Genomic DNA, 214,888 nt, shown 5'->3' on the forward strand with positions numbered 1-214,888 from the left:
TGGGGTGCCCCCCTGCCGGGCGTGCCGCTGCCGGGGAGCAGCCAGAGCCGCGGCCGCGCCCCGGTGCGGGGCATCCCGCACCCCGCTCAGCGCAGCGCAGCCCAGCTGCGGAAGGGTCCGCGTTCCCCGGCCGTGCCCGCCTGCCCGGAGCAGCGGGGCCGCTACCTGCGGGCGCGGCTCGGGGCGGCGCGGAGCGGAGCGGGGCGCGCCCGGGCGGGTCCCCGCCGCCGCCGCCGCCCGCCCCGCCTCGCCTGGCCCGTGGGAGCGGGCCCGGGTGCCGGAGGCGGTGGGGAGGGCTGGGACGGGGCCCTGGCCAGGGGTTCCTCTCTCCCCCACCCCCTCCTCCCCTCGCCGCCGGTTCCCGTGAGGCTGCAAGTGCCGCCGCGGCAGCTGGGGGGCCGGCGGGGGATGCTGCCGCCGCCCTGCCCAGTGCCGGAGTGAGGGCAGGAGCTGGTGGCGGCAGGAGCGGCCCCGGCGGCGGGACGAGGCGAGCGGGGCAGGTGGGTGCGCGCCGGGAGCGGGCCGGGGCGGGCAGTGCTCCCGCCGGGGCCAGCCCGCCGGCGCTGGGGGCTGGGGGCGCCCGGGGAAGGACGGTGCGCACCGGCGGGGCGAGGCGGAGGGGAGAGCCCGCGGCGCAGCGCAGGGCGGGGGTCTGGCTGGGGGGGCAGAAAGCCGGAGGCGCGGAGCCCCCCGGCGCGGCGGGGTGGGAAGCGAGCCGAGGGCCGCGGGGAGCCGGGGACATGGCGGGCCGAGCCCGGCCGGCCGTGCCAGGTGCCCTCCCCTCCGCGGAGGGACCCCTGCGCCTCCCCTCCCCAAATCCCGGGCAGAGTGGCTGCTAATGCGTGTAGGAACCGGCAAAAAGGAGACATTTCCATCTGGCTCGAGGGTGTTTTCTCTGGCTGAAGTTACCTAGCAATAATATTGAGAGGAAGAACAGTTATTTGTAGCAAAACTTTAAAGAGCAACAGGTTGTTTCACTGAGATCACACGCGCTGGGGAAAAAAATCACCTCGGGTGATCCTGGTGGAAAAGGGCTAACAGCAGCGGCGTGCACACCACTTTGTAACACACTTCGGAGTCTGGGGAGCTTCTAGCACTGCGCAAAATAAATTTCACGACATATCTGAAGATAGATTCTAAAAACTACGAACCTGTCCTTAAAATTTTCATTTTGCACTTGTGTGGATGCAGGAGATGACCCTTAGAGTTACTGCCATATGTTTGTTTGAAGCGTTTGCCTTTTTACGGGTGGTTTTCCCTCTTGAAACGGGCGGTCCCTTACGCGCAGCCCTGCGGCTCACCCTCAGGCTCTGACCCCCAGACCACCCCGGGGTGCCGTGCCATGCCGCCCCGTGCCGTGCCGCCCCGGTGCCCGCTGGAGCTGCCCCGGCTGCACACGGCGGGCTGCCCGGGAGCCCCGCACGGCGCGGCGGGGCACGGCCCGGCGGGGCGCAGCGCGCCGCCCCTGCTCGCTCCCGTACGCGGGGCTGAGCGGCTCCGCAGGCTCTTCCCGAGCTCCCCTTGCGAGTAGCGTCTCTATCGCTGCCGAGACTCTCGTGCTTCCTACTCGAGTTTCACCACCTGGTGTAAACGCAGAGAGGATGTGCTGGGAGGGGCAAGGTCAGGGGAGTATTAGTGAGGCGTTGCTAAGGCTCTTTCCCAGGCGGTGCAGTGTCCCTGAGAGTGTTTATGCTAATTGTAGACATTAGAGCCCTTAACTCCTGTTCTTGATTTAGGCTGGGGCTGGGCAACTGCGGACTCTTTCACTTAACTGTCCTACCCTTCTTGCCTCACCACGCCGGGGGACGAGGCTCTCCTTTCAATGAGAAATGCAAGTTCCCACCCCGGGGACAGGATCTGGTTCTGGTCCCTGTGCATTCACTGGGGTCTGGTCATTGATCCCAGTGTTGTGAAGCCTCGATCCATACATCTCTTCCAGTTACGAGAGTGGAAAAAATTAGTACGATGATTATTAGGAATATTTTTGCTGAGATTTACTGAGATGTGGCGAAGGGATCTGTTAGCTGTTCAGATGAAACACTGTTTCAATACCTAGCTTACATTTAATTAACATAATTGAAGGTGTTGAAAAGTAGATAGTTTTAAAGCAGATTGATTATGGCACGTTGGTGATGAGAAGGCACACAGAGCATCCCAAAGCATCCCTTCTTTTAGTTTAGTACATGACATAACTGATATTTGGGGTAATCTATAGAATTATTAGGGTGATCCCAACTCTATGCCCAAGTGTGTGTCAGATCTTGCCACAGGACACACCAGACTGTCCTACCCATAACCTCTCAAAGAGGCTAGTGATGGAGTGGATAGCATGCAGGCAAAATTTTGACATCGTTCTTGAAGTAGCAGTAAAGCAATATTGACAGAGAAGGTTGTACAGTTATCTCTTGTGCTAAGCTTTGTGGCTCAGTGAAACAATTGAGATCCCAGATCTGCCAGTCTGATACCCTTTGTGCCATTCTCAAACCTCAATACTTCCTTGATAGTTGACAAACTTGTTAGCATTATCTTCCGAAATATAAGCAAAAAAGTCAAGTGAGACAGTGGGAGCTTTTCAGCCTGCTTCCATTCTGTCTGCATGTTGGTTGCAAGCAACCTCTTCTGCATAAGTTGGTAGGCTTTCTCAGTCACTTATTAACTGCAAGAGTGCAGAATGCTTTACCCACACTAATTTGTGCCAATGATTGTTAAGAACATTATTGACACTCAAGTAGCATGAAGGGGGGATTGACAGAAGTCAGTCTGGTAGCTTTAGAGCCAAAATCATCTCTGCTGATGTATTAGGGCTAATTCTGTATAAGCACATCTTTTGTTCAGCTGAGAAAGTTAGGACAGATGAACTACTCAGCTCACAGAATATGAGAGATTGTAATCACTTCGTGCAGACGTGAAATGCTAGTGAAGGCAATATGATCTAGTGACTTAATTGTAAAGACAATTTCAGAACCTGTTCTGGGCTTGGACACTGGCCTCAGGTGAACCATTTCCTTTCAGTTTTCTGGTTTCACAATGGGGGGTAAGAATGGTGCCTCACAGGGTCTTGCCAGAAATGTCTTGTGTAGAAACAGGGTTTCTAAAGAGCACTGGAATTGCCATGCAAGAAGCTGGGTGGTGTTGTAAGGCATGTTTACCATATGGGAACAGGCAAAGTAGAGGGGTTCAGAAGTTTCTGATCCTTTCCACCCCCATTTGCAGGAGGCTTGAACTGACTGTTGTGGTGCATAGGGTCAGGCCACTGCTTCTCTGTTCTGCAGTCTTCAGGTGGACCTTATAACTAGATCCCCTGTACCTGAAACTAGCTTAACAGATCTAAATCCATTTTGGAGTCGGAGGGAAAACTTTATGCTACTGTACTTGATAGTTTCTATTTCTTAATAGTTACTTTGAGGCACTTGGGCCTGGCATATTAACCTGTCTCTGCTTACAGTGCCTGGCACTGGAACAGAGACTTCTTGGTGCTGAATACTTTGGTGGACAACATGCTGAACACCTGGGTGAGTGTCTGATATGGGTATGGCAGTTAGTAAGGGCCTGGGTTCTGATTCTTGCTTCTTGAAAAATGGAGGAGGGGGGGTTTAAACACAGCTGTGACATTATACATCGAGATATGCAATATTCTCTTGTGCAGAAAGTGAGGGCCGTTGCGCTGTGTCCTAAGTCTAGAGGTGGATGTGAACCATTGCTTCTCTGGACTTGTCAGAGTGCAAGTACTCCTGGTTAATAGTGGCACTTTGCATGCTAACAGTGACCATTCCAACATGTTGCACAGGGAACGGGAATTTGTGATGACACATACAATGAGAAGGAAAAGAAGATGGAGAAAAGAAAGAAGGATGGGGAAGGAAAAAGACACAGGAGCAAGGGTGGCAATAATCTTAGCAAAGGGAACATTTTCCAGTAAGCAATTCTGAATGTGATGTAAAAAATAACAATTGAAAGTTTTATTTTACTACACAGAGCCCAAATTCTTCCTTTGATCTCTGTACAAGCTTCCTTTTGGCATCTGTGGGAGATCAGTGGAGAGAGGGGAGTGTGTAGTCTTGAATTTATGATGCAACCCGTGGACAGTCATGAAATGAAATTCAGTCATCTCAAAAAATGAATACATAGCCATGAGTCAACTAGAAAGATACACTCATGGTCCAGAAATAAATGGTAAAAATCAGTCTGTTCACAGACTTCTCACAACCAAAATAGTAGGTGGGTTATCGGAATACTCTGTTCATTGCAGCTAAGTTGTTGGGCACCGATTTGGAGAAATTAACTCACTGTCTGTGCTACTGTCTACAGGAATTCCTTAATATACTCGGTTTGTGTAATAGTCCACACAAATACACTATTTTTGAGACTTTTACCAGTATTCAGAATCTAGAAACAGCTATTTCAGCTTAATAAGTTAGGAACACATTAAGTAATCCGTAATAAGTAACAATAAATTCTCTACAACACTTATTTAAATTATGGGAATAGTTTAGTAAATTTTGCTAATTAAACTTACTACTTGCAAAGAGCAATGTGTGGCCTTTAAAAGATAGGTAACAGATACACCAACCTTTCTGAGGAAATCAAATACACGAGAATTCATAGAACTTAAGATGGTTGGTTTAGGACTTTTATCAGGTGTTTTTCATGAATAATAAACATATAGATCTCTTCATCTACAGAAAGCTCTCTAGCTTGAAAGACTTTGACTTCTGATGCTGCTGTTTGCCTGTTGTCATGCTGCTATAGTTGGGCACTTGGTATCTTTAAAATATGGAAAACTAGGGGCTTTGGGTTTCTTTACATACATCTTGTGAGAAACAGAACATTTAGGAGCAACCTGGAGCAAAATGCAACATTAAAGTGTCACTATAAATCACCCCTGCTGTAAAAAGCTCTGCCTGCTTTCTGCCTTCAGTCAGCAAGTCCTGCTCAGAGCACTCTGTGGGTTCTGCAAGCAGTGGGGCTGCTGACCCGTTACTGTTACACTTACTTGTCTCCACTTAGGAGGACATCTTACAAACCAGAACAGTGGTCTGCAGTATGCTCTGCAAACAGAAAAGCGAGCTGGTCCCTGCCATAAAGTGCTGAAGTCATCTCGGGCAGATGAGGTTAAGGAGATGAAAGACATTTCATCCTTCCATTTCCTGTCACCATCTTCTCTAAGCAAAGCTTAACAGAGGTAGTGCTTTTCTCCAAGAAGTACCGTCTAACCTGTATTTTTTTACTTTTTGTTCTTTGTGCTTTCTTTTTATCTGATAACCTTAATCTTCCTGAAAGGGGACATTCATTCCCCGTTCCTGTTTTTCTATCCTCTGGTTCACCAATGACCTGGCACCATTAATTCAAGCATTTGCTTGTGAAGTTTCTGTGTTTGAGAGCTGCCTGTGCTAAGGGAGCACCACTGAAGACAAGCTGTTGGAGGAATGTGATATTATGGTGAGATTTCATCCAGCCCTGTTACTCCTGGCTCCTCTGGTACCAACTGGAAGCATCAGGAGGGCAGGGGGATGGGAGCAGACTGGCAGTTTCAGTGAACATGCAACAGATCTGTATCTTATACTGACTGGGTCAAAGCGCTCAGCAAACGCTGTGCTCCCCAGGAGCACGCATTCATGTCTGTGTTTGCGTGGTCTGTCACACAAAACTCTCCACAGAGGCAAGGCAAAAAGGGAAGTTGAGGTCTAGTGGTGATGGGGTTCACCAGTGAATTTACAGATTAGGGACTGAGGTAGCAGATGAGTTGTTCATACAGTCTTCTACTTAAGTTCTTCTTTGAGAAAGCCTGAGCTGATCTAGAGCTTCCAGATGGTTTTGTTGGCACCCTTCCCTCTTCCCAGAAAGGTTCAGGTACCTTTAAAATACACAGTGATTTCCATTTCAGGTGCACAGCAGTATGTCACCTAGCCTGCAGCTGCTGCACCCCAGAAGGGCAAGGATCTTTTGCAGGTCCTGTGTTATGTTTGCCAGAGCAGTGCAGTTATCTCTGATATTATAGTGAGGCATGGTGTAGGCAGGTTTGAATGTCTAGATTAGTGCCTCAGGAGTTGGTGCTTATGGCAGGGATTGACTCCTTATTCCCATCTTCTTCCAGTTTTCACCTCATTGCTGTCTTTGCCATGCACAATGCACGTTTCTGCTCAGTTCTTCAGCGCCACTTGAAACCCCGATGCGGTAAGCCATGACTGAATGGGTCCACGTGTACCACACTTAGTCTGCTATGGTAGCTGCATTCAAGATGACCTATTTAGGTGTACGTGGTTTTAAATATTTTGAACATATAAGTGGCACTCATTAGGACCTTCTGACTAACCCTGATCAAGCCAGCTGTCCATGCCCTGCAACAGCAATCCAGTTTTCAGATCTCTCTTTTTGTTTATGTTTTAGAGCATGTTTTACATTTAGCCTTTGAGGAGGGATTTAAGTAAGTGTACCCAGTCCACACCAAGCAGTACACTACACCATGCTGTATTGCAGCTTTTCAGATGCCATTCTTTCTACACAAGTGTTTTGTAAGTATTTTGAATTGTGGAAGTAGTTCCTTCCAGGAGACTTCGTACTGGAAAGACAACAGCCTGCTCAAAGGACAACTAATCTACACCACATTTAAGTCTTACAGATATTTTATGTCTTCTGCCTAGCCATATATTTTGCAAGACTGTCATATCCTTGCACAAATGATAAAATGTCAAACTCAGCTGATGAGTTTCCTCCATTCGGTGGCCTTCAGTCTAGGGAAATGCACACATTTATAAACTGAGCTGTTATCCTAAATCTTCTGCTGCCTGTGTTTATTGTTTCAGGGAACCTGCCTACAGTCCTTATCTTACCTTAGGGAAGCAACTGTAATTCTCCTGTTTTATGTATTTGAGATTGGAGGGGCTGGATCCGGTTAGTGAATGACAAACTGGGTATAAAAGTCAGGCTTCTAAACAACAGAAATAGGTTCCACCTGTTGCCCCACAATGTCCTTTAAATACATTAGTCCATATGATACCCTTGTCCAAAGCATTGTAATGAGGATACAAACACTGATAGCAACAGTGGTGTGTCATTGTATGTTTGAATGTATAAGCATGAATTTTTGATACGATGTAGACTTCTGTCTTTAACAAACATACTGATAGCAGATTATGCTTCTTTTACTTTCCAGGATAGTGGTAGATTGAGTAATTGTAGCAGCTTGCTGAGGGGCAATTCCTGCTGCTTCCATTTCTCTGGAAGCAAGTGTTTGCACAGGTAATCGTCTGTGATGTGTCATGTCCGTTTTTGTGGACATTTGCATACCTAAGCCTTTGAAAGCAGCTGTCAATCAGAATGCTCTGCTTAATCTTAAGGAGAAACTTTCACCCTCCCTCTTCCACAGTTAGCATGATCAGAGCATGTAGTTTGAATGTGCTGCCTGGGAGCTTTCCGTTGCAAGTTTGAGCAGTGTCCCTCTGTGAAGTGGTGCAGGAGGCACAGTGTCAATGTGCTGCCTTGCAGAGATGAGGTCTCAACCCTTCTGGCTTAAGCAGCAGCTGGATGACACTTTCAAGGGTGGAAAAATCTCTGTGCCTAAAGTGGGTGACGAATATCTCCAGAACCTTTGAGAACCTGAGCTTTAGTTCCTTAGTGTTAATAACTGGAATCCCTTCATCTTCTGGACTATCTGCAACATTTACTGTGTTTGTTTCACTCTACATAAGCATTGAAATTTTGTTTCGCAGCCACAAAATCTAGAAGTGGTTAGTTTTAATTGAAAACTGACGTTCAAATGAAACCACATGGTGCCTGATCACCAGAGTCATAGGTATGTACATTCTGGCTGAGTCTGTGTTCTGACCGTGGCTGCACCAGTAGCTCTGGCTGGACTCTCACACAGGCAGGATCTGTTGCCGTATATTGGAAATCGCCAGAATGAAGCAGATTAAGGTTTTGGGAGCTGTTTTGCTGTAGTAATTTTCATTGCTTTCATAGAGTCTATTTCAGTTTTCAGTTGGGGCAGTGAAGTATGTTAAGAAGAAAGAGCAACAAAAATTGGATGTAAGGCCCTCTTAATAGGAAGGAGTTCACTACAGCCAGAAATACCTATATGTGCTGGTTGGTGTCATATAGGTGAACAATATGGAGAGAAGTGCAGTGGTTCTCCTTGTTGTTGGGCTTCCTTCATAAAATACTTCATTGCCCCAAAGTGCCTGTCAAACCGGAATTACTCTGGCTGAAGCAGGACACGTCTCACGTTCTACCTTCAGCACTGGATGAGGCAGCTGGCAGCGTGGTGTGATGAGAGCTGCTGCAGTGGTACCGAAACCGGCAGTAGTGAGAGGGTCTGGAGCAGATGTGGAGTCCTGACAAGAGACAGTGGTGGGGTGGGAGCTGAGGCAGGCGCAGGGCTGGCGCTGTCTGCTCTCTTACAGACCTGCACGAGTGAAATGGGGGAAGAACCAAGCCCTGGCATGGCGGTGGGAGTCAGCAGGGTCAGTGAGGTGACACAAGGGGCTGGGAGGCCGAGTACTCCCCATTTGTATTTGTGTGAGGCTGACATGTTTTTCCTATATAACACTTGGTTCCTTTCTCCCCTAAAAAAATACTGCTTGCTTTGTACATCAACATGTTATTTGTAGAAATAGACTTACTGCCTGTCAATGAACTGAAGCATAGTACTTAATTTCCATAATTCTAAGTGGGGACTTAGCTGGTGATAGCTGCATTTGATGATATTTTTTAAAGAACATTTAGGTTGGTGACAGTGCCTGGCAAATGACACTAAAGATCCCAATGTCGTCCTGCAAGAAGACACTGTCGACAAAGATTATTGTTGAGGAACAGGTTATCTTGGTGCCACTATATCAAAATAATTTACATTACTTATTCTGAAATGACTTCCTGTTCCTGAAAGTGTTTATAGCTTTGCCAAAATATCTTTTCTATAATGTCACAATAATCTTAGTGCTTGCAATTTTTAAAGTGAAATCTTGTTCTGGGAGGTGATTTGTAGTAGTCTTATTTTCTTATTCAGTACGTCTGCTGCCATATTTATCAAGGTGATAGCTGCAGTTACTAAAGACTAAAACAAATCTTGGCACTGTGGTTTCTATTAATATTGCGAAACTGGCAGAGCTGACACAACAATTTGTATCGTCTCTCTTCATGTGCATTGCCTAGAGAATTACTGACTTGTAATTGAGAATTGTTGACACTTGGGCCAACAAACTGGGGGATACGTAAGAGTGTAGGTGACACTGAGGGTGCAGTTTGTTCTGATGACTTTCTGTTGCTATTAGCAATTTGCAAACTGGCAGGTAAGTTTGAACGGATGGCCATTAAAAACAATAACATCTTGTAAATTGTAAAGAATATACTCACACGCAACATGTGGAGTATTAAGACTTTGTTTTATAGGCAGTTTTTGAAACAGCCTTGTATTATACGGCCTTGTTTGAAAGCTCTGCTTGTAGTAAACCAGAGCACACTGAAATAGCTGTTTCAGAAATAAGAAAGATTGGCTTTATTGAGCCAGGATTTGAACATACAGTTCCAGACAGTGAAAACAGTTGACAACAGCTTGGCATCCAGATACTGTCTTTCATTCAAAGATCTAAAGGAAATTTTAAAAATATCTAATTACAGCGTAATGGGTTTCCATTTTGAATCAAGGATAATCAAAGTAGGAAAAATACACAACTACAATTTTCAGGTTCAGATTTCTATTGTTGGGTACTATTGTTCGTGTTACTGATCTAAATATGGGTGTAGATAGCAGCTTGTACTCAAATTTGAAAATGATCTGATTTCTGGGCCCAGAGATGAAAAGGGGGAATTTCTGATGAACATATAAAAATTTAAAAGCATTTGAAAAAATTGAAGGCATTTAAAAGCCTAAATCTTGTTTCTCACTGGGATTTGCACTCTGAAATTTCTTTTTTGCTTCTGATAATGTCTCGACTTCAGCCTGTCCGTGTCAGGTAACATCTCTGTGATGCTTGTACTTATATTATGCTGCCTTCTTCAGAAGCAAAGAAACTACAAAACATATTCAGGGAACATTACAGGAACAGTAACTAGGGAGGAAAAAGAAGTCATAATTCTTAGTTAAGCCTGTAATACAGCAGCGCAGGTGTGTGCCTAACAATTAACATTTCCTTCTAAATGAAGTATTTTAGGTGAGCAAGAGTTCACATCCTGTTGGGGAAAGGAATTGTGAGATCTGTATCTCTTAATTAAGGGAGCATAGTTGCACTGATACAGCTGGCGGTGGAGTTAGATAACTCATGGCTCTGAACTTTTCCTTTCAATACTGTGGATTAACAGAAACTGAAAATGGACACAGTGACCTGTAGGATCTCTGCTTTGCCTATATACTTTGTCCAGTTTAAACCTGAGTGTTCTCATGTTAATTTTATGGCATTGCTTCATCTAAAAAGTTCGTGGACTACAGTTTTTAAGTTGAGATGTTTCTAAAGGTCAGACACGTACTTCCTTAGTACCAGCCAGCTCCCTTAATGTTTCCTGTACCTGGGGAAAATCCCTGGGGGAATTAAAGTGGTCCTCAACGCTGTAGGAGCCACAGGCGGGTGGGTGATACACAGAGCGGTCCTGTAGCTACAGGGTGGCGTGCACAGCTGGGTCTGGCCTCCCTGTTTGCTACTTGATTTGGGCAATGGCAAAGATGGCATGAAGCTATTTTTGTGTCACCTTCTCTGGTCTTATGCCCAGAACAGCTTGGAGAATCTGGGCATGCATAGTTCATTGCCGCACATAGTCCATTTTCAGTCAAATGTTTAAGCTACGAGTTATAACAGATGCCTAGATTCATTGCTTTCTGCTATCATTTTTTATTAATAAAGTAATAAAATCCTTATCTGCATGGATTGTGTAAATCTTAAAGAGGCAAAAACTAAATCTCTCTTCCACTGCTTATTTAGTTTGTAAAGCCCACTGCAGTCCTGACATCTGTTTAACATAGTGCATGCTTACAGTGCAATTACACATAAAAATATACAGACGTCCTCACTGAGCAAAATCCCTAACTATATCAAATGGCAAACCTTATCCCAACTCTTGCTCACTATATCTTCATTTTTCCTAAATGCCTGAAGAAATGGAAAGGATCTTGTGGTTCCTCTACAGATTGCTAAACGAACTATCCTTCTTACACTGTCCTCTTGGACCATTTCTTCAGAAATATTCTGCATGTTCTAAGACTCTACATTGATACATATAAAGTTACAATAGCAGCTGCCTGACGTATTATTCTGGGAATACAGTATGACTCTGTAAATAAAGATTGCATGATAATGCAAATCTCAGCGAGCTGAAAAATCAAAAGGTCATTCTCATTCATTCTATACTGAGACAAAAAATTAAAAATTGGATGAATAGAGCAATACAAATTTGAGTTTGTGGTGGAGCTGAGCTAGTTAAATCTCCAGCTCAGTTCTAGTTCACATGCCACCATGACTGAAGTTATTTTAGCCCAGCTAAACAAAACAGCAAAATAATCATTCAGGTTCAGCTGTGATTTGAGGAAAGTCTCCTGCTCCCTGGTTAGAGGATGATCTAATAATGCATAAGTAATTGGATAATTAACAATTGAATGTAGGTAAAATTGATAGCAGGTTCTGAAATTTTAATTAACTTTACACTTAATAGTTGTTCATAAATGTGTATCAGGAATGATGAATTTCCTTTGCAATTCTTCATGTATTGTTTGCTATTCCATAGTCTTAAATTATCAATATTTTAGAAATTAGAAAGTGCGTATGCAATTATTGAATCCTTTGAACTATTGGATCACATGGTATCAAGAGAAAGAAGCTTTTTCCAGTGGAGTTTGTCAGAATGGCTCTTCTGCACTCACAAATTAGAATAGAATTTTAACCTTTGTTCAAAGCTGTGTCCTCCTTTAATCTGCCTTCTGGCTTCTGGTACTGGGCATTTTTCTCACGCTGCCCCTAAATTTCCAGTTGTCACATGCTCTGACCAGTGGCAGAGCGTGTTTGAAGGTTCACGCTGTGCAGCTGAAAGATGTGTTCTTCGGCCTAAATTAAAAGCTCTGCTCACAAGGCGTGAGCTGGAGGTCTAAGCAGCCTACCAGTGTGTGCAGGTGCATTCACAAATAAAGTAGCAGGTTCTTGTGGTTCTGGATGCATAGGAAAGAGGGAGACTGAGAATGGTTTGGATGATACTACTCCGAAGAAGAAATGAAGGTAGGATTTGACAGAGTGAAATTATGTAAATCAAATCATGGAAGTATATGAGAGTTGTATAGGGCAAGTCTTTTCCTCAAAACACAACGCAGTTTGGGGTCAAAAAGAGGAAGACCCATTTCATAATTGAGTGACCGTAACCTGATGTGCAGTGGCTCACTGCTGTGTGGGGTGGCCCAGTTCTAGTCTTTCAGCCAGACCAGAGCCAAGCAGACCTGGCTGGACTCCAGAAGTTGTGTGTTGCAGGCAAGCTCCCACCTTGCCAATGGCACTGGCTTTCCTCAGCAACGTTTCTGACATTCCTGGCTTAAAACTGGGAAAGATTTTGTAGTTTTTCGGATGTGCAATGGAAAAAACATCTTATGTTCTGAAGCATTCACCACATGGGGGAACTTTATTGACATAGCTTTGTTATAGGGGTGGCTGACATGCAGTTTTGAAACTCTGAATGACACCTGCATGGTAAACAGATATTTCCCAGACAAGCGTGAGCTGAAGTCCTGCTGCTTTTCAGCACCACTTAGGTTCTCAAGAGTCAGATTTTTAGATTTAATACCTAAACATTCAATTAGTAGCATACTGGGCTTTTCCAATGTCTCAAATCACCTAGCTCCTCCTGGGCTTCAGCTGCCAATTCTGGAGCGTCCATTGAAATGGCAAGTGACCGTCGTGTGTCATGTTTGTGTTTCTTTGAACAGTAGCCTATGTTCTCTCTACAATGCAGTCTATATTTTCTCTCTCACTGAATCTCCAATTCTTACTTTCAGTTGTTAATTTCTTCATTTCCTGTTGTTATTAATCATTAAGCAATGTGTTTTGCTGGAGGTATATCAGAAATGGGTTTATATTTATAGGTCTATGTACATGTTTGTAGGTCTGTATAAGACACACTGGCTTAGGGAAAGCTGAACTAACTACAATCATGGATTCGTTTCAGCATGTGTCAAATGCATTAACAGTCAATGATGCTTAAACAGATGCCTGTCTCAAAACCTGAACTTCTTAAAGTGGTGGATCTGTGTAACCATACTGGTTTGGAACCCTTGTTCTTGTAAATGAGACATCAGTTTTTCCCCTACAAACTGTATAGTTTTAAATACGTAGGTAAAAACTACTTTGCTTGTTTTTACTGGGCTGACATGATGCAAACTTTATTCAACATGGCTAGATCCCAGAAGACCCAACATAGCTGACATTTTTTCTAGCAAGGCCAAAACCAGGAACAGCAGACTGACAGGCAAAGACACCCTGACAAGTTTATGTGATTCTAAATACATAAATACATTGAATACTTTAATATAAACATATGATTATAAATTAAAAAATATTAATCACTCAAATATATAAATAAGAACAGTGATGGTGTCTGATTCCTAGCTCTTGATAGAAGTTATGATGACAAGCACACATGGTGAGGACAGAGTTAAAAATGGCTCACTTTTGAAAATGAAAAGGAAACAGCTGAACTTGGGTTTCTGGATTTCAGCTGTGCATGTCTCATTTTTTGTCTCCTAAGTACAGTTTGAGCATTGTCTCTCCCTGATGGTCTTAACATGTGCACAGTAATATATTTGGGGACACGTACCCAACTCCGTGCTTCAGTCAAGATAGACAGAAAATCACTATCTGTTTTTAAAAACACCCTGGATATGTATGTCAGTCAGTGGAAAATTTCGGCAGCAGGACAAATTTACTGGCCCAAGAATATAGCAGGCTTGCAAAAATGATTTTTTTTTAAAGTAATGATGAATAGTCATAACAGTAAGAATATTCATAGCTAACAATGACACTTATTGGTAGAAATCTGAAGTCCTTTCGTCTCAATGCTTGAACAGCTTATAACTGTTGGAGATGAAGGTGAGACCTGGGGTGGGAGGTTAATTATCCCAGCTCAGCGTGTCTTGTTCTGAAATGACCAGGAATGATTTCTAATGGCGGGAGAACATGAGCAAGTTATAGAAAGGTGGATCCATTTTTTTTCCTGTCTGTACACATATTTTGGTGCTCTTACTAAGATGCTGATAAACAAAATAACGTACTCTTATAATATTCCCTTCTTACTAACCTCCCTCTAAAGTAAATAAAGAAATCTTTTCTGTCTCTCCAGAAAAACCTTTGCTGACTTCCTCTGAACTTTGAAGACACTTAACTGTCCCTTGATACTGATGTTCCAGACAGAGCTATTAGTGCTGAGCCTCCAGACAGAGAAATTTAATTTACAGGCTTGATTTTTTAAGGCATCAAAGAGCTGAAGGGGAGGAGAGAGGCTGGCATGAAGTAGTGTACTTTTCCTGATTTCACTTTTGGGAAATTAAATAAACACTTACAAATAAAATCATGAAAACATTTTTTTTTAAATTAGGTGTACAAGCATTAGCTGTTCATTGTATTCTCCCACTTGCGAACTGTAGTGAAGAACCATTTGTCTTCCAAAAGTGTGGTGGCAAGGCTTAATTTAATGTTTGTTAGGAAGTCTTGGATCCTTGGAGAGAAGGTATGAGAGGGGTATGCAATATCATTATCATAATTTTATATATAATATTCTGTGCTTTTATCTAGCTGAGGAACAATGATTCAGTCTCAACATCCTCCATGCTCCACAGAAGAGGTCAAAGCTAATTGTTACCTCTCTCTTTACTGGCTAGAGAAGCAGAGATTTCATTCACTGCATTCAGCATTGCACAAGAAGTCAATGACTGAGCAAGAAATGAGGCTGGCAAGAAATAAGGCATATACAGTGACCACTCGAAATCTTACTGGTGTAGTTGTTTACTGGAGTACCTCCTACTACTGTTTTCTTAGCGGTGTTTTTGTTACTAATGGATTAGGCTCAGAAAGAGATTACAAATGCTAACGTTAATTTTGTGCTCTCCTCAATTCCTTGCAGAAGGACCAATAGGGTGAGTGCTTTGTTTTGTTTGAAATTGTTCCCTTCAGCTTTGCAAACAGCAAGTGTTCCCTTCAGCTTTGCAAACAGCAAGAGAGGAATATGCTGTCTTCTGAAGGTTTAGGAGCAGTCTGCCTTGACATTTTATCATTTGAAAAGGTGATTGTGCTGAGTCTTTAGCAAGGCTTTTTAACAATGTTACCAGACATAATGAAGAAATAGAAGAAAAAAGAGAAAAAGAAAAAAAAAAAAAGTTGAACAATTTGATTTGCTTTGATTTGCTTTGATTTGCTGTACCCAGCCACTTTCTACATGTTTGTTGCCTTGACTGTTGTGGTGGTACTTCTTCACTGTCTGTCTGGTAGTTTTCTAGTTTACAGAAATACATATTTGCTCAAGTGCATTTCTGTGGTACACCTTAGGTCTGCCTTTTCAGTAGGGGGAAGGAAGATAATATGACCATTTTTTTCCATCAATAGATTAATTTTAAGAGTATTCCCTTTGACTTTTTGTCTTTTTGCTGGCTACAGGTCTTGTGGACTTAGGCTTAGCAAGGACACATTTTGAGTATTTAATCTGTACTGTCAAAAAGAGGAGAAAATAGGACATCACTTTAGTGAGAAGCTTCACGAAGGTTTGAGAGGAAGTTTTCAGGTGCGGTGTTGGCACTTTCCCTTGTAAGTGGGGTGGTTCTCGTAAAACTGAACTATCAATGAAATGACCTCTTGCTTGTCTATATTTATTCTCCTTTCGAGACTTTGTCTTTGCTCTCTTCAGTTTGTAAGTCAAAACAAAGTATCACACCGTTGCTAACACTGCAGGTTTAGCCTGCTATCTGAACATCAGTCCAGGTTTGTTCTGCTTCACTACAGTAGCACCCACAGGAAAAGGACTCTGATCTGGAACTTATCAGGGTTTTGTGTTTATGCTCGAGACAAGTATACATGTGACCTAGACTTCAACTTTTACTGTGCTGACACTATAGGAAACACTTCTCTTGTCAGTAAGTTGATATGTCAGCACCAGAAGTTGTTACCACAGTTTCAACAGGTGGGTACTTTTGTAGCTGGTTTTCTGGTCATTTTTTTAGATACTTTTAGGAGGACTGCCCAAAGAGCTGAACCGTAACAGCTCTGCTGAGTTAATGCCTCAACCACCAAAATTTAGATTATCTGCAGCAGCATTCAGTGTCACATCATGCTCATTTTAGGACAGTGACACATCTGTAGCACACTGTACAGACGCTGGCTTTTGTTATACCCCAAGGCTTGTGTTATGCCCCGAGCAGCTTGCAGCAGAACTGTCAGGAGATATATAACATCACATATACCTTCCTTTACCCAAGTATGAGGTGTATCTTTTGCCCCACTTGTACTCAGAACAAACAAGCCTCTCTGAGTCATGCAGTGTTTGCATCCCCTGAAGAAATATGTTTTATATTTTTAAGATCTTGTAAATCTGTCAAATCTCTGGGTTTAAATCTGTTATTTGCATCTCCCTGTGCAGGTCTAGGGAGATAGGAAGATAAAACAGTGAGTTAGCTGCACTTGGGATTCTCGCCAGTCTTTGTGGGATGGAAAATTCCTTCCTAATTCCATATCTGACTTTAAATTTGACCCCTCAGCATGTGAGCAAGATAGACCAACACACACACTTCAGAAAAAAAAGATCCTTTGTGTCCTAGCAGGACACTGATGCAACTTTTCCAGGGTCCCAGTCTAGCCGCTGCCAATCAGTGAAGCTTTGTCTTCCCTCAGGCATCCTAGAACATGTGGGTAAATTGGGCATCAGAAGAAAGAACTGTCCTGTCCCTCCTGCAGGCTGTCAACAGAAGCCTTGAAACATGAGATTTGGTTATAGAGGTCACTCAATGCAGAGCTACCAGAAAGATGAGCATGTTGAGCACGATACAGAAAACCACTGGTCCCCAGGGGAGACTTTTCGTTTTGTATATTCCAACATCAGTGATCATTTATGCATTATAACTGTCAGCTTTACTGCTAGCTTTTGTGTTGTCCTCAGTTTTTAACAAACAGTTTCATTTTATTATCTAGAGGACTGATTAAGAAATACTGAATAGGTTCAGAATGAGATTGATTTCAAGTGACGTCTTTAGAAATTACTCCACTCATTGATATCATCTCTTTAATGAAACCTTTGAGATCTATCCATAAATCAGTTTTTAATCTTTCTGTTTATTGCAGTTTTTAAATTTGTATGGTCAAATGCCTTGTAGAAGTCCATGTTGTACTCTATACAGTTGCCTTTATCAAGTCAGCTTCCCATAAAAACAACACTGGGGTTTTTTTTACGGGATGGTTCATATTAATTTTATTTTACCCTCACTGATTTTTAGAAAGAATGCTGACTCATTTCATTATTGTATCCAAATTTATATGGAGGTACGGTGCCTATAATTTCCTGGGCCTTCCTTCTTTAGTAGTTATTTAATACACTTGCAGTTCTCTGACCCTTTGGAATTTTCCCATTTTTCCATGAGTTGTTCAGTATCAACACTAGTGGTTCGGAGAACTCCTCATTGAGTTTATGTAAGACTCCAGGCCTGTTGATTTGAAAACATTTAATTTTAGCAGATCTCATCTCACATCTCCTTTTATTGCCTACAGTGAATTTTGTTGTGCTGATGTAATATGGGATGATACATTCTCCAGCTTCATTCCAAGGACAAAACAATGTGCGAAGGACAAAATGTTTATTGGATATTTCCGCCTTTTTTTGATTGTCATTTACAGTTTTATCACCCGCATCTAGCAATGGGCTCACGGCCAATCTCAAGTGCACTAATATTTATAAAAATATCTTTTTTTTCCTCTTTACCTCTTTTAACTGTTAGTACTTCCTTGATCTTATTAAATTCCCTCGTAAGTTCCCTGCATATTGTATCTTAGGAATTGTTCTAAACTTTTACTTTCCCCTTTCTTCTATGCTATAAATAAGTGATTTTTAGTATGTTTTATTGCCATCCTTTATCCCAGACAGCTTCTTGTTTAGTATAAATATTCTTGTGCTTGGAAGTGCATTTTTAGCCCATGATTGGATAGGCTTAACACTTTATTTTACATTTCCCATTTTATTTTACACTATGAGTCAACTGAACTGGTGATTGGTTTTGACTTTCAAAGTCTGTCCTGTTTAAGCTCCAAGCCTGTGCTGTGGAACCAGTCCTCTCTTACTGGCTGATGCCGCATTTTGCTTGCATGATGCAGTTGTAACCACATCACCCATATGGGTACCCAGGCAATGGCCAGTTCGAGGGAAGCACTTAAAACTTCTAGTCCATCAGAAACAAGTCGGTGTCTGAGCTGTTTGAGCTTCCACATGGAAACTTTCATGTGACCACTAGAGCCCCAGGAAACCAAACCATTGTTTTGTTACTGGCCATTTGACAGGTGTAGCACATACTCTTCACAGGAGCACGTCCCCCATGACACAGTTTTACTTCAAATTAAGACAGTTTATTTCAAGGTAGCAAAGAAATTGGAATAAGAAGCAGGCAGGAAATGTGAGTAAAAAGTCATTAGGAACAATTCCAGTGAGTTACCCAAAGGAAGCATGAGGGATTGCCTGAAAATCCTTGGCTTTTTTTAACTCCCACTGGATGCTCATGCTTGCTCCATGCTATTTGCCACCCTTGCTGTTGTGCTTCTGGAAATGTTTATAGGGCTGTGCTGTAAATAAGAGCACCAAAACCCAATCAGATTTTTTTAAATGTCACCAATGAAGATGCATTCAGATTTCTATCAGGGTCCCCTAAAAGTTTTATCAGTCAAATACCTATTCTTGGCAATTTTAATACTAGACTGAACAAAGCACAGGATAGTGTATTTTGTACCAGTCCCCAGGGCAGAGACCTCAGTGGATATAGGTTGTCCTTTACACAGCGGCAAGTATAGCTTTCATGCTCACTTCTCTAACTTGAGTGCTGGATGAGCAGTCTTGGCTCCAGCTTAAGGAGGCTCCTCTCTGCAATACTATAGTGCTCCCCCTCAGAAAGATAAGGGAGAAAAAAAAGTCATTTAAATACCTGGGGTCTTGTTGGGAGTGGTGAAAGCACATGAAAAAAGGACCACCAGAAGGGAAGGCTGTCCTTTCCACCATGAAGTACATTTTGGGTTTATCTTTCGGTGAAGGGCAATCTGCTTCGTCCCCTGGTCTTGCACTTGTGTCGTTGCTGGAGAGCAGATCCCTAAATGAAGATGCTTCTCACTTTTTGAAACTTAAAAATGGTCTGTCTTTCCTTTCTCCAGTTCTTTTTCTGAGATTTCCCGAGGGCAGAACTAGAATTTCCTTCTTTGGGGGGTTTATAGGCTGCCAGGAAAAATTATAATAGTAGCTTCAGAGAGGGCAGGATGGTTTTCTTTTGGCAGGGAGCAAAATTCCTCCCAAGAGAGGGGAAAGTATGGCTAAGAAATGGTGAATGGTCATTTGATAAATGGCATGAGCTTCTTCCATTCCTGTGCCTGGAATAGTGACTCTGGTCACTCACCTTTCCCCTCCCGTGTAGATAATGACAGCACCCATTAGCTCTACCCCTACTGAGAGCCATGCAAGGATGGAGCGGAGCACTGTGGATGGGGGTGTGTGTGTGTGTGTGTGTGTGACTTCCATGGAAAATGTTTCTGGAAGTGAAATAAGTGAAATGCGCCCTCAAGTCTGGCCCTCTCCAGACATACCTTCATTTGGCACGTTAACCCTGACAGCCATATAACTAGTCAGCATAATGCCCCATTACAAAGATACACACATAAATATCTAGTCAAGGTAGGAAGTGTGGGTTTGGGTTTTTTTTTTTCTTTTCTATTATTTTCTTTTCTTTTTCCACTTGCTTAAATAAGCACAGCAGAGCTGGTTTTTTATCACGCTCCTGCTCCTGCATTTTTCCAACCCAATTAGGCCATTACCAGGGCTAAATGAGGCATGGAGCCTCCAAAAGTCACACCGTCGTCCCGGAGATGAAGCGCGTATAGCTGCAGAGTTGGCAGGCAGGCGAGGTGGCTGGGGCTCACCGGAGTGTGACCCTAGGTGTTTTTCTGTTCCAGAAAGATCACCTTCAGAAAGGAGGTAGGGGGAAGTCAATTAAAAAGTATTATTTTAAAAAGCCCAGTGTTAACAAGGCGTTGCCACATTGTGGTCAATTCCCGTGGCTATGTTTCCTAAGGATATATGGAGAAAGTGGGTGGCCACAGTGTCTTCTGGTGTCTGGACAGCATGGAAAAAAAGGGTGTGAAGACTGTGAAAGCCTTCACGTGTCTTCCAGTGGTTCTGATACTGGTTTTTTCCTCACTGGTCAAGAGCTTCTGCCCTGCCTCAGCCTGCCCATGGGTCTGTAGTTCTGCTGGGGGACAACTGGTACTCCACTGGTCAGGCTCCCTTTCCAGTTGAGGGCCTTCAAGTCATGTGTACCAAGCCAGCTTGTGCCATAAAGCAGGGCACTCTTCAACTCTTTCCATGACACAACCCCTCTATTTGCTTCTGTTCCCAAGCTGCTGGGAAGTCTTCATGCTAGATGTAGAAATTATGCAGAGGAGGGGGTCTTCTGTCCTGCCCTGAAGCTCTGGAAGCCCTCACCAATCATTCTTAAATGATAAACTGCAAAAAATTATGTTGTAAGTGTCCAACACAGGAGGAAAAAAAGGGTCCATTTAGAAAGAGAGAGAATACAAAACCTGGCAATTAGACTCATCAAAGACAAGCCTGGGATGTCCTGTTTTATTTCAGAGAGCAGAGAGGAGTTCTTCCAGAAAAGATGGTAATTTTCTGTCATATACTGTTTTAAGCACTTAATTTTTATGTGCTGAAAGGAAATGAACACATGCACTTTTATGAATTTCATTCTTGTACAGTGAAAAGAATGGATGAAGTCCTTTGCTCTAAATACAGATTATTTTAGAAGCTGAATAGTTTTCCTTGTCACTACCTTCACCTCAGTTCTGCTGTCTTCACTCACACTGAGCAATACCTCAGTTATCAGCTAAATCACATGAAACTTCTTGCAGAATATGGTAGTGGAATCAGATGCAATACTGAATTCACCAGATAAATGAACCTGGAAGTGAGAAAGATACAATTCCTAACCTTTTTGTGGTTTAAAAGTGTGATAATACATCTGTTGAAATTAATGTAGTCCAAAGTAGCCCACACTTGACCGTAATTGGACGTGTTCTTTTGGATCTAGCTGCAGTGGTTTGAGGTGTTACTCTTACACCCGCACGCTCATCACCTGGGCAGGCTTCCCAGCAGGAACCACGCTCCTGATCTGCTTCAGTGTCAAATCTAGGTGATCTGGTCAATCGCATCTTCACGGCAGTTTGAGCTAAACTGCGGGAATATGCAGGAAAAGGCTAAGGTGAAGGCTCAAGATCTATTTTGATGACTCTTTGGAGATCCTGATGACCTCCAATAGTGGTGCCATAAAAAATGACAGGTGAGATTAGGATATTTTAGGTGATTAAATCATCTGAGGGAGTGACAGGGAATTTCCAATAGGGAAATATCACTCGGAAAGAAAGATATATTTTATTCACAGGAATATGTCTCAGTTGCAGGGAGAAATGAGCTTGAAAAAAGCTGAGGTGTTGATTGTTTTATTCTAGGGCTGACTTTTACAAAATTAGGGCTGTTTTTCACAAAACTATTTGCTTAGAACATTAACCAAATGCTAAGTAGTGAGGCTAGAAATGTTCCTTGTAAGACACGAATGCTGTAATTGTCAGGCACAACATTTTTAAAGCAGGTGTCACTGGGTGCTGCTAGAGGCAGGCTCTTGTACCCAGTGGACTGCTGATCTTAATCTGGATGGCAATTTCCCTCATCCTCATATGTTACAGGACAGAAAACATGCATCTGTAGGGTTCAAGGTGAATACTGCAGAGTCTTAAGTGAGATTATTGAAAAAACGTTTACGCTTGTCCTCCCCGTCTTTTACAATTTATTGAGGACAGTTTGCTTCATACGAACCTGTAAATAATACTGTGCATCCCTGAAGAGGGCAGGTGGAGCAACAGGGGAGAGCTGCACTGGGTTCTTGCCCGTTGCTGCGTTGGTGCTGCTGGGTGCTGGTCCTGGCTGTATGTCCTGGGTCTGTGGTATCATCTTACTGATGTCTCCAGCAGGGAAGGGCAGCCCCACAGGCCCAGCCAGCATTTCTGAGGTGAATAATATAAATAATCATAACTGATAAACAAGTCCTTGCATATCACATTGATCTTCCAGTGCATTGCATAGGCAGATAAGGGTCACTGTGCCTGTTCAGGGGTCAGTATATAGCATATCATATTGTGTTCCACCCCGTGCTCCATCCCCCATGAGACATGCTAGCACAAGCCAGCTCTGTGAGGGAGTCAGCAAAACCTGCCTTCTCTCACCGTAGGTCTGGAGTAGGACACATGCGTGTCCATGCCTGTTACTCACCCCTCCTCATGCCTTCATTTGTACTCTTGAGATTCTGCTCTGCTTTCCACTGATCTATGTTTAGTGATTTTTATGGTTCAGCAAAACTTCTTCTTTGCTACAGTCCAACATTTCTGATAAGCTTATCAAGGCTCCCTTTATTGTTGAAACTATTTTCCTTTTCTGAGGACCCTATTCACTCCTGCCTTCTTTAACAGGAAGAGCTTACACATAGTATACAGGGGAAGGAAAAAGTAGGAAAGGGTGTTTTGGTATTAGAATGAAAGAGGGAGAGAGAAGAAAGCTGGAGAAGGAACAATTATTATCCTGTTCAGAAAATCATAAGGAAGAGAAAATAAATAATGGAATAATAGGAAAACAAGACATCCCAAGACAGTAGAAAACTAGAAATGTAAGAGAAAGAGTAGGAAAAAGACCATAAAAAAATCCACAAGGACTTATTAATAAATCATGCTGGACTTTATGTAAGAATAAACCATCCAACACAAAGAAAGTGTTTATTTGTTTTTAATAATAGTATAAATGAGAATGGAACAGTCAGCCAGCGGCTACTTTAGCCTCTTATTCAGCAAACCACTAAAGTACATGCTAAGCTTTTAGAATCTACTAAATTTCATTAAAGTCAGGTCTCACTAAAGTTGAGCACATACTTAAGTGTTTTTTCTGAATTGGATTTATGTTGAAATTGGCTCAGAATTGCAGTTGTCCTTATTGTTTGGTTCACTGAGGATTGTGCAGGGAAAAAACGGGAGCAAATGAAGTGTTTTGCTTCGGACACAGACGTTTAAGAAAAAATCAAGTAGAATTAAAGGGAATTACTTAGCAAGAGATGTTTTCCCCTTGTAAGCAATTTGACAAAGTTGAATTGGAAAAATTGTTCAACTCTCAAATCCGTATTTTTTTTATTTTTTTAATTTTTTTTCTAGAGAAAAGCCTGAATCAGCCTTGATTCAGTTGATATTCAGTTTGACATCTGTTGACATGGATGAAGCATAGTTGCAACATGTTTCTGAAGTTATTTCTGGCCACTAGTACTAGTTGGGAAGCCAAGTCTAAGACAAAGAAAGTGATTGGCATAAGGCTGCCCAGCCAGACAGGGGAAAGAAGCAGGTATCATGTCAAGCATCCTTCCCCACACCAGCTCTGGGACAACATCACTTTCAACAAAACCATTCCAAGCTGTTACCAGAAATCTGTTACCCTTGTTTATTTAAAAGCCGCACTTCACAGACAGATTGACTTTTCTAGCAGCTTGCACCTAGTACTGATACATCACAGAAGGTTTTGGAAAGAAGAATGTTGCTGATACAAACCAGATTCTCTTCTCATGTTTATTTACATGATCTGAGTTTATTTGCTCCTGCTATTTTGTAAAAGAATGATCAAAAGCTGGTTCATTAACTCAGAGAAATACAGAAAGAAAATTATGCTTTTCCTTATTCTAGTGTCCTTATCCTGTAATTTCATGTTCCCTGACCTTTTGGCTTGCTAACTAGCAGATCTTACGCTGACTAGTCAGAAAGTGTGGCATCTCTTCTTAATAACACTGCACTAAATTGTGTGATTTTAACTACTTACAAATGACTGACTACTTTGGCATCTCCCCCACCACTCCCCTGTTCTTTTCTGCCTCAGGATGTAGCATAGAAAGAGAACAGTTCAAAATGGGCTGATCCTAGCGACCAGTTCTTCTAACCTCTTATTTTCTAAGCAGAAGAGAGACAAAAATTAAAAGAGAAATGTAAGAGCATCCAGGAGTTCATAACAAGGATAGTTCTTATTCTTCCCAAGAAAGACTAGAGCAGCACAGTTTCATAAATTATGTTCTTGAATTGGAATTTATTGGTATTCAAGAGTTGAGCTGAAGCCTCTCTTCGTTTGCTTGTAGAGAAGTGCATCTTAAAAAAATGCCCTGATGCAAAGAGCACAACACAACCATATTGGTTCTGGGGTACACCTAGCAAGGGGGAAGGGCTGTGCTAGGGGGATTGAGCCCTCTTGTCAACCCCAGAGATGTTTCTTGTGAGAGAGGAAGAAGTTAGACTAGGAGCTGGGAAAGGTGGAGAAACTTCCCGGTTACCTATGTAGGGTTGTTCTGTAGAGCCGTGGTGGACTTGACCTCTGTGGGCTGTGAACACAGCACCCATTAACACTTCTGTATCTTCTAAGGCCAGCCCCAGAAAAGCTATTAATCCTGTAAATTAGGAATTAAGAGCAATTCAGTTGGGTGACACTTGCTGGCAAATCTTCTGCAGGAGATGTAGGAGGAAAGGCTTGCTTGAGATGCAGGAATGTATGTATGATATGCAGGAATGTACCCTAAAAGGCACACAGGTTGAATGCCTGGCTGTTTAAGCTGCAGGCAAAATTCTGAACTCAGATTTTGCAGACAACATCCCAGTGCCACATGCACCATCCAACGAGGATGTAGAGTGTTTTCATTCTGCAGATCATTCCCCAGGCATTCTTTCTCCATCTGGCCAGGACTGTCTAGTCACTTCCCAGAAATATGGGGTGGGGTAAAATAGCTGTCACTGTAATGCACCCTCGTTAGCATGGTCGATAGGGCTTTCTTTAGAAGCAGGGAAAGTTAGGGAAACCAATTTCATAAAAAAAGATACCTTAGCAAAGTCTTTCACCTCCTATTTTATTGCAGCTCTTAAGGGACCTAATCTCCCCTGTACACGAAGACAAAAATCACTGAAACTACCAAGAAACCTTAGGCTGGTGTTATATCTAAGGCATCTTTTCACACACTTTAAACAACTGATAAGATAGTAGGCTTTTGATGGGAAGGGTAGGAAACAACCAAATTAATAAACCATGACACAGCAGTCAGAGTCTGGAACATAGAAAGGCAAAACAGGACACCTTTAAGATGTAGACCAGGTGGATTCCCTGGTATCTATGTCCTCTACATCTTGAGATTGCTTGAGGATCCAGTGTAGCTCCCAGCATAAATTAGGGTAGTCAATAACTGGTGGGTTTGTGGCAACTTCCCAAAAGGCTGCTGTGACTCTGGAACTCCCTAGGACTTGGAAATCCTTCCAAGCCCTGCTGTTCTGCCATGGCCCTGTGTGGTGCTGTAGCTCCTCAGCATTTCTTAGCAGTTCATTAAGCAATCTAATGAATTTGTCAGATGTTGTTTCTCATCTAGTCATTTCCCAGTGAGCGCTGGGGGTGCGGCAGAATGCTTTGCTTGGTAGATGCTTTGATAACCTCATGCATTTCAGCACTCCCTTTTATGTATAAACACATGCACTTTTGCTGCACGTGTACTGAAAAAAGCATAGGAGTGCAAAGATGAGAAATTGCAGAATTGTCTTATTTGCTTCTGGTATTTGTTTCAGAGCTTTGTGATATGTCTTGTAGAAATAAGCTTTAGCTCATTGCAGAAAACTCTTACCCTTCAGAGGAATAAAAGCAGTCAAGTCTATAAGGCCCCTAGAGCTGCTTCTCAGGCTGGCTTACAGCCACACCTGTGTAGAAATGGCTCCAAAGACACAGGTCACCCTCCACATAGATTTCCACCAAGCGCTCACTACTCAGAAACCACGTAGAGCTCGGTGTCTGCTAACGCATCCCTGTGTCTGCCGATGGGGTTTGCTGAGTGCATTCAGTGAGTCTCTAAGGTATTTTCTGTTACCACTTCTGTTTCTGTTTTTTGCTTCCCACCATCAGCAAACACAGAATTATTTCTACAAAGGGGTATTGGTTCCCAGGACCCCAATCACACTGATCAGGGGCTTTGAACATGATACTGGTGGCACAAGTTACTTGAGAAGTGTTACATGAATCCCAAAGTCAAGTACAGTCCTGATGGAAGGGTGGTTGCTATAAACCTGTGCAATCCCAGCTACACTGCTTGGCATGTGATCACCTGCACTTTTTGACCCAGTGCTGAAGTGGAAGGGAGATCAGAGGTCTCATAATCCTCCATTAAATCCACACATGGTAAATGCTGCCTGTGGGCAGGTTTGGGGTTTTACCTGGTTGTGAAAGACGCAGGGTCTGATGTTCTTTTGACTGCGGTTGCTAGAGTCAGATTTGTTTAAGACTTCTTGAACCAAAGTGTTCTGGTTAGTCCTGGCTCCTTTTTCTATGTCTGCATTTCCCCAGAGGCTGAGACATCAGCCTCTGAGATTTGAGCTTCCCCGTTCTCAAGTCGCTGCGTTGAGCAGAATACCAGCAGTGGTGCCGTAGGCATAGTTCTGCCACGCTGGTATTTCATGGTGCTAAACGGGGATCAGGGTGTGACTCCACACTCTCATAGTGGGCTTTTTATTTGGACACTAGTACATGATCTTAGGAGTAAAGAACTAATGATATGACTGCTACATGAAAATAATGTTATAGGTACAAAAATTCTAGAAACTTAAATGGTAACTCACTGATGAACTTAACAATGTTGGGCATATCAGATGTAGCAGAATTAGATGTGACACAATTGCCTGGTTTACTATATTTTTTTAAATGTTTAGTTTATCTTGGACAATTGAGAATGTTACTTTAGGACAAGTGCTCAGGTTTTTCATGGCCAACTTAAACACGTCGTTAGGCTTACTTTTCTTTCTGCAGACTATTCCTCCCAGTGCTAAGAATATGGCCTTTTTCATTTGAACTGGCCAGGTCTTTTTATTTACGAGCTTCAGCAGCTTCTTCAGTACCATGGCTGATGTGTATACAGTATTTTTGGCTTCCTCTTAGCTTTTCCAATGCCATGTTGCATAATAGGATATTAGCATCCTTCTTCCTGCCAGCAAAATTCCATTTATAACAAATAACACCCCCTTAAGCTAATAGCAGGGCATAGAAATACTGTCCTGGAGATCCTGTGCTGATGGTCTTTATAATTTTGTAAAGTCTCATTCTTAGTAAAAGCTCGAGCATTCATGTTTTGTATTTAGTTCAAAACCAAGTGTATGGGTAGTGTTTTTAGAACAGAGTCATTATTCTAGATCTGAATTTTGCTCTACACTCCTCTTGTCTCTCAAGTCTCTAAACTTTTCTGAGGCTGAGATTCTGTTTCCCCATCATGCTGTTGATCCAGACAAAAATCTCCTGTTTTGGGGAAGTGTGATGGGTGAGAATCCTGTCTTTCAGCACTAGCAATTAGTGCTTTATAGTAATTTTCAGTTAATGCTCGCCTTCTTCAAAGACATAACAGTTTAATTCCACAGACAAAGTTCAAATACAGGTCCTCCATTTGAGAGCACTAGCAATCTGGTTTTGACTGCATCTTTGATGTACTCATCCCTCATTTTGGCCAAAGAGGTGCAAGAAGGCTGAGCTAATGCCTACTCTGGTGACATATGTGAACAATTTACTTTTTCCCATATTGTCATGGTACCTCAGCACTAAAAGTCTTGTCTCAGAACTATTAAGACTTGTGTCCGGTGTCCATTGTCCACTTCACAGAAGTGCCCTCCTTTAGCTGCCTTGAGCAATTAGATTGGACACAAAGCTGACCACGAATATCCTCTCTGATTTCTGTTCTACCTGAACCTCTTCCTTGTCTGTTGAGGGCAGTTGTGTTGCTCATGGCTTCAACTTTACTATGATCTAACTGTATGCCTTGTGTTAATAAGAGAATTGCAAGGTACAGCGGGATATCTGCTGAGGAGTTTCCATCACTTTAGCAAATTACAACTCCTTGTTAGTGAGGCTTAATTTAGAACCCACAAAAAAAGCTAATGAATTATTCTGGCACCTGCATTGCACAAGGTATAGCTTTCCAGCCAGTAATTATTTTTTCAGATACAAAGCTCCTGAGCTATGCTGGATCTTGTAGAAAAGTACAGAAACTTTGAAACTTCAACAAGCAAAAGCTGAAGAGGGAGTGCTTGAGCACCTTCTGACAAAGCACTTAATCAGAAAACAGTGATTTGAAAAAAGCAAGAAGCTCTGTGGAAGTCTTCCGGTGGGGCAGTGCTTTGCTGAAATGCAGCAGGAGTTCCCACAAGTTTTTGCTTCATGCCTGACAGGCTGCAAGGGGTGGGTGAGCAGCCTGGCTCCTCTAAACCACACAACATTGCATCTCTAGGACAACCTCACCTGCAGGCTGTGCTGGCTGTGGGACATCCAGGCCTGCCAGTGGTGGGACAGCACTGCTGAATAGGCTATGTGGGAATCTAGGGTCTTCTGGGGTCTGGGACAGCACTGTTGCCATGGCCGGGATCAGGAATCTTCCCCAGCTCTCTGCTGTAAAAAGGTCCTGAAAGCTCAGGAGACTCAGCTGAGCTTGAACTCAGGTTGGCATCCAGGTTGATCACGTGAAATTCAGTGGGTTCTAATTGTGGGCTGAATGGGAGGGAAAAGCTTTTGGAAGATGAGAATTCCTTGTGAGGTTTCATGGCCTTGTGGATATAAACATGTGCAACTTTGCCTTGTGTTCAGCTGATGATCTACCATAAGTTAACAGTATCATGCTGTTCCAATAAAGACAGGTGCCACGCTGAGATGTGTAAACAGGGCTGCAGCCTGCAAGAGACGCAAAGTGATCCTGCCACTCTGCTCAGTGCTGGTGAGGGCCTGGCAAGGACGCTGTGTCCATTTCTGGCCACTGGTCTGCCTTAATGTGGAGACATGCTGGAGAGAGGCCAGGGGAATGAAACAAGAATTATCTGAGCTCAGGAAAGCATTTTATGAAAAAAATAAAGATTAAATTAATTTAGTTTGCTAAAGATGATTATGAGGAGGGAGGCACTGGACTGTATGTGGTAGATGGGAGAAGACAGGCTTCAGTTGCAATAAAAACCATTCAAGTTAGATGAGTGAAAACATGTGCCTCAGTAAGAGCAGACAGACGTTGGAGTAGGCTGCCCGGAGTGTCTGACAGGTTTTCTTCCTCAAAAGGTTTTAGAGAAAATATGCCAGGAACAGCACTACTATTGCTGAGCCCTTGTTGAGCTAAGGGGCAGGCTGCATGACCCCTTGAGGGCCTTTCCAACGCAGCTATTATATGAACTTCAGCAGCTGCTGTTTAAAGTTTAAGAAGTGCTTCGTAAGTGATATATGCCATGAGTGTGGCACTCGGCTCCTTTTCACCCGAAGAACAAAGATCTGTTGAACATTTCTGGCTTTTCTGCACGATTTAGTCTGACGAGTAAAACATTAATTCCACTATCAAGATGGCACTGCTTGCTGTAAGCCTTCCCGACACCTGCAGCTCTGCCCTGGGTACCGTCTCTCCCTCCTCAGGTGCTGTTTCTGCCATGGCAGCAGTGGCCTGATGTCTCCCTCTGTTCCTGGAACCACTTCAAGTTCCTCCACTGAAGCTTGTGTGAGAGAGCTGCTACTTTACTTCCACTTCCAAGAGAGTTCAAATTCAAGATGATTGATAGTTACAAAACAGAGTGGGGTAAAAGTATTGAAGAATCTTTAAAAATGGGGAGGGGGATTAAAAAATAGGGCTCTGTCAAAAAAAAAAAAAAAAGGAACCAACTGCTTACTTTTTCATATTTTTCTTGCAAAAGAAATCTTAGAGAATTGTATTTGCTGGAAGGGAAAATGTGTTCTGCATCGAAGAGTTTATAATCAAAGAATTTATGTGCTAATACTAAATAATGGTTTAAATGTAAAAATATTTGCAAAGGAAAAAAATAGCAATGGATTCCAGGCTTCCTTCTTAATTCAGTTGCTTGTTAATTTAATCTTTTTAATTTATTAGCTGAAAAGTGTAGGACCACAGTAATTTGTTCTATTAGTAGTACAATTTCCACCTATATTTTGCTAAGTTTTATGTCTTCAGGCATGCGTTAGCAGGTAATTCAATCTTTGGCTACATAATGCATTCCTTTAATAAGGAAGAGGCCATAATCTTAATCCAATTAAAGAAAAAAGAACTGAAGGAAGATTTGCCACAACAAAAGATGATGCTAGAGGATATTATCTTGGCGCACTGGCAGCAAGCTAATAACTGTTCATCAGGAAATCAGTATCTTCCAGTATTTTCAGCCTCAGGCATGGATAGTGCTTGAAAGCAGCTGGGAGACCTGTGTATCTCCTTTTAATGAGTTTGAGATACCTGGTTTCCCAGCTATAGTTTAGCCTTTTCTGGATATAATTTGTGCCGTGGCATCTTCAGACATCTATCCCTCAGTTTGCTGCTTCAGGGATGTGCCATCATGTCCACAGACAGCACCTCTGATATTATTTCAATTCTGTGTCCTGTCCCTGAGAATAGCTCATTCCAAATTATTCAGGGGGATACCAAGTAATACCCTATACCATGAATGAGTAACTTTGTTTTCATTGTCTAACCCCTTGTCACGCTCCTGAAGGACATCTTGGAGTACTGAGTGCTGTAAATGCTGTTTTAAAATTAACCCTATTTTACCAGTTTAGATCTTTCAGCTTTGCCTGCTGTGAGAAAAAAGAATTAAGAATGTGAATTTACGTTTTCTACTTTTAATACTCAAGCCACGTATTGTCTGGTGGCAAAAGCTGGTTCCTAAATATTCAGTAGCATCAGCTCAACCCCCTCCATAGCATTCCAGCAAGCTAAATTACATTGTCTATCTGTTCATGGTGAAAATCGTTTCCTTTTTCATAAGCAGGGAGCCCCAAAGGTAAAAGAAAGCCTTATTAAAGGAAAAGCAGAAAAACAGAGTAATAAATCAGCAGGCTATAGTCTGGAGCTCACCCTCTTCCATCCCACCTTGGCTAAGTCCAATGAACGGTTTCTTGCCCAGGCCCAGGGGACTGCATTGCTGGCCACCTCCATCCCTGCCCTGGCAGGAGCATGCGAGCCCCCAGCCCTCTTTGGCAACTGGGAGGGATGCAGGGGAGGGGATGCCTGAGGCTGAGCAGCACTAGTCAGACCAGACCATCCCTTTCCAGCCTCTCTTCAGAAATTACCCTCCCTGCTTCAAACCTCTAAGTACTGGCCCCACCTGTGCTGGCCCTCACCTCAGTACACTGTATCACCTTTTTTCCTGCTTCTTTTTTTACTGCTGACAAAATGAAAATCCTCTTCTTCTTGTTTCCCTTTCCTAGGACCCCTCCCTGCTCTCCTGGAAGGCTACGTTGCTGGCTGGGGGGACTCCTCAGCCCTGGGGGGACCCCTCAGCCTGCCCTTGGTCTGGGCACAGCAGGGTTTGTCCATTGCTTACCAGATGTGATTAGCAGGATTTTATTCATACTACCCTCAAACCCAGTGGTATTTAAACAAGAATGCTCTGCCCTAGTATGACTGCTGCGCCTGTGATGCCGGCTCCCTCGGACCCCCTTGCTCCCTAGCAGAGGCGGGCAGGGAACTCCCCACAGAAAGTGGTCTCTGGCCAGAGCTCCAGGCTGCTCTTCTTTCCCTTTGCCTGCGTCAGCCATGAGCTCTTGCCTGTCACATCAGCTCCATGTACCGTTTTATCATTTCAGATCTTTTCTGCTCTTCCCTTTCCTTCATATCCTCTCTTAATTTAAACGGTGCCCACCCATCTAACCGGGAAATCGCTCCTGGACCCTCAACTTTTTTGCGGACTTTCCGAGCTGATTTCATACATGCTATATGCTACACTGGGACAGGTTTATCTGAGCTAACACTATCTGCAAGCATATTTAAATTTACTTTAATAATGCCACCACATTATTTCCTGGTTTTTAATTTTGCTACACAGCAGAGCATTTAATTTACTTTTTGTCTGCTGTTCCTTACTGAATTGTCCAGAAGAGGACCCAGATTTGGCCTGCTGTTGCTGACTTTCTTGTGACTTTCTTGTGACTTTGTTGTGACTGCTCATTCTGGAACATATACAGAAGCTAATCAAAATGAGTGTAAAAATATTTGGTTTAACTCATGGTTGCTTGTAAGAACAGAAGCTCCCGGCATAGCTTTTCATGCCTGTGCCAGACCGAAAAGGTGGTTAAGCGGGAGATGTATCTGCTCAGATAGGCCAATGAAGCAGTCAAGGTGGCAAGTGCAATCAGCTGCACCAAAGGCAGGGCACCCTGTGTCACTGCTCTGTGTCATTCACACTGGGACCGGCTGGACCAGAGCTCATGTGCTAGCCCTCACTGGTCAGCCCCAGTCTCTCACAGACCATTTGCAGGCCTCAGAGCAATTTGTGAGGGCCTTACCCACCTTTGGATGTGGTTGAAGGTCAGACTGCAAAACAGGTGAGGCAGTTCAGCTGGGGAGCAGACTGCTCTTTTTCTCAGGGACCTCCCGCTATCGGTTCACCCAGTGTTGGGAGAGTGTCCTTGGAAAGATGGCAGCAAGGAACAGACCGAAAGTAGTAGAACGGTTTGACTGCGCTTCTCCTGGCTGCCTGACCTGAGCAGTGCTTGCGAAAAAGGACAGGCAGAGTGGTGGCAGGGATGCGCTGGCCACTGTCCTCCATGTGGGTGGGAACTTTCCTAAGTGGTCCTCACACTGGGGCAGGGAGTGCGCTGTGAGCACTGCAGACAACGTGCATGCTATACTTGACCTCCCCATCTGCAATAAATGTAATGCGCTCCTGAAGTGCTGAGCTTGCTGCACATTCACCATCTGTCTGGCTGTATGCACAGCAAGGCTAGCTGTGTGTCAAGGCAGCAGGCCACAGCATAAAGCTCTCTTCTCAGCTGGCGGTCCATGTCTTTCTTCTTGCCACAAGACCAGACACCCGTTCTGTAGCTGATGGTAGGTATTTCCATGGGGCGTCAGATAGCAGGAGGGCTTTGTGAACCAGGATGGAGTGGAAAGTGTCTGCAGCTGACTGCAATGATTGTTTGCCTTTCAGTAATTCGTCCCATAGGACCTGGCAGACTTAGCCTCAGCCAGGTGGAGAGAGAGAACATCGGTCTAAAAAATGTCTGAAATGCTTTTTCATATCTTTTCTGAATCCATAAGCAGCAGGAAGAAGAAAAACTTTCCCTAGCTAAAATATGGCAAAGTGTTTCCTTCCTTATTTTCTGTTGGGCACCAAAAAAGCAAGAACCAGCATCCATCTGCCAGGAAAAATGAGAACCCAAAATCCAGGGGACACTCACTTGTTGCACTACTTTGTCACCTCCTAATCCTGCCTCCAGTTAAAATTCTGTCATCCTGCTGTCACAGGGCCACATGCCAATACCAGAGGCTCCCCAGTAAAAGGTACCGGTCAGATGTTAAGACAACACGCTCACAAGTGATAGATGATACCGCATCCTGGTTAGAGCCGTGTGACATAACTCCAACTGCTTGCCAGAGGAGCATCCCAAAGTGTTTTCAGACTGCCACCATCAGCAGCTGCTGGTCATTTCATGTCCATCTTTCAGATGTTGAGCATGGTGTTGAAATCTTCATTCAGGAGTAGGAATCTAGCAGTCAAGTTTGTGGGAAAAAAAATAGGAATTTCTGACTTTGGATTGAGTCACTTGGATGCTGCAAACTTGAAATTCATATTTTTCCATATGAAACCATGAAAAAAATCCTACAAAATCTTTCAGTGTAACTCCACATTTCCTGGTAGAAAATCATTTGCCTAGATGTATTTTGAACTCTGGCCAAAGATCTGATTGCCCTTGCCAATAAACACATGCTTGTTCAAGCCAGGACCAAAGAGTAGTTTAGAGTGGACCCACTACAGAGAAGTGCAGCATCTACCCAGCTCTCTAAGTGTGTTGACCACAGAGGCATGAGAATGATGTGAGCTTTGTCTCTCTTCTCCCATTGACTGCTGCATCTGGACCTTCATTTTAACAAAAATATATGAGATATTTCCAAACACTTGGTGGTCATATAGCATGCATAACCATTAAGGCTGGCTACTAGAAGAACTCCCACAATCACAGTGTTTCCCTGCAGTAGCTCCTTTTTTGATGTAGGTAGAGGTCAAATCTGTCTAGATACATTTAGTGCATAGTAAATCATCCTCATAAAAAGGTTCTCAGCACTTGAAAAGTCTTGATGACTTTTTCAGAAATTAACTGTCCTCAGGATTAGCAATGTATGCCTAGCTTCTGTTCTGAACTTGACTAACTTCAGATTTTTACTGCTAGCTTTTAGACCTATTCCAATAGGCTCAAGAGCTGTTTATTGTGAATTTTTGTGCTGCCTCCTCCCCCCTAGCCATAGCCGTTTTCATATGCCGTTAAGTTAGTTCTTCATTTGGCAGGCATGTAGACGTGCTGCAGGGAAAATGTATTGGGCACAGAGAAGCTGCAATATTTCTCATCCCCGGGATGCAGCCTTCAAAGTTCTACAGCTAAGCCTGCAATGACATGATCACCGAAACTTTCAAACCTTTATGATTCATTATGGAGAAGTATCTTGATTTCAAATGATTCCCTGGAAGTCATCCTCACTTTCAGTGTGAAAGAAGTCTTTCTTGTGACCTTGTTTCATTTTTAGCAAGGATAAGTTCAAACCAGAGAGTTAAAAACAATCAGTGGAAAGGAGGGGATGGACCAACCCCAGAAAATTATCAATTATTTGCTTGAGAGAAAGGTTTGATCCTTACTGCATTTGATGCTTCCTTATTCCCCACTTGCCCATCCCAGTCTCTCATGGTGTGCTGTGTTCTTGGATGTCTGGATCACAAGTTTTACAGGGTCCCCTGTGACCAGAGTCACACAGAACCATAGGAAGATTTAATAACCTACCTTACATGAGTGATAGAGAATTAGGCATCTGACACTTGTTTGAGGAGGTGTGGCTGGCATCACTGGGGTTGGCTGACTTACTCTGTCAGAGTTGGTGTGTGTCCCAGTGAGCTTGTTGAGTGGCAGCAGCCTTGGGGGCTTGCTGGGGGGCTGATTTGACAAGCAGAACCACTGTGGCAACATGGGGCCCTGGTGTGTAGCTGGAATCACTTTTCATGTCTTTCTTTTACAGTTCTCAGACATGGGCTCTCCATAATGTTTTGGTTATGAAGAAAGGACGGCTGAATTGTTCTTTTGCAATGGAGAAGACAGAGGGAGAAACACCAGCACTGTGGCTCCCACCTTGCTGCTTATCTCCCTGCAGACATGTGTCTCAAATCCTCTCTGTGCTGTATTAAGGAAAGGGAAAGCTTAGATATTACAACACCTGCTTTCTTTTCCAATTTTGCATCCTATAACCCCCTGGTGAAAAGAGGAACAATGACTTTATATAGCTGCTGCTTGATTCTTTGGCTATTTACCTGGAACACTGCTGCCTATGGGCCAAACCAACGGGCACAGAAGAAGGGAGACATTATTCTTGGAGGATTGTTCCCCATTCATTTTGGAGTGGCTGCTAAAGACCAGGATCTAAAATCAAGACCAGAATCAGTGGAGTGTATAAGGTAAGCCACAAAAATGGAAAATACAAAGTTTTGGTGGGGAAGTCTTGACCTTTCTTTACTTCAGGTGACATGCTATACTTCGTGTAAATACGGTCTGTGACTGGATGCTTGTAGAAGCAATGGAAAGATATAGTGTAAATAACAGAAAAAACAAGGGTGTAAAGACAGGAAGGGCGTATGTTAAACAGTAACATAAAAAATACTTGGACAGTGAAAGAGGGCAATTTTTGTATTACCCAAAGCTGCCAAAATGTGAATATACTGATCTGTCTGGCCATTCACAGTGGACATTTGAATAGTATCTGAGAAGTAGCTTTCCTAGCAGAAGGATGGAAAATAACCTGTAGTGCCCTTAAGTTCATTGGATTGCAGTCATGCATAGCAAAATAGCTTAGAAATCAAATTTTGGCGTTTTTTTCCAGTTCTGCCTTTCATCTTATGGGACTTTACAAACTGTTTAGTTGCCTAAACAAGTGAATAGGTGAACGTGAGATGGGTCACTGCTTTTGAAAAAATCCCACTGAATGCGCAGATGTCTCTTTAGGACCTTTACAAAGTCCCAGACTTGAACTCCTTACCCAGGCTTTCCTCAACCAAAGTTCTTTTCATCTGTGTAAACAGTGCATATAGGTTTTGTCTTAAGTCTTTGGCAATTAACCCCGAGGGAGAAATGCACATGAAAACAAATTCTCTTATTATTGAAGTGTAGCCATTTTTATGATTGAATATGGGGAATTTTTAACCTTACGACCCTGCACATAATACACATAACAAGTTGAAAGTGTGGCAGAAACTGATGGCAAAATGAAATGTCGTATAAACAAAATACAAGTAATTGATGCGGAATTTTGTCATGACCATGCATGGGAAAACACTTCAGTGTTATAAGACTTCTTCTATAATCATATGTGAAAAATTATATATCTGGAATTATGCAGACCTCTTATCCTATTCTGGGCATCGAGTACAGTCATGCTGCAGATAGCAATGAGGACCGGCTGCCAGCATCCCTGCTAGGATGTCAGGTGCGGTTTCCCACTGAGACACTGAGCAGGACACATCCATCTAAGTTGTGAGATTGTCCTCAGATGCTTTCATAGGGAGCACACAGACAGAAGTGTAATTAAACAGGGGTCTTTGGGCTTCTTCTGTGCATGCACAGGAAAATCATGAACTAAATGTATGTGAAATGTCTGCTTCATGGAGAAAGAAGCTGTGCCAGATTTTCAGCATTTTTTTCTTCCTCAGACGCAGCATTTTACAAGTGGAATGCTGCAAGATGATGAACATTTTTAGCTACCTTGTCTCCTTCACCTGCTCCAGGTGGCAGGCAGACAGTGCAGTTATTTGCAAACTGAACATAGCTTTCATTTCTGTCAGCGCTCGGTCAGCCTCGGTGACTGTCTCGACATGGTCACATTATTAGAACGGATCACAGGAGAATGTGCCCTCAGGATTACTACAAGTGTGTGGCTGCCAAAAGATTTGCTAATGAGGTAGCACTGCCAACAACAGGCAAATCCTGAAAAGCCAGACCAGCTGTTTTAAGGACACAATGGGAGATCTTTCTGGGTGGCATTTGATCTGCTAGAAAGCATCCTCCACCTGAAATCTGCCTGGTTAAAACCCGTGTTCCTCTTAACCCCGGCACCAAGAAGCTGGAGGTGCAAAAGAGAGGGGTTGACTGAAGAGACAGGCATTTGTGGTGCTTTGCTGCACTCCAAGGAACTGGATTAATTGTGAGGTGATAGCGTAATGCAAATGGGGAGAATACCGAACAAAGGTCAGAGATCTAGCTGCACAGGAAGTAACAACTACAATAGGAACAAGGGGATGATTGGACTGGAAGTTCCTTAATTGCACATGTCTTTACCAGAAAATATCCATTTCCAGGAAAGGTTTACTTCAAAAGAGATTGGGCTGAGAAGCCTTTTTGAGACTGGTCATCAGATTTTCATGATGAACAGAATTAATCCATGGGACAGTTTATGTGTATTCCTTGTTATCGTTACATGTTAAATTGAGAGCAGATATTTTTCCTGAAAGGATTTTCTATTTTAAGCAGTATTTAAGTCATAAAATTTCTCTGGCTGGACCTGTACAGAGATCTCTCAACATGACCATGGTGTTCTTTTAGGTTTTGGGCTCTGTGATTAGGTAGTAGCCTGCGGCAGGGTTGTACATGCCAGCTCTAAGAGCCCAATACATTCTTCAACTCATGAGCTAGAGTATTTCGTATCATGTTTGAGTTTCCTTGGTTCTGGGCAACTGGCTAGTCTGGAATGATCAAACTCATATTTTCAGGGAGGAGGGTAAATTAAAAAAAAAAAAAAAAAAATTGAAAGATAGGTTCTATTTCTTCCCAAAGTAAAGTCCTCCCAATCTTGTACTTTCAAAAACTTTTGTAGGGTGGGAAATCTGCTAGAGGAGCATAAGTGTGGCTGTACCTGGTCAGACCAGAGGTGCTAAATCTGTACCATACCTTTGACTGCCCTTGTTGCCCTTTGAGCCTTCTGCAGCGCTGCTGTATCTTTTCAAAGCAGGGGCTAATCAGTTATATACTTGTCCCCTTTTTAGATGGCTGCGTACAACTTTTAATCTCTTTATTACATAGGAAAATGTGTCTCTCATCTTATAAAAAAGTTAGACCCAGGTGGCCCTAGGAGCATGGGTGTTTTCTCTCTCTCCTCATATTCTCCTCCATTAGGCAGCTGCAGCAGCAAGTCATCAGACTGTACGAAAAGTTCCTGGCTTTGAAACCAAGGCAAGACCTAAGGGTGCAACTGAAACCCTGTGCGTGGTTTGCCCCAGTCTCTTCTGGAGTTCAGTATCAAACAATTTAAGATAACATGGCTTTCCTTTCTTTTGAGGGCTGTTCAACCTGATCTGTGCGGCTTGGACGTTTTCCCACACATTTAGCTGTGTTCAGTGCCGTACCTATGCTCCCAAACAGGGCTTCGCAAAATGGGTAGGAGAATTTTCTCTCCACTTTTTCAGTTTTCACACTCTTCATACTATTGCGGCACCGCACCTTTCTCCCCAGCTCAGCCCATGTACTGGCCTGAACCTACTGTGCATACCTTGCACATGATTATTTGGAAAATTGTATCCATATATCCAAATTATATCCATAACTCAGCAGTGAAAGGAAAAGGGAACAGTAATAACCTGTTCTCTGTTGGTTTTGTGCTGTTTCTACTGATAATGCATCTTCATGCTTTAAGCACTGAGTTGTAGAGTCCAAAGTGAAAATTTACTCATGATTTTGCCACACCAGATGTCAGATGGGAGTACAGAAAGCCAGACCAAAAATTCCTGTTTATTGTTTAAGCAATCAAGTATCCCAGATTTGGTATAAATACACCCTCTGTCTTTGTATGCCTCAGGTGCTGTTGCAGCAACTTTCCTTATAACGTTTGCTGATGCAGATCTGATGTGTGCAGTGGAGGCAGAGGCTGAGAGCAGCACAAGCAGTCCTGGACCTCCATTCCCTGTCAGCACCCACAGAGGCCTATTCATAACCTGATTTCACTTGATTTCTTGATTTCAGGTAGATAAGCAGCAGTGGTGGTGATGGTATCATTAGTATTGATGTTAATTGTTGGCATTATTGCACAGATGGGCCGTACCCGTGTATTCCCCTTGCTCTAACGACCTGTTTGCAGTGAGGATGTATCTTTACTGAGCTGAGATACAGTGCTGCCAATGCAGTGTCGCTAGGTCATCACTTCTAATGCATATTTCCTGTTCAGGCTGTGAAACTGTAGTGAGGCATCATCCCCATGCCTTAGTGCAGGACTTCACAGAGCATGGCTCCAGGACACATTAGCTCACCAAGTCTGTCTGAGAGAACAGAGAATGTTAATTCTACCCCTTAAGGGCATATTTGCTAATCCCACTGCAGAACTGAATGCATAACATGATATTTAGAATTTTCTCCCTAAGACCAAATTACATCCTTTTCCTCTTTCTCTTCCACCCACCTTCTGAATTTTAATTTTTTAATTTTTAATTTTCTTTGGTCTGCGTGATTCCCCTTACCCGCAGCCCTGGCTTGTAAGAGTCATAAGCAACTTGTTACACCTACCGACTGCAGGAATCCAACAGAGGACTGAAGGTCTCCCCTTTGCATAGCTTAGTAATAGCAGTGGTAGTAGCAGCAATAACATGTAATTAATGTACTGGAAATCTAGAGAGCACAGAGAAATTAGTATGTGCATACAACCACTAGAGAAAGAGGAACACTGGTGTGAGCCAAGAGACGTGTGCAGGCTTTGCCACCATTCTTGAATAAAAGTACCTGTCAGGTATGGGAGGGTAAGTGAAAGCTGTATTTAGAGCTTTCACATTACTTTCTCCTTCTTTTCCTTCATGTTATATTGCTTTTAGCTTAGTGCCTTGCCAGCGTTGATAAATGAAGGTCATGAATTCACATGAGGTTGTGAATTACTCCTTTATGGAGACCAACAGGGAACATGACTATTTTCTGGGCTGGATCCAGACAGTAAGAGCTGTTCAAACCAAAACAGACAAACAAACAAACAAGGGATGGAGCTATGGGGAGCTGAAACCCTGCGGTGAGCTCATGTCCCTTAATTTACATACCCTGGCTTCGTAATGTTGACTGAGACATTTAAGCCGTCCTGAGCACCCCTTGACAGGCACATTTAGACCAACCAGAAAGAAACCTGTGGGAATCAGTGAGATCTTTTGAGTTTACTGTCTAGCAAACTGGACTGCCACAAAGATAATGTCCCCTGCAGATGTGTCAATTGAAATGAGGATTTGCGGAGGAACTGACTCTGATATCTCTGCCTGTTTGTGCCCCTGCCTGGGAATAGGAAGGCCAGTGAGCTGCTTACTCTGACAGGTGGGAGACCAGGCATCAGAAGGTAAAGCTTTAAAGAACTGTGTGTAAATAAAAATTCCTATCTACACCTTTGGGCACTGAATTATTTACATTAAACTCTCATTTAGAGCTTAATGCCCACTTTTCAAAGCACCACATCTCAGAAATGTTAAAATACAAGACTACACCTATGCACCTGTAAAGTAATACAGCAGAAAATAAGTTTTGGAGGCTCCTTATTTTCCACCAATAAAATATCAGTGGCTATTTAAAAATTCTGGAAATCTAAATAAAAGTTTGCTTCTGTTAGCAAATCCTTTGCAATTTCTTCATGGAAATTACCAGTCAGGTTTCTGCATGGTTGACAGAGCATTCCAGTCACTAGTCGTATTAGTCATAGCAGCAGCATAGCACAGGTCAGCTGCATCAGTGTAACCTGCTGCCAGGTTCAAAGGCTGCTCTTAACCATCACCCATGTACGCACCAAGCCAAGAGGAACCTGTCTGCAGCCCCTTGCTGGGGTCTTAGAGCAACAGGAGAGAATTTACCCAGACAGTTTCCATTCACAGGGATTGAAGGAATTGTGTAACTTCGCTTCACTTAGACCAGTTTAGTGGCACTGCCTTCATCTAACCGTATCTGTGTTACAGTACCGATAACAACACCGTATCAGTTAACAAAATGAGACTTTGTCTAGCTCTATCAGGTATGAGAGAAGACAGAGCGAGGTGTGTTTGTCCCCACCCCCTCTGATCCTCTTCTCTTGATCTGCTGATGCGGCTGTCAGCACAGGTGCAACCGAAAAGAACTGCAGGTCTCCTGCCCAGGCTAGCTTGAGGTGAATTATCAAAATAATTTCAAAGACATTTTGGAATCTAGCTTCCAGAAAAAAAAAACCCAAACTACCTGCCTTTCCCCTCCATAATAAAACCAACCCAAATTCAAGTCCCGGAAGTACGGTCCTTATGCTGTAAATAAATGTTCATGAGGAGCATATGTCAGAAAGGAAAAAAAAAGCAGCTGTGTTAACATGGACCTTAGTCTGCCTTTACTGAATTAAATGGCAAATGCCTCCTTTGAAATCAAAGGGAAGACAGTCCAGCTCTTAGTGCTTTTAAACATACCATCTGAAGATACCACCTTGTGGTCTTTAAAAAAATATTAAGCCAAAATGCTGTCAAGCAGGCAAAATAATTTTGTGTCATACTCCACCCATATAATTTAATGTGAGCAGGATTAAATATACTTCTACATGTACTCAAATGTGTGAAGCTTTTCAAGGTAGTACAGTGGTACCTTTGAACTTCCCAGCTTCTCAGCAGTCTTCCCTTTAAATAGAAAATGCTTTCATATTTTTCTCTCCTACATGAGGAGCCTGAATATAGTTCCTGCTTCAAATCCTATTTTCATTTTAATTAGAAGTATCTGTAGACACATTTAGCTTTTTAAGAAGTGTCACAAGACCCTGCTTTGCTGCCATTCATCCCAGTGTGCATTACTGACCACGTGAGGCAACACGATGTGCCCAGCATGTCTTTTTTCTGTACACGACACTCACTGCCTTGCTCACATTGAGACTTGCCCTTTTATTTCAGGGTTCTTCTGTTGCATCTTTCTCCTTAATGGTTTGGAGATAGAGCAAAAAATAATCTAAATGACCAAGTCACTTCTAACGGTAACGCACACTCCTGTGTTCTAAAGGGTGTCTGTTTTCTAAAGAGTGATCTTACAAAAGCTAGCTGTCCCTTTGGTCATAAGATATAACTAAGGATTTGCATTGGCCTCAAACTTTTCAGCTTGAAGAGATCTGTACTAAAACCCTGCTGTCTGGACTTTGAGGTGCAGCATCAGGGCAGAACCTCATTTGGAAGTTGGCAAAAGATGTCTGGAGCAGGTGAAATCGAGTTGAGTAAATGCAGTTTTTAAGACTTAAAGATAAACCTTAGATGTGATATCTTTAGACATTCTGATCCCGGATGAATCAGATATAACTCCTGGAATGGAAATAATGTGGCTATGTTAATTCAGCTTTGAAGAAGTCAGACATAGCTAACATCAACTTTGGAAGCAATTAGTTTAATCCAGCAATTTAAAAATCTTCAGGTCATGCATCTCAGAGGTTGAAAGTCTGTGATTTCATGAAGCTTATCTTTAGAAATCTTCACCTTGGTAATGGAAACATCTCTCAAAGCATTTCAAAATGGCACTCGTGAAACCTAAAATGTACCATTTCATATAGAATCAGTTCTTGGGCAGGCTGTTTTCCCAGGCTCTTCCAGTTCTGGGACCCATCAGCTTTCCCAGTGGATCTCAAGCATAACAGCTTTGACACTTTCCTGTTTTCAGCTGCAACTCAACACAAAACTGCAAACTAACTGCTGTCCTGACGCATAGTGCATTACAAGGAAGGGCAGGTTTCAGTTCATGAAAGATCCTGCCGTTCCAGCTGAATTACCCTAAAACATGGCAGCTTCACAGGCACACAGCTGGTTGCTTATGCAACTTTACGGGACAAAACACAGTAAGTAAAACCTGCAAATTAACATGTATCAAAGCTACTTTCTTCCTGCTGCTTTACATGAAGGAGCTTCTCTCTTTTTTGGATAAGTAGTCATCACTCAGCATCAGCTTCTTTTGCTGCCAGCCCATGCAGTGCTCCAACCAGGGACTCCCTGGTCCTGCAGCACACTTGCCACTGCACCCCCGCTGTGGGTTAGTTCCATGCACAGCTGAGAGTCAGAAAACTCAGCTTCTCCATTTTAGAGAATAGAAGAGGCTTCAAAAAACACAGTTTCAGTTTCACAGGCCAGATCTGAAGGCATCTTCTGAGCTCATGTCTAAAGGAAATGTATGAGGGCACCATAATAATGAGAAAAGTTATTCCTTCAATGAAAGCACTGAAGTATCTAATTAACAAGTTAGCAAGTTACAGTGGGATTTACATGTATAGCATGTCTGTGTTCACTGGTACAAACAGGTTGACTGTGCTTTCTCTCACTATGTGAAGTGTGTGATGTGAGGCCAGATTTCTGTGAGCTGAGCTGCCAGCCCCCTGTGCACCCCGCAGCACGCCAGCGCTGTGCCTCAGCTTGCTCTGCCTGCCTAAAGCCATGAGGAGCTGACATGGAGCATGGCTGAGCCCACCTCCCTGGCAGCACCGCGCAGCACAGGCTTAGCAGACACTGCCATCTGCATTCAGAAACTTGTCAGGGGAGCCTGGAAGGAAACCTGGTAGGTGTAGCTTTGTGTCAGAGCATTTGCTCAGGAATCATGAAATCCAGGTTTAGGGTCCTGAGCACAAGGGACAGGCCAGAGCCAAGACCCCAGGAATGCTCTCATTCAACTCTCCCAGGCTGTAGGGGACTTTGAACTAAGTTCATCTCATCCTCACAGCCTCTGAAGTGAGCTCCCAAACTGAAAAGCTGAAAATCAGAACAAAATCTTGTAGCACATGCACGCCTCTTCTGCAACCACTGAAGACAAAAGCAAATTTCCAGAATTGGTAGGATGCAAGAAATAGTGTAAGTTGCTTTTGCCTTTTGTGTCTAGAATTCTTCACTCTGTCTCAGCCCTGGTCTCCATTTCTCTGTTTCCCTCCTTCTCACTCTATTTTATTTTTATTTTTGCTCCTCCAGGTATAATTTCCGAGGCTTCCGCTGGCTCCAGGCTATGATCTTTGCTATAGAAGAAATAAACAGTAGCCCAACTCTCCTTCCCAACATGACCTTGGGATACAGGATATTTGACACTTGCAATACAGTCTCTAAAGCCCTGGAGGCCACCCTGAGTTTTGTGGCCCAGAACAAGATAGACTCCTTGAACCTGGATGAGTTCTGCAACTGCTCAGAACATATCCCTTCCACCATTGCAGTTGTGGGGGCAACCGGCTCTGGCATCTCTACCGCTGTGGCCAATCTGCTGGGACTCTTTTACATACCTCAGGTACGCTTTCACCTCGCTAGTCTAGGTTAGAGAAGAGGCCTGCCTCTCTGCTCTGCAGACATTGAACAAAGCTTGTTTAATCTTTGCCATTTCCAATAGAACCTCAGGGAGAGAAACAACACAAAATGGGATGGGGGGTAGGGTGTGTGTCTTATGGTCAAAATAAGTCTTGCTAGCAATTTCCAATTCTCAAACACAAAGGTTACGAAGCAGCCAGTAACAACATTCAGCCAATAGCAACTTAATCTAGGAGGACTACAGTCCTCTAGAGTGGTTTAGTCTGTGAACGTGGGTGGTTTAGGTCAGTCATTGGCAGTTGCCAGCCTTGATATGTTAGTTGTGATGTTCCTTCACCATGGTCACTGTCTAGTCATGCCCAACTACCACAGAGCCCATGTAAGGCAGAGCTCAGTCATTGCCAGCTATTCTTAGGTCACTCAGCATCTCTGATCATTCAAGTAGGTGGTCTCTAAAGTCGTTGCTTGTGCTGTTCAGGTGCTGCGAAGGTTTCTTCTGGGCTGACCCATCTTCTTTTGCTCTAGGGCCTCCAAAACAGAGGTTGTGAAAGCATGTGGATATGTCCCCCCCTTATCCTGGGGTCATCTGTGTGGTGGTGTAGTTCTGCCAGCTCGTGTCGCAGCATCCTTCTCCCTGTATGCTGGCTCTACTGGGGCCAGTGCCAGCATCTATAGTCCCATCCTTTTGTTTAACAAGCTTGTTGCTCTGCCAAGACCCTAAGCAAAGTATAAGGCTGGTATACTATAGCTTAACGTTGTGGCTCTTGATTTTAGATTTCCACACCAAGGAAAACTTTGGCAAAAGTGCTTGGCCTTGTATAGCCTAACATTTCCAGTTCCTCTTCTAAAACAAATACAGGTACCAGAGCCCACAAGAGTCCTTGTAACAAGATTGTGTCACACTGCACTCTCAGTCTGTCCTGAGAGGACAGATCTTTGCCTCAGTCGGGGCTCCAGTTCCCATCTGCACCATAGGTGGAGAAGGAAGGATTCTTGACTGCCTGGTACACACCAACACATCTTGTCTATTTAATGTTATCAATCTGACTCTTGCACAGAGTCTGAAAAAATGGACCGAGCAGGGCAAGAATAGTTTAAACTAAGTCAAATATTTGTTATCTAGGTATTGCCCAGAGTGGCACTGGAAGGTGATGTGTGATAAATACCATGATGGCATTTTAAGGGATATTGTTGACTTACACATCACATTGCCAGGTGAACAAGGGCAGCTAAGACAGGTTGGTGGGCTGGACTGAACATAAGAGGTGTTTGCGGTTCTCAGACTTTCCCTTTGAACAGGGAACAGTATCTGTGCTACGAGGCAGCAGCCTTACCCAGAGGTTGCAGAAATGGGTAGGTGTCAGGAGGTTCAGTTCTGGCAAGAAATCTCAGCCAGCTGGCCAAAGCATGGCAACTGAAAACAGGCTTTTAAACTGGGAGCTGTTGTGTGGCATTAGAATTTGTATTATTGATGTCATTCATAGCAGGGCCATTAGCAAATGCATGTGTAACAGATCCTGCATTTCAGTCCAGGTTGGAGGTATATTTTACAATTAATGTAAGGCTCATTACTCATTCTGTTGACATAGAAACTGAAAATGTTATGACTTCTGTTCTGTTTCTCAAAATCTCACCTCAGTGTACCCTCACAGCCCATGTGGGAGCAAGGTACCTTGCAGAGCAGGGGGTACCTTGCCTGTACCTCCTGGCAGGAGGTTGTAGGAGATGAGTAGCACTGCTCCTGCAGCCTTTGAAACTGCACCAGACCTCCTCTTCGTTCTCCTTGCAGGAAAATTAAATGCCAGAGTTTAAGGAGGAGATAAGGTTTTCTGTAAATTTCCACTTTGTACAAATTGAACTGTTTATGGAAGACTTTCAAATGAAAGTCAGTCCTAAAGAGTTCAGATACCAATCTCAAAATGCAAAGATAAATGAGTTTTAAAGGTTCTCTGGACCTTTAAAATATTCTTTTCTGGGTTTTATGGGTTTTTTTCCTACTTGTAGAAAATCCAAATTAAATCTTAAGAGCATATGGCAGTCGTTCTGATTAGGAAAAAAATATATATTTCTTGATAGTTTTAGAATAGGAAATAAAATCCCATTTTAACTGTAAAACACAGTGGCTCATGGGGCATGGAATAATGCCTACTGGCGTCTTTGCTGATTCTGGCCAGCATCAGGGAATACTGCTAAGGTAGCATTGACAAGCGTTAACATATGCTCCACCAGATCAAGGCAACTGATATACATCACATTCTTCTTACCTCAGCTGGCAGGGATTGTATATAACGTGTATAGTGCCTGGTGGAGCCTGTTTAAGCATGGGGACAGCCGTGTGTGGCAAGAAAAGACAGAGTAGGTTCAGGATGGCGGTACCAACCTGCTGTCTCATGTCTGGTTCAGGACAGAGGAAGCTTGCATTTGTCCTCCTTTATCTAAAAGATATATTCTTCTTGTTTCTGGATTTGGCAGGAATTGTGGTGAGGGTTGTGTAGGCCACCCGTGACTTACCTTTTTGACATTCCTCCAAGCTAGTGACAGTGTCTCTCTCCTTTAGATCCTTGACCTTACAGATGGACACGAGCTTGCTGCAGCCTCTCGGGTCCAAGCTCCTGTAGGTCTACCTCTGTAAGAGAGTCACAGCTACACGAACACACAGACTCTCAGAGTGGATCATGTGCAGCCCCAGGCTAAGAGTACATGGCTGCCAGTGTGGTGCTCAGCTTGCCCTTATCCCCTCCGAGGTTCCACAGTTGCTCAGCTTTCTCTTATCCCCTCCGAGGTTGACAGTGATGCTAAGTAAAAGTAGGCAATTTATTCCCAGGCAGTTCACTCATGGTGTGTTTTACTTGTTTACTGTGCTCTCACAGGTCAGCTATGCCTCATCCAGCCGTCTCTTGAGCAATAAGAACCAGTTCAAGTCCTTCCTCCGCACAATCCCCAATGATGAGCATCAGGCCACAGCGATGGCAGACATCATCGAGTACTTTCGCTGGAACTGGGTGGGAACAATTGCAGCCGACGATGACTATGGCCGGCCAGGGATTGAAAAGTTTCGGGAGGAGGCAGAGGAGAGAGATATCTGCATTGATTTTAGTGAGCTTATCTCTCAATACTCGGATGAAGAGGAGATCCAGCAGGTGGTGGAGGTCATCCAGAACTCTACAGCAAGGGTGATTGTTGTTTTCTCCAGTGGCCCAGACCTGGAGCCTCTCATCAAAGAGATCGTCAGGCGGAACATCACTGGCAAGATCTGGCTGGCGAGTGAGGCCTGGGCCAGCTCGTCCCTGATAGCCATGCCGGAGTTCTTCCGTGTCATCGGCAGCACCATTGGGTTTGCACTGAAGGCAGGACAGATCCCGGGCTTTCGTGAGTTCTTGCAGAAGGTACATCCCAAGAAGTCCACTAACAATGGCTTTGCTAAGGAGTTTTGGGAGGAGACGTTTAACTGCTATCTCCCCGATGGGTCCAAAAATTCTCCAGCTTCACCTTCCTTCCACAAGGGCCATGAGGAGGGACTGGGAGCTGGAAATGGAACAGCTGCCTTCCGACCTCCATGCACAGGAGATGAGAACATCACCAGTGTGGAGACACCGTACATGGACTACACGCACTTGCGGATATCCTATAATGTGTATTTGGCAGTATATTCTATTGCCCATGCCTTGCAGGATATATATACCTGTACCCCCGGGAAAGGGCTCTTCACTAATGGATCCTGTGCAGACATTAAGAAGGTTGAGGCATGGCAGGTAAGTCCTTCAGTTGCACGCCTGTGCAATATGCTTGCAGAAAAAAGACCCGGATGCCTTTTTAGGGTGCCTTTCATAGCCCTGGGTCTTGGACACAGCATAAGGCTCCTGGGATGTAGCATATCATTCACTGTGTGCGAGTCAGGTGCACGTCCTCACCCTGCAGGGAATGTAAGGTAAGTTGTGTTAGGTTTGCCTGCAGTTAGGGCTTACACTAAGTTAGATTTTCTTGCATTCACTATGGGCCAAAAGTGCACACACAGACAATTTCCACAGCCTGGCTGACGCAAGGTAACTTGATCATATATTGAGACTTACATAAACAAGAGGCCCTGAAGAGAGCACATAAACAAGGAAAACAGTTTTTAGAGTTCATTTTGTTTGGCAAGCTCTATGTCTTTTGCAATCCCACAGCAATTTTCCATACAGGCTCTACTTTAACCCCCCATTTTAAGCTTATATAGAATCAAACTAGGTCAGGTTGGGTAATGAAGGAAAATAACATGTGGCTATTGAGCAAATAATAGATAGCTGCTTTGATTTGGCAGCGATATTTGTGAACTGAGAAAACGATACTAATGACTTAGTCACATTTACCCATTCATTCAATGCGCTCTGTCCACTGGCACATGGGTGGTATTCTGGCATTTTGTCTTCTGATCTGTTATGAATACTCTGTACCTTACGATATGTTTGTTTGTGCTATCCAGTGTGATTCACTGTGTGTTTTTAATATCTACTGCATTCTCAAATAACAGAATGAGCTTGTAAAGCTATCAAATGAAGACATGGCAAATACATAGCAAATTCTGTCTGCCCCATTCCAGTCATCACAGGAAACTTCAGCCCAAATGTGCCTGAGATCAGAACAACATGGGTGAATATAAGGATCATCCTGTTCACCTGTGTAATTTCCTCTGTTCAGGATATCCTCACCAGAATAAAGGCTGTGGGTGCCACAGACTGCAGATGGTGGGTCAGCCTTCACCTGTGGGAGCTGCAGTTTGGTTCCTGCCCAGTCTCGGTCAGCCCAAAAGCACCGGTCAGATCAAAGCAAAAAGCTTTATCTTGGCATTTATGGGAAACCTGCATTGGTATAGGTGCCTGATTTGGGTTTACCGAAACCACTTTACTCAAAGTTGATGAGTGCGGGGGTTGACTCCGGTTTAGTGGCCGTCTGTGAGGTTTCTGTCTTTGGCTTTTCAGGAGCGTGCTGGCAGAAGTGGGCGAGTGACAGACAGATTTAGCTTTCACTGTGCGGGTAAAAATGATCCAGAATAAAAATATTTTTAATTTGTTCCCTTATATCTTGTCAACTTGGAAAGTAAAGCAGGATATTCATACCATAGCTAAGTAAAAGAATGTGATGTTTGTTGAGGATTCCACAATCGAGAAAAATGTCTTCTCAATTCTGTGTTGCTTATCTGGTGCTGAAGGATGGCTGTATCAAATGTAAAGCATCCTGCTGATCTGGACTGTTGGGTATGCATACTTGCCTTAAATGAAGCAATCGGCATTGAGAAAGAGTATGTGGGGTTAACAGGACTGGGCAGGAATAGCGGGTGACACAAAGGAACAGGCTATACTTGAAATGATCACCATTAGGTGGTGTTGGCTGTCAGGCATATTTGATATTTGTGCATTTTTTCAGTTCATTTCAAAATCAAACACATGAATAGCAGGTAAATGCCAAATCTGTGTGCACACCTACTTCATATCAGGCATTGCGGCTCATTACCCTTGGGAAGGTTTCCTCAGCCCTGGGGACAATGAGTTCAACTCACATTAAACGTGCATCCTCCAGCATCTCCAGAGCCGTATCTGACAACCAGACAGAAGAAAATCTTTCTACTAAAGACAATCTCATTTTGAGGGGTACTTCGGCCAGTGGTCGGTGCCTGCTCCCTCTTCTCACAATTGGCTCAAGGGTTTCTTGGTAGGAAGCGACCTGAGGGAGGGAGGGCAGCGCTGGGAAGCCTCTGTGCCTGGGGCTGGAGGCAGCAGCTGGTGGTGGTGCCTGCTATCGCTGTCATCACTGCCATCACTGCCATCGCTGCCATCACTGCCACTGCTGCCATCACTGCCATTGCTGCCTGGGCGGTGCGTGGCACAGATAAGGCAAACCCAGTGAACCCGTGATTCCATTAGCCTGAGCCCCTGCCTAGAGCAGCCCTTGCCAGTGGGGTCGGTGGCTGGAGAGGGCACATGGTGCGTTTCACAATTTAGTTATGTACCATATCATTTTGTTGTCCTTCAGTGGTGCTACCCTATTAACACATATGAGTAATTATTTACTTATTGTCTGCTAATTGTTAATTTTATGTACTCATAATACAAACCTTTTGGAGCAATGGTTTTATATAATTAGTGGAGGGTGTTTGTGTGGGTCTCTATATAAAAATAACATTTTTTCCTCAGTGATCAGTTTGTTTGAACTGGACAGCAGGAAACCTAGCACAGTATTTCTGTGAGTTGGTTAAACTGGGTGCAGTTCTCCTGTTGAGAATTCACCATCTCCAGTTTAAGAAAGCACTGTGTATGTTTCAGCATGGGGAGCACGGCATTTTTCTGTGTCTCCCAAGCTGAAATATCAAATACTAACAACTTCCTTCTCTACTTACTTATAGGTACTGGTTTAGGAAGCTGCTTACTGATTTTCTCCACTCAAGTTGGTGGTCTGCAACAGACCCTGTCCATAAACCCAGTCCTGTTTCCTTTTGTTTTACCAACACCTCTGAAGCTGGCTGCAGGCATCCCCCCTGGAGACGGGACCGGTGAGCCCCAGCTCGCAGGCTGCCGCAGCAAGTGCGGAGATGCGGGCGCAGGCAGAGCTGGTGAGCAGGCAGGGCAGCTTCCAGGCAGCAGCTGTGCCACTCACTCCACACATGGTGGTGCCCGCGGGGTTTGGAGCCCTGTGTCTGAGAATGGGAAAACTGACACTTCTGTACTCTACAGAAAATTACAGACTTTAATAGGATGTCTGTGCTGCCCTTCTTTGAGTAATGTATATGGCTGCAGCTGTCACATTCTAAGAACCTACCCTGCTGCAAGGCAGAAGATAATCCAGGGGCACACCTTTGCGAGATGCCTGCAAAGAGCAGATAGCATTCTCTGCGCATGCCGTTATCATGTCCTGCACAATACCAATCAAGATCAGATTAATTACTTCTTTTTGTAGTGTTTTGTTCAGGTAACAAAAAGGTGCAGAGCAATCCAGAACAAAATGTATAAGCAACTTCTGTTATGTTTGGAAAAGGCAAAATTTTACACAAAGCACCAAGGATTAAAGCACATGACTACAAATAGTACAACAGAAAGAATCCTCTTAAAGGAACACATCACATCTGATTATCTGATGCCCATTCTCTTCGGCTGGTGGGCTGTGGGGTTTTTAGGAGTCTGTAGTGAGTAGGGCTATTTCTGTGTGTGGCTCTGGTTCATGGACTGGCCTCCCCCCAATACAGGCTCTCCCATAAGCTACAGAATAGCAGTGGGAAGGTACGGCAAGAGATGGGACAGGACTCAGGATCCCTGTACTGATGCTGCCTCTATCGACATTCCCTGCCTCTTTGCCCTGTTTCTCCACAGCAGCTCAAACAATCTGCTTTTGAAGCCCTTTTTTCTTAATATCTTCCTAGATGAAATTTCTTGTGTCCCTCAAGTTCCTTCATTTTTTTGGTCTCTGCTCACATGGCTGTTCCCATGTTCATGTCTAACAGCAAGTCCATCTGTTCTTTCTTCAGTGCCCCTCTGAGCAAAGATTTATAACCCTTTGGGGCATTTGCAGGAGCCTCTCTGGTGTCTCTCTCTCATTTTAAACAGTCCTGCAAAAAATAAGGGTAAAACTAGTAGGGGATCCTAATCCGTCCTTCAGAGCAAATATTTACTACTTCACATTCTTTCTGTGCACGAGGAGGACAAACCTGTCTTTTCTTCAGACATAGTTCACTCTGTGTTTCAGCCCCTTCAGCTGGCTTCTTGCTGATGGCCCTCAAGCAGTGGGAGGACCTCTCCTTCTGTCTCACACAAAAGCATTGCTGCCCAGCGTGGACGGCAGGCTCCTCTGGATTCGGGAAGGCAAAGGTGCGCAGCCCCAGGGTGACGTAGCAGAACACCCTGCAGCACACTCCCGGACCATTTGTTAGGTTGTGGTTACCTGGAGGCTGTGAACTTTGGCAGGTTCATAAGTGAAAAACGAGATAGCTCTCCTAGGCACCAAGGCAAAGCATGCTGCACAGGCTGAAAAATGTCCTTTCTTAATGATTAGCAGGTTAAAGACTGTGCTCATGTAAACTATTCTATGCCTAGAAATTTGATTGACCTCAGACTTAGTGAAAAGCTGCTATATGCTGTTCCACAAAATAAAGGCAAATAGAAATTGACTTCACCTAGCAACACCTAATGTTTTTTATGACACCTGTGCACCTCCCAGCCAACTCCTCCCTCCCCTGCCCTGGTGATACACCATATGAAGAGGCAAAAATGGATTGGTGCATTCTCCAGCTTTACATTCAGGTATGTCTAGCTGGCTGGAAATCGATTCTGCGAGGCTTTAAAGAAGTGGATGATGCCTTAGATTACATACATCTCTCCAGACCTTTGAGCCTAACGACTTACCTAATCAATTCTGTGCCTGTTGAACTATATAGGCCTGTTGGAACAATTAAGGTGGTGCATGGAAAACAGCTGCTTTGTGGTATAGTGAATGAAACAGTATCAGAACTGAGGCTGGCGTGACAATTCGGTTCAGGCAGAACTGCAATGAAGACAGTGGAAGCTGGTGAATATCAGGCAGCTGCAAAACCTCACCTAGTCCGCATTACAAATACACTGGAAATAGATGTGTTATGAACAGAAAGCAAGCATTTCACCAGTGTGCCTTTGCTGTGGGAGACCAAACTGGGAGGCAGACAACCTGAGCCACACACAGAAATGTGTGGGCCGATAGAGCAAACACAGCTATTTTCCCCACAAGGGCAATAACAGATGATCACTTATTCATGCTTATTTGGAGATAACAGCTTGCCGTCAGCTGAGAGCATCGCTTGTGAGCTCTTCAACCAAGCAAACAATCAATGGAATATTATTTAGATGTCTCTGCAACTAAAAGGAGAAAGACTTAACTGGACCTGACTGAAGGGGGGGTCAGGCCTGTAACATCACCAATAGAAAATGCACAGTGAAACCATCGCCCCAACAGAGTTGCTAGAAGAAAGATAAATGAACTGCATGCAGCAAATACACAACCTCTATGTCATGAAGTAAGCAGCTGTGGTTATTAATTACGTGGTGAAGAATGGCTGAGATTCTTCCAAATCAGGGTAGCATACACTGCCTGATGACAAAACCAGCAGTATTCCTGCCGACCCCCAAACATGCTGAATTTTTCATAAAAGTAATTTTTAATATAGTCACTTACACGCTGCAATACAACAAAAGTTGTATTTGAAAAGAAGCATTTTAAAATATTTATGAAGCTCATTTTCACTTGGGGAAAAGAAGTCAGTTTTGCAGCCTATATTGGACCTGGGAATTTCAGGGAAGGCTCCATGAGATGCTTGCATAATGTCTCTATCTGTAATGACTTCAGATAATAATTGCCCCTTGAATTACCAAGACACCAGTATCTTTTACTAAGGCACAGCATGTCTGTTACACAAAAAGATATAAAGTTGCTTCTAGGACTGACCTTTCCTGATACTACTCACAAACGGACCTGGTGACAAAGGGCACCTTGTGAGCCCCCTAAAGGCACTCAGAAAGTGAGGTGAGGAAGCAGTGGATTTATCAAAAATTCAGTTTCATGTTGTATCATTCCTCTGACTTGACTGATTTCCATTTATCCCAAGGTGGGGTTGAAGCTAACTTCAAAAGCATGATAATTGTAGCAGTTTTATTCTTTCTTTTCTTTCTAGGTGGTCAGCCATCTTCACAGATGCTTTACTAACTAGCCACGTAGTTTTATCCCCAAAGTGAGCTTCCATGCACTATCAAGGACTGGTATTGCTCCACACAGTGGGTGAAGTTTGGAGGAAGGAGAAAAAATTACCTGTTATGGCAGATAAAGGACCCTTTTGCCTTGTAGAATTAAAAGAATGATCTCCTCACTAGACCAGAAGCAATACTTTGCTCAGAAAGGACTTTTACCTGCGTCTCTGAGAGGAATTACATGAAGTTATTTAGGAACTGTAGAAATCAAAGCTTTGATAGGAGATTTCTTTGTTGGCCAAGAGTTATATTGGTAAAGGAAATGGAAAAAAAGTTTTAAGCTAGTATCCAAGTGGAACGTGTGCCCAATCACAGTTAGAGTGAATTCACTGGAACTTCAGCTGACCATTGATGGGAACTATGCCTGTGCTTGCAACAGATGCCCAGTCTGAATGTCCAAAACAGTTACATGAATTCAGTCAACAAATTGTGACGATAGGAAACTTTAGGACTTTTTTTTTTTTTCTTTCTTTCTTTTCCCCTAAATTGATAATAGATCTTGAATAGATTATAAGTAACCATTGAACTCAGATTTGATGAATGACCATCATTTTGTTACAAGAAATGACACCAAGTACGCAGTATCAGTTGCTTCTCTAACAGAGAAAGGCAGCTTACCCAAGCATTGAAGTAATTCATCCTATAGTTCCAAATAGGAGCAAATTTACAGTCAAAAGCTATGAATTCCTCCTGGCCTAGAGAAAAGGGCAGTTCTTCAAATCAATATCAGCAGTGTTCTGTGCAGGATGCAGTTTCAGACCTTGCTGGGACTTTGAAGCGACCGATCTGTAACGGGCTGTTAGAAGGAAGCGACAGCAAACGGCTGCAGAGACACATACGGTTTCATTCTCTGCACAGCTGGGTAGAGACAGCGTTAAACACCTCCCGGAAGACATTTCAATCAGATTTTGATCATGCAAGATATTATGTGTGAATTATGCTAAGTGAAAACACTGAGCTTTTAGGATAACCATTGGCTCTGTTAGTAGATTTAATAATTGGACAATTAATTATCTATTATTTAGTATTAAATTTTTACTTACATTAATATAATGAGCCCTATGTTAAGCTTTCAGGTACTTCACCATAGCAGTTACCATGCAGTACTATGACCTCCCAAGAGCATCATTTACTCAGTCAGGACTTCTGCCAACAGATCTGCCAGTAGATCCTCCGCCATTATACATACACATATATATATACATACAATATACATACAGCACCCTGGGCCATTGTAACAAATGGATTTCTCCATATTCTATTTGTTACAAGTGGAAAAACAAAGCAATTGTGGCAAGTCTAGACTAGGTCACCATGATGGTTCTTTCGTATCCTGGCTGTAGGTAAGACAGCAGCATACAGTACAGTACAAAATACCATCTGACAGCACTGGCAGCTCCCACTGTACCTGTGCCTCGCCTTTGTCTGTCCAGAGACCATCTCTGTCCACAAAACCTTAATAGGAACCCAAAAAATGTTCCAATGAAGTTACTTTCCAAATGGTCAGGCAGTTTGAAATCCTTTGTATAATAAACTATCTAAATTTACAACACATTCAGGAAAGTAATCTCGATGAAGCTGAGGGATGCTTCACATTGGGCATAAAGCCTGGGTATTTCCCTTCTGAAGGGCTGTGTTTGCCAGTCAAGCTTGTGTTTAGCAAGATTTATTTTCCCCAAAGACATGCTGACTAGTAGACTTTTTTTTATTAGTATGATCCATGGCAGGTCACATCTCTTGTCACAGATCTTGTCTTATTTCTAGCTGGGATTTAACTGACCTTTAGTTTCATTGGTCCTTACTTGGCCATGCTCTATTAGATTTAAAAGTCCAGATGAAGTACACATCACTTTTCTCTATACGGTATTTATGTACATAGATCAAATTATTCCTTTGTCTTTTCTTGATAATTTAAACAGAGTGGACTTTTAGTCCTAAGATATGTTTTCTGTTTTATTTCTGTATCTTGTCCAGTTACTCATCCTTCTTTTTGGCATATATTCAGTATTACTTTTAACAGGCTCAGCACAGCCAGACAGTAGGAAAAAAAAAATCCCACATTTACATACTCTTATTACTTCCTCATTTATGCGTGCAGCAGTTGCATTAGCCTTCCTTGCCGCAGCGTGCAAGGGAAAGGTCGCGGCAAGTTGTCAGTAATACTTTGCAGGATGTGGTACCCTCCCTGTGCCAGTGGCTTGAATTTCTTACGCCTTGATGTGTAGGTCTGAATTTCACTGTATTAGACACAGATGTTTGAGAGCAATCTGAGGGAAATGCTTTGTCCTGATTATTATTTACCATTACCTTAATCCAGGCATTTTCTGCAAATTTTCCCAGCACTGCTTTTGTATTTGCTACCAGGTTATGGATGAACATACTGGGTAGCAGCGAGTTGTTTACTGGGGCTGGAGGAATTCCCCACGAACTGATGATCTGTCTCTGTTGAAACCTGTTTTTACAAATCTGTTGGGCAATTATTGATCCAGGAATGTTTGTTCTACATTAAATGTAAAGCTCAGATATTTCACTTCTAAAGGGGTGTGTTTGTTAACCAAACTTGGATTTAACAAGATCTATACTCCTCAAAGCCTTATGTCCTGGCAGAAATTATGTTTCGGTCCTAGAATTTTGTATTAATTGATCCTCAATGCACAACTCTTGTTTTCCCATTGTTTTTCCTGGGATTGATGTCAGGCTAACCAGCCCTTGGTTAGAGAGGACATCCCTCTGCCTTTTACAATACCGTCTTTGCTTGGCAGCTTGCAGCCCGTCAGAGGCTGCCCCTGGAGCAGCTCACTGGGCAGAAACACAAGCCCCTGTAAGAGGGGTCAGCTCTGATCCATGCCCTGCACGGACTGATGTGGAGGGAAACTTGAGGCAGGCTGTTGGGAGTGCATTACTGCCCACGTGTACCAGAGAGGTGGACTGGAATTGCTGTGGAATAACATTAGGTATCATATTGACTTTGTCATTCAAAGCCAGTGGCATTTTTATGCGCATACCATAAACCTACAGTATTAGCGTTCTTTTTATTGCCCATGGAGTGCTGTGATGAACTGTCTGGTTTTGTCAGCCTTTTAGATCCAATTTAAATGCTTGGGCTGTTCTCTAATGTCTTTTTAAGGACCTTCTACATTCGTTAATGTCACATTATGGCTCCAAACCAAGTGCCTTTGGGATAAGAATGCCCAGGGTTATTTTGTGATAGCAGGGGCAATAACTTATTCATTTAGGTTTCCTGCTCATCCTTCTCTTTCTATCTTTTATCTCTTTAGCTTTCCATCCTCTTTAGCTGTCTCTTACAGCCTTACATCATGAGGATCTGGCATACATGACACCTTTCCATTTTAATATATTCAAGAAATCCCTTAATATGTTGCTGGTAATTTTTTTCATCTTCTCTTTTATGTTCTACTTTCCGTGAATATAATACTTGTGTTTCACCTTGTTTGAATGGTCTGTGTTGGATTAGTGCTTTTAGAGCACACCCAAATAAATACTGCTGTTTGAGGTTTATTTGTATGATGGGAATAGCAACATATCATTCCCCCTTAATCAATGAGCTTTTATTTTAATGAACACAGACAAAATTTCTGAACTGATAATAGGTTTATCATGCATGCAGTACAGTCATTCAGTCCTTCCCCCTAGCTCATCCATTCTGTTGGATACAGAGACTTCCATCATCACTGACCTACACTTGTACATCACTGGGGCAGAGACCTGTCAGAAGCGGTTGATTTTGTATAGCATTATATTCCACATCTAGGGATCCTCCACAGAAATAATTTTTCATTTCATAACCATGATTTTTGCCATGATTACTAGGAACTGCATAAGTGCTCACAGTATTTGTAAGGAGGGGAGAGATGCTGTCACTGCAGCCATTTCTCTCCAGAATAAATCTGTTGCAGTCAGTAGATCAGCCTGGTCGGGATGGCACTGAACTCAGACTGGGGGTACCCCAGATGCCTTAGTTCCTGAAGCTGCTTGTAGAAGAAGGGTTCTTTTGGACTCTAGGGAACTAATAGTACAATATCATGCTTTGGGCCATACAAATCTATTGGGGTACCATCATACAGCTGGATCTTAACTGAAAACAGAAATAGGGGGAAATGTTAGAGGAAAAAGCTCTTTTATCTTCTCTCTTCTCCCCTGCAGTCAGTCAAACTCACTAATTGCAGTTAACTGAAACAACACTGTCCAAACAAGCATTTTGACAGTCAAAGTGTTTCCTCTTTTTCCCATTAAAAAAGGAATTGCAATTAAAAATGGAACTGTGACTTGAAGGTCACATTTTAAGTTTAACTTAAAAAAAATGTATTTGCACTGAATTTCAGTTGACTGAATTTCACATTAAGTTTTCCCATGTAAATATTTGGTTTCAAAAAACCCTGTATTTGAGATGTGTGCAGAGGATGTTCCCACTCTGTTTATCATGTATCATGTGGATCCAGTCAAAGCCAAGCACATGAAAACTTTCTTGCTATATTTCCCAGTCATATCGCATTTAGCAAAATCATTATCCTTTATCACAGCGTGCTTAAGTGATGTGCCGTTAGCTATCAGCTTTGCATTAAGCAGTACAAACCCAGGACGTGCACTATATAGAGAAGTGCAGTTGGAACAGCAGGTGTGCACATGGCCTGTTTTGGATGTCGTTGAGTTTTGGAGGACCTTCAGGAAACAAAATATTGGGGTCTCATCCTTGCTGTGTCCTGCGGCCTCCTAACTGATAGTTAAATCAGTCTGGAAAACCAGCCACGTGACACCAAAATACTGTAAGATAATTTCTTGATTACTCTGAGAACCTCTGTGACTCAGCAGACAGGTCCTCCTGAAGCATTTTAGACCCATTTTTGTAATGGCACTGGGGCCTCTGCAAACACCAGTAAATACCTAATGGGATTTTCTAAAGTGTCTCAGTTAGACCTGACTTGTGCAGCCTCTGTTAGGAAATCCACTAGGCTTGTGGGTTTGAGTTTTTTCTGGGCATCCTTGTAAACATAGTAGTGTAGTAAATCTGACCCTAAACCAGATTAGTCCCATTTTGAAATGCATGCCCTTGACATTTTTGGTTTAAGTTACTTGCTCCTGTTGTAGTAGCTATTAATTTATTACTGCTGTCACCTTGCACTGTCAAGAAAGCATCGAAACTGCTGCAGCTTTGAATCAGCAAAGCCATGTCCCTTGGTTGCTGGCTAGAAAGCCTCAGAAGCTAACCCATCAAGCCCAGTTACAGGCAGTCCTGCCAGCCCTAGCTGTAGGAAGCTCTAGGCTTCATCCGATTCCAAGCATACTGAGCATGCACAGCATAACCTGAGAGAAAGGAGGCACCAAGCACCTTCCACTGAGCAGCGAGTGAGGTGTTTCCAACACAGTCCGTCCGAGTTCCTCCCTCTCCTAATTCCTGCAGGTTTCTCTTGGAGGGCCTGCTCCTCTCTCACAAAGAAACCAGCATAGGCATGGGGGTCCACATCAGCACCGCTGCTGCCCCTCCTTGTGCAGAGGGCACTGCTCAGTAGAAGAGGAAGATACGAGATCTCTCATCTGCCTAGGGATCTCATATCCATGACAGAAGCAGAACCAAACAAAACCAAGTATCAGTTAAAATATGCCAATCAGCGCACCTTGTCATGGCAGCTTGATGTCCTGTACTTCCCTGGAGACTTGAATAAAGTCGGTTGGCTTTGCAGAGAGAGGGGTCTCTGCTTTCCCACAAATCATTACATATGTCATAAACAATTAAACAATCCCACAATTTCATTTCTCTTCAGGTGGAAATCAGACTGACGATCTGAGTTATCATCACCGCCTCTGGACGTCTAATCTTCCTTTAATTTTATGCTTCTTTTCTGATCAAGTGACCAGAACTAATGGTGTTTTCCAGGGGAAACTGTACTATCAATGTATGTATTGGCACCGTATTTTCAGTGTAATTTTCTTAGGGTTTTATCCTACTGTATTTTTTTGCTCTTTCAACTGCATAATCACAGAGTGGTTCTACTGAGCTGCCTACAACAATGAACATGTCTTTATCTTGAGTGGTTAGATAATTTAGTTTCCAGTAAAGATTATGAATAGCTTAAATTATTACTTCCAACATATGGCACATTGATTTGTCATACACATTTAGCCTTCAGTCATGCTGTCCAGTAACCTACCTAGCTTTGCAAGGATGTTGTTCAGTTCTTACCAAAGGATAACAACTTTCAATGTTCTTGAGTTATTTTCAGCCTTTGTACAGCTATTCTTGAGCCAACTCAATTCTTTCTTTCACCCAGTTTTTCAAGTCACTGGAAGATCTAGTGTTTCACCGGAGCTGGGATGCCCACCGCATCCTGCCAGAATTCTTTTGCAGTGTTGTCAATAAATCTCTGGCTGACTACCAATGTCCTCTCTCTTCAGCTCTTTGACACCAGCCCTTCTTCCAGAGTTTATCACCCTTTGTACATCTACACTGTTACCGACTGGATAGTTTCAGTCCTGGAGTACAGCCCAGTCCTTGTACAGTAGGTGGTGATTAGTCTTCATTATTTTATGAAGTGCCCAGTATCCCAGCTACAGACCAGGGACTCCTTGTGCATGGGGCTGGACACGTGTAACAGAAAGACATCCCTTTTTGGTTTTTTTAGAGGTGTTTACAGTGAGAATCCCAGCTCTGTTCCTGAGTCTCTTTCAACTTCACCTGGGTTACCTTTATAGTGACAAACAGTATGAACAGTCACTTCTTCAGAGCAGAAAGCCAAGAGAAATCAGGCAGCTCTGGGTGGAATGTTGCACGTGGTGTATGGTAATGAATCATACCTTCTACTGGCTGAAGAGTTCTGACATCTTCTGAACAACTTTCAGAAAAAGGCAAGATTAATCGTTTTGGCGTATCCTGGCATGTTGGTTTTAAAAAAACCATCAGCACAGCATGTTGTGCCCATTGGTGCACAGTGGGCAGCAGGGGAGGAGGAGAGATTATAGAGGGCAAGGAAAGTTCAGCTCCTGCCAGCAAGAAGAATGCTTTGGGCAAGAGATCTGAGGCAAGATTTGGGCAAGAGCCTGCCTCAGGCTTCTGGAAACAGGTATTACTGACTCCAGGGACTAGGGCCAGTGCCCTCCTGCCTGCTCAGGTCCTTTGTGTGAGAACTGATTGATAGTGTGATGGCAGCACTGGCTTTGGGAGAGCCTAAGAGTTGGCCCTACATAAAAAGCAGGCAGAAAAAGATAATCCAAAGCAGAGAATGCAGCAGAAATCAAACATTGATACAGACAGTAAAAATTAGAGCTTTGCTAGCATGTAAATAAAGATTGACACATAGAGAGATGGAAACAAAAGGAAGAAAGACAAGAAATCCTATTGTTTCAGGGAACATTCCTCTTAAAGTATTTTACAAGTGGCTCTTTCAGAACTGGCATGGGCATATTTCCTCCTGGTACGTGACCACTGGCAGAAACCAAATCCTGTATACCATGACTACTGGGCTAATGTGATAGCTGAGCTCTCGAGTCCTATTGCAGCATTATGAAAGTATCTTCTCTGGGTGCTCAATTAGGAATCCAGAACAGGAGGGGAGGATGGGCCCTCAGCAGTTCAGAATGAAAGGGTGGACTTACCATCTTCAGTACAGTTGCCAGCTTTTCATCTTCACATCAAGCCACGAAGCGGAATTCTTTGCTTCTCTCAGCATGGGCACTCTATCAAAGCAAAGAGAAAAACATTGGGTACCCATCAGTCCAGAACTGTTTTACAGGTGTGGATATAGCTAGGAAGACAGAAATTAAAACTCAGTGTGGGAAAATGTATGTTAACTGTCAAGACAGGTTTCCTTGCAACTGCATGTTGGGAGGAGGAATTGTTTGTCTTTTATGGGGACAGACACCTACAATGTGTCCGGCTTCGCTTCCCTTGCAGCACCATTTGACCTCGTGAGGAAACATGTTAGAAACAGCAGAAGGAAGCCAAGGATATTAAACCTTTGCCAACTAGGAGACTAGTTAAGGACCTGTCACAGCTGAGACAGAGTAAATGACAACCCACAGCAGATCTGGATGCTGACATTTATTGAAGAATTAACCTAGAGCCTTTAACCTGCTTGGAATCTCATGCACTCGCTTGCTTTCCCCACGGCGTTACAGTCACTAGGTCTCGCCCTCACTCCCCAGCAGGGACACTGTGTGTGGTCTGTCAGAGTGGAACTCATCGGTTCATGCTGTGTAGCTCCACAGTGACCAGTCTCAAGCATTACTGGCCAAGGTCACTGGGTGCCCCCCAACATTCACCTCCACACATCTCCTTCTCCTCCAGGATCTTTCCCCACTTCCAGTGTTCTTCATGCAGATATCTTCACCTTCTTCCTTCTAGCCCCGAGCCCTAGGTTTTGGCTGCAGTCAGCCTCCGAACTGGTGGTTCTGTCTCACGTCTTGTTACTAATTGTAGGATTCAGGACATGCCACTTTAGTTTAGCTGCTCTCAGTGTGTACAACCAATACCTCTTGATCTCAGCGAGCTTGTGCTCCACAGAACAGAAGTTCAACTCTGGACATTCATGCCCACACAGTTACCTGCTGCCTGACAGCCTTTACAATTTAAGTGGGTTATTTTGCTTGCTGCTGGCCCTAATACTAGTGATACAAAGTAAGTGTCTACTGCAGATCAAGAACAGGTGGAGAAAGGCTAAGGAAGCTGCCAAGGCAAACCAAGTTATTAAGTGGTATTTATTAAAAGTGAGACAGCATCTTTCAAACAGCTGAGTTATGTCTAGCAAGTAAAATTAGAAGGATCATAAACTCTAGCAAGTTAAATGTAAAAATAAAATAAGGCAGGACAAAAACCAGAATGGGGAACAGGCAGTAAACGGGGTAAAAATCTCATAAATCCTTTTTTAAACGCTTCAGTAGTAGGGCTGTCTGTTGAGCCGTAGATTATCACTGCAAAAGACAAGGTAAGGCCATGATAGAAGAAAAGTGTGCTCTTTATGGACAGACTTGAGAAGGCTCCTGAGTTTGCTTAGTTAGAGGGGACTTGCAGAGGATGTAATGGTGCTGACTGTAGGAGAAGCTGTGGGACACAAAAGCAAAATGAAGCTTAATACTTCTGTACAGGCTACAGTGACCAACCCCTCACTTGAAACAGTCTTAGGCCCTGAGGCCTAGGAAGTTGACAGATGTGACATCAATTTTCTAAAAGGGTTCTGGAGGAGTTCCAGGGAACCAGCAGAGCCTGACTGAACCCATTATTAGAAACTGTAATAAAAAAAATAAATAATAAAAGGATGGAAAAATAGTATACTGAGGAGGAGTCACCATGACTTTTGTAAAGAGAAGCCCGACCTCACAAACCTCCTGAAGTTCTCTGAAGGCATTGGGATGTATGTGGGTAAGGGAGTCCTAGTCATAGAGTATGCTCAGTCACTAATTCAGTCCTCACATGGATTAGTAGTTGGTTGAAAGATAGCAGAGAATAAAAATAAATGGTGAGTTCTGACTAATCAAGAATGAGATCCTCAAGCTTGAACAGGTCCTTGGGTGGACCTCTCAGTTCTGACTGAGTAGTTGTCAGAGAAGCAAATGCAGTGTTAAGATCAGTCATGCTGGAAAAGGGACAGAGAGGTAAGCAGAGTGTCCTGGAGCCACTTCATTAACTCTTGGTGCATCTCACTTCAAGATCTTAGAATTGATGAAGGAGACTGGGGAAGTCTGGAGAAGGGTCAATGGCACAGCTTCTGTACAAGAAGCAGCAAAGTCAGGGAGGTCTCATCAGCCTGGGAAAGAGGTGGCTGAAGAGAGATCTGACAAAGGTTCGTAAAATCCTGGCAGGCATGGAAAAGGTGACTAGCAAATGACAGTTCCTTGTCTTTTCCAACATAAGCATGAAGGTCATCAGAAGAGGTTAGTTAGCTGCTCTGTTCAAACAGGTGAGAAGAGGTGCTTTTCTCATAAAATGTGGTTCTCCTTGCTGTAGGAGGCTGTGGATGTGAAAAGTTCTCACAGGTGCAGAACACAAATGTGCAACGTCATGGAAGAAAAATCCACTCCAGGTTATCAGGTACAAAGACCTTTGGCCCAGGAAGTCACTGAGCTGCAAAATGTGTGAGAGTGCTCTGGGGAGGTGTCACAGCCCCTTCACTCTTGTGCAGGTGTTTGCTCTTGGCCACAGTCAGAAACAGGTCCCGGGGAGATGGGCTGCCAGTCTGACCTGACAGAACTGCATTTCTGTTACAGTTTTATGATCCTTCCATAAAAGTGGAAACCACATGACCCAGAATAACTAGCCTGGATAAACGATGGGATGGTACGTGGCTGGGAATGGCCTTACCAGGAATAATGGGAGGGCGAACTTGAGAACAGCTTGCCAGTCCTTTCTGATAATAGATGTTTTAATTGAAAGTCATTGCCATTCCACATGAAGGCTGTGACAGAGGGGGGGAAAAAAAAGAAGGAAAAATTATAGACAGAACCGTCTGAAGACAGCAGCTTGCACAGTGCTCTCCCCGCAGGCTTCCACCAGCTGCCAATGGTGTAGTCAAGCCACAGAGTCAACACTTCTTTTGTAAACTCTTGTTTCGAGGGTATGATACAGGCACTCCTGGCATGTATGCTTGCCCTCGCTGCAGCAGGGTCTTTTAAGTCTTTGTGGTTTGATTCCTGGGTATTTATGGTTCTATCTTTAGTTACAAAACACAGTGACACATTTTTAACTGTAAAGCCCTTAGCTAATCATTGATAGACTGTGCCTATAAAAGAGTACTGTAGTTATTCAGAGTCTAGAACTTCCTTTTTTAAAGTTTAGTGCTTATATATTCCTTGGCTGTTTAAACCATATTTTCATCCTGTAGAGCGGAACTTGGGGATTTTCTTACCATCTAATACAGGAACACGTCCTAGTAGTCATTCAGTTACCATTTCACAAGCTGCCCCTCAGAAATTTAGACTTGAAGGCAAACTTTGGTATTTGCTGGAAGGAGAAAACTGGCTTTTTACTGCTGTTGCCTCTCCATTTGGGATTTTAAATAGGGCATAGGTCTTTCCTGCATGAACTGATAGACCTGGGCTCTCCTGCTCCCCAGCTATGGCTGCATCACTGAAGCTGCTGTTCTGTGCCTGGGGAAAGACAATATTAAGTTCAGATCAGTGCTTTTATATGAATATTTACCCACCAGATAGAGATGTCAGCTCATACATGAAATGGTTTATAACCTGAATCCTCTGGAGTTGTGTGTGTGTTGATCAAGGGAAACACGCTTCTAAACTAATCCCACAAAAACCCACCAGTAGCCAGGGGGATATATTATTTTCAAAGAAGGCTAATGTCAGGAGGTAAGGCAAAGGAGTAGACTAATTGAGGTGAATGACATTAACAAATTTATTATTTTTTTTTAATTTATGAAATTAAACCCCCAAAAAACAGCATCCAGGGAATCCAGAAGTTTCACCACCATTCATCTTGCTGACCTGGCCGCTGCAGCTGGCCAGGGGAGACAGGACTTGTAGTGAACAATCTTCAGTATGGCTCTTGCAAGATTGTCTCCTAATGTGTGGAGTAAATATAACCATAAGAAGTACAAGTTCTGCACCTCCTGTCTATACAGGTAACACTCAACCCAGCAGCGATATCCAGTCAGGATATCCTAGTGTCGTTCAGCAGAGCGCTACAGTGCTGCATGAGAGTGCAATGCTGAGTTGGAGTGAGCAGAAACATGGCATTCAGCTCAACTTAACAGCTCAAATCTGATCAGGATGTCAAAGCTGCAGGTGTCACGCTGTGGAGGTGCTGCAGCCTGCAGAGCAGTGTGGGTTCGCTGCTTGGCACCTGCACTGCTGATGGGCAGGGCTCCTGCTAACGCCCAGGATTGCAGCCCCGCTGCAGGTGAGGCCAGGGTGAGCTGATGCAGTACAGCCATCACTGTGGATCTGCAGCGTCACCCGCTCTGACCTCAGAGCTGCTTCTGCTCTGTCCTTGCTATTCCTGATGGAGCTGGGCAAGCAGCGTCTTCCTGAGTGCCCCTCAGGGATGAGGGGGAGGAGAAGGGCACAGCCTCCTCTTTCCTTCCCCACAGCAGGCAGGGCCCCGACTGTCCCCATCAAAGTGCCAGAGCACAGCACCTTCTTTTGCCATGTCCATCAGCAGGTGAGGTCTCCCAGAGACAGGCCCTGGCTCTTCAGTGAGATCATTTCAGCTGTGCATCTTACAGGGGAGCTGGTCTACAGATGAGGAAGATGGGAAAAAAAAATTCTGCCTCCACCATCACACCCATTATTCAAAGACTGACTGCTGTGGCAATATTTTGATGTACTTCCATCAACATCACACAAAGCTGAAAAGGTATTGCCAGCCACGTCCTGCGTAGTGCTGCTATGATTTTTTCAGACTTTCTCAGGCTGGCATTGATATGGGCAGTGAGACAAGGGTATCTCTGTAGCTCTGGGGATTTTAGCTTGAGATAAGAGGATCCCAAAAGGAAACAGAGAAAAATGAGACAATTTAGCAAAACTGACAGGAATTAATAGTGTGTTTCTGTTGCCCTGTCCCTGTGTTCCCAGATGAAAAGGTTTCATCAAAACAATACTGTCTGTTCTGTGTCTGTGCGGTGAGGAGGGCTCTTCCTGCACTGACAAATTGATTACGTTTTGGGTTTTCTTACATTTTGCCACCCAGGATTGTGCATTTGGGCACTCGCAAGCAAGAAAGAGGACTGGGCTTACAAGCTGTCACAGGCACTAGAAGGACAGCAGCAACTGTGCCGCAGTGGTCCAGGGGCAGCTGCCAGCCAGGTGCCCTCAGGTCGCCTCAGCTCTCCATAGATGAGCTCTGCAGAGAAACTCACTAACAACATCCACTGAGTGAGGGGGGAATCTGATAAGTACATAATCCAGCATAAGTTTTGAAGAAAAATACAGTGTGGGTGAATTGTATCACATTTGCTAGTGCAGGCTTTCTTTCATGCTGCTGTTTCTCAGGTCTACCTGTCAGGCTATCTAGATCATGAATTTTGCAGCTGCAGTTGTCTGTGAGATTAACTGCTCTACCTGCAGCATATGACAGTTTAAGGCATGAGGTAAAAACCACAGGAGTCAACTCGTGGGGTCAGGCAGAATGTGATTACTGGAAACCATGCAACCAGGAGACAGGAGCCAAAAAAAAGCCGTATGAATTCTCCAGGCCTGCCATGCAATGAACGAGTTTGATTTGTTGTTTTTTTTTATTGAAGTGCATTGAGCTTGAGGTTTTCAATGAAAAGGCAAATTTGAATTGTTTCTCAAGCATTCTCGTTTCTGAGTGATTGATCGTTCAGAGGTGAGCAATGCCAGCTGAGAGCATTTATGCAACATGGTTGCAAGAGCAGGGTGAGAGGGATGTGTGGGTGACCAAAATGCTTCACTGGCTGCTGCCACTTCTCTGCCCGCTTGCAGAGGTGGCTCAGAGGAGCTGAAGAGGAATGCTACCTGGCCGATGGGGTAGCAACTGGTACGTTACAGATGGGTGCCAACACCTTGAAGGCATGGTACCTTGTGCTGTCTGCGAGATTTCTACAGGCTCTGTGTATGCATGTGATGTCTATGAGAGAAAGCCTGCTACTGCTGTGATTAATTGATTTTTAAGAGATTAAGGACAGTAAAGTGATTATTTCCAGTTCACATCATAGTGGATGTGTTCTGTGGTTGGGTTGTGACATGAAGGCATTCACAGTGTCTCTTTATCTCTCTCTAGGTTCTCAAGCATCTGCGACACTTAAATTTCACCAATAACATGGGGGAACAAGTGGATTTTGATGAGTTTGGGGACCTGGTAGGGAATTACTCAATAATCAATTGGCATCTGTCTCCGGAGGATGGCTCAGTTGTCTTCGAAGAAGTCGGGCACTACAATGTGTATGCCAAGAAAGGGGAGAGGCTCTTTATCAATGAAAACAAGATCCTGTGGAGTGGATTCTCTAAGGAGGTAAGTGCTTAAATCCTCACGTTTCCCCCAAGTTTCTGCAAGCTGAAATTTTAACTAAGCCTGCACACTCCTTATATTATGGCTCTATATCTCATTAAAAGATCCATTCATCTTACTATATATGTGGTGTCAGCTGTAGTCTTTCACACCCTAATTACACATTTCTGGATGTAACGGGCAGCTGCTTCTCCCCTGCTATACATTTGATGAGCGTGGGTATTAACGGTTTAAAAGATGCCTTTTTTCTGGCCCATGTAGATAGCTTGGAATTTTGCAATGCTGTTTCCACAAGGATAAGAAATTCATTACCTAAGTCTGGTTGTTGAGTAAGTCAAGTCCTCCTGAGCTCACAGCTTCACTGCTGAAAGCAGCCATCTCCTCCTCTCTCGGTATCTCTCTATCAAGAAGTGTCTCTTCCTGCTCCTAGTTAAATTCGCAGCTCTTTCTGCTGGCTTTACCCTCCCAAGTCCCAGAGCCTTCCTCACACCCTTGCCTTGCAAGCCAAACAGAACAAGCCCTGTCAATCTCCCCAAGTTAACTTGGACACGGTGTTCCAATAGTGGGAGATGCCAGTACCTGCTACCTTGCCTTAAGCTACCCGAAGGGGCTTCTGCAGCCTCAAAAGTATGTGATGCAGCCATTGGCTTTAGTCAGGCCCAAGCCCTTCTCCACTTTCTTGCATATGTTAGATCTTTTCAGCGTAACTCTACCATCACTAGCAGCCAGGGCTGTGTCTCCCCCAGGTGATGGGAACATGGGTGCAGAGATCTCCGGAGGAGAACCAGCTGCCCACTCCAGCCTAGGCAGAAACCCCAGCTCCCAGTTGGCACCTGGCTTGTGGCCTGGGAGGTGACACAGGGAGCACTAGCTTAGAAATGTCATTGCCCTGCTGCAATGTTTAGATGTGTTAAATCAGCACCTGATTAATGAACAAGGCAATTCACTTCCAGGTGATTATTCACATTGGCTGACAGATCAGGGAACTGCTTCTGCAATAGCTACACTTGCCTAATACACTTACACCATCAGTTATGCCTTGCCTTTACTCCAGATACCCCACCTTCACTTATGGTTTAAATCCAGAGCTCTCTGAAGGAGGCATGGGTCAGGCAGGACACATTATTGCAGAAATACTGAGCTCAGGCTTTTCTAAGCCCGGCTGGAGTCTCTGAGCACAAACCACAAGAGAAATTAATTAAAACCCTTGGTATTCTAACCCCTCCTTCTGACCATTGCAAATACCACTGGCAGCTTTTCCAACAGTTAGGGGTTTACTGGTTTTTACTTAAACTGAGTAATTGTGTTCTTTTGGTCTAAATTCCTCCAACAGTGCAATATTTATCTTCATGCTCTGTACTATTCTGTTAAAAATGCAACCAGGTGTTGCTGAGTGTCATGCCAGGGTATGTAAATTGTGTGCCAGTGGAGGGGTTTGTGATCGCTGTGTCTGCTGCAGCCCTTTTTCCAGTTTATAAAGTTTGAATTTCCTCTGGATAAAAGGCTCTGCTGTAAGAGAGTAGCCAGTACTTCACTCACTGAAACCTTCTGTGCCTCTGTCATCCTCAAAAAAAGATTAAATGTATGTAGTTAATTTTAACACAGGAACTTCAGCATTGGCCAGACTTGCAAAAGAACAAGTTAAAGAGAAGGTAAGATAGACAGATTCATTTTGGCAGAACTTGATGAAATTCCCCCCAGAATACTTAAGAAGGCAGCCAAAGCAATCTCAAAAGTACTAGCACTTCATCTTTGAGAAATGTGGAGGGTGGGTGATGTCTCAAAGGATTAGAGGAGGGTAATCGTAATACCTGTTTTTAAAAGCAGGTATAGGAGAGCCAAGGGAATGACACACAATTGAGTTGAGTTTCAGTAACCTAAAAGAAATGATAAAAAAAAAAGATATTAAACAGTTTATAAACACCTAGAGGATAATAAACTGATAAGAAAAAGCCAACTTGGATTTGTCAAGATGAAATCATGCCAAGCCAATTTAATTTTCCTCCTTGAAAGCTCAATCAGCTTAGTAGATCATGGGGAAGCAGTGCATGACTTCAGTCGCGTCTTTGATTCAGCCCTGTTCAAAATCATCAGTGGCAGCCTAGGGAAGGACAGTCTAGACTGATGGAGTCCTGGTGGAGGATGCACTACCTGCTGGCTGTCCTAAGGAATAGATCATATAATAATACAGCTGATAATAATAATAATAATAGCAGCAATGATAATAATAAAAATATTAATAATAATAATAATACGGAACACTGTATTAGTAGCAACAGGCATTGACAGCAAAGAGTGCTTCCAGTGGGGAGCTGCAGGGATTTGTCCTGGATATGTCTGTCCAATTAATTATGCAATCCTGATTAACAGCTAAGAAACAGGATTCCCAAACTGTGCTGCAGCTACACTTCAGCAACAGCAACCGCTCTCAGTGGCAGGCGACCTGAGACACAAAATGGGCACCTCCACATAGGAGTTGCCACTGCCGAGGACTTGCTTACCCTGTGGAATTGCACACAGGCAATTCCCAAACCTTACCCTGGACTCGCTGCCCAAGTGCATCCACACAGGAGGTTCCTGGAGGTCAGCGGGCTGGCAGCACCTGGGCAGACCAGCAGCAGCCTTCCAGCAAGGCTGACTGGAGGCTTCCAGCCAGAGCAGCCCTCAAGTATGTACAGATCATGGTCCCCTGCTGGCAGTGGAAATTGTGGGTTTAACTCCCCTGAGCTGAGAAAGCCATGTTCTGTGTCAGCTCTTTTTCTTAATTTTGTTGGGAAAAGGTGAATTCAACCTCAGGTTGTGCGTCTGTGTTAAAAAGGCCCAGGCTTTCACTTATCATGTTGAACTCCTTGTTGTCAGTGTGCGTCAGGAGCACCGTGAGCATGCCCATGCAGGCACCTGCTGCTGGGATATGACGGTGCCCAGGAGGGCTCACACACAGCGTAAATGCGCAGCCAGCAGGGGACACAGTTCATCATTTGCAGAAGCAGAAGTCTGGAAGCCTTTGGACCAGCATATGGCTGCTGATATGCATCTTTAGATGCTCAGTGTTCTAAAAACAGGGCCTTTCTTTTTTTCTTTTTCTTTCTTTCATATGAAACCTCCTTGTTTAGTTAATTTACCTTTTTGTTTCTTCGTTGAAGAGGGTCTTCAGGAGGAGAATGTGGGTTTCAAGAAACTGTTTGAATTCCCACAAATCATTAGCAGTCAATATGCAATATATAGGATTAGGGATCAGCAGTCAGAGTCCATCATTTCCAAGGCAGACTCAGATTCCTGCCAGTAGATATTGTTTTCTTTTAACCATTTAATGACTGTTTTCTGGTATGTGTGTCATGGGTCACATACAAGTTTACAGTGCCACAACACAGTAGAGGTTACAAAGATCTGCTGATCCTCCGTACCATCCCTCGTTGTGTTCTTTCTTACAAATATCACTGCAGTCAGCTGGGGAAGCACTATTGTGCAAAATGTGTCTGTTCTGTGGAGGGAAGAGGTAAGTCTCTGAGGCTCTCCATCCAGCGTGCTAATCAAGTAATAATACTCCTGGAGGAAGTCCAAGGGCCTGCTGTAGAAAGGCTGCATGTGAGGCACTGCCACCATTAACCCTCCTTGGGCTCTTTTCTTGCAGGTGCCTTTCTCTAACTGCAGCAGGGACTGCCTCCCAGGCACGAGGAAGGGCATCATTGAGGGAGAGCCCACCTGCTGCTTTGAGTGCGTGGACTGCCCCGATGGGGAGTACAGCGATGAAACAGGTAATACCCACAGAGCGGCTCTGCGGTTGGCGCAGGACCATGCGAGCCCTTCGGGCATCACCTGCAGTTGTGCTGGAATCGCTTCCCTGCAGTGCTGAGCTGGAGGCTGCCTTGTCAGGGGCTTCACAGAAGGTCTGGGGGGACTTCTGAAAAGCTTACAGGAGTTGAGTCCTGTCTTCTGCTAAGCCTGCTTGTCTCTTCTGCTCTAAGTTAGGAAAATTAAGGCACAGAACTTGGAAAAGGATTTGCATGTAGGAAGCCTCTCAGGCAGCTACAAGCAAACTCCATTGCACTGTAGCAGTAGCTTTTATTCCTCCAAAAACCTGCAGGAAGGAGACACTCCCTATCCTAATCCTAAATCCTGTGGTTATCTGTCTGCCTCCATCTTTTCCTCATGTGGTCAGGGTTTTATTTCATGCTTTACAAAGAAATAAAGTCCATTCCATACCCGACTGCACAAGCAGAAAGGAATATTTCCCTTTATGGCGTCACCAACCACAGCTTCTGTTGAGCACTGGCACTGCAAGGGACCAGCATCTCTGGGTCCTATCAAACACCCATGGACATCTTTTTTGTTGGTTTCAGTGGGAGCTTGGATGAAACCACTCAGGTTCTGCAGTGGAGGGGAAAGGTAACCTCAGTTTTAGAACTAGCTGAAAAATTCTGAATCTCCAACCTGTTAGTGCTCCATCAGTGTTGGGCGTCCCCAGGCAAGTAAATCCTTTCAGAACAGCCAGCCCCTCTGCACCACAGAGCACTCAGGATCTCCTCACACCCTCGCCAGCAGCACTGGTCCCAGTGCGCACTGCAGACCTTGCCTGAGATGAACACTTCAGTAAGCTGCTTGCAAAACTGAACAAGCATTCTCCTTTGGGAGAATCTAATTTGCGCCCTGTCAGATAGGAATGGTAATTTACTATAGGATGCTTGGGAGCAGCGTTTTCAAATTAAATAGAAGCAATTCTGGTCACTTGTAATAGGGATCTTTTGGTGTTTTCCACTTGATTTTGGGAGCAAGCACTGGTGTGCTGGTGAAACCTGTGGGGCTGAGGGGGTGACTGCCCTCTGACTCCACAGTTTCCTGCTGAAATTTCAGCTGACAGTAATGCTTTTTATTCTGTGTGCTTGCCAGCTTTATGGGCATAGAGAGCAGCTTTACAACCAGTCTCATCCAGCTGAGACAGTGATGTCTCCTTTGGTAGCAATCTGTCGTGTCCTCGCCCAGCTGTTTGCTCCCACCCTTGGTCTGGGAGCAGTGCTGGTACTCGTGCAACCATAGAGTGAGTTGGATCGGGTCTCTGGTCTTCCTGAAAACAAACTCTTGGCAGGCTGAGTTTCCAGCTACAAGGAGAAGCTGTATGACCTCCAGTGCTATGACAAAGGAGGGGGCAGGAAAGAGCAGCCCTGGGGGAGGAGGGAGATCTGGTTTACTCCCCTCAGTGGCAGCATGGTCTCTAAGTCACCTCAAGATAACAGCAAAAGCACATCTTTAGCATGTAGTGCTAAACAGCTGCCCCTGTCTCTGGTAGAGGTGGCCGATCCCCACCACATCAAGCTAGCTCTGCCTGCTCTGCAGTTTGCAATAGGCTTCCAGGTAAAAGGCACAATAAAAATAAAAATTATTGTGTGTGTATATATATATATTTATATATATAAAAAAATATTTTTAAAAATGGACATAAGTGAAATGACTTGCGGTGGTGGGAGTTCCTGACTGAGCTTTTGCATCTAGTGCCAGTTTTTCCCATGAACAGCTTTGGTGAGGCAACCAGTCCTTAGGAAAGCAGTATTGTATCAGGTCACAGGTGCTCCCTCCAACCACCCCTCCAGAATGAGAAAGCTTGAAATCCTCTGTCCTCATGAGCTGGGCACTCCTGGCTTTCTCATTAGCATCAAGCTCACTCCAGAAGCTGTGCTCTGAGTCCCTGCTGGTGCTCAGGTGCGAAGCTCAGAGGGAGATGGCTGCTAAAGAAGTTTCCTGAATGTTTGTTCCCCAAACTCACTGCAGCCCATTGTTATCCTGCTGGGACCCCGAAGACTGAGGTAGGTTGTGACTTCCAGCTCACTGCTCTCAACCTCTGTCCACTGCCATCAAAGGGGTCATGACCCTCACCACTGGAGCACAAGAGCCATTTGGGTCAAAGAAGAGCAGGAGCAGCAGGTCCTTGATTTTTGGTCATGGCAGCCACTGGTGACGTATGTTGCCATCCCAGTAGGCACAACTAGTTTCATGTAGAGGAAAGAGAAGGAGGCACCAATTTTCCCTTTGCCAGTATGAGTGGGACGCTTTGCTGGGTGTGAGGAGAGTGAAATCATTAAGGCATATCTTCTCCTGATGTTCCAACATGAAACAAGAGTGTGCTGGGAGTCGAGGGCATTGCCTGCCTTCAGGGAAGAGCAATTTAAACACATCTAAGGCTCGCCTCCGTGGAATATGAAATAGGCTTTCAAAGCACTTAAGGAGGCAAGCATGGTTTTAATTTTCTCTGTAATAGAGACAGGCAGGATGTTTCAAATAATGCTAAAAGTGGGAGAGGTATGAAGACAGACAGAAATAGATGACAAAAATGAAGACACAAGAAAGAGAGAGGAACAGAGCCTGTGTAACAGCTGACAACAATCAAAGTTTGCAAAGTTTTACCAAGAAATGGATTCCAAAAACACGAGTGCAGGGACAGGAATGTTTTTAAGCTGGAACTTAGCATGCTTTGTGTTTTGCTCTATAGCCTGTGGGAGGCTGGTTGTTTCAGTGTAAAACACTCTGAGACACCAACGTAGGATTCTGAGAAACTGCAGACACCTAAAGGGAACACCCTCTGTGTTTAAGATGAAGGCCAGTGTGTAGCGTCATCCCACATTTCAGCCTCTCATTCTGACAAACCTTCCCTCTCTCGCTGTTACTCCTTTTTCAGATGCAAGTGCCTGTGACAAGTGCCCTGAGGATTACTGGTCCAATGAGAACCACACATCCTGCATCCCCAAGCAGATAGAGTTTCTGTCCTGGACCGAGCCCTTTGGGATCGCTCTGACTCTCTTTGCTGTGCTGGGAATTTTCCTGACTTCTTTTGTCCTGGGAGTCTTCACCAAATTTCGTAATACACCCATCGTCAAGGCCACAAACCGGGAGCTGTCCTACCTCCTCCTCTTCTCCTTGCTTTGCTGCTTCTCCAGCTCGTTGTTCTTCATTGGCGAGCCCCAGAACTGGACTTGCCGTCTGCGTCAGCCAGCTTTTGGAATCAGCTTTGTCCTCTGCATCTCCTGCATCCTGGTGAAAACCAATCGTGTCCTGCTCGTCTTTGAAGCAAAGATCCCCACGAGCCTCCACCGAAAGTGGTGGGGCCTCAACCTTCAGTTCCTCCTGGTCTTCTTGTGCACATTCGTGCAGATTGTCATCTGTGTGATTTGGCTCTACACAGCCCCGCCATCTAGTTACCGAAACCATGAACTGGAGGATGAGATTATCTTCATCACCTGCCATGAAGGCTCCCTGATGGCCCTTGGCTTCCTCATTGGCTACACCTGCCTCCTGGCAGCCATCTGCTTCTTCTTCGCCTTCAAGTCTCGAAAGCTGCCTGAGAATTTTAACGAGGCCAAGTTCATCACCTTCAGCATGCTGATATTCTTCATTGTGTGGATCTCCTTCATCCCTGCTTACGCCAGCACATATGGCAAGTTTGTCTCTGCCGTGGAGGTGATTGCAATACTGGCTGCCAGCTTTGGGCTTCTGGCCTGCATCTTCTTCAACAAAGTCTACATCATCCTCTTCAAGCCCTCCCGCAACACAATCGAGGAGGTCCGCTGCAGCACAGCTGCCCATGCTTTCAAGGTGGCTGCCAGGGCCACACTGAGACGGAGCAATGTGTCGCGCAAGCGCTCCAACAGCCTGGGGGGTTCCACCGGCTCCACCCCTTCCTCCTCCATCAGCAGTAAGAGCAACCACGAGGACCCTTTTCCTCTGCCCGCTTCCGCTGAGCGGCAGCGCCAGCAGCAGCGTGGGTGCAAGCAAAAGGTCAGCTTCGGGAGCGGCACGGTCACCCTGTCGCTGAGCTTCGAGGAGCCGCAGAAGAATGCCATGGCCAACAGGAACACCAAGCACAGGAACTCCCTGGAGGCCCAGAACAGTGACGACAGCCTGATGCGACACCGGGCCCTGCTTCCCCTGCAGAACAGCGAGCCCCTCAGCACCGAGCCCAGCTTCCAGGCAGCTTCAAGCCCAGAGACCAGCTCGCAGGAGTCGGTGGTGGGTGACACCAAAGAAGAGGTACCAAGCCCTGAGGTGGAGCCTTCCCTGCCATCGGCTAACTCCCGAAATTTTATAGGCGCTGGAGGTGGCTCCGTCACAGAGAACACAGTACATTCCTAACAAAAGAAGATTGTGAGAAGCACACCAGCCCCCAAGAGGAACTTGCTCACCTCTTGCATCTGAACGGGAAAGACAACAAAGACACACTCCTGTGACACAGCCCCACCACACCTAACTTAGCACTGGCAGGGTAACACACGTGCTCCAGAGGAAGGACTGTGTCTGGGGAGCCTTGGACTGAATTTGCGTTTGCTTTACTGCAACCAGGACATCTCAGAAGGGCAAGTGAAGATCGTCTCTGGTGGGGCTTAGGCAGAAGTCTGCATGCTGCCTTGCCTCCGTAAGCTTTTCCTGCCAGACTGCAACTCAGCTGACTATGGGAGGCACTAGGCAATTCCGCTATACTCTGCTTTTACATTTATGTATAATATTCCTCTTTCCCAGTATGTATAATATTCCCTCTTTATCCAGTATATGTGATCTGTAACCATGTGCGTCAGGACTCTCAGCTCTACAAAAGCAAGGTACACGGTTTCACTTGGGAAAGCATGGTCACGGGGAAAATAAAAAAGCCCCCAACATCTGCATGCTGTGTACAGCCAAGGGTGTGAACATGTAAAGTATTTAATGCGACGGAGCGCCCTGCTATTTATATTTAGTAATGTCCCAGTCCTCTCCTTTCTGGCCAGCGGGAAATATTGGACAATACTTTTCACAGACTCCATTGCACTAGACCAAGCTACTAGGTTCCTACTGGTTTCCTCCAGCTGAGGTAGCTTTACCTCCAGCCTGCCTGCTTTGGTGGAGGGGGAGAACAGCTTGTAAATCCCCCTCCCCCGGAGAACGTTGCGAGAGCACAATGAGATGTATCCGTGATTGATTATGTCGCTAGTAGTTGTATGCTTAACAAAGTGTTGCTGCTGTAATATTCCACATGGCATACATGGCTAACCCTGTCACACCATAGTCAGTGTTGTGCTTTGCCACATTAATCTGCCTGACACCTACACGGAGCATTGCGCTAGTCCTGACGATACTGGTGGGCCGGACACAAAGCAAATGAAACAAGGTGAAATGGAGCAGTTAGGGATGGAGAAATAGCCCCAGATGTGGTAATACGATTGCAGGAGCGGGTAAATATGTGAAGTGTGTGTGCTGGTAGGTGACCGGATGAAGAAGACATACAGGCCTGGGCTCTGAGGCACACACAAAGGCAAATGCACACATTGAATACGTTTGGGCTCTTACAGGCCACCTAGTAGGTTATTTCCCTCCTGGCCCATCTTGAAGAAGGGGCACCTGGCACAAGAAGGGTGGACTGTACTTAAAGAAAAGCAGTAAGGACTTCAGAAAAGAGCACAGCAGAGCTTTATTACTCTTGATGCTCGTCCCACTCCCCCAAAAGCAGACATAAGTGCTTCTGGTTTTGCCAGGCATGCCTGGTTCTGCTCCATCCATGCCCAAAAAGTTGAAGTAAGAGAGTCATTAGAAGAGATATTTGTTGCAGCCTGATGCGAGAAAAAGCACCCCTCGACAGCCTGGCAGGACGGGTTAGGGTTGTGCTGCAGAATTGATTTCCCTCTTCCCAGATCCCGTGTGCAAGAACAACCATCTGACGTGAAGATGTCAGTACCCTCCCTCATCAAACATGAAGGTGGTCTGTGGGAAGGTAGATGGGCCTGCAGCCTAGTGTGAGCAGATGAAAGGACTGTGTGAATGCGTTGGGGAAAATACCACAATTATTTTGTTACTGTTTTTGCTTGGTTGTTCTTTTGCCAGGGCAGGCAAATAAAACTTACAGGCGACATTACTGCATAAAAACTTTGTTTTGCCACCTCCACTTGTTGCTGTAAAGGAAGAGTTTTGGCTTAAGAGAGAAATGGAAGTCCAGAACCCCAAAAAGCACACTATTCAGACGAGTAATTTTAACCCTTTTGTTGATCTGTTACAGCCTCAGAGTGGGCTCAAATTTTAATTATACAATGTAAGAACAAATCCAACTGTAAAGCCTGCAAATTACAGTATTTGATGAAAGCTATGGCACAGCTGGTTAAAAGAAAAAAAGTCTGAAAGCACAAATCCTTGTGGCCACAATTCTGGAAACCACCTTCTACCCCTGGGGCCAGTGAGAGTTGCTCATTGCTTCTCAAAACCCGGGTTCCTTCCCCAGGCTGCTGACTGGGGGGCCTCTAGGCTTGTTTTAGGGTATGGAATCGAGACCGGAGTCTTGTCTAAATGCATGAACAGAGATGGGCACTAGATGGCAGAAAGGGCTAAAAAAAAAGTACTTTTTTACGGCCCCACACTTCCAAAAATTTCAGTAGCCAAATAGTTTTAGTGCTACCGAATCGTTCCTATGGGCCAAACCCAGTACAGTAGCCCCTGAAGTGAAGCTGACAGCATTGAAAGCGTGGAAGAGCTTAATGAATGAAATGAAAATGACACAAGACACAAACGGGTGACTCTGCACAAACACAACGTAAGACAGAGAAAATCACCATCAGCTGCCTTGTCTGGAGAACAATGTTCACTGGCTATGCACACAGTATATGATGTTGACACTTGGGTGGTTTTCATTCTTAAGGTGTTTTTTTGTTCTTTACATCTGCTTAAAAGGAATTTGTACCATGGCACACAATGAGGCTCCAACAGCTGCCATAATTTAATAATAGCAGCAGATCAGCCGTGCTCAGTTCGCTGGGGAGCCCCCAGCCACCCTCACTGCACAGTACCTGGAGCTCTAAGCCTCTGGCTCCACAGCTGGGTGAGAGCCGCTGCTGTACCCATTGCAGTTACACACGCGCTAGGTGCAAGGGCAGGTCTGTTTAAAAGACCCCCTTCGTGAAGGTGACTGGCAACCAAACCCTTTGTCCTGTGCATGGAGGAGAGTTTGTGTTCCCATCCTGCCACGTCTGGGAGGAGCGGTTTGCTCAGACACCTGTCCCAAGGCATGTCTGTGTCACACGAGGCAATACTGATGAAGACAAGCTGGGTCACATCCTTCTCTTGAAAGCTCAAGCCTGAGAACCTCCACTGGCATGTCCCACCACAAGTTGCCCACAAGAACAGCTGCCCCATCCCACCCCCCACGGCTCAAAAACCTACTGGAAGCGTGTGCCAGTGTGGTGTTTCCCGAACCGCCTGGCTGCAAAGCAGTAACAAAGTGCATCAGCTCTGCGGTGGGATTTCGTCAGACTTGGCTGATGGCGGGGAGCCGAGCGCAGAGCCTGATCCTTACCCCCGCTCCATCGCGAGCCCGGCAGAGCTCGCAGCCCGCAGCCCCGGCGGGGCGGGGAGGCTGCCAGGGCGGAGACCCCCGTTCCGCGCCCTGCTGCGCGCCCTGCCCGGCCCCGGGGCGCGGCACCTGCTGCTCCTACGCGGAGGGCTGGTTACCGGGGGCTGCCGGGGGGCAGGTGGGCTTGGTGGGGTTTCTCCAGGGAACCTGGATGTTCAGACTGGGGGGAGGTTTAGCTAAAGACCTGCACGTTCAGGCTAAGTCCCGCCAGGGGTTATGGGCGTCTGGGTAAGGCCCGCGGGCCGCGGGCAGCAGAACCAGCTGGCACAGGGACGGGTGAGGGCAGCGGGCAGGGGCCCCGGAGCTGGAGGCCTCCGCTGCCGGGGCCAACGCGCGGCGCGGGTGACGCTGCTGGAAACCGTGACACGGGACAAGACAAAAGCTGCCGCCCGGGACAGGCCTGGCCTCAGCCGCGCCCGTCACAGCGGTGCCGCAGGCGGCACCCCGCAGGCGGCTTGTACTCGCTTTTACCTTTTATTGTTATTGATAATCGGGCACGGGAAGCCTCCCGCCGAGCCCGGAGGGAGCCGGTCCCACGGGCCCTGCCGCAGCCCGCCCGGCCCCGCCCCGCCCCGCCCCGGCCCGGCCCGGCCCGACCCGGCCCCGCCCCGCCCCGCCCCGCCCCGCCCCGCCCCGCCCCGCCCCGCCCCGGGAAGGCCGGGAGCGGCGGGGAGCAGCGGCCGCCATGCTGTGCGGGGGCGCCTCCGCGGCCCGGCCCGCCACTCAGGAGACGCAGCAGATGGCGGATGAGGTGAGGGAGCCGCGCCGGGGCGAGCCCGCGGGCAGGGCCTGGCGGGCGGCGGGGCTTCTCCCGGCGCCTCGGGGCGGGCCTCTGCAGGCCGCCGGCTGGGGCGCGCCGCTGGGCCCCGGGCCCCGTCCCCCGCGCAGGGGCAGGGTCGGGGCGGCCCGGCCGGGCCCGTTGGGCCGTGGCGCTGCGGGGCCGCCGCGCCTCCCCTCAGGTGAAGGCGGGAAGAGGCGGGCGGCTGTGAGGAGCCAGCGGCCCTGCCCGGGCCCTCTGCCCGTGCGGGGCCGGGCAGCGCAGGCTCAGCGTTTTAAGGGGGCGTTTTCCAGGGATTTGGAGAGGATTTCGGCAGTGGGGGGGTAGCGGGCTTCCCGCTCCTGCAGGAACCTGGAGAGCCACCGAGCCCCCCAGCTCGATAAGGTCCCTCTCCCTCGGCTGGAGGAAAGGGCTCAAATGGTTTTTGCAAAGTCTGAACCTCGTGGTCATGGGCTTGTGGGGTTTTTGTGGGCGGAATCAGCAAGAAAACATCTGCGCTGGCCCTGCTGGGGTTCCCCAGCGCAGAAGCCGCTGCCGGCTCCAAGTCCTGGCAGTGCCCACCGTAACTTCTGTTGCTGTCCGTGTTAGCGGAGCGCACGCTTCTGCTCTGAGGCTGTGAGTGTCCAGCGGCACTTCTTTCAAAACACATGCTCTCGTTTCAGTCACGAGAACCCGGGTTCCTCCGCCGTTTGGCCGCACCAGCTGGGGCGCAGCAGGGCAGCCAGGGGGTGAAGGGAGCGCCGGCCCCTTCGCTCTGTGCGTGGTTTGGGTTTGCTCCCCGGGCTGCAGCAGCCTCTGCACAGGCACCGAGCACCCAGAGGCACAGCAGTCACTGAAACTAACGTTTAGCTTGTAGAATCTGATGATTCCATGGTGTGGGTTTTTTTTAAAAAAAAGAGATGTGCACCTCCTAAGCACTGACCTGAGGTTGCAGTAATGACTGTGTTACTGAGAGTTGCTGAGAGCCACAGTTACTGTTTTGACCTGAAAAGGCCTACATGTCACGTTAAAGGTAAGGCAAACATGCAATTAAGGTCACACATGGACTGAAAACTAGGTTTGAAATCCTGACTTTCTATTCTGTAGCAGACTGCAGCGCTTTGGTAATCTAAAAATAAGATGAAGAGTATAAAAATGAAACCCAGTTGGATTCAGAAGTGAACAGAATTAATCGTTTTCATTTAAATCATATAAATACTTCAAAGTTTGTCCATCTTGTTTTGACTGCCAGTTTAAATGACTTTATTTAATGAAATACCCATGGGAAGACCCCAGACTGAAATTCAACCATGCAGTCATATCCTTGCATGGATACAGACTGTGAAGGAGACATTTGTTTTGTTAAATCAAGATGGACTTCTCCAATGGTTTTGTTTGCTTAAAATCAAATCTTTCTGTAGATTGTTAGAGCCTGCCTGTTTGCCATAAATACATTTCCTGTTCCTGCTTTTCCAGTTCTGGCCTCCGTTGTATCGTTTCGTAAGAATCCTGGTGATGGCCGAACACAGTTCAGGTTCATGGCCCAGGCAAACACCGCTACTTGCCCAGAGCAGGTACGGCGTGAGACAGAGCAGGACAGCTTTCTTCCAACCATGTTTGGCTTAGGAGTCCCACAGGAGCTGCCTCTCCGTGGCAAGGATTTCCACCCAGGCCTGTTCAGCTTCTACGCTGGCAGCTGTGGCAGAGATTAGTCAGGGTGATTTTGAGCCATTGATTTTTAGTAACTGCTCTGGGAGTAAGCGACCAGACCATGCAAAGACACTTCAGGGCGTAATTATTTTCAGCCTTGTGATTGAATCGCAGAGGGGGTGGGAAGGGACTGCACCTCCTGCCCCAGCACAGGGTCAGCAGCACCAGGCAGCTCGGGGCTTTGCCCAGTCCGGTCTTGCAAACCTCTGAGGGTGGAAACCACCACGCTCTGGGCAATCTGCTGTACCGCAGGAGCGTCAGGAGAAAAGTTTTTCCTTACGTCCCATCTGAACCTCCGATCTCATTTATGACCACTGTGTCTCATTCTTCTGCCATCGTCCCTCAGTGAAGAGCCTGACTTCTTGTAGGTACGGTAAAGCTTTCCTCAAAGTCACCTTTTCCCCAGGCTGAGCAAGCTCATTTTCATCCTTTTCTCATGGCATCAGCGCTCCAGCTATTTAACCTCATGGTGGCCTTCTGCTGAGCTCGCTGCAGTTTTTTGACATACTGGGGGCCCAAAACTGGACACACTATTCCAAATGTTCTCCAACTGAAGTGCCAAGTAAAGGGCAGCGATCGCACGCCTCTCTCTTCTGGCTAGGCTCCTGCTGCTGCAGCCCAGTATGCCGCTACCTTTGTTACCACCAGAGCCCAGTGCTGGCTGGTGTGAGGCGCACTGTCTGCCAGAACCCCCAGTCTAGGCAGGTGATGAGCTGGCGGGTGGGCTGGTACCGGGTCTGTCAGAGGGTATTGTGCTCTGGCTCTCCCTCTCCCTGCTGAATCAGGACGCTCATTTGTCACATGCTGTGGTGAGTCACTGACAGGGTAACACCCTGACAAGCTCAGTGTCCTGCAGCTCTGAGGTGTCTGCAGTCACGGAGCCCCCTGTTCAGCTTGCTGGTGGAAATGTAAAATGTGCTGAGCCGGGGCGATTTTGAGACCCAAGAAACCAACCTTGCACAGCACCTAGGATTGCTGAAGGAGCATGGGACAGGACAGAATCAGTGGGATACTTATGTTGGCCCCCTCCCCTGCTTCTTAAAATTTGTAATAGTAGCTCTAGTGATGGAAACTGAAACCGCTTGCTCCATCCTCTGATTCGGGGTAAGGGGAGGAGGGAGGACCGAGTGAGTCACTGCACCTTCTGGGGCTGTGCCCTTGCATCTTAGAATACAAAGTTGCTGGGTGCGCTTTGATCTCCATCTGACAAAACCCGTATGTATAAAAGCATCCAAACATCATTATCTTACTTCTGATGTACTGTTCATAGCCTGGAGGAAGCACAGAGGTGTGACCTCTGAGAGAAGAGGTACAGTACAGGCACGGCTCCCAGGGACAGGATGGTCACTGATCAGCTGTCTTGGAAAGGCACCAGTTTGTTCCTCTGCCTTCTCAGTGTTGGAGAGGTGGGAGAACAGTTCCCTGTTGCAGAAATTGTTTCTGTCCTGAGCAGTGGCAAACTGGCACTTGTTTTCCCTCAAGGAAGCAGGTAGGATTCAGGCAGGAGAGCAAATATATTTATTCCCCTTGAATTTAGAAGAAGGGGAAGTATAAAACGTAGCTGGAAAGAGAAAATCTACTTGCTACTGGTACTGTTGCACTGGGGGTGGAGGGAGGGCTACACAATGATGCAGTGCAGGAGCTGAGGCCAGGGTAGAACTGCAATTGCAGCAAGGACTTCAAGACTAATTTGTCTTGTCTTGTCAACAGTCCGAGATCGTCTGCTTTCCTGACCAAGAATTTTACTGTGTAGCCATGATGTTCTAGAGAGCCAAGTGTGGGAGGGAAGAGCTGCAGCTCATATGAGTTCATGCGTCCCTATGGGGTAACGGAGAAGTTATCCTGACTTCTTCACCGCTGGTTTTACACTCTTGGAAAGTGGGATGATTTATGGCTTTATGGTTTAGTTATTTCTTGGAAAATATTTGCAGTTTAAAAACACTGTAGATTCCAGCAGACGCACTGCCAGGACTGTCAAACGAATGTTGTGCAACCTTAGGCTTGGGTGGTTTTGCTTTCAAAGCTTTATTTGTGGATGTCTGTCTGTTCTGTGATGCTGGGTCTGTAATAACTCACTCTGAATTTGAAATGGGAGCTAATGCTGAAGACAGCCCTTTTTCTTGTTGCAAGAATGATGTATATTAAAAAATTTCTCTTGAAAATATCTGTAGCCTTGTGCATGTAGATACTGAACCACTTTACATCTGTTAGATATACAGGACAGAAAGGGAAGCTGAGACATCCACGAAGGAAATTGCCTGTCCAAATAAATTTTCTAGAATAGCCTCTTCTTGGAGGCTTGGGACTTGGTGTCAGTCTGTGGTGACAACCACACGGCAGTCTTGGCTTTGCTGCCTGTCTAGGTTTCTGGTCCTGCTTTAACACAAAACTTACCATTGTTCATTTTTGATCTCTTAATAACTTGGAAAAGCAGGAACTCTGGGAATTCAGCAGCAGTGACCTGCGGGGTGCTGAGGCGCGCTGACAGTGTAGGCCTTAAGTCCTAAATACTTGAATCTTGCATCAGTCTTAACTAACCTATTGTTTCCTTAAGGTGAAACCTCAGCTAGAAGAAAAAGAAGGGAAAACCTTTGATGTCTTCACTGCAGTGGAGTTTAAAACTCAGGTGGTTGCCGGAACAAACTACTTCATCAAGGTAGAGGACACTACTTTTTTTAATTAACATGTATAATATTTGGAATGGTGGGGTTTTTTCTAGACAGGAATGCTTATGATTTAGCCTTAATAGGAAAAAAATCTGTACATTAAAACAAAATAAAAATCCACTCTCCCACCTCCCAGCCAATCTCCCTGCTTGTATTAAATGGGAGATAAGAGTCCTTCTCTTATTCGCATAATGATTTTTACTTTTCGGTTATTTTGTGAAACTTGGTTTGGGAGATAATTAGACATTTGTGGTTTGGAGCACTAACACTGCATGAAGTGAAGTCCAGATGTGAGAGGATACAGTATCGAACCTGCTCTGACTCTGCCTGTAGTGATACCACACACAAAAACAAGCAACTGCGATCGAAGCATTTAAGTGCATGTTGTGCCAGGTAAGATCAAAGCATTTTGCACATACATAATACATTACTCACTCCTCTGCCGCTCCTGTCGGATTCCCTGCCTGTACGTTCCCAATCACAGGCACAGGGAGGATTAACAAGCGTAGAAGGATTAGGTGGTATTTCCACAAAGTCATGACTCCCAGTCTGGTTTAAAACAAGACCGTGCCTTCTGATGTGCTGCTTTTTCTTACAGCCTCTCTGCTTCTCCATCCTCAAATTGGTTTTCATGCTTTGCAGGTCCATGTTGGCAACGATGAGTTCATGCACCTGCGGGTGTTCAGAAGCCTGCCTCATGAGAATAAGCCGCTGAGTCTCCACAGTTACCAGAGCAGCAAGACCAGGCACGATGATCTGGCTTATTTTTAGCAAGCTTATCTTGTGCGTTTTCCTAACGGTTTCTTATGTGCATTTTCTATAGGCAGCAAAATATTGAGTCCTGTGCCAAGAAAGGAGAAAAGCAAGTGTCTTTTTTTCCAGCATTAAGTTTAAAAAAAAAAAATCAATTTCTTCTATGGCTTTCCCTTCCTGTGCAGCATCTAAATTTGAGTTGCGCAGCTCTCCTTTCACCTGCACTAATGCAAACCCAAGCAGCTCTGCTGACTTCGGTGCAACTTAACTGGAATGCTTGGCTGAGTCCTGTTTGTGGGCTTCCTTGGTCTGGAAACTGAAAGGGTAGTGACACTGGCACTTCTGCATTTACAGCAAGGAGCAAGAGGAAAACCTGAATCTTTGCTGTGCTGTTTTGCAACTGTGACTAGATCTGTAGATTTAAATTGTACTGTGCATTTTATTGGCAAAGACCTAAAGAGAGACTTGAGCTGAAGCAGTTCTGAAAGCAAGAGAAAGAGGATTATAATCTTTTGAAACAAACATTCCCTTGGTAGTCGTGTCTGTCCTCTTGCAGCAGTAGGATATCATGTCCAGTAGAGGCTGTATGAATTTAAAAAAAAACCAAAACCAAACACCACCACCAGCTTGCTTACTTTCTCAGTCCTAAGGAAAAGTCATGGAAAGGAACTTAAGCTGGACATGCATTTCTGCATTTATAACAAATAAATATTTCTCTTGACTTGAGATGGCCTCTTCGACTGGTGTATCACTGTTCTCTTTACTGGTTTTCAGTATTGGTTACTATCTTGCTCAGAGTTCTTTTCCATAAGTGTTCTTCATATGGTACATAACCTTATGTTTATTCTGTGTTTTAATTAGAAATTCTTTAAGCTGGTGAGAGACATGAAAGATATCAAGAAAGTCGTCTACAGGTGTATCAGCAGCAAAAGGAACAGTATGAAAAGTGTGGCCCTTCGGTGCCGAGTGGAGCAGAGGACCTGCTGACAAAGGGCACAGAGAAGGCCGAGGCGCTCAATGCTGCCTTTGGCTCAGCCTTTACTGGCAGGACATTCGAGGTCCTTCAGGTGAGCAGGAAGGTCTGGAGAAAGGAAGACTTCTCTTGGCGGAGCTGGATCAGGTTAGGGGAGCGCTTAAACAAACTGGACTTAGTGCCATGGCAGTTGAGGGGGTGCATCCATGGATGCTTTGGGAGCTAACCAGTGTCATTGCCATCTCTACCCTTAGAAAGGTCACAGGCATCAGGGGAGGTTCCTGAGGACTGGAAGAAAGAAAATGTCATTCCTGTGTTCAAGAAGGGCAAGAAGGAGTGCTACAGGCTCGTCAGCATCACCTCAGTCCCTGGAAAGGTGATGGAGCCAGTAATGCTGGAAGCTATAGCCACACATAAAGGACAAAAAAAATGATTGGAAGTGGTCAGCGTGGATTTAAAAAGGGGAAGTCATGCTTAACCAACCTGATAGCCTGCTATGATGAGATAAATGTCTTGGCAGGGGAGAAGGGCTGTGGATATTTCTTACCTTGAGTTTAGTAAGGCGTCTGATACTGTCTTCTGTAACGTCCTCGGAGACAAGCTGATTGATTAAGCATGTGCTAGGTCCGCGGGCTGCACGGTAGCTAACTGCTGTGCTCGGGGAGTCTAGCAGCACGTAGTCTGGTCAGAGGCAGGCCCTAGTGGTACCCCAGGGGTCACTGCTGGGACCAGCGGTGTGCAACAGCTTCACTAAGGACCTGGGTGATGGGACTGAGCACACCCTCAGCGGGTTCGCAGGTGATGCGAAACAGAGGAGTGGCTGATGCACTGGATGGCTGTGCTGCTGTTCCAGGGGAGGTCAGGGGCTGGGGAAGCCAGCAGACATCTCACAGCTGTCAGCCAGGAAGGGAGATGCACAGTCCTGCACCGAAGGAGTAACTGGTACAGGCAGGGGCCTGGGTGGCTGGAAAGCAGCTCTGCAGGAAGGACACGGGAGTCGTCCTGTTGGACACCTTGAGGCAAAGGTGGCCAGTGGTGGCCATGGGCTGCGTTGGGAAGAGTGTTGCCAGCGGCTGGAAAGGCTGTTCCTGCCCTGCTGCTCAGCACTGGTGAGGACACCCCTGGAGGGCTGGTCCCCCCTTTCTGGGCTTCCCAGTACAAGGCAGACAGTACCACAGCAAGTCCAGCAAAGGGCCACCAAGACAACTGAGCGAGTGGAGCATCTGGCTTCACTTCTGTACTGAAAAAGAGGTGAGAAAGCTGGGCTTGTTCAGCCTTCTGGGACAAGGTGAAGGGGAGGCAGTAAAGAGCCAGGCTCTTCTCGGAGTGCTCAGTGCAGCACAAGGGCAAGAGGCAAGATAAGTAATTGATGTAAGTAAATTCCATGTAAACATGGGGAGGGGGGGGATGGGACAGATAACACGCCCCCCCCCCCCCCCTTTTTTTTTTCCCCTTTGACAATGGTCACAATGGTCAAACAGGTGACCAGGTTGCCTGTGGAGGCTCCACTGATGGAGAGCACCAAAATTTTGCCTGCCCATGGTCCTCAGCCACCTGGTTTAGTTACCCTTGCTTTGAGCAGAGGCACTGGTCACTTGTGATCAGCAGACACTTCCCACTACAGCCCAGCTGTGGCATTTTTATTTGTGTGCTTGTGTAACTAGTACTATTTTTACCTGCTCAGAAACTGTTGTAGCCAAGCTTGGAAGTTTTGGTGTTTGCTTTGTGTAATTAATTTGGGAATTGGACAGGGGTTGCTGCCCTCTGCAGTGGGGGGAAACAGCCCACTTCTGGATGACACTGCTGCATGTCCTTGGCCACAGACTGAAGAAATGATGAGCAGCTCTGGGAGCAGAGGGCAGGGTGCACCCACGTGCATGTTACTGGGCTCTTTGTCACAGGTGTGCTCTGTACGAGTGTGTAACTGGCATTGCGTAGAAGGAGCATGTTCTGTCTACGTCACGTCATGATTGTTGGGGGTGTGTGTTCCTTTTTAGCCTCATATCAGCCCAGAGTCCCCACACACACCCCTCCAATACGGAATAAAGGGAGAGTGCAAGTCTGGCTTATTTTGGCACTCGTTTTCCCTTGGATAAAGTGGGTTTTGCAGACGCAGGGCCTTTTTAGGTGCAGGTAACTCCCCACCCTGAAGTGTTTTCATAGTTCGAAAAGCTGAGTGTTACCTTCAAGTGCTACACTCTGAGAGGACGCTGGTGATGATAGCTTTAGCTAGGCAGGAGACCTAGACGTGACATGCAGCAGGTAACAAATAGCCTTCAAAACTAGTTTATTTTCATGCATTTACTGACATAGGCAGAATCTCTCTGCTACTTGCAGAAGTGAAGCGAGGCACTGTTCCTCATTGTCTCTCAGAAGTAGGTCAGAGGGTCATCTCTGGTTTTGCCAGTCTGAAAACTGACAAGGCTGGGACCTTTGTTCTCGTGAGGAAGGCTCTGGAACACCCTTAAGTGGACATACTCGTTGTCAGAAACTTGGACCTAGGAACCAGAACAGTGGGAAAGTAAGGTTGAAAGCAGGCTCAAACAAAAGGATGCTGTTTACATACTCCGAGAAGTATCTTTGCTCAGCAGTTTTAATTTTAGCTGTATCTCCGTTTTTTACTTCAACAGCTCTTAACCCAAGCCTGGATAGTAACTGGTGGCAGAGACTGTCTGCACCTGTAGAAAACTGTAATAAAAACCATTCATTCATGTGAATGAAAAAGGAGTAGGACTGCCTGGGTGTGGAAGCACCAGAAGGCACCACAGGAGACAGGCTTTGACAGTGTCCTATTTCAGTCCGCGAGCTCCCAGCACGGCCGCTCACAGCTGCTTGGGACACTCAGGGTAGGAGACAAGAGACAGAGTAAATCTTAATGATGCTGGAGCAGGGCAAGATGTGGAGGCTGTCAGCTCCCGGAAGGTACAGAAAGGCCTGTCCAAAACCGGCACCCAGGGCTACGAAGCGATGGCAACCGGCAAGCCAGGATCCCGTGTCTGCAGAATTACTGGCCACGTCAGTGCCTGAACAGATAACCTGCCACACGTTGGTGCTTGTGGAAGTAAGCGTGAGCACCTGAATTAAGTACTTTTAAAAATAAACTCACCTTCCACTCCAGAAAGTCCTTCCACCGCTTGCTACAAAGTTGCATAATTTTTGCATAATTTTGTATGTACAGAGCAGCACACAACAGGTCCTAAACTCCCACTTGGGAGGTATATGGTATTAACAGGAAGGTCAATGCCTCAGGCTCTAATAGTTGTTCCATACTTTCTGGTGGCTGCAACACAGCATGTGTTTATTTACTGGGCTGGATTACATCTCAGTTGTAAGTCTGTTGGCAAAATATTAGTGATGTGGACAATGCAAAAATATAAAAGAATGAGTCTTGTGACAGAGCTCATTCCAGTTAGTGGTAAATTGAGTAACGGTTTCCTGTCACTTGCAAGACTGGGAAAGAAGAGACAGCTCATCCATTTTCAGTGCTATAAACTGATTTCTTCCAAGTTCAGTAACATGTCAGTCTTCATTTCTGAGTAGTTTGGCCAGGAGGCTTAGCATGGAGAGCAGGCGGGTACTTCACATTGCCTAGGTCGCCCGTAAGATGGCACTAAGGGAAGAAATGCAACTGGGCATGACTTCTGGCTTTACTGCAGCCTGCCTGTAAATTGTTATCTTTGTTACTCAGTACTTGTCCACAAAGTGAAAGCACATCTCCCGGGAGCCAGGGAAGGATAAGCATCCTCCACATAAGACTCAGACGAGCCGTGTAACAGGCAGCCTGGCAGTACCCCCAGCGCCCACAGAGCAGATACAACTGTTGGGAGTTACTTTAAAGAAGGACCTGGGAAAGGTTTGGCAGTGCCTGTCCTTCCTGGGACCAACTATATAAGGGAAGCAAATGCTCGTCATGTCTCTCTGCAGCATTCCTACCCCCAAAGCCTACCTGCCAATTTATTTACTAAAAAGATTCTAACCCTTGTCAAGGGACATACCCTACCAGGCACGTCTGCACGCACACAGGGTTAAGATACAGCAGTCACGCAGCGTTTGCTGTAGTCCAGAAAGCGAGCCTGCCCCCGAGCAACACCTTCTGCCCTACAGGTGCAAAAACTGCCCAGCAATTTCTTACACGTTATTTCACAGAAAGCAGCTCAGACCCGTGGGTAAGGTTTTCTGGTAGAGGATGAATGGTGCTATCAAAGGGCTCCAAATTAAGCATTACCCATTCTTCCTCCACAACAGAAAGGGGGTTTTGAAAATAAAGAACGAGCAGGCAGGCTGTACCTCTGCAGCACGTGACGCAGAACCAAAACAGGAACACACATGCTCGCAAGCAAAACTGGACAGCAGAGTACTTGCATTACATTAAAACATTCACTCCGACTCCATCAGATCCTCAGGCTGACTTCAAATTCATCATCATAAACACAGCTGGAGGACACTGGTGCAACAGGAAAGCTACTTTGCCTTGAAAGGCAACAGCAGAGCAGAGTTATGACTAATTTAAATAATATGAGCTGATAAGGCAATCTGTAGTCTTTGAGTGAGATGATCCTGAGAAACTTATCACTCACATCTGAAGAAGCACAGTACATGTTTGAAAGGTTTTTATATTCCTGTTCTACAGGAGCACCAAACAGGAATTTTATAAGCATCTGGAGACAGTCCCTAATGCTTAGTAACATCAGATGGTTTTCTACTACATTTGCTTCTCTGTCTTGCTATAAGCCACTATGCAAGTCACCTGTATTGTTTAACTACAAAGCTTAAGTTACTCCGGTAATATATACAAACCTTAATGAAGTAGTTTATTCCAGCAACCACCTGAGTCTTATACACTATGGCTTTAAAGATGCCACATGTTCTGTTCACCCTGCTTTCAAATTGCAGCTTCACCTGTAAAAACAAAGGGAAAAATGGTTGGCAGGTTCATATTTAGGCTTTTCTTTCACATGTACCACTCCAATTTTCATCCTTTCAAACACACACCCTCCATGCAATAAACCCAGAACCCCCAAAGTAATTCAGTTTACACCCAGCCCTCCAGCCCTCTTTCCTAATGCCTCCAGCCTTCTTTTACATCCTGTTAGAACCAGACTTCCTAGTTGATTTCCCAAAAGCTGTGCAGCTAAACTGTTTCCTGCTCAGTACAGGGAAACTGCTACCTGCTGCCCTTTTAATTCTTTACCAAAGCAGCCAGGTACCGAGCCCAGCAGGGTGCACCCCACGTCAGCGGGCAGACAGCCCCTCGCCGGGAGCCCCCATGCCCATGCCAGTCCGCCCCGAAGGCTGCAGACCCCTGTGTGCTTCACAGCTTCAGAGCTGCACTCGACTTGTTTAGTGTTTCTAAGGTCTTGCAATAAACCGGTTATTTTTAAGTTACCGAGACGACCACCCGATCAAGTAGTTCCTGAAAGGTATTCCAGTGCTGGTGGAAGCCCTGCAGCTAAAGCTGCAATTCAAAGTCAATACGTTCTTAAACATCTAGAACTGTGTAACTACAAACAGCTCCGGCAGTTAACAATGGTCCAGGGCTAAACTACGTACTTCCATCTCCCAAAGTGCAAGTACGACCTTTAGGCTGTGAGCCAGAAATCAACGCCAGACCTGCTCGAACATCCTCCCTGCCTCACCGCCCGGCCACTGGAGGGGATGTAGCTCCAGAAGCAACAGTGCTCTGCGCTGACAGCATTCACCCTCACCGCTCGGGCTGGGCTGTTTATGCACCGTACCCAGTTTAAGCCTTGTGAATCACAAAATATGCCCAATACAGACATCTACACATTTTTCACATATATATTTTATAATAAAAAGCGTAATGATTTTTCCTGAAAACCACAAAGCGTAGGGCAAGTTTTAAGTTCGGCACCAGTTACAGCGGCGCAGTCCCTGTACCCGCCAGGCTGCGAGGGCAGGGGGACAGCAAGGGAGCAGCCCCAGAGCGGCGCGGGTCTGGCCGGGTCCGAGGCATCACACCTCACGTACCAGGGATTGTTTTACTACAGTCGGTGGCATATGATGACACAAGTTCCCTACAGAAAGGCAACTGCCGCAAATGTAACCTGAAAACTTATTTCTGTCATCTAGAAAGCCCAACCGATCGGCAGGCGCCAGTGGCCTCTCCCCCGCACACACTGCCCACGCCGATGGCCTGACGCGTTCCCGCAGCCCGGCAGAGGATGCGGTGCCATTCGCAGCCCCCGGGACGGGCTCAGCACCTCAGCGCTTCTCACCACCCGCCTGTTTTGCGGAAATGCACGGAATTAATTACCTTTCTCAGCGCATCCACCTACAGCTGGCTGCCACTCCTGCAGCATTCCTTCCCAGCAGGCAGGTCCCAGAAAGCACCCTGGGAACATACACATCAACTATTTCCTTCCCAGTCAGAAATTACCACCATGTTCAGGGTCTTCAGTCTCTTACTCTGCTCTTCTTCCAAGCACCGTCCACAGGGTTTCTATCCCCGGGAGCTGACAGCGGTACTTCCAGGTCAGGAGCTGCTAACTCCAGCAAACCAGGGAAGCTTCAGCTCCCAACCCTCTTCCCGCTGGCTGGGTTGGGGGGCTCCCGGGACGCCCCTAAGTAGCAACTTTCAGTACGTATTATCCCCCTCTCAGGACAAAACAAAACAGAGCCAGCTCTCTCCAGTTCTACGATCTCAGCTCCCAACTTCTGACCGCTGTGTCCCCCATTCGTTATTTATAGGCAGAGCCCCCAGTGAAGTCACAGGCAGAGAGCTCCTTAATCCTCAGTCGGAAAAATACAACATTCCTAAACTCTTATCTAACAGCTCCTTAAACCCAAAACGTTCCTCAGTTTTAGGCAGCAGCTGTAAAACAAGGAGACTGAATAAATCACATTCCCCAGCTCACTAAGGATGACGAGACACAGGTGTTAAGTAAATAATTATGTAATGTCAAGAGCAGATAGACCATGGGCATCCCAAGGTCAGCAGATGTTTGTCACAACTTCACCCAACACACAGGAATTGCTTCTCTGCTTAGCACAGCGTGAAATCCCACGGAACTGCATCAGGAACCGGTGACGCTGCTGCCTGGCTGGAGCCCCAGCAGCACTGCCCCAGCAGAAGGTGTATCTCCGTGACAGTATTTTCCTTACGGAACAACACCAAAGCCTCGGCAGGGGGAAAGAAGCAGGAAGAGTTCTCTCTCCTGCTCTCAGCACAAGGCAAAAATTTCAAATAAAGAAAATAAAGAGCAAAAAATAATTTGTTTTCATTTTCCTGAAGTTACTGAGAATGCAAGAACACCAAAATTAAGATCAGTCCTCTTCTGGAATCAAACAAAATCTGTACATCACATTTCAGATTCCATCTCTGCCCTGTGCTTTGTCAGCATTAACACAGCCTGACGCCAGCGTTCACTTTTTCAAGCACACACTTGCTCGCTGACGTTGAGCTCTGTGGTTTCATCTCTCCTACACACTGCGACAGGGCAGGAGCTTCCGATCACCCCCAGCCCAGTCCAGCACTAAAAACATCGCTCGGCACTTGGCTGGCCTTGCCGTGTTCAGAGGGCCTTAAGGAATTTCACAGACTCGTTAGCCACATTTTGCAGCCCCCAGCTCCCACCAGACATTGCCCTCCCCATCTTACACGTGAGGAAACAACTGCAAATCCATGAAGGTCCCCCAGGTCCCACCGAGGGTCTTCCCTCCATCGCTGCAAGGGAAACCTGATCTCTGCAAGCGCTGCTCCTTCAGCTGCTTGGGCCAGCACAGGAGGACAGTGATGCTGCCCCAGAGTAATTCACGTCCCTGAACAATTCCAGATGACCCTTCTCTGTCTGTTCTGCGTTTCCCTTTTGACTAACCTGTTACCACATACCCCAACCCCGCCCCGAACGCAGGCCCAACCCTGGCAGCACCAGCTGTGACCAGCGCAGCCCCACATGGGAGCAGGCTGGGAGCAGCTGGGCAAGGGCGACATGCCCAGGGCACTCAGAAATGAACGCCGGGTGTGACTAACACAGCCTGTGCGAAGAAGCTGACTTGATCTCAACACAAAGGGGACTGCAGGGTGTTTGCTTTAGATAAACAGCTATATCAGTCGAGTGGATCAACTGGTGGCGTAACTCCCCAAGTTCATTAAAAGAATGTGAACGCCTCCCTGAGTTAGCCAGGCCTGCAGGTTGTGGCTCTGCCCAACACGGAGTATAAAAACTAAACAATGAACAAAAGAATTTTGAAGGGAACAGCAGTCTTGAACTGGCTTCAGCCCACACCCTCCTTCCTGGTGACGGAGGATGCCAGCATCGTGACAGCCGGTGTATCAGAGACCAGGAACAGAGATCACGGTGGTGGTGTCACCGAACGACATCTTGCAATTGCTACACTGTGCCAAGAGTAACTTACACCTGTACTGTGTTACCAGGGTACCTGTAACACTGCTAAATCAGAAGCCTCATGTAACATCAAATATCTTCAAATAAGTAAATCGGATATTAAACACGACACCCTCCACGTGTGGAATATCTGAAAGAACCTGGTCAGAGCTCTGGACCCTGACATCACGCAGCCCATTTACAGGCGCCTCCTGGCTGCTCTGCCCCTCGACACGCGCAGCCCCGCTCACCTTCGCCTCGTTCCATCACTGCCTGGTCTGTGCCTGCAGGATCGCAGGAGGTGTGGAACGCTGCCGCCCCGGACCCCGTCCTCTGCGCACAGCAAAGGAGGGAGCCAGGAGCCCTGCAGCAGCGTTGGCCAACGCGTTCAGCCCCACCACCGCCTGGTTCCGTTTCCTCAAGGCAGGCAGAAATTACACTCTGTGCAGTTGTCAAAGGGGGAAGAGCTTATCTTTCAGGACTGGGGGGGGGGTGGGGGGTGAAGGGGACCTGGGGGGGTGAAGGGGACTGGAAGACACAAAAGAAGCCTTCCCACGCCATGCTGCCCCCCTCCCGTGCCTCAGGATGCGCTTTATAATCTTTGAAGAGCTGCTGCACTGCAGAGCATTAGAGGATGTACAGGGCGCCCACACAGCTGCTTCCAGGACAGGACCACTGCCTGTAGCCAGCGCCACAGCCCCCCACCCCCGCACGCCTTGTGCTGAGCGCAGCGTGCCCCACCGGCTCACCCTGCATCCCAGCAGGGACTCTAGATAGATGCCAGCAGAGAACAAGCCATTCGTCCACAGCCCTGCCCCCCATCTATCTTTCCTTGGTGCATGTTTCCACATGGCTTGTCTATCCATGTCCTTCAGTGAGAAATTAATCCTACCAGGTGCCATCGTCCTCCCACCTTTAATTTCAAACAAGCGCCCTCGGCGCTGCCATGAGCGCGGTGGCCTTTGCACCACACATGAACGTTACCAAGGGCAGGCAGCACTACGCCTGGCTAGGGACAAGGAGGAGACAAGGGAAGGGGGTTGCCGCGGTCCTGCCAGCACACTGCCTGCGCGGTGCTGAGAAAATACTGGCAGCCAAGGGGATTCCCGTTCCCAGCACTAGCTTCTTCCACTTAAACACTGGTTCGGCATCCAGCTGGCCTCCCAGCCTTTGCACGGCCTCAGGAGCCAGCCGTTGCACAGAGGCTTCAGCCAGGTCACGACTCACCTGGTTGACAATATGCTGGACTTCTGGAGTAGCAGGCTTGGCCTCAGATAAGCCCCCGGGCATCATAGTGGCAGGTAACGTCTCTGAAGTGATGGGTGGTCCTGAGGAGGGAACAGCACAGTGTGAGCCGAGTCACCAGGCACCTCGTATATATACACACACATGTCATGGAATCATATGACCTGTAACATATGGAGCCTACCATCACTGAACTGGAAAAGGCAGCACATGGGGAACACAGCGGGAAAAAGCAATGTAAAGCACCGATACTATTAATACTAAACATAAAAAGCACTTTAAAAATCTTAAATGTATATAGTCTCCACATCAATTAGAAAAACAAACAACAGCCCCCAGCCACCCACATCTTAAGACAGTTGGTTTGGGCTGCAACCAGAACCTCTTGCTTTTCCACCCCTGTGCAGATGACTCGGCAGTGCACTCAGGAAATGGATCAAAGTCACACCCAGCATTTCCCAACACCATCTGAGATCAGCAGCAAGCGTGCAGTCATCTCCTCAGTGCAGGTCCCATTCAACTCGAGATTGTATCGCCTCAGCACCCTCCCAAGCGGGGAACAGGACCAGACCGCATTTCACTTGCGGCGACTTGATCCCCTCTGCCTGACCAGAAAGGTGCCAAGGTAAACACCTGAACCAGAAGGTGAAAAACATAAATCCAAGGTTCAGGCAAGCACTGCAAATACGTGATTTCTGCTTCTTCCCCATCAAACCTGTTGTTGCACCAAGGCAATCGTCACAACGGCACATGCTCCCGCTCACATGCTGATGGAAACCACTGCCACTCTCCTGGAGACCCAGTACAGCCCCGCTCACTACAGTACACGTGCACGCACAATAGCTGTTTTAATGGCAAGGTGCTTCTATTTTACACTCTGCTGAAATATGTAACATGCAAAATACACACTCAGAAGTATTTATTCTGCGGTTATGGTCACAGACACATGACATAGTCATCCTCATGACCGTACATGAATGTCCAAAGCTCAAAACACATGCCACCAGCTGAGGAGAGGCCAGCACCCGCCCGGCAGCCCTGCCTGGCAGGGGAGGACTAACACCAAGGCTACAGAAGAACTTTCTCCCCTTTGCTACTCCTGCCCCCCATCTCCAGCAAACGGGAGAAGCGGTGTTCCAGCGCTAGGACCAGAGAAGCAGCAGCAGACCAGACAATTTTCAGTCCTTTGGGGCGGACACACGGGGGTGGGTGAAATGCACACAGGCAATGGACATTTCTGCTGGAATCAGCATTAGGGAATTTGCTAGAAACAAGCGTGTTCCTGGCCACAGCAATGGTGGCTGCGTGGCAGACTTATTGGTGTCCTGCTGACCCTCCTCACAAATGACAAGAGATGCAACAGACAGCAAACAAGTCCTTCGTATCTAACTTCAAGGCCTGTTCTTGGTACAAAGGACCCAAGATTGAGAAACTGAGCTGTTGGGGCCCTAAACTCAATATAGATCAAGATAAGAGCATGTTAATGATAAAGGTGTTGCAGAACTCCTCAAACATGAGCAGCAGTGTTATGGGGGTGGATGAAAGGGATCTGGGGAAAACCACGTGTCCTGAGACAACATCTTTCTGAACAGAGAGAAAAATGTTCCCAGCTCTTGGGAATGGAGGGAGTGGGAGGTGTTAAAACTAGAATTCTGCCACATTCTCCAAATTTACCACTCCAATCACTTCACAGCCCAGTTTACGGACCTAATGACGGTTCAAACTGATGAGCTCAAACTCCTTCTTTTGCTCAAGACCCTACTGATTCACTCAAACGCTGATCATCTTCCACCACGTTGCTACCGCTCATCTTACTCACACAGCAGGACAGGTGAGCTGGCTAACTGGAAGAGCCAGCTCACCTTACTGGGGCCAGCAGCCATGGAGTGCACCCAACAACCGCGCAGCACCAGTGCTAAACCAGGACACTTTATAAACCTCTGCACTCACCAGGATGCAGATCTCCCAAACTCCCCTGGGACACATTAAGATCCCCAGGGCAGCACTACCCTCCTGGAGAACTCTCAATTCCCATTAGTAAGAAATACACCAAGCACAAAGACTAGGAGGGGTAATTTATAATCTCAGGAAAACTCTCAGTGTGAAACTAGAGGTGTTAAAAGTTGTACAAAAATCATACGTTGGAGTGCGTATTTCTGGGTTTGCTAGCTGTTCATTCGAAGCATAAGAACTCTTTTTATTTCCAGAATGCACAAAGCTGTGCAGAACGGAGGAAAATTGACACTAATTGTTAGCAAGCTGATGCTAAAGTATATGCAGCCAGATCAGTCTGTTTTCTTTCCATGAGCACGCTACGGCTGTCCCAAAGCCCAGTGACTGTCTCACCTTGGGATGCAGCACTCATCCTGCACACGCGGTGCATGGAGTCACTGAACCCTGACGTTTCACAGACCAGCATCACGGACAACCAGCAGCAACGGCCTATCCCCACCCACACCCTTCTCCATTGGGCTTTGGATGTAACGGAACGGCATTTGGAACACCGCCTTGAAAAGCACAGCCGGCCCTACTCCATCTCTTGCACAACACTGACAAGCCAGTGAGTTGTCTCCACTTTGGCATCTGAGATGTGCTTGGCATTAGCCACCACGCAGCCTGCGCTCACCATCCACACGGATGGCAGCTTCTCCTCACCCAGCTGTCCTGCTGGTAACCCGGCGGCGCTCTGCTGCGAGCTCAGCACTAGTGATCTCTGTGGTGTTAAAGCTGAGTAACATCTGGCACTGTGTTCCATTCCAATAACAAAGAAACAAATCTTCAGAGCTTGCAGGCCAGTACTCTCTGGTCCCGTATAAGCAATTATAAGCAGAAGCCACAGTCAACAAAACCACCAGTACAGTAACAAAACAAAGCATACAAGCAAAAAAACAAAACCAAAAAACCCAAACAAAACCACTAAGCCCCAGGTTATTTAAACCAGAAACGAAGCTCTGTAGAAATGATTGAGAAGGCTAAGTCAGCAGGTCAGTCGTCTGGTTTCACAGTGACAAGAAGCGACAAGACATGCAATTGTGACTGGCTGAAATGACACATGGTCTGCACCACTTCAGGAGCTGCTAAAGGAAAGGAGCCCTCCATCTACACACTGAAGATCTGTTTGTCATCATCACAGCGACAACAGCCTTGACTTTCAACATTGCTCATCTGCAAAAAAAGGTTTCCCCTCCTGCTACCCACCCTGACTTCAAACCTGAGCAAAGTGTCATAGCCCTGCCTACGCTGAGCCTATGGTACCAGTATAGAGCCTCTGCTCCTCTGCCTGCTTCAGGGCAATGAAATTCTATCCTTAAAAAACTTCGGTAATCGCCTATTTCATCAGTCTTCATGCCTACAGGCTGCAGGAGACAACAGCACTGAGTGCCAGAAAAAACACACCTCTGTGTGTCCCAGACGGAAACAGGGAGCGCGTGGCTGGAAGGCCTTCCCAAGCAAGCAGGACCTGCCCACCTACACTCACCAGTTCCAGGCGCTGGGAAAGGACCAGCAGAGACAAGCCACCTGCAGGAGATCTAGACTCCGGGCAGGGGCATCAGTTGTGCTTTTCGTTCAAGTGCCTCTACTTGCAGAAATAAGTTAGAACCAGGAAAGGGATGAAATCCCGGTATTAGTGCCATCCGTTATTTGATTCACATACATCAAGCAGCCCGTTAATTTTGCAACTACCTTAATGGTGAAGTTGAAGCAGGATTCAACCACAGACTAAGCACGATCCTAGAATGGACGGGGGGCACTAGACACCGAGACTTTACCTGCCTTTGCTTAGCATGGCCCACAGCTCGCACCAACGCCGTTGGCACACCGTCACAAAACACCCCACTTCACAGGCAGAGCTGAAGCACCCCAAAAATAGACAAGCCGGTTCCTCCTTCCCCGTGCCCCAAAGCATGGCATGCAATTCCAGTTACTCACCTTCATCTTCCACTAAGGTCAAAAGCAAGATTCAAACAGCCTCTGATCCATGGGATTCGCCACGTACTGTAAGAGAGATCCCTCTGTGCTCAGAGCAAACTGAGCAGTGTACTTCACCTCAGCGCAGCCCTCTGTGAACAGGCTGCCAACCCCTGGAGAAGCGATGTTTGGGACTCAGAAGTCTTCTTATGGTGTCAGAAGTTTTTCATATTCAGGTTTGTATAGATCTACTTGTTTGGCCTTATATTCAAATGAAAAATAGTGCTATGTTAGGGTTTTCTCATAGTAGTTTTCTCATAACAAACGCTAAGCTGGGCTACTGAAAAAAAAAAATTAATCTGCGTATGTATCACATCCATTGCACAGGTCATTTTTCACAGCATCTGCTTAAGTGAAGTTTTCCCACAACAGCTGAGTAAACATCTGGACGGGTAGAGGAGGACAGTAATTAATTCTCATTACAATCTACAGAAATACAATACAAGCAAATTTCAAGAGTATTGATGCCAACTCGATACACGCTGGCAGAAGTTTCTATCAGACAACTGGCTTAAAAGGAGAAATTGTCCCTGCAGTGGTAGACCCAAGCCCTGGAAAGAACAAATATTTTAGGCACCTATACTAGAAGTCAGCAGTAGAGTACCAACTTTGAAATCAAAGCTAACTGTTAACATCTCATTAGTGGACCACCTCCAGTGGAAATTAGGTTACTGGCAATTCAGCCCACGGTTCTAAACAGTACTTGATTTCCACTGGGAGGATAAATGATAAGGATTTAGCAGCTGAAGAACAAACATGTTTTCTGCTTTCAAAGTTGCAGAAAAACAGTAAGAATAAGAGAGGCACAAACACTCCAAATGGAGTAAAGTTCTGCTTTGAATAGCTGCAATACCTTGGGAAAAAATTAAGTTTGAACATCACGATCTATATCCTTAAAGACTTAAAATTTTTATGTCTGCCTTGTTCTCAAAGAAAATTGAGGCTAAATGACTTTGCTTCCTAAAAATAAAGGCCACCAAGTAGTCTGAGTCTCTGCTGGACAAAGAGCTATGAACCAGATGCCTCTGCCCAGGTTTCTGCCAGCTTTCAGTACCACAGATGCACTCCTCCACCGATTCCCACCCACACACATGCACAGCTTTTAGGGATGTGGGAGTGTAAAGCCGTTTCAGTGCTCTTACAGAATTCAAAAGTGTTTACAAGATGGGGCCTGTCGTTTTAAGGCTCCGTTCAAGTTCAATGGTTCTTAAAGACTTAGCACTAAGTAATAAAACCAGCTGGCAACCAAGCGGACCTTGTCATTTGACCATCAGCCAGTTAGAGTCAGTAAAAATTGAAGGTATAATGACAGCAATTCTGCTTTCTTTGCACTTAGTCACTTTTAAATGCTGTGTTACTGCGTTAAAGCTCTCTAAATACAACTCTATGGCCAGAATCAATAGGCCAGCTGTGCACTGCTATTTTCTCCATTCAAATGCAATTCACCTCTAGAATTAATTTGAAAGGTTCAGGAGGAGGGACAAAATAGGGTCACCAGATCATTAACTCATTCCCCAGTGAGACATGTCATCATCTCCAACCCAAAGTGGTTTTAGTCAACAACATGTGCCCTATTAAAGAAAAAATCCAGACCCTGGCAATGCAGCCGGAAGGACAGCGTGCACCAGGCGCTGCCCATCAGTGCTGCAGGAGCAACGGCGAACCCTCTCCATGGCCAGCTCGGAGCCAGCGCTGCTCGTGTTGCGCAGTTCAGAACAACGCTGGCAGCTTCTTACTTTCAGGAATGCTGAACCTATGCAATTTTTACTCCTGTTCAGATTTTAGTAGACTACTTGCACAAACACACCGTGTTCCCTGACAGTTTAGCAAGCAGAAGTTCAGGGAAAGCCCTGTCCTCCCTGCTCAGAGCCGACTTTTACTGTTTCTTCCTCTCTAGGACTGAGGAAGCTGTAGAAGTTCAAGAAATATGCCAGTTTCGCATTCCATTTCAAAATTATTTTAATACTATAAAACTCATTTGTTCACATTTTTGTACAAAAGATGAGTTGTTTTCTCTTAATTACAGGAGAATCATTTCAACCTTGAGATTTCAGCTAAGTAGGTCCAAAACAAAACAAGACTGGGTTCTACTGGTTCTGGAGGGTCCCAACACAGCTCACCCAAGGTCTCTTTGCAGTTTGGCTCTCATGGTTATGGACCATCTTGATGGAAAATACCCCACGTCATTGACTCTTCGGAGGCTTGTAGTGAATTCGGCAACGCTCATTAAATACCTGAGACACCAAAAAAGAACAGCAAAAGCGAATCAGGCCTCATCCAGGAGATGAGCAGAACTCCAAAGCTAGTTCAGACAAGCACTTTCTCAAGCTGCCCAGCCCTGCTGTACCAGTACATGGTACTTACCAAGGCACCTGTCTCCTTTCACCTTCTCTCCTGGCTTTAGTGAATCCACAGTTTGCAGCCTGACGCTGGGGAACTGTGCAGCACTAAGCGTTCTCCCTCAGATAAGGCTGGTTCATAATCCTGGTAGTCTGTTATCATCAAGGACGCTGATTTTTTTAAAAATTTTTCCCCCCCAAAGAGGGAGGGAAATTATGGAAGGCTCCTGACCAGCTGCGTTCTGTTTTGTTCACTCTGGCATTCAAATTTGGACACCATATTCTTCTCTTTCCTAAGCAAACGCATTTTAGATTGTCATGACAGCTAAGAAGAGGTGCAAGGGCTCTTGGAAGCCACGTCCACACCTTGCTACGTGACCGCAGGTGCCGGTGCTGCCAGCACTCCTACGCAAAGGGCACTCTGCTCTGGCCTCACTCGCCTCTGGAATCTTGTCCGGGTAAAATCTAGCACACAGAACTGGAGACTGAAGATCAAGTTTATTTAGTGACGCAGACCGCTTACCCCGAGGAGGGCCAATAAATGTGACTATTTAAAATAAGGCAGTCTGAAACAAAAGCACAACGCATAGGCTCACACTAAAGTTACAGGTGCTCTTTATGAACGATTGGTTATTTGTCCAGCGCACGTCCTGAGAAGTGGCACGAGCACCACCTAGCACTGAGCAGAGGCACTGGTGGTTAGTGGTTCCCCCACCAGCACTCATGCAGGAGCACGTTTTGCCAAGCTGTCCGGGGATTTTCAGGTCCATGTGATGGTCAGGACATCAAGTTTTGTGAACTCTCCCATTGCCTCCACATGCAAAGTGAGTGGTCCTGTAATTCTGGGAAGTTATGCATCACTTTTATGTAAATACATTATTTTAAACCATGTGTTCCTAGAATCCTCTACTTCTACAGCTGATGTCCTCATTCAGAGTTCAGAACTTAGGGCAACTTCAGCAAAAGTGAACTTTAGTGCTTGCATTAGTTTTAGCATTAATTCTTAACAATTTCTGAGTAACTTTCCACTTATTTTCAAATTTCATTTGCTTTAAGAAACAGACACATATTAGAAACTGCTTCATGTTACAGAAAATAAAAGTTGTGATACAGTTTCTTCCACGGGTACAGCCAGCCTGTCCCACTACATTACCACATGTAATAGACAACTCTGGAAGAGTCGAGTTGAGTATGTAGAGGTCTGCGATCAGGTAAGTGACAGAAAGAAACCGCAGAAATTAAAAGCCACAAAGAGTTCCCATTCAAAAGCATTGTAAGATTAAGCAAACTGCACCATTTTTGTCCCTTGCCTGTCAAAGACATTGTAAGGGCATATATGTCTGAAGGGGTAATGCAGAAATACAATACAATAAAATGCTGTAAAGGTCTCTTGCATCAAGTAACATGCCAGCTTGCTATCATGCAAACTTTTAAAGCATCTTTAACAGTAACTCTGCAGCCTATGGAAGGGAGATCAATGCTGCAGTCTCACTAACGCTGCCTCCTGCTTCTAGGATCATCGACCCACAGACCTCAGTGTGTTACTCAGGCCACTTATTCTCATTTTTTCAGACAGGAAAAACAGTGCCTGAGAAACTAACATTCATGTTACTATGCAGAAGTTTGATTTTGCTGTCTTTTACATATTAATATAAACACCCCAACCATAAATTCCAGTGTGGAGGTGCTGTACAGAGACTAACGCAAGTGTCTTGGTTTGGAAGTCAATTCCTTGTTCGGTATCAGCCAAACAAAATTCCACAGCACATAAAGCAGCACCTCTCTGTATGCCACTACCACTACAGCTATCCAGAGCAAATGTTTGCAAATAACTGTTCCCTACTCAGATTTTTCCCATCAGCTTTCAGTTGGTTAGGGCTGCTGTAAATACCCAAGTGTGCTTTCCAACTAGAAGTCTGCAACAGTACAAAAAGAGTGGAGGTCCTCACCTGCAAACCAATAACCACTTCATGGAATGAACTGCATTCGGTCTGCAGCTGTGAGTGGTTCTAATTCTTTCAGTGACATATTTTCACAGACAGCTAAATGACATTTATGCCTATATTCAGAGGGCAACAGTAGCAGAGCTGGAGCTAAAACCCAGAATACTTTTCTCTTCAACCACTAGCTGGCTAAAATATCCCTGCACCAGGCATACCTCACTATTTATAAACTCTCCATCTTCAGGAAAAATCAGACAATTTCTCTTACTAACAAAAGCTTAATGCAGCTACAGGAAATCGCTGGCATTAGCGCTAAATTTGGTGCCAAGCCTGGGCTTAGGAAGATGGGGGTGAGGATTCTCCCCCTGTAGCAGAGCCACCATAAAATACTTGCCCCTGGTGATCTGCAGCACGTTGTTAAGGCTGTGGCATTGTTTAGTCATATCTGAGCTCGTTTAACATCAAATACGCTTAAGCGCATCATTCGCTCTTCCAGACAGCACAGAGGTAGTACTGGTGGCAAAGCACTTGTGGAGAGGCACGTGAACGCTCGCCTGACAAGCCTGCACTGGGCTACTGAAGAACACCCAAGACTTACAGCTGTACTGCCTTCACACTGATGCTATCCAGGGGACTAAAATCCTGAGGCAGGGATTAAGGAGGGAGCTGCAGCTAGTACCAGCTGTTTGCAAAAATCCTTTTGCTTTTAGAGAGGGAAGGAGGTTCTCTGTACAGTGCTGAAAGCTCTGAAAGGCTACATCAAAGCAGCAAAGGATGCCAGACGTGAGGCGCTGCAGTGACGGAATACAGCCACCTCAGAATTTAAGCTCCGTGTTAAGATCCCATCATAACAAGATCAGGTCTGAGGCCATCAGTCCAGAGGGTGACCTGCCCCCTCTGTAGACACGGAAGAGCCGCAGCCAGCCCACCCTTTGCACCAGGGAGCATCCCTCTGGGCCTGCAAGCTCCACCAGGAAAAGGTTCAACTTCTACACCCACCCTCCCCGGCCCAGCTCGGAAGCGTGAACAGCACCAAACAGCCAAATCTGACAGACTCATCCCTCTCACATTGTTAGAGGCCCAGCAAAGCTTTTCAGACAGGCCACCATGGAAACATCTACAAATTCCTTAGCCACTGGGCAAGGTGGAGAAAGGGATCTACACAGGGAATACTACACTGCCCTTCCTCCCCTCTAAATCCGATGCTTTCCTTTCCTGTGCAGTGCGATTGTGCATCCAGAATGGGAAAATGATTGACCCGAAACATTTCCCGCAGCACTGCCCCCACCTATTTCTAATCAACCTGCCTCATAAGGCACCAGTCTCACGCCTCCAGTGCATGACCGTCTGTTGGGACAGAACATCATCACCATTTTAAATGACTGAGTACCTTCCAGCTTCTGTCGTTTACCACTTCTTCAACATTCAGCTCCGACTGCATCAATTTCAACTGCAGAAAGTAACAGATAAAAGAGGTTATTGTCAAACAGGCCTCCTGTCAAACAGGCCTCCCTGCACCTTCAGTACTTACTACCATTGCAACTTTCTAGATCATGATCCCAACACCAGGCGCACGTCCCCTCCCATGGTGTGAACTGAAGGGCTGGTATGTAATCATCCCGAAAGCCTGGCCCTTCCATTCAGCCAACACTCGGGCAGACTGAAGTCTGCAAGGGCACGGAGACGGCCGACCCGAACACAAACCTGGCAGAAGCAGCTCCTGATCACTAGTGCTCCCTTCTTAAATACTGCCCACCAAGACCTGCCAGTCATTAACTGGTTAACATTAGCGGCTTCACAGGCAAAACCAACTATAGCTAATTCAAGCACTCAGCACAGGGAATGCCAGTGCTGGAATTAGCTCGGCAGCCTGGACTCATCATTCTTCCACAGGTGCATTGGTAGAGCCATATAGGGAGCTGGCAGCAAAGCTAGGACTGAACACACATCTCAGATTCTGGATTTAGAATTAAGATCATAAGGAGATCCCCTCCGCTTCCTTTATCACCTACTCTGTGCACCGACCAAAAAAGGGTCTACAAGAATAGATCATGTACGTTCGTGCTATCTGAGCCAGTTCATACATTATGTGACCACAGCAGGACAAATCAGGTTCACACAGATGCAAAAGCTCTTGCAAGAACTACCCCAACACACAGGTCCTTGAGCACTCACTCCACCCATAAGAAATGTAAGAATCTCTTTGGTTTGCACCTAATAAGGAACAAAAGGGGCAGATGTGACAGCTGCCTTCAAGTGACCTGGGTAATTTGACCCACAAAGCCCTGAAGCAATAGTAGGGGATGTAAGAACCACCTGCCACTTCAGCCTACATTTAGGATGTATTTTTGTTGGGAGCCTTCAACGCAACAGACTAGGGACAAGAGATTATCCATTTTAAATACATGGTTCCGATTCAAGAGTTGGTGAACAGATGCAAACCAAGACGGCAATCCCATCAAAAACCTTCCAGGCAAGATGTTCAGACACACAGAGCTACTACAGTTGTTGGAATGGACTTTTACCTACTCAATAGGACTCCAAACTGTTAGAAATAACAATCCGGCATCCACAGAGTGACTAGATGACCAGGATTAGTCTCTAAAAAATAACCACTCAGAAGATCTTTAGTAGTTCAGAGAAAGGTTCTTCCTGCTGGAGGATGTGAACAGCTGTACAATTATCTGGATTGTCACAGAAATTGCCTCTGCCGCCAAGCCTAAGCAAAACCACTATTTTAGCCTTTTCCTTCGAGTTGCAGACCTGAACAGCAATAGTGTCAGCCAACACGGCTATTCAGGGGGGGCTGCTGTTGTTTTTAAAACATACTCTGACACTTTAACAAGCCTTACTAATTTCCTTGATAAACCACTATGCTGTATGTTCTGGATTTCCAAAATTTATTTGGTTGGATATTTTATGACACTTCATTCGAGTAAACTAAGACGATAACAAATTAAATTAAAACATCATTTGATTATTGTATTAAGTGGATTAAAAGAATTGGCTGCTAGACTGACACTAAGTTTTCTTATTCGATGACCCAGAAGTAATATTTTTGGATAAAGTCCTCCAATTTGTAACATTAGCAGGATGAAAGAGAAATAAGAAAACAGATCTGTATTGCAACCAAGTGAATATACATTCAAAATGCACCATCTTAAGTGTGGGGTGCCTTCTGTCAAGATAGCTTATTTGAGCTGTCGGAAAAACACAGCTCTCATGAAGAACAACAGAAAAACAGAGGTGGGGGGACTACGCCTCATGAAGTCCAACTGCAAATTTGAGATCATCTCATCAAGAGGTTTCTGGGATGTTTCCATATCACGGATCAAATCATGGATTGCTTTTAATACTTGAAATCGCCTCCAATTATTAGACATCATTGCAATCCTACCAGTGGTTTCAGTTTCAATGACAGGTTTTGGGCTCAGTAACTAAACGGTTTAAAGAATTGGCTCTGCAAACAAAACCTGTAGAAAATACTAAACTATCGTTCTAGTTTTTCAAACTAATATGGGTGCTTGTTAGCAGTTCTGTAAGTGAGGCTTTAAGAATAAAACCACTCACCTGCCACCTGATTCTTCAAATCTGAGCTCACCAGAGTACTACTCTGAGGAGCACATGAACAAACAGTTCAGTGCCTGGGAAAAATCAGATGCCCAAGTTCAGACCAGCCCTCAGGGAGCTTTTACTACAACTGCATCAACATCCAGCTGCTCTTTGAAACAGGGGCTACAACAGGCTCCTCTTGGAAGTACAGCGGTTAAGTGGATTTTGGGGTAATTTAGCACCGCAAAAGCAAAGTTTCAAGACCCATCTCTCCAAGTCTTACAGTACTGCAGCAGGGAAAGTCGCACCCAGGGTACAGGACCATAGATATATACGCACACATATATGATGGTGGGATGTCTGGCTGTTATAAGAACTCACCGTTACATTGGAAATTCAAAGGCACCGGTTTAGAAACACTGGCTAAGACAGTCCTCAATAGAGGAAGGCTCACTAAACTGCTGAACAGAACAGACACGCCTAGCCAGCGTATGCAAAAAAAGCAATAAGCAAACAGTCTTATTTGCTTATTTGCTATGTGCTGCAAGCATATGGCGTGGAAAAAAAACGTGAACATATGTCATACAGAGCAGGTCTGGAACAGAACCAATGGAACAGTTAAACACTCTAGAGCTACAGGTGCCAATAGAACAGTTAAACACTCTACAGCTACAGGTGCAGCATCCTTTCCCCTGCAAAGGGGGATCTGGAATGGGGGCAAGACCTCCAGCAGGGTTCCCGTCTCCACTTCTGATACTCCCCTTGATCACCTCTGTTCAGCTCCGGTGAAGTACACCGTCCAGCCAGAGGCCAGAAGGTTAAGAGGGTGTTTGCACATTAGAGTTCCTTATGCAATCCATCATAAGCTACTCAAAAATTGATCTAAGAAATACTGAACAAAAAAAGTTGAGTAAGTGGAATTCAAGGTTGCCTGGCAGCTCCTCACAGAGGACAGGAACTGCAATTAATGCACCAAGTAAGATCGATGCTTCTCAGGGCGACGATGAAAAAGGACAGCTTTAAGACTGCGTAACTGTGTGGTGCCCAAGACATATACAAAAGCCGTATTTCATTACCTTCTGGTGTCTGCATCTTGGCACCCATGCTTGCCATTTGCAGACAGACTAGTTTTACAAGATCTCAAAAAGGAAAAACGAACCATCAGGCGTTTTGAAAGGACTAAGCAAGCCCCAGGTAGGTTGTACGACAAGTGGCACCAGGCAGTGAAGGTTAGAGTCCACCATGGGGAAGCACAGCTGTTTTTCTACGGCATTTGTGTAGCAGGTTCTCAGAAAACGCCCCACTTGCAGCATAACAGCAGCCCTGTCTTGAGGGCTAGGGGAAATGTTGCTCACAAACAAAGCCAACAAGAATCTTGGAAAACACTGCCCGAGTCAGGATCTGCTCCAGGTTCTCTCCACCACACTGGTCTTTCCATTTGGGAAAGATACCCTCTTCTTCCTCTCTAAGTAATCTCTAAAAAGCTCCACCACTCACCTTTGTCTGTTCTTTCCTGAGTTGCTTTAATAATGCTGCATCATCCTGGGCCTTTTCCCTCTCTTCTCTGAGAGTTTTCACTACGCTGGAAGTCTGAGCGATGCAGTTTTTGATGATTCTCTCTCTGCTGGTGTGAGCATCTGTCAGCTGAGCAGGGTGAGAAAGAAAGTCACAACTCAGCAGAGAATAAAACCCTCCAAGCTTCAAGTTAAAAGAGAGACCTTCTAAAGTCAAGGTATTGCTGTGCCTATAGAAAACCCTCTGACTCTATAACCTCCCCATGTGGGAACCAATGCCGCTTTGAGTAGCAGCTACCCACTTGATCAAAAGTCAAAGATACACGAGCAGGAGTCTTGTAAAGTAGTGCAAGAAGTGTGATAGCACCCATTTCTAAAAGAAAGCAGCGGACTGGACCAACACCATCCACTGCAGCCTGAAGCGCACCTCAGCGGATCGGGACTGCAGGAGAAACAAGTTCCCTGCGTGGTTTTAAACTGAAGCAGCTGTTGCATGTGTGAGGTTCGGGTGCGCAGAGAAGTTGAGCAGAGCAGTCACAGATACGAAAAGCACAATACACCAAGGCAGCGCTTCCCTTAGAAACTGAGGGTGTTTTCCCGGCCACGGCAGGGGACAGAGCCCTGGGAAGTGAGCAGAAGGAGTGCACACTCACAGACTGGTACAGCTCCTTACACGTCTGGCCGGCATCCACCTTCCCCGCAAAGGACGCTGTGGGAATCGTAGTGTTTAACTCGTGGACGATTCTGTCATCGATTGTCCTCATCACCCTGAGCAACTCCTGCATTACAAAAGAAAAAGAAAAGAATTGCTTTACCTCTGAGAAAAGCCTACTACAACGACAAAATTTACACGATTGATTTTTTTAATATAAAACTGAGTGGATGGCTTACACAGAGCAAAAAACCGTATCAAACAATTTCCACAGGTGTGTGCGGGAAACCCTGTAGCTCCCTCAGAGCCACGGCCGGAGGCAGGGAGCCCCCCGGCCTGCCTGGGGCCCCGTGTCCCCCCTCCCCGCTCCAGGCGGCAGCGGGGCCGAACGGCACCAAACCGGCGAACCCCGGTTTCTGGGGGGCACCGAGCTTAGGGCACAGCCCGGTTACCGCCGCCCGCCCGGGCCCTGCTCAGAGCCGGGGCGCGCCTGGCGCCTCACGCCCGACCCGCCCGCGGGAAGGCGCCCGCGGAGCCCCCGACCCGGGGTGGGGGCAGCCCCGGCTCCGCCACCAGCCCGGCCCGGGGGGGGGGGGGGGGGAGGGGAGGCCCGGCCCCGCCGCCTCACTCCGACCGCCGCGGGAGGGGTGACCCCGCCGCCCCCCGCGGGGCGCGCTCCCTCGCTGCCAGGAGACGGCGGGAGCGCGCACGGCGCCGAAGGGAGGCGGGAACGCGCGCGCGCCCCCCCCCCTCCCCCGGCCGCCCCCCCCCCCACGCGTGTTACCTGGAACTCGGCGAAGTCCTCGCAGCTCGCCGCTCCGCTGGGCGCCGCCATATTGGAAAGGCCGAGGGCCACGGCGGCGGCCAATCCGGTGAGGCGGGGGGGATGACGCGCCGGCGGTGGGCGGGGCGAGGCGGGCCCTGCGCGGGGCGCCCCCTGGCGGAGCCTCCTGCTCCTCGCGCGCCTCCGCCGCCCCCCCGGTGCCCCCCGCAGGCGGCCCCGGCGCCGGTGCGGGCCGAGCGCTCCGCCGCGCCTCGCCAATCGCGGCCGGGCCGGGCCGGGCCGGGCCGGGGCGCCGCCTCCGCCTGACATTGAGGGCGCCGGGCAGGGCTGGGGCAGGCCGCGCCATGTGGGGCCGCGCCGGTGAGTGGGGGCCGGGGGGCCGGGGTCGCCCGCTCACCGTGAGGCAGGGCTGGCCGCCCGGGGCGGGGCGGGGGAACCGGGAGCGGGGGGCCCTGCAGGCCCGGCCTGGCGGCGGCTGTGCCCGGGGCCGGTGGACCCGCGCCCAGCGGCCTCCGGGCCGGCCGTGAGGAACGGGGGACTTTGTGCCCTTCCTGCCCTCTCCGAGACCCCGAGGGGGGGGGTCCTTGGCGGCGGGGGGGGGGGTTGGCCCCTATAAATCCAATTTATATTTTTTTTCGGAGCTGGAACATCTTATGCCTAGAAAATAAAGGGCGAGTTTTCCCTCACAGGGACATTTTCAGCCAGCATAAAGAAGAAAAACCTCAATTTGTATTTTTTTAAGTGCTCTTTCGCCTTTCAAAGTTAGTTTTTTCCCCTCCGAATGTTTTCATTATATTAAACAATGAATTGAAGGCTCTTTCTTGAGAGTACGGCCTCATACCTAAGGTGCCCTGCCCTCCCCAAAGCAGGTGTCGCGGTACAGCAGAATTCTGCTTTTTTTGGCTTTCTTTTCTTGACCCTCTGACTTGCATTTGGGAGGCGACGAGGCCGGTGGAAAGTCGGGGGCTCCGAGGTGGCCGGAGGGTGTCTGCAGCAGTGCAGTACGTCCATTCTGTGGTCCTGTGATGTGCGTTGTGGTTTAGAAATTGCTTGCAGGCTGTAATCCTGCATCCCCGTTTTCCTAAATCAGGTTAATGGGAAGCTCACACCGAAGCTTACAGAGAAGCTTTAATTTCCTTGGTAGCTTCTGTTGCAGCTAAATCTGGTGTTTCTTGCATAGTATTAGATTTGTACTTACTGCTTTTCTTTTCTTTTTTTTTTAACTTCTGTGTTTACAAGAAAAAACCCCCACACTTCTGTTTAATTTAAAAGCGACTGTTCTCATCTTCTGTTGTTCTGGGTTAGAGTTGGCCCCTTTGCTTCTTCTGCTCTCTTTTCCAGATAGGGCTGTTAAACTGCTGGGAAGAAATATTCCCTCAGTTCTGAGGCTAACTGAAGGAGTGGATCTGAAGATAAGCAGAAGGCTTTGCATTAAATCCCAGGAAGAAAGTCAACCTCAGCCAAGAAGTAAGTGTTTTTGATAATTGTGCTGCATTTCATGCCACAAAATACTTGGGAGATCCAGGCTGCAAACGTCTGAACAGGAATTTGGCTGACAGAGATGCTAATATCCCTGATTTTGTGAGAGGGAATTCTGGTCTTTAGACTGAAAAATGGAGCATTAAATTCAGCAGTAAAATCTTGGGGTTTAACAAAGCCAGGGGCCAGTATCTCTTCTCGTGGCAGTAACGCAGCTTTCGCTTTGTAGCAGGTCCCTGGTACCTTACCTGACAGGCAGTCCTACACCGAGGCTTTTCAGCCGTGCTCTAGAACAGACTGTTCAGCCCTACTGGTGTTAGGAATGTCATACGAGCTGAAGCACTTCTGCAGCTCTTCATGGTACAACCAGCTGCAGCCGCTGGCAGAACAGAACGTGCCCTGACAGGGGCAGTCGGTCTGAACCGCCGGCTTGGTCACTCTTCGGGCATGGAGTTGGACAGATACAGCTCAGGCCATGAAACATATTTTTCACTAAATGTGGGATGGTTATGATGCTGCAATCGGACCTTCTGTACAACAGGTTCCCTTTGTGGCCTCCTGACGCGAGTTAAACGGAGCACACAGATGTGAGGCATTTTGCAAGCTGCCGTGCTAAGAACACAATGCAGCTGTGCTGGGTAGGACCAGAGGTCTCCTTAGCGGCAGGATGTCTCCAGCAGTGGCCAGTAAAGGAGCTCCCTTACGTTTTTGTGAAGACTAATAGGAATGGTGACCAACAGCAAGGACCTAAGGAAAGGGTATGGAGAGGGCAAACCTAGTGTTTACCCCTAGATGTCCCAGAGATGGCATCTTTGTGTTTAAGGGTCCTCACTGGATTTTTCTTTCATAAATTTGCCCAGTCTCTTGAAGCTGGATGTATTTTTAGCATCCATATTCTCTGAGAAGGAATTCCTCAGCTGAACCATGCTGTGAGAAAACAAGTACTCTTGTGGTTGGTGTTGAACCTGGTGCATGTTTTTTTTAAATTCAGTTTTTATTCCATAACCTTTCCAAGGCAGAACCTGTTCATTATAACCCCCGGTCCCGATGTCACTGGGGATTCTGGTGAGCTGAAGGGAGCTGCAGCTGCTGCTCTTCCAGGCCAGCAGCCTGTCTATGGTACTGCTTCTTACGTGGTGGCCATGCCGTACCTGCAGACGTCCTCACCAATTTTCTCTGTTCCCCTTCCATTTCAACTGTTTATGAGATGAGGGGGGCAGTGTTTCACATGCTTTTCAAAATGCTGGAGCCATAGTTTTATGCGATGGCATAATAATGGTTCTGTGTTAGTCTGTGTGCCTCATCGCTGCCGGTAATGCCGTTTCCCTTTCTGACTATTACTGAACACTTTGCTAAAAACTCTGTGAAACCCCGAGGACTTTCTCCTCCACCGTAATGGTTGGGTTAGAGTCTGTCATGTGTATGTCAACTGGAATTGCTTCCCGTCAGTATCCATGGGGTTCCACTGGCCATCCCATTGACTCAGGACTCCAAAGTCCTGTGCTTAGCTCTCTTTACATTTTTGAATAACTTGGTGTTGTCAGCAACTGTGTATCCACTCCCTAGATAATTCATGAATCCACTGGGCACCACACATCCATACAGGATACCTCCCATTGTTTAAAAAAGAAAAAAGCTGTCTATCTTTGCCAGATTTTAATGGTACGTTACATACGGAAACCTTCCCCTGTTACGTTCTGAATATTTTGTATGTGGGGTTTGAAAGACTGAGCTGAAAATGAAGGCTCTAATCTTTGCCTATGGTCACCTCTTTGTTTATACCAGATAAAATCTTACACTGCCTGGAAAAGTTAACATTCTGTGATGTAACGGTGCAGCATGTTGGCTTTTCTGTAGCAATTCTGGTTATTTTTTAAAAAAACTATTTTAAGTGTAATAGCAAAACTATAATATTTTAGCACCTTTCAAAGTTTAGATGCTGAAGCAGGTTCTGCAAATTTAGCTACAAATATAGAGGTTTTGAGCAAGGTCAGGCTTTCCTTACACAGCCTCTGTTTAATCCATATATATTTACAGGTTTGTTAATCTGACTGTGATATGCTTTTTGTTGCCTAACCACCTCTAGCAACCATATTTGACATTTTGTGCTGCTCACCCTAACTGGTTTCATTACAGCTGTGGCAGTTCAGCTTCTCTGATCATTTGTTTTGGTGTTTTTGTTTGTGTATTTTGTTGGGTTTTTTTTAGGTCGGTCTCCTTTGAGGGTGCCTGGACACAAACCTACAGACTGGGAAAAAAGATTTTTATTGTGGGCAGGCCATTTCAAAAAACCAGAGGATATACCAGAGACTGTCTCGTAAGTGCCAGTTTTGAAGCTGTAAAAGAGGCATTGTCTGCGCAGGAATAACTTACTTGAATGCAACTGTGGGAAAACTTTTCTTAAATGGAATGGGGCTTCACAGCTGAAAAATCTTAACACTGCTCTTTGGCATATTGTCTTGCAGATGAGCTGACCTAAGCAATTTTGTATTGCTGAGGTAATACATCCATTTTCATTATTGATTTTTTTTCTGAAGGGATGATGAGCATTTACCAGTTGTTTCACTAGAAAAACATCATAAATCAGTTAATTTTTACTCTTCTCTCCCAATCAAAAAGGCTTTTTGCAGATACTTGTGTGAGCTTTTTCTGGTTTTTTTTTTCTTTATACATCTGTCTTTTGTTGTGTGACATTTTCATGAGGAAGTTGTAAAATAACTGAAACTCATTTAAAATACTTAGTTATTAATATCTAGAGGGAATGGGCCAACTTTCTTTACACTTGGAATTTACACTAAAAAACAGTGAAAAGGCTCCCTAACAAAAAATATATATAGCCCCATTTTCCTTGTTGCTGGTGGAGTCCAAATGTCAGTGCTTTGCCCTGTGTGAAAAGCAGAAAATAAAACTCGATGTTCTAGTTTGCCTATCTAAAATGAAGATCAGATTTAACAACAACAGGCAGTTACTAGTTGATAAGACATTTCTGGTGGTAATACAGTTATCTTTTAAAACATGCTTGTAATGCTTTAAATATATGTATTTATTTAAATCAAAAAGATAGAGTAAAATTTGTACTACTTGGGTTAGCTGCGCTCTAAAGATACTGTGTTCGTTTGGGTGCACCATGCTGGAGTTGAATATCCACCCATGTATCTAAGGGGTTTTTTTCTAAATGTATCACAATGCATAAATTGTTAAAAATTAATTCTTCAATTCTGTATCGAAATATTTTTCTTAAATTACATTTGAAATACCTAAAGGTGGAAATTATTAAAACTTAGGAAATAGTCATTTCATACATTTTTGCATACCCAAGACTTTTGATGAGCGTTTTTAAGAAAACAGAGTTAGCAGAGGGATTGAAGTCATCTCAATGGTTTATTGAAAGGACACACCAAGTTCTGATAAAAGCTGACCTGTTTTGCAAGTGCATAGGGAGTTCTTGGGTTTTGTTTAGGCAAATAGTTCAGCCAGAGCTGAGAAGACAATTGAGAACTATAAAAGCACAAGAGCTTGTTTTCCTGTTCTGAGCCGAGTTAGAGGGTTGTAAGGGCTTGTGATATAACCCAGATCATCTTGCAAGATGCAGTGATCAGAAGTAACTCATTTATTAAACAAATGTTAATCTTAGCCACTGAACTGATATAAAATGCAAATTGTGTTCAGATAACTGCCTTTTCCTCTTGCATATTTTAACACACCTAAGGTACTTCAAAAATTAACGAAGTTTTTAAATCCTACTTCTGGGCATTTCCGCTTAATTGCAGCCTGCACCCAAGTTGTTCATCATAGATTATTAGCAAAAACAAACAACCCGGAAGCTAAATTTCACTATTAGTTTCATGGTAGATGGACACGTTCCCTATAATCAGAAATCTTGTACTCTGCTCAATACTCTGAAATAGTGATCAAATCACTCTTGCCCTCCTCTTCAAAAACAAGAACAAAACTCTTCAGTTCTCAGGTCCTATGTGATTTGCTATGTTGAAGTGTTGTGGATCCTTTGATATCTTTTTTCCTTCAGGTTTAGGGGTCAAAATGTGGTAAAAGATTCCCATTCACTCATAACACTCCTTTGTGTACAGTGAGAATTTCGCAGTTCCATTAAATCCACTATCCATGTTAGTTCTGGGGTGTAATTACTTAGTTTGATGCATTTATTCTTTCATCACAGGATGTTGATGCTTTCCTAGTCATCTGTAATTTTATAATGTGCCAGATTTAATCAGTGAGAGTATTAGGCCTCCTTGAGAAGGGAGTTAACAGCTCTAAGTTCTGCAAGGAGAGCTGAATACCAGGTACAGGTCTTTGGTTGCCGTAGAAAGCGCAGCATTCTGCTTCACTGGCCCTTCCTGCATTGGCACCTCTCATATAAACTTTAACTTTGCTGTAACTGAGGTGTCACTTGGGTAGAATAATCTTCAGTTTAACCCAACTTAAGATAAATTACTTTTTGTTTTAACTCATCCAGTGTACAGCTGGAAGGCTTTAGTAACTGATAGTCTTCTTGTGGAAGATTTCTGGTTTTTGAAAGATAACAGTAGCCTAGGCAACAGGTTTCCCAAAGGAGTACTATAGCTACTGCTGTGGCTAGGTAAGTCCCCTGAAATAAGAAAATAATTTAAAAACTACCAGATTTAAAGGGGCCCTCTGTCCAAAGCTGATGTTGGAAAGCTTACAATCTTCCATGGCTCCTTAATTTCTTAGGAAAACAGATTACCTTAAGATGATTTACTCTAGCAGGAGGGAATTGGTAACCACTGGTCTTCTACCAAGTCCTGTTCAGAATGTCCGAGGAGTGTTACATTCAGCAGCCTGTGTGTAACCTGTAGTGCTATCAAATCCTCTAGCAGAGGCAGCCTTCTTGCTGCAAAATAGACGCTGTCATAAATGAACCTGTTCTGGCAGAAAGAATTGGTAAGCTGTTTGCGATAAAGCCTCCCTCTGTCCGAGAAACTCCAGCTGTTAAACACTGTATTTGATTCCTGCTGACAAATGGGGTTTACCACACTTCTGCCACTGAGGGGAGAACGCGTGTTTTACACTGTTCAGTACAGCACAGTTCTAATGTGGATGGAATGCTCCTGGCTCTGCAGGTAGTGGAAGGCAGTAACGAGCACAGCATGGAGCAAACACGAAGAAAAACATTGTATTAGTAAAGCCATCCCTCCCTTTCCTGCCCTCTCCATAGTGAACACGCATAAATACTGGAGCCTTCCTCCTCTGCGTTGAGTCCAGTGGCCGGGAAAGCAATACTGTCACTTTGCTATTAAAGAACCAAAGGAGGAAATGTTGGGTTTGTTTCACCTTTGAAAGGAACACCTTTGTGACCAGCAATCTCTCAAGGTCACTGGGAATCAGACCTTCCCATTCTTGTAAAATCTTTTTGTGAAGAGAGTCAAGTACTGTCTGCATTATACAAAATTACCTAGAGAGCCTGCTAGGAGAAACTAAACAATTAGCCAGATTATTTGGGTCTCTGATAATGAGTCTGTTCTTTTATTATTTCTTGAGGATCGAAACAATCAGAGCAGCAAAGACCACGCTGCGTGTGAAGTGCAGCTACGTAATGATTGCTTTGACAATACTGGGATGCATAGTGATGGTGATTAGAGGGAAGCAGGTAAGCAGATTTTTTGGCCGGTGAGCACAAATCTCCACATAAACTCCTCAGCTCCTCCTGTGGATTGTTAGTACTGTTTTGTTTTGCTTGGTTTGAGGGATTTTTTTTATCAATGAGCAAAACTTAAGTCTTCCTAGTTCCCCAGAAGCGACCTGCATGGATAATTCCCCAAGTTAGAAAAGGGCGATGCCACTGTAAGACTGCATATGCTGCCTATAAAAAAGGAGGGAGGGGCGGGGCAGGGGAATAAAAATCTTTTTTTTCCCCTCAGTGCAATACTTAATTTTAGCTTGCACTGTTTTAACTCCTTAATTTCGGTGATGGGCTGCAAGAGTTCACAAGGAAAGAGCACCTTGTGCTGTGAGGCTGCGGTAGGCAGTGACTGTGTGGGCCTGCTACAGATGCCTCTACATGCTGCAACGCTTGGAGAATCAATGTAACAGAAATAGCAAATGAGTATGTTTCTCCACAAACAAGACGTGAGAATTCCCAAAATTTTTAAACCTTGAGGAGATGGTCAGTAGTAATTCTGTGCCCTTTAATTGCATTAGAAAATAATTTTCTTTTAGTGTGGATGGAACAAGTTTTCTCAAATTATTAGTTTGTTGATTCAAAAAAACTATTTCATAGAAAAGCGCCCAAGTACTGCAGATGCTGAGCATCCTTCACTTGCATAGAATTTGGCAAGGTATCAGAGTTGTTCAGCATGTGGCAGAATTAGGTCTGGAATTTGCATCACATGAAGAGGTAAGTGTAAAGTTTAAGATTCCAAGTGTAGCAAAGGTTACTCATGCTTTAATTTCACGTGTTAACATAAATGATGAACTATTATTAACGGCAAGGTATTTCTGTAAGGAAGCAAGGAGCGCTTTTTGCATACTGAAGCCAAGCTAAAGCCTCTTAGCAGCGCTAGTCTTAAAGTCAAGGAATGTGAATATAATCTGTGCATCTTATTGCCGTGTTACTTTGGATAAAAAGCACAGTGGTAGCACAAACACAGTCCGCTACATTCTTTTACAGATAACTGGAAGTAGAAAACTCTGACCTTAAAGCATCAGCATGGGCAGAACCTTACTGGTGTGCTGCCTCTCTCTAAAGCAGTTCTTCTGATGACAACGTTCAGATGGTGTTTTATAGAGTGCTAAGTGTTCTAGAGAAACCTTAACACCCCAGCACCGGGAAACTAAAGTGCCAAGTGCCATTTCTGTCAGCATTTGTCTCGCAAAATGGAAAGGAGGTAGCACCCTGAAACAAAACAGTGGAAAGGTTTTTCCCTGGCTTTAGCAAAGAGATCAAACACTGACAACACCCAGAACATTTTCCTCTGACATTGGAGAAGTATGAATGCAAACAGCGAGAAGAGAGGAGGACAGCTGCTTTGGAACCCTTGTTTTCACAGCAGCTGGAATCTATTGTTTAGCTTCTGATTTGTTCCCAGTATCTCCGATTTCTGAAGACCAGAGATTAGTATTAAATACTGACCAGAAGCACAGAACATATCTTCCAGTGCCTTAACAAAAGGGTTTAATTTATTCCCAGAGAAGTCATGAGTTTAAGCCAAAATAGTCTCTGGCTGTTTTATTTTAACCCTCTGTCTTCCTGGCATTAAAGCTGACAGAGCTGTGCCTTGGTAAGGACAGGCCAGATCTTTTGTAAACACTACTGATTCAAGCTTCATCTCTGCAGTCCTTCAGGTGGTAATTTCTGCTCTTGCTTTGTTGTTAAATTGTAGGCTGTAAAAAGGCACGAGTCTCTCATAAGTATGAACTTGGAGAAGAAAGCTCAGTGGAGAGAAGCAGCTGCTCAGAGTACATCTGCTAAACCTTAGAGGAGGAAACGAAAAGACAAATGACTGGGGAAGAAGAGCTGAGTCCTCCTCAGCACTGGAAGGAGAATACAGTCACGTCTTTCCTGTATGTTAGTTCTGTGCTGTCGTGTTCAAGAAAGAATGAATACATTATCCTGTAATCATTAAACCCAGAAATACTGATTTCCCTTTCCTAACCACCACCCCTTTCCTCCAGACTCTCATTGTGGTTAGTGGCACAGGATAAGGTGAGCAAACGGGACAGAGTAGTTGTTTCCATCATGTGCTATGCAGTAGACTAAGCATCTTTTAAAAGGCTGCAGGAGCCGCACACCTGCGTTCATGGCACCTTTATGAAGTCTTACACGCTTGCTTACCATTTACAAGAAGGGAACTGGGACACGAAAGGACAGCCATTTGGTTTCCACTTGTACAAACAAAATACCTTCACTGGGCAGTCATCTGCTATCACTGACTAGTTCAGGTCCCTTCAAGAAGAATGTGCTGTATGTATTCTATATTGTTACTGTCCGCTTCAAATATTCCGTGTGTTCCTCTTTGTGCAAGAGAGAACAATTATTTGGGGAGCCCTTGAGTCAGGAATAATTGTATGACCTGCATTAACATCATCAAAACGGTCATAGGTTATTAGAAAGTCTTGCTTGCCTGTTCTAGGTCCAGTGTATTCTGGCTGCATTTAAGTGAAGAATTACTTTTTGTGAAGAACCGCCTGTCTCTGATAAAAAAAAGGAGGGAAAGCAATAGTGAAATGTCATTCCAGAGCACTGGTGTGTTGCAGAGGACAACCTAATGGTTTTTACCCTACAGATGGCAGTGAGATGAGAAGGTCCAAGCTAAGGGCACAGAGGTGACTATTTTGAGGAATACAGCTTCAACCTGTGCTATCAGGTTTACTATTTAGAGGCAGGTGAGTATGAGAAAGTCAGTCTGGTATTCCTGCTCTCTGCTCCTGAGCTCTTTTTTCCAAAGGTCATTTGGGTTTATGTGCATTTCCCTGCCTTTAAATCATCATCTGTGCTTTCATGATGCTAGCCCACTTAAAAGATCACCTGCCTCAAGTTTTAGAAGTGGCAGACCCAGTAATACCTGCAAAGCAAAGCGCAACTCCCAACAGTCCTATTGCTGGCATTCGTCCCAGAAGTCACGTACTGTTCATGCTGAACAGCCTGCAGCAACTGGAGGCAGTGTTTTTCCTCCTCCTTCCAGTTCATTGGGAAGGAAATGTAGATTGGAACTGTCAGATTGAAACTGTGTTATTTCCCAGGACTGCTTGCTAACTGGCCCTGGGGACTCCAGGAACAGAAGAGGCATGCATATGGGTTTGACAGATTTTAGTTTGTGAACTTCCTGACAGTGGGAGGCAGATTTTTTTTTTTTTTTGAAACTTTCCTGATTAGTTTTTGTTGTACTACTAAAAATTAGCACTATTGCTGAATAAATTAAAAGCCCTACAAAAATGCAGAGCAAATTTGGCTTTATACCTGGAAAAGAGAAGCAATAAGTTATCAAGTGCAATCCTCTAGTACTTTGTCCTTTATCCTAGAGCTAGAAAATAGCTGCTGCGGTCCATCTTCCTGTGGATTGCATTTCTGGGTGCCACTCATACTGGCAAGACCTAAGCAATCAAACAAGTTGTACAGTTATTCCAGCAGAGAAGTTAAAACCTCCAGGTGATGCCACGACCTGTCACCAGAGTCTCTGTAAGGCAACAATTGCAAGTATGCCATCAAATCAAGGAGAGCAGGCTTCCACAGATCTGTCCACTCATTTAGCGCTGAATGCAAGTCACGCTTAATTCCACTGCAGGTATGTGAACCAATCTGCCGTGAACAGCTCTGTTTCTCTCCCACACCAGCGGGCACACACACCAGACAGGAACCAAACAGAAAAATCTTCCCAAACTGTGTGCCTGTGCTCAGGTACGTATTAAATGTGACCAAAAAGGAGAACGTGCGCTTCAGATGGTATTTCAGGTTACCATGAAGAGCAACTTATGATTTGATTTATGCTTGGTGGTGGCAGAGCTTAAACCCATGCATCTCAAAAGGTCCCCCTTTCAGTAAGCACCTCCAAGTGCAATCTGAACAGAACTGGCCGGTACCTCATCTAGTTTTGCAGATAAAACTATTTGGAATCGTCCAGCTGGTAAAGTATTTCGAATAAAGATACATTTCAAATAAAGATACATAAAATACCACTTAGAAAGCGACACCTCAGAGCAGCAGTGGTCACCAGTTTTCCATTTTACTTAAATTTCTATAAGGTTTATGCTGTTTACTCAAAAACTGCACTCTGGTCCAGGGGTTTGACACAAGCTCCATGCAGAAGTCCTATATCCCTTCTTCTATCACTGGTATCTCCACCATTTCAGTATCTACCATAAAAACTGCACGTCACTGCACACCTTTGTGTTTTCTTTCAGCTTCCACACAGGCTCCAGAGTCTCGAATAAAAGCCTGAGCCACTGGGCGTTGTGCAGTCCCCAGCACGCTCCCAACTGCTGCAGTACTTTCTTTGCAAGTAGCTGGGTGCTAGGAAAGTGATGTAAATCTTTCTCAGAGAGGCAATGAAAGAAATCACGCCTTTCCTAGTGTGATGGCTTCCAAGAAAGCACTCCTAAACACAGACAACGGTTAAAAAACCAGCACACGTTTCTGGCCCAAGCAGCCAGCCTAGCTGCCTGGAGAACTTCACAATACGCCTCGGGTCACCCGGTGAGCTCACAGCTTCCACCTTCAGCCTTAACGGTGCCTGATGGAAGGAACGTACCAAGCCCTTAAACACTGTTTCATTTTCTTTCTCCCGTTGGTTTGGGCTGCAACGCCATTCAAAAAAGTCTAATTTTCAATCTCATACTGTCTGTCATACTGCTGTACCTCTTCCAGAAGCAACAAACTTCCTAATGCAACGATCCACCTGACAACCTGAGCGCTGCCTCAGAAGAGCCGCGGGAGCCCTACAGACATTGCCAAGCAGTACACAGAGATCTTGTTTATCTTCCTACTAAGACTCGGTTATCTGAGAAAAGACCTTTATGTCTACTGGCTAAAACTGGTGTGGGGAAGTGCTAATGATGTGTTATAACAATTCCAGAGGCAAAGAAACCATACTGGAAGGCATGGGGAATTACTTCAAGCTTGCCCAGAGATGCAAACTGCACAGAGGTAAGAGCTGTTCTGGAAATCCTCAGAGCAGCAGCAGTCTCGCCAGCAGCACCATCACGTGTAGGACTGGCTGGCGTGATTTGGTTCTTCAACAGTCTCAGTGCTGACAGTTAAAAGGAATGCAGGTTCAAGAACACGTATGTTTTCCAGGGTCATTGCCTTCCTCTCCTCCTTTAAGATTAAGTGAAGGGACTTTGGCCACCAGTATTTAGTTGCCATCAAGGCATCCACACAGGCATTTAAGTCCAGTGAAGTCTCGAGGCAGCAGCTGCCTCAAATGACTGTGTGTGGCTTCTTCCCCGGAGCCCCAGGCACCAGCCCTGACTCAGTTACTGAGCTTTCAGTAACCTGCCCCATCATCCGTGGTACCCTCCTGAATCCCAGAGAGTGACCCTGCCTGCAGTGTTCCACTGGGAACTTCACCAGCAGAAAGAACAACAGCTCCCGCCTGCTGCCCCCGCAAACATGCAACTTAAAAGGCATTCTAGCTCTGTGGGCAGTCCCGCATCTTCGTCTCCTTAACACCCGGTTTAAAATTAGTGTTCAAACCTGAGTGTAATAGTTCCACCTTATTACTGATGCTGCAAGCAGCACTCAAGAGATTCTTCGTTCTCAGAAATCTTTTCACCTTACCAGCCTGTGGGGTTTCTGGAAGGTGCTTAGATCAGATCTCCACAACCAGACAGAAACAAATGCATTCATTTCAATTTTCAGAATAAGATAAAAACACGTGAGATCACTTTTCTGGCACTACACACCACATGGCAGAGCTAAGAGAAGAACCCCAGAGCTCCAGCAGCTCCCTGGCCCATCCTCTGAGAGCACACTGCCTCCTACTTACACACAGAACAGATCATCCAAAACAGCATGACCTCCACACGAGTGGAAGCTAGAGGCATTCTCCGAGAGTTCCTGTTCCAGCAGCAGCACATCCCTCAGGAAAGCAGAGAATATTGGTTTCAGTGTTTCTAGCAAGGGACATTAACCCTTGTTACTCTCACGTCAGCCTATAAAAGTGCCTCATTTCTCATCCAAATGGAACTTACAACTTTTTTACAGTCGTTACTGTTGCCAGTTTTTCTACCATCCCTCTTAAACTGCTGCTAGCAATGCTGAGAGTGCTCCTGTAAGAGTTTCAACAATGCCAAATACGAAGTTAATATAAATTCCTCATTTCTGCTAAAGATCTTTTGGCACCTGTGAGCATTATACTAGCCAGACAGTCTCGTTAGGAAGCAGTGTTCAAGCGATAACATACAACGATCCTCATACTTTCAGCACCATTTTTCCTCCAAAACAGAGTCCTTCACCTTGTCCTGAATGTTATTTATTAGAAGGGTAATGTTACACTACACGTTTAGCTCTATTAAAATGCAAATAGTTTACCTGCCCTTGGCTTACCACGTAATTCTGATCAGTCTGCACCAGTGAGCTGTTCCTTTCACAGTTCACAAGTCTGATCTCCCTTCCATACTCGTATATCTGCAGCCTTTGTTAGAAGGAGATTTTGTTTCTTTTCAGCTGAGTAGTAAGGTTAAGTAAAGCAAGGCCAAGAACTGGTTGCTGGAAGATCCTGATGGAAATACACTCAATTAAGCACCATTTAAAATTAAATTGAGACCTATGAGTTAGCCACATTTTAATCCATTTAATGTGTGCCATGTTGACTTTTGTATTCTTTTAGTTTTCAGTCAAAATATTATGCAGTACCAGTCAAATGCCTTACACAGTCTAAGTATATATGACAACAATATTACCTGTGTCAACCAGGCCTGTCACTTCAAACAAACATACCAAGTTTAAAGATTTATACTTATCTGCTCTGAATTCACATATCCACAGCAAAAGTAACAAACACTGGCCAGGCTCCTTACACAGGAAGGCACACCATTCAGCTTAAATGGACTCTCTTTTTAATTCACTCATTTAGAGGCAACTGTCATTATTTTCTTGGGGGGGCAGGGAAGGGAAACGCCAATGCACCACATTGTTTTCACTAGCCTGGAAGAGAAAACACTTATATATATATAGATATATAGATATGTATATATATACACACATAGGCATGTGTGTATATATATACGTGTGTGTGTATATATGTATATATACACACTAGTGTATATATACACAGAATATACATATATGAATATACAGAATATATGCACACACACTTTGCTCAGATTTGTTTACAAAATATGGAGCATTTTTATACCATCCAATAAGAGGTACATGATTTTAAACAAATCTTATAGAAATGACATGTTATTGGAAATTTACACGTAAAAAAATCCAGCACAAAAAAATCCAAAAGCTAAAACAAGATTTTGCTACTAATCAGTGCTTCTATCACCCTTCAAGAAAAGAGAAACACAGTTATTTATATGTGATGTAAAGGCAACATTGAGGGGTTTTTTTGCTTTTTTTTTTTTAAATTAACCACCAAATTTAACCCCCTAAAATTACAAAGAATTGAAGTCCATTTACAGATCAAGTGCAGTAAACTAAATGTTCCTTCAGCACAAAGCAGCACTAGAGAAAATAACCAGGAGAGGGAAGGTGGAGGCCAACCAGCTTAGCTAGGGAGGCAGCAGGTGGCTTCTGCGGTGGCCACACAGGTCAGAGTCTCCATCCTGAAGCACAGACAGAACTGAAGACTGCATTTAAATAATGGTCACACAGAGCTGATGTTCAGGCCCTTGCCTAGCTTCTTTCAGCAGTTTAAGTGATTTTTATATTTTGATTATTCTGTATCCAATGGGCTGTTTTTGCTTGTGCAGTGGCTTGTCACTGAGAGGAGTCATTAGGAGGATCTTGCAGACCTGCCACTAATGCTGACCGCAGGTACATGACGCTGCTGTTGTCAGTGGCGATTTTGAAATGTTTACGCTGGACAAATGTGTGTTCCAAGCATCCAAAATGGCTTGAAAGAACACAGCCCGATGCAGGGGGGGAGCGGACAGCCTGGAGAACCCACTGCATTTACAGAAATGGAACCGCCACTTCTGATCAGGCGGCGTCTCCCCAGTCGTGTGAAGGGTTTGGTGTCAGCGTCAGCTGAACTCGGTGAGGAGTGGCCGGCCTTTGCATCAGACGTCTGTGATCCAAGCAGGTTGCGGAGCCAAGAACATGCTGCTAGCAGAAGGGCAGTCTACAGCTGCAGATGGCAGCTGTCATGCAGTCAGCAATGCCTTATAGATGTCACCTGTAGGAACCATGCCTTCCATGCTAATTCACCTGAAGTCCCGTAAACAGCAGAAGGGAAAAATGAAATGAAAGGGCCAGGCAGATCCGGGTGGAATATTACTATCCTTTGAATGTAGTGTCATTTTAGTTGTTAAATAAGGGACTTGGACCAGGAGGATTCTATTTGATCAGGTGAGCTGGAGAAGAAGCTCTTGTCTCGTGAAAATGAAAAGGAGATCTAACGCTCCTTGTGCTAGGCTTTACAAGTTAAGATTTCTGTATTCAGAAGGTAATTTTTCAGAAGATAAATCTGTTCAAGTCACACTGTGTAAAAATGTAAAGAGGCAGACAGGAATTTTTCAGCCATAACTACAATACCAAGGACCAGATTCTGGAGCATGAAGTCAGAAAGGGCTTGATTTGTAAGGAAGGCCCAGCTGGATCATGCTGTGCTGGCAAGCAGAAGTAGGGGTAGTTTCTCTGTTCTAGAAGCTGGTCTGGAAAGTCATGTCTGGGGAGGTGGTGAGAGAGTGACCTATTCACAGGCTCTTTTTATGTGGATGGAGAGGAAAAACTGGGAACGTATACAAATCTCCACAGTGGTCTGCAATCCAGCTTGGGAGCTCAGTGTTGAGAAGAGACGGGGCCAGATGTGATCAGTACTCTCAAGAACCAGAAAACATCCATTGCAGCCTGTTGTTGCAGGGGACAGAGAACTTATTCCATTATTTGTAACATGTTCCATATGCCAATAACCCCAGCTGGCACGTACAGCAAAGTAGATGCATTGCCATGTGAAGATTTAACACATCTCTCATAGCCATCCAAAGAGGCATCCAGGGAAGAATACGGGGAATGAATTCAGCTACGTTCTCAGAAAGTCTGAATGTCTCCCTGGACTGCAGGCACACACTGCAGCAAATATAAGAGAAAGGCAGTCTTATCTTGGATGCCAGGAGCGTGGGGGCCAGTGGAGAGGGATTATTTTCCTGTAATAGGAGAGGGAATATCTTAAAGTGTAGAAAGGTGCCTTGACTCCACAAAGATGACAGTGGAGAGGTTCAGAATCTAGAGGAGAAGGGTGATTCTGGTGACCCCTTGCCAAGGAGGGGGCATCCTGCCATGGAGAGCCAGAAGTTTTCCAGACGTATGTAAGAGCATGTGCACAAGGCAAGCGAATGAGCGCAAACAGGGTTATGGAAAACATTGAGAGAATCACTCCACGGGTGGCTTGTGGCTCGACAACAGGATTGGCTAGGTAGAGGAGCACACAGCACAGGGGCACCTCAGAGCTGGAAGCCTTCCATGGGAGCCTCACACTGCTGGAAGATGTACTGTTGCTGGTTGATATCCACCTGTGGGGCAATGCTGCTGTCTTCATCCTCTGTTCCGAAGTAGTGCTCAATCAGATCAAAGGCCTTCTGATAAATCTCTTGATTCTCATGGCTCTGCAGGAATTCGATCTTGTCCAGACCTGGAGAGAAAAGAAGCACATAGAAGTTACAGCTTGGTGAGAGCATATGCCCCTGATCATTTTCAGCCTGTTGTGAACATCAAGTTCCACGAGAATTCTCTCCACGTTCAGAAAGAACGCGTTCCTCTGTGGAGACCCTCACCCAACCTGTACTCTCCACAACCAAGAGAAAACAGGTTGAACTACAGAGTTCCCTGTAACTGTGTGATGTGCCTCAGGTTGTGTGTCTCTCTCTCCCCTTTCTCTCAAAAAATGAAATCAACAAGCTTGCATGTGTAAAGAACAAGGCTTCAAAGACACCTTCTGAAGAGATTTTCAGGACCATGTTTCCTGAAAGTGTGTTCACAGTGCTTTGATAGCAAGGCCGATGACTACAGAATCACACAACTGCAGGTTGGAGGAGACTGCTGGCAATCCTCTAGTCCAGCCGGCAGCCCAGCCCAGCACCACTGCCAACACCAAACTGGGTCAGCTGTGTCTAGCCAAGACTTAAAACTTCCAAGGATGGAGACTCCATTAACCAACCTGCATCACATGTGCATACAATACAAGATATACACTCATGCAACCAGCTTTTGGGCAGACATTAAGCAGATGAGCAAATCTTGCTTAATGTATCAGGCCTTGTAGCCAGAAACAAATGCAAAGAACACAGCAACCTAAACTATCTCTGATACCTGGGAATGATGCTATAATGAAATCCAAGCCTTAGCTGCTCTAGTAAATTTCTAATATTGGGAATGGTAGTGGTTTTCTTGTCTGCTCCTTTAACTATGTATAAAGACTAGAGGAAACAATTCTCTCATACTCCGTAGGCACTTCTGCAACACTGACGTGAAAAGGGAGGTTAAAACCTCGAAGCAGGCAAGAAAATAAATCCTGTTCTGGTACAGCTCTTCCCTGGAAGTCAAGGTAACCATGAAGGGAACCATGGTTCAAGAAACCATGTTCAGTGATACATACTCCTATACTGCTCTTGATAACTCATTATTTTTCTTAATAAGTATTTGGCAATCAACAAGGAAACTAACCTTAAGAGCAACAGTACCTCAGAACTGGGGTGAAATCATGCTGGTACATGCCAGAATCTCAGCACAGCAAAGGCAAACAAGGAAGTTGTGGCTGCTGCCAGAATTCTACAGGGCAGCAGAGCGGGAAGGGAAAGGTCCGAAACCTGAGTGACAGAGCGCTTTTATCTGCTGTGGAGGGGGCAGATACTGAGGCAGAATGACACCCAGAAGGCTCCCTCAGGGTCAAAGGAAAAGACTTATCAAAGAACAGTTAATTTTCAGGTAATAGTGATGAGGCAATGGATAAATTGGGTCTACTGAAACTCTAATGGGTTCGTGATCATTGCTTTAACTCCTGACTTCCACAGATGTTTTGCTCATACCATACGCTTCTTCAATAAGAGCACAGTAAGGATTAATGCCAGTGCCACTGCGTTTGGATTCCTGCTCTCCGAGCCTCAGGATGTTCTCCAGCCCATTCAGTGCTACTTGCACAATCTTTGAGTCCATTACTGTAAGGAGGTCACACAGTGGTTTGATGCATCCCAGTTCTACTAAATACCTGAAAAACACCACATGGAACCCAGTAAATTGTCTGCAAAATTATAACTGGTGTAGCCATTTAAGCACTAAGCACGAAGGTCTAAAAACCAAAATGATCACGTAAAATACCAACTTGACCAGAGAAACTGGAGAAACTATAGACACCTGTTACATCTAGTCAGTTCTGCTGAAACAATGAAAATTACCTTCTCTGTCTCTCTCTCTATATATAGACATGAAATAGTAATTTGATTTTGTAAATTTAATTTATAATTCTATAACTACAGTTTATAGTTTCTATTAATATCAGCTATACTAACTTTAGATACAGGTTTAAGATTTCATACAAAACTGCATAAAAGCATGATGTACTGGTACAAGTTAAACAGGAACAACGATGCACACGATGCCCTTGTTTGAGGGGCTGAGCTGTTCCTCTCCAGACTGCTAATGCACTTTGTTACGCTGTACAACAACCACTAAGGAGTTAGTTTTAAAATTGCATTTAACTTTTTCACAGAAGAGAAATGGTTCAATTAATTAAAAAAGTATTACTACTGAAATACTTAGGTGATTTCTCCCTGAAGGAAGGAATGGCTCATTCACAACTCAAAAAGACATGGTCTCTCTGGATACCGAACACTGGAAGCATACATGCAAGGATTTCCATTCTCTAGGTTATTATTTCGATTTCTTGCACAAATACTAATTCACTCAATTGCATTGAAAGAGTTGAACTATTTCATACTTGATCTGTTCAGCAGAGCCTCCAGATGTTGCATTTGTGATTGCCCAAGCAGCTTCCTTCCTTGTCCGAAACTCAGCCGTTTGTAAAATATTTATAAGAGCCGGAAAGATATGGGCATCTATGACCGTCTGCAAAAAGAAATGACATGTCAGGGTTATACTAAAAATTAGAAATAACTCCCTCTTCCTGAGCTAGTTAACGTCTATGCTCAGCACAACACATTAAACAATCACATTACTTATCAAGGGGTTAAAATTCAGTTTTCAGCTTTACATTCAAAACCCTAGCTATCGCCAGGGTCTGCGCTTATCCCAAAACAATTCAAAATGCTTTCAGACTGAAGTGACTGCTGTATCTAATGCGCTACTTAATCACACTTTGACAGCAAAAGAACACCATACCTCCCCTTTTTTTCCAGGTAGTGAACCACTCAGCTATTAAGTCAGTAAACCACTAAGTCGTTAAGAGCCCCTAAACAGAGAAAAAAACTTCATAAGCCTGTGTGTCACGCTACATCTCCACTAGGCAGACAACAAGTAAGGCGAGAATGCACTGTAAGAACTCCTCAAAAGAAGCAATCACCAATATACTCCTTCCTGATCAAAAGACAAAACAACAGATGATTCACTGGTATCGGTTAACTGCTTAGCTCAGAAAGTAAGTCAAACGTGTATTCAGTCAGCAATTCAGTTTCTAGTAACTTCCTCTGGTAGAGCCTTTTGCAGTAAGACCCAAGTAAAACCAGTTTAGTTTCACACCTGTGACAAGGATCTGAAACACGTTTATCACTGAAAGAAGCAAGGGCTTTGCATGACATTTTTAAGCTACCCTTTTAGAAACATTAAGTCATCACAGAACTGAAAGGCAAATTCAAAGAAAGCCAAAAAGATCCTTTTCAAGGAGGTCTGCAGAAGAAAACTGAGAGATGACAGTGAAAAAATCCCAACTGTTTGATATTTCTTTTACTCTTCCCGTTTGTCCCGGCACTTCGCACATGCACGCTGCCTACCAGTGGTACCAGCAGCCCCTCAACGCTGCCCCCTGCACTGCAGGACCTGCACTTCCGCGCAGCGATCTGGGGCCTCGAGGAAAAACACACACACACTTCCATCATGCCATGTTATATTAATTTTTACTTTGCAAAGAATAGTTGGCAAAAAGTCCTTAACTGAAATTTTTGAACAGGAACACGTGCTTTTGAGCATCATAAACAGAAGCCACCTACTTAAAATAAATAAATAAAAGATATCTTCAGAAAACAGAATGTTTTCCCCCCTGACATATCTACTGGGGAAAAAAACAGGTAATTTTTAAAAATACACAAAAGCAACACACTGTAAGGGTATGTGGAATGCAAGAGCTTCATTAAGGTTATCAGATCAAGGACCTTTCCAGCTCCAAAGGAGATACAAATAACAGGAAATAAATAAAACAGATGGTGACACAAACCTGACAGACAAGGGCTAAGAGATAATCACAAAGGAGGAAAGGCTCCAGTTACTAATTAATGAGCCATTAAGAAACTACTGGCAGGGCTCTGCAGCCAGTCAGCCGGGACTTTACCACATAACCTCCCCCTCCAGCTAGCAGCAGAGATCGGCATGACAGCATTTGGGCCAGGAACTGGATCAGAGCTCAGCAGAAAACCCTGTCTGCAGGGCCAGCACCTGGAGTGGGTGGGGGTCTCAGCATCAGTAGCCGGAGGGGCCACGGACTAGGGAGCATGTTTCTGGGGTGCTCAGAAAAGGTGAATTCAGGGCCAACAACTGGTGTCAGACCTCGGGGGAAGGGGCCCCTGCAACTGGAGCAGATGAAGGTCCACTGGGTATGTGGACCCAGTGGCAGCTGCCACTGGGGCAGGATCACAGCCCACAGGGCCCATGTGCCTGGGTGCAGCAGGGAAGCTGCGCAAGGATCGCAGCACCTCAGCTGGAGCGGGGCTGCAGGTCCTGCATGCCTGGGCACCAGCCCCATGCAATGGGGGGATTTATGTTATCCCCCAAACCAGGAGGGCGGAGTGGAAGATCACAGCGTACATGATTTGCTGTGATGCCAAAACAGCACAGAGTAACTGCTCAGAGACAAATTTTGTCTTTAAGCAGCAAAAGTATTTATTTCGTGAAATGCTGGGGAACTAGCCAGTTCACATGGAACAAACTAACTCCAAAGTTTTCAGTGAAAAAGTCAGGTAATTATTTATACAGTTTTCATGAGAGGTTACAACATCTTTACATACAAATTCATTTGATTTTCACATCTAATCATTGTATTCCTAATAGGCGGGGTTTAGGTGGAGCTTGAGGTGGAGTCTTCTAGACATCTTTTGGGAGGATTTTTGGGTGGTCGTTCCATTCTTTGACCTCATTCTTGGGGGTTGCTCAATCTTCTTCCTCACTTAAACCTTTCAACTTTCTTTGTTCACCGATCTCCTGACTCATGGTCTCCTCCTCTCCTTCAGGTGCCCACCTTATCTTTTCTAATTATTCTGAGTACATTCCTTTACTTTAACATCATCAGTGGAAGGGAACAGGCCATGCCATCTCTATCTTACCTCAACACAAACAGAGCATCACCCAGATCATTGTACCAAACTCATCCTGACTAATCTTTTTAAGACCTTGCTCTGTTTCAGCTGCCATACCGGACTAGGCAGTAAGTAGAAGCCCCAAGATCTGGGCAAGGACAGAGGGCAGCGCTGACATTCAAGGGGTCTGCAAGTGTGGGGATGCTTGAGACAAACACGTCCATCTGTTTGCTCCCAAGAATAGAGCTGAACTAGCCAGTGAGTAGGAGCCAGGTATAGCGAGTTGAGAGCTCATGATCCAGCCACAGACAACAGATGGGCAGAAAGCCCACACTGACATTCAAGAGATTGTAAATGTGCATGTGTGCTTGTGGAGAGAGTGAGGGCATGTGTGTTTTCACCAGTGAGCTTCAGTCCTGATCAGCGGGAGAGGAGGAAGAGGACTTGGCAGCCTGCACTTACGTTTCATGTGAGGCCAGGTAGCGCTATACAAGGGTGTTGTTGAGGTGGAAGCCCTTGTGAGAACAGTGTGTTACATGATGTTAAGCATTCTGTACCAAAAAAGCTTGATACAGATCTAGGATAAGATAAGGGCATTACTATTTTAGTATTCTAGCAAAGAACATAAAAAAAAGAAATCTCATTATCACTTCCTTAAATCCTCTCCCCAAAAGCAAACTTTTACATGAGATTTATTTCCTTATAAAGTGTCTTCTTAAAAGCAACTTTAGAAAATACTAAAATCAGAGTATGTTACATGATAGCATGGAACTAAGTCAGCACATCTTAGCTCACAGGCAGTAACAGACTTTAAGAACAATGGGAGGGCAGCAAGTAGGAGAATCACGAAAGATTGTTACTGCTTTCCTTCCAGCTCAATTTTAAACTCTTGGCTTCACTGCAAAGACCGGTGCATAAAATTGGTCTTCTCAGAGTAGGGAAATGTGCATTTGAATCTTTTCAGAAGGAACTGAATCCAGATCTCACATCTCTTGTGTGAGGGCTCTTACTTCTAATTCTACTTATTTTTGTTTCTTATTGTATTGCGTAAAAGGCTGTGGGCATCTTGTTCAGTTTCTGCTCTGCAACGCTATATACAGGCTACCTTCACCCAAGCAGAACCGGCTAAGGCACCACGATGAATTACAGCCTCTCATAAGGCACTTCACTGAAGGAGACTGGGTCAAGAGAGAAGCACATGATCAATCACCATATTTTTGTTTCCTACTGCTTGACATGCAATGTAAGTGTTGTCACCACCTCACCCGAACGTGAGTCCCAGGTAAAGGTACTTGACTGTACATCTGCAGTACTGCAAAGTTTTTTAACAAGCAGCCTGCTGACAGTTGAAACTGAGAGCTTAGATTAAAAAAAATAAAAACAAACCCCAAACAAAAGAAACAACCAAAACCCATGAACTAGGTCAGAAAATAGTTTGCTTTAGCCTCAGTACCTTCACTAGATTCCAAAAGCCCAGTTAAGCTCAACAAGGGTGGAAATATTAGAGCATCAATACAGCAGAAGCACTAGCAGCATCTACTACTTACACCCTATGCCTTGCAACCCTGCCCACAGCAGTCACTTGTGAAAGCAAACTAGAATGCCCAAGGATTCCTAGCTCTGTGCTATTTTATGTGGGAACCACAGTTATTGTGGAATCATGCCATGATTCCCTTTCAGTTAAATTCCTTCCAAGTGACAAAATAGTACACTACCAAAATAGAATTTGGTTTTGTTTTCTTCTTGAAGAAAAGCAAACCTCTGGCAGAGCAAAACTCTTAAGGACTGTGGCAGGATGAGGTACTTAACACTTTCTAAATCCTCAGAAGTTTTAATCCAAATGACCTTTTAGCATTACTATGCTATGTGTGCCTGACACGTGGAAGTTCATTGAAGACTAAAGTAATGTAGTGCACATAAAATGCTCAAGGAAAGGACAGCTGTCAAACAAAATGAACACAATTAAGGGATTTCAGTTCAACAACTTTAAAAACATGGAAAAAATAAAAGAGAAATGAAAAAAATCATGTTGTAAACTTAGGACTGATGTACAAACTACTGCAGAGCTCACACTGTCACCTATTCAAATGTTCCACTGTTCCTCGAAAAATGAAAAGTCACTTATCCACTAATGAAAACAGCAGGCAACTGCTTCCTTCCTGCCATAAAGTAAAGGATGTTTAAACATTCTTTTTGAGCACTCGACACATTGTAACACTCGCACTTACACACTCTAAATGTGTCAGGAATTTTTCAAGGACAGTAACAGTAGGCCAACAGGGTAACCAAAACGTGAAGGAACACTCCAAAACTTGTATCATTTTTAGCAGTTTTATATGGATTTTTTGAATCCAAATTACTCCTGTGCTTCTGTGTAAGAACAAAACATACTAACATCCTGCTTCCACAAGCAATCAACAGCAGATGCACAGGAAAGCGTAAACTCTAATCATGCCGATTCTTCTTTTTCTCCTTTCTATGTATTCACAGCTGCAGCAACACGTTCCAGTTACACTACACCAGTATGAGAAGATATGTGCTCGTTTGTCCTAAACGCAGTGCCTAGCGATTTCTCTGACGACTCTTCCTTGATGCATTTTGCTCAAAAAAGAAAGAAACATCATTACTTGTTTACCTTCTCAGATGCCACTCAGGTTTCTACAGCATCCTGCCACATGTCCCTTTGTTTGCCTCATCGTCTACAAAGTTGTTCCTCATACGGAATCCAGTTGTCACTTTATGGTCCCTCCTTAGCACCCATTCCTACCATAATCTCTGAGGACAGATCTACATAGAGGGCAACAGTGAAGATTTATACAGGAACAAGAATAAGGATTCCTCTTTTTGGCTTTTTTTAATCCCTTTCCTGATGATCTCTAATATTCATATTGATTTTAGGCTACTACTACCAAGCACTGAGGTGGTGTCTTCAAAATACATTCAAAATTTCTTTTCTGCATAATAGGTAATCCTAAGCCCATCCTTTAATACATCAAACTAACACTAAAATTTTTGCCCAATTGCATCCATTCGTATTTGTTGGAACTGAACTCCATCTCGACTTGTAACTAAGAGTCTTTCAGAAAACTGATATTGAATTTTAATTGAAATCTGCATTTTGAAATAGAAATTGAACTGAATTGTAATGCTCAGTCCTTCAGCAGATCTGGCCCTCACTTTTGAAGTGTCAACTTTGTGTTTGTTTGGTTTTTTTAATTATTCTTCTTTTCAATTAGATGGTGTATCTTGTGCTGTGGCCCTCCAAGGGGGTTGCCTGTTTCTTGGAAAGTTCTATCCTTCTTACATGTTTTCATCAAGCTTCTTTCACTTTGTAATATTTGATTTTTAAAGCGTGAAGCTACATAAAAGTGAGTTTTGAGAATCTTATTACATCTTCATGGATGTTAGATCTAAATACATTGTACTCACTGTTAGAAAGCAGGTCTTCAGCAGTAGTATATTAAATTAGTATTTTGAGCTGGTCAGTTCCAAGAGAATTTGCTTCTCCTCCATTGGATTCCCACAAATAAATCACTTGTGGTATGCAAAACTGCACATAACCATTTATTATGCAAGTGTTGGCGTTGTGTGTCTATATATGATTCATCACATAAATGTGAAAGCAAACAAGTCTTACAGCCTGGCTGTTTTCCTGCTCCTGCGAGCTCTCTCATTAGCTTTTAACAAATCCACATTACAGTCACCACCCTAGCTAGCAGCTGCGAATACAGCCCTCTTGCTGTCATCTCCTCCTCCTGGCTGGAAGTTTCAGTTCATAAAGGCTTCCCAGTTACCTGCATTCCAGTTACCTTGTTAGTATACTGATTCAATTTGCAACTGCTTTTTAAATAACATAGCAAATATTTGTAAGCCAAAGCTACCTAATATGATGGCACGAGTAACAAAACAACTGCCATCTGAGAGCCAGGAAGGAAGCACTTCGGATCTCAGTTCTAATGGACTTCTACGTTGTTGACACAAACACCTAAGCCTATAAACTCCTAACTGCTTATAAAGCAAACTTCTACAGCCAGTTCCCACAAGGTTGCTACAGCTGTCAGGAGGAACCTGCACTGTAATGAACAGCACCTTGCTGAGGCATCACCAGCTTCCAGGGTCTGCCCCACAGTAAAAAAAAAAAGATAAGACTATACACTGCTGACTGCTGAGGTTTTCAGGCAGAATAAAGGAATTAAAGGTATTCTAGCTCTGCTGCACTCAGTATGGTATGATGTATGAGATTCAGCACACGTAGAAGCCTGAAAACGGATTTTTTGTACTTAAACAGAAACTTAAACCTGAAAGAGATTCACCTTTGACTTTCATTGGTCCTCAAACAAGTATGGCCTTGTCAGCAATGCCATATTTTGCTCCTAATCGAGACATTTTTTAAAGTTCTGCCACCACAAACAGCACATGAAGATTTTAGACCGCTTGTGCAAGCTATGGCATAAGTCAAACACATTTTATATTTGAGTAATGTGACACACAGTTTGCCTGTGTAAACCACAACTCTGTATGAATCACATCACTCCTTTTCCCCACATTACTGTGGTCTTTTTGAAAAGCCTCTGAAAATTTTTAGGTTGTATCTTTACCCCAATTCATAAACATGTATTTCATTCCAGAGTTTTTAAAACTGACAGGCAATGTATCATTTGCTCTACTTGCCCATTTCAGCAAGGATAGGAAACCCTAAAGGAGGAAAAATATGGCACAGACCCTGTTGCTACCATGCCTAGCCATACTCTGGTTTCCAGACGTTCTTGTGAGAATTTAAGGCATATTAGAAAAGAAGTGATAGTTTCTTAACCTGTCAACAGGAGAGAACTCCTATGATGTCTTCACTGTCAGATATGGAAGATTGTGTCTGATGTACTGCCTTTCATAGCTTTTCAACAGGTTGCGAAGTTAAGACAGAACATTTTCTGAGGTATGTGATAGCCTTTCATACCCTTCAGAAGGGTCGACAGTCAGGATTTAGCTTCAGCTGTGCAGTTCTCCTTCTGACTCCCAGGAAGATGTAGTTCCCCTTCTCCCTGACTGGGGAAGCTATCCACTGAAGTACAGCAAAGCTGTATACAAACTAGGAAATTAACAAACAAAAACTATACTTAGTGACAATCATGACTGCATCAGGATATATACATCCAACCCAAACCTTAAAAGCACAGAAATAAAGAGGGGAAAGACTACTGTATTCCACCACACTTTGCTGCTGCCTAGGCACTGCTGATAACACACTCAGAAAGGCTTTCACTTCCACTTTTGATGGGGAAAAAAAACCAGACCTCCTGTGCTTTAATAAGAGCTACAAAAGAAAGTTCAGCACTTACTTTCACACATCCCATGCATGTTAACTTATATTGCCTTAACACCAGAAAGAGTTTACTCGATTGTGTTTGAGTGCAAATCTAAGGGTGACAGGCTGCTGCCTTATCTTTTAGAAATGGCAGTGAAAGCCTCTGGAGTGTGCTACCAACCAGCGCTGCAGGCAGTGTGAAAGCGGAAACAAACAGAGAAGTCCTTCCCTCTAACTTTGTATTTCTATACTTCAGAGTGGGTGGATGGAGGGAGTGTAACCCAATGCAATCTTAAACAACACTAAATATAGCTCTGTCTGTTAATACTCGTTAGGTAAAATACCTGTTAGATTCATCAAAATACTTGGGTGTGCAGAAGGGATTGCTAAATTAAGACGAGCACTACCCAAAGTTTCCACAGTACTGTAACATCCTGACTAGTCTGGAGCCGTAACCCACTACTCAGATCAGCTGGTAACTTGCCATAATGTGGTTTACTATGCCAGGCAGACATTTAACTTTCAGGAAAAAAATCACCATGTGCTGAAATTATTCATGTCTGATTTCTGGCTAAAGACTGTGCGTGCTCAAAATCCAATTAGTATCAGAGGCTGGAAGAGATTTGGCTACAGTCTGTGACCTCTAGTAGGAGCTAACAAACAATTTGGAGGGACTGAGGAGAAAGGAAAATAAATTATTTCGTTTAGAGCTGCACCTAGTATTTTAGAATTCCTTCTGTAAGGAAGACCAATTCTCAGGAAGTAATGTTTGAATTCGTCACAATGTGCAATTAATTTAGAGAAAGAACAAACTCAACTCAGATCAAATATTCATCTGTGAACTTAGGTAAATCAGATATTCTTCCCAGACAGGAATCACTCTTTGTTCTCACAACCACTAAAAACACAACTAGGCTTCTATTCTCCATTTTAGCATGTGACCATCTTCAAGAAACACTTTACCAAAGCACATTTTCCAACTTCAGAAATTATTTTAAAGGGGTTTTCAGCTCAAATGTTTACAGTGATTTTGACATTGAGTAGGAGTTGTCTGAAGTAACACCTCAGAGAAGGGTTTTCCGAGAAAAGCAGACTATCAGCCCTTCAGCTGGAAGGAGGTTTCAACACACCTGGTACCTCACATGGCATTCTCTAGGTTGAGACTAGAAACTGAAGAATTAAGAACCTTTCTGGAATGTTACACATCTGTGATGATAATTCCCTTTCAACACAAGATAATTGTGTTGAAATTGTGCAATTGCCAACTTGGCTTCCAAGAAACACTAGCCTCGAAATCTCTGATCAAGCACATTGTAAAAATCCTCCAGTGTCCTTTACTTCACAACTTTCCTCTAGCAGGCCTCCTTTCGCAGTTCTAAAAATCCCAGCCCCATGACAGACATAACTGTTCTGGTAATTATATTGCAAATTATTTCCTGCTCAGAATCAGACACTATTTTTTTAATCTCTTTTATACCTGCTATATAGATTAAATTGGGTATGCACTTAGGGCAGTCAGCGTTTCATTATGTAGTATGTGCATGCTCAGGGTTCCAAGGCAGCTCAATTACTCTGAACGGGGCCTGAGGGATTCTTAAATGAACTATAGGTTTCACTTTTGAGAAGCTGCTTCTCACATTTTTTTTCCCCCCAGACTTCAGTAATGCATCAACATGCTTCCAGCCTCACCTGTGACATCCTAAGGCAGCTGCTTTAAGCTGGGTTCTTTTATATATATGTTTATTTTGGTGATTTGTTTGACACCGTTTTCTTCCTGATGCAATAACCCTGAGAAAACAAGCCTCTACCCATGCAACCATGACTATTTTTTCTGTGCATTTAAGAGGGGGTTTTGTACTTCTAAAAGAATCATCTGCTAGAAATGAAGGTGCAATACTAATGGCTCATAGCATTAATTGCCCTCTCCCTGCCTTCCCACCTCACCTTTCCAAGCAATTCTGATCTGTTCTCAGCAGAAAGGGGGCTGATCTAAACTGGTGACAAGACACCTCAAATTCTTTAAAAACTAAACACATACACATAGAAGAACCTAACAATTTTGTTTAGCTACATTAGGCAAATTTTAATGAAGGAGAGATTTCATTCTTATTTGTTTTCAAATAAAGATGTGACAACAGTTAAGACGACAGAGGATTACTAAGGGTATAGTTAAGATTCTCCACCTAAAGCCTTACTTTTACATGTCGGAGTAGTGGATACCAGGCACAAGAATACTGTGCAAACAAGGACAGGCACTTACTCCTTCACTTGAACAGGATGACTTAGTACAGTGAATACTTATGTAGAAGTCACAGAAGTAAATAGACTATTGAAATAGTTTCTGGTGCACTAGAATTTAAGTTACCTCTAGGACTCTTCACAACTGTACCTTCAGCAGATCAAGAATACGAGAACAGAGATCCTGAAGTTTTGAACAAATGCTCTAATAACAAACTTTACTTTCTGTTGCCACTTTCAATACTTATTTCTTTATGGAATGACCTGTACAGATATCTGATTTTCTCAAGCTCTTCTTTTTTTTAAGTCTGCAGCATTCCTATATGATTGTGCAACCTGAAGCAACTCTCTGATAAACTTGGGAAAAAACACAGAGTTAAGAAAATGTATTGGGCTGGACTGTTGTGCAGAAAATACTCTTAAGACTTCCCAGGAAAAGCAGAAATGGCTTTCTAGAGACAAAAAATACTTCTCCCTGTTTCTAAGGTGGTAGTAGCATGGCTAAACCAACGGAAAGACTCTTCATTGCAAGAAAAGCAAAGGCAAAAACATTTTTACCTTAGTACAAGCAGTAGTAACTACCTTCTCTGCACTGCTAATTGCACAGCAACTAGAACTGCTGACGCTGGACAATACAGTGGTACAGTTGCTGATTTTACACAGTACTTTGTTAGAAATTCAGCTAATCCACAGATTAACACGCAAGCCACAATAAAGGCAGAATCAAAATTCTTGGAGCTCTACCAAGGTTAGATTAAGTAACCATATCATTCTCTATATCCAACAAAAAGCATGCTCTTCAGCGGTAAAAGTAAAATCTTGACTGAGAAAGCCAGAGCAAATACAAGTGTAGGAGGTTTATTTGCTCACAGTTGCACTTCCATCTTAGCCACATCCTTACATCAGAGAAGGAGAACCTACACAGCTTTCCACCTTCACAAGTTTTGGGGTTTTGCCTACTCATTTCCTAACATAAGCATCTCTGGAGTTAGATGAACATTTGCTCTTAATTCCAGCAAGCTTAGCAGAGGCTGACTTATCTTCCACAAAAGCATTAGCTTTATTTCCTATGGCTTCTGAGACGAAGACCTCATTCAAGGTGTTAAGGCTTCCTGCTGCCCCTTCAGCAGCTGGATGGTCCTTGTAAGGGAGAGCATATAACCAAAAGATTGCAAGTACCACCTGCAAAGGATGTAACATACTTTTTCCTCAGGAAAAACATGCAGCCTTCTTACAAACTCCTGCAAGTTTTCTGCAGAGAGAGAAATACTTCGATCCCCTGGGTGCAGAGGGTTAACCACTTCACACTAATTCTGATCTTACAAAATGAATAATCCAGAGCCATCAGATACTAGACTAGCAAGTGTCAGGCTGCCTTCCAAGGAAAACGATATGGAGGAAGGAAGTACTCCTCGGCCACTTCTGCCAGTACACCACGGGACTTGGTTTACTTTGTGTGAGCACGCACTGTTTCTGCCTGGTTACAAATGAGACAAATACGTATCATGTCCAATATTTCTGCTACTTATTTCTATTCCTCAAAGAACAGCTATCTCCAACTGGACTCCCTCGCATCCTCTGCAATCTCTGAAAATACTCTCTGTATCCAGCGAGGGAGAACAACATTGAGAAGCATAACTTCAGAAGAATTAAATTTGATTTACACGAGACTTCCATTCAACTGCCTTGAGGGGAACTTTGTATATTTATCAGGCAAAGGCTGGTTTCACTACAGGCTGGTTTTCTATCACTTCTAAAAGAGAAGGAATAAGGCACTGGCCTTGAAAGCCAAGCAAATATTCCCCTAGCATAGCTGTTCTGAGAAAGCTCCATATCCAGGAAAAAAATATATTTAGCAGCTGCTTCTTTATCTAGTCAAAGAACTTTTCTCTGGGGAAGAGATGGTCAGTGTCTTATTTATACCATCTGGAGACACTGAGCCCAGACTCAGAACAAAGATGTGGTCCTCTGGAGGCCTAATCATAAACGGACATAAGGGAGTGAGACTTTCATTTGCTTCTGTGTGCCATCACTTAAAATGAAGGGGGTACAAAAATTGGTATAATCAGAAAGAGTGAATCTCAGTGCAACATGTTAGATATCCTCCTCCTTTGACTAAGCACAACTTCTTGTATCAGGAATTATAAGAAAATATAAACAGGAATAAAGTATTTTACAATGTAGGTGTCCATATCAGGTGATGAAGTCAAGAAACATGTAAAGTTATTTGATTCTCAAAGTTTGTAGCTTACTTTTTTGGGGCTTGAGAATTTCTGTGTCTTAGTGACTGTCAAAGGCATGAAGCAAATTAGTTAAGACAAGGTTTTCTTGAGCTTAGCCTCATTTTGTAATTCTCTAGCATGACTATCTTCCCCCCTCCCCCCCCTTAGAGTCTATAGATGATTATAAAATTACATAGTTTGAATTTGAGAGATGACTGGGGCATTGAAATATTCAATTACACACAAAGCCTGTAATATATTTTTGCTCGTACATAGTTATGTATCTGTGACTGCATATACATACAAATAAGCACTTTATACACAAAAAACAGTATACTGCCTGATGTGTGTTTCTTCTAGCCTGCAAGACAAATATTACTGATCATAGCTGAAAAGGTTACCTGGATCTGGGCTCTGTTTCCAGCTGTTATATTAGATATTGTCCAGCACGCTTCCTTTTTGATAGATTCTTTTGGGCTGCTTAGCAAGTGCAGTAAACTCTGCAGGGCTGAACAATTCAGAATTACCTGAATACCAAAGAAAAACAAAACAAAACAAACCACATCTTAGAGGTAATTTAGGATAAAGAATCACAGGAACAAGGAATAAGTTGTCTTCAAAACTGTAAAAGCATACCCCATCAGACGACCCCAGAAATTTAAAAAAAAAAAAAAAAAAACAACAAAAAAAAACCCCACAAAACAACTAACAAACAAAATGAAAAACCAGCAAGAACTAAGAAGCAAATGTTGGCAGGAAAGCTACGAGCAAAACAGCTTAGTAACTCAGGTAAGACATCATGCCTTCATTATGATTTCAGTGTGACCTGAACACAAGAAGATACTAAGCCCTTTATACCCGAAGAAAAATAAGATTACAGAAAACAAGACAACAGAAAAATGCTGTCTTTTTGAACAACTGGATCTCCAGCTACTTCTGTTTTCCACATCAGCTGGCACAGTGGGGCAGACTGTTGCCAGTGCTGGGTCCATTGACATCATAAATGGGCAATTCTTAACTAAAAAATTGTCCAGAATTGTCAAAAATTGCAATTTCACAGAGCAGAAGAGTTGCAGGCAAGTCTGCATTTCCAAAATCAAAATTTTGAGTGCCCAAAGTACAAGAGAACATACCCCAGAACAGGGATGTTAGAAGACAGAATCCTCGATTAGGTCATGTGACAGTGAAGGGCTTTTTGCCCCTCTAAAAGGGCATAACAAGATTCAATGACTGAAAGATTAATTTTTTTTTTTAATTATTAAATTCCAGCTTCTTGCAAGTTAAAAAATTGGAAAAGCCTGCCAAGAAGCACTGTAGTTTTGCTTTGCATGGCAAAAGCAGACAGCTTAGAACAGCGTGGTGCAGAATGAGAAATTCTTCAACATGTCAGTGGAGGTCAAAAGGATGGCAGATTCAAGCTAAATTATAGTGATGACTTCTGATCATGGAATCTCTGGACTGAATCCCCTTGCTCATATCCACCACCATTTCCCCCCCACCCCCATATTCCTTAAACCTTTCTACTCCACATTAAGATTAAAAAAAGCAAATACTATAGTTTAGCATTGTATTGGGTATCTGCTTCAAGTATTTTTTCTTCATGCATATCATCTAAGGTTTTGGCCATCTCCAAGCACTGGCAATTATTAATAGTTACAAATGAGATCTAAAGTAAAAGCAGGTTTGTGCTCTGAGGCTACACAGAGAAGTTTTCAGGCAACAGTCTTGCATTCATATTCAAAAATGTTTCAACTACGAAAGCTGGACTACTACTATCACTAAACTACAGAATTCCAGAAGATATATTTATCCAAACCAAAAAACAAGCATTGAAAGAAGCCTCAAGATTAGGAGCCTAGATTTTAACTTTACATGGAAGGCGTAATTAACACTTTTAATGAGGAATCATAAGCTTTGTGTCTCTACACCTCACTGAAGGCATCCTTCTCCACACTCTTCACGCTGTCTCACACCCCTAGCTGCTACCACTGCCTCCTGGATGTCCATTTCACTGCCTCCACTGCACACACCTCCCCATTCACAGCTGCTACCACTTTTTGATCCCGTTTCTGCCATCAGTTTACTAAAATAACAGCCCACGACAGCAAGCCTCTTTGAGCCTGTCACTTCAATCCAATTTGGCTGTGCGTGTCAGGCAGCTCTGCACCACACAGGCATGCTTTTTAGTTTGTGATCTAAGATGAAGGCCAAGAGTCAGTAGAGTTTCAAGAGCATTAGCCTACTCTGTACTCTTCCTCTTACCAACTGAGCCTCACAAAAGGGTGTCAGAATGCACAAAGGGGGAAAAAGCGTTTAACATGAGGTACAACAGCAGAAGACCGTAACTGGAGCTTCTGCTCTACGTGTAAAAAGAGATTGCCACCAGCCAGTGGATCACAGGTAGTGTATATGCAAGGCATGGACTCTCTGCTCCCACAGATGTTAAAAACTGGTGGGAGCTGCTGCCTCTCGCAAAACCTACCAAGCAGCAAGGTGACAACCTAGGGCCCCTGAAGCATCATCTTTCCTGGCTCCCAGTTTAATTTCAATACAGCAGTGAGAATCACTGCCTCCTGCCAACACTTCTCCAAACATGTGCCCAACACAACTTCATACCATCTGAAATCTGACCAGACACTCATTTTTGGTATATTACTCATAGACTGTCAACACCATCAAATGTGATTAGCCTTCAATGGCCCTATCATACAAATCATTCAGCATAAAATTCACCTAAGAGGCAGGCTTGCTTTAAATAAACCAGAAAAAAAAAAAAAAAAAACCAAACCCTCAAAGGGTACTGCATAGCTATATATAAATCCCAGACGTAGCTGTGTAAGAGCCACCAGCAGTTCAGGACTGAACAAAAACTATGAAAAGCATCACATGTTTTAAGGCAGTTAGTGTCATCAATCCTCCACTTTCGAACTTCAAAAGAAACAAGAGGAGTGCTTGTGAGTAAGTTATCAGAACTGACAGGAAGATGAACTCCAGTAGGACGTGTGAGAAAGTGCATCCATACCTGGGTCTGGATATCATCTCCTGTGACAATGTTCCCAACAGCTCGTAAGGCAGGAGATACAACTTTGTAGTCATTGTGCCTGAAATTACCAAAGAAAAATTTGTGTTAACCATCCTGAAGCATTTCCATCTTTACATCCTCAAGGAAAGAACATCCATCAGCCAGTGCAAAACTTCCCTGCTAAACCTGACTTAATTCTCACTATCTGAATCAGAACACTCTGATTTTGAACTAAAGGTAAGTCTTTCTAGGGTTTCTAAATATTCAGACCTTCAGCTATCATGGAGCAGCATAAAAATAAAATATGAAATCAAAAGAATACAAGTACTTCAGAGTATAGGCATCCTTGGGAGGGAAAAGTTATCAGCTTTAACTACAAAACACACATAGGTAGCGTGCACAAAGGCAGAGAATGAGACAGACAGAGGAACACGGATAGAAGCTGTGTGTTTAACCCATGCAGCTGTTTGAGCATCTTCTGTCATCATATGCATCCTCCCATCATCGTTAATCCAGGACTGGAATAGGAAGGGTGTAGTAAGGATTTTTTTTCTCAAATTAAAACACTTCTTCAAAAAAGGTACCTTAGGTAATACATTCTATTCATTAATTGAGCATCAGTTTCGCTTTAATCTGAAAAGCCTCAATAGTCTTTTATTTACATCATTGAAAATCCTTATTTCTTGTTCTTAAGTAACTGAGTGTTCCATGTCCTTCCCTTAGACCTGGAGAAATGGCTCTGAACAAGGCCGGTCTCCCTGACCCCAACTCCCACAGCTACACTTTACTGACCAAAGTGTGAGTATATTTTTGCAGTAAGATTTAAGAAATTATTTACCTTTCAAGTCCCTGGTACTGTCAATTCTAGTAAATTTTACTATTTCTTACATTTCTATCTTCGATATCCTTCAGCAATGCCATTGGTAGGCAGTTATAACATGGCACAGAGAAAATTCCAGTATATGTTACGAGTTTTACAAAAATGCAGCTGTTAGGTGCAGGATAAAAAAAATCTCTTTAAGAGAGCAAAACTAGTAGAAGAAAAGTTCCATTGTTTCTGTTAGTCATGACAAACAGAGAAGACTGAATATAGTCAAGTAAAATTAAAACTCAAATTTCGCTTTTGGAAATTACTACATTTCAAGACAGATCTAATTAAACTTCCTATTGCTGGAACTTTGATTTTAGGGACAAGAGTGGATAGTACATTTTCTCAGTAGAAATTTCTTACATCAGCAATTCCACAAGTCTTCTGCAGACTCCTGCATCAATCACAGCCTGGATTTTATCATTGGGGCCATCAGACAAATAGGACAAAGCCCAGCAGGCATCAGCTAATACATCCGTATCATTGACAAAGAGCAGCCAGGAGAGCACACTAAGACAAGGTGAAACCTGTAAGACATTAAGAGGAGATACACACATTGTGCAATTAGAAGGGCCAGAAGTTCTATTAACATGTCAGTTAATGTTGTATGTGACATTACAGTCCTAGGCACCAGCACCTCACGGTTCAATACTCAAAAAATGTCAGACCTAGGCAGCACTTCCGTGCAGGACCGAGCTACGACTGCAGCTACGCAAGTCAGAAACACAACCACCATACTCTGCTGACATGTTAGCTACCAGCAAGTACCACAGAAAAGCACTATGAGAATTCCTCAGCCTCTACACACAATGTCTGGCAACTTCAACCCAGACTTGTCTGCTAAGATGCGCCATACTTCACACTACAGCAACCAAGATGTAGAGTTTTGTTCTGCTGTGGGATGGTCATCTCTAGTAGAGGACAAGTATCAAAAAGCTAGGAGGTAGCTGTATTAAAACAGTGGTTGTGAATGTCTGCCCAAAAGACTGAATACATCCACCAATTTCACCTGTAAGAAGCCCACACATTGTTTCAGAAAAATTCTGAAATATTTCTTCTATTTAAGTTTCACTACCCTTATTGCTTATTTGACTACCACCTCAGAATGAATTTCCTTTCAAAAAATCTCTTACCTTGGCAAAATCTGGGGGAGGATTTTTCCCTCTGCAGAGGTTGGATAGAGCCCATACAGCATTTCGGGTCATAGTGAGACGGTTCTGTTTTGAAAGCAATCTAAAACAAACCAACAAAAAATTCCAGCCTTTGATTTTTAAAAAGTTAAAAGCCAAGCAACCTTGTAGAGTCAACTGCATGAATCATTAAAATAAACTCAGGCCTACATTTAAACATACACCAGGGCAAAACATGCTAGGTTTATTTTTTAAAAAATACACCCTGAGGAAAATCATGCTTGATGGCTGGATACTAACACACATGCCAGACACATTAGTCCCAGTATCCCAACAAGAACTATAACCATTACACTGAAAGCATGTTCATTTAAATTGCTTAGATACTGATGTGGCAGATTAACAGTCAAAGGTGCAGGAACTGTGACAAAATTACTCTAAGTAGAAGGACGTGCAGGTATTTTAGGAGAATACTTGCTTCGCTGCGCTGCATTTTTATGTCAGTCTTAGACTATTAGCCCCACTTGTACACTTCTAGACTCTGGTATGTTAACTAGGAGAACAAAACATCCTCAGAAAACAGGAATGATCAGGTTTAGGGTTTCCCAGACAGGCAAGACAGCCACCTCTCTCCCAGCAAGTGCTGTTGACAGACCTCCTGTGCACACTGGCTCCAGCCCCTGGATATGAGAGCCTTGCCCACTGCGTTCTTGTTAGAATGGAATTCCAGACCACCCCAAACCAGTCTCTTCCCACAGTTGCTAATGGGAGGCATCCACACACCAACTGCAGGATCCACCTTCTACTCCGTAAGGCACAGGGAGCCCCCAGTGAACTGTAATACCGACAAGGCACCTTCCTGACAACCGAGAGGTGACTAGCCATGGTGCTCTTCGGCCTAAAAGGAATGAAGTATGGTGCGACCTAGTTTTTTCCACAACTGTTAACAACTCAGTTTCTTTTTCTTACAGCCATCCTACACTGTACCAATGTCTTTATGAGAGTGCTGGAGAACTCCACTGCTGCAAACAGTTTGCAAAGGACAGAGACTGAGTAATCCCAATTTGGACGTGACAACACAAGATGGTGTCACTGTTCCAGCAATCATAATAAGGTCCTCCAGCAGGGGACTGTTAAGATAATTAGCAGACTTAAGAAATAACACACAGCAATAGGGCTAGAGACCTGGATTTGCTCAGCCTTAGTAGGAGCCTTTGTAAGGGGACATAAAACTGCTGTCTACATCAGATGAACAGGTGGATACAGAAATACAGAAAAGAGGAAGCCAGATCCTCCTCAAGGGTGCACAGCGACAGGAAAGAGGCAACTGTCACAAGATAAAACCCAGAACATTGGGTTTTACCATGCCATGGTCAAATACTGCAACAGGTTGCCCCAGGTGGCTATGAAATCTACCTCTGATGTTCCAAATTTGACTGGTTAAGCAGTTGAGCAATCTAATCTGATCTCACCTGCTATGAAGAAAGGCTTTGACTAGGTGACCTCCAGAGGTTCCTCTCAACTTATTCTATGACTCTGTAATAAGCTCAGGCATCCACCCACTCTGCAGAGTAAAATAGTTCCAGCTTAGCTGCTCCTAAAACATGTTTCCATTTTAGCTCCATTACAAAAGTGGTTCAGGAGCCCCCATTAAAAAGTCTCATTATTTCACAATTAAAAAACAATAAAAATCATTATTCTTCTTCAAGGGAAAACACAAACTTCAGTCTTATCAGAAAACACGAGCAAAATTCTGGAAAACATATTAAAACAGACTTACTGCAATAAAGGGGGCAGGATATTACAGTCCAATACATAGTCTCTGCACATAGTGCTGTCTCCAGCAATGTTGCCAAGGGCCCATACTGCCTGCAATGAAAAAAAAAAAAACAGTAATTGCTTTTATTCTCACAATTCTACCAATTTAGCGTATGTATTAGAGTGGGAAATACTCTGTTCTCACTGTTAGATCCTGGACAATGTACCGAAGGGGAATGTATACTGGTTGAGTATTACATATGTACACCCAAGCTCATTATATGACTCAGGAGTATTTACACAGATCTAAGAGGAATACCAAAACAGCCAACACTTATGTCTCCAAAGACTTTGCAGGCAGACATAACCTTGCTCTGTCCACAATATAAGAGATGAGCTTATCTCCTCAGGCTTAGTAACATACTAATTCCACACTCCTCCTGGTTCAGAGCTGGTTCAAGCCCAGACATTCATAGCACAGGTCAAGCAAGTTTCTATCTACCCAAAAATGTTTGTGTGGAACAGCCCATATTAGTATTTCCTAAGAAGCCATAAAAGCATGCGTTGTTTACACAGTCATATTAAGAATGCTGACACCAACCAAGATGAAAATGAGAATCTATATGCACAATAAACCAATATGTGGGATCAAAGAGTTCGGATGGGCATTGGCATATATCCTTTAAGAGAAAACTACACAAGACAGAATCAGCGTTGCCTATTAAGACATATGCATGCCAAAATGCAAGGACAGGTATTTTCTCCCTTTTACATCAGTATTAATGTAACCCTTCACTTTGAGAAGAAAAGATCTAAAATACCAGAAGATAATTAAAGAAGCATGAAATCTATCTTCTGTAGTATTATGAGAATAAAAGATTTAATTGCTTTTTATTCATACATTTGGGTCAAGTGGTGGTTTTGATATCACTGTCCACTAATATGAGAGCTGTAACTGAAAAATAGTAGTAGTCTATACGAAGTATAAAAAAAATTTTATGAATTCCATTTGATTTACAGACAATATTTTGTCACACAAGAAACTGTATGAAACTCACACTTGCCATTTATTTCAAGTCAGCAGAGGTCTGTCAAATCAAATAGATACAGGTATCTGCTTATTTGGGAAGACCCATACAACATCTACACAACCACTGGAAATACTTCCAGTACTGCACAGAGAAGATAAAAAGGATTGCTTTTGTCATGACAGCAGCTGAATGTCCTCCCCAAATTTCTCTTCAATCGAAGACTATGTATTACTTGCAGAAAAATGTGTTACAGTGCATAACTATTTCTCCAACAGAACATATGTAAGTTCCCTCACACAAAGTAAGTACATTTTTCTCTCCATATCTCTACTTGAAATAAATTACTCCTCTAAAGAAATTGACAGCGTAAGCCACATTTGTTACCTCAAAGTAATTCTCAGATAATCTGAAAGAAACTTATTTATTCATTATCCATGTCAATTGATTTGTTGCACAAGCTTTCTACTGTAACACATTTCTAAATGGTGGCAAAAAGATGCTACCTTAAAAAAAAATAAATAAAAAAATAAAAAAATAAAAAAAAAAGACTCCAACCACTCTAGAGGCCCAAAACCACTAGAAAATTCTGCAAGTGTAATACAGGTAGAAGCAGATGTATATAAAAAAAATGTAAACATAGATGCCAGCTAGATACCAAATAAAAAGATAGCTCCTCTGTACCAGTATTACCAGTAACACCATAGATAGATCAGAAGTCCCAACACTGCAAGTTGTTCAGAGACTAGGAGACTATTCTGGGGAAGGATTAGTTTGTTTTGCTCTTCTATTGTTTTCCAGGCTTCTGCTGTCAGCCACTGTCAGACAGGGCACGAGGCTATACTGACCTTCGCTGTGAAACAGCACAGCCTTACTACACAATGTCCTCCCAAAACTTATCTGCACCATGAAAATCTGTAATTCTTAGTATTTTACAACTGTTGTGACAACAGTTTATCTGACACAGAAGCATGATGTCGAGTCTGGAAGCCTCATGGACTCAAGACAGAAGGCAGCTACTGGAAAAATTTAGCTTAAGAGATAGAACACCACCTCCTGCAAGATGTCATTCATATCAGAACTGGAAGAAGCCATGCCTGTGGCTCCCAGCAGTACCTGTATTTCTGCAGCAATCACAAGCCCAAGGAATGAATCAAAGATTTCAGCTAGTTCTAAATGAGTCTTGTGGGTCTTCTAAAAACATTTAGGGGTCAAAAAAGTTAGAATTTACAATAATTTCCTTTTATTAAACATGTAAGTAACTTTGTATGAAGATATAATCTCCTTGCCTGGACACCCTAACACATGTTAAAACACCCCTGGAAGCTGTATGTCACTTGTCTGTGGATTTTGTTTTTGCCATTATAGCAATATCTATTTTTAGGGTTGACAGTGATAATCACTTAATCCAAGAATCCGTTCTGACCCCGAATGACAGACTGGTTTTGCAACAGCAAATCTCACATCAAAAAGTCAGACCAGAGAAGTCAAATAGCATGTCACTGCCTTCCCGCTCTTGATTTATTTTTTTTTAATGGCAAAAGAAGTCTGGCCAAGTAGCCTGGCATCAGAGGACCTAGCAAGAGAGGATGTTGCAAGAAATCCCTGCCATCCTATTGACTGATAGTACACAAGATGCAAAGAAATTGAAATATCTTTAGAAAAATAGACACGGTTTCATTTAACAAGGAAGAGGTCTCTCCTTAAGGAATTACTTCAGCTCTTCAGATAAGTGAGGAACATGAGTCAAGCTCATTTAAACTGTTCTCATCAGACAATGCCATAAATACAAAGCTCTGTCATGGCAACATGTGAACACTGACAAGTGTATTCAGGGTTTGTTTGTCTGAATTATGTTCAATGATTTCCATTGCTGCTTTTGTGCACTCCTCAAGATGCAAATGGCTTGCCTGCCATCACATTTTGGCTTCTTTCTGTACATCCCAAATGTTTTTATCTTCTTTTCTGGATAGCTGCAGAGGTAAAAAGGATACTTAATTCCATTAAATGTCAGTTTATTAAATCCAAAAAATACTTTAAAAAAAATCCATTTCAGTACTTTCCAATATCTACACCCAGACCCAAAGATGAAAAGAATGAGTCATTTTAAGATTTGTAGTTTGACTTTTTAACCAACATCTTACATAGCAAAGTTGTGTGTAAACTGAAAGTGTAAATGCTGCCTTGCCAACTGACAGCATCTTTTTTTATAAACGTCTACAAATTTCCATTTATTGCTAATAGTGGAGTAGGGATTGTTGCAGGTCTCCAGTTTATTAAATTCCAGTGGTTTTTTCCTGCAAGTGCTGGACAACTTCAGTAGCAACAGTAAAGTGCAAGTTTTGTAGAGTACTGTTGAGCCATATGGTGCCCTCTGTGAATAATCCATGTACTCTCTGACAACCCTCCACCTTCCCCTGGATTCTGAAGGCCCTCAGCCACTATCTCATTAGGCCTCTGGATATTTAAGCCAAGTGCTAAACCAGCCACCAACAGTGTGTAGAGTCTGTGCCTCTTGGTGGAGAAGAGATATTATGAAGTCAGAATCAACACTGTCTCTACTTTTGGCCACTGACTTGGGAAACGGATCTAATGCTGGGATGCAGATGGTGAAGATGAACTTGCACACAATGTGACTGGAGAGCGGACACAAGGAAGTACACCAGAAGGCCAGATTCCTAGGACATGACTTCTGCTATGAACCAACACAGTAAACACCTTTCTCTCAGTGGCTGGAGTCCTCATAGTTACTTATTTCTCACATCTCATGCACCCAAACAGAGAAAGTAGCTCATACTCGTGCCTCAACTGCTCTTCATGATTTTGAATACTAAGACCTAGTTAGGAGAGCTGCTGATGGAAAAGCCAAACAGAACCTGGACACCAGATTCACGGATTCATCTGCCAAACAAACGATGGTCACCAAAAGAACAGCAATACAACCAGAAATGGAAATATGCTGAGGGGAAAAACACGTTGGTTGCTTTAGCTGAAAACACAAATGTTCCCAAAGGAGAACAGGGCAGCTGGGGATGCTCTTGCCACCGGCTGTCCAGCAGAGCACAACAACACGTATCTGTCACTGTGAGACAATCTCAGCAGGATCAGACAGGGAGCATAACGCCTTGCATGGTTTCTGAAGGAAATTCAATGTTCATCAAGGAAACCCAAGTTGACATCTGGGTTTTAAATACCTCAGCAAGGGAACACAGCAAAGAACTGAAAGAACTGCAGCTAAGACAGTGCTGAAGCTAGATCCACCTTAAGCATGTCTAAAGGGCTTTGATGGAATCCTTCAATATAAATAATTTCAGGCTGGCACAGCTGAATTTCTACATGTCTTTTGAAAGAAAAACTGTGATCAGTGGAAAAAAGCTAGGACATATGCCACTGACTAAATCTAAAACTTAGTACACCAACAACAGAAGTGGGGAGATGTAGCCGAAGTGTTTTTCACGAACAATGGAGATGTAGCTGCTGTCATAAACTCAGACTCTTTGATGGGAAAAAAGGACGCCAAATGGTCTGACCACCGATCACAGAGAAAGACTGATATACAATCCAAGAAAGACTGATACACAATACAAACAATGAAAGAGTTAAAAGATGGTAGGGTTATCGAATATCAGCCTGCACAGCTTAATGGAAAAGATTTTGTAAAAAGATGTAAGAAATAATTTCACTAAAATACATGTTGCCTAATAAACATAAAGATTCCCTCACACAGACTTCTATAAAACTGCTGATTTACAATCACATTAGACTCAGAAATCAGCATACCCAAAAGAAACAGTGCAACACATTAGATTAATACTGGCTTATAAATATGAAAAAAAAAAAAACTGTTGGGAAAACATGACCGGATAAGGTAAATCCATATCTGTTCCTGAGCCACTGCTAAAGGAAGTTTGAAATAAAAGACAAATTCAATGGTGTAAGTCTCTAAGACTGACTTACTGTAAGACAAAAGCAGTGGATAATGATTAGCCAGTAAGTCAAGTTAATATTAAATATTACTTTTTTTAAGTTTATGCTATGCTATATATTCACAATTATATTACTGCTTAATTAACATTTCCTTCTATATAATTACTATCCCACCTAGCACAAAGAATGGCTTACTAAACACAGCCTTCAACATTCCTTTTTGTCTTCACCCTTTACTGTATGGTTGTAGGGCTAGCTTCTGGCCCACATGGCCTGAAAGTGTAGTTCTATTTTCTGTGTTTCCTGTATTTTTGTAATTTGTTGCAAATATAGTAAGAGTTGCTTGCAAATAATAATCTTCACAGTACTACTGCGAGAGAAGCCTAGAATCATAATTTTATAGGGGAAAAAATTATGGTCAAATATCTCCCAGTTTCAGAAATCCAGCTTGAGAAGGCCAGGCCCAGATCTACTCAAAACCCAGACCTAACTACAAAAGTTACTTTCAGAAATGCTGAGCTGTCCTCAACTACACAATGAAATGGAAATAATTCACACTGAGCATTCAAAAAACCACGGAACTAGTATCCGCTTACTGAAAACTGACACAAGGAAATTGTCCAGCATCAGACAATAAGCAGTAGACACATTTATCTCAAACCTGCAATCGCCTTGATCGTAAGCATCTTTTTGCTTTTCTCTTTCATTAACTCTAATTGTTCCAACTTTAACAAACAGGGCCACAGTGTGACAAATAAAAAGCCTCCTTTACTAGCCACTGATTTGTTACCAGGGCCACAACCTACATATACTGAATGAGGTGAGAGTGATGTGGAAAAATACTACGCAATTGTGTACTAATGCTATCCTGTAATACAAAAGTACGAGAGCTAACTTTTAAGCCCTTAATGATTTTTGGTTTAGTAGATATTATGGTGAAATGTTTGGGGGGGGTGGGGGGGTGGTGTTAAAGCTGTTGGAAAAAAAACATAATTTCTTTCATGTTGGCCTGCATTAAACCCAACGTCAGCTGTAAGCAGGACTGCAATCTGTAGACATGCAGCACAGAAACCCACTATGAAAAGGTGTAGGTAACACTTTGCAGTGGTACATCTTCCTTCTTTAGCACAGCTTACTACAGAGGAATTTGTAACTGGTATTTAGAAACTTACTGATAGCAGAGAAATCACGGATTCAGCACCTGAATTACATAGAAAAATATTGTCCGGTAAATACAACCCACTCTGCCTGCCTGCAATCTGAACTTTAACACGTCAGCAGTTTATTAGGAGGCAGCGGGGGAATGAGACAGATAAACTACTTAACTGTGGCCCCTAAGCTCTTCTGTTAATTCACACATCTTAAGGCTGAAGGCTGCACAACTCATTCTAAACAGGTTCGCTCTTCCCACCTGCTCTCTGAGCATCAGCAGGGATGATAAGAACAACCTATTAAAAAACACAAGTTAGCTCTTGCACAGAAGACCATTAGGAGAAAAAAAACGGAGTAGCCCTTACCACACTCAAAGCACCAGTCATTCTGCAGAACAGCACTGTACAAGCGACGGCTGAATTTGGAAAGTAATGCCACCAATCTCAACCCTCAAAAAAAACACTCTTAAAAGCATCATCTAGGTAAGTCTGGGTGGATTTTCACATCAGCAGAATGTAGCATTTATCTGCCATTTTGGCAAGCTCCCTATCACATTTCTAGTTTCTACAACAACAGACTTATTTCCTCAATGAAGGCTAAAAAAAAGGATGAAAAAATACTTATTTCCTTTACTATCTCATTTTCTCAAGCATCTCAATTCAATTTCTCTGAAAAAAAAACCTTTCAAAAATAATTCAGCCTGAGACAGACCACTGAAAATGGGAAGTTGCACAGTGGAAGAAGTAGTAACCTATAAAACAACTGAGAAGTAAAAAAAAGATACATATGTATCTGTTTTGTGGAAAATGTTAGGCAACCTTAAGTACAGGTGGTACACTCTGAGCCAGCTATAAGAAAGAAAGGCAAGTTACACAAAGCGATCCAATGCTTCTAAATTGGGACTCCTCCAATCATGCATCTCAATACAGCCAAATGCAAGGTCAGACATCTAGGAACAGAGAATAGAAGTCACACTTACAGGATGGAGAACTGAACCCTGGAAGTCAGTGACTCTGAAAAGAACAACGGATCATATTGGATAATCAGCTTAACCTGAGCTGCAGCCAGCTTCCGTGGCAGAGTCCAGAAAGATATCTTGGATATTTACACAACAAAGCACCAAGCAGAAATGAAAACGAGGTACTATCTCTGCAAACATCATTGCTGGAAAAGTGCTACTGGAATATCCAGCGCTTGTCATTTTACCACCACAAAAAAAGATATTGAAACAAAGAAACATTCAGAAAAGAGTCACCAAAAAACAAACCAACCATCAGAGAAATGCCCTCATAATGAGAATTCAGAAGTTAATTTCATTTGCTCAAGAAAAGCTTAAGCTATGGCCTCTAAGTAGCTATAGCAAAAAACAGAGACCTTGCTAACTGACTAGACAATGAAATAAAAGCAAACAACCTGGACCCAAAGCTAGTCAAATTTGTACAGTAAAGGTACATACTTTCAAGTTAGGATTAAGATTAACTGAAACTATTTGTTAACATAATTAATATTTCATCACCTTAAGCCTTCAAAGCAAGATTACATCTTTGTTCAAACAAAAGTTATGGACCTCATGTGGAAATTAGCGAGTCAAATGTTTGGTCTGTGCTTTACGATGATCTCTTTGGGCCTTAAAAGAATATTCACCTACTCTGTAACAAACTCAGAGAACAAACTATAATTTTCTCTGTAGAGCACAAACTATAATTTCCACTCATGCTTTATCTTCAGGAGAAATAAGCACGAACTTCCCATCCCTAGAGCAATTTTTTAAACAAAGCTTCTTGAATTCCTCAACACAAGAGAAAAATATTAACCCATCAGAGATCAAAATGCATTACCCCATTGGCTGTGGTTAAATACATCATCTCCAGAAAAAGAAAAATACAATACTTGCTTAGATATCTTAAGACATGCTAGGTAGAAAGGAACTGTTGTGCAAAACTGCCAAACGCTACATTTCCTGTAAAGGCTTTCTTACAGGACAGCCTTATTCCTTTCTGGGGAAGGAAAAAAACCAAAACAAAACCAAACCAACCCCTCCCCTACACACAAAAAAAAAACCCAAACAAAAAAACCCTACAAACCACCCACCCACACACAACAAACCCAACACCATTCTTAATCTGTACCTGTTCCTGCACATCTTCAAACTCTGAACTAAGCAGCTCTATGAAGATGGGGACGGCTCCTGCTTGGATCACTATTCGAGTCTGAAGGGAATTTCCCGAGGCAATATTTGTCAGCACCCACGCAGCTTCGAACTGTAAAACAAAATACAAAAGGAAGTTTACTAGAAGCCTTCTGGGCCACACCAAAAATTAAGACTAGAAGTCTGTAAAAGACAGAAGGAACTGATGTAGGGAAAGCGTGAGATATTAACACAAACAATTTTCAAAGTAGGAATCAGAATAGTTAAAGTTACCAATATCATTTGAAATAAAAATTTGCAGATCTTTATGCGAATAACATCAGGTTTGCTGTGTTTTTCAAATATTGTTTTTTGCGATGCGATTATATTACCTTTGGCCTGTTCTACTGCCTTTCATTACCAGCTAAGAACCTATACACACAAAAATGAGTCTTCCCACAAGACATCAGATACCTGCATTCACTGAATCAGCAATGATCTTCCTGAAGATGCATGAAAAAGACATTGTTTGACAAAACTTTATAGATATAAAGCAAATAAAAGCCACTAAAAAACCCCACCACCACAACAAAAACAAACAAAAACCCCCAAAATAAATTAAAAAAAAAAAAAAGGAAAGGAGGTTTCAAAAAAACCCAAACAAGTTTGCTGTAGTTGCAGAATTCTACCAGACTGTGATCACAAAGTACTTCTCTCCAACTCTTGTGATCGGTATTACTGTCAAGAATTATTAGTGCATGATGATTTATTCAAGACTTGAAGCAAAACTGAGATCCTGAATTAACACTTTGCATCTTTTGATTTAGCTGTTTCTGCAATTAATTTTTATTTTAATCTTAACTTGTGAAAGCATTAACTTTTTAAGCTGAAATGCAAATGTTAACACTACCTGATACAGAACTCAGAAAATATAGATTCTAAAAATCTAGATTTCTGGTAGATTTCTGCATGCTTTTCAGTCCAAAAATTATTACAATATGCTAGCAAATTTAAATCCTATCAGATACATTCAGAAACTAGAGAATGAAAAGACTTGTAAAAGTTGAATGAAAAGGCAAAAAATCAACAAACAATAAAACTGGAAAGTTGTATGCTATAAATGACCAACTTTGATATTACTAATGAATTTTATTAAACTGATGTTGATCTGGCAGTATTCCAGTGAAAGTCCTGATACACTTCCCAAGACTAGCTGTCTCTGAAGAGCAGCAAGAACTTACATTTAGGATTTATTAATAAAAGCACCTCCTGCTAAAGGGACATACATATTCCTGAAATGGGCCTGAAATAAGAACTCAACAATTAAGCCTATGCTTGTAAGGCTTCTGATTTCCAAGTGTTCTTAATTATTAAATATTTTAGTTTTTAAAATACAATTCTGCCCTCCTGATGAACTAAATTATCTTCTGGTAAGATGTGATCAGAATAAACAATTCCAAGATATATCGTTGTAATACACAAGGAATATGGGCTGCAATAAAGTAAACGCACACAATGCCAAAGCTGCAACACTCATCATTAACGAACCAGAAGCAAAACTCCCAGGCCAGAGCTTAAAGCCAATATAAAATGTATTTGCTTTCCTGTAATTTTACTTTCTCTGAGGTGAGTATCCAGTGTTTTGTGATGCAATATAACAGGATTATTAGTCATCTCAACCACAGAGGTTTCTTACTCATGTTTTAGAACTTGCCCTTTGGCTTCCACCAGGATGGCTGCTACCAGGTTGGACTATTCTCAACTCAGACTCACACCTTCTCCAGTCATACACCCATGACAAAGTAGAAACCCTATGCATGAAAAGATTAAAATTTAAGACCAAATAGCAGGTCTTGCACAAATCTGTACTTTCTTCAAACATTTATAAAGTAAGTTTTGATTTTGAGCTAATTATCTCCCCATCTTTCGTAGAACAAAGTTCTGTAAAACTGAGCTCCTCCCAACATCTCACTAGATTCAAGCGTGAATTAGATGATGCCCTTGCGTGAACACCACTTAACATTTCAGATGGTGTCAGTTACAGAAAGGTTAGCTAAGAGACAGCTTCTCTCCTCCATCCCCACTCTGGACACCTGATGCTCCAGGACCTATAAACTAAAGAACAGCCACATGCAAATGGTAAAGGACAAAAAAAAAACCTTCATCATAATTAAAATTAATTGACAGGAAGAAAATCTCATCCAAGGAATAATCTTGGTATCTCTGTGGCACTGTTCTTTTCAGATTTCCCACTCCATCACAAGAAGATTTTGCACAAGACAAGTTTACTTGTTCATGTATGGGTTTAAGTGATCACGGAGAAGGGCGTTTTTCTAATTCTTGAAATCGCTTGAGTAAAAATTGGGACAGAGGAATTCCAGACAAATCCTTCCTACCACTGATACCAGAACCCCAGTTTTTAATGTGTATATTCCATTGACAACACAGAAGAAAAACAGAGCATAAAGTCACACAAAATTCCCAAGTTCATCAACACAGACCTATAGTACCTAAGCACAAAAATACTTCAGCATTTCCAGGATTAGTTGAAAATCCTTTCCTTCTACAGCTAGGCTAGAGTCAGGAATGCCTAAAATGGTGAGCTCAAAATCTGTACCTGTGCCAGGAAACACTTTCGGAAACACTGACAGAGTAAAAACAAATACTAAAGAGCGAGGTCAAGGGGAAATTCCTAACATATCACAGCAAAAAGTTCTACCTGCAGACCCTAAACTGCCAAGCAGGCAGACAGGTTTGGCAAGAAGGAGGAAAATTAAGCAGTTGGAATGGAGTATCAAAAGCAATGTACTCAGGTTTCAATGTTTTGTTACAAACTCTTTATGACAAGCTTGGAAGTTTCAACTTTGATTTTTGCAAAGAAAAAGCAAAGATCAATACTACATGTTACATCAGTAAAGCCATGATGATTTGACTCAGTCTACAGTTGCTTGTGAAGTTTTTTAAACTCAAGATGTATCTGCATTTGAGGAAGTATCTTCTACCCTTATTTTCCCTTCCTATTCAAATACATCCTTGAAGTATTAGGAGCTTGTTTCCCTGCATCTGCCTGTCTTAGGCTCCCATGCTAGCACCCTATGAAGTAATAAAAGGTATTCAATTTTTTTTTTAAATATCCAATCGCTTAGAAACTTTTCACTGGAGTTGCAAACCAACTGGCTTAAATCTGATACATACTCTTAGTTACTGTCCTCAGACTCCTCAAAGATAGCCAACAGAACTCTGGAATCATATAGGTATCAGTTTGAAAAATAATTCCTATAAATTATACCTCTTCTTTAATGTGTAAGGAGAAAAAAAAATGCCAATGTTTCGCATCTCTCCACTCACCAAAATTTGGATTTCACATGGGCATTAGCAACTTTGTTGCCTTATGCGTTTTGAAAGAACACTGATCCTAGCCTATATAATGTATCTAATGGTTACCTGTTAACTTTTTCCTTTCACTAGATAATTCTTTTTTTTTTTTTTCATTTTCTACTAGCCCAGAAGAAAGAACTTAGATAAGAAAAAAAAAAAAAAAAAAAAAAAAAGAGATAGCTGGAAATGAGACAAAGCTCCGAGAAGCAAGTCCAAGATGAATTAACCACCACTGTAGCAGACACAGTTTAGTTCTTCAAACCAGAGCAAGTAAGCTTCAAGGCTTCTGTGTTTATCTAATTTAAACTTGGTTTTTATTTCATTAGAAATTTAAGTTATAATTCTAGAGATTTAAAACCATCTTCCATTAGTACAAAAAAGACAAACACTGAAGTTTAGTTTAATAGCTTTTCATCTGTTGAGGTCTTAAACACTTTCTTACATGACAAAGTGTAAAGATCCCACCCTAGCAACCACACAATGCATCTCAAACATATCTCTCTACCCCCGTCTCCAAAGGTCTTGCTAGAAACTCTGAAGATAAAAAAGCTTTTTAACCTAGTAAAAAAAATGAAAGTACAGCTAATTAAACAAATCACTGATTTTTTTTTTTCCTAATCTGCATCACCAAATGCCTTTGTAATATAGGAAGATACATTTATTTTTCTGTACCTGTAATGTACAGTTTTCTTTTCGTTTGAGGAACTCCACAAACCTGGCCACCACTCCTGGTGTGCTTATGACTTCATCTATTGGGGGATTTGGTTCTATTTAAAACAAAAAGTAAAGTTAGATACAATTCATTTTTTTGTAGGGAAATTCTCAAATTAGTGCATCAAAATAATATTCAATGACATACTGACTCCTCTTTTCTAAGAGTGTTTTCTTTTTCTATACAATACTGCTTTACCTTTACTAAAAGACAAAGGATTCCCATCTGTCACTGTAAGAAGACTACAGCCTAAATTCTGAGGTAATGAGCTAACATTACTCAAAACATTTACGCACTCGGTAATTTAGGCAGACCAACTTCACAGCAGCAGTTCTGTGAAGTCACTCTGGCATGCAGACATGCAGAGAAACTTGGGTATATCAGCATATTTAAGCCATAGAGATACTGCCTACAATATTAAAGAGTAGACATCACATCTGCATCACCTAGCAGTTATCTACAGATTTCAAGAAAAAAGCTACTATTACACACACCTAGCTGATACTTTGCAAAACAGAGTTTCATCCAGAAATTTCTGTACAAAACTCAATCTTTATTGCTGTCAAAGTAGAAACATATGCCAGGGACACTTCTACATTTTTCTCCAAGTAATTTCAGTCCTTACCTTTAGAAAGAAGCTTTCGGAACTTCTGGGTAGCTGAAAGCTGCTGTTCTGGACTATTGGAGAAAATCATCTCAATCATATCAGAGGTGATGACTGCACTCTAGGATTCAGGTGGGGGAGACAATGACAGTGATAGAGAAAATTGGGAAAACAAAATCTGGGATTAGTGGCAAAAACGTTACTTTTGCTACACTGGTATCAAGTTCATCTCTTACTGAGTAAACATCTAGATAAGACCATCATGGAAACAAATGAGCCATCACACATGTACATCTACATATGCAGCATCACTCTTACATGTAGCCTTTCTTTTCTGGAAGCCAAAATTCAGATTTTATTTCAGATATGGTAAGAAAATTACTCTTCAGAATCTCTCACCTGTACTTTCTTCCCCTTTTTTCTATCTCCCCTCCTCTAAAATAAATGTAAAATTGTCAGCTTCAACAAAAGGCAGTTTAAATTGTAATAGCAATTACTGTTATACAAGAACACCACTTTGATTACACTATTATTTAGATTTCTGCAACATGTACATTTTGACTCATTCTCTTACACCAAAATGTACGAGACCTGTCATTTTAGAAGAGCTGGCAAACCTAATGCTTGTCACCATAATCAAGTAAGAGTATTAAATTTTCCATAATACTGATGCTTTCCACTAATACAGCTAAATTAAATCAGTAATCTTTCTAACGCCAGGTAAAAACTGACAGTCTGTTCATCACACATGTAGATCCCTGTAAAGCAGCATGAGGAAAGTCAGATTTTTTCCTTCCACTTCTGATCTAAACACTTAGATAGATCTGATTCAAACCCCTAGATAGACAGGGAGACAGATGACAGTGCTGAAAATACTTAAGCTTTGTCTGTAACAGCTAGCAGCTCCAACTGTTAAAATCCTGAAATTAACGACATTTTAGTAAACTGTAGTATCTATCTCATTTACCTTTTACTGTCTATTCATTTCATATAAGCTTCTACACAAATGATTAAATGGTATTTAGGACTTGTCTGACATTCAAAGACTATCTTGAAGAGCAAAACAATATATTCTATCAGTGATCTACCACACTGTTTATAGGCATTCTATTTCACAGTAATCTTCAAGGTAAACTTCAAGCACCAAGAGAAACCAAGCCCAGCCTGATTTCTATGAAAACATCATTTGCATACTCTGAATACAGACACAAGTGTGAAAATCAGCAGTTAGACATAAGTGAGGACTGCACTTCCCTTAAACCTCTGTTACAGCCTGAATTCCTTACTGTTTTTCTTTCCAGGGACAGGACTGTGGCAAAGAAACAGGGAGAAAGCCAAAAAGTCTAATTTCCACTTAAGTTTTTTCTGTAGGATGACATTCCAGCTTGGAAAGCAGTTTAAGGACACAGGCATGTAGATAAGCTAGGTCTAGCTGTGCTTCCCACACCCTGGCTAAAAATGGTGCCACTTGAAAGTCTACTAACAAAGTTTTCCACTGAGCCCCTTTTTACTTTGTAAATTGCAATAACACAGTGCCTGGTTTGTATTTTCATGTTACAAGCACTATGAATTTCAGATTTAAAAAAACCCAACACCTCTGGGCAACAGTTGATAAAATCACCTATAATGGCAAACACCAAAACCAGGAAGTAACCAGCCTGTCTGGAGCCATGATGGTTTAGTTCATTCTCTTGAAAGCATATCCACTGAGCAACCACTCACTCTTATCCACAAGATTTTTCTCTCCTGCAATCTGTTTCAGGGCAGTACACTGAGACAGGTGCTTAAGAGCTGTCCCTAAGCGCTCTGCATGCCAGTTTTCACATTCTCCTGGAATTCCATTCCCCTCAAGTCACTGCACAACAGGCCCACCCCTTTCAACAAACATCATATTCCTTTCTGATCACTTACAGAAGTCATCTCCATGTTGTTCATCTGAGCCTCATGGAAGCCACCATCTGACATCACTTCCTCCTCCGCTTCTTCCTCAGCTGTTGCAACATTTCGGCGTTTAAACAACTAAAGAGAGAAAGTATTTAATACATATTATGCAGCCAATATACACAGCACGTCAAGTTAGGCTACAATAAAAACAATATATGCTATCACCTGAAAAAAACTAGTATACTGGCTACAGGACTCCTCCTGACAGTAAACAGAGAAAGTTTAGTCATGTAGTAAATGAAAGCAGCAATGTGCTAGAATATTGGTTCCCGACATTTCTGAAAAATTCTCACCGATATTCCCTCTTCACCATTCCCCTCCATCTACGAACTATCTCTAGCTTCCAGACAACTGCTTCATTGCAGACGATGCTGGGGCTCAAAGACCTGAAAAATTGCCGGGTATAACAATGTCTGCAGAACACCTGCAGAGGCTGGGGTAACCAAGTTGCAGTGGCAAAAAGAGAGCTTTGGAGGGTGATCACATGGGACTGAAATTATACCGGGGTGAACAGAGTTTCATTGCTACCACTTCGAGAAGGTACCCAGTTTGAGATGTCAGGAGGAGAGCTGGAGAGGCTAGTTAAGTCTCCTCTTAATCCAGCTGTCTCCCTGGAAGAAACATTAGCAATGACAAGTCTGCTCTAGGGGTACTGCCCGGCCTGCCGAGTTCGGGAAGCGAGCCTGCAGCTCTGCACCACATCAGATTTGCACCACCGCAGACAGGCAGGACAGAGCCCCGACACAGACCTGCTGTTACTCTTCTCCAGAGAAGATGGGGAGGAAACAGTACGCCAAACTGCTACATCTACAGCAACCCTAGGTCAGTGATGGGCATCCTTATGGAATGGTATTTCTTCCAACCTACTGTATGTGCTCAAATACAATCTTAAACCAAAATTTACACATTGCCAAGTTATGTGAAAATTCATAAGCCCAAGGTTGGTTTTGTGGGGTTGTTCAGCTAAAAAAAAATAACAAGCCAAAAACAAAACCAAGGGGAATTTAAACAAACTCCCATGAGCTACGTGCCAAATACACAGAAGTACCTGTACAAGGTCTGAAATTATAAAGCTGCAGGCTCTGCTTTCAACTCCACTTCTGCTCCACTGTTAGTCCAGATAGGACTAACAATTTTCCTTAACAGAAGGAAATACTGCCACACACTTTATCTAGCCAACCTGTTGTAATCAGGTCCAAGAGAGGTCAAGAGGCATACACTAGACAGAAAATGACTCATCATTTTCCTAATTCAGTAATGGCTTTGCAAACAAGACCAATATTCTGTGCTACTAGTAGCATATCTGGAAACAATACCTGCAGATAGTGAGAAAAATCAACATGAAATATTGCAATTCCCTCCCAGAACCCTCCCCACCTGTCCTTGGAAGCATCTGGTATTGACACTGTGAAAACCATCTTAAACAGATCAGACAACAGACCTGATTTACCATTCCAAACAAAAGCACATTACTATCTTCATTCTCACTCCAGAAACCTCAACATTGATGAAAAAGGCTTCATTGTAACTTTGTTTAAAATCGAACCAATCCCTTAAAGCTTCCAATGAACACAACTAAGAAAAGGAAGATCTGTCCGGTGCTACCCGTTTTTATCAGAAGATGGTTTTCACCATGTCTCTGCCACTGCTGCTGTTTCCTGATGAAACCCGCAGAACACCTGCCACTTCGCAAAGGGAATGAAGCAGTAAGAACTAGGGAAGACATGAGCAGGTAGAGAAGCTTTGTTCCCAAGCATTTTTCTCAATCATTTTATTTACAACATGCACCAATCGCACCACTGTAGGTACCACCTTTACAGGCATAAACATAGTGTGAACTTTTGTAAATTCATAAATGAACTGAAACTTAAAGATAGAAAACTAAGAAGAATTAGGTCAACAAAATACTTCTTCCATCAAGAAAATCATCACTGCAACTTATAAAGACTTGGTCAGACCTTCTCCTCCTTCAGTTCTAGCTGCATTCTTGTCAACCCAGCTTGTCACTCTTTGAACAGGGATTAAAGCCACAAGTCAGGTAGTAAAAAAAAAAAAAAAAAAAAAACACCACGCCAAAAACAAAAACACAGACCACAAACCAAAACCATAAACAAAAAACAAAACAGGAGTTCCTCAATCACCCTAACTGCAAGGTCAGACAGCTTTATTCAAATCACCTTTAAGCTGCTCTGGCCAAGCTTATACCGAAGCAAATGAGCAGCATGCACTTTTAAGTTTTGTAAAGCCTGCAGAAAAATCAGTAAAGTCTGCAAGTGACTCTGATTTCAGACTGACAATGTATGAACTTGGAAGGGAAGCAACTAAGAAGGGACTTGGGAGAAGCGAAGAGCCAGAACAGGGGAAGACAAGACCGTTTAAGGACTGGTTACCATTATCACAACTGTAGTACAGTACCTGTTCCTCTCTCTTCTGCTTTCGTAACTGAAGACCTTCTTCCTCTCGCCTGCGACGCATCTCATCAGGGTTTAGAGATTTGTTCTTGTAGCTTTTCAGTCGGAAATTCTCTTTTCCTGAGGTCGTCATGATTCCTTTACAACAAAATTTTTAAAAGAAGTCAGAGAAGAACTACTCTTCCAACAACACGTTATTTTATATTCTGTCTCAGTCTCTGTAGCCATGCATTTCCAGCCACTGCCCCTCTATACCCTGTCAATTAATTTTCAATAGCTTAGAAGACGCAAAGCAAAATTTCACAGAATTGTCACCTCAGCGTGCCAGTTGTTCACATCAGAGCAACAAACTTTTATTTTGCTCTCTGAGGCTGCAAGGTATGAGTTAAGTGTAATATTAAGAATGAACTAAGATCTCTAAGGCAGAGTATACAGTCTGGACTAAAAACAAAACTGCACCAATAAATCTTAATATTTCTTCACACAGGGAATTAGCCAAACTAATTATATGCCACTGCCTTCACTCAGAAGTGAAGGGGGTTTAGCTGCTTTTTAGCTTAATTCACTTTGCAAGTCAGTACAGGGGCTTTTTTGCACTCCAAATCCACATTTTAAGTTACTTCAACACAACCCTGTGTTTTATCTATCCAGACAACGCCTACAAGGAAAATGAAATGGAGAAGTTTTAGATGGGGATGGTTTAACCACTGAAAATGCTCACTGCTGCCCGTGATATTCTTGCCCTCCTCCCCACCCCCAGCCTCTAATCCCACTGCTGTTTGTGCAGAGGGGCCTTTTTTTAGTCCATGATTTCCAAGGACTCTGTCTTACGTAACTCAGTGGATCAGCATTTATAGCGACCTGTGATGATATTCACGTGCACAAAGCTGCACTTCGGAGTTACGTACCATAAAACAATAGCTACAAAGCTGTGTGGAAATACCACACTCCCCCTTAAACCAATGCGCTGTGGATCAGGGCTCTACTCTTAGCACTCCATTCTGCTGCTATTTCTCTCCTTACACCTCCCCTTTAAATCCAAAAAATGTTGGGAATCAAATTCTAAACATCTTGGTACTTCCATGTATCTTCATACAGATGCAGAATCTCCAACATGTTGTGAATACCTGCAGCTTTGCAATACAAAATTAACGCTCTATAAAAAGTTACTCTAAGGTAACTGAGGGCTTCTAAAGGTCTCTTCCAAATGCTCTAATGCGTTATATTAAATATGCTACCTACCTCAAATTCCATAAGCACAGAATCACCAGATGATAAATGATCTCCTGTGTACTTTTTACTTTAAAATGGAGCAACACAGGTGTAAACAGACTCTCAACAGCTTAGGTTTCCTATTTAAAATACAAATGTAGAATAAAGTTTACTCTAACCTCCTTTTCTTTCAGTTAGCACAAAGACTTTTAAAAGATTAAAGAAAAAAAGATATCCAAATGTGCTTCTTATTAGAGCCTCTTTTAAAGTTACTGCTACCTGACAACTGTTTGTAAGAATTCTGATCAGAACTGACTCACTGAAGACATTTCAGGCATCATGTCAAGCATTACTGTATTCTGCCAACTGAGATTTAGAAAACTGTTAAGAGAAAGAACTACTGTATTCAAGCTCAGTCAATCACAGATCACACTGAATGCAACATAAAAACCTAAGCAGATCAAGCAAGTCATTCAGCAGCCTAATTCTGCCAAAAAGGCTCTTCCTGAAAGGGCTTTATTTGAAATAAAGGTCCTACAAAAAGATACACCTTAGAATGCCTTAAGCCCTCCATCATTCATAACAGCTTAGAGGCTCCTTTCTTCCTGTGTTTAGGTGCTTGAGCTTAAAGTCTTCGTGTTTCTTGCAATATGCTTGGCTATAGCATTTTCTTCCCATTTTTAGTTTAAGTGACTACTACCCGTACATTAAACATAAAAACTATTTGTGGAAGGCTTGGATTTTAACTGCAAAAAGAAGTTCAGTCTAACAAATAGTCAGAACACAACATTTCTTTTGTTTCGAAAACATTTTGAAAGAAATATTTATATATTCTACAATTAGCAAAATTAACTCGAACACCAGATGGACAACCATGAGCTAAAAGGACATGCCAGACAGGACATCGGCTTTGCAGCCAACCCTAGTCAATCTGCCTTTGAACAGGAACACGGGCACACACAACAGCCCAGATAAGATCTCAGGCCTTCCCTGACACGGTTAGCAATTCTCCATTTCCATCTGAAAAACATCATCTCAGACTCATATTATATTTGCCTATATTTGGGATTTCAGGTCTTTGATAGCTCCTGTGGTCATTTCACACCTTCACTTTCAATCCCTAAAAGTTCTTAACTTAAAGAAATCTTTGCCAGGGAACATCTTCATTTCGTAACACTGAATTTCACCTCATTTCTATTATGCAGCCCCTTCATATGACGTTCCAGAGTTTCTAAACATCAATGACACCGTCCAGCTTCATCATCATCAAGTTTCCTTAGCGTATTCTTCCTTATTGTACTTATTTACCTAGTTTCCCCTCAACTCCCAACCCGTATACTAATTGAGAGAAATTAATTTTGCTTCTGACTTCAGTAATAATTTTAATTTTCCTCTCAGAGCTCTATTAGCCCTCTCCTGTCACACTTTACATCATTGTTTCATTTATTGAAAATACAGGCACAGGATTTACTTAAATTCTGACTTTACTTCAACCCCTCTACCTAATGGCTTCACAAGCTTTATCTTCTATTTATTACACTCTTTAGAAGCCTAGCTGCAATTTCTAGCTATGCTCATTCCTGATTTTCAAAACAGCTCACTGCTGACTAACCCCTTCTATTTTCTGAGTAATCTGTATGCTTAAAATCCTTTTAAAGTAGTATATTGTGGTTTACCTGCGAGTAAAGCCTTTCTAGAAACTCCTACCACCAAATGACTGGGAAGACAGTTTCTTCTATTAAAAGTAAAAAAAATTAAGCTCCCTTCACTATTGAGAAGTTACCAATTCAAGTAATAATGAGTTCAATAATTTGAGAAGTTGAATCAAGAAGTTACCAAGTAGTAATGAGATCACCAATTTCATACTAGTCCCTCACTGATAGTAAATAAACAGAAACCCAACACATAGTAACGTATCCATTTTATATACCTGCCTACCTAACCTGTATAACCATTAAATCCCAAACTATTTTCTAAAAGCAGTTTTTGTAATATCCTTAAATCTCCTAAAATCATTACTATTTATCATTCTTTTACTGGTTCCCTGACTATCGGTGAAAAATTCAATGAGCCCATCAAGGATTTCATCTAACCCACACCTATTTCTAGCACCTTTGACCTATTCAGTGGGAGCACCCAAATTATTTTGTTTAGGACTGAAAATACAACAATCCTAAATTACTTGTTACAGTCATCCAAGGATTGTTTGCTGTAAATCAACTCTTCCATTTCTCAGGATGTAGCCTTTCCCCTAGACTAAACCACAGAGGCAAAACAACTCCGAATTGCCTGACTCATTTCTGCAGTTTTGTTGTGGCTTAACTGAGCATCCTTCACTGGCCACTTTAAATTCACCATTGGATAGCAAACCCTGGATCTTCTCTGCACGATCAAAATTAATGCTACTTCTGGTGAAAATCCGTGGTGGTTGCCATGGAAATGTTCTACCCATCTTTTCTTTCCTAAAGATAGCATAGTATTTTCCACATTTTTTGGATACTCCCAGCTACAGATAAAAACCTCTGGCAACCTGGTGAGGAGTTTCCAAGGTGTATTCTTTAGATTTTTGTGCAGCACCGTACAAACCCCATATGACACTTCCTCCTCCTCAGTTTCACTGCCATGAAAATGATCTTTAGTAAAATTAAAACCACAATCTATTCCTGGATGTCTACATTTCCCTAAGGAAATTATGATCCCCAAATTTTTTGCTGATCAAGACAAGGACTCTTCCTTTCTTCTAGAAACATGTGCTTGGAACACATCACATTTGGAAAAGTGCTGCATTTCTCCTTGCTCATCAGGTCAAAGAAATTCAGAGGCACTGGGAAAGGCAGAGTCACTTAGTGCAATGACCTGTCCTGTCCCAAGCAATCACCTAGACAGGAACAAAAATGAACTCCCTGCCTTCTTAAATCAGATATCGCTGTCACCACACTTAAGGGCTTTGCCAACAGGAATGCCATATGACTAACACTCTTGGATATTCCTCACATCAGAGGTATCCAGATGTAAAACTAAAGGCTCTACAAATCAAGACCTGCGTGATGTTATATATAATGCAAATGACTCAAACTAAGATTACCAAATACCCTGCTGATATTAAAGACTGTTAGAGACAAACTTTCCTTCTTTGGAATTTAGGGTGGGAAAGAGAGGGAGGGGAAAAAAAAAGTATTCCAGAAGTGTAGACCTGTACAAGAAGTTCTACCTTCCAATAGAAATATATCAGAAAAGGAAGACTTGAAAACAAAGGCAGACAAGGAGGTTGAAGAGAAATGGTGTTAGCCGTTAAAAAAGTTATCTTAAAGATGCCTGATCTGACATACTACTAGTCTGGTTTCCTAAGCTGCAGTTGCAGATGGAAAGGACTTACTGGAGGCATACTTAGCTCTACTACAGTCAAACTGCTGTCTCTTCTTCAGATTGTTGCCAGAAAGACAAGGGGAAAAAAACCATGTGGGGCTGTTAGCCCCGAAAGGACAACCTGCGTTGGAAACAGCACTCTCAACACAGTTCCAAGCAGTGAGAGAAGGTGGAATTATTCATGGTAAGAAATGGTTCAGCTACACTACAAAACCTTTACTTCAGTGGAGATCTATTTGCTTCTTGGCCCTGCCATAAGACTCTAGGCCTCCTAGAAAATTAAAGTTTCTTCACAATCATGCTTCTCAACATCACACCAAACATCTACAGCACAGCCTGGACAGACATTTAAGCAATTCACTGAGCCGTGATTACAGGATGCACAATCTTCTGACATTCTTAGTGAGAGACTGGAAAATCTATGCAATTTAAAAAACCACCCTGAAAGTAGCACTGGGTCATTCATTACTCTCATCAACACTCCCTAAAAATCCAACATTTTTGCCACAAATGTGTTTGGTTCCCCCCCCCCAAAGTGTAGATTTTGGGAAGTCCTAATTTGCTTTTTGGCAATTCTAAGGCAACAGGTTCAGGATGATAACAGAAATATTTAAATCTTGTGGAAGTACACTGTCAGTTTTCTTGGAGGTGACAGACAACAAAAGGTCTTATTAAGAAGAAGAATATTATAAAATAAAAGGTCATCTTAATAACAACGAATAATATAGGGAGGGCATAGAATGATAAAAAAAATCACCTGGGATTAATATTATTTCCCCAGAAAAAATTCTAGAGCAACAACCTACACTTGCCATCATCCTAGAGATGAAATCCAAGTCTCTACAGTGTTATCCGAGGGGAAAAAAGAAAATAAGAAAATCTGCAGACTTGAATTCTCTCTTCACTGCCACCTCCTGTTGTCTGAAAAAACATCTCAAACAGACAAATATTTTGGTGAAGCTGTATCTGCTTCTTTTGCAAAATTGTTTGCCAAAGCATACAGGATTACAGGGATCTACGGGAATGCCCAGCAGCAGAAAAACTTGTATCACCTGAGCAACAGGAGTGTTACTTTCTAATGTCAAATGTCTTCAGACTCTTGTAAAGCTTGGGACATCTAGAGGAAAGGATATTTAATCATCTCAACTACAACAAGCTATCACTCAAGCACAACAGCCAATTTCTAAAACCTTTGCTTAACTTTCTCTAGCTGTAAAATGGGAATTGGAAATGTCTCACAGGCACCACAAAATCAACAGTTGTATTTGTAAAGGCTGCAAACTAAGTGTTGCTGACATCAAACCCTAGCACTAAGGAAACAGAACAACCCTGTGAATTTCATTCTCTGTGGTTTGGGAAAGCTGCAGCAGCAAGCACCAGTGCTACTCAGGAGCAGGAATGACAAACTTCAGTTCATGCAGAACAGCAGGGACCCACACTCCTAGGGCAGCCACCATACAAGAATGATGGAGAAGAAACAGAACCCCCACCAGCTATCGAAAAGGCCAAAAGATTAAAGAAGCTTCAAATGTAACATAAGAGCCATAGCTAAATGCAGATTGAATATATAGCCTTGAAGGCCCTAACTTTAGGGACTTTCTGTCAAAAAATGGAGGTAAAGGGACTTCATGGGATTGCTGCCCATCCCAGTGTCTTTTAAATTTGCTTTACTTTGCAGGCTTCCTAGCCCTGTTAGGTTTTTTCCCAGGCCCAGTAGTACGTCTTACTTCACAACAGCTTCTGTTCTAGCACCTTAATAAACCTGTGAAATAGCAAACCAAGTACTAATCCACCTAATCTATAGCAAATTTGGCATGTTCTAGTTCAAGGACACCTAGCAATTTAGACTGGTACTTGTGTAAATTAAAACAACCTTAACACTTCAGAAAATTAATGCAAGGCCTGAAAAGATACACATTTTTGCACAATATGGAATGTGATATTGAAAATTAAAAACCTCAATATTGACTGACGCTCAAAGGAGAAAAAAAATCAACAGTGTTATCTGAACAGTGTTGATGACGCCTGATATCAAGCTTGTAGGGATGTCACATTTCAACAATGTGACCTCCTCATCATCAACAAAAGAAAAAAGGGCTGAGAAGGTGGTAAAAATAAAAATAAACCACCACCATACCAGAAGTGTTTCTGCAAAAAGACTAATCTTGAAGAGTCAGTTAAGTATACCACCACCCACCAACCCACCCCAGGTAATATTCAGAAAGAACTGTGCTTACAAAAAAAACCCCAGGTGTTTTTTTTAAAGCACACCTAAAGTCAGGCCAACACCAGCTTGCCAGGCCCCCTGGTCTTCCTTTTTTTACACTAAAAAACGCACAAAGAAACAAAAAAAATAAAATCAAGAAAGCATATTTCTGGCTATAACAAAACCCAAACCATAATAGAAATAGATTTACTTGATGCTCTCTCTGACACATCAGCCTGTACCACTAGTTAAGTATGCTGACAGCCACACAACCGGGCACTTAAGCAATTTTTTTTAATTTCAAAATTTAAGGATTATGCTTTCTGTCTTTTTTTTTTTTTTTTTTTTTAAGAAACACCACTGAACACATTTAGTAATGTATTTACAAAGTTTATCGGAAAACAGTTTCACTGGGGAGGTGGGGGAGGAGAGCGGAGGGAAGCAGAAGCAATAAAAGATGCTATCTAAAAACTTCACTACAAATTTATGGGGTTTTTTTGAGTTCCACATTTTTAAAGGTCCCTTTTGACTTAACACTGCAGCAGATACAGCTTTCAAAGTTCCAGAAAGCTTTTAACTCAAGCAAGATGGCAAAAACCCTGACTCTCAAAGCCAGGTCAACTTAAAATTAAAACATCTTCAGATTTGTTAACTGAGCCTTTCTGATTTGAGTTGCAAACACAAAATTCCTTTGCTGCATTCGAAGTCATTGCAGTGCAATAAATCTGTTTTAATGATAAAAGCCTCACCCTGATTTCTGTAACACCACAGTCCATAATCAACTTGAAACCAAAATGTTCCCACAAGTCATAAAACAAAGCAGCTAGTGATGGGGAATTAAACTTTTCAGCTGCACAGGATTATACTAACATTAAAAAACATAACCCCACCTTCACGTGCCCACCTACATGAAAACCCAAGTGATTATTCCTGTGCACCAAACTAAAATGTAATCTGTTTTTTCTTTTAAAGCAGAGATTCATTTGTATTTTGATTAAGATTCCACCACATCCTCCCTGCACTTACAGGCCTAGCTGACCCACAACCGTATTTTTTGTGAAGTCGTATCTAAAAACGGGACCATTTGAAAAACAACAGTAGTCTCTGTCATCTGGCACAAAAAAAAAAAAAAAAAATCATCCTAACATGCCCCAAACATTCTTTACAAGAGAACAAGAGTGCACCTTTCAGCAATTCATATCATGAAAATAAGAAATCCCAGACACTTTTAAACAAATTAGATTAAAACTAAACTCAATTATTAGAGTTGATGATGTAATTTCAAGCAACTTTTCTTTGAGGTTATGATTATCGGAAGGCACTGAAACCAAACCTACTTCATGCTTCCCCTGATGACAAGTTTGCCTTCAACAGATTAATTTATTGGTTGCCGTGACTCAGCATTATGGAAGATATGTGTACAAAAGCACAAAATAACTGTAAGTAAAAATTCTACGGATTTCATACTAGCTTTGGACATCAGCAACCAAGAGAGTCATATAATACTGCTGTATCAGCCCCGTCAAGCCAAAACCCACAGGAACTTTAAAGCTTGATGATACTCGTTCTGCCTCCCTCATGCCACTTACACCTAGTACCCCTCCTACCCAAAAAGCTCTGGAATGCAATATGCAGCACACTCAAAGACATCTCTTCTCTCTTCTGATCCTTTTCAATACAAAAAATAAAAAAAAAAAAAAGAAGAGTAAAACGAGAACAGGTAGGCAGTTAAAGAGGGGATCATGTGGAAGTTATACAGAAGAGTCCTGCATCTTTTAAGAGGCAATCTCATCCCGATTCAGACAAAAAACACATCACAACAATCTAATATTAATCACAACATTATTATCTGACTTGACTTACAGTTGTGGCTTGTGTGTCACCAAAAGGTGGCTTGTTTGCCAAAATGACATTCATTTATCAACAGGTGAATTTGCTTTCAAGTATAACCTTAGGACTAGATTTCATAGGCTTACAATGCCTTGTTTGGAGATAAATACATTCAGGATGTTTAGCCACAGGATATTTATTTCTAAAATCAGCATATCACTTCCGTATAATCTCAACTTTATGCCTGAGAGTAAAAAAGTAAGTAAGATCTCTGTGTGTCAAACCAGTTAGTTGTTCACAAAACATACAGATCCTGCTGATCCTGACAAGCAGTCTGAACTGCCAAATACAAGAGGAAAGAATTACCCTAAACCATAGGGCAGCTTTCAGCAGCTGGTGGCTAGCTAAATCTTAAGTCTTATGGCACACTCTGAAAACTCAATAGTCTGTTACTGTCCATATACACCCAGGAACATATTCATATTTCTTTCAGCTCTAATGGTTTCAGCTTCTGCCTCCTCGTAACACTAAGCATTAATTATGTTTCAAGAAAGTATTCACTTTATCCCAATTTACAATTTCTTCTGTGTCACTGAACTCCATTTACTCCTGTCTTTAGTGAATTAACAGAAGTGTCAATGCCATGTCCAATCTACCATCGCTTCCTACCACTTCTTCATACCTTCCTACTACTAACACCCCTTTTAAACCAATTCTGGTGAAAGGAAATTTACTGTCTGTCACCTGCCTTAGGGACTACCTCTACTTTTTATCCTCAAAATGAATTACTAAGCCTGCACAATATTTAATGCAGTTCAAGACATTCATGAGGTGGCATAATATAATTTCCAGTCCTGCTCTTCTACAGATACTATATTTAGCAGAGGTTTTCACTGAGTATTTTGTTTAAACGTTGCTTTGCTGTTTTTCCAGAGTTCCTCTACCTTCTTCAAAATAATTTAAAACCATTGACATTTCTACAGGCCTTGCATCCTACTGGTTGCACTTTGTATCTTGAAAACCCCACATTCATTCTTGGAAATAGCATAGAGCAGTTAAATCCATCACTTGCTTGGCACACTTTGAAAACTATATCAGACTGAGGATGAATATTTTTTTTTTCTTCAGAGCAGAACAAACCTGACTTGCTATCATATTGCTGCCCCTTACCTCTGCAATTTACATCAGCATTTTTTTCATTAGTATTATTATTTAAACAAGGACTTCCACTAGGCTTTAGCCCCTTAGCACGAAACTGGATAATTTTCCTATCTGTTCAGCTTCCACCCTTGTTCTCTGAAAAAGAGAGGTGGCCTCGTCTTTCTAACTTCTTTGTCCATAACATCGTTCCAGAACCTCCTGTTTAGGTATTTCAGCCACTCACAACATTTCATTGAGTAATTACTTTCAAGTCTTTTATTTTTCTTGACTCATGGCCTACAAGGCTCCCTCACACCCCTATTATTCCCTGTGGCCTTCAGAAGTACTTAAACGAATCCATTAAATTTAGCTATTTGTTGCTGCTCTTTTATTCCCCTGTACGTTTCCAATTCACATCACTCTTCTTTTTTATCTGTTAAATTTTATACTTTTTCACATAGACTCAATTTCCATTTTTCTGGCGGGCACCATTTTGCATCCATTAATCTCTCACCCCTTGCCACAAAGTTACATTTTCCAACCCAGCAACTTCTTTACTGTTGCCTTTAAAGGTACAGTTTCCTTTTGTGTTCTTAAGGATATGAGTTAAGCCCTCCATTTGCCCCCTCCAGGACTTGTAAAACCTTTCAGAAGAAAAATTCCACAATCTTGTGGAGAGACAAACAGAAAAATATCAAAGCAAGCCTGCCAGATACAGGACAGTCTAAAACAAAATGTACCATTCTGTTCACTCTAGCTTATTCAACAGAAAGGAAGGGGGGGGGTGGGGGGGGGGTGGGGGGGGTGGAGAAACAAGAACACTGTGTTGAAACACTTAAGTTGAAATAAGACTATCAAACAATCTGGTTAAATAAATATTTACTCTTAGAAGTCTCTATAAAGAGCCTTTCAGAAACTTCTACAGCATCTGTAGTACTTTTAGTTCTCACAGTGTCTTTGGTCAGTGCTGCTGCTGGCTGTTGCTGCCTTTCCTTTTATAAACGGAATTAACTGTGACTTCTCCACGGAATTAACTGTGACTTCTCCAGGTACTGGCACTCAGCTGAATATACAGGACCACATAAGTAAGCCAGCTCTGAAGGCATCAATACAAAGAACGTATCAGGAAAAAAAAAAAAAAATCAACTGATGGCACACTGACAGCAAAAGGTAAACATCCTGGTACAGCATTAGAATGAGAAATAGGATGTAACAAAAGACTCTGCTCAGAAGGTGGTTTGTTGTTTTTTTGGGCTGTTTTTTTGTTGGATGTTTTATTTTGTTGGGTTGTTGGGGGGGAGGGGGGGGGAGGTCCCAAGCCCCCAAAACAACCACATTTCTTGGAAGTGAAGCATCATTGCATCTGTTTGAAAGATTATGACAAGGGAATCCATTCTGAGAAAAACCTCTACAACCACACATATGTTATGTTGCCATGCCCTAAGCTACTCCTCATTTTGCCTATGCCTATGGGTATGTCTAAAGGGTCATTACAAGTTGCAACCACAGTTCAGGTAGAAACAAACTTGTTTTGAATGAGCTAGTTCAAGTGTCGATGCCGGTGGTAATGTTGCAGGGAGAACAACACAATGAAGTTACAATAAAGGACAGATAAACCAATGTTCAGCTGGATTCAAACTATTAATTTGTCGGAGGTATATGCAAAATAGCTTTAAAATAGCTAGTTTCTAGGAATAAAGCTCCAATCCCATTTCCAGATAACTCACGGACATATCCCAACTTTGTTAAGTCTTTCATTAAGCAGTCAGAGCAGAAAATGTGCCAGCAAACAAAAAAATCCAGAGAAACTGCAGCCTGAATAAAGGATAATGGGACTATTAAACACAACCATTCAGCACCATTTGGGAATTCTGCAGAAACAGCAGCCCAGTATTTTCACAGCTCATGACGTATCTTTCCAGCCCGGAGTTTCAGTTTTCATGAAACGCCCTCAAGAGGCAAAGCTCAAAACCACCGTTACATACATGTATGTATGTACGTATGCATGCATGCTGCACGGGCGGTGCGACCTGGAACTTATGAATGGGCTGAGCGGCGAGGCCTGCCGGCGGCGGGGCGTGCGGGGCCGTGCCGGGGCGGCACAGCGGGGAAGGGCCGCCAGGGCCACAGGGAAAGCGCGGACCCGTCACCGCCCAAGGCAGAGAACCTGCAGCGGGATCGGACGAGGCGCGGGGTGAGGCAGCACCTCGGTAAGATCAGCCGGGATCGCCGGGGAGGGTGGAAGCACGAGCTTGAAGACCCAGGAGAAAGTTTCCTCCGCCCGCCCCGACGCCGAGGCCCGGCCTCCCTCACGGCCCGGCCCGCCGGCACGCAGCGGCACCGGGCAGGCCCAGTCCGGCCCGCCACGACCGCCCCGCCGGCCCCCAAAGCCGAGCGCGGCGCTCCCGCGGAGCGGGCCCGCCACCGGCACCAGCCCCGCCGCCCAACCAGCGACGCCGGAGCTCCCGGGGCAGGCACGGTCCGGCCCGGCCCGGCGCCCTCCCGCTCCCCGGGAGCTCCCAGGAGCCCCCGAGCCCCCTCTCTCCCCGCTCCCCGGGCGGGCGGCGCGGGCCGGCGGGAAGCGACCGGCCCCGGCCCAGAAGCGCGGCTCCCGCCGCGCCGGCCGGCCCCGCCCCGCCTGTTGCACGCGAGCAGGCCGGGGGCTCCCGCCGCTGGCGGCACCTCCAACCCGGACCTCCCGCAACCCCGGGCGCGGCCGCCTCCCACGGGAACCTAGCCCTCCCCCCGCGACCGGCGCGGCCCCGCTCACCGCTCTGCTCGCCGCTATCCCCCCCACTCCTCTCCGCCGGTTCAGCGAGGCGCCGAGACCGCCTCCCCCCCCGCCTCCCAGCGGCGCGGAAGGCGGCGCCCCCCAACCCCCGTACCTCCTCGGCGGCGCGGCCCGGCCCGGCCCCGCGCTGTCTCCTCTCGGGCCCGAGGCGCGCGAGCGCCGCTCCCTCCCTACCTGCCTGCCCGGCGCTGCCTGCCGAGGACAGTGCGCAGGCGCAGGGCACACGTCACTTCCGGCCTTGCCGCAGCGCCCTCTGGGAAGGAGAGCTCTTCCGGCCGGCCCGGGCGGCGGCGGCGGCGGCTCCTCAGGATGTTACACCGGGCGGCGGCCGCACTACAACTGCCGGCATGCAGCGCGGCGCGGCACGCAGGCGCATACCGGTGGGCGGCCAAGGGGCATGCTGGGAGTTGTAGTGCGGCGGACGCCGCCTCAGCCGGGAGGCCCCGCCGAGGACGCGGAGGTGCCGCCTCCCCGCGGGAGGGGTGGCGGTGGCGGCGGCCGTGGCGGCCGTGGAGGTGGTGTGCGGCCGGGCGCTGCCCTGAGGAGCGGGGCGGCAGTGGCGCAGCGGCCGCCACTGGCGGGGCGGTGTTGGGCGGCCGTGGGCCACAGCCCGCCGCCTGGCAGCGAGGGGAGGGCAGCAGTGAAAGGGACAGAGAGCCCGCACCCTCGGGGGGGCGTACGGCCCGGGATAACCTGACGAGCTGATATTTCCACTGGAATTAGCGCTTCCTGCGCTGCGGGTTACCCGGCGGAGGCCTCGGTGCCACTACAAACGGCGTCGCTGCGAGCAAAGCACCGCGCTGTGCTGCGCAGGCTGGGAGGCACGGTGGGCGAAGCCATGTCGCGGTTCCCAGACCCTGCGGCGGCAGCAAGGCCGAACGCAGCAGAGCGGCAGTGATGGATAGCAGCGGCGGGCACTGGTTGTCCAGTTCGTGCAAAAAGCCACAATACAATAGCCGCTAGTCAGCCATGCGATATGTTGAGGTAGATGGTACGCTCGGTTGTGTGGCAAAAGCTGGTCTGCACACCCACAGAGGGACGGCAGGAGGAGAAGCCGTGCCCTGCCGGGCTGCTCCCAGCCCCATCCCAGGAGCCACCAGCCCACCAAAGGCCCATCTTGGGGAGCACCGGGGCACGAGGGGGGGGACCAAATCAGGGGCTCCGGGCCCCTTCCAAGGGAGCCTCGGCCCCAGAGCACCTTTAGGGCTGGGGGGGTCACTGCATTCAAGGGTGTGGGACACACGATGGGATGCGGAGGAAGAGCCTCTGGGGATTGCACAGGGCTCATTACGGGATGTCTAGTGGAGGAACTGAGGGCAGGAAAGGGAGGGATCCAGGTGATTTGTGGAGGAACAAGTGTGGGAGAACAGAGGGATACAGGAATAAAAAGGGCTGGTGGTGTAGAAATGGTTTGTGATGGTTTGGCCATGCCCTGCACCAGGCCAGCGCAGCCTGTCCCATCTTCTCATTAAACACCTTTTACACTTTGCCTGGGTGAGGGGCTCTTATTACCACATGCAGGGGGTCTGGGGGGGCCTGTGTGCCCAGCGGCACAGGTATGCATGCAAGTGTGTCAGCAGCAGCGAGGATGCAGCTGGACCAGTCAGTGAGGGGGTCTGGGAGGGGGCTGTGAGGGAGGAGGGACGGCTGCCAGGGAGAGCCCTATCCAGTTGTCCAGTCCAGCTGCTGAAAAGGCTGGGAGTCCCTGGGGGCAAGACCACCACAGAGGGGCTGGCTACTGGGTGACCAGGGGGACTGGAGAGTGGGAGAGAGGGGCAACTACTGGGCAGACTGCCTGAGCCCAGCTGCTGGAGGGAGCCATGCTGTACATGCATGTATATATATGTACACACATGTGCTCACTATCACACCTCCATCCTGCTCAGCCAGAGGAGGGGTGGGATGAGGCTGCTGATGCTGTGCTGGTGTGAGTGTTCTGCATGGCCGGCTGTGTAATCTGTGTGGCCAGCTGTGTATGTATGTTTAAGTGGTGTATGTGTGTGTTTCTGCATGTGCTACTGGGAATACAAGTTCAGCCTAGCTACTGCTCGGAGCTGGGGGCATGGAGATGCAGCAGCCTTGGCTCCCTCAGGCTACCAGATCTGGCCCGATGTTTCTGTATCAATAGATACACATATTTCTATACATATGATATGTATACGATTACACATATACCTATACATATATAAGATACATATATCATATACACAGGTATATTTCATAGGGCATCTACATAGCACAGCATTTCTACCCGTAGAATTGAGGTAAGGGAGATTAAAGCAGACAGGCAACAGCTTCCTCCCAAAGCATTTGCACCAAAAACTTAAGTAAGTTACACTTTTCTTTCAGCGACTGCACATTTCTCACACTCTGCCAGTAAGCACATCTGTAGTGCAGCAGGGGGTACAGTTACAGTATTGGCTGGCATTCCTGAGATACCTTGAATCAGATAGGACAGGTAAGGGCGGCAGCAGAGATCTGCCAGTTCTCCTCTTTTTGCTGCGTCTGATTTCAGGTGCAGCTGAGCTAATACAATGATGTGCTGCAGGCACAAGGATGAATTCCTGTTTCCTGTCGCCTTTGCTTTTCTGCTCCCTTCTCTCCACCACATACACATTTTCAGGCATGGTGAACTATGTTCATTCTGCCTGTCTTCTGATACCCTGCCTTAAAAGGCTGCCACAGGTGATGGCTTTTTGGAGTACAGCCATCACCTGCAGGCAAGGATTTGGAAGACCTGGGGGCTTGAGTGAGGCTTGGAGGCAGAGTACTGAGCAGAGTGAGGCAGGTCAAGGGCTGGCTGGCTGGGTCTGCACAAGCACTGAGCAACACGTGGAAGCAGTCAAAAGCACCACCAGTGTTCAGAATGTTTGGAAACATGGAGACCTAAAACCAGGCTGACATCGGCTGCCGGTAAAATTAAGGCAGAAGGTAGCTTCAGTTCTGACAGCAGCTACTTCTGAAGCCCTAATTATTCTAGTAATGTGGGATAATTCAGACAAAGGGAGTTTACTCCTAAACCAGTAATACAGAATTTTGGGAAGAATTTTTACTTCATGTAAAAAAGTGAGGCACACAAGTAGCATGTTTTTAAACACAGTCTAAAAAGATAATGACAACAGTGAAGGCTGAAAAATGACCCTGAACTTTGGATGGGGGGTGAGGGATGGAAGTGAACGAAGTAAACAGATCAGCAATCATGTTGTGATTGGGTGAAATTTGGATTTAGGCATATTACCACTGGCCCCCGTTTCCCCCAGTGCAATGGGATGACAGCAAATAGTATCACGATAGTACAGCCCTTTCTAAAAAAGGCCACAGAGCCAGACTGCTAACCATATTTAGCTCTACTAAATTACAATTGGCACCAGCAAGCCTTGGTTGTCACCTACTGACATTTTGTTCAGCCCTGAAAATGAAAACACAGTTGCCTGCACTGTTTTAAATGATGCGAGTCACTGGGGACTTGCAGATAGGGAAAGATAAGGCAAAGCAGCAAGTTCATTGTGACTTAGGATCTCAGGGCCACTACCACCACAGTCAAAAGATGATGTTCTGTGTTTCTGAGGTGGTGAAAAGTGTTCATGTATGGCTTCAGGGTCACAAGAGGTGTCTTTGCAGCCAGCTAGGGTGAGAACCCACCAGGGAGAAGCAGTACCTGCCCCATCTCTACCCCGACCCTCACTGACAGGTAGTAGTACCTGTACATCTGTGCTCACCATGAGTATGAAACACTCACCATGAAACTCACCGTGAAAATGCTTTAATGGATCCACTCTGATGGTAAAACATGACTGCTCTCCTTTGTGTCCTCAGGTCTGGCTGAGAAAGGGTGACACTGGGAGCTGCACCCTTCGAGTTTCCTCCTGGTGGTGGAGGGGCTGGAGCTGGGGAGCCTCTTGGGGGTCCCTGGGAGGTGGGGGCTCAGATTTGGGCCATTCCTGCTCTTTCTGCCCACCCTGGGCAGACGGCTCGGAAACCTGCCAGCACTGTCTGCACCAGCTGCTGGAGCTGGTGGCGATGGGAGCCGGGGGCACGACAGCTCCAGCAGCAGAAACCCCAAAGCGGTCTGGGCAGCGAGGGGAGTTAAGTCATACAGGGTAAACCTCCATCAGAGAGTGTCAGGGAGCTGGTGCAGGACTCCGGGAAGGGGGCTGGTCCTTTCCTCTCATGCGGGGGGCACAGAGTATTCTTGGTTCTGCCTCTCCCATCTCCCTGTGAAGTATTGCTCCAGAAGTGACAGTGTTAACAAATACAGTGGAGGAGACTGCTCTGTAAGCTGAGCTACACGGTCACATGCACAGGTTTTATTTTTAACATCCCAAAACTACTTGATGTTTCTGTCTGGGCTTGCTCCGTGTCCTCCCATTTCTTGTCTCTCTTTGCTTGCAGCTCTCCCTCACCCACCTCACTTCAACCCAGCGGAGCGCAGCCAGGAGGGCAAGTGTGCGGCACACACAAAGGGACTCTATGATTAAGGTAAGGCTTTGTAAATCAACTTGGAGTTCTTATTGATCAAACCTTATGCAGTGCAATGGTTACTGTATCGAGCTATAAAAATCAAGATGTCTTCAAAACAGCCTTAGTAATTAAGATGAAGCGGAATAATCAGACACAAGACGTCTTAAATGACACCCTAACACAGAGGCAGCTGGTAACTGTGAACACTTCTGTTGCATGCTACTCTAAAAAAAGTCCTCCATAACTTTTTCAGTGGATTAGCCATAGTTTGCAGCACTGTATCTGGGCTTTTAAAAAACTAAGATGTTGATTTTAAGATGGGAGCTTCAGCAGCAGGACATATGATAAATCAAAAATTCAATTTCTGTAGTTTTCAAGAAACTGGGAGAAGTGAGACAAGGAGATACAGTAAGGGTCAGAGGAGAGGGAAGAGCAATCTTGTGGCAAAATGCTGACTTAAAATCTGGTGAGTTTTGTAGAGTCAGACTGCAAACCACTTCGGTAGTCCAGGCAATGAATGATGAAGTAATAATCACAAGGGTTACAGGTACTACTGTACCATTTAGAGTTGTGGCTGCTTAGCAATTTTTATTCAGGAATCTTTTCTCCTTTGTTTTTTTATGACTTAGACCTTAACCTGTAGCTCTGAAATTCTCTATACTGGGCACCTGCCTTGGGCTGGCTTTCTTTTGTTTTGCTTAAAACAATTAACCATTCCTCTGAGTTCCTCAAGAAGTTTTCAGAAAAGTATATAAATGAGATTATTACAGAGCATAAAATAGAACCTGAGGCCAAAGAAAAAAAAACACAGTTTGGACCTTTCTGGTTTTTTTTCTCACACTGCAACTAAATTGGAACCTGTTATTTTAAAGCACTTGCTGAACTCAAACCCAACCCTGTTTCCCAGTTACCCATGCAAGGGGAGAGTTTGCCTGGCTGTCCCTACGAAGGACAGCACAGGGACCCCTGACATACAGGAGGAGCAGCAGAGCAGCTCTGTGCCACGGCCTCCCCCTTCTCCCTGTCCCATCTGCCTCCCACACGACTCCCCAACACGTGGGCTGCCCCGCACTGTACCGCCAGCCCAGGGGACCACTTCAGCACCTGGAATTTTGGGGTGGGTTTGTCTCAGGTGAGCTATGGCTATGTTGCACCAGGTAGAGAGGAACAAGAAATACTGCTGAGCCAGGTGTCACAGCGGGGAGCGCTGTGCGGGCTCTCCCCAGGCGTGCCCTGTGCTGCCCACGCCTCCCGGCTCTAAGCTGCGCCCCGCTCCTCCAGTACCAGCACTAGCGCACTTCGCTGGGCAGAAATTGCACGAGCAAGTTTTGGTGCTGCTTTACTGTGTGTAGGTATCAGGCTGGATGGTGCAACAGCTTCTCCTGAGCTCATGGTCCTGCGTGCCAGGTTTAGGGAGCTGAAGAGAAGCTGATGTCTGTGAGAGCCTGAGCAGCAGGCATGCTCTGGAAGAAAAGCAAGGAACATAGATTGAAGCCTTTGCCAGACTGATGCACTATACTGTGGACCTACTGCATCCTTGTCATTGTAAAGTGTATTTTTTCCAACCTGTTCCAACCCAAGCAGTTCCAACCCGTTCAGTAACTCTGAACTAGTGGCTATTGCCATGACACACTGCAGCCTCAGCCAGCGGATCCCCAGCTAGAAAACACAGAGACTAGCTGCCTAATTGTTACAGCTTCGTCCTTCCACCTTTGGGCTTATCTAACAGGCCAGCTGTCTCACAGAAAACCTTTTCATTCCACGTCTTATACTGAGGGTTTGAGGTTCCCCAGAAGGATTGCCCTGGAATCAAAGTGCCCCTATAAAATCCATGGGAAACTGCTCAAGGTCTGAGCTTCAAAAACCCTTTGCCTTGCACATGCTCAGTAGAAGCTTATCAGTGTTACTGATGAAGATTTTGTCTATACCTTTTATTTGCCCTTTCCACCTAACCTGAGGTGTACCATATTCACTGCCTGACTCATTTAAAGCTTGGCTGGCAACACCCATGTGCAAGATCAGTCTGAATGAGCAGGTGTGCCACAAAGGACAGTGATTCCACATGGTGGCATTCTTGGATTTGCTTTTTATTTTGTATCGAAGGACAGGACTTTAGAAAACTCAGGCCCCTGAGAATCGTGTACAAGGGTGCTATGGTATGGTTTCTAGCAGCAGTGTTTTCTTCCTCAACTCCAAGAAATAAATATATCTGTTTAGCAAAATTGAGACCCAAGCCTGATTTCTTGCTGTGATTGTTAAGTGCATAGTAATTAAGGAAGAGTGCTGCATGGAGAGAGAAGAAAAACTCTGGTTTAAGGAGACTTAGAAGCTCTCCTAAAAACCATGATTTTCCAGCTGGCTCTGCTAGGGGTTTTGTGCAGAAGGCATCCAACTGCCAGTGAAACATCAGAACCTGAGCATCCCCATGCTTGCTGTGTATATATATATATTGTTTTATATAAAATATTATATGTAATTCTATTTATTTTCATCTTTCTGTACCTTAATTCTACATCTGCTAAATAGAAGTAATAGTATATTTTAGCCTCAAGTGCACCTCTGGTGCTGCAAAGATAAATTCGTTATTCGTTGTGAACCCCCCCCCCGAGTACTAAGATAATACGTATATTGAAAAACCCTATAAGGAAAATAACTCTGTATTCACATCAGGATTTAAGTATTATGATAAAAAAATGAGATAAACACAATATGCAGGGTAACAAGGATTAAAATAAATCAAGAATGGCTCCTATCTGGCCTATACACTTCACCAAAGCATTCACATTCCTTGAAAATATTTTTCTGCTGTAACATTATGTATAACTTTAACACTCTTGGCTCCAGCATTTGGATGCAAACTTTCCTGAGATCTTTTTAAGAGCTCCTTATCATGTTGTGAGTCTTTGAAAGATTGTTTTATGTTCATTTGCAATCTCATCTCAGAGGCACTCTTTAAGGAGATTATCTGGGGATTCTGGTGGCCCTTTTGGATGGTTCCTTGAAATGGGAGGCATCCCTTGACTCTGCGCGAAGAGCTCAGATACGATGTGTAACCTTAGTATGTCATATGTTCAGTCACACATAGCAAATGCCAAATGAGAAAAACAGTTATATTGTTCTGGCTGATTGACTGCAACTGAATTAAATACACATTTACTGAAAATAAATTGTAATTGGTGTATAAACTGTAAGGTATTGTCACTGAAAGATCTGCTCCAGACAGAGACATATCTGCAGTTAGTTAGAATAGCAGCTGTATATTTTTAAACCTTACCTGATTTGCTGTCATGACTGCCTAAAAATAAAGATTTACCAAAGTGGACGGACTGTGGGCTGCAATTTGCATCCTTTCTTTCCACACTAGCTTGAACATGATTCAAACAAGCATTTCTGGTTTGATTTTTTTTTAACCCAGCTCATATGAAATTTTGCAAGTTGCAGGGAAACAAGAAGTTTACAGGTTTAGAGAAATGTTTCATCACCTGACAGATCTGTGTGTCACCTGCCTCTGGATGTTACGTATCAGACTTACCAAGGCAAGAATTTGTAAACTTTCCACTCAGGGTTTTGAAAGCTGTAGTTTGTGCACTGACAATAATACCACCACCTAAACCACAGAGCTAACTAGATCATCAGTTAAAATACAGAGCTCCTCATTACCGGCACATCAAAATAGAAGCAGCATTCAAACCCTAATAAATATCAGAAAAATTCTCTGTCCCCCTTCCTGTCCTCCAGCTCCACAGATCTGACAATGAGAAGCATGGAAATCATTTGTCTGAAAAGAGCAGCACATGTAAGTTAGACATGAGGTAAACTCAACTGAAAAATACCTGAATAATGATGAAGACTGATTCTGGATCTGAATGCTCTGATACGGTCACTTTTTGTAAACAAAGCATGTATTTTCTTGCTCTACACGAGTGGCTGGGGTTTGTTTTGGCATACTGCAGTGTAAAAGCAGGCTCCTCTCCAGGAACTTTGCAGTCAGTCCTTTCTGTGTTTTGGAGAACCATAAGGCCTGTGCCTCTGCTGTATTTTTATTTATCAATTATTTCTCTCTGAGAGTTACTTTTGCAGTGGAAAGTATTGTTCACACGTTCATGTTTTTATTGCGATGTAATGTACCCAGCCTTCCTCTGACCTTATGCAAGTCATAGCTGGGACTATTTTTAGAGATTATATTTGCAGCAAAATGTTACAAGAATGAGAGCAGCAAGGATGCTGCCAACGCGAAATAAACCCATCTGTATCTCCTGCTCCTCTGAGCCATGCAAGAGTAGATGTAACTGGACAGCCCAAAGCAGGACAGACACCGCTCTAAACTGCATGTATTTAAGGGCTGGATGTGGCTGGGGCCACCCTGGTCAGACCCCTGGTGTCACCCTGTGCAGAAGCCAGTGCTTCCCAAGACAGGGCAAGGAATTTTATGATGAGTAGTTATGAAATATTATTTTTCTGCATTGCTGTCTCGAGCTCTTTCCGTGCAAAGGCAAGAGAACCTGAGCCTGGTACTTCAGAGTGTAAGTTTGTCCCAGGGTAAAGGGACCGCTCAGGACGTGTTCCTGTACTGCGCAGGACCGAGGGGAAGGGGCTTGATTCATCAGGAGGTGTAACTGTTATCGGTCAGCATTGGAAGTTGCAAAGGGTGGAAAAAAGATGAGTTGAGCAATTGATGCACATCAAATTCAAGCACAAACGGGTGGTCTGTAGTGACTGCAGGAACCCACAGGCATTGCCTTTCCCAGACATCTTTCCTCCTCTGGTGTTGCCCGTGACTTCCATCGCCCACGTGTGAAAGAGCAGCAGTTAAGACAGTGCCTTCGGGAGGGGAAGCAGCTTCATGGGCGCCTCTGCCCTGAGCCGGAGCCCGCTTCCCCCGCGGCACTCCTCGGGGCAGGCCCCTTCACCTGCCACTGCAGAAGCACTTGCATCTACGTCAATGACACTGCTGTCGTTTATTTAACCTTAGGAAAAAAAGCAAGTGTAGATTATTTTACTACCAATATCTATTTTTCCCCAGAGAAAATGAGAGTTGCGGGGCCTATGTAGTTCCTACTGCATAGAAGGGTGGTGTGGGAAGACTTGTCAAAAAGCTTTTTCTCATTTTCACATTAAAAAAAAAGTAAAAAAAAAAGTGCACCAGGTTCTGTTTGGAAACAGAACTCCAGTTCCTCTTTATTGTTTCCCTTCCACAGACATTTGCAGTAGGCTGAACCAAGCCGGGGTGCAGCCCTAAAGCAAGGAGCAGAGAGGCAGAAGCTGGGAGTTTTCAACTTGCAGCAGCTCCTCTTTGGGCCAAGTTACTGGTTCCAGTTGAAGGTATCCAGGGAAGCAGCTCCAAGTAGTGCCTGAGCAGCCTCTCGTTCCCTAATCCAACAGCTGTACACAAGGGGAAGGGACCACAGGAGGTCCTACATGTTCTGCCTAAACAGCGTCTCGTACGGATGTTGTTGAAGAAGCCTGCTGGGCTGGCCGGACTTCTGGGCTGGCCCAGAACATTGTTCCTTATGCTCTTAGCTTTTTGACAACAGAAGGCATGCCTCACGCTAACCACCATCTCCATTTACTCGCTGTCAGACGCTGTGCTTCTGTTTTCTCATTTTTAGGAAGGATTAACAGCTATTGCCAGAAACTCTTGCAAGGGTAGAGATATTATGAGTGAGGGACCGGTGCCGGTACATGACTGTATGGAGCTGGCAGTCATTTGCCTACAGCCTTATTCCCACTAGAGGCACATATAAGCACCTAACATGTAGAAGCCAAGCATGGGCACGGAGGGTCTGCAGCCACCCCAGCTCCTTCGGGCAGTAACTCTTGTCTTCTTGTCTTTGCTACACAGCGCCGGGCTCAGAAAGCTGCCCTGGGCCAGCACAGGCACTGCGAGAGATGCTTCAGTCAGCACTGCCGCGTGCCGGCTGAGCCCACCGTCTCCTGCGTGGTGATCAGCTGCCGCCTCCACTGCGGGGCCACCTTCCACATGTGCAAGGAGGAGGAACACCAGTTGCTCTGTCCCCTAGAGCAGGTCTCCTGCCTCAACGCAGGCTACGGCTGCCCTTTATCCATGGCCCGCTTTAAGCTGGGGAAGCACCTCCAGGTCTGTCCAGCCAGCGTGGTCTGCTGCTCCATGGAGTGGAATCGCTGGCCAAATGTGGATTCGGACACCACCCTCCACAACAACATCATGAAGGAGACCTTGAACGAAGAATGTCTGGACACAGCCTTGGCACTCAGAGACCAGAAGATACTTTTCAGGACTTTGAAAATAGGTGACTTGTTTCCAGAGTGGAGGAAAAAGGATGTGGCGGAAGGGCTGGTGGATGAAGCTGTGGGTGGGGAAGAAGGTGCTGTGGGAGGAGCAGCCTGTGGTTCCCAAGAGGGTGACAACCAGTTGCCCGAGCTCAGCCAACGCGAGCGTGAAGATTTAGCGAAGGACAAAGAGGGAATGGATCTGGGGAGTTACAAAACCTGGGAGAACATTTTCAGCAAAGAGCTCCTGGCTTGCAAGGTAACAGGCTCGGCAACCAGCACAGAACAAGCGGTGGAGAAGGCTTCCAGGAAAACAGCATCAGCCCCGTATGCTGCCAGCTCCACGGAGAAGGCAAAGGAAGGACCTAAGGGCACAGACGAGGCAAAGGACCAAAAGCCTGAGCAAGTAACACCGAACACAGAAATGACAGGACTGGCTCCCTGGCAAGAAGGGGTCCTGGAGAGGCTGAAGAACAAAGTTGGTATAGGTGACTACAACATGTATCTGGTACATCACGGGGGAATGCTCATCCGCTTCGGCCAGCTAGCCGCTTGCACTCCCAAAGAAAAAGACTTTGTCTATGGCAACCTGGAAGCTCAGGAGGTGAAGACTGTCTACACCTTCAAAGTGCCAGTTAGTTACTGTGGCAAAAGAGCACGACTAGGAGATGCAATGGGCCACAAGATGCCAACTTCAGACAAGTCTGTGGATACCTCAGAATTGGGACTAAACCTAGAAGAACTACCTAAGGCAAATATAGTTACAGCCACCCTGCTGTGTGCACTGGAAAAAGAGCTGAAAGGCCACGAGATCTCTGAAGCAAGAGGTATCGATGGGCTCTTTGTGGATTTTGCAACACAGACGTACAGCTTTCCCCTGGAGCCCTTCTCCTCCAATGCTGTTCTAGCAGATACTCTGGATGAAGAGAGCCCACCAGAACTCCACATGGAGCTCTACACTGAATGTGTAACCAGGAGGCACAACAAAAGCAGTTCAGCTTTCACGTTCACTTGCAGTCATTTCTTCCGGAGGGATGAGTTCCCGTCCCACTTCAAGAATGTGCATGCTGATATTCAGTCATGTCTGGATGGATGGTTCCAGCATCGCTGCCCACTGGCCTACTTGGGATGCACTTTTGTTCAAAATCCTTTCTGCCCCGATGGACTTAAGGCCAAGGTTATATACAGCAAGCCCCTCAAGACATTTGCTATTAAGCCAGAGGTGGACCCGCTCCTTGCTGAGTCAGGGAAGTGCAGTCCCACGGTGGCTAATCAACAGAGGAGTAAGGACTTGCTGAGCAGCCTCCCGCTGGAAGTGCTCAAGTACATCGCGGGGTTCCTGGACAGCTTCAGTTTATCTCAGTTGTCCCAAGTGTCAGTGCTGATGAGGGACATCTGTGCCACTCTTCTTCAAGAGAGAGGAATGGTCCTGCTGGTCTGGGAGAAAAAAAGATATTCCCATGGCGGTACTTCATGGAAAGCTCACAAAAAGGCAAGTGCCTGTGACACTGGGAAACAGACATCCAGGAGTTCTCCCCAGATAAAGCGTGAGCATAGTGAGGGACACTGTGTGTGAGCCTGCAGGTGTGGGGAAGCTTCATGAGGTCACGAATTTGCACCACAGTTGTCAGGGGTCAGGGCTGTAAGATGGAATATGTCTAGCGAAGGTAGGAGGGTGTCATAGACACCCCTGACTAGCTGCACCTCCCCACCTGAGCTCGTCTTGGCTAACCGGTTTGCACATGCACCAGTTTTGGGCACTGGGAACTGAGAATTCCTGGTACTTAAGGGTTGCACATGGACTTTGGAAGAACTTGATGCTCATACTTTTTTGTGTTCTTTACAAGCCAATCTAGGGCATGTCAAAGCTAAAACGTGCTTTAAAACACCAAAAAGGTAAATAACAAGGAGATAGGGCTATGAAGGGAGCTCAGGCACTCGCATCGACCCCCCAGGGCTGTTGTGATGTGCCAGGAGTGCCGGGAGTGCCAGGAGTGCTGGGAGTGCCAGGAGTGAGTGCCTGGCGCGAGGGTCGTGGGCACCCAAGGGAGTAGGAAGCGCCTCCTGCGAGGCTGGGCGCCCGCGGTCTGGGCTGGAACATCACCGCCTGGACGGGCTGTGCCTGGAAGAGGTACGGACACAGCTCAGAGTCGTAGCTGAGCAATAGCTGTTATGGGGCGGCTTCTGGCCAGCTGATAGAATAGCCCGGGAGACTGGCACGAGCAAGCAGACAAGGCAGAGATCTAGGACAAATGATTTGGGGATCCAGGGAAGACTCCCAGAAATGATCTCAGGACCTGGATTTCAAGCAGACGACTGAAGATTACTGCCCATTGATTCTTATGAAATAGAAGCTTAGCACTGTTTATCACTCTTTATTAAGAGAAAGTACTTTTTATTAAGAGAAAGCATGAAGCATGGTGAGTTAAAAATCTGTGTTACACAAAAAAGTTTGGTGGCTGCAACTTGAATTAGCCCAATCCAGAACAGGAATTAGCCACTGAAATAATTTACTAGAGGATGTGGCTTCCTTCAGTAAAAGGAAAAAATTCCAGCTGAGCAATCATATAGCAATTAACTTCAGTTATTGTAGCACAATTTCAAACCAACAGCATTGAGTTTAAGGACTGTCTAACAATCTAACCCTTTTCACACTAGCTCTCTGTACTGACCACACAGGAGTCTTGTTTCCAGTGCACAGACTTTGCTCGAAAATGTTCTGTTTGTAATTAGTCTGAATTTCTTGATGGCTGTGTATAATAGCTATGATTGCTTAGGACTAGGACAGGGCCAGGTAATCTGTAGCACAGCCACCGACTGTCCTTCTTCCACAGGAAGGAACGGCTTTAGGGAGAAGAAACCTGCTATAACTTTAAAAATTCATTTGATTTAATGATATACAGCAAATATTAAAGTGACTTAATCACAGTCCTATCACTACATGCTAGTGTATCACCAAACGGTATGTGGAATCAGAAAATTTTAGCTGCACGTTTCTGTTTTTTACATTTCCCAGGCTTGTTCTGGTGCTGGGTAAATAACAACAGCGTTGTAATGTCAATTACTTTGAAGTGCTTTGGAAGGTCGTTATGAAGTCAGGTTTCTCTGAGATGCTGTCACACAAGCATGCTGTAGCCACTTTGCTTTATGAACACCCTGGATCACACTGCATGTGTGATGGAGCTTTCAGCAGAGGTGCAGTGGTCAGGTGTCCTTGTGTCCTGCACTAGATTGACACCAAACCCTGCAGAAGGACATTTTCCTGTTAAAAATGGCAGGTGATGCCTTAAGCAGCAAACCCAGTACAAGGTCCATGACAATACAGACCCCATTTTCACTTGCTATGCCACCCCTGCACGATCAGATGTTTGCTAGCCTGTCCAGTACAAGTGATGCACACCCACTATAAGCATATATAGTCTTTTCAAATCTTCTTCTATTTTTACCAGCATTCCCATTTTTTCTCCCCAATTTCTCTCCCCTTTCCTGTATCAGATCTGGCAGTTCAGCAGCCTGTTCTCCCGAGTTAACAAATGGCAGCGCAGCAACATCATGTGCATGTCAGAGCACCTGAAGAATTGTCCCTTCTACCAAGTGGAGCCCCGGACGGACCCCGTGATGCTGGCCGGCATGTGCGAATCTCAAGAGCAGACTCAAAAGACTTTGGTTTCTACCTTCAAGCGCAGAGTCTAAATAACCTGCTCCCGCTCTGCCACACTCCTTTCAGGGCCCTTGAAAAGAAGATTTGGGAATTTGGGTGTAAAGATTGTTGCTTCCAACTCTCCTTTGGACATACAAAACTGGCTTCTCCCCAGCTGTGTTTGAAATCTCCTGCATCTTTTTTTTTTTTTTTTCTTCCCTTGCACTAATTTAACTGTTAAAATGTCAGCCACTCCTCACTGATATCACATGCTTTCTGTTTATGTTTCTGTTCCTTGCTTAATACAGCATCCTGAAGAAAGCAATAAGGATCTTGTGTGAAAACAGCATCTTTGCAACCTGGAAGGTAGGCTGCCGCTCCCGTCCCTTGTCCCTGCGAGAAGCAAGAGCAGTCGTACCTAGCTACGAGGTCTGAAACACCTCGGCTTTACTGGCAAAGCCAGGGTCTAGGAGCATGGGTAGACACCATCCTGCCTGGCAGACCTAGGGGCTGCTGGTCTGTCCTCAGATATGGGCAAAAGAAAAGGAGCCCCCACAACTAAGTGGATTAATTAGAACTCCAGTTCTAATCTTCTAGGCTCAGGAATTTGCTGCGCAGCCGCAGACCGTCATTTAAGACCCCGATGCAGGCAGGCTGCCCAGCTGAGCGCAAAGCTAAAGCCGAGCTCAGGGAAGCGTCCAAACCAACCCAAAGCGAACAGACTTGCTCTTTGTTAGAAATCACCAAGTAGCAAACACTTTCAGGTGTTCAATTGACTTTTTATATTTTTCAGTTAATAACATTCTCTGTTTTATTTAAAAATCCATTGAAGCCATCAAAGGCTATTTGAAGTCAATTTCAGAATGCCTCACCTGCTCAGTTGTATGTTGCGAATGGCAACTGTAAACAACATGTCAAAGAAATAACATTCTTTTCTAGAAAAGCAAAGGCACCCAGAAGCCCATTCTGTAACAGTACGGATAGTGTCTGCTTCAGTTAAATTGGCTGGAGTACAATAATAATTTTTTTTTTTTTTTACAGAGCAGAAGATTGATTAGGATTTGGTTTATTTTTTTAATAAATACACTAATTTAAAACCAGAATGTGCTTGTTGAGGCAACAGATGAGAGCAAGTGGGCAGGTTACCAACAGCACCTGTCTTACCACGCTATTTAAGCCCCTTTCGGAGGCACTAGCTGGAGACGCTGCAGTGACGGTGGTCGGGGGGATTCCCTGGAACGGCCATAAACCCATAAACCGCTCCGCAAGCCAACAGCAACTGCGCAGCCACAGCCGTGCTGACTCATGCCCCATTCTTTTTTCAGCTGGTAGCCAGAAGTGCAAGCTAGGGCCATGAGGTCTGCCTTTCACCTCACCATCTCGGGCATGAGAAGCTCGCTGGGAGCCGGGACATGTGCTGGCCTGGACCGCTGCTCCCCACGCCTGGCTGCCCGGGTGGAAGCTGGCCCCGGTGGATGGGCACATGCCACACTGGCCACCCCTGGCCCCAGGACAGACCTGGGATGAGGCAGCTGTGCAAGCAGGAGCCCTCTCTTACTGATAAAAATTGGTGATGAACCTGAGCTGGGCGCTTGGTAATTGAAGGCACAAGTTACGTGGTGAGCAAACCTGTGCCAAGAGCAGCTCGTCCTTCTCTGTGCTTGCAGCTTAAGTGGTTCCTGTGAGAATTTTAACCATACAAGGATGTTTTTCCTCTCCAGACACACACCCTCAGGAGCATATCAGCCGAGTTGTGGGGACAGTGGATTGATCTCAGGAGTAGGAGTAGCAGCAGTTACACTTACTGTCATATTTTTTTAATGCTGTTCTGTTTTCTGTCCCCAGAGATCCTTTCTGGAAAGTCTCATGATGCTTTACACATGAGAATAAACTTGTCTGCGCAGGTATCCTGTGAAAAACACAGCTAGCATGGCAGTTCTGTGCAGAAGAAACTGAAGCAAATGGACACAGGGAACGTAAGCTGGGCCAGGAGCAGTTAAAGCTGGGTGCTTGCATCCTTCACCCCATGGCTTAAGCCACTGCACAACAAACTGTCCATCCCTTAAAGCTGCCTATAAAAACTCACCTGTCCTCAAAACATCTCATAAGTTGCCTGATATTGTCACTCTGTTTTACCAGGGAAGCTGACAGAGGTGATGTAGCTGGAGCCCAACTCAGCCTCACATGGGGCACCCACTGTTGCAGCACAAGCAAGCTATCAGGCTGCAACAAGGCTTTTATGGTCAGCCAGATTCTACTGTCTGTGCCACTTCTCCTTCCTCCAGAGATCAGATCCAACCCACCCCACCCCCCTTCCCACCCCCCTTCAGGGCTATTCAACCACTTAGCAGGAACAAGCTACAGCTGCACATCATCCAGGTCCATCAACCCACTTTCTTCGAGGCAAGGCCACAGCTGCATATTAGCAATGCGAATCAACCCACCAACTTCATTCCTCTACAAGGTGAGAAGATACAGCCAGACTTCCCAGTCTAGTCCCTACATGAGGGTCCTATACTTCACTGGTCATCTACCTGATTCTGAAAGATGCTGAGCACCCAACTGTAGCTGCAGACCAGGGCAGCTGCAAGTGCACGTCCCAAAATCAGGTGCCAGTATCTGCACTGGGTACTTAAAAACATATCCATAAAATTATGGATAGTTTGAGGAGAGGGAAAAAGAAGATGCTTAAATAATAGGGTCTCAGAGTAAGGCAGCGTTCAAGGCTGGTGTGAGAGATGGTTAGAAGGTTCAGCCTGTGCGCCATCTCCCGCTGCTCAGCCGCTCAGCTGCCCTGAAACCGGGGCTGATGTTCAGTGTGAATGGGGCTCGTGTCACCTTTAGTGCCAGTGTCACTGGCACCACTGCTGTCCTGCTGCTGGCCTCCTGTCAATGCCAGAGGATTTTGTTCTTGTATCTCCCTGCTCCTGGAGATCACTTGACTGCAGTTCCAGCCTTATTGCCACCGATCCTGCTCCTTCCCAGTGCCGCGGGTGCCGGAGCCAGCCTACAGGGAGGATGCAAACGTGCGGGTCAGAGACAGGAATGTCGCAACCTTCTCCTGGGATCAGCTGGGGTGCACATAGAACATCTGGGAGACGGGATCATTTTCCTTCTGGTACTGCTGTAGGGTACGCTGGAGAGATGCAGAGAGAGAGAGCGATTCACCCCTGTGAATATATAGATATACTTCTGTGAACTGTACATTTGGTTAAGTAGCCTTCAGCATGGATGCTGGAAACCCACGGTCATCTTCAGGCTGGTCTGGTTAGGCTGGCCCTGGAAGGGAGACAGCTCTGTGGGCAAGGGGGGGGCACCCTTCCACCAGCATAAGAATGCCAGCTTCAAGCTGCTCCTTACCGTGCCCTGCACTGAACACTGGTGGGGGGCTGGGGGCTGGGGGCAGGGGTGATTCCATTGATCAGGACATGTGCCAAGCCAGGTCAGTGCCAACGGTCCTGCTCATTAGCAGAGTTGGCAGAAGCTTTGGGGAGCTGCAAGGAACCGAGTCTGCCTGCCCTGCTTGTCTTGGTGAGCATAACGCTGGCTTAGAAGGCAAGGGGCTTCAGCGCGGGTTCAGCAAGTCCTTGGGCTCCTCGTTTAAGCTTGTAACCAACAGGAAGTGAAAACCCTTCCTAAATTGCAGCTTGAGGGATTTGGTAAGAAGAAAGTGAGCATTTGGTGTTTTCCAGTACAGGTCTTCTGTTGTGGAGGGGTCTGAACTGGAAAAGGGGATCCAAGTCCAGCAGAGCACTGAGGTCACGCTCAGTCAGATCCCACACTCAGGACCTCCGTGGCTCCGGTCCCATTTGTGTTGCCCACAAATCTTGCAAAGGGTGCGAGCAACGCTCCGCACACCCCAGGCTGGCACGTTTTGTGGCGTTTCCTCTTGTTGGAAGAACAAGAACTGAAACGATGGTATCATGGAAATCAGAGAGGTGAGAGCAGGGCAAAAAGGCTCGGGACAAGAGAACAGGAATGGGGGAATAGGAATGCATTTGGTGTCACAAGGAGAGGCAAGTGAGACAGGTAAAAGGGCACAGAGCTGAAGGGAACCGAGGTGTGGAAGAGGTGATGCAGCTGCAAACAGTTTGGGAGGGAACAGTTCGGTTCTGCAGACGCTGGGAGGGCAGGAGCAGCGTTTAGGAGAGCAGAGGCGTAAGGGGAATGGAGACTTGATGTGATTTGGTTTGGTTTCTGCTGACAAAAGAAGAGATGTGGGTGAGCCTGGTGAACGCGGTGAGATGCAGGCTGTTCCGCACCATCATTGACACAGCGGACTGTGTTGTTGAAACGTGGGCTGAGGGGCCATGGCAGAACCACAGAGTCACACACTGTGATGCTCCCGTGGGCTCATCATTTGCCACCAATGACAGACTTGCTGGACAAACGCTTCTTGAGGAAGGCGCTGGAGATTCCCAGCCCCTGTTATACAGCGACCTGGGGCAGATGATAATTATGAGGGGTGAAAGGGTAGGTCCCCTGCTGACATGTATCTAAGTCAGGGTTGGGGGAAGAAATTACTCTGACTCGCAAAACCAAGTAAGCCCAGATAAGGTGAAGTTTATCGAAACAGTGTTGGTTATTTTGCAAAACTCTGTAACTCCTTGTCGCTTTCTTAAGAATAAAAATGATTATAGTTTAAAAAAATGCAGCAAAATCCAAGTCTTAGCTTGTTTTCTTAATTTCATCACATTAATGTTTGTTTTGATTTCAAATCAGAACTGGTAGTTCCTGTCCTCTCATATTCATTACACTCCTTTCCTCTGCTCCACTCTCTGCTACCATTTTCCTGGTTGAAGACTATTATTTGTATTTTTTATTTAAATCTATCCTATACTTACTTAATTTTAACAATTATTTTGATCTTGTCCTCTTTGCATAGCCACTTTCTCCTTCCTGGTTCAGTTATTATAAGAAAAACTTTCTCTGCTTACAAAAGTCCATTTTCCAGACTGATGTTACATTTGATCTAAAAACATTTGAAGAAGAATTTTCTTTGCCAATCTCTGTCCTCACTCTTCACCTTGTGGCTGTTCACCCAGGTGCTACAGAGGGATGCCTGCTTCCCCGCTTGAGGTGCAGGTTCCACAGCCACTGTGCGTCTCTCAGAAATCTTGAGTGTCTTTCACATCCAGTGTCCTTACCACTATAGTCCACTTTAAAAAAACTTCTTATTTCCTTAGGGTTTGATTTCTTTTGAAACAAGACCTGCATGTACAGGACAAGCCTATTCTTATTTAGCTTCCCACTTAATTTAGGTTTAAGGATTATGATCACACGCTCCAAATATATTTTTGATGACCACTTGCTCTATGACTTAATCACTATTTACAACCAGTGAATCTTTTGTAGGTTCAGTGATGGTTTTGTGGAGGAATTTGTCATCTGTCATATTGCGAATTATAGGCCTGGGGCCCCTTGTGATCATGACAGATTATTCTCTGGTCCGTTACTCTGCAGTTAGTTTCCCCATGGCAGCATGGTTCTTACTGGGATTTATCTCTTTTAATATTAGTTCCCTCCCTTCATATCCAGCTGTGATCCTGAGTGCTTCACAGCTGACTCTGAGCTGCAGCACTAAAAAGCCTCTTTTAACTTTCTGAGTTTGATTTAAACAGCCTATAGCATCACCCATGTGATGCTCAGGCACTATTTTTATCTTCCTTTCTACCAGTCCTGAACAGCCCAGTATTTTAATACCAGGGATGACTTATTCTACCATAGTTGCTTGCATGATAGCTGGTTTACATCCCGTAATAGCTGCTCACAGCACTTTCCTACCGATATCTGGAAGGTGGTTACAGAGGTAATGGAGCCAGAGCCTTCTCAGCCATGGCAGGCAACAGAAGCAGGGGCAGTGGCACAAGCTGAACGGAAGGAATGACTTCTGCCGGGAGTGTAATGCAGCACTGGAGCAGGGGCCTGGAGGGGTTTGATTCCGGAGACAAATTACTAGTGGCTTACTGCCCTGCGGAACAAGGTCTGCCACAGCTGCTGGAGCCCCCCTGAAGCAGCAACCCACCGCCCGCCCCACAGCCAAGCACAGGCTGCAGACCCCCCCTCAGCACCTCTGCAGAGCCGGCTCGCAGGCAGCTTGGGCTCCGCTGGAGCGGGCAGGGGACGGGGGAGGGGGGAGCCCTGCAGACATACTGCTGCTTTTGCCTGGGGGCACCAGTTGCACACATGCTCGTGCTCTGCTTCGCCAGCTGGCGGGAAGATGTGGGCCCCTCCAAGAGCGTGGAAATAACAGGTAGGGCAGGGGGAGCAGGGATAAGTGCATCCCGGACTGAAGGGGGATGCAGGGACACGCAGGGTGTGCTGGTAGGTGTGCGATACGACCCTGGTGAAGCAGCGGGAGCACTGGCCAGAGTGGCTGGCCACGTCTGACAGCTCCGGGCATAGTTCAGAAGGAAGAATTAACATTCTTTGTGAGGCTTTTCCCAGGACTGAAGTGGTGAGTGAGGATGGGATTGGGATGCAAGGGGTAGCTCTGCATCAAGGACCTGTGCCTGGCCAGCACAAGGGGTGCCTCGGGCTGGGTGCCAGAGGTTGTACTGGAAGAACCGTGGCCGGGGGCTCTCCTGGTTCCCTGCAAGTGCGCCTGCATGTGAGGGCGAGCTGGGCTACTGCACGGCTAGCAGGGCTGTGAAGACAGGAACAGACTGGCAGAGAAGGAGCCATTTTCTCTCCGTGTATCTGAAAAACAGGGAAAAACAGAGTAATTAAAATACCATCCAAGCTCGTCCCTTTCCACACTCACTGCTTGTTTTTTCCCCTGTGATGTTTTTCCCACGAAGCCACGGCTGACCTGGCAGCTGGTGGTGGCAGCTCATGCCACAGCAGAGCCACCGGCTGCTCTGCAGTTGAAGAAGGTTTTGCAGGGAAAACAACAACAACAACAACAAACCAGCTTCAACCTCCAAGTCTTTCACAAAGAGCCCATCTCTGTGAGCGCCCACCTTATGGCACCAGGTAGGTGCCAGGGGCAGAGGGGCGAGTTCCTCATCCTGCCCAGACCTCCTCCCTCCTCCCCTCCCCTCCATGGGGACCAGAACCTCTGAGTCACACCACATCTGCCTGCTTGTCCACGCTTTCCTTCTGGTGTCCTCTCACATCCATCCTCTCCATCTTCCCCTTCCCTTCCCCTTCCACTTCCTCAGCTCTTCTTTCACTCCCTGAAGCTTTTGGAGAGCAAGTATCTCATTTCCTTCAGGGGAAAAGAGATTTTATGACTGAAAGTGGAGCAACAGCTTGTATGACATGGGCTGGACCCCACTGGGCAGGCACAAGAAAACAGCCATGCCCCCAGGAGCTGGACACCCACCTGGGCTTGATGTTCTGCTGGAGACCGATGCTTCTCGAGAACTACAGCCCAAAATCCTTCCCCAGGGTCCTCACTGTCTTTGCTGATGGGAGACGGCTCCTGCATCTCCTCCTGACCCAGCAGAGAAACGCCAGCGATACTGCAGTGTAACAAGTTACAACACATCCGTCCAGCCAGTATAACTGGCCCTGGGTCTGCGTGACTTCAGTGCACATGTCGTGTCCCATTTTGTGGCCGACAGGCAGCGGGTTGCTGGGGGGGCTGGTTTTACTGTCACAATTCACACAGCTGCCCCGGCCAGCCTAACATCACCCACCCTCCTCTTCCCCTGCAGAGCACACGGGGTCAAGACTGGCAGGGGGTTGCGTTGCTGCCATCATTTCCATCGTTGTGCTCTTCACTGGGCTCAGGAGAAGAGCAGGTAGGGAAGAGCGGAGCCACCTTGCCTGTGGTGAGATGCAGCCAGGAGCATCACCATCTGTCCAGCACCCCTGCTCAGGAGTGATGGGGGTCAGGATGTCCCAGCATCCCGGATGGAGCGGTGGGGAGCAGATGACTTGGAGGGTCATTTCTGGAGGAAGGCAGCAGGAGATGATGTTTTGCACCTCCTTGGTCTTTCTGCACCTTCTTTTTTTTCCCCCCTCTCTCCTTTTCAGCTAAACCAAAGCCTGAGCGACTTCTCAGGGCTTCAGAACAGAAGAAACCCTTGTGCTACCCACCTGCAGTCTCCCACCTCTTGCCACCCTGCTCAGGAGAGTCAGCCCTCCCCAAATGCCAACAGAGAAAAGGTCAGTGGGGGGGGTGCAGGGCTGTCCAGGGGGCTGGGTGACCGTTCAGAGGTGGGTGCACGGGGAAGGACAGCTGCGTCTTGGCAGGGCAGCAATGGCCCCAGCTCTTTGCTGGGATGCTGCACTACAGGCAACAGCACACGTTTTCAGAAATGCCTCTTCTCCCGTTTCAGGGAAAACTAAATGTGTATAGAAGAGTGCTTGTATTAGACATGTATGAGCGTATACAGATAGATGTCTGTAGGTGGACGTGTTGTAAGTAGGAATACTACATTTACACATGTATGTATCTGTAGATGTATACAGGTACATTTGGTTAATGCCTCTGAGGCAGGTGTGTATGTAAGATCTTTATGTACATATGTGTTTTAACTGTGAAGTTGGGCGAATATGTAGGCAAAAGTGATACCTCAAAATGGTGGAACCTCAAACAAAGAAAGTCGTGGGTTAAACTGACCACAAATCAGAAAAATATGGCTCTCCAGGAGAAAGCTACAATAAAATTTTTAGTGGAAATTTCACTGCTGCGAGTTTACAAGATGGAGATCATCTGTGGCTCTGTAGTTGTGAAAAAAGACACCGATTAAAGGCTTTTCCTGCCTAACAGGGAGTTTGAAAGCAACAACTAAAAATCATGTATATAACCAACGGGGGTGGGGAGCAGAAGGCAGGCGTGGATGTAAAGGAGGTATATGGCATACAATAAAACTGAGAGTTTATGAAGCATACAAGGTGATAAGGAGCATTCAAAATAATCTGTCTGGAAAAACTGGATTGCTGCAAGTGCTGGCAGCCCTTTGAAGGAGTTTTTTCAAAATACCTTGAAACCCAAGAAATGGTGGCAATGGCCTAGTCTCCTCCTGGGTGGATAGAGGTAAAACTCTTGACAGAGAAGAACTTTGATGGAGGCTTTTTGATACAGAGAAGACAGTTGTATACAGAAAGAAACAGAATTGTGTATTCATACTATGTGAGGATGGCAAACAAATTCCTAATCTGTTTGTGGACTAAGGAGGGTTTTAACAGCATCTCTTAAGCGTAAGTATTTTCAGATCAGTAGCCAAGAAAATTTTCATCTCAGAATGATAAAAGATTTGGCTGAGGAGGCACCTGGCCTGATGGAGTTAGGTGTTTAGACATCCTGGCATCCGAGAGAATTCCCAAGACCAGGGAAGAGCACCTTGTGCCGGTGTTCACAGAGAGAAGGTGAGAGACACCGGTGACTGTTGGATGGCTCCGTAGGAATAATCAGTAAGGTAAGAGAGTGTGAAGTTTTTACAAGTTAGCAAACAAAAGTGTCAACAACGAAAACAATGTTAATTATTTAGTATGTTTCAAAAGAAAAAAATGTTGTGAGAAACAAACCTGACCTCATTCTTTGACGAAATAATACATTCAGCTGATAAAAGCACAGGTGGAGATTTAGCAAACCAAGAAATCTGTAAATTCTGAAGGAAAAATAGTCATGTGTGTATACATCATCATTCACATTATATGGATTAATTACTAGAAGACAGACAAATGGCAAACGTTCCTTCTCCAACAAGAAGCAGCGATCACTGCTGAAAGTGTGGGCCTCTGCCAGAGCCGTGCTGTTCAATAGAGGCATCAGGAGATACAGCTGTAAGAAATGCTGTCGGCAAAACTTGCAGAGGGCGAGACCAGTGGCTGAAGCGGAGGGAGCCCCTCAGGCCAGCATCAGCCCCGGCCAGCTGGATGCGCCCGGACAGGACAAGGCGCTGGCCAAGGCCACGGAGCCTCCTCAGGCAGGGCCACCGCCGCTGCAGGGCTGCTGGCTCCCAAGCCCCACCAGGTTGCCCGACCTGTGGGAACACCGAAGAGTGACCAGGGGCAGGGCGCAGCTGCCGGTGGAGGCACTTCGGGCTTGTACCATTTCCTCTTCATTTCTGAGGCGTTACGGGTCAATAGTCAGTCCCAGGGGCCGCTCCTGCCCGCGCACGTCCCGCAGCGAGCCGGGCAGCCGAGCCTACGGTGTGACCCCACGGCCGCTGGACGGGTGGGCTCAGCCCCACACGGGGGAACCAGCTGGGACCCAGGCACAGGAGCTCCAAGGGACCCTGGGTGCCAGGGCAGGAGGAGGTTGGTGCTGCAGAGCAGGACTCACGGAAGGTTTCGGTACTGCCTGCTGGCTTCAGGCACCCCCGGGAACGATTGGTCTGTGACAGCTGCCTCCTGGGCAGCCAGGACAAGCTGCCGAGAGCAGGAACTTCACTGGCCACCACTGGAGAAGTCACTGTCACCTGTGATTGCCAGCTCTGAGCTGGAAGTCCAGCAAAGCCTGAAGCTGCAATGCCCATCAGCAGCGCAGGCACCCACACCGGGGGGGTATTTTCTTGAAAGCTTGGAGGTGGTCCAGAGCAAAATGCCGGGACCAATTCAGAAGGTCAGAAAAACACCTTACAGGGGCACCCCGAGGCATTACTGGCCAGGTACCTCTCAGTCACACCCCAGAAAATACAGAGTATGGGGAGCACCGTAACCTGTGCAGAAAGGCACGGTGAGAGTCAGCAGCTGCAGGTCATATATAGGCACATTCAGGATCAAATAAGGCGTAACACACTCACCAGCAGGATGGTTGTCCTAGCCATCTGTCAGTGAAAGTGGTAGACTGTCTCTCAAGGTCTTCAAGTAAAGGCCAGGCTATTTTTTTCAAGCTGTTCTTTAATAATAAATTAAAAGGAAGGTTAGTGGCATCAGTCGAAAGAGACCCTGGGTGACACTCCAAGGCCTGTGTAACACCCAAAGTGAGAGCTGGTGGTTTGTCTGCCTTTTTGGCCCATAAACCGACATAAAGGAAAGAAAAATAACAGAGAGATGGAAGAAACACACCAGGGGTGGCCGCGTTCCTTGTAAGGAGAAATATACCGTGGCACTTCATTCTGTTTGATTGCCTGCTCTCCGATGCTCCCCACTAGAGCTGCTACAGGTGTCCCCGATTACTGCATCCCTGAAGGTCTCGAGGTGAATTTAAACCACAAAAATGAGTAAAACATACATCCTAAAGCAGAAAAGGTAATACTGATAAACAAAGTGACTGTGTTTAGCAACAATGTTCCTTAGATTTTAAACATAAGACACTTATTACAAAGAGGCTAAAAGGTCATCAAAGATAAACTTGATTGCATTAGAAAGACGCGGATAAATAATATTACATGTTCTGCGCCCCCGGGAGACAGCCATGCTGCCTTCCAAGGTCAAATGTGCCGTGGCCAAGTGCCACATGGCATCGGTGCCTGGCCACGTGAATTGAGAAGCAGGAATCTGGTCATTACCCGATCAGCTGCTAGGCAGACCAGCCCGCTATAGGTATGCTATGTCCACAGAAATAAATATTAATGGTTTAAACGAGTCCTTTAGGAGAAGCAGTTGATATAAGAGATAACATTCAAAACGGGTTTTATCAAGATGCAAGGTTATTTTATCAAGATGAAAGGTTAAGTTCTCTGCCCTTCAGCCAACAGAAGGTTACCTGGGGGCTGGGGCCGCATTGCATCGTGAATGTGGGCGAGCCAAGACCTCTGAGGTGGCACTGAGAGCAGCCATTTGGCAAACAAAGCCAAGCTCAAGACTATCTTTCCCACACAGGTTCCCCTTGTTGGATTATGCCTCTGCACATTCAATTTAAGCTGAAAAAATAGATCCAGCAGTCCGGCTGCATTGGCTTAGATGCACTCTGCGAACATAGCTGAAGCTCGGCTGATAGGTGCCTCAAAGAGAACGTGCATTAACTCAAAGTAAAGTATTTAGATAAACCGTGTTGGCTTCAGCCTCACAGGGTACCATAACTGCACATTCTGCAGCACTTCCAAAGCAGCTGTGGACTTGCTCCTCCCGCGCAGGCACCTCGCTCAGCCAAAGCCCTTCTCTGGAAGGTGGCAGACAGTGATGAAAGGCTACTCTCGATCGACCCTGAAGGTCAGTGTGGGCTGAGTGAAGCCCTCTCCAGCCGTGCAGCTGCTGCCTACAGGCCATTGGAATTCAGTGTTAGTGGCCCCGTTGCAAGCCACCACGGTGCGGACAGGCTTAGCACAGATTGCTTTTTAAACCGTAGAGGTGGCACTCTTGAAACATTTGAGAATGACATCTCTGAAAATGTCAGAAGTCCTGAGAGCTGTGCTCACCCTTGTATCTAATTGCCAAGTTCATCACAGACCAGACCAGGAAAGGTCCTTCTCCTGTGCCTGGCAGCATACAGCGATGCAGCTCCCCGCAGCAGGGGACGTGGTCCTTTATAAAGCTTGTTCCCACCTTGGTACCATCCGCTCAGGCTGAGAAGCTTCAGATCCCACCTGCCACCCTCAGCCTCTTGCGGACTCCTTGTGAAGTGCCAATGCACAGGGACCATTCACAGCTAAAAGCCCCCTCCCTTAGCCCGCCGGGCAGTGACAGACAGTAAACTGCTCAAGCCAAGCATGCGACAGAAATTTCCACACTGCCCACAGACGTAATACCGAACCCTCCCACATCTCCCCCGTCTTGGTCAATGAACTGCAGGGAATCACGGCGACCCACTTGGCAGGGGTGGGCCAGGATAAAGCGTCAAGGCCAGCATTGTGCTCTCTGGCCATACACTTCCTCCAGAACAGAAGCCTGAAGCAGCGAGCTCCGTCTCAAGAGTTTGCCATCACAGCCCTGCTGGATGGGCACAGCAAGCAGCAGGTGCTCCAGGTGTACACACAGAACAGTGACTCCCACGTGGCTGCAGCTTCTTGGAAGCCCACCGACCTCAGGAAGCTCTTCCCAACAGCTGGATACCTCTTTTCGTAGGGAGTGTCATCTCAGCTATACAATGACTGCTTTTGCTCCCTAGCAGTGCTGGCAGGAACGCTGCCCCCGGGCTGCTCGCTGTTAACAGGGTATGAAATGCTGAGCAAAGCCACGTCTTCACTAGTGCTGCACGTCTGCTTGTCTCGGTAACAGCAATCTTCTGCACTGATCGCTCCCTCTGACCTGTTCTTCCTCTGGACTTCACTGACATGAGCAATGCTAAGCTACAGCGGGTAGTGAAGCTCCTGTAACATTCTGCATTCTCTCCCTCTCAAAAAGAAAAAAACCAAACCAAACCAAAACCAACCAAACAGAAAGGAGAAAGAAGAAAAGGGAAAGGAGAAAAAAAAAGAAAAAGGGAAGAGATAAAGAAGAAAGAGAAAAGGGAAAAGGATGGGGCTTTTCTGTTCCCAAAGCCTCCAGCTCTATTACAGCCACCCCTAACTTCTGTCCCCGACAAAGCATGGGATGCACACTCCCCTCCAGAGCACAATGTGTCACACTAAGCCAGTCCAGCTCCTGCCCAGTACCAAAACACACTCATTCTCCCTGGGCAGCTGAAAATTCAGCTTCTCCCAGCACACAGAATGGGTGGCTCCCATGCGTCTCCTTCAATGAGTGATGAGCAGATGCTGAAAAATGGCAGATGCCCTCTCCGAATGAAAAATTAACTGAGCTGCTCAAAAAGCCCATCTGGAGCGGAGAGGACTGATTCCAGCCTCCAGGAGCAGCAGGACTTGCCAGCAGTTCCTGGTGAGGAGAGGCAGCAGAGGAATGAAGCCCATCCCCACCTACATCCCCAGGTAGATGCAATGTCTGGTGCTGGCACAGACACAGCCCTCTGTCACTGCTGCTGGCCCCTCGCCACCAGCTGGGCCAAAGTGCCTGGACCACAACACCTGGTAGGTCCTACAGCAGGAGCCAGCCACTCTGCAGGTCCCAGCTGGCTCCGATGCTCCAGGCACTCTCATCCAAGCGCCTGCGGATCCTCGGGAGGTGGCACGACACACACCTCCCTCAGGCTGGCACTTGACAGGATGGGTCTCACAGCCTGCTGGGGATATAAGCGTCATGGTGTGCCAAAGTCAGGCCACCCTCTAGTTCCTCCAGACCCTCGTAGATTCCAGCTGTACTTACCTCTCGTCTTTTTATTCATGCAATCTTCGTCTGAAGCCCACACAAGTCCCAGAACCTCTTGCAGCACCTTCCCCTGACCAAAGTGTCCCCCTGCAGCTCTGGGAGGAGGATGTTTGACTGCAGGGGTCTTCCTGGTGATTGCACAGCCTGTTTCTATTCCCTCGTGCAGCTACTCTATGCAGAGGATCACAGGGCATCACCCACCACCTGGTACCCTCAGATGCCTTCAGGAAGCAGTGGGTACTGCTGCAGATGCTGTGCTCTGTGACCCCTCGTAAGTTTCTGGGTTATGTTTTTACCTTATCCTCTCCCCCTCTTCACTCATTCCTCACCACAAGCATTTGATTTCCCCCTGGCTTCTCCTCCACCAGCCTCCTCCTCTCCCCTTCTCAGGGAGAGCTCAGGATGAACAAGGCAAACGTGTCCAACTTCTCATTAATACTCCTCCCGCCTTCAAACACTTCCAGGTCAGGGGCTTCCTGACGGGATGTGGTTTCTGTGGGTTAGTCACCCTGTGCAGGTTTATTTTCCATTAAGCTGTCTACTCCCCCCTTGAGCCCATGCAGAGTCTTTACAAACTGGCATCACGTTCATCACTTCCCCCTCCTCAGGTACCACGGCGGTGGTAAGCGCGGGTTACACACTGCTTGGAGCAGCTCAGCTATTTTTTCCTTCAGTTCCTTTAAGACTCTTGGACAAAAGCCACTGCTCCCAGCAAGCTGCTACTGTTTGCTTTGTCAGTGTGATCAGCCTTTTCCACCGCTGCTCCAGCTGGCGCACCCCACCCCGCTGAAGAATAGGTTCTGCACCTTGGTCTTGCCACTCAGCACTTCACACAGGTGCAGAGATGTCTGCAGTGGCCTTACCTCCCCCGTGGGGTCCTCACACAGCCCCCCCACAGATCGTCCTTCAGAACCACTGCCAGGTTCCTGACATGTTTCCAGAAAGATCTAATGTGAGTTTGGATTCCTTTTGCTAGTCGTTCCTCAGAGCTTTGTTTGACCTGACTTACAGTCTTTCTACACACAATATGCAAAAGTTTATATCCTTCTCTACTTTTCCCGCTGCAGGGAACTTCAGCTTTTGTTGATAGATGCTTTTTGTGACTGCCCTTATCCCACTGAACAATGGCTTCTGTATCCCACAGGAAAGGTGTCCACCCCACTTTTCATGAGCATGCCTGGTTAGGAAGGATGGCAGAGGGTGACAGAGGGTAAACTCAGGTGATAAAGATGAAAATATAAAAGGGGTGTCACTTTTGGACAGGGAGAATAACACAGCTGTGGTAGGCGTTGGTATAGGCCATTGATGCTGGGCAACAGGTCAAGACAACAAAGGCTGCCAAAGCAGAATGGAAAGTGGCTCAAAACCAAGAAGAGGTAGAGGACAGGGTGTCAGCAGTGCTGAAGACAGCAGGTGGGAAAGCAGGATGATGACCCTGAGCCTTGGGACATCACATTGAGAGGAGGAGTGAGAAGAGGGAACTGCAGCGTTGCCCCAACAGGCACAGCTGGCGTGGTGATGTGGCATTACAAGAGGTGGCAGGAGGGGTTAGGGATGGCAGTGAAGAGCAGGGGCACAGGATTGTATGGGACAGTAGCATTGACACGTGGTGGGTCAAAGCAACAACCGCCAGGGAAGCAGGGCAGCACTGGGCAATGCTGGTGGACAGCCACGGGGAGGTCCCATAGGTTGGGCAACGATAACACGGTGCAGCACAGGAAGGGCAGGAAAGGCAATACATCATCACTTTAAGAGGCTGTGGACTAACTTCAGCCTCCTGTGCTGCAAACTGTGCGGCATGAGTCATCTTCTGGGAGCTGAATCACTTGCCAGCACCTATTTCAGTGACTAGGCGATGCAGGCCTTCCCACCACAGCCCACCGAGGTTTGTGCGGAAGGAGAGCAGTTTCCTCTCTTTCTGAGTTCATTCATTACTGTTCTTTCCATCCAGCTCCGTCTCCTGTTTTCAATGGTACTATTTTACCATTTTCCTTTTTTTTCAAATGCTTCTGAAGTCATGGGTTTGTTTAGCATTGATTTATTTATGAATTGCTGATTTTCTGTTCTTTTATACTGTTGTACATACCTAAACCAGTCTCACTGACCTGCCCTCCCATGAAATACCATCAACATCTTAAGTCAGTATGAAAGATCAATTGCCTCCGCTGATAAACATACGCAGCCTCTATGCTGCAAATTCTTTGGGATCCTTTACTGGCAGGGGATTTGGAAGACAAAAGGCCCTAGGCTCTGGGAAGGGGACTATTCTTCAACCTACAGAAGTTTATTTCTTTAAAAAACAACCCAGAAACCCCATGTGTCTTACTTGAGGAAAACCCTGTCCTGACCCCAAAATTTACCCAGAAGTACAAACTTCTTGGTACGTGAGATGCATCTGAAACAGCTGCAGTCTTGATACAGAGTTAAAAGAAGAGGTGGCAGAACGGGACAGTGACTATAATGAAGAAATCTCACTCTTCTCGGTATCATCAGAAGCAGTCACGTGGCTTGACTAAGATTCATGTTTTGTTGGCCAACGTCTTCTGCTTAAAAGAAAGGAGAAAAGAAAAAAAAAAAAAAATACAGGCATTCCAGGCCCTGCGGGGGACAAACCTCACATTCATCATAAAAACCCAGACAATGCCAAAAAACTTCTATCACCTAATCCTCAACTTGAATTTCTCAAGCTACATCTTGAAAAAAAAGTAGGTCCTTTGCCTCATGGGACTGTTCCAGAGCTTCACACCACTGCTAGCCTGAGATCTTGGGAGGGAAGACAAAGAACCTCTCAAGCTGAGGAATGGATTGAACATGTCTGAACAATTAAAAAGGAGATGGGAAAGGGGAGGGATGCCTTCTGCTCTGCTTTTTGGGAAGGGCGTGGTGGGAAGTGTTCCCTCAAGCCGTTTGGCTATGAAATCTGGGCTTACCCGTGAAAGAAATGGGATTTATAGATTAATTTATCTTCTTAAGGGCTTAATTCCCTGTGGATTCCCTTTTGGAGTGCACAGCTCTGGGCTGATACCCCAGGAAAGGGTGATCACCATCACCAGAGAAGCAACATGAAACCACCGAGGTGGACCAACTGAGCAGGGACACCCAGAGAATTGCACCAGGAGCGTCAAAATGGGGGCAAACATGAACTGGGCTGCCTAACGCCAGCCCCAGTGAAGTGCCAGGTGGGCAGCAGTGTCTGGCCGAGCTGCATGGGCACTGCGCCGCTGGGGCGGCCGTGGCCGAGCTGTCACCACCGCTGGCCGCCATGCAGCAGTGGCTGAGAAAAACTGGTCTGAGGTGGCTGCATCTGCCTCCGAGTTCCAGGGACAGGCAGGAGAGATGATGAAAGGGGTGGGAACACAAGCCTGGAGAGTCAGGTGGCTGTGATAATAGTTATATTGTTAGGGCTGGAATGAGGAAATTAAAGATTTCAGCCGCAAAGAACAGCGGGGGGGGGGGGGGGGGGGCGGGCAGAGAGGGATGTGTGCAAAACCTCCATCTTGATCGCCCCACTTACTAATTACCCCTCAGGACAAAGCAGCCAGAGAAATCAGTGCTATAGCTGTGCTTGCTGCGGTTTCAGCCACACAGCCAGCTTCCAGACAGGCACCAGTCTCAGCTCAGCCCCGGTGGGCATGTGCCCGGCCGTGGGCACAGCCCAGCCTCTCGCAGCGGGACCGGGCTGAGGCTGGTGCTGCCCACCCTGCGAGCGAGCCCACGCCAGGCCCCGACCTTAGGGAATGTGCAGCGGAGGTGCAGCCTGTGGCCCGTTGTCAGCCACGGGTGGCTAGCAGCAAAGGTGGCCAGCCGCAGAGGTGGCTAGCAGCAGAGGTGGCTAGCCACGGAGGTGGCAGCTGGCTCGGTGGCAAAGCAGCGTGGCTAGCGTAGGGCAGGCTCTAGGTCTGGGATGCTCGGGCACTAAGACTGACTCAGCGCCTGCAGGAAGCAATATCCCCCATCCTGCAATACAGGCGACAGATGGGGGTGGGCTACATCTTCCAGGAGCTAATCCAGGTTTGCCAGCTGAGGCAAAGCATGAGTAGCCACTGCCCGGGCTCTCCTCCAGGCTTCGTACGTGCTGCGGCATGCAAGCATCAGCAAGAGCATCCGTCTGGGTCCGCTTGTGTTACCTTCACTCTCCTAGGAAGAGAGACCGGGTTCCCCACACACAGTTTCTAGCAGGATTTGCTCAGTCCTATGACACTGTTTTCATGAGCTTTGCCCTGTAGCCTCCCACCTTTCATGCTGAAAGCTGCTTAGGGTTTCCCCCTGCGCTCCCTTTTGCATCACCAGAACAGCTCTCTGCAGCCACTCTGTTCCTACAAGGTAAAAATGAATAAACACATTGGGAAGCAGCCTCCTTGGGGCACAAAGGAGTGGGAGGGTGTACATGGACATGCTCCTGCTGCTGCAGTACCGCTGGTTCTTTGGGACAGACACCACTGCTGCCTGGCAGCTTACATCAGTAGCCAGGGAGAAGGCATTCAGCCTTGGTTTGCAAATCCCTGATGGCTTTTTAATAACGATCCTATTTAGAGATCATCACCTCTGCCTCAAGGGAGTCCTTGAATCCTGGGTGAATAACCCCCTGCTGAAGAGCAGCAGCGATACGCAGTGTAGCCTCACCTCTACCCATCCTTACCAGCTACTAGGCTGGTGCTTCTTTGGTCACTTCAGTTAAACTTACAGCACCATCCATGCTGCTATTCCTTGGCTGTTTGCCTTGCTAGTTTTAATGCAGAAAAATATGATCAGCTGTGGCTAATCCAGAAATAAGCACTGGCTTAAAGGAAAACACAACTGCATACAGGGATATACAAAAGAACTAAAGAGAGCGAAGGTCTTTCAAGTAGTTCAAAAACAGGTACAATTTGTTACACTCAAAATCCAAAACCGGATGGGGAGAGGCTTTTCTTTCTTTCCCACCACAGTAGCAGTGTGTTGAGAAAAGTTTGTTCTATTTTGAAGTGTTGTGGGCACTAGAGATTGTTACCGCATTCCTACCTGGGCTGATAACAGACATAGCTGGTAAGGAAATATTTCAGATTTGATGCCATAAAAAATGATTCATGTTTATTCAAAGGTTGCTCAGTAGCAATGAAAAGCAATCATGCATGCAGCTTGTGAAGATCCAATACACAGAAGCACTGCCCAAAACAACAGGGTGCTCCCTGTCCCGAAAGAGAAGGACCTAGTGACAAGTGTCTGAAGGAAAAGGACCTTTCCACTGCAAAGCTCTTTGTATTGAAATTGTTGTTAGAGGCAAAGTAAATACTGTGAATCAAAACTTCCCGAAAGGATTTCTAGTGCCTGATGGAAGGTCTTTCACCCTAATGTGAGACCCAGGGATTTCAGGAGTCCATTTATCCCATAATTGCTAGGCCAGAACAGGTTGGGGGAAATAACCATCACCATCAAAACCAGCTACATTCAGGTGTGACTCACCTTGAGAGGTCAGACAGCGAATAACTATCCAGAAACTTGTGGATGGGCAAAATGTTCAGGAGACTTTTGCGGTGAGGGAAGTTTGAGGCAGGAGCATATCTAATCACCTGGATTATCAACAGGAGGCACTTTTGCAAATGGCACTAATAATCCTGCATCACCACCTTCTGTCACAGCGAAGTGTGCCTGAGGAAAATGGTACTGTTTATGCCTGACGCACTTGGTCAAATGATGGTCACTGGAGTGATCTAGCTCATCTACACACTGGGGGGAAAAATAGAACAAAAGGTGGGAAGATGTAAGTAATCATGAAAAGCTGAAGAGTTTGCAAATTCTTATATTCTGCAAACAGAGATGGAGACTGGCAGTTGACAAGGCAACAGGAGATCTGCTGTTTGTGTTGTTTCTAAAGTATTTGGGGAATTGAGCAGTAAATGTGGTTGTAGAAATGTTAAAAATGGATTTTTGGTTCCTTTGTGTCTTGGTACACAGCACTGCACTAGCCATGCAAGAAAAAAATGAACTCTATCCCAGCCAAACGCAGGACACTCTGTGAGCTGGCTGTCACCCTGCAGCACGTTTGTGTGACTGCCAGAACACTGGGACTTCCACAAAGCCATGGCCAGAGTGTGATGTGACATGGCTGAAGTGACCTGCAGCCACCTCAGGCTGACAGGTGCCCTGAGGTGTGCCGCAACGCAGGCAACACGCGGCCACCCCAGCAGCTCCCCAGCTCCCCAGCAAGGGCACGGGCGGTGGCTTGGATCACTGCCGGCACAACCACTGGAAATGGGGTCACAGCCAGCAAGCGGGGGTTTTAATTCTTCCAAAAAAACCCCAAAAGCCATTATGGAAAAGTCTTCTGAAAAATAAAACAAATATGTACCTAGATGTGCATGTGTATATAGAGATACACAGGTACATGATGTGCATCATTTATACATGTAAAAATAACACAATTCCTGCACCCACACCCTGATTATCTGCTGTTCTTGTCCAAAGCAAAGGCCAAAAGTTCTCCCAAACAACACGGTGATGGAATTTGCCAGCCATGGCAAAATGCTGCGAAAGTTGCTTTAGACTGTCATTTGGGTGCAGCAAATCAGTCTGGATGCTTGGGTTTTAATTAGCCCCCGAGTCAAAAGAAATCAAAAAACTTAAGTTGCCTTTGTCTCACACCCAGCAAATAAGGTTTCTGAACTCATTTGCAAAGATCAGCTGAAGACAGTTTAAGATGCTTTCAAATACTGTGGAAATCAGAGAACACTTAACTACCAGCGCTACCAAATTCAGCTGTAGTTGCTTTGTGGGTGCTGTTAACTTAAATGAGTATAAAATGGGTATTTTCAGGGGCAAAATCATTTTTGACATTCCAGTAAGACAGAGGCACAATTCCAGTAAGAACAGAGGTGGTTTTGGACGATGGTCCGTCAGTGTAACTGGGTAATTTCAGGAAATTACAGTAATGTGCATCAATGAAGTTACGACCATGCTCTCTGTGAAGCGGCTAGGTTATGGCTCCATAGGTAAGTGCTGGCACAGCGTAATCGTTAGTAGCTGTGTGTATATCCACCAAGATTAACACATGGGCTACCAGGCTGGTTCAGAAGGCTGATGTGCACCTTCAGGGATCTGCCAGGTCTGTCTGAGTGCATAAAACACACCAATGGCACAAGTCAGAAGAGCTGACATCCCTCTGCTATGTGGCATCTCCTACTGGCACTGCCCGAGAGGGGCCTCGGAGCCGCGTGGACCATCGCTCTGACCCAGAAGGGCATTTCTCCTGCTCTGAGGAAGCTGCTTCCTAAAAGGTGTTTGATGCACTACTTGTTCATCCCTCCCCACCCCTTCCACTTTTTGCAACTCATCTTTGGTGAAAGCCCAAAATAAATTACTTGAGCTAGAATGAAGTTTAGAGCTGCAGGAGACGGACGTTTTTGCTTTGTGCTGCTTTTTGTCGGGGACGGAGCTAGAGGAAAGCGGCACGCGGTGGCTGCAGCTCTGCACCCAGGTGGTCCCAGGGGCGCCAGCGCCCACCTGCAGCCCCGGAAGCGGCCGGTTTGGCACCGCCAAGGCCGGCGCTTTGCAACCCGGGGCGGTGAGAGCGGTGCGTGTTCCGAGTCACTGACCAAACCGCCGGCTCCAATAAGGGTGGAAATTCGGTGGCGGGTGAGCGAGCAAGGACCGCTCGGAAGGAGGGGTTGCTGGAGGAGGAAAGCGAGCAGCTGAAACCTCGCAGAGGGCTACTGAGAGAAAACCCTCTGGAGCAGGGGCTGGGAAAGGCTGCGCCGCTGCAATGGCGGGGGCGGCAGGGGTCCTGCTCGCACTGGGGTGTCC

The 214,888-nt window shown here is 44.8% G+C and overlaps 7 protein-coding genes across 9 annotated transcripts; 4 read left to right on the forward strand and 3 right to left on the reverse strand.

Moving 5' to 3' along the window:
* The first annotated feature begins 302 nt into the window (after positions 1-302).
* On the forward strand, positions 303-78,048 carry CASR (calcium sensing receptor). Its single transcript, XM_037390700.1, has 7 exons — positions 303-500; positions 35,303-35,735; positions 44,220-44,526; positions 47,414-48,295; positions 67,986-68,216; positions 71,845-71,968; positions 74,881-78,048. The coding sequence occupies exons 2-7, from the start codon at positions 35,437-35,439 to the stop codon at positions 76,329-76,331; spliced, it is 3,294 nt and encodes a 1,097-aa protein (XP_037246597.1). The 5' UTR covers positions 303-500; positions 35,303-35,436; the 3' UTR covers positions 76,332-78,048.
* Positions 78,049-80,189: 2,141 nt separating this feature from the next.
* On the forward strand, positions 80,190-86,178 carry LOC119148591 (cystatin-B-like). Its single transcript, XM_037388970.1, has 3 exons — positions 80,190-80,317; positions 84,588-84,689; positions 85,342-86,178. The coding sequence occupies exons 1-3, from the start codon at positions 80,252-80,254 to the stop codon at positions 85,468-85,470; spliced, it is 297 nt and encodes a 98-aa protein (XP_037244867.1). The 5' UTR covers positions 80,190-80,251; the 3' UTR covers positions 85,471-86,178.
* A 2,501-nt stretch (positions 86,179-88,679) lies between these two features.
* Positions 88,680-101,822, reverse strand: LOC119148590 (cystatin-A-like). 3 transcript variants are annotated; one of them, XM_037388968.1, is made up of 4 exons: positions 99,946-101,822; positions 95,998-96,098; positions 91,223-91,324; positions 88,680-88,923 (listed from the first exon to the last, which is right to left on the reverse strand). In XM_037388968.1, the coding sequence occupies exons 2-4, from the start codon at positions 96,061-96,063 to the stop codon at positions 88,795-88,797; spliced, it is 297 nt and encodes a 98-aa protein (XP_037244865.1). In that variant the 5' UTR covers positions 96,064-96,098; positions 99,946-101,822; the 3' UTR covers positions 88,680-88,794. The 3 variants fall into 3 exon arrangements, with proteins under 3 accessions (XP_037244865.1, XP_037244864.1, XP_037244866.1); XM_037388967.1 differs by having other exon boundaries at positions 95,998-96,179; XM_037388969.1 differs by lacking the exon at positions 99,946-101,822 and adding an exon at positions 96,363-99,933 and having other exon boundaries at positions 95,998-96,179.
* A 103-nt stretch (positions 101,823-101,925) lies between these two features.
* Positions 101,926-110,926, reverse strand: MIX23 (mitochondrial matrix import factor 23). The gene is made up of 5 exons (XM_037388965.1): positions 110,769-110,926; positions 109,986-110,111; positions 109,316-109,462; positions 105,657-105,716; positions 101,926-102,218 (listed from the first exon to the last, which is right to left on the reverse strand). The coding sequence occupies exons 1-5, from the start codon at positions 110,817-110,819 to the stop codon at positions 102,168-102,170; spliced, it is 435 nt and encodes a 144-aa protein (XP_037244862.1). The 5' UTR covers positions 110,820-110,926; the 3' UTR covers positions 101,926-102,167.
* Positions 110,927-111,000: 74 nt separating this feature from the next.
* On the forward strand, positions 111,001-119,883 carry FAM162A (family with sequence similarity 162 member A). The gene is made up of 5 exons (XM_037388966.1): positions 111,001-111,128; positions 112,110-112,235; positions 114,456-114,564; positions 117,765-117,873; positions 119,606-119,883. The coding sequence occupies exons 1-5, from the start codon at positions 111,113-111,115 to the stop codon at positions 119,699-119,701; spliced, it is 456 nt and encodes a 151-aa protein (XP_037244863.1). The 5' UTR covers positions 111,001-111,112; the 3' UTR covers positions 119,702-119,883.
* Positions 119,884-124,174: 4,291 nt separating this feature from the next.
* Positions 124,175-178,926, reverse strand: KPNA1 (karyopherin subunit alpha 1). The gene is made up of 14 exons (XM_037388964.1): positions 178,811-178,926; positions 166,176-166,309; positions 163,728-163,835; positions 161,838-161,937; positions 161,173-161,267; positions 157,124-157,255; positions 148,910-148,998; positions 147,133-147,232; positions 146,363-146,526; positions 145,132-145,210; positions 142,511-142,636; positions 129,824-129,951; positions 128,916-129,094; positions 124,175-127,522 (listed from the first exon to the last, which is right to left on the reverse strand). The coding sequence occupies exons 2-14, from the start codon at positions 166,302-166,304 to the stop codon at positions 127,335-127,337; spliced, it is 1,617 nt and encodes a 538-aa protein (XP_037244861.1). The 5' UTR covers positions 166,305-166,309; positions 178,811-178,926; the 3' UTR covers positions 124,175-127,334.
* A 3,778-nt stretch (positions 178,927-182,704) lies between these two features.
* Positions 182,705-193,558, forward strand: FBXO40 (F-box protein 40). Its single transcript, XM_037387407.1, has 3 exons — positions 182,705-183,195; positions 189,020-190,918; positions 192,922-193,558. The coding sequence occupies exons 1-3, from the start codon at positions 183,187-183,189 to the stop codon at positions 193,117-193,119; spliced, it is 2,106 nt and encodes a 701-aa protein (XP_037243304.1). The 5' UTR covers positions 182,705-183,186; the 3' UTR covers positions 193,120-193,558.
* The last annotated feature ends 21,330 nt before the right edge of the window (positions 193,559-214,888 follow it).

Source organism: Falco rusticolus, chromosome 5, assembly GCF_015220075.1.
Source record: "Falco rusticolus isolate bFalRus1 chromosome 5, bFalRus1.pri, whole genome shotgun sequence".
Lineage (NCBI taxonomy): Eukaryota > Metazoa > Chordata > Aves > Falconiformes > Falconidae > Falco > Falco rusticolus.

Excerpts from the sequence above, each read along its gene's own strand:
- LOC119148590 (XM_037388968.1), bottom strand. The coding sequence starts at position 96,063 with ATGATGCCCGGGGGCTTATCTGAGGCCAAGCCTGCTACTCCAGAAGTC. Across the intron at positions 91,325-95,997 it reads TCCAGCATATTGTCAACCAG|GTGAAGCTGCAATTTGAAAG; the intron begins GTGAGTCGTGAC and ends TTGTTTTTACAG. Across the intron at positions 88,924-91,222 it reads GAATAAACTACTTCATTAAG|GTCCAAGTTTCTGACAACGA; the intron begins GTTTGTATATAT and ends TCTGGTTCCTAG.
- FBXO40 (XM_037387407.1), top strand. Across the intron at positions 190,919-192,921 it reads CATGGAAAGCTCACAAAAAG|ATCTGGCAGTTCAGCAGCCT; the intron begins GCAAGTGCCTGT and ends TTCCTGTATCAG.
- FAM162A (XM_037388966.1), top strand. Across the intron at positions 112,236-114,455 it reads AAGTCAACCTCAGCCAAGAA|GTCGGTCTCCTTTGAGGGTG; the intron begins GTAAGTGTTTTT and ends GGTTTTTTTTAG. Across the intron at positions 117,874-119,605 it reads TGGTGATTAGAGGGAAGCAG|GCTGTAAAAAGGCACGAGTC; the intron begins GTAAGCAGATTT and ends GTTAAATTGTAG.
- KPNA1 (XM_037388964.1), bottom strand. The coding sequence starts at position 166,304 with ATGACGACCTCAGGAAAAGAGAATTTCCGACTGAAAAGCTACAAGAAC. Across the intron at positions 161,268-161,837 it reads CCGAAAGCTTCTTTCTAAAG|AACCAAATCCCCCAATAGAT; the intron begins GTAAGGACTGAA and ends TGTTTTAAATAG. Across the intron at positions 145,211-146,362 it reads AGACTTGTGGAATTGCTGAT|GCACAATGACTACAAAGTTG; the intron begins GTAAGAAATTTC and ends TGGTAATTTCAG.
- LOC119148591 (XM_037388970.1), top strand. The coding sequence starts at position 80,252 with ATGCTGTGCGGGGGCGCCTCCGCGGCCCGGCCCGCCACTCAGGAGACG. Across the intron at positions 80,318-84,587 it reads CGCAGCAGATGGCGGATGAG|GTGAAACCTCAGCTAGAAGA; the intron begins GTGAGGGAGCCG and ends TGTTTCCTTAAG. Across the intron at positions 84,690-85,341 it reads GAACAAACTACTTCATCAAG|GTCCATGTTGGCAACGATGA; the intron begins GTAGAGGACACT and ends CATGCTTTGCAG.
- MIX23 (XM_037388965.1), bottom strand. The coding sequence starts at position 110,819 with ATGGCGGCGCCCAGCGGAGCGGCGAGCTGCGAGGACTTCGCCGAGTTC. Across the intron at positions 109,463-109,985 it reads GTAAGGAGCTGTACCAGTCT|CTGACAGATGCTCACACCAG; the intron begins GTGAGTGTGCAC and ends CACCCTGCTCAG. Across the intron at positions 105,717-109,315 it reads TCAGGAAAGAACAGACAAAG|TTGAAATTGATGCAGTCGGA; the intron begins GTGAGTGGTGGA and ends TACTTTCTGCAG.
- CASR (XM_037390700.1), top strand. The coding sequence starts at position 35,437 with ATGTGTCTCAAATCCTCTCTGTGCTGTATTAAGGAAAGGGAAAGCTTA. Across the intron at positions 35,736-44,219 it reads GAATCAGTGGAGTGTATAAG|GTATAATTTCCGAGGCTTCC; the intron begins GTAAGCCACAAA and ends TTGCTCCTCCAG. Across the intron at positions 68,217-71,844 it reads GGAGTGGATTCTCTAAGGAG|GTGCCTTTCTCTAACTGCAG; the intron begins GTAAGTGCTTAA and ends CTTTTCTTGCAG.